Source organism: Chaetodon auriga, chromosome 6 (genome assembly GCF_051107435.1).
Source record: "Chaetodon auriga isolate fChaAug3 chromosome 6, fChaAug3.hap1, whole genome shotgun sequence".
NCBI classification, from domain to species: Eukaryota; Metazoa; Chordata; class Actinopteri; order Chaetodontiformes; family Chaetodontidae; genus Chaetodon; species Chaetodon auriga.
Genome location: NC_135079.1, coordinates 11,341,583 through 11,569,279, shown reverse-complemented (window position 1 = coordinate 11,569,279; position 227,697 = coordinate 11,341,583). Strand labels below are relative to the sequence as shown.

The window sequence follows — 227,697 nt, the reverse complement described above, 5'->3', positions numbered from 1 at the left end:
CTGTTTCCACTCACTAATATAAACCAACCATTGCCTGGTTCGACACTCTCTCATCAGTCTCCTCTCGACACGATCCAGGCTGGTACATTTCACTTTGTTAGGAGATGGAGGGTTTTCACGAAGATAAACATGTCAAACACTATGTGAACCATGTGTTTCATCACTTTTGACCTTTGGAGCTTCAGAGTCACGGCACAAAGCTCTTTGTAAAAAAAACAACCACCTCTCCTCAGCATGTCTCTAAAGCATTTGATCGACATCATTCAAAGAACATTTTTTGAAGAACATATTTATGTTGGAGCATTGTTTAAAGCTTTTTTGTCGTTACGTACATTACAACTTGTGACTGAGATTTATTACTGGTTCTTGTATTTAAGGGCTGTTTTTGCAGTGATGTGCGAATATATACTAAAATAAGACACTGGTACCCAATAGTAAGTGAGGGTGGGGCATCCGTACTTCAGCTGACAGGTTTATGTTATGTGTCCTGCAGTAAGGCCAGTCTGTCAAAGTACCTTCTGGGAACAGAGATTCTGCTGCTTTATATCACATAATTAACCCCCCAGGACCCATGAGAGCTTCTACAGACTCGAATACGGAGAATGTTGTTGATGACTTTTTATTGCACAGCGACCAGTTTGCTGAAGCACACCTCTGTCGCTTTAAGCGCAGTGAGTATTGTTTGAAATTCCCCACATTGTGTCAACTATTGCTGATGAAACCTAATATTATAATTTAACACAAAACCACATTTTTTGACCCTCACTTTGCTATTAAGTAAAAATAAAATCAAGGCAATGAAACATTCACAAACATGTTTGAAATTTTAATTTGCAAACTGTTCATGATCCAGTCACGTTTACCTTTGTCACAAACTGTATTTATCCACTTCTGTTGTAAAACACACAACAGCAATTTAAGTGTGTCAGTGCTAACTGCTCACGAATAACCATCACCTGTTTATGCAGATAGAACATCTGACCCTCATTTGCTATTTTGGACTTACTTATAAAGTCATTTGATGAAGCACATTAATATGGTCCTACCTTGCACACTGTATCATGCATGAAGTCACCAAAGTCCTTGAACTAACAGAAGGGTAAAAGTGCATGTTGCCCTGCCCTAACAGGTGCAACAAAACTAACAGAGGAGTCAGGGAGATGCCATTCACTCATGGTGTGTACACATCCACACAATCCCAACAAGAGGACTAATTAGATAAAACAGATGGAAGCAATTGTGTTTATCTTGGGTGTGTAGGGCCCTGAGGGTTTGGACTCCAGCTACTTTTAAAGACAAGCCATCATGTTCATTTTCTATTTGTCTCTGGTGTCAGAGGTGTCAACAATACGATGTGATGTGCACTCATCTGGTTCCTGAAGATACTGTTTGACGACACTGACAATAGTCGATACCTCTGCCATGGCCCCTTTACCTGCGAAAAGTCAAGAATTGCAGAGTTACGCATACACGCGTTTGCACACTATCCAAACACATATTCATTCATTCATTCATATTTAAACACATTCTTTTATACACTTCCAGGGTTTGCATGTCAAAATCCACCGATTGGCTTCATGTTCAAAAAAATCCCCGAAACATGATGATAAAGTTCCCTCTCTAGCATGCCCTTCCAGTGGAGAAATATGATAAAGTGGTTCCCTTAAAATGGATAAATACTATTGGGTAGCTCAGTCTACAGCAATGCATCATATTCTATCATGTCTGTGGCGTCGCTGTCATGTGAGAACCACATATCTCTAACAGAGATCACAACTAGTAACTAAAGCTGACAAATGTCGTGGAGTAAAAAGAGCAATACTTACCTCTGATATTGTGGAGTAGCAGTATAAAGTTGGAAATACTTTGAATTTGCACTTAAGTACAGTGTTTCAGGTTTGTGATAGATTAACAGAGAAAAACTGAGAAAAAGTTGCATTTACAGCATCATTGTAAGAGTTCATTTACAGTAAACCACTGGCTTTTTGACAAAACAATCCTATGCTGCTTATGGATGCCGTCAGGAAAAAATTACCCAAACTACCCCTTGGGCCAACCTCATTTAAGCTTGTTAGAAACAAATTTAAGTAAATGACAGCAGCAGTTGACTCCTTACTGAAGTTGGATAACTGTAGAAACTAGTTCTTAGGGCTGATACTCCCTACTGATACTAGTGGATTGCATGTAAAAACACACGATCAAAAGTTAGTCTTGAGTTTTTAGCGTGTTCTAATCAAGCACAATTGAGAAACTAAAATGTGAAGTAGTTTTAGTCAATCATTAGATAAGAAGGTCGGGCAGATGCATCACTGCTATCAGAGCATCTACAGAAATAAGGCTGAAGTGTGTCAAGCTGAAAAAAATGACAAAGCTATTGCCAAATAGCAACACAGAACATACTGCAGCTCTTAAATTTACATTCACCAGGGTAGATGACTGGAATGAATGGAAGTTGTGAAGAAGCTGATGAGGCGTAATCTCCGGTTCTGTGTGCATGTCAGCTTGCAGGTCAGTTTGACCTTCGGTGTGCACAGACCATTAAACTCAAAAGCATCCTTTCCATGAGAAACCCTTATCTCTTTGCTCTCACACGTAAATTAGAGAGATAAGACCTGTTATGAGTGCTCGCTTTGGTCAGGCAGACAAAAGAAAGGACCTCTGTTATAACAGCTTTCACTTTGTTTTGTCACTGCTGGGAGGAGGATGAGACACGGATCTATCTATAAAAGTTGGAGTGGAACTTTATCTTTGTAATGAGGCCACAGTGTACAAATGCTCTGCCAGTGTGACGATCTTGGAGTCAGTGGCTGATCAGAAATATACTGAGCCATATGTCTATCACTTTCTCCTCATCCCGACACCAGAACCCATACTGGAGCCAGTCTCAGAAGTACCCAGCATCCTGAAAACCAGACAACTTCAGCTTCACCAAGAAGCCTGCATATAACCCCCCCACATTCCTTCAGGAGAGCTGGGGAGGAAAGACATTTCAACTACAAAGGGTTACCTATCAGTTAAACTGCTTTCATGGAGATGCTAATCCTTTCTTCCAGCTCCACACCAGATAAAGGCGTTAAAACCGTCAGGATTGACGATTAACAGGTCTCAAGAGGTCTCAAGAACCGGACAACACTGACAAGTTGTAAATCAGACATTCCTGTAGAAAACTGTTGTTTTGGTGCTTGTCTGTGTGCTTTCTTTTCTGCCACATCAGGATAAAACAAACGATATGTTTGATTCCACTGGATGTTCCCACAGCAGTAAACTCATAACTTGTATGGTATCAATGGTATGGTATCAAGAGCGCCGCTGGCACAGAAGTAGGCATCCTCCATGCTGCATTTGATAAGAATTGGTGTTGTAGGTTATAACAATCTCATTAATTCATTAAATCATTAATTGAGGAAATTAACACTTCATTCACGTCCTCATTCTCTTCAAAGCTTCTTCTCACTATCACCAAACTCATTCGTTTTACTATCCTGCTGTAGCTTCTTCATTCAGTTGTTTGTATTACATCATATAATCCATATCATTCATCACATCATTCATTACTCATATTATTCTCTATACATTATTATATATTCTCATTATTATGCCAAAAAAATAATACTTTTCACTTCAGTCGTTGTCAGACAGTATCCTTTAGAGTTGGAAATAGACGATCACTGTATCAAGAGCTTACGCTTCAGATGATGAGACTGATCTACTATTAATTGATTAATTATTATTAAATAAGCATTAAAAAGAAAAGAATAAATAAAATCCTTCCTATCTGATGAAGGCTGGTGCCTCTTTCTATTTTAACAAGTGCAACCATTACACACAATGACCTAATTTAATGACCTTATTCCCCTACACCACCAATTGTTTTCTGCAATCCAACCAAAGTTGTAACCCAAAGGCAAATCTATTAAAGTCAGGGGCACGTAATGACACCAACTATTTTGTTGTGTGACTGCTTCAGCAACACTATAACTTGTCTGACAGTGACTATCTAAACTGTCCACCCAATTAATCCCAGAAGAAAACATGAGTCATCCTTAGCCTTCCCAAAAACAGGATGTGGGAAGGTGCTCTGCTGATTCTATTCTTAAGTTTTCTCTCATGTTTCCCACAAACTGATTACCATTAGGTTTCAGCATGTTCTCACTGGGGTCAGCTGTTGTACGCTGTCTAGTCTCTAAAAGATACCACCCAGAATCCCATTTCCAGCTACTCATCCATGCCTCAGTGGTAGTAGGCCCAGATATCCTTCGGCCTAACCCAAATCAGATGGGATATATAATCCTGCCAATCTGTTCTGGGTCTGCCTCAAGTTCTCCTCATAGTTGAATGTGTCTGTTAGGCTGAAACCACCTCAACTGGCAACATTCAATGCAAAGGACCACTGGGTCTAATCCAAGCTCTATCCTACTTCTTCCTCCATGAATAGCCATCTGGCTAGGTCCCTGTGACCACTGTGTTGTCAAGGGCAATAGAGCCCGGAAGTGTCTCCCGAAGCAAATTGGTTCCATGCATGGGACCATAGTGAGAGCAAGTGAAGATGCTTTCTATTGTGCCATGATTAGGATTTTGTCAAGAACAGGAAAATCTGGGCTACATTCCGTAACCAGGCCTGTGAGGAGAGCTTGCAGGTGAACACCTAGCACCTGGAACTGCCCAAAGCTATCACAATGTGGACACCACTACTGTGTGGTCCCACCAGCCACAAGGAAGGATTTGGTATACTGCCAGCTGAGTAGCAGGTGAAGGCAGAGGCCTTGGTGTGCTGACCCTGGATAATGGAAACAGGATAGCATATATCTTGTAAAACACACATCTGTAGGTGGTACAACTTGAAAGGTGGATGGAAAAGTTTCCAAATAAGAAGGGCGGGCGTTCACAAGTTGTCTGTTTGCTTTTCTCTTTAGAAAACCAGACTGAAAAGCCATTTTTCACTAAACCTCTCTGGTTGAAAGTTTGAATTCTGTTGCACCTCTGACAACATCCAGCATCACTGCTGGTGAGGTCAGAAGTGTGCTCTGTTACATCTGTGACCACACCAAACAGAAACACTGCAGAAATTTGACAAATGAAACCCCTGAAGAGGAGGATTTTCAACTAGTGTCAAGTTGCTCTATAAACCAACAGCAACAACAAACTTACTCATATGGGTATTTTTGGGGAAGCCAAAGAAACTCGTCTCTGAAACCTGTTTTTTCATTCAGTAGTTGCTGCTACTCTAAAGTAATCAATTTTTGGGCAAAAGTATGAAAACATGAGGCATGTCTTCTTGTTATACAAGTTTGGCCTATGCCAATATGCTGAAAAGACTATAATGCAGCCAGAATCTGTAGAATGGAAGTTCTTCATGAATTGTTCAGGTCATTTTTTATTTTTCATGTTTCCAATGTAACTGTTTTGGTCAAAGCAACTTGGTCCCTCATTCTGAGATTTCATAAGGTGAATATAAATATTTGTAAATACTTGATATATTTCTGTTTGTTCTGGTATTAAAACCCACCTTCATCTCCACACACAAGCTTCTTAGCAATGCAGGGAATTTCCACGTATCCAAAGTCTGTCAGCCTGGATACCTGCTGAGCTGTAATGGGATGCTGCCACATAGCTGTATTCATTGCAGGGCAGAAGAGGAGTGGGCGACTGGTGTCCCATGCTCTTACCACACATGTCTGCCAACAACAAAGATGAATCAAGAGAAATAATTTCAGAGAAATTGTGTCATGAATTATTATTTGCGATAACATTTTGCAATTAGTCAGATAACAATTTCATGTTCTCACCAGCAGATTGTCACAAATGCCATTGGCAATCTTTCCAAGAGTGTTGGCATCAAGGGGGGCAACAACAAGGAGGTCTGCCCAGCGCCTTAGCTCAATATGTAGCACAGGGTCAGATCTCTGAGTCCACAGCTGGATCAGAGACATGCTGTTAGGCACATAACTAACAAACTGCTCACGCCCTCACTTCCTTTCTGGGTGATACTTTTACCAGGGTTTCTCAATCTTTTCTGGCCCATTACCATGTTTTTATGACTCAAAATTCTGACGACCTCAGCAACTGGAAAACTGCCAAGCAACAACTTACCAACTCATGCCACACATTAATTCACTCACGTGATTTTATTTGAATTTCAAGAGTATAAAGGCAGCTTCACATGTACTGTATGAACACTATGATACATTGCATACCTATGTCACTTATTACAAATACACAGATTGTTAAAAAAATGAATTATAAAAATCTTCCACAATGCAGTCATCTTAGTGGCACCAGGTTTGAGAAACTCTGCTATAGACGGTCAGTTAATAATGGCTAAATTAAGACATTTCATGAGTTCATTTTACCTCCCACTCATCCTTGTCACTGTAGATTTTTACTGAAACCTCTGCAGGATTGTAGAAATGTTTGGCATGCTCTGTGGTGACCACTCTTACATCAACCTAAAGCAGAAAACAAGACAGTGACAGCCACAGGGATTTTTAAAATCACTTTTTAGTATAGTTATAGTGGTGAAGAGGTGGAAAACTAAGAAGAGACACCTGCAAATGTCAAGCAATTCATCTATATCCTGGAGACCATTTTATCAGTCTTACAAGTAGTATAGGGCTACAACTAACACTTATGTTCATTATCGATTTATCTGACGATTATTCTCACGATTAACTGATTAAATGTTCAGTCTGAAAAAATGTAATAAAAAAAGTGAGAAAAAATTTAATCTCAATTTTCAAAAGCTCAAAATGTCACATCTTCAAATTGCCAACCAACAGTAAAACCCCCAATTATGACAAAGAAAAGCAGCAAATCCTCACATTTAAGAATGTGGAACCAGCAAATGTTTAACATTTTTGTTTGAACAACAAGTGAAATGATTAATCGATTATCAGAACAGCTGACATCTTTCGTTTCATGAACTAATCTACTAATCTTTGCAAGTCTGCTTTAGTTTAGCTTGGAAATTTTCACCGAACTGTGTCATCAGATGTACACAATAACAATGGACATGTAGGTTTGACTATTTGTCAGGACCTCTGCGTTTCTCTGGACCATATAATCTGTATGCAGAAGACACCTTGTAATTTTTCATTATACTCATCATCATAGTCAGACATATTTGTGTAATTACCACAGTTTGAGATTCTCTCTTTTTTGAATGTTCCCTCCAAACATGAATAAAAGGACCATGACAACAACATTATACCGTTGTGCAGCTATGCTTTATATACAGCTGCCAAACAGCTGCAAACAGCTACATCTCCACCTTGCGGTAAAGGTGAGTTCACGCGCGCTCTGTCAGGTAGAGGAGCAGTGTGTGCAGCTGCATGGCCATAAACTTGGTGTTTAACCAACAGAGACTGGCAGAAGGCAATTACAAGCAGGCTGAGATAATATAAAAGTAATAAACAAGAAGCAGCTCACCCCAGGGAGCTGAAGAAGCTGGGACACCAAAAGAGGCAGTTTCAAGGCTGCAACGCTTCCCGTCACGCCAACAAGAACACAAAATGTCCCGTCAGCTTTCAACAAATCATTCTGCAGACAAGAAACGTGATTACCTGTCTGCATTTCACCAAGAAGAGGTCGACAAGGAGCAGCGCCGCTCCTGTAACCGCACCGCTTCCACTTTCCGAACTACTTCCGTAAATATTCACCGCGAGCCAATCAAAAGAGAGCACACCCAACGTCTCTGTCTCCTGCACGAGCACGCTGATACGGTGACAGATGGCGAGCGCGCGCTTCCGCAGAATATTCTGGGTATTTTTCAGTAGCTGTCCAGGACAGTTAGCATGAAGCGAGGAGGCTTCATTCATTCTCCGCCAAGCCTGATATTTATTTGAAACAAAACTCTAGAAGAAACGGAACAATGGCGCTGACGCCGTTGGTTTACTGGGCTCAACGCCATGAAGAAATTTACCTACGAGTGGAGCTGACAGACGCTCAGGTGAGCACACGAGACAGTTCTGGCCAGGACGCTCCGGCGTTAAGCAAAACACCCGCACTCACTTTTCAGCAGGAAGTCGCTTCAGTGTAGCACTTGACCCTCTGGTGCACTGTTTATGCCTGTATGGGAAACCTTTAATAATGCAAATGAAGGGTGCGGGTTCCTGTAAATGCCGCATGGATGGTTGACGCTAGCTGTACACTTTGCATATTGGATGGTGAACAGAGAGATTATTGTAGATGATAGGTGGTATTTACAGCGTCCCCCCGCCCCCCATCCCACCATACCTTTGAAATGATACGATCCTGGTTTTAAGACCACGTGCTTGGTACAGTCAGTTCATGGGTTTATAACCTTTAGATACCCCCCTCCACTACCTGTTGGCGCAGAGCGTAGCGTCATCACGTCGCCCCACAGGTGAGATTAGAAGGGGCGAGGGACAGATGTTTCGTCACTAAAAGATGTCACTTTGGCCAAGACTTCAGGCTGCTGGAAGGACTATTTATCATAGAGAAACACGTACAAGAGCTGATTCATGATGGAGATCGTGTGAAAAGGCTAAGTTCCTTGTTCGAGGCTGTCAAATGTTTCATCATTGTTTCTGTTGTGCACAAGTAGTAATGTCATGCATGAATTATGACTATGTAGGACTTATCATGTGCCTCTCTCTTTCTTTTTGCAGAATATTGATGTCCATGTCCATGAAAAAGTGCTTCAGTTTCGAGGTAGCATACATTTCACATCCATTTGACCATGAACATGTTTTAATGTTAATGATTTGTGGCATAATTTATGGTATTGTGTGTGTAGCCCGGGGCCATGGAGCAAAAGGACAAAATGAATACGGGTTCAGCTTGGAGTTTCTTTTGCCAGTAAAGGCAGAGGTTTGTGTTCATGTTAAAATCAGCTGCTCTTTCTTGCCTACTTATACCTACTGTTTTTGCTGACTGTGCTCATTCAGTTTACCTGTGCATCCAGGTGAGCAACAAGTCCACGCAGCGGCAGGTGAATATTACCCTGCGGAAGGAGCAGCGAGGCTGGTGGGAAAGACTGGTAGTACAGGAGCGCAAACCAGTCTTCCTGGCACCTGACTTTGACCGCTGGCTGGACGAGTCAGACGCTGAGATGGAGATCAGGGAAAAGGTGAGAGTTCAGTTTCAGTGAAGCGTTTCCATCTGCAACCCTGCAGGTTTGACAGCAAGCTCATTCTCAGTACTGATGATGTCATCATCCAAATATCAGAACTAAGATTGTATTGTTGTAACCAGAGGCAAAGATTTAACAAATATGTATTATGTGTCTGTTTTTTCACTTTGAAAAGGAGGAGAAAAAGAACAGGCTGAAGGCTTCAAGGCATAAAGAGCAAGGTGGGTCCAGATCTGTCTGGATGCATGCCTGTTTTAAGGTTTCTTTAAAGTCCAAAGGGTTTTTTTGGCTGTAGTTTTTTCTCATGTCTTTGTTAAAGCAGGTTGTCTGTATCAGTTGCCCCAGTGATTTCTTTTTCTTTCAAATGTTTCAGGGTTTGTCAGCCTGAAAACTGGCTTTCTCTTTGTGTATAACCTGGTACAGTTTCTTGGTTTTTCATGGATCTTTTTCAACATGACTGTTCGGCTCTTCATCTTTGGCAAAGGTGAGAAAATGTAAGACTGCTCTGCCTTAAAGTTCCTCGTTTTTCCTTCATTTCCTTCAGTTTCTTCACAAAAACCTGGTAAAACCTGACTCTCCCTTCAGATTCTCTCTACGACACGTTTCACACCATATCGGACGTGATGTTCTTCTGCCAGATCTTGGCAGCAGTGGAGGTCCTCAACGCTGCTTTTGGTGTCGTCCGGACAGGTGTTATCCCAGCTCTTATACAGGTGTGGGATGCTCATTTGCCAGAGTTTGAATTTAATGATGTAGATGGCACGCCTATACATTTCAAATGTTAGGTACTTATTTAGCATTAATTGCTTTTGTGGGTTTTGTTCTTCTGCTAGGTGGTTGGAAGGAATTTTATCCTCTTCATCATTTTTGGTAGTTTGGAGGAAATGCACAACCAGCCCATTGTGTTCTTTGTTTTCTATCTGTGGAGCGCCATTGAGATTTTTAGGTAAGTATGCATTGGCCTTGTTGTTCATGGTGAACAGTCATTCTTACGAGGATGGACTGTTATCGATGCGACCGTGTGTCAGTTGGTTAATGGCAACACGCTTTGTTTCCTCCCTAAAACTCGATGCTCCAATTTCAGGTATCCATTTTACATGCTGGACAGTTTCAACACAGAGTGGAAGACACTCACGTGGCTGCAACACACAGTTTGGATACCGCTGTACCCATTAGGTGTTATAGCTGAAGGTGAGCTTGTTTACGTCCCTCACAATCAATAATTATTCTTCACACAGACGTATTGAAATCAGTCTCATCTCCCAACCTCACGCAGCGGTTGCTGTGATACAATCCATACCCATCTTTGACGAGACCAAACTCTTCAGCATTCCTCTGCCAAAAGCCGTCGGTACCTCTATCAGCTTCTCTTACGTCCTGCACGTCTATCTAGTTCTTATGTTTCTTGGTAAGTATCCAGATTAAACATTAGTCACATACAGTTCATCTTTGAGCAAATCTTGTGTCCTAATGTAAGCATTAACCTTTTGCTCACCCCCCCCCCAGGACTTTTTATCAACTTCCGTCATCTTTACAAGCAGAGGAAGAGGCGTTTCCGTACCAAGAAGAGGAAAGCAAACTGAGATCCAACACTGACAGCACTCCTCCAACACCTTTACTGCCTGCTTATTTCTTCTTTTGAAATGATCCTCATAATCCACCCTCCAGTCAAATGAGCTCTAGTTACTGTTATGAAGGTTTTCTCCCCCCCCACAGCCTGTTTGTTGATCAGTAATGAGCTATACTAAGCCCAATAACTTGATATCCCGTGTGATACTGTTTCTTTTTCCTTTAAATCTTGGTTGATAATTTGTGTATGAATGAAGAAAGCAATAACATTCCAACAAGTACTGTATTAGTTACCCCTAGATATCTGAACTGCCCCACAATCCTCAGGGAAAATTATGCTGGCGACTGATAAAGCAGAGAGAATTTTGTGTCCCTTATGCTCAATAACACAGTAACCAGCTATGAAGACTTTTTATTTATATCCCTCGCTACGCTACTTCATGATTTTGACAGTCACCTGAATTTTCAATGCCGACAGCAACGGTAATTTCCCAGGTCTCCAGTGACGGTGGGTTATTAACAATGAAAAAAACAAAATGTTGCTACTCTGTGAAAAAGATCCTACGACGGAGCATGTAAAAAAAATATGTACACATGAACACCTTACAAACACCTCACGTACGTTTTGCCATGTTTCAGCAGTGTCAGAGAAGGAGCGTAAGTTAGCGGTTTCATTTGGGTTCCACATTAAGGTTCTTGAAGCGGCCCTTTTCACGAGTTCCTTAAACAACATTAGGCACACACAGGTCCTGTCTCCACCTTGGTCCACACAGGCTGAGGCTGCGAAATTTCAGTCCACTTTTACCAATTCAGACATGGCTCAGCTTGAGAAGTCCGTGTGCATGGGAACGATGTTTTGCTCAAAAGCAGCATACTGGGAGTCGCCAGTGCTGGCCAGTTTGAGTTGCTTCGCGGCGTGGGAGAGCTGGAAAGCAGCATCCGGATGGGCCGAGTCCGGGAGCAGGGTGCACTCTCTCTCTAGCAGATCAGCCACTCCCTTCAGGAGCTCCCAGAAACCAAAAGCCAAGGCGGCCTTCCTCAGACGGTTCAGCTCCTGACAGGTTCAACAACAAAATAGCAACTTGTATAGCAATTTTGAAAAAGATTTATCGCTCAGAGCCATTTTCAGAGAAATGTACCTTATAGAAGGTTTGAGTTTTATCTGGCAGTTTCCTTGCATTCCTCAGGATCTTCTGCACATCCGTCTGTGGAACATCATAAACAACTGGAGTCATTGATGACCAGAAACAAGTCTCAGATGTTTTGTAAAACTATGTATTCAAAACATAACACCATATCCGTTAAGAACAGGCCAGTTAGATGTTGATGTGAACACTATTTACAAGTCAGTAGGGGTTTACATTTGCTCATCTACGGTGTTCAGCCATATTAGTGTTATTTCAAAAAAATCAAGTTTATATCAAATTTCATATCTGTCAGGACAATATTTTGTGAAATTATAATAAAGAATTTGTTCAACAAAAACATGTTTTTGTTCTCATAAGTGTCATTGAAACTGATAATAATAGCCCTTTTGTGCTCAAAGGAGGAAGTAGCTTAAAGGCCACAAGGAGCAATGCACAGGTTTCAGGCTTCAGAACGGGGAGCAAAGTCACTTCAGACACTTAAATTCTGTTTTACCAAGAAGAGAGACCAATCTCACACTTCATCTTCACAAAGCCTGCAGCAAAGATCCACCATCTGTCCCCCCTTTGTTGGATTTGAATGAAATGTGGTGGGAAAGTTCAGAAGTAAGTGCAGGATGTCTCCACTGACTTTAATTAATAATTAATTTAACACTTCAGGTTTTGGTTAATACTCGCCCCCAGAGCAGGCACTCCAAAATTGTGAAATTCTGCGAACTGAGGTACACAGTTTTGCTATCTGTGATGCCCCCCGATCAACTGGGCTCAGATTGCTTCGGTAGGCCTGTTCCCAAAAGCCTGAAGATACGAACCCAGATTTACGATCACTGGAGAAACCATTAATGAGTTACGGCCGTTTTCCCGCTGAACTCCATCCTGAACCTTTTCAGTTGATGGTAGCCATGAGGTCAAGTTCTATTCACATTACTGTTCTTCAAAATATTTAAAAAGGCAGAAAATCCATCATGGCAGACCGTTATGGTCCAAGATGCTTTTTGTAAAGCCCACTGAGCTGAACTTGTGTTTCCAATTTCAAGCCAATCAGTCCTGCAGTGTGGGGTGCCCGGCCTTTCCAAAACTGTATTTCTGGGCCATAGTTACAGCGCCGCCACCTGGCCAACTGGGCTCATATTACTTAATAATAATAATAAAGTCTGAAGCACCTTGTAAAAATGACTTCAACCAACTGAAACGGTCATTTCTCCACAGGCTTCAACAAACAACAGTGCTTTCAAACAGGGGGTTTTACTGTACCTGTAGTCCACTGGCCTTAATCCACACAGTGACATTTTGGGCATAGCTTCGTTTGGCCTGGGGCTGCACAGGGAAAGGACTTTTACTGTCATCCTCTCCATAGGGATTTTCAGCAGCCTCTGAAATACCAGAAAGGTATGAAACAGCAAAGTGAAGTCGATACAGTTTCACTCTGTAATAAAAACAGTTAATTATTAACTGCTTGATTATGTACAATACACATACGGAGAGGCCTTTGCTCTTCAGGAATGTGTTTACCCGTACATGGGTTAGTGTGTCAGAGGTTATAGTGCAGAGTTTTGAAATGATGCCCCCAGGGATAAGGAACTGGTAAAGACTTGAATGAACAGTATGCTAAAGAGATCCAATAGATGTTGGAAAAATGTAGAAACTTGCTGTTTGCTTGTTTGACACACTGAAGGGGTAAGCTGTTACCTGATATTGGTCCCAAATGTGAGATCTTGCCCAGCCAAGGCAGAGGCTCTGGACCAGGCTCAAACAGAGACATCATTAAGTTTGATTTCTTCTTGCTGTCTGCTTGGGAGTACAGCATGCCAAACCACTCCGGTCTGTGAGAAAGCAAGCTCAATTTAGATCATTTCTTCATAAAATCACTCAGCAGGTGCCTCAGTATCTAAAGGCACAAAAAACTTTGTGCATAACAAAAATCAAAGATGTTAAATATAAACAGCTCTGCTGCATCTCACCCCAGCTGGACCAGTGCCACCATGCCCTCAACTTTAAGACTGCCATGTAAAAGCACACAAAAATTTGGGCTTTTGCCTGCCATTTGACTGGCAGAGGGTTCCTCCTCAAGCTCCTCTGGGGCTCCTGTGCCAACTTCATCCACCTCTGAAATCAAGTACAAATAAAACAGATTGTTAATAACATAATCTAACAGATGCCACACTGAGGGCTCATTGATTTAGGTTTTTTGTATTTCAAAGGGAGAATGAGTAGGAATTTCTTAAAAAAATAATGCTGCTAAAATAAGCATCCAGTCAGCTTGAAATCCAGCATTTGTATTGCTGAAAACACAATCTGAGCTATCCATGTTGCAAAATGATGTGGCTGAAACTGCAGTGAACTTTCTAAGTTTGGGGACAAGCAGGACAGTGCAGGTGAAAATCAGTTTAAAACGATCCACTGTTTTTCAGAAAATCTAACAAAAGCAATGAGCCCTCAGCATGCTGTACAGCTGATTTGTCTATGAATGTTTAGTTTTTCTTTAAAACAACACAACAAATTTTGAACACTTACCTTTATTTACAGCAATGGGCAGTACCAAGTGTCTGGATAAAACAGGAGGGCTGGAAATGTCAGCAATTTCAATGAATCCTACGATTTCCAAATCTGAAATATGTATAACAGAATCATGATGTGATGAAGGGGAAAAAAGCTTCAAACTTTACTTTAAATCATGAAATCTGAAGCCAGCTGGTTACCTGTACTGACTGCTCGGGGCATGGGCTCCACCTCTTCATCCATCACGACAGGTTCAGGTCGAGGGAACACCTGGACATCTGAGGACAGGTTTCCACAGTGCAGGACAGCATGGAAGGGAGAGTACGCGTGATCAATCAGCTTCCTGAAGGCAAACAAAAACCATGATTCCTTAGTAAACACATAACACACGGAAAAGTACTTTACTTTCTGGATTATTTCTCAAGCAAGAGTCATACCCAAACATGGCCTGCACGCTCTTCATGCAAAGTGGTCCCTCCGTAGTGAAGATCTGTCCATCACCTCCACTGAGACGAAGCAGCTCCTCCAAGTTGTCCATGGCATCGGTCATCTGCAACTGAAATTACACAAGACAGGGGGGGTGCATTTGTTGCAGCTACCAAATCTATTGCAAGCACCAACTTCATAAGCTTAAGTTTTACACAGATGTAAAAGAAGACTTCCTGGGCACACGAGAGAAAACTGTTGATATAAGAGACGAAAAAATAATGAGCACATTGTCTCCCCAGGTTAAATTAAACAGTAAAACAGATGGTCCATGAACACTAAAGTGTCTCGGAGTTGTAACATCACAGTCACATAGTTATGAATATTCATTACTATGTATCTCTAGGCTCAGAAATACACGTTGCAATAACTGTCAAATAGCAATTCTCTCATTCTAAGATCTCTTTAACGTATATTTAAGATACAAAGGCCCTGCAGAGGTCAGCACCTCAGATCTTGTTTATGCTCAGCTGTGTCTGGTTGCATGGTACCTGATCATGTTTTCTCCATGATTTTCTAGTAAATAAATACAAATTAAATAGAAATTAGTTGTTGAACAGTCAGCCCAAAAAAAGTGACTCAGTACCTCCTCTGCATTGGCTACACACATGATGAACATTTTGGTGGGGAAAGGGAAAGGGAGTGGGAACTTCTTGTCATCCCCGCGCTGCTTCAGTGTTTGCAAGGAGTGACGAAGGGAACCCTTTCCAATACCCAGAGATCCATCAGTGACCAGCACCACCTATAGGACAAAGGAAGGAGGTACATAAACATAAACCTACGTTACCATACATGGGCACAGATAGCTAAAAATCACAATGGAAAAATCATTTGACAGCACACCAGCTTTATCTAATAAATACAAAATTCAGAGGTGTGATGATATTGTATGAAGGACTCAACACACCTGACAGGGACAGGCACTGCCCCACTCCTGCTGTACCACGTTACTAACTCCTTGAAGAGCTGATTCAACACACGTCTTGTCATAGTCTTCCAGGTTGCTCAGAGCCTCCTGCATGGAGAAAGACTTTACTAAGACAATCCCCAACACTTCTCCAAAGGCATACTCGTTTTCTCTGAGGTCAAACTAAAGCAGTGAAGAAATTTTGCTCTGACTGTTTAGACTGACTACTCATATCAGGCACACTTTACCTGCAATGCGTTGTAATCCCTGGTGAAGGGCACCAAAAGCTCCCAGAGAGATGAAAATGCCATCAGTGTTGTGAACTCCAGGCGGTAGTTTGAGGCCATGTGTTCAAACAACATATTTAGTCCGTGGACGGCCAGATTCTTCCTCTGAAACTCCTCGCTGCCATCCTGAGACACTGGCCGTGTCATGGACAGCGACACGTCCATTAAGACCACGGTAGGCATGGCTGATTGCTAATATAGCTTCCCAAGGAATACAGTCAATTACAGTACCCTGAAACGTGCTCCCCCTGAAGAAAAGCAAGAAAAAGATTATATGTGTGAGGACAACACCGCAAAACTACGAAGTTAGCTAACTTTGCGTTAAATAGCGTCTCTTCCTGTCTCTGCAAGGCATACAAACAAGATCATTCGTTAAATATGTAGCTTTTTTGCTATAAGTGTTCATGTCAGCGACACTGCTTTTTAGAGGAACATAGTGAGGTTAGTGTAGATCAAACAGAGACTATTAACGCCGTTAAAAGCTAAAAAAAAAAAAAAAGAAAGAGCATGTCACAGCAGAGGAGTGTTAGCTAATGTTGGCTAGTTGTTCGGCTAACTAACGCTAGCATTCTGTAAAGTAACGCTAAACGACCCAACAGAAGAAACATTCTGGTTACTATTTAACAAATGTGAGGATATAACAGCCGATACGATGAAATATAAAGTGAATAATTGATAAAATACACACTAAATGTATACGTGCCATTCAACGTTTCGCTCGCCATCCAGTGTTTGTATTGTAATGTGCACGACTACTTCCGTCCGGGTGACAACAGCGTACTTGAGAATAAATAGTTCCCATGTGATTTTGCCGGGGGGTTTACACAGAAATCAACAGGAAATTTACTCATTAAAACATGAATATGTTTGGCTTATGTTTATGATACATTTCAGGCTAGAGTTTTGATGTCGGAACTATTACTGCTGAATTTAGTTATTCCAGTGCAAATTTTGTGCTGTTAAATCCGCGCAGATGTGGGAGGAGAAGAAAGTTCAGCATGTGAAAGTCATTCGTGAAAAATGCTCGATGTCTCAAAACAAGAATCATCGGTCAGTACCCACAGTGCACAATTAGTTTGTGGCATGCAGCGATCCGGTCAGAGGCCTGGCTTTGAATAATAATAATTCCCTGGATAATTTTGCAGAGAAACTGGTGAGGAGGAGTCGTCTGTTTTTAAGGTAAGACAGCTCGCTCTGTTGCTCTGTGTTTACAGCTGTAAAAGGAGCATTACTGAAAGCTGACAGGCTCCATGTTTTGGTGATCAGTTTGATCGTGAAAATGAGACACTGCACATAGCACATAATCCTCTTATAACTTCAGATTTTAAAGCATCCACCCCCACTGAATCTCCACAATCACCAACTACAAACCGGACTGTTGTGCACTGCATCTATGGCCCCTGAGCCTCCACAAGAGACACCCACACCAGCTCCAGCTCCTCCAGTAACCACCATCACCCCAGCTTCTCCTGGTGAAGCTCCACATATGAAGGGCAAATACCCTGAAGATGTTTTTTCTGTTGAAGACCGCAGGCGAGGCTGGGTGATCCTCCACATCATAGGGATGATGTACATGTTAATTTCACTTGCAGTTGTGTGTGATGAATTCTTTGTTCCTGCGCTGGGGGTGATCACAGACAAGTTAGCCATCTCTGATGATGTGGCTGGAGCCACATTCATGGCTGCTGGAGGCTCTGCTCCTAAACTTTTTGCCTACTTGATTGGAGTCTTCATCGCCCACAGCAATGTGGGTTTTGGCACAATTGCTGGTTCAGCGGTTTTTAACATTTTGTTTGTGATTGGAATGTGTGCTTTGTTTTCGTGGGAGGTTCTTCATCTAACCTGGTGGCCACTTTTCAGAGATGTGTCCTTCTACATATTTGACCTCATCTTACTCATCATCTTCTTCTTGGATAATGTCATAATGTGGTGGGAGAGCCTTTTGCTGGTGACCAGTTACTCTCTGTATGTGACTTTCATGAAGTTCAATGTGCAAATAGAGCAGGCCTTCAAGACCCAACTCCACAAACACAAGAACATTGTCAGAATTATTGCTGTGGAGGAACCCGAGAAGGTAAGCCCTCCTGTGACAGAACATCAATCTAAAATCAGTTAGTTTAGTTTTGCTGTTCAATCTTGGTAACACTGTCACATAATATGACACTGCAGGCGTTTGAACAACTTTGTCTTACTGCATCTTAGCATATAGTATTTGCATACATCTATGTTACAAAAACTGAGCAACTCATCTATTATTACCACCGTGAAGCTGTTCCATGAAGCAAAACATATGCAGGTGTTCACTCATAAATCATTTTGTCTCATTCTGTCATGCTCATCACAGAAAGCCTGTGAAGAATGCAACAGAAACCCACATTACTCATCCCTCATGACATCTCTGCTCTCATCCTACCGTGCGTTTATGTGCTAATCGTGTCAAAACAGTGAAATGTTACTGCCAAAGGCGTTCGGGAGTGAAAGCCAAGAGCAAACTAATCCTTTATGTGAGGGAATTTTCTATCACAGGCCTTCTGTACAGTTAGGCGCCCAAAGGTCTCAAGGTTGGATATCAGACAGAGACACATTAACATAATATTTAGAGGCCATTCTAGCAGACATCAGACAGGAATTCTCTTCTCCTGATCTTACTACAGAGGTAGCCGAGGTCTCATAGATAAACTGTACAGACAGATACCGGACCAATTCAAGGAAGAATGCTCGAGGTCTCATTTTAAAGGAATTAGGTCAAAAGTGTCCTCGGTTAGAGGGTTGGTTGTCAGGGCATATGTAGGTATGGGTATTTATACACCCCATTAGAAAGGACATCTTCAGAATTTGGTGTGGCACTACCTTGGTTCACATGTGGACATTGTGTTGCTCATCAACTTCTCCTTGATGCATCAAGCCTGCAATAAATACTTCTGCCTAAGACATCTGAAGTCTCCTGGTGAACTCCCTCCTTCAGCTCACAAGAATTTCCACCACAATTTAAGGAGCTACAGCGCTGTACAAACTGTGGCATCAAAGGATGAAAGGGAGCAGCTAGAGGAGAAGAAAGTACTCTCTCACCAAAATCTCAAAAGTCAATCATTGAAAACTGTAAGGATTCAAAGAGTCAGTGCACAGAGTTACAAACAGGGTTCTAAATTAACACCCGCCAACCCGCCAAATGCGGGTTAAAATTCATATTGGCGGGTGTAAATAAAAACTTACTAGCCAATTTGGCCGGTAATGCATTAGGCAATCATGTCAGTCAGAGCCGCTCTACAGTTCTTGGTCATTTGTCCCCCGGACAGTCCGTCCTACATTTCCCATGAACACTGTCGTAATGCTACGTGATGACGTAAATGGCTGACAGGTCGTGAATGGCTTGTGTTTGATCACGAAAATGCCGTCATGTTTTGTAAGGATTGCCGCATGTACACGAAATAAAAAAACAAGACGAATAATTTTGTGGTGGGGACTAATAATTTTAAAGTCGAGGCAGTAAAGGACCATGAGAGTGCCCGAAGTCATCAGGAGAGCTAAGGAGTCTGCAATACTGACTGCTGCACTATTTGTGTTTTCTAGTTGTACATACATAATTCAATTTATTACCAATGCAATTTTTTGCAAGTGTTTAAGTCATGGCTGTTACTTATATATATTTCTTATTAAAGAAGGAAAGCAGAAACACTTTAAGTTGAAAGGAAAAATACATTTTATTAGGAATGTAATGATACTAAATACTTACTGGAAAAATGTCTTTTAGAAAATAATAAATCTGACAGCATTTTTTGTTTGTATAAATTAAATGTTTGCACTTTCTGTGTATATTTTGTTTCATGTGTTGTACTTTCTGTGCATTTTTCATGCCAACAATGTAAGTAAAATGATCAAATGTATTCAGTGGCACTCATAATCTCTCTTATTTTCACCGGGAAAAAATTTGGCTAGTGGAAATTCTGATTGGCTGGTAACTTTAGAAGATCACCAGCCACATTGGCTGGTGATCAAAAAAGTTAATTTAGAACCCTGGTTACAAATGGCCTCTGTAAGCTTCTTTGGTATTTACGTTTGTCTTTCATGTGCTTTAACCATATCTCAGCATGATCAATACACCAACATGCCTGTTCCCCAGAGGACATGCATGCAGGTGAGGATGGGTCAGGATGCTCTGAAGAGGCTGAAAGTGATGACAATGATAAAGACAGCGATGGCTCCTGTAAAAATGAACATAACGTGATTGAACAGGAAGAAACAGAAAAAGAAGATGACCCTCTGACGTTAGAGTGGCCAGACACACCCCGTAAACAGGCCACCTACCTCTTCCTGCTGCCCATAACCTTCCCTCTTTGGCTCACAGTTCCAGACGTTCGCAGCCAGGTAAAGATCCACACACATTTCTGAGGTCAGCTCCGGTATCTTAAATACCTCAACTACGTGTTTTTGCTTTTGTTTCACAGAAATCCAGAAAATTCTTTGCGGTCACCTTCCTGGGCTCTATTCTATGGATTGCTGTCTTCTCCTACTTCACTGTGTGGTGGGCCCATCAGGTCAGTCACTGTTTGGATTTGAAATGTGTTGCCTTGTTTTCTCAGTGTGCACACACAATTCTTCTCAAAACAATGATTGTGTATTGGAAGTTAGTTTGAGAAAAACATGAGAGTTTTTTGGTTTTTTTTTTTTTTTTTGCTTCTGTTCAGTCTGAGCACTGTTTAAACTTGTAGGTGGGTGAGACCATCGGCATCTCGGATCACATTATGACCATTCTGGCTGCAGAGACGTCCATCCCTGACCTCATTACCAGTGTGATTGTGGCTCGTAAAGGCCTCGGGGACATGGCTGTGTCCAGCTCCGTGGGCAGTAACATCTTTGTCATCACTGTGGGGTGAGCTGCGATAGCCTGATGCGTCACGATTGAAAAAGAAATGCTGATTAACGTACAGTTGATGGGTTTGTTTGTCTCTCTGTCTTTTTCTATATACAAGTCTTCCAGTCCCGTGGCTCCTGTACTCAACCATCCACGGTTCGGCTCCTGTGGCCGTCAGCACCAATGGGCTCTTCTGTGCAATCATGCTGCTCTTCATCATGCTCCTCTTTGTCATCATCTCCATTGCATCCTGTAAGTGGATGCTCAAAAAAGTGCTTGGTTTGACCATGTTACTGCTCTACTGTATCTTCCTGGTGCTTAGTGTGATGCTGCACTATCACATCATTATCTGCCCTGTTATTGTGAATGAAAGGCCTTAAAATTATTGTACATGTTATTGCTAATGAAATTTGTAATGTTTTTTTTATACGTGTATATATGCTTTCTCATTTTTAGCAATTACTCCTTGATTTGTGTTCTGTTAACTGATCTGCAGGGCACATTCACAGACCAAAGTAAAACAGTTTGAACTCCTACATTTACCGTAATGATGTGACTCAGTGTCGCAAGGCTGCAAAAATCTTTGTCGCACCAGTGAAAAGAAGATAACTTCCTGGGTCTGAACACAGAGCTGTTATCCCTCTTGCAGCACTACCTGGTCCCAAGAACTGTGATGTGAGCTTGGTTGAAATGTAGTAATTATCTGTAAGGAGTTTAAATGAGTCATATTTGATCATTTTCACCCAACTGCTTTTTATGATGTTGATGTCTCTGTAAGGGAAAAGGCTTTTTCTTTTTATTTGAAATGGCCTGTTTCTCCGAAAGTAAAGGACTCACTCTGGAAGATTTTATGTAACATTCATCTGGTGAACATTAAGAGGACTAACAAACACTAAGATTTTTTTAAGTCTGAAATTTGTGCTTTAAATGCTGAAGATGTATGAAATAAACTGTACACTGACATGTCAAAAGATGTATTTTATAATATCGATTTTCTCATATAGAAATATTTTTTCCGTTTTCATTAATATATGCTCATATCCCGTGTCTAAGTTGTCAGTCTTAATTGTTATTCCCTGAAATGTTTTTGTACTTGTTCTATTATTAAATGAGAACAGAGATAACTGTTTGACTAATGGTCTGTGTATAAAATTCTCTAAAAAAAAAATCATTCTATAAACACTTGACATACTTGAAATTGGGGTAAATTTAATTTAATTTTTTCTTTGTCTTGAAATGAAAACTGCAACAATAGAGGTGGGGGTGTATGGGTTAGGCACCTCCTGAAGCTCCTCTCACTGTAAGAACTCTGTTGTGACTAATCAGTTACCAGCACCACCTAGAGGACAAAAAGGAGAGCTACATAAATTTGACCCCATACAACAGCACGCACGAGTACCTAAAATCACAATGTAAAGTATTTGCTTTATGTTTCTTTTTACTCTCCATTTTAATTATTTATCTAACAGTATTATTGTTGATATATTTAGTTATATTTTTTACTTATTGGACAAGATATGTAGAAAAGTTTTTGGAGTACATTTTTCTCAATCTTAATAAACCATAACAAAGGCCAAGCTTTCTATTGATTCTATTGATTGATTGAAACCATCTTGAGCTGCAAGGTGTAATAGTTTATTCTCCTCTTTAGTTAATCCATGCATGACTTTGTGCTGATATGTGCACTGCTACTTCTGTCCGGGTGAGAGCAGTGTGCCTTGGAATCAATAGTTCCTATTTGATACACACTTTAAATTTCATATTCCTGTGCTGAAAAAGTAAGCCCAGAAACTCAGCATGGAGCGCCATAATGTCAGTAATAATGCTGCTGGACATGATGTATTTTGGACTGGAGTTTAAAGTCGGCTGTTCCAGTTTAAATAGTTTTGTCATTATAGAAAGTATTTTCAAATGTGTCAGTCTGATGTTTCATTAGGATTTTATGCTGTAGTTATGCAACATAATAGAATTCAACTAAAGCACCACTTTTATTTAGCATTAAATTAAATATTACTATGACAAGCTCATGATAAAGTGAGAGTGAGACAATGCACATAATCCTCTTAGAAGACTTCAGGTATTATGCTGATCCATTGTGAAGACTTGTCCTGTCCTACATAACCCTTTGGCCATTGGCAACAGTTTGGACTTTAGCTGGTGCCACAATACCCACCTGTGGAAATCTTTAGAGATTTTTGCACCCCTGACTTTGCAAGATATTCGTTCTGTGGTGAGTCTCCCACCTGTTTTCTTTCTATGTGTATTGATGTTTTGCTTGTGTTTGTCTGTTGTGTTAGTCTGTGGCTCATTTTGTTCAGTCTGTTTCTCGGACACCACCAGCATGCAGGGAAAGTAGTCATAACAGCTTCTTAACAATAATGTTATGACAGATGATTATTTATGAGGTGCATTCTCTGGACAGTTCAAATGCATTCAAACGTACTCTATTGTTGTGCGTCCTGTCTTTTACAATAGGCTTGGTTTTCCAAGGATACGGGGATATGACATGAATCACGCAGCAGAAGTTTTGGATTCTGTCACCCCAGGGTCTGCTGGGGAGAGAGCCGGACTTGACCTCTACCAAAGCCCATTCATGCATCTTAATTCTCCATAGCCACTAGCATCACTGCTTTGGAGGAAAATGTATTGTACAAGAAAGAAGCGACTCCAGCTGAGCAGAGTCCTGTTTCTCCTCTCTGGAGTTTTCCTGTGCACCCTTTACCAGCTGACCATCAGTGCCAGACTGTACGAGCCTTTGCCGATGCCTCAGATTGGAGAGGACTTTGGAGAAGGTTCAACAGAGGGGGTGGAGGAGGCTACAGTAGAGACTCAGGGACTGGAGGAACCTCTCACTGCAACACATGAATTAGAGCCCACAGATCAAACAACACCAGAGATGCATGTGGTACACCATCCAGATACAACTTCAGATTTTAAAGCATCCACCCCCACTGAATCTCCACAATCGCCAACCACAAACCGGACTGTTGTGCACTGCATCTATGTGGCCCCGGAGCCTCCACAGGAGACACCCACACCAGCTCCAGCTCCTCCAGTAACCACCATCACCCCAGCTTCTCCTGGTGAAGCTCCACATATGAAGGGTGAATACCCTGTAGATTATTTTTCTGTTGAAGACCGCAGGCGAGGCTGGGTGATCCTCCACATCATAGGGATGATGTACATGTTCATTTCACTTGCCATTGTGTGCGATGAGTTCTTTGTTCCTGCACTGGGAGTGATCACAGACAAGTTAGCCATCTCTGATGATGTGGCTGGAGCCACATTCATGGCTGCTGGAGGCTCTGCTCCTGAGCTTTTCACCTCATTGATTGGAGTCTTCATCGCCCACAGCAATGTGGGTATTGGCACAATCGTTGGTTCAGCAGTTTTTAACATTTTGTTTGTGATTGGAATGTGTGCTTTGTTTTCACGGGAGGTTCTTCATCTAACCTGGTGGCCACTTTTCAGAGATGTGTCCTTCTACATATTTGACCTCATCTTACTCATCATCTTCTTCTTGGATAATGTCATAATGTGGTGGGAGAGCCTGATGCTGGTGACCAGTTACTCTCTGTATGTGACTTTCATGAAGTTCAATGTGCAAATAGAGCAGGCCTTCAAGACCCAACTCCACAAACACAAGAACATTGTCAGAGTTATTGCTGTGGAGGAACCTGAGAAGGTAAGCCCTCCTGTGACAGAACATCAATCTAAAATCTGGTTTTTCATGTCCTCAAGTGACACAACAATGAGTCTGTTATTATGTATTTATATCATAAAGAGTTTTCTCAAGCATGGAAGAAATCCTGAGGAGTTACAACAACAGTTTGCAGGCATTTGCTCAAAGTTTTCTAAATACTTCTAAGTATATTAGCATAGTTATTGCCTCTTATTCTGTTATACTCACAAGCTGTGTGGTTTACTACTGAAACAGAAAGTCACATAACTCATCACTAATGGCAGCTATATTCAAATCATGTCAAAAGACTGAAATGAAAGGCCTTGGGGGCAAACTAATACTTTGAGGAGCTACAGCTCTGTGCAAACTCTAGCATCAACGTATACTGTGTTTAACCCTGGTAAGTGTGATTGAGGCTTACTTTACACAAAGTAAAGCTACACTCAGGGTATTTGTTGAGCTGGATGTACTGCTGGAGCTGGCCTCCTAATGGCAAATGTAATTATTTTATCTGTTGATGCTATTTCACATCATAAGTAATCACACTATAGTGTTGTCTCTTTTTTTTTTTTTTTTTTTTTTTGTTATCAACTGAGTGATTTCACAAAGCTCCATTGTTTATATTGACATGTAGCACTGACAAGACCCCAAGAGTGTGCAATGTGTGAAATAACAATGTTTAAGCTTAACCAAAATGGACTAACTTTGGTCTATCTCTACCAATGAATGATTATCACTGAAAAAAACATTGTTGCACGCAGACAAATGGGGACGATGAAGATAATGCTCCTCCTGCTCCAGAGGACAAGAATCGGTTAAAGGTAAAATTCAATCAATCAACCAACCAGCCCATCAAATTCAAATAGAAACACAAAAAACCCAAACATGCTCACACTGTAAGCACTCACAGTGTTCATTTACCTGCATACTATTTTGCACCTTACTGACCTTTTTGTCCTCCCAATGAACAGGCCTCCCTTCAAGTGCTGGCACATGTAAATGCACTAAGATGTGGTTGTCTAACACTAATATGTCTGTTATTGTGAGCAGCTGTCGTGACCTCAGCCATCTCTTTCCCCAGTTGAAGCCATCCCTTCAGCGAGGGGGGAGTTCAGCTTCTTTACACAACAGCACCATGAGAAACACCATCTTCCAACTTATGATCCACACATTAGACCCTCTTGGAGAGGGTGAGTACCGTATCGCCACCGTGATTCCCCCAAATGATTGATAATCGTCTGCCTTTAAAACTCCTCTTATAATGAGTGTCTGGGGACTCTGTCCTTCTCATAGTAGAATGGATTAGCAAAGTGTCCCAAATGAAGGCAGCTCTAAGTCCAGATTGCTACTAAGTAGATAAATACTTACCTCAGTCTATGGAGGCATCCATTTGGAGGCCCACACTGAAATATGAAAAGATTCTTAGAACAAACAAACAAACATAGCTTTGGTTTTAGTTAAGAGAGACTGTTAATGAGAGGCAGACCAAAAAGTGGTATTATTCCTGTTAAATCAGCGAGATGACAAACTGTTGCTGTGCTGTAGTTTTACAGTGCATCATGCTGCGATGAATCATAGTCTGACAGCAATGTGCACATTTTCTTGTTCTATGGTTGACTGAGGCACGACTACACTTTGTCCCAATTTGTGTACCTGTGGCCCTGGCTCCTCGTTTGCTCGTCTCTCAGGCCTCCAGGCGACAAACACTCCATTGCTCCTGTGCAATAATCAGCTTTTGAATGAGCCTATGCAATCTGGATCAGAGCTAGCAGCCCCTGTATCAACCCACTCCCTGTGTCTATGTCCCTGGAGATGACTAGAGGCATTGACATGCATCAAAGCAACGTCATAAACACCCGTGGCTTACTCAACGTCTCTAAATAATGACGTGCTGCCTCACTAAAAGGCACAAAGATGATTTTATTAATCAAATGCTTTGAATTAACCATCAGAATGGATGTGCGTCCCACTGTGTACTGCATGGTGTCTATATCGACCTCTGCTACTATTGATCATGCTTGCTTGAGTTTGGTGTGTTTAATGTGAGACATTGGCTCAAAAGGAAACAGGAAATCCTTGCATTCTTTTTAAAAATCGTCTGTCCGTCCATTGGAAACAAATTGCTGTTTCTAAGAGACAAAGAGGCAGTTGAATTCATATGCAGGATCATTTCAGCAGAGAGCAAAAGTATGATCCTGTCTTGTCTTGCGCAGTGCCTCCAGTGCAGTTCCTTTGATAAGCTCATTCCTCCTTTCATCATATTGCTCCGTGCTGCTGCAAGGATTATAATGCTGTTGTTTTTCATGTTAGACTGCCAGTATTTTGCTCTATGCCTAACTCATGAATGGTGTGGCCACCTCTTTATCCTCAATACAACTGTTAAACTGTGAAATCATTGTCATAATTATCATCACATGACTGAGTAATTCATCACAGAATTTTTTGCTTGTTTGATTGTTCTTAGGGAAATTTAAGGATAAGGCTGAGACTCTGAATAATGTGGCTAGACGGACAGCAGAGAGCAAAACCCAAGACAAAAGTGAAGGTAAACTGGAAGGGTGCGATGGTCATCCATTGATCAGGCACCTTTCATTAAGCTTTCAAACTCTGCTCGTGAGCGCAGTCTGAAAGGTGCTTTTCAGACTGGGATGCAAAGCTCTGTTTCACATTTAAACCACACAGCCAAAATATGTCAGCAAAAGAAAGATGATGTCTATGATACATGCCCTCCATTACTTTACTGCAGCCAATTGGAAAATGTTGTCAGGAGCATCATTTTATGCTGCTTGACGGTAAAATATGGAGTGTATACAGAGTAGTGTAAATAAAACATAAGGAGAACATCAAGTTACATACAGGTGCAATATACTGTAAAATATAGCATGCAAACAGTACTAAAGACTAGGCAAAGTGCCTACAGGAGCATTTAATCAAATCCAAATACTGACATCGATGACAACAGTGAGTTCATTCTGTCCAGTCGCCACAAGGATAACCTCATATATCATTAAAGTCCAAACGATAGATTCACTGCACTTCTCCGGTTGACCTGGCCTGAAGTCTCATAAAATGAAATGGAGGGTTCTTGCAGATAGCTGAATGAGCTTGAGGCATGAGGCAAGTGCACAAGATTTGGGGGATTCCTTTTCGCAGGTGGTGGGGAAAAAACTGAGCAGATCAAAGAGCCAGAGGCTGCGCCAGCGACAGGAGCAGAGAAGAAGGAGCAGCCAGAGGACAAGAAGGTACTCTCCAACCATGTCCTGGTGGTTATCAAAAAGCCCAGAAGTGACTCTTTGATACCTGTCTATGTAAGAGTCAATGCACAGAGCTACAAGCACAGGCAAATGGCCTCTTTAGGCTTCTTTGGCATTTGCTTTCATTTCTCCTTTGCTTCTCCTGCCCTCCATCGTGATCCGTCTTTCCCATGCACTGCAGGAGGATGTGCCTGCAGGGGAGGATGGGTCAGGAGGGTCAGAAGACTCCGGCAGCGATGACGACGACAGCGATGAAGACAGCGATGAGTCCAGTGAAGATGATGAGGAAGATGAAGATGAGGAGGAGGAAGAAGAAGCAGAGAAAGATGAACCTCTGACTTTAGAGTGGCCAGACACACCCCGTAAACAGGCCACCTACCTCTTCCTGCTGCCCATAATCTTCCCTCTGTGGCTCACAGTTCCAGATGTTCGCAACCAGGTAAAGATCCACACACATTTCTGAGGTCAGCTCCGGTATCTTGAATTGCGTTATGCTGTGTTTTGTTTTTACATTGCTGACTTTGTCCGACAGAAATCCCAAAAATTCTTTGTGGTCACCTTCCTGGGCTCTATTCTGTGGATTGCTGTCTTCTCCTACCTCATGGTTTGGTGGGCCCATCAGGTCAGTCACTGCGGTAACATTTAGAGATGCAATTTGAAACACATTGTTTCCTGATCGTGCACACAGGCATTAAGCATCTTTCATAAAGATTGGTGTAATCTGGAGGGTGAGTACACATGAATCCAGGTATCAAGTGATTTATTAACTCCCCTTAAATCTCCCCAAAACCAGTGAATAAGTTCTGAAAGTGAAATTAAAATTATGTCCTGAATTTGTCGTGCTAAGAAAAACATGTATTTCTGTAGCTTCTATCCACTCTGGACTTTGGTTTGCCCTTGTAGGTGGGTGAGACCATCGGCATCTCAGAGGAGATTATGGGTCTGACTATCCTAGCTGCAGGGACGTCCATCCCCGACCTCATTACCAGTGTGATTGTGGCTCGTAAAGGCCTCGGGGACATGGCTGTGTCCAGCTCTGTGGGCAGTAACATCTTTGACATCACTGTGGGGTGAGCTGCAATAACCTGATGTGTCATGAGTGAAAAATAAATCCAGATGAACACTCAGTTAATGCATTTCATACTCTCCTATTTTTCTGCATATCTCGCTCTGTCACTTTGTTACACAAGTCTTCCAGTCCCGTGGCTCCTGTACTCAACCATCCACGGTTTGGCTCCTGTGGCCGTCAGCAGCAATGGGCTCTTCTGTGCCATCGTGCTGCTCTTCATCATGCTCCTCTTTGTCATCATCTCCATTGCATCCTGTAAGTGGAAGATGAATAAGGTGCTGGGCTCCACCATGTTCCTGCTCTACTTTATCTTCCTGGTGCTTAGTGTGATGCTGGAGGATCGCATCATTATCTGTCCTGTTTCCATCTGAATGTGTGAACAGAAGCTTCTCTACAGCAGGACTTCTCTTCACCCGAAGCAGCAAACTCTTAACCCATACATGTGGGTCTGGATATGTGTAGAACCTGTGCAGAAAGCTACTGTAGTTGCTCTGCATTGCTGCCAGTGACAAGTCTGATATATCTGCAGCAATACACATACTACGACATTTTCTAGAACTTGTTACATAATCACTTTTAGCAACGGTGGCAGCTTTTACATTCATGTTGTGATCACACCAGGAGATGCAGAAATACTGTCTGAGGTAGTGTAGGTTGTGTGTTCATTGTTTACAATTTGACATCTAGGACATGTGCACATTTTGGAAAATTTCTGAGGTTTCTAACTATGAAATTTGTATCATATGTACTTATCCACTTGCGCCAACTATTGTTTTATAACATTCATTTTACAGAACCTGAGCTTGCTTGAACTCACAGTTCTTTCATGTACATCGATTTTTAAAAAAAGGTCAGGCGTAGCAATAACAAAACTCAGACCTGACGTAGAATAAATGTGTTTATTCATAAATGAAAGCAAACTATAGATCCAACCAGGGAAGAAATTCCATTTCTTTTTGATATAAAAATCATACAAATTAGTATCTGTGTTACAAATGATAAATAATACTTCATAAACATTGTTTAAATTGACAAATTGTGTAAACAACATGTAGACATCAAATGATGTTTTGGTCATCTCTTTTTTTTTTTTTTTTAAAAGTCACAACTTACAATGTGATTAAAACAGAACTGTACATGCTGTGAGACTGGTGCTTATTCCAAACACGCAGCCTTGTCTAATCCAGCATCATATTGTCACATATATTGTGGTGAAGTCCAGTAAGAAGTTGTGGAGCTGCATCACATTTAGGCAGGTTTCTTTTGTCAGTTATTAGTGAAAAACAATGTTGAGACAGTGAACCACCACACCCGTTTTTGGAAGTGATTCCGAGCTGCTGTTGCTCACGGCAAACTTGCACTGTCATCTGTTCAGAGAGATTTAAAATGTCCTTTTATGCTCCGTATGTCACATTAAACAGTGCAATGTCTAAAACTGACATCTATATTATACAGTGAAGACCAGAGACCAAAAGGACATATACAAAATGCTTGAATCAAATAATCTGTACATTTTCATAGATCGACTACAATGTCAATAAATTAATTCTATTGTCATTTTCAGTTTTCATTCATCCACTATTAGTTTGATTGTACTATTTTTAAGGAAATCTATCCTTGGTGGTCCCGTATAACACATTGGTTATTCAAACCTCACTTTAAAAAAGGTATTGCTTAAAAAACTGTCAATAAATCAGAGAATTCCCTTTTGGGTTCTTTTGGTACATTGTACAAAAAAAAAAAACAAATAAACAGTGTGCATCGAGAAATAATATTATGTTTTATCATTTTTGTTACCATCTAGTTTTAGTGTATTCAAGCATATGAGCATCGCCCTGCTAGGTGTACAGGGTGCAGATGAGGAAAGATTTCTTAGCGGTCGTGAACTGCATGTAATGGAAATATTAGACGGTACAGTGAGTCCTACAGCTGTCAAATAAAAAGTCACTTAAGCGTAAGCTGCTGGGTCACGGCGTTACGTAAATGAGGATGAATGGCAGGAGCTGATCTTGCCAAAGTGCTTTGTAAAAACATGAATGTCCAAAAGCAAGTACTTATTATACACACACGCTCAACAACAGTCTTCACAAGGTCACCAGGACCACCTAAGAATTTCAACGTGATCATACACTTAAACATACTTACTCACAGCTTCAACAGAAACAAAGTCATAAAATATACTGTATAATAACTGTACAAACATTTTACTATAGTAATACTGAAAATACAATGGACTTTCTAAATATTTACAAAGTCAAGGCCTGTCATTCCACGCCTCCAGCTCTAACAGTATACAAGAAACTCATGGCAGTTGCTTTACATTAAGTGTCATTTTCCCGTTGTGCTTAAGAGCTCTGTGCTCCAGTCAGGTGAGCTGGTCCTGTGTCTGAGGAGCAGGAGCAGTCCAAAAAAAATCTAAATAAAACAGCAGCAGTGACTGTGGTTGAAGGAAAAACATAATGAGACAGAAGAAGAGAAGTGGTTCACAGACTGGGCTCTCCAAAGGTTTTCCTGCACTCCATGACCCCGGCTCCAGGGGGCCGGTCGCAGTTGTGTGTCAGCTTAACCTGGTTGGGGGTGAGGCGATCATATGCCAACTTGTACTCCCGGTCAAAAGCATCTGCAATGAGATAATGGTTAGAAAACAATGTGGATGCAATGTGTCACTGTCAGCACATTTGCTTTAAACGCTCACATCAGCATATTAAAAGGCACACAAGGACCATACAGACATTTAGCAGGTATAATGTTTGTCATGTTAACCGTCTCACAAAGGATGAGAAGTCGCTATATGACAAAAGCGATCGTGATTCATCCTGAGTGACATAAGTAAAACTCTGACCTGCAGGTGGTGCTAGAGGAAAATCTGTAGCTTTATTTAATGACAATCTATGTAACAGTTGTCAAGATATTTCAGTCTGGACAAAACTGGTTGACTGACCAGCTGGCATCAGCAAAAGCAGGACATCAAGTTTCTGAACTTACTGATATTAATGTTGTTCTTCCCCAAAGCCACAAGAGCGAGGAACAGTAGATCTCGGTACAGGCTCCTTTTTGAGAAAATGAAAAAGAAGAAAACACTTAGACTTTTCATTCATATCATCTTCCACACATGGCTTTACACTAACATCTTTAGCTCCTCACCTCTGTCTTTTAAAACCCAGCTCTGGCCCCAGCAGCTGGATGATCTGGCTCATGGGCTGATAGACATCACTCTTTTTAATGCTCCTCACAAAACCCTGCAGCAGCTCCACGGTGAAGAGCTGGCCTTCCTCACACAGCCCAGAGCGAACCAGTGAGTTTGCACCTGCCGAGGATAAGGGATAAAAGTCACCCTGATCAAAGGCTCATTCATCTCCATCACTCAATATCAACTCTGAAAGTATTGCACTGATAAGGGTGGCATGACTAATAGGAGTCCTGAACTGAATTATGCATGCTTTTCTAGTTACTTCGTATGCATTATTTAATTTACATGTAAATACCTGACCTTGATCAAACTTTCAAGCGTTAGGGGCAGAATCATTTTCTCAAAGTGCTTTCACCTTCTGAGACACATCATAGGTCAGTCTGTTAAACACTTTAATAACTTACAATGCGTGTTCCACAGGACATAGCAGGGTTGAACTTTGTCTTGATGCAACTTCAGGTTGTCCCACATAATCCTCACAAGCACCTGCTTGCTGTCCTCAGATGAAATGTTCTGAGGAGTCTGCAAGGGGTAAACCATGTGGAAGATTAATCCCTTATTCTGTACGTTACAACCATTACAGGTACAATTTCAATGTTGTTATATCTATAAACTAGTTTTCTCCTGTTAAAAAACAACATATTCCCAGTGAAAATTGGTGTTATACATGCTGCTTTTATGCATTGCTCTTTTTTGACAGTGTCTTCTGTAATACTACCACTAGGGGTCACCAAAGGCAGAAGGTTTTTAACCCCACACATACAGTAGGTTTGAAGGAATAGCTTGAGCGGTGAGTGGTATCAATATTCTCTTCTAACTCATTGCAAGAAGATGAAAATGCGTATGCTTCGGCTTTGTGGTTAACGGGTCAGTCTGTGCTCTGCTGTAAGTGGGTGAGCTTGACACACATGTGCATGTTTACCTGGTCACCATGGCTACAGTGCTGGGAGGCCAGGATGAGAGCCGGCAGGTTGCTCGGCAGATCCAGCCTTCTGAAGTACCACACCAGGTTCCAGAAGACGATGGGGTGTTGGTCGACAACACTCGGGGAGGAGATGGCTTGGTCGCCCTCATTCACCAGCAGGCTCTCCAGCTCCTTCCACAGAACCAGAGGGCTCAGGTAGGGCACCGTCACCGGGGCAGAAGCCGGCGCAGACGGCCCGGCGCTCCCACCGTTCTCCTGCTTCTGCGGGGGAGCTGCAGATGACTGAGCTGCACAGTCTGCTGCAGACATTTTGGCCTCGGGATTGAGTGATGCCGACGTGTCCTCCTCTGTAATAGGATTACTTTCCTTAGCAGACCTGAAGGGGAGACACAGAGTGGATCTGTTTAAAGAGGCCACAGGGATAATGTGTCTGCGAGTGTGTGTGTGTGTTGAGAAGGTGCCAAACAGCTAGCGAGACACTATACAAATGGACAACAAACATGAGACAGACTTTAAACCTCTAATTACGATTGAAGTCAGTGTGAAGTGATACAAATACCTGTTTGTGTACTTTACGTGAATATATACTGCACACAAACTGTGTTGGTCTGTGTGAAGGAAGCATTTACCTGCACTGTGGTCTCAGGTCTTTGATTTCCACATTGAGGAAAGGCAGGAAGGCTGTGCCACAGAACGGACAAGTGCTGTTGAGGTTGGAGTCATTTGCTGTCCAGCCGGCCATGATCTCCTCGTCATACACCAGACAGTCACACGTCTTACAGAGCGAACAGCTGGACATCAGCACCTACATCAAACAAGCAGCAGGGCGAGGAGGAAATGAGGACACAAAGCTCAACAGTGATAGTCTGAGTCAGATGAATGTCTGATGAGGATTTTCATATGTGAGTCTCTTACCTCTATGGTGTAATTGGGAGTGGGTTGAAAGCGGCTGGTGTCGGGGGAGGAATCTGGAGTGTGAGGAGTTTTAGAGGGAAATGCCAAACCACCTGGATACGATGGAAGATTATACACTTAGACACACAAGACGAAGCCAAGATTTAAGAAAGCTATTCATATCTGGATTATTTAAAGCAAACGGGCAAAAATGAAACAAGGCAGCATGCAGGTTTAGCAACTCTGTGTTTCACATTGGTGTGTCTGGGAGTGTGCACGTGAGTGTGCATGCACGTGTTTATGTTAAGCATAGGGCCTGTGGCTGAGCACACAGAAGCCTACACACTGAGTCAGACCTCATGCCTGCTGGCCTAGTTTCACACAGAACAACACCCAACTCTCTCCATTACTGAGCCCTGCTCTTACTCTAAATTTAGATCGTCAAGAAGAGTTTTGCTGGGAACCAATACAAAGCCGCAGTTAAAACAGCAATTTAACGAGCGTGGCTGTAAGTCATGACTTTTTCACATCAGAGATGCTTTCATGAAAATTACTTCAAATAATGCGGGTCGCTCTGTTTGTCGATTCCACAAGATTCAAGATTCCAAACATCAACGAATGTAAAAACCAAGACTCGCAGTTTTATTCCAAAAATATCGGTTATGAATATAGTTTAAAGGACGTGCAACAAACCAGAGAAGGAGTTGTGTCTGAACACTCTGTTGGGTGTGCTGGGGCTGCCCAAGTTGGTATGACCCACAACTGGGCTCCTCCTGAGTCTGGACATGCTGCCGTGCTGAGGGGAGGTAAAACCATCTGGGTCCAGACAGGAGTCATTATCGAGCAGCGAAGAGCAGTCTGCCTCGCCAGAGGTCAGCGAGGATACACTAATGCGGTCACAGTTTGCATCCTGCAGGAGAGAAGATAGAAAAAAATCATTGTGGAGGCAGTTTGATTGTGAATATATGCGAGGGAAAACTGTTGCACTACCAACCTGCGTTAACGAAGTCTGGGAGGACAGACGAGAGTAGAGGCGGCTGGCCTTCTCAGCCACGCCCTTCCCTGCTGATATGACGCTGCTCCTGAAGATGTCCAGAGTTGGAGTGAAAAGCGAGTCCATGGAGAACGAGGAGGTGGAGGGAGTAGGTGATGAGGGTGACACCAAGGAGGCAGGCCTCTCCCTGTCTTTGTTACAGACACCCAGAGGAAGAGATGGCGACGGCCTCAGCCTCTCCTTGGATTTGACAGGCAGCGGCAGGTGCGTGTTGGAGCGGAGCAGGGTGGAGGGTCGGGGGGAGGTGTGAGGGGACGAGGTGGAGGGGAACAAAGGGCTTGAGGGGTTCTGCAGGTCCACACTGCATGTGCGGCTGCGCAGTGGGCTGTTTCCATTATTCATGTACATTTCAATCTCTTCAGCGAGGTCGCGGCGGGCCGTGGATGCGCTGCTGTTCTCCTGATCACACTCTTGTACCGTATCTGTTGTCATCAGTGACAGCGGATCAAATCCCGTCTCAATACCTGTTCTCCTCACAGTCACAGCACTGCAGCTGGCACTTCTCTCCACCCGAGGCTTCTGTCTTTCAGTCTCTGTCTCTTCTTCTTCTACCCCATGCAGTCTGTCAGCAGCCAGGTGATGCTGCTTTGTCGAGCCGAGGTGAGGGACCGCGAGCCGCAGGCTTCCCTGTGCACCCGACAAGTCCAGAGATTTTGGCCTCTCTGTCTTTGGAAGAACTCCACACAGAACAGTGTCACTAGATGGACTGGAAACAAGCCTGTTTCCATTTCCTGTGACAAAAATATAAGGCAAGACATTCAGCTCCTATACAGTAAGGCTGAGATCTGTGGCTTCTTGATAAGCTTTACAAATATAACTTACCTGCACTGACATCTGTTGATTTGCAGCTTCTAGCAGAGGGAGAGATTCTGCTAATTGGAACCTCGATCTCAGGTGCTGGAAATTGAAATGATTCCATATTGTCAAAAAGATTTTTGTGCATTTGGCCAGTGGCTGGTTATGCCACAATAAAACTACTGCTGTAGAGAAAGGTCAAACTGGCTGCCATGTGGTCCCTTAATGGTATACTATGCAAGAACTGGTTACTGTTTGTAAACCAACAGTTTTCACTGCTGTGTGCCATCATTCGAGCTGATTATGGTCTGGCACCTGGTCGCTGCCTTTTAATTAGGTCCCGACATCACCTGCACACTCTTATTGGCTGGGGGCATGCACACCAACTGGCCAAAGGTTGCAGCCCAGAAATGTTTCAAACACAGCAAATGAATAGGAAAATAAGACAACAGAGGCAGAGTGCAGAGTTTCTGCAGATAAATATACTGATACACACTTCTAATGGGTCATAACGATGATAGAGAGGGGATGAGTTTATGCATCTTTTTTTTAGTAAAATCCTGCAGAGTGTACCATAAAGGAACAGCTATTAGTCTTAAAATATGGCTTGTGTTCTAACTCCCTTCCCAAAAAAAAGTAAGCATTTAAGCCGCTGATGAAACACCGCACCAATTAGCGAAGACTATTGATCTCAAACGCTGGAACAGAGATTGCATCAGACACAGCATATCGTTATTTGCAACAAAATTCTCGATAGATCTCGTCACGCTAACAATCACCTGGTTACATAACGTCCATCAACAGGATCTCTTTTCTCAAAAGCATCTAAATATAACTGCAAATGGACGAACACATCACACCCACACTGCGATGTGATACCCCAGCTTTTAAAGGGCGAACGCTCAGTTTGCTGCCTGTATGCGGTGTGCATCACCTGCAGACATGCTAACCAAGTGTCAAAGATTAGAGCCCGAGGCTAATCTATAACTCACTCGACTGCCTCGGTCCTTTGTCTTCCAGCAGTGTTGTGTTGTCGCTCTCTCTGCCGCACATCCTCTCCTCCTCTTTGGACAGTGAATCGTAGCCTTGATCTGACTGTCCACCTGAAAAAGATAAGAAGCTTTACTCCTTTGAGAAACAGTGAGATATTTTGTTGTTTTTTTTTTTCCACCCTGCTCAGTTTCCTCTTTCAGAAAGAGCTGAGTGAATCAAAAAGCAGCTATTTACTCTCCGTGGAGGCTTTATAAGAGACAAGTGATGTGAGAGTTTTTCTTCAGCAGAGTGTGGTGACATTCCCTAAAGCTTACAGCACGCAATACTCCCAGAATAGAAAAGCAGGAGCAGCAGGAGAGGAAGAGTCTTTGGAAACTTGCATCATATTCGCAAGGTCAAACTGCAGGAAAAAGTACAAACCTCCTCCTCTGCTGTGATTTATTTTATTTTCACTGAATTTCTGCTTTATTCCTCTGTTTGCCCCTGAGAGATGAGACGTGTTTTGAGACAGATTCCAATCCATGATATTGTTAGTGTAAGAGCTTTAGCCTGCTGATTAGACCACTGTAAGCCCTGCTGTCTTTGGTGTCCTTTATCTACAGTGCATTGGTCATAATAGAGAGCAAAGAGGAAGCTAACAAGGTGTCACCAGGGCAGCTATTCCATTTGTTGCCAAAGTTTATTGCACATTTTACAATGACCAATCTCTTTTAAATGCCACTGGAATGCAAACATTTTAAAATACCACCTTGATGGTGTCATTTATGGATGAATTTATAGCATTCAGATGAGCAGCAACACTCAATAGTTAAGGGGCAACACGGTTTTCTGAAGCATTTCTCGTACAGGAGACTTTCACTTTCTGTGGGCGTCAGGTGATTGACAGAAAGCGGAATGTGCAGAGTGCAAAGATGTCAAAACAATTTTAGTGACATTTAAAGCAGAGAAATGCAGGTTTGTGAATCATGTGCTTTGGTCACTTTTAAGCTGGTACATTTAATCAAATTAAAATTAGATTTTTCTGGAGGGAAGCTGAGAAACGAGGAGGAGCGGCGACACAGTTAGAAGATGAAACAGTTTGAAGAAGAAAGAAGCAGAGCTGTGGTTTGCTACCTGTACTAAATCCATCGTCGCTGGAGTCCATTTTAGTGAAGTCAGTGTCGATGGAGGTGCGCTCAGCAGAGTCATTAGCGCTGTCCAAACTGCCGTGACTGAGAGTGTCAAGATCACTGCCGTCTGAAGGGAGATAACAGGAAAGGGAGAGGTTAAAACAAATGACAGAGCACCAACAGGATCATAAGACCAGAGCCCAGCTGGTCGGAGAGCACTGTGTAAACACTCCGGGATCAAAGCTGTAATCATCGTCATCCACTGTAAAGATGCAGGAATGCTTTGAATGCTGCATATCTGTCATCATGACTGAACATCGCTCAACATAAAAGAATGCCAAGAGAGAATCAGAGTTTCACTTTTCTGTCTTATTTTTAGCTCAAAGGAGAACAAAAAATTCACATTAAATTGCACATTTTTGTTTCACAAATAAACAACTAAAGGATCGTGCCACTCAACACGATCACATTTCCACTTTTGGATTTTGTATAAATCCTCTTTGTGAAGTGCATGAAATCAAAATGAGCACACAACAACATTACAATACGTGGTGTGAAGCATGGTGTTTTCATAGAAGCCCTCACACAGCATGTCATTATGGAGTCTCAGTGGGCCACTGTGGGAATTAAGGACCAGCATCAAGAGCAACCTGTGTGCTGTGACTGCTGGGGAGGAAAACCTCTTCACTCTGTTTAATTAGTGTCATTAAGGAAATGCGGATTGGGAACAATATGTGCTGGAGGAGGCAGGAGTTGGTACAAACCTTGTGATGAGACCAAGGAAGAAGCCTTGAAGAGGCACTGCTCCCACAGGATCTCGCTCATTTACATTTCTACTCATTAAAACAGGAAGTAAGAAAAATCCTCTACTTTGAGTCCATCATTTGCAGAATTAGATTACCATTGAACTTACTGAAATCTCAGACGATTTAAGACCTGATTTAAATAATGTCTACTTGTGTGTGTTTTAGTATTTGTATGCATTCGGTGTGGGAGTGCATGATAAACTTATCAGTTATCACACTGGCATTGGGCAATAATTGCCTCAAAATATGTTGTGGCTGAGAGATCGCAGTGATTTCATATGTGGATGATTAATTTATCAGCTTATGAGAGTGTGTTTCCATTTCTTAAGGATAAAATATTTGTGATAAATTACTAGCCAATGTCAAACACACACAAAAAAGAACTAATCTCACTTTCTGTGAATTTCTAAAAACTTGGAGGACCAGTGTGGAGGATTCAGTGGCATCTAGCAGAGAGGCTGCAAATCGTAAGCAACTGAACAGAGCGTTATTTTCAGGTGATTAGACACTTACACATTGGACCTTTAATTGAGGATGGTCGCATATTTTTAATATTTAGAGAAACTTGAGGTAACACCTGAGGCAACATTGTGACAAATCAGCATCTGTGCAGGGAAACCTTTTTTTGTTTGGCCAGATGTTTGTGGAAGTATTGCTAACAAAATGAAAAATATCAGCAAGCTTAACACTGAACTCGGAATATCAGGGAAAACTGAATCAGGACATTAGTATTCTAACCTGAAAGCTGAGGATCTCTGTGCAGAGTCTGTTGTTTTCTACCCGCTTGTTTGAACTGGAGCACACCGAGGACCACGTTCCTCAGCTTTCCCCACAAAAAGTAGCCTCCTCTGGTGGTGGAGGGCCAGGTGCTCTCCAACACCGCCTACAGCAGCAGACATGAACAGTATGTGTAATCATACATTTTTAGACTCAAACTAAACAGTCACATTAGCTTGTTTACTTGCATGTATGTACAATACATACAAATACCACACACCTTATTGTAGTACCCGTAGGTGATGGCATTGGGTTGAACCCCAGCTTTCTTCATCTCAAACAACACCCTTACGGCCAGGACTGGCTGGCTGTACTGTCCACACAGCTGCAGCAGCACACGGTAACACACCTTGGACAGAAAACACCCGCTTTTTCAAATTAAGCATTTGAACTTCAACTCATTTTAGTGAAATCAACACTACTCAATGTGTTTGCATTTCTGTGGTTGTCTTGTGCTTTTCCCACCTCATCTGGAGCCTGCAGTTTCTTGTCCTGCATCTTCCTCAGCACATCGTAAGCTGTACGCAGAGCCCGCACCTTGGAGTGGCATGTGCCGACAAACCCTGGCAGGCAGATGAACCACAAGCCGTAGCAGTGGCGCAGCAGACACTTGGACCACATCTGAGGCATAGATGAATAGGTTTTGGCCATCCTTTGAGCTGATTTGATCTCCTGAGATAAAAAGATCACATGCAGACATGATTCATTGTTCTTTAGCAACCAGATTTGCATTTTGCATTCACATTTATACCCATCATTATGTAGAATTAGTGCAGCAGTAAAATAAGCTTAAATTCTTAACAAACGTAACAAGAAACAAACAGGCTCAAATCAGGATCAAATCTCACAGTAAATTTAACACATATTCATGTTTATACATAATTATATGGTTGCACAATTGAAAAAGCCATGAAAATCAGGGAGGAAGTTAAGGTTTTCTTAGTATGTGCTATTTTTATAGCAACAAATCATCATTTATTTAATAGTTTATTTAAAAAAAAAAAAAAATCTCACGACTCATTTGGCTGACCTGCTTAGAGCGTCTAAAGATAGCTGTCGGGCTGGCTGGGCTGCTGTGGCGTGAGGCCATGCCTGCTGATGGAGGATTTGGTCCCTCCAGTGGCTCCAGAAGCTCAGCATTCAGCACAGGGAACCCAGAGTAGCTGCAGGAAGACATATATTCACTAAGATATCCTGACAGGAACTGAAAGGGACACTTGCAAGTCAAGTGACATGCACAATAGTTTGGCTCTGACACCCTGGAGGCTTGGGCACTGACATAAGAATTCAAGGGCATTGTGTTCTAGCTCAAGATATCCACAAAAACCTAAAGCAGTGACAAATTGTTTAACAATAGAAGCAATTTGAGCTAAGTCACTCCTGCTGGAGCTGCATTGTGTTAGTGAGGAGTGCTCGTGAAGTGTGTGTCTGTGTAAGACAGACTAAAAGAAAGAAACAGCCTGCCTTGGATCTATCGTTTAGGGACTGATCTGCACTGCGGTACCTATAGCACAGAGGATGCTCTTCTCCCTGTGGTAGTGGAGGCAGCTCTGGAGGGTTGACGTAGACCGTGTGCTCACTGCGGTGGGATTCATCCAGTTCGATCAGTCTGGTTTCCTCCGGCCGTTCGCTGTCCATCTGGTTTTCAAGAGAATCACACAACCATCAGTGTTCGTCCCTCGGTTCTTCATCTTTCCTCTTGGCTCTCCTATAAACAAATCTATAGGCGCCTATGCTGCCTGGAGGCTCACGGACATCTGATACTGTGCGAGCCCTCAGATCAGATCAAATATGAGGGTCAGTGAGGACAAACAGATGCCAGTAAAGAGTCTGTCTACATCAGAAACATGGCCCGTGTTCCCACTACATTTATCTAAAAGGCACTGCCAAGGCAGATGCTTGATCCTGAATCCTTGAAGACTAAATTAATCCAGGCTGCAGTGACCTGGACAAAACTTGGTGCCATGTTAGTCTGGGGACATGAAACTACTAAACTGTTGGCGGTAATGCTTGAGACTAAACTGCCACATTTCCCTCAGCTCAGAATGGACTGACTGATCTGCTGCATGGAGGAAAGTGTGCAGCACAAAGCTCCACTGCCTTCCTGCCTGTCGGAGAACAACAGCAGCCCTCCTTTGTGTTGCGTGGCGAGCCCACATGTTCTTTTCTGAGGGGAAAATCACTACTGAATAGCTGTCTGGAGATCGTTAAAAGCCCGCTATACTGATGCGCACTCACTTGGCTTATCTGAATCGATTACCAGCTTATCTCAGACATGAGCTTCTCGAAAACATTAATATGATGGCAGCGGCTGAATAGCTCCCCAGTGCAACTGCGTTACAGGGTTTGTTCCAGTCAGTCGAGTGGATGATTCAGTCAACTGACTCTGACTGACCTATTTGCCCTCGCTTCGATTTTGCTCAGCGTTTCTCCGTTAGCTGCCCTTCCTCTTACACCCGAAGAGGCCTTTCTCAATCACGCACTTGTTGTCAACTTCAGCAGCAGAATGAATCAATGCTTCCACTTCTCGATAATAACCGCAATGACCGCTCATACAGGAGATCTAACTGTTCGTGCAGGATGTAAATGTGACTTCCTGATTGCACAAGTTTGCAAGCATAGAGTTTTTTGGGAGGGGAGGAGGACGTTTTGTCTTTTTTTTTTCTTTGCGCGTGTTACAAAACATGTGTAGGCAGGTTGTGTTAATAAAAGCTGTAAAATCCCCAAACGATTAACAGCGTAAGTGACAATGAGCAGGACTGGCCCACATCCGATGGGGTTTCAACATCTTAACTCGTAACTACTTGACAAATAAGGATTATCGCCGTCTTTGTCTTCCTCTGACATTCTTCTGTACTAGATTTCAGAGACACTTTTGGAGTCAGGATAGTGCACAGTCGTCTCACTGGCGAGCACAAATAATTAACCTCACTGTCTCAGCGTCACCTCAGAGTCTCAAACACTTCTGCATAACCTCCCTGTGCGGTTCAGTCGAGTGGCACCTGGTTCAATAATGCAGATCGCTGACACACACACAGACAGCTAATGCACATCCTCACATTTGAGATCTTTAGTGCACTTAAGCCTCACTCTCTTTGTCCCTCACTTCGATTTATTCAGCACACACACACACACACACACGCAAACTAAACACTCTGAGCTGAGTCACGCTCTACGAACAATGCGCAACGCTTTGATTTGGATCATACGTGATGCTCCAACCGCTAAACACAGAAAATAAGTGACCTACAGCACAAGCTCTGGAAGCTTACCTTGCCTCCAGTGGTGAATAGCTACCAGGCAGGGGCCATGATGACAAACAGCGCAGCAGAAAAGACAAAAGGCAGAAAATCAGAGAGGAAGAAGAAGAAAGCAGTTGATAGAGCAAAAAAGGAGAGCCTGGAAGAAGAGGGGACATTAGAGCTGAGACAAGCTTATGCTGGTGTTAATAAGACGCTCAAGGGAGATGTCGGAGTGTTAATTACTCTTTGTTTATTTTTATTAGTTCCTGTTATTTGCTTATTAGCTCATTCAAATTAAACCGAGACCTTAATAAGACATCTTAATTGAAAGGACAGCATGTGATTAATCTTTCCACTAAATGCCTCAGCCTGTCTCTTCTGCAAGCGGGCGGATGCCAGACTAAATATTATTATCAGAGCGTTTGTTCCTCCTCAGCAGAATAATGCAGTTCTTCTGATGAATTGTCTCACACAGAAAATCCATAATAAAGATTAGCTGCAAACCTCACCTTATCCACACACTCATCAAAGAAAGCCAGGCTGGCGTCTTTATCACTGACAAACGAGCACTCCTCTATGAACCGGCTGAACATTTGGGTCTTGGTCATGAGGGAGTAAAACCTCTGATGGGAGCGGTCTCTGCTCTTCAGGAAGCCTACGAAACAAAACATGTTATGTAATGACAAACATGACATGTGGGCACTAAAATCAGATTATATAGCAGCAGTTTCAAACTGTTTCAGGACGTTAAGGGGTCAACACGCAGACATTTACAGGAAATGAATAATGTGGTATGATAAGTTGTTCTCTGCTTGCATAAGAGCACACAGATGTGCTGGGACATTGTGATATTAATCATGGCGGTTTCTGTAACTTGTCATCCAAGCCTAATTTTCACTGAGGCTTTAGCTAAATCGCCAGAGTCATTACAGCAGTGATTTAGGCCAAACTTTGATGCAGCAGCACTCAGGCCTTAACCTCTTGACCTACTACAGCACTGAATCTCATACAGGCACAGCAACAATAGCTTGGCAGCATATTTTTACATGTAGTTTAACACTAACTGAAGTGCACCTTGAATGTCGAAGAGGGAGCTGGCGTCGGTGGTCTTCTCAGAAGGGGCTTGGGTGATGGGCAGCAGGTAGGAGCGGTAGCCTCGTAGGATGGCCGCCATGAAGCGCAGAAAGGCCTCCTGGATCTCCAGCTCCAGAGTCTGGAGGCTCTTGCCACCATTGAGCTCACTGTCAGTTACTGTATGCTCCATCTGCACATCTTCACGGTTCAGCTGACCACCTGGGAGCACACAACAGTAGGTCATGTAGTATGCGTAAGCGTGCTTATTTTCTGGGAGGATTTTGTATGTTTCAGTAACACTGGCCAAAAATAGATCATCTGAGATGTGACTGCAGAAAACATTAAAGATAAATGTTATTCTATCACCATCAACTGAGGGTTCTTTGTAAGGCTGGGATTCATTTTGCATTGATGTCATGAAGAAAGAAATCTACATCAGAAGAGGCAGATATCTGTTTTACTGCAGACAGACTGTAATAGACCCTACATTCAGCCACATGATATGTTGAAATTTGAGTCACCGGGGCAAAAGCAATCAAGGGAAATACTAATTTAAGTAAATATAGATGAGACAGCCTGAGCTTGTGTGGGTATACCATAAAGACTGAATTACACTTCATCCACAGCATCTCCTTAGATGCACTGAACATTGTCTATCGGTTTTATATAACAGTGCAAGCATCTAATGAGCTTTCCTGTAAAATTGACTGTACAGGCTGACTCAACAGACCCAAGTAGACAAACTAAATTATTCATGAAACCACGTATAAAATAATCCAGCATCGGAGTGGACTCACCCTCAGTGAGCTGCTGATAGAGCTTATTCAGGGTGTTCAGAAGATGTTTGCAGGCTCTCCTGGGCAAGATTTTCCACGTTAAAGCCTTCTTGTCGTCTTTTCTGAAAGCACACCATGTGGCTTTCATTACACGGGAAGACAGTCAAGACACGTTGCAAAGTGATATAAGGAGGAAGACAGATTCACTGACATTAGCACTGACAATTTAATCCCTCCACAAAATAGCTTTTGAATTGATGTGGAAGACCAGCTGTACCAAAATGTGCTTTTGTGTACAGTAAGGATATTTCACATTCCGGCTCCTATCATTACATAAGAGGCTCTCACTGACACATAGCGATAACCTTAGGAAGAACTTTCATCATCAGACCTATAAAAAACCTAAACCACGAGAAGATGGGTTTTGGCTGGGTGTCTTAAAGCTGAAGGCGGCCATCTATCACAGTGCGGTTGCGGTTAGAGGTCACTTACTGGGAGATTGTGTTAGTGTCCAGATCCACACAGCTGATGTCGGCTGGGGGCACGTAAAGGTCAAAGTATCGGGAGTCCACGCCCACGATGAAAGGGCATGGTGCACTGAGCACATCGGCCAGCGCCAGCGGGCACAGGGGGATGTACGGGCATGGCCAGTGGAAGGGGAAGATCATCTGAAAGGGAGAAGACGACAGAAGACATTTAAACAGGGGACGACTCAGCAACATCTCTCATTTCCTCCTCTTTTTTGAGACCTTCATATGCACATTTCTTTGAAGAATGTTTTTCAGAGGTAATTGCTGTACATCCATTATACCAGAGGGTCTTCTTTGATGTGATTATGTGCAGCTCTGCCTCTTACCTCATCCACCATTGTACCTATAATCACATTAAAGACCGTCCTCTTTAGTGTTATTATCAGGAAGAGTGGAAAGGAAGGAAAGGGACAAAAGACTCACAGACACAAGGGCCTCTGTAACACTGGTGAGCACAGCCGGACGCAGGGAGTGAACCAGGATCTTGTGCTCTGTGACAGCCAGCACCAGCAGAGTGGCTGCGTTCTTTGGGCCCAGATTCAGGAGTAATGTGGAGAGGCTTCCACCACTACAGCAAAAAAAAACAAAAAACAAAAACAAAACACACAAATAAAACAAATGGTTCCGGATTAAGACAGCAGCAAATACTGTACGTCTACATGTTCTAATTTTGCATTTTAGTGATGAGTCTCTACCTAAGAGGCAGTGGAGAGGACACGGGTTGGCTCAGCATCAGACTGTCATGTGGAGACAGCTGTGGAAGGCACACAGGAGAGCGTGAGAGCATTAGAGCACCAGTGGGTGGAGGATTTAGCTTAGCGTGTTTAAAGACACATCAAACCAAATAAAGCGAGCATAAAAAAACTGAAGTCATCACTTCACTCTTCAATGTCCATGTTTTCAGCTCACCTGCACTAGGATGCGTGGTCTCTGAGTGGAGGGGAATGGCACAGTTTGCATGAAGTGAGAGATGTGCCTGTGAGGAAAAAAAAATAATCACTTTAAAAAGAAAGAAGAAGATTGTCAAAACCTGTCTGCAAGACTAAGAATAGATTTGAATATTTGAACCAGAGTGACTGATAGAATTTCAACAAAGGGAATGAAAAACAACGCTAACTTTTCAATAGGCAGGGCATGCGGTCCAGAGATGGAGTATCTGTAGAGGAAAGTGAGAAAGCTCCTGAAGGACTGGAAGAAGGGCCAGTGGGAGAGCAGACAGATGCTCTTGTTGCTGTAAACACTCCTGGTCCCATCAGGTCCGAGATCAGAGCTTGGCAGGCCGAGCTGTGAGCGCTGACGCTCAGACAGGTTCTCCTCTGAGTAAGGCTCATAGAACTGGATGGCTGCTCCGTACACCTGCAAGCAAAAACAGCAAGGGTGATGATCGGCATTAAGAATATACACAAGTATAAGTATGCAGATACACACGCAGAGACAGATGCAAACCTTACAAAGACGCAAACCCACACAGGCAGAGTAGTGAGAGGTCCTTTGAAAGAACGTATTCAGGTAATATGTTGTGGCAGCTCCACGAGAGAATTTTCATCACAATAAATCAGCTAAATCATGCTCAGTCCTTTGAAGTCGTTCCTACCAAATAAATAAACAAATGATTCCAGGCATGAAGTGCCAGGAGACTAGTCTGCAAAGTCGAGGTTGCAGGGAAGAGTGAGTGAGCACCGAGGCATTCAGCATTTAAAACTTATGCACCAGCCCAAGTGGTGCATGAGATATCCATTATTCAAAAGACGAGCTGCAAAAAAATCTTTTATGCTGCATTGATTTCAAAGACTAACAACGTTTTAGTATTCCAGATGTAGTCTTCAGACCATTTCTGATTCCAGTCAGAGTTGAGAAGTTGATTAAGGTTGTCTGGTATTATTAGAAATACTGCTGCAGTTCATCAACAAACTAATCCATAAGGGATATTAATGCACAGAGAGAAACAGAGGTGACAGATAAAGATTGAGAGGCCGGCTGAATGGAGCAATCAAGGGAGAATTTGTGTCTTAAAGGCCAGAAAACTGACGCCAACTCTGGGGGAACTACACAATTAATGATGATGTAAATGAAACTTAGCAGGACTCTGAATGGAGTGGTGTGGTTTCCTTTCTGTTCACGTATTTGTAGGTTTCTATGACACAAAGGGGCTCAAAAAGACAAATGAAACACACAAAAAAATTCCAATCGAAAAAACATCCAAAGGGACATGATTATTGAGAATTGTTCGAGTAAATAAGTGGTTTCACCTTTTCTCCAGAGGCCCCCGTCAGTACAAAAGTGGAAAAAACAGGCAGGGAGTGTTTGGTGTGAGCTGGCCAGCACTCGATCGTAGCCCCCATGGGCAGGCAGAACATAGGCACTGACTCAGGCAGTGGGAAGGACTCATAGTCCTCTTCGGGGTACCTACACAGCAGACCTGACACAAATACACAAGTCAAACACAACCACCATAACTCAACTACAAGTTCATTTACAGGCACGAATAAAACTGGCACTTCCACAATCAGATTACTTGAGCATTTCGAAATAGCTTTAGCTCCTTACCTGCTTTGTATGCGATTGTGTTTGCTTTAGCCAGAGACTTCTTGTAACAAAGGTACACTGAAGATCCCCACTGGAATATGAGAAAAGACCATCACAGATTAATCAGAGCGTGCATTATTTGTATAGACCCACTGGAGATCTAACTGCGTTCTCAGAGCTCTAGCCCACCATGCTGCTGTTGAGGTTCTTGTCCACCTTGCAGAAGGTGTGAGGGGGCGTTTCCCCCTTGCCGGGGATGATGATGCAGACATCAGTGACAGCCAGCGAAGTGTGGGGCTGGCTCTTTGGGGCGCGGCGGTAGGTGATGTAGATGCGTTGGGATGACGAGTTGCTGATGTTGGCGGGGCGACCTGAGGGCGTGGTCTGGACGATGTGACATCCAGGCTTCAGCTTCTCTTTCCACTCGTACAGAATCCTGAAACACAAGGTAGTGGTTGACTTTTTATGTGATTTTGAAACTTTCTGAAACACCTTTTGACTTTCTTAAAAAATATTACTGGAGAGCTTTGATAATATATTCATTGCGGGGATGTCAGAGTAGGGGATGTGTTTAAGAGCAGATTATTGTGACCCAAGGCAGAAAAGTGATTAGTGGTGCTGGGTGAGCAAAGGGTCAGTGACTGAGGATTACTGCTTACCCAAGATCTGTCAGTGGAGGCTTATCTCTGCCTCGCTTGAAGCACAGGAAGATCTGTGGGCCCCTGAGGCTGGCTCCATTGAGCTCTGCAGAGAGGCCTGAGGGGGTGCTTTCTACACAGGTGAAACCTGGGGGTACTTCTTCACCCAGGGAGCGGATCACGACAGCTACGTCGGTGATGGGGGCTTTGGATTTCACAGACTTGGGGCCGGCATCATCAAAGTGGAGCTCCTCCTCCAGAGGCTTGGACAGGTCGGTGAGGCCGGCAACCACAAAGTAATCGGCTACACGAGGCCCTTTATCCTCCATCATTTCCCATGCCCACACTGTGGGCTGAAAAATAGAGAAGAGGGGAGAGAGGGGGAGAGGGGGAGAGCTTCCATTATGCATTTTAATCACACTGTTAAAATGTAGTTCAGCTTAAAAACAAGAGGAAAATAAGCCTTTTCCATCAGGAAACAATGTGGCTGAGACAACTTGGATGATTAAAACAATAACACCTTTAAAATCACTCTCTGAGCACCTCGCAGTAATTGTCTCCCTGCTCAAATTGTTGCATTAAATATGGAAACAGATACCATACAGCGTCTAAAATAGACATTACATACACTATAAATGCATAGCACACTGAAGTAATGGCAGAATATAATGAGAGCATCTGGAAGCATTTAGCATGCATTCCTGACTACAAAAACAACATATTTCACCAAAAAAATATGGGACGGCTTATGACCAATGACCTTGCTGTATGCCGTGACCAATTATGTAAAATAAAACACATGCCTTTGGAGAAAAAAAAGGAGAAGAAATGTGTGGAAAGGAAAAGTACCAGAACAAAAGTGAGCAATGGTATATGAAGACAGCGTGCACTGTAGTGCAGCAAAAAGCTTTCCGGAGCTTTTAGCGAGGTAATATTCATATATTCTGTGCTCAACAATGTTGAGAAAAAGAAAGGAATAGAGGCAGCGCCTGTGAGTCAGCTTGTTAAAGCTTTATCACAAAGCACGGTCCCCTGGACGCCCTCTCACTGCTGGGCCAGTTTATTGTGCTTCAGCTGAAGAGCCTGCTGTATCTCTCTCAGCAGTTCCTCCACACTCACTAGCAAACTGATAAACAGCTGCCTATTATTTCCCCCACTGGGACATGAAGGAGTAAGCATAAAGTTATCCCCCTCCTCTGCGCTGGATGTGTCGCTGCTAAGAAGCATAGCACACAAGAGGCTGTGACCATATCTTACCCACTTAGGACTTTGGCTTCCACTGGCTTTAAAGCTAAAGTGTCTGTGTGCCGTTCCCCCGTGTGGCCGAGTGATGGGACTGGAAGCTAAGCATTGCTTACGGGCTTAGTGTGTGAAACTGCTAGCACAGGAACATGGATAAAGGAAGATAATCTATAGTAACAAGCAAACAGCAGCGTTACCATCAGCCACCTGTAGCTCGTCAGTCAGAGAACACCTTGATTTCATTATCTGGCTGATTTCCGAACCAACTAGAAACAATAAAACCATCCAAAACAATTTGCTAACAAAATTCAGCCAACTAAATGTCGAGTTTCATAAACCTGTTTGCTCTCGACATCAGTGAGAGTGAGCTTTTATAATTATGACTCATCATGACAAGGTTGCTCATTGTCGCGCGGCGTGTCAGCCTACATCTGTTTACGACTGTTTATGTCCGCTCTTCCCTGATCAGCCCATGGCTGTTTTTAATGCCGGGTGTTTATGCTCTACAGTGTTGAGCCTTGTGGGTATAACCAATGACTCAGCATGCAGAAAATAAGTTTTCAGCTTTTTGTTGAACTCCTTCAACAGTGGATTTGATTAAATGTGAAATATGCACATATACATTATTGTAGCACTTATGACGTGCTGTGTTTGTTTTTCTTGTGCATCTTTGTTCGCTCAGGTTTTGAGCTATGCAATGGTCATCCAAAATGTGAGAGGACCAGAATTTGACACATTCTGACTTCAAGATATATTATTTTCACAAATGATGCATGTTTAAGGTTGCTGCTTCTTTTCTTCTTTTTTCCACATTGGAAGTGGCACCAAAACATTTTTATTGGGAAAACATTAAATTTTCTACATTGATTTGGATATAAAGAAGACATACAATGGTCTTTTTTCCTGTATTAGATGGGTTAGATTATCAGATTATCATACAGCCACATCTCAGACTGCTGTCCCACCATCTACATTAGGCAGCGTGTAGTTGTCAAGCATCATTTTGAGGCATTACACCATTCAGATAGAGGGATCACAATCAATTACGGTGATTATGATCAAGACTGAAAATCAAGAGGCATGTCTCTTTTATAATCTTTGTTTACAATCCATTTTATTTAGGGATTTAACAACCAAATAAAGTTAAAAAGCCAGCTGCGTTTCTTTAAACACGCAGCAGTCCACACAATACCTGCTCTCAGAAGGTTTCGCACGAATGCTGCTAAATATACAGCTGATGGCATGGCAGATGCGTCGTATAATACTGGGAAGGTTCAGGATTAAATATAGATGTAATCTCCAGCTCTGACTACCACTACATCCACTGCGCCTATTCCTCCCTCTCAACAGGATCCAGAGGCCTAAAATTATATCTAATCCTCGCCATAGCAACAACATTAAAACTGAAGACTGAAGTGAAGTCTGAACATTTCTCACTCTGATGCCTAAACGAGCCGGGAACATTGGTCTTGTTAAATACAAGTCGGCTAATGGGCTGTGTCATTACGGCAGATCTGTTCGATTCAGAAACTCCCAGTCTGTGAGACGGCCTAAGAATAACACCATTTAAACATAGATGTTAACAGATAGATCCTGAATATGACAGTGGATCCACAGTTTCCACTGTGTGGCTCGTCTTTTTCTGTGTTGTTGGCCTTTTTTGTTGCATTGACCTGGAGGCTCTTTCACACTCATCACACCTCTCAGTGAAAAAGCCTGCCCACAGTTTTTCCCTTTTTTTACTAAGTGTTTTTTATGGGTTTTACTTCATTTTCCATTAGTGTCTCAGGTTGATAATGCTGTGTAGGCTGCACTGGATTAGAAATGTTACTACTGCTTTCTGGTGTGTTTCTTGTGCTTTGTTTGTTTGTTTGTACACAGTATTGCATCCCTTTGGTTGTTCAGTCCGTCAGTCTCGAAAGGCTTTTCTTCTAAAATCCTAAAATTGAGACCTGCTTTAGTGGCCTTTAAATAAACCTGACTCACGTCATTCTCCACATGATTTTCAAGTATCCTCTTCCTACCTCACTTATTGCAGGCAACCCTATGTTGGCTCATGAGTGGAAGTGAGTGACTCATGGTCTCCCCAGAAACAGCTTTTCATTCACCACCGTTTTCTTCATAAAAGCAGCACAAATAAGGACAAAGCGGATTTCCTCTTCTTGCCAGCCAACAAACCAACTTCCCTATTTGCATCCACTATTGTGTTAATGAGTCACATCCAACCAACAGCTTTGCAGAGAAGACAAATTGGCAGTAACTTGTTTACCACTTGTGGCACAATGTTCCCAACACTTTAATTTTGGCTTCAATGAGCCACAACCTTTGATTTTTCCCACACTGTCAGACAACATCAGATATCAAATTCTGTGTCTGCTAATGCCAGCGTTTCATTTAAAACATGGTTGCACCATTGACTAAAAGTAGGAAATCTTAATGACCTTAAACCCATTTTGTTGTAGTTCAATTTGACACAGTCTTAACTAAACTAACTACAAATCACGAAAACATGTTTTTTTTTTTTTTTTTTGAAAGCTTGAACAGTGACAAAAACATTTCAAAATAATGGCTCGAGTGATTATATTAAATATGGAAATTACAGCAGCATCTGAAATTGGCCAGTTAATAATAAAATAACTGACCCTCTCTCCGCTCTGCATGTTATTTTGTCTTGTGAAATAAAGGCCTTTTGACTTTTGCTCTGAGCATCACAGTGCTGCTATAATTATGGCCCAAGAGACAGAGGCAGCGGCTGCTGGGCAGTCAGTCCCTGGCTGTGCAGGGATTAGAGGGTTGTATTAACAGCAGGAGGGGCAGGGAGGATGGGCAGACTGATCTAGGGAGGGAACCACCACAACATTTCACTCAGCATCTGTTCCCTCTTAGACACGAAGGCAACCCTCACCCTCATCAGCCATTTGCATTCCTTATGTTTGACAGGGGGGACCCTGCCTGTTTGATGAGGAAACCACACACGCCCAAGATAAATAGAGCAGAAAGATGAAGAAAGAAATACTCCAAGGAGGTGCTGGAAGCAGGGAAATACCAAAGAGCAATGCACGATACGCGTGCAACGCTTGCATTTCGCACATTGACAATATTTGGTTTATTTCAGAGCCTGATCCTCTGAAAAACACAACTGACCTCACCGACCATAACAATACAGAGGGGTTTTCTCGTATGGCCACATCACAAGAAGCCATCTTACGGAGCATCTACACTGGATGCAATGAAATAAGCCTCCATATGATTTCATTGTAACCAATCGGCGCACTGTAAATATAGTGAATCACACACAGGATGCTCACTGTAAGGCATTCAATTATTCTCGCAATGCACATAGCTGCACGACAATAAAACAACCAATTTACCGTGTCGGTTAATTATCCTAATTAACCTCTAACATTAAAATAACGATTCTACGGTTTGTAACGTTTAAAGTCTCCACATAATACAAAACAAACATGAGAGATAATTATCGACACTGGGTGTGCGAGCGTCGCTTGTTTTTATTCTCAATAAAAGAAGAATCTACTCACATCTCAGAATCGCGACGATTGGAAGATGATCTGTCGAATAACCAGCGTCGAAATAAAACGCAGACGTGTGTTCATAAGAAATAATATCTCTGAGTGTTTTTTTTGATTCGTCTGTTATTTTTTTTCTCTTTAATTTGTTATCATAAAAAATAACAATTCACAGTGGGTTGGACGAATCCGAATAGACCGTGTAGTCCCGAGCAGCGCTTTATCCAGACCTGCGCGGTTCACGTGACTGATTACAACCCTCACTGACGTCACTGATGACACTGCTGGCGGCTGTGACAGAAGAAGCGCGTCTGTAGCTGTGAGGAAACGTTTGGGTTTACATGCACATGTCCACACTGAACTGCGCAACTGCACACTGAAGGAGCACAGAGATCATTTTCGGTTATTATTGTTGTTATTGTTACTATAAATTCAGGGCTGTGGCCAAGCGTTAGGAGCCCCCCGGAACATTTTGACTAGACACCAGTTTAAAGATTCCTTAAAAAACATAGTTCCGATCTGCATTTTTATATTTAATTTATACAGCAACCTGTTGAAGTATATATTCTTTGATCACTGAGATGCCAATTGCTGCAATCAGGGGTCCTTATCAATTAATCTGCCAATTGTTTTCTTGACTAGTTGATTAATTGTTGAAAAATGTTTATTATAATTTCCCACAGCCCAAGCTGATGTTCTTGTCAGACCAACAGACTAAAATCCATCTGAAAAGATGTCCAGATTTTTCTGTCATGTTTGACAAAGAAAACTCTGAAAATTTGTTTGGCATTTTAGCATTAAAAAACAACAACAACAACAACAACAACAACAACAACTAATTGAATTAGTAGCGTTATCGACTCAGGCTTTCAGTTCTACTTCACATCCTTCTCATGCTGGAAATATAAATCTGAGTCATTTTTGGTGACATAAAGACAGTTGAAATCAAATACATTGATTCAAATACTGTAGTGATGCAATAAAATATCTGATCAAATAATTCATTCAATTCCTACAACAAATAGGAGACATGGCCACGGTGTTGTCAATGGTAGCTAAGACATACAGTATATAAAACTCACAATAAAAGAACTTTCTTTAATTTTCAATGAAAAAAAACCCTGCATAAATCTCAAAAATTTCCAAATTGTATATACTAAATGATTTAGTGTGATCCTTTCTAAACGTTTTTTAATTTAAACACTTTAGTTTGGGAGACACAGCAGTTATGATATAGTGTGTTGTTTTTCTTCTTTGCCAGTTGAATCTTTAGTTAAAGTGAAGCCAAGCGGACATTAGTGCAGAGCATAAAGGAGTACAATCTATTTGTTAATCTTTGCAGAGATTAAACATTTCTGTTGGTAGCTGCTGTCAAAGTAGATATGCAGAATGTCTCATGACTGGAGAGGCTGAATAGGAGCAGAAAACTGCTTGTGCTCGTGGCCAGAGCCAGCGCGGCCTTTTGTCTTGGCCTCTACTGCCCTTGTGTGGTGATTACCAAGATATACAGTCTTTTGCTGAAACCTCCAAATGACCATATTTGAATACCGGAAGATTGCAGACAGAGGAGACTCCGTCTTCAGACATTTTGCTGTGTCATCTTTGATGTCGTTATTATATCTCGATGATCCTGATGATGCCCCCATCGTATTGACTTGCAGTTTTGTGGTATAACGGGTCACAAAGTGTCTAAATCAAAAATGTTGTTATTAGCTGATTAGCTGAGGTGTAAAGGTTGGAAAGTGAGAGACTACATCTGACTTGAGGAGCTCTGATTGAAGAGAAAGAAAAGAAATCACCAGGAGAGCCTGAATGACAACTTGAATACTCCAAATTGATTCCATCGTCTGCGGCAACAGACGGTGAATCATAGACAGACTGAAAGCCCCTGATTCCAGTCCAGCATATCCGCGAGGAAAGAAAAATCCTCTTCCTTCGTTTGAGCCTTTCTCATCAGGCAGAGACGTTGCCTGGTATTTCAGATGTACAGGTGTGCACAGGAGGTGAGACGAGGTGTGAGGATTGGGGGATGAAGGGATGAAGGGGTTAGGGGATGAGGGATGAGGGGGAAAATCCAGGTCGTGGACGGATGGATGGAGGAGCACGATGATGGACTCGTGTCAGCTGGCAGAGGGAGGACAGGAGGGAGCTGAGGGAGTCGGGAGTCATTTCTTTAGATGCTTAGGATTTCTGGTTGGTGCCCCAGAGGGTCCTGTAGCCAGACTTGAGAGAAAATAGAGAGAAAAGAAAAAGAAGTTTTAAGGGGAAGAGGATGGATCAGGTGAGCTTAAACGCCTGTGTGTGGAAATGGGACGTGTTCAAAGCCTGGTCTTTTTCCCAAAAACTAGTTATGAAACGTCCTTTCGCAACCTGTAACATAGCAAAGCAGGTTGACTGTCTGTAACTGACTTTTAAAGGACAGGTTTCCAGCCTGTCTTAAAACAATATTCAGCTGTCCATATGTAAATTGAAACTAGTCTAACTGGCTGTAATTGTTCCTCTTGCTCATGCTCGTTCCTTCCTGAAGTACGTCTGATGTAAGCGATGGGGGACAAAACCCACAGCTCTCATTCTGTGCAGAAATACATTCAGAAGTTTAGCCGAGTCTTTGTCTTTCCCCAGACACTTTCTCTTTGCTGAGCCGCACTGCAGGGACAGTAAGAGGCACAAAGAGGGGATTTTGTACTGCAAAGACTTTGACTTAAAATACTTACTTTGTTTGTCTAACTCAAACTGCTGAAGCCTCATAAAGAGTCAGAAACCTTCAGATACACTTTTAAATATATTTTTGCACAACAGTGTGGTTTGTCCCCATCGTTGGCATTACAAGCAGGTTAATGAAGGATCTCTAATTGCCTAGTACGAACAGCAGGAGTGATCACACCAAAAGAAATGTCAACCTATCCTTTAAATCTTGCTGTGGAGGGGATCAAATGAAAGGCATATGAGCAGCAAATGAGAGTAACTTTTACTTTAATTTGCACAAAAATTCAGCTACAAAATGGGATCAAAGGTGATCATAATAATGATATGGTCAGTCAGCACATAACCCCAAACTTTGGCTACTGCCTGAAACACGAGACAATGAAGCAGATGCAGCAACATGAATCCGTGGCACTGACATCACATGACATGTTTTGATCTCGGTGTCTAGCTCAGCAAGAGATCGTGGGCTGCAGATCAAAAACAACACAGCCAGCCTCTGTAGGCGTTACACTCCATCAGCTAACAAGGAGGGAAGTAAAGATGAAGTCTGTGATGAAGGCTTGTCAATAACTACAATACTTCAGCTGTCAAAGGGGGCGAACAGAGCATCCATGGCAACAGCCAGTGCAGATGAAAAGGTAGAAGAGAAGAAGGACTAGATTTAAGCTAAACAAGGTCATTGGATGATTATCTTTATTCAGCACATAAGACAATCTGCCAACACAGCAAGGGAGCGATGAATTAGTTTGTCTCGTTACAGCGAACAGCATTTACAGACCAAGAGGAGAATTATTAGCCGAGCCTCCCTCACTAACATGTGACAGACAGAGAGACGGAGGAGTTTTTGCAGGAACAGCATCTTCTGTTTTCACTCAGGATATTCGCCGGGGAATACATTAAAAAAACCAAAAGGAACCAGCTGTGCTGAGGTTATTTTGAGGTCTGAAATCAGACCAACATTGTGACAGCTTTACTTTGGTGTGTCTGAAATACAGTCTTTAAGGTGTGAGTCAGCTTGTCCTCAGCTGTGATTAATAAGGGCACTATGAATTTTGTTATACAGCGAGATTTGGTAAATATCCCTTCTGAGGAATCCCGGTGAAATATTTCTTTCATCAGATTGTTGATAATAATACTGCATGGTCAAGAGGAATCAAGTTATCTCAGTTGAGTTGTTAAATGGGTTAAAAATCAACCAGCCTGATGCAGAAAATACTGCACATCAAAAGATACTAAAAGCTCAACACAATGCTGATAATATACCACAAGCTTGACAGGAGACCATCATCAACTGGCCTCATCAGTTGGACCAGCTTTATGATGGTCTAAATGTTTTCCAAAGGTGCATTGTTTTTTAAAGTGTGGTTCATGCATGACTGGTTCACCAAAAGGTCACCAGTTCATAAAAAAATCAGGTCTCATCCATAAAATATGCCTCCCTGCTGACCACAGGTTTAACTGTTGCCTTATGAGCTCTAGCATCCTATGAGCTCAGCATAACTTTCAGTGTCTTGCAGGGCTGCTTCTTCACTTTTCCTAAACAGTAGTACTGCCCATATAATTCAGAACTTATACTTTTCAATGAAACTTTGGTAATTGTGTGAATCCTGTAGATAAGATAAAATAAGACTTATTTATTGAGCAAGATAGTTGTGAATCAGGTTAACAGTAAGAATCGTATAAAAAATGGATGCAAACTCTCACAAAATATGACGATAATTTCTGATAATTAAGATTCAGTAAGTGTTTGAACCCTGTATGGGTTTGGTTATAAAATTAGCTGATAGGAGATATGATGACAATTCAGAAACATTAATTGATTAAAAAAGTTTCAAGACAGCCGCTCTCAATCAGAAAGAGTTGAATAAAAGGCAACCAGCTGCAGAAACTTGAAAAGTGAAGTGAAAAGCTCAGCTGCTGTTTATTTAACTTTCCTTGGAGAACCATGACCTGGATGGCGGATCATCGTCACAAGCTGCGGGTTTCAATGACGCTGATCAGCTTTACAGGAATCACTACTACTCTTTCTCCAACAACAGCTGTTCTCAGCATCAGAGAAAAAAAAAAACGGCAGGTCCCACCGAGATTTGAACTCGGATCGCTGGATTCAGAGTCCAGAGTGCTAACCATTACACCATGGAACCACGTGATGTCTTCTGAGTGCCAAAACACAGCTGGGCCAATCGCCAGTCTTCACGGTTTACTGTCAGTAATTGATAGTGATTTCAACAACGTGGAAGTATCATGAACAAAGAACCGATCTACACACTTGTCATTGGTTTCAATGCCCTCTGGTGGCCAACAGGAGGGACATCAGCGTTTAAATAAACATTTCCTTTGTCCTTCCTTGTTTTGTTTCAGTTCATGTGTGCACTCTGAGCTGCAATTAAGGGCTACAGCCTGAACAAGCAAGCTTGCCCTGATGATTATATAGTCTGCCAGCATGACTAAATCTGCACTAAATATTTTGAATAATTTCATTATGCGGCTTGGTGGGTGAACAAACCAAGCTCAAATGATGCAGCCTAATGAGGAGTAACCCTTCAGCTGGTGTATGTTGGACATATTAGAGAGTTTGAATCTGAAAATGTAACTTTTATTCCATATCTGAAGGGATCTTGTCTGTCTCAAAAAGAATAGTCATTTCTGGACACCTCAGCTGGAAACAAGTGTCCCTCACTCCTTTGATTACTTTGATTAGGCCAACTATTTTCTTCATATAACACATATTGCAGACTTACTTTGTTAAAGGGCTTATTTGTGAGGACTTATTAAGGTATATTTTTTATCTGAATTTGGGAGCAGTTATAGACACAGAAGAAGTGAAAATGATCAGCCTGACTGGGATGAATACTGATTATGCATTAGGAGTGGCTAAGTAAAGATCCCGCTCTGGACTGATGGATCCTCACAGTTCCTGTAGCAGGACGTGACCGCAATAAAGATCTGCAGCTGAGCTCTGCAATGGACTTACCCACAGCAGAGTGCAGTCAAATGGTTCATGTTTAAATAAAAGCACTATTACACAGAGCGCTGATTAAATTCCTGATGGCAGTGTTTCATACAAACTTGAACAGGGGTAGTCAAGTGCACGTCATTTTCAAAATGTTTTATGTTCACTTCATTTTTCCTCACCTCACCTCCCATCCCGGCTCTCCATGTCAGATTGAAGTGAAAGTGGCAGGTTATCCAGCAGCAGTGTGGTCAGCATCCAGGTGCAGCCTCTTGAGAATAAACCAAAGGTGCAACTCTGTCAGAGCGTTTAGAGGTATAGCCTCTTCCCATTGGCAGCCTCTGTGAAAAACAGCTTCGGCTAAAAGATATGGCTGACAGGCTGACTGCAGCAGAGAGGATTATGCCTGGGGCCTGCGTTAGTAAGAGAAAGTCCCCGCAGTTCTTCTTCTCTGCAATATTTTACAACATTTTAATAATCAGCCTGGAGACAGCCGTGCTTCGTATTAATACATCGTCCAGGTTGTTTTAGTCAGTGCGCTGCACCTGTTCTGCATGAACCCACTGACGGATATTTTTACAAGAAAGTTTGTTCAAGTCCAGGTTTATCGATATTTAACTGATTCAGATAGTATTTTCCTTGAATGTTTTCCTCTTAGTGATGGCTGCGTTTTATTTTGTTTTATTTCTTATTTTCTTCTGTACAGGTTAAATTGTTGCTTCATGCATTTTAGCCCCTGTTCACTACAAGTTTTCCATATGGGTTGAGTAGAGTCTTTTTTTAACTTACATTCTCCATTGAACTGCATACACAAGAAAACTTGCCAGTTGCATAGAATTTTAACTAGTGTAGGTTATGCAAATAGTGAATTAATTAAACTAAAATATGCAACAAACTCTGTATAACTTAAGTATTGAATTAATTTCCTTGAAATTGCAGTAGAACTCAGAGGAGAAAGAATGTGTTTCATTCCTACTATCAGTATTAATCTTATACTTAAAATGTAAGAAAGCAGGCAATTGATGCTATGGAATACAGGTACAGATGTGGATGCGTCAGTGGAAATGCTTGGAGCAGAGGAAGGAAATATAACTTCACAATTATGTATTTAATGGATACAATGCTTTGTTTCAAACTTAATCCACATTGGTCCAGAATGGCTGAAAAATGAACCAAAAAAGTCCCCAAAATGTTCCCTTTTCTGTCACTGTGACTGAGCTGAAAGGCAGCACCAGCTCCCAGCAGCAGTAATCATACCTGCTTCAGCACCTTTTTAGTAGGACGTCATGCTGGGAGGCATTTGATTTTCAAACAGGTTGAACTTTTCACCTTTCGGTATCTGCCCCGCTTTCAATCTGCCGCCTATAATAAGTTAAATAAAGCCTCTGTTTTGTTGCTGTCTTTAACTCTGCGACCTCTGAGCTGTGAGGAATCCCATCAATTATTTCTGTGTTGAGAGGATATTCAACAAGCTGCACAATGACAACCTCTCTGGGGTGCTCACCTTGCTGCCGTGTGACCTCGTCTTTTCCTGCTTCTCTCTCTTTCTATCCCCCTTGAAGTGCTCCCTTGTATTTGGTCCATTAACTTTTTGACTCACTGGCTGCGTTTCCTTTCAGTGGGCATCACTCAGGCCTTGTTGGCTGTCAGCAGGGCAGCATGTCCATCATCGGTGGGGCTCAGGAAACCTGCTTCTCACTACTGAGAATCAACTAGAACTCTTCTGCTGTAGTGAGCTGGTTCACTGGTGCAACACTGGTGCAACAATGTCGTCCCATTTCACCATAGACGACTTCCGTAATAGTTAGCCACTATTTCTCTTCATGCACCAGACAGAGTTCAGGCTTAACGTTACTCTGAAAGCACATTGTTGTTATTGCATAAGTTGCATGTTTTCATGATTGTCGTTGCTGACCTCCAGTGGTTTAATTCTCACCTTACCTCACCGTGTACTCCAGGACCCTGTGACATCACTGTTGGTGTGGTTACTCTCTTTCAACCTGAGAGGGCAGTGAAATCCTGCTTCTCAGTCTGGTGTTTAAGTTTTAATATCACATATCTTCATCTAAATAAATGTCAGTTAAATCACTATCTGTCGCCGAATGAGGTGACACAAAGGTGACTGACCATTTGGCCCATTAATGAAAATATTGCAGTATCAAAGACTGGATGTCTGTCTCGACATTGCCAGAAAAAATGCTGTATTACGTTACTGCAAATGCAAACTTTCCCACTGCTGCAGCTTCACATTAAAAGCACTGAGCTAGTGAAACATGAGTTGACTTTAATTATGAAGTAGTTACAAGAAATGCAATGTGTTTGTCAGTGTGATTAACACTGACCGCTGCTGTTAATCAAAAATGTGTCTACAAAACAAGACAAGGGTCATTTTTAGCATTTTTTTTTTTTTTTGACAGTGGATCAGTTTGAAATATTGCAGGCAGTAATGGACCAAGAAGGAGCAGCCACAGTGAGCTGTTAGATGAAGAGATGCAGGGGACGGGCTGCACACCTCCAACTTCTCAGCAAGGTAACTTTCACTGTCTGCAGACTTGTGTTGTGTGCAGAATAAAATCAGATCAGTCTTGGTCACCGAATGATGGAAAAAGGCCAATTACTGCCCGACTTCTTCATCATAAGCTTTCTTTTTTTCTCAAATTTACACACTGCTTAATAGTTGTATATAAAGCAACACTTACTGTCTTCTAATTAATATAAAGTCTGTGAGTAATAAATTCATCTTCTGTCTATCTGTCCAGGATATTGACCTGACTGAAACGGGTTTCTGGTGGCAGAATAGACTTTTAATTTGAAACTTAAGTACCAAAACAACAAGCAGCTTTGATATGACAGCAACCGGAAAAAAACCTTCCTCGGAGGAAAAAGAGTCACATAAAATATGATCCACTGTCACCACACTGGTCAAAGATGGCATAATGTCCAGCACTAATGAAATGCTGTCTGGGCATCGATTGTCAACATGTTATTGCTTCTACAGAGGGTGAAATGGAATTCACATAGTGAATGAATAAATTCAGTTCAATATATAAATAAGTTAATTAGCCTGATACAAACATAAAATATTTTAGAATTTGACTTTTTACATATGGTTCTCTTTGTAAATACTGCACAGGGTATTTGTGGGTCACCTTATTTTCAATTTACAATCTGACAGAGAGAGAGAGAGAGAGAGAGAGAGAGAGAGAGAGAGAGAGAGACATTTTAAATAACTTCAAAAACGCTTCACAAAATGACACTGATCATCTCACAAGAAGATAAATTGTGTGTTATCTACATTAGTGGGTATCCATTATCTGATCATGCTCATCTTTTTTTTTTTAATTCTAGTGTCACATTGATAAAAATTCACCATCACTAATATAAATGATTAAATTAAGCAATTAGCTTTAGAAATACAAAACAGAAAAGGTCAAAGCAATCCCTTCTTAACACCCAATATTTAAAAAATGTAAACCAAGACATTTTGCAAGAGAAAAAAAAAATGCTTTCACATAGAAAACAACACAAGATCTGATCACTTCATCAGTGTGGGGAAAAAATCCAAACTTGAGACCTACTGTATTTGTGCATCTCTTAGTAATGCAACAATGCATGAACACTGGTGATCTGAACATATGTCCTCATTTACACTGCAACTTAAAAGAAGCTCTTGAGCTACAGACAGGGATCACCTTAGTATTAACTGTGTAGTCGTTACTGATAACGGTGAATAAAAGACCATTAAACGATTTTACTATTTATCCATGCTTTATCAGACCTGGTTCGCTCTCAGCGGGGCTTCCACGTTGACCATCAAGAACAGTGAGTTCTCTACTTTTTGACTGTTCTTCACCTCAGAGTAGACGATCACAACCACTTCATGTCAGCTGCGCTGTGATCTGCAGCTGCCGCACACAGTGACAATTCATAAGCTCTGATGCCTGTATGTAGTAAATCCTTGCCTACTTTGAAATGGTCAAGGTTGTTACACCTTCCTTCCTGTGAAGAAAATCACTTCTGCTTAGGGGACATTATAAACACTTGGCTGCCCTTGAATAGTAAAGCGATATCATGGGCTAAAGATGAGCGTGAAGACAGCTCTCTCCCTGTAAATAATCTGTCCACCCAATCCCTGTATGCTGCCCTTTGGAACCATTATGTTCCACTTCAGGAGGTCCATAAAGAGGCCGGGCAGCAGTTTGAGTGAGCAGTTCTGTTAAGAAAATAAAATGGGTGAATGGTCGCTGGTGTGTGGGACACTCTTTCCCTCCCCTCCTTCCGTTCGGGCCACAGAAAGAGTGTCAGTGAGGGGGCCAAAGAGAGCAGGGTCCAGAGGAGCTGTGGCTGTCCCTCCATCTCAACATCTCAGTATCTAATTGAACACACACGGAGACAGAGGGAGGGCCGTTGGTTGAAAGTTGGCCGAACGTTGCCTGGATGCTGGCACGCCGTCAGAGCCAGGTGGAGGGTGAGCCCTTTAGAGCAGGGAGCTGGGGCTTTCTGGGGGTGGCGGGGGTGTGTGCGTAGGGCTGTGACGCATGGGGAGTATGTCATAGTGGCTGGGGATGTGGCTGCTGCGGGGAAGGTCATATGGGCTCTGGGAGAAGCCAGTGGCCATTCCGTTGGGTCCCTGCAGGACGCTCACCGTTGGCTCTGTGGTAGTTCGGGGAGAGAGGGAAGGAAAGAAGTAGGAGAGGTACGTGAGAAACACTGAGGCGGAGGAGTCACAGGCACAGACTGAGGAGAAAAGAGAAAGGAGAGACGCATGCAATAGAGAGGCAGCTCACATTTCCTCTCATCATGGCTTACAAAGTCTGTATGGGTTCACCCTGGGGGACACGAGCAGAAAGGCCATAAGCTGCAGGACCCTGCTGAGCTCCACACACCAGAGCAACAACGCACTCACCAACATCATAGACATTCCTGCTTGCACTGCCCAGGAGGGTGGCGGTGCCTCCAAAGGGCACTTCACGGTGGGAGGGGGACTTCATCTCCACATAGCTGCTCTCTGTGTGCTTGCAAGCCAACCCCGGAGGGTCTCTAATGGTGGCGTATGGATTCTCACTATTCAGGGAGCAGGAGCTGTTGCTGCACATGGAGCCTTTGATGTAATCTGCAGCAGCCACGAGACAAGGACATATTCAGCGTCAACAAAGATGATAAGCCTGTCACTGACTTATAGGAGTGGTATTAATGCTAGACTCTGATATAACCACTCAAATTCAAATATACATCAGAGTGTGGCCTGGAGAATGGCAATGGAAATCGTTGCTATTCTGAGGAAGTTGTACTTCTTTTTGTCTCCGACAGGTGACTGATGGTGGTATATAGTAATCAGAGTACAAAGGGGAGAGAGTGGAAGGCTCATCTCATCCATAACAGTCTCATCAGTCTGATAACAGGCCTCATTAGAGACCGCAGCAAAGCTCCTTCAGACCACTCTTCACACCCCTGGGTCCCTCACACACACCACCGACTGCACAAGTGTGGGAGACAAAATGACGTATCGGGCACTGAGCCACAGAGAGCAATTACCGTCGGAACAAAACCTCAGCCCACCATGATCTTGTCCAAAGTGTAGAGGGTTTTCACATAAATCACGGAGAATATAAGGATATGGGATTTTTCGGTCAAAGAGATGGAAGTCTCAGAGGGGAATGGAAACCAAATGGAGAAATTGATACACGGGCTGTTGAGTATAAAATAGTTTTGTAATATTGGTGCTGGTGAAGCTGAACAGGATTCCACATGCAGTTTGTCTGCACACACACACACACACATACACACACACACACACACACACACACACACACACACACACACACGCACACACAAACACACTGCTAATACAATGAATTATTTACCTTTTCTGGAACCCCTCTGTGTCTGTGTCTCCCCCTGTTGAACATCTGTAACAAATGTCAAAACATCAAAGTCAAGCATCACATGTGAGTTCCCCGGAGTGTGAAGGTTGACGGGAAATTTCTCATTAAGGTGTGATTCAGTATGTCTTTTTTAGGAGAATGTGAGGGATGCAAATGTGAGGAGTTACTGAATGTTTCACCCGCTTGCTGTCACAAATCCCCAGAGGCTCACAAGCTTACATAATCAACTGTGGTCATAATGGGATATTTGCCAAACAACAACGTATCACGAAGAGAAGACAAGCCTGTTTAAGGCTACATCAGTCTCTTTCTTCAGCGCATCAGGATGAGCATCCAAGACTTTTTTTTTTTTTTTTTTCAGAGGGACTTGTCAGTATGATTGATCTGCTGTGTGTTTTAACACAAAATGGAAATGGTGCAGATGTCTGACTTTTACGTCAAGCGTGACAAAGAACGAATCATGGATATTTTGATTGTTGTGCGCCGCGCTGAGCCTGTTGTCAGTCCACAAGCATAGCTGTCATACCAGCAATGGTATTTACACCATGTATATAATATATAATCTCAGTAACTAACCTCTCCAGACAATGTAAACATTTAATAAATGACTTACAACACTCTATAATGCAGCTGTACACAGATCTGGATATTTATGAGTGTTTATTAATGTTCAGTAACAATTATAACTTGTCCAATGAAGACACATTATTATTACATTAATTAACACCTATTTTGACTCACAAGTGTGTAATTAACCATTTATTAATTGTTTCTGTGCTGCTCATAAATGCCAATATGGGTATTTGAAGCAGAGATTTAAGATATTATTGAGTCATGCTTAATTTTCTATAATTCACAGGCCAAGAGTGCAGTATTTGACCCAGTATAGGCCATCATAGATAAATGTGCCACAGGGGGAAGTGAAAGAGGACTAACGAGCTCACAGTGACCCCTACTCACTTCGACACCACTGCTTTCTCTGTCCCACCTGCATATCTTATCAAAATCAGAGCAAAGGTTATGCCTAACAAGAAACCCCAGGTTCATCTTCATTCACTGCAGGGTAGCCGAGTCCAGGCTGGGTCCTCTATGAGGTCTGTGCAAACGACACGTGCGTCTTTGCCCTTGAAGCGAAGCGCCTACAAAGTCCAAAAATTCAGGATGTATATTGTGTGTTGTGGTAAGAGAGAGGAAAACTGACCTATGTCATTGAGGTTGCAGTAGGCTCTCCACTCTGAGCCATTTCTGCTTTTCAGGGTGCTTGACTGTGAAAGGAAGAGCATAGTTTGGTGTTGCTTTTATACTGTAGTGTGCTACTGAGAAATTGAATTTGATGTGAATACACATGGACAGCGGCCATACTTTGAGGGTCAGCGTGCCATCCAGGTTGCTGGAGATGGTTGAAACAACATTACACTGAGCCACAGTGTGGTAACTGGGGTTGGAGAAGCACTGCCCGCTGCTGCTGCTGCTCTGGCTCTGATTGACCTCAGCAGCACTGGTCCTCATCGCTACAGTACTGCCACACTCTGCGAGTTAAACAGCAGGTTGAGAGGTTGGAAGAATTATGGTATTAATATACTAATAAGTATTAATATACATGAAGAGTTCAACATGCACGTCTGTTTTTGCGCACAATAAATCAAGCTTAATCACAAATCGCTCAGTATGTAGCATTAGGGCTGTAACTTACTATTGCTTTCATAATCTATTGATTCTGGAACCAGGAATTGTTGGGTATTTTTGCTTGATAAACGACTGTCGGGATTAATTGATTGTCAGAATAGCTGCCAATTCATTTTTTTCGATCGACTACATTAGCATTTGTCCACAGTAAGGAAATATTTTGAGTGATCTCTAAAATAACTTACCAGACAGGGAATAGTCAGTGTTGGTGATGTGCATCGCCTGTGAGTAGGACACACTGGGCTGGATCTCATGCCCCTTGTCCCTCTGCCTTTGTCTGTACCACACAAACAGACTGAGCATGGCCATGATGATGAGGAGGAGAAAGATGATGCCCATGACAGCCCCCGCCGACTGGCGCTCCGAGCCTCGTGCCGGGCTAATCTTGGTATACGGGTTCAGCTCTTCCATCATCAGAGCTGCTACAGAGAAAGCACAGAGTGGGTTATTTGAACACTGTGTAAACATCTGTGTTTGAATGACGATAAAGTGGAGTGCCTCGATCATCCCGATCACCTCTCACCTTGATCACAACGGATGCCTTTATATCCAGGGCTGCAGTAGCACGTTCCAGTCACATAGTCACAGGTAGCATTGTTCAGGCACTCACACAGCTGCTGGCAACCGTATCCAAATGTACCAGCAGGACACTCTGAATGGGAGAGAGGTGCATTACAACATCCATCAAAATTAAAGCACTTAGAGAGTGGGAGCCAAAGTGTTTATAGAACACGCACACACATACACAGCCACACTCATCCACAGGGTAATTTTGCTCAGAGCTAAAACGTGTTGGGCCTACTCAACTCTGCTCACAGCTCATCCCAATGAAGCCCGTTCGGCAAGCACACTGGCCAGTGATGTGGTCACAGTCTGCGCCGTTTTGGCAGCGACAGACTTCAGAGCAGTCCCTGCCGTAGAACCCTGAAGGACAGCCTGGGACAGAGATGTATAAAACGTTGGGTTGGGATGGGTGGAGAAAACAAAGAGAGGGAGAGACAACGTAAAAAGTCAAGGTCATATTGTAGAGGAACAGGAAAATCGATAACGTTCAATGTCTCCGCAGCATACTTAATAAGGGACAATGTGAATGAATGGAAATGAAAATTTCCTGCTTCAGCAGAAAATCTGGTTATGGTGTCAATATAACACAGAGGTGGAAATAAAGGACGAGACAGCTGGAAATAGTAAGAACCTATGTGACAGGAAAGGGAAAAAAAACATTTAAATCAAATGTCATTTCTATGCAAAAGAGAAGGAGCATGACACCACAAAAACAACTGAATAAAACCCTTGGGGTGAGAGATAATGGAATTCAAGTTAATAGACTCATGTTGATGCGCTGTCCCTGGGTGAATGACTGGACTGTATAATTAGCAAATTAATGAAGTGACCGTCAGTGTTATGTCTCGAAACAAACTGTAAATGAAAAACTACCATCATCCAGGTGCCCTGTTGTCTCTAAGTAAATGTTTCTCATTCTTCATCTGCTGCAAGTCTCTTGCACTGCCAGTAGATGCCACTGTGTGTCTACTAACTGGATGGGAGAGACTCACGTTGTGTGCAGTAGAGTCCGGTCCAGCCGGGGCTGCACCTGCACTCCCCATCGTAGGCACTGCACTGGGCTCCGTTGTGACAGTTACACGAGTTGAGACAATCAGGGCCCCAGTGCCCAGAGGGACAGGCTGCAGACGCCAGAGACAGAGTCAAGCTCATGGTCACACACCCTCCCACACATACTCTATGTCCTTTGCACGCATGCACGAAGAGCATAATACACATGATTGAGGAAATGCCTAAATAGTCTCCACACATAGAAATATTGTTGACCCAGATCCATGCAGAAAATCCAGTGTGGTCTTTACCTTCCACAAGCCCATAATATGTGACATAAGAGCAGATATATGTGTCAGGTTGAATAACCCAAAGTAAAGCACTTGTAACGTTACATCTGTCGAATCATAAATTATTTTTACTTTAAGTAGTTAAAGCAATAAAAAAACACACACATCAATTTCCCATGGCAGGGTGGCTCAAATCTCTGCTAATGATCTTTGGCCTACAGAGCTGTAAATCAAAGAGCATAATGCATTACAACAATCATTTAAGCAAGCTATCTGTTCAACATAAGCTGGGGCTGAGGGTTCTTGAATGTGTAGGGTCATGAAAATGATTAATGTGTATGAAGGTAAATGCGAGAGTGGACACACGCAATGAGAGGAGGAAATCAGAGAAAATAAGCAAAATAAACACTGGATGACGGAGATAAGCCATACCCTGAGAGCAATCCTCTCCTATCCAACCAGGAAAGCACTGGCAGGAGCCATCAATGGGGTTGCAGGTGCCATTGTTGGTACAGAGGCAGATTTCGGCACAGGCCCTCCCATACCTGCCGCTTGGACAGACTGCAAAACGCAAAAAAAAACAAAACCTCATTTTACAAAACAGGCCTGATCTGCATATTACCACTGACATGCAAAGACTGGTGAAATCCATTAACATTATGACATCAAACTTGGACACATTACTGTGAGCACATTTACACAAACAAACTCATTGTGTGAAAGGTTGTGTAAACATATTCCTCTAATGGATGATATTGTTCTATCTGAGTGGACATGAAGTGATCTGTTTAAACAAAAGGAGGAGTCAATCACTGCCTCCAGTGGCACAACTGCCCCATTTCCACTCACAAGGGTGGAATGAGTGATGTGCCACAGAATTAAAATAGACCATGTACACAGACCACTGTATACATTTTTTATGAAATTAATATTTCAATGCTCTCCGGCACTCTTCAATAAAAGATGTCATCTCCAATGAAACCTCCATTGTGTTTTCTTGTTGGGCCGTGAGACAAATTGAACCAAGGTGTATCTAACAGGGATCAGGGAGCTGCAGCGCCAGCAGATACATCAAAGGTCTCATATAAAGAGAATAGCCCAGTGTTAGAAATATCAGATAAGGTGGCTGGCTGTGAAAGAGATGGGTCTGACTCATTTTCATGTGGGGTGTTTTTAATGATTACATTTCAACTGGCTTTCCCCTCTTCTTGAGAGCTCTTTCAAGCTCCTTCAAGCAGGTTGTCATTAGGCCATGAGGACTCCCCCATACTCCTGCTTCTGGGGATTCAAGCCTCAACATGCCGGGAGAGCTTCATTAGGGTGGACTGTGTGCTGGACAGAGGACAAGGGAGGACGCTGACGGGGTTCAACACAAGGAGAATGCGTATGTTGTTGGTCACCTTAGTCGCTCGCAGCCTCACGCCTGCTCGCCAGTAATTACAGTCCGACAAATTAGGGCGCGATCTGGTTTTTTTCTTTTTCTTCCTCCTTTGGTTAGCTTATTAAACATTTATTTGTAAGACACTGCTCTAAGCCATGAAAGAGAATTCAAAAAGCCTTTCCTTTCTGTAATTTATAAAAAGAAAAGGTAAATTATTAGGTATTAAGTAAAATCTACAGTACATCTGTATGTGGATGTCTTTGCTTAACACAGTGATGGAGAGCAGATTCCTACTGCACTTTATAGCCAGCGAGGACCCACTAACAAGATAAATACCCTTGGTCACATAAGCTGTCACACACATGAGCCAATACTGGACAAAGTGCTAGCATTTAGCTATTGAACAGTTGGAGAGTGAGACAAAAAGCTAATACCCTGAATTTCCAATTGCACAACCTCTTTATATGATTCCTTTGAAATGATCATCATAAAAAACATAGATTTCTTTTTATCCCACTTATGATACTGTCAACACATTACACAGTAATTACAAATATTCTTCTTCTGTGTCAACAACATTGTATGTTGGCTCACAAAGACACAGATGTGATAAAATTAGTCATGATTTCAAAAAGTGCAGCGCCCTAATCAAACACATCTACGGCTAAGGTAAAGGAACCGTATGGAAGTAAGACACGGGCTGCAAACTTTTTTCTGACAAGATCTTCCTGATGTGATTCAAACAACATCTTGTAGGAAACACACAAAGAAAAAGTTTGCCTGACTGCCTTGAAATTAAATTTAACAAGACAAACAGACGTGCACATGTGTTGTTTCCTTGTCTGTTTGGGAAAGGCAATTTACATGGAGCGAAATAAGGCAGCGGGACAGCAACATTTACTTGAAACATTCTTTGTCTAAGAACGTGGTTCTCAGCAATATTCAGGATGCTGTTGAAGGTTGACGTTTTTTTTCCTTTTTGGTCTGGGGTGCACTGATAATAGCCATTATTCAAAGTTTCAGGGCTAAGATGCCAGCGGGAGAGGCAGCAACTCATCCGTTGGTCTTAGGACCAGCAAGGACTGTAGGTAAACACACCGATGTCCTTACAAAATGCTGTGACAGAGCTTTATTTTTTGACATCTAAATGAACCCTAAAATATTATGAGATACTGTAGGCAGCAGCACATAATAACTTCATTTTTACTCCATTATAGATGGTTTTACTCTCTATAATCACTGTTATGTCCAAACCACTTTAATTTTGTATTTCCTGTCAAGACAAAATGCCAGGACATTTTCAGATATAAACTGTACTTACTATTTTCCAGTCGCAAAGACTAAAACTTCACAGTGAATGAATGTGATAGTAAGTGGAACAACAGGGAAAAGGTCAAAGGGACACAGAAGACTACTTGCCTTGGTTGCACAGAGAGCCAGAGAAGCCAGACAGGCACTCACAGTGGCCCGTGACATGATGGCACGGCCCGGTGCTGTGCACACACTGCGGACACGACTGGCTGCAGCGGTGCCCGTAGAACCCCGGAGAGCAGACTGCAGCCAGCGGAGCGTGGCGGGGGAGGAGAGGGAATCAGTCGACAATGTTGGATGGAACAAGAGGTACGTATATAATAATGAAACGGGGCATGACAAGAGTGATCAAGGGAGTACAGAAAAATCAAGGCCGCAAGAATTAAAGCAGAAAAGATGAGGAGAGACAGCAAAGGGAGGGAGAAAGCAGAAAAGTCAGTCTTTATTGTAATCACCCCCATTTCATCTGCTGCCAGAGACAGAATCGTAAAATAGTGAAGAGAATTGTGAAAGTCTGTTTTATGCAAAGTCTTGAGAGCGGCTTGATGATCTATAAATGTCAGGAAATACACAACTGTGTGTTAATAACACAGATTTTATTGAAAGAATGTGGACCATTAAGAGATATTCAAAAGGTGGTATAACGGTAATTATACTAACATTTTATACAAAGAGCATTAACCGTGCAGAGACCGCAGTTTATGTCGGGAACATATTTTCATTTCTGTGCAGCTAGAGCTTTAAAAATCCATGTGATGTCCTTTTTTTTTTCATCGCTGGTAATTTTGGAAGATTCCTACTCCAGTGTCACTATTCTCAGGAGACAATCAGGATTTCCAAAGTAAGAAACCTTTTAGGAACTGACAAAGCGTTGGTTGTTGTTTGGCAACCATGCAATGTTAAGTTTACCCCATGGGTTTGGATTTGATGTAAAGCACCAGGTGTGATACACCTTTATCAGCCTCTGGAGAAGCGTGTAATCCTCCAATTAAAGTTTCAACAGGAAAAAACAGCAGGACTGCAGTTATGAGGTTTCCACCTGATGAGAACATTATCTGTGTAAACACTGAATTTGAAGGAGTGATCATTTCCTCACGCACACACACGTGCACACCCACACGCACACACGCACACACCCACACACACCCCCACACAGCGCCTGTTTAATCTCTCAACTCTCTCGCTCAAATTGATGTTTACAGGTTTGTGACTGTGAATTTCGTTCCCAATCAGTGAGCGCATCACTTGAGAGCTGCCTCAGACAGACCCCATTCAGAAACCAGAGCTAGCACTCCCAGTGAGCACGCCCTCTGATGAGCCTTGGGCGAGGACTGTGAGTCTCCCACTGTGAGTTCGTTGTTGAGGACAGGGTAGGGGTGTGAAGAGTGTGTGTGCTCATATGTGTTTGTATGTGTCCATGTGTGCCGTAGGTTCACAGACACTGTGATTAAGTGATAGCGGTGATGAAGGGTTTACACTCAAGCAGTTATGACCGACAACTAGTGCTTGTCCCTAGCTGGCTCACCCCTCAACAACTCTTCAAAGATCAAACCAAGGTCAATACTGTGATGGAGTTTGTTACTGCGCTGTCTCTTCGTCTCGTGCAGTTATTTCTTAGAGGGTTAGAAAAAAGGAGAGTGCTTGGAGAAAAAGAGAAGGAGGCTCACTTCTCTTGCAGGACGTCCCTCTGTACCCAGGTGCGCACACACATGCTCCGTCCTCTGGAGAGCAGGATCCTCCGTTCTGACAGGAGCAGCTGACTGAACAGTTGGGTCCCCAGAAGCCTTGTGGGCACACATTATCACAGTGGATTCCTGCAGGCACATTACAATGACAAATATTCAGCGAATGCACACTAAGAAGGCAAAGACTGGTATGCTGAAATATTCTAAATAGCCTGCCATCTATAAAAACACATCATCAATGGACAACATTCACAATGCCTGATTATAGTGGATCTGTGGAGGGTTATTCACTCAGTGATTGATTTTAGACCTAAATGAAGAAGCTGCAGAGTTTTTTTTTTTTTCTTTAGTTCAGCCCATCCTTCCAGACTCTGTCTCTCCTTTCCAAATGTATTTTATTTTTGATCTGACTGGGGCTCCCTGCCAGTGCACTGTGTTGATTAACAGGGTTGGGTCTCCGGAGAGGCCGAGCTTGTCTGCCATTCTCTTTCAGTAGAGCCGGGGTAGTGTACAGAGCCGAAGGGAAGTACTCAGGCTACAAGTGCACAGTCTGGAAGTGTCACTGTGTGTTTGGCACAGCTCCAACCAACAAATGCAAAACACTGCATCCACACAAGACTCTCACTGTGCACATGAATGCATTAGCACATCCGTCGCAGCGGCACGTTTTCTCCCAGTGATACTCATGCCTTTAAAAGGGGGTGAAATCACATGTATTGTACAGACACGCAGGTTCATAAAATAAAATATATGGCTGCAAACACGCAGGCACATACACACAGTTAGAGTCACATATTCACATACACACATGCGCACAAACTCTGCAACCTTTCAAGTTGCCTTCCCTTAGTTCGAAGCCTCATTTGGAATTTCCTTTGAGTGAGAATATCTGAGAATGGTGTGGCCATTAAAGCAGCATTAGTGCAGTACCTTTGAATTAAACCTGGACTAAACTCTAGGGATTAATGTTATACAGTAACCAGGGTGCCTTCGGGCTGCAATGGAGGAGTAAAAGAGAGGAAATGTTAGTGCTGATGAGCAGGGGGCATGGTAGCAGTGATTTAGTCAGAAGCCCAGCCATGGACATCAAAAGGAGGGCAAGGCTTGTGCAAGTGTGTTTGAGGTTCTGCTAGGCCACGCAGAAAAAACTGTGACTGCCTTTACTGTCAGAAAATGAATGCGGGCAGAGCATCACACTTTTCAGTCTAATGGTGGCAAACAGAGGGGCTTTGGATGCCTAGTGAGGGAGAAGAAGAAAGAGTGAGAGAAGCCAGAACTGAAGTCTCTTCAAAGGAGGCTTTTCGCTGAGAAGTGCCAGAGGTCCCACTATCCAATTTGTACAGAGCGAGCAAGCAAAGCAAACCTCTCTCTCTCAGTGCGTGTAAACACACACTCACGTTACCTGCTCTATGACACGGAATCTCTTCAGAAATAAAAGGTGAAGTCCTATTTAACATGGACTAGCATGAAGCCTCTGCATCAATCGTCTAGTCGCAGCTCTCTTTTAAATCTCTGTTGGCTGATGTCAGGCTTACGACAGTTCAGCAACAACTGTGTTGGGTCAAAGACGACTTAGCCACTCACACGTACACACTCCTGGAGTCAAGCTTCTTGACAGTTTGCGCAAAACCCACAATAAAACAAACAGCAAGTTGACAGCAAAGTAGGATGCTATATCAACTCTGGAGCAAGCATGCTCGGCGTTGTGACAGTGTTTACAGCAAAAAATAGCTCCAGTGTTTCTGGAAATAGTCATTTTTTTCATCCCTGACTTTGTCCTGTGACGAATCCCTCATCTTCCTATCTCTAGGTGCCTCTTCCTTCTGAGAGACCATTGAAAAGACTCTCTGATTCAAGTATGTATGTATGTGTGTTTGTCTGGCCCACTGGGCTGCACGTTGCCCCCAGCCCCGCACCCCGGTGACTCAATTAAGGCTGACAGATGGTCCCGACCTGTGCAGGATTCAGAGCATGAGAGACCCGTTTTGCCGCCTCCGTTCTTGCAGATAATAAAACCCACATTGTTTCCTAGAATAAATGCCCTAAGCTCAGGAGGCTGAATGGAGTGGGCTGCTGAGAGCTCACAGGCTTGACCTTTCCTGCTGAATCTATTCCCTCCCTGACTGCACCTCTCCACCCAGGCTCAGAGACCAGGTCCTCAGCCAGCCCCCTGTATTTGACATTCAGATGCGACGCTTCATTTTTGAGCATAATGATCCTCACCCTTGCTGTGACATTCACACTTGCCTACCTCCACCTCCTTCCCTGTAAGCAAATGTTTGAAATGACAAGAAACAAAGAGCAGACACGTGTTCACGTAAAACTAAGAATCTGGGTCTAGAGGGGATCAGAGTTCAAACAGAGAGCCTGTGACGATTAAGACAGAGTCAGTCCTCTGATGAATAAATATGGCAGTCGGTTCAGTCAGATTTCACAACAACCTGGAACTTTAAATAATCATCAGAGCCAAAAATAAAAATATCATAGTCTGTGTTTAAAACTCCTGAGAGCATTCTGGGCCAATGATTTGATTCAGTCTCCAAATATTTATCTGGTGAGTCACTTCAGACTTTGCTGATAACTAATAATGGATGCAACATAACCATGAGTGCATACCAGCATCCAGCGTGTCAGCCAAGAGCATTCATTTCCACGTAAGGTTTCATTCACATACGCTGCCGGTTCAGTGGCAAAACAAATTGAACATTCAATTAACAAATCCTGCTCAGACTTTCTGTAAACATACTGTAAAACACAAATCATGAATGCCCAGGCATATTTTCCTGTTTTGGTTAATAAACGGGGCTGACTAGCATCTGATGCCTTTGATTTTCAGCAGATGAGGGTAAATAAATGCAGTTTAGATCTCAGAGGTTATTTCTTCTCCTAATGTCAGCCTGCTCTAATTATTGAAGTAATACTGACCTGTCCAGCCGGGGTAGCAGCGGCAGTAGCCACTCACTGGATCACAGCCATTAGCATGACCACAGTCGCAGCGCTCACGGCACTCCAACCCATAGGTGCCATCCTGATAACAACACACACATCGTTATACCTACACATGGGCACAATGAGACACTACTACAAGATGTATAGTGCTCCAAAAGGTTCCAGATCCAGCGAATTCTTTGCAGCGCCCTCTCAGTTAAAAGACAGACTTACAGGGCAGGACTCATCGCAGTGCTCTCCCCTCCACCCAGGAGAGCATGTACAGACACCATCTATTGGGTCACATGCAGCTCCATTGGCACATAAGCATGTCTGGTTACAGCCCAGACCCCACGTACCACTGGAACAGAGGATGGAGCAGTCCACACCCTGCCAGCCTGGGGTAGATCAGAGCAGACACACACCAAACTCTTCAATTATAGGTAGAATTTTCCACAAATAGACAACCAAAATAATGGTAGAGTACAGTGTTTCCGAACCTGCTGGGTAGCTAAATTTTTAATAAAGACTTGATATGTTTTGCATGAAAAAAATCTTAAACTATGAACAAAAGGAGTCAAAAGCACGATATGTCTCTCTGACTAGTGCAATAGAAGTATAAAGTAGTACCTAAACTCTGTGCTGAAGTACAGTACACAAGTAAATCTACTTACTTACATCCCACCACTGTACACTATGTACATGAAAACAGCCTAATTTATGTTTTTAGTCTTCCATTCTCCAGCACAGAGAGCAAGAGGATTCAGACCATAAGCACAGTCTGAATGTGTGCAAGTGTTGTCATGTCAGAATCTGACTTGTCTCTCTGAACTTTTACCATGAGTCAATTATACTGTACCTTCCCTGCAGATGCAGGAGCCGTCGACTGGAGAGCAGGATGCGTGATTATGGCAGGAGCAGGTGGACATGCAGCTTGGCCCGTATAGACCAGGAGGACACACTGTAGCGCAGTCCTCACCCTGAGGTAGAAATAATGCAAAGTCATGAGGCAAAGAATCAGCATGGCGCTAAATGCTGACTCTGGCAGACCTAAAATAGGAATAATACAGTCAACAGACAGAAAGACAGAGAGGGCTTCTTAGCTTACTGCACTAGTTGCAAACTTGAGGGGCCCGACCTGGACTAGGGGTTGCCAAAGCTTCATGGGGGGTCCCAAGGCTTTCTTGATTTTAACCTTTTTCAAAAATATACAATGGACTTGTGTCTCAGCATTTCATTCATTTTTGGTTGGTTCAAGTGTACATTATTGTTTAAGATGCAAACTAAAATAAACCTCATAGAGTAGGGGCACGGTGAAGACCTGAACACAAGCCGTATTCACGGAGCCTTCACTCTATGCTAATCAGCCAGTCTGCATTAGAAAAGTAAGCAGTTACAATGACCAAAGCACTAGTAGAATATCAATGCAAGGAGAAGAAAACATTAAATTTGCTTAAAGCAGTTGTTATCAGCTGCTGTTAGTGTTATGCATTGAATATAATATCAAATATCCATAAAACATGTCACTTAGTCAGGGACTGTCAGTTTAGATAGCCGACAGAAAATGAGTCCCTTAAGGAAAAAGGTCGAGAACCACTGGCTTACTCAAGCGTTTATTTGCACCACTCATACTGTAACTGATCACAGAAGGAGACAAAACTGAATGGAACTGAAGTCAAAGAGGAAGGACCACACTTGATCCGCCCAAGCTATCACCTCCCAGCTTCCAATTATGTACTCTATATTCTGACAGCGCCTACTCACTGCCACGCTTTGCTTTTTGCAACCATGCTCCATCCTGTCTCTCCATCTCATTCTCCCTTTAAGGTTAGTCTCATGGGGTCTCCACTTTCATCAGTGGAGAGAGTGGCAGGACTCCAAGCCAGAGAATCCAGACTCTTCCTCCATCTGTTTCCAACCAAGCTACTACTAAATCTGCCCTTCTGTCCAACTAGCTTTAGTTCATTACTACAATCATCTCTGTTCAAAATAAACGGACATTGTGGTTCGTGCTTGGTGAAATGCCTGTTGGAAGATGCATCTATAAATCTATAAAGTGCAAAGTGATGCAGGGATTCTGTAGAGACAAGTAAGCAGGACCACCAAGAGCGATTCAATTCCAGGGTGCAGTGAGGCAGTGCTCAAAAGTCTCGCTCACCACCTCAAAGATCACAGTGCAACTCTCCATTTTGTTGCTACATCCCAAAGGACACAACTGACAGTGTTTGAGGATCATGTCCTTGTCCCCTAATTTGCGACTCCTGCTGGTCGGCTGAGATGCCTCCAGAGAAGTGTCTTTGATTTGAGGAGAATATTGTAAACCTCCCGGTGAAGTTCTTTGCCGAAGCAGCTGGCGACACCGTGTGTATCAGAGGAAGCACATGGCTGTCTACTCTGTCCTCAGGCCAGCAGTGGGAGTCTGCAGTAAGAATGACAATACGATGACAAAACCAAACGAAGGAGAAAAGGGGGTTAACGCAAAACCCAAATAAACTCTATGGTGAACTGGGTGGACAGGGACATGTCAGGATCCCAGAGACATCCCTGACAGATTGCAGCAGACTCTCAATTAATTCTCTACTATCAATGAGCATGCCAATGGGAGATCGGCAGCCATGCTGGTACAGCCTTACCATTGCATTAGAGTGAACTATCTGATAAAGGACACAGAGTACTCCTTCGCTGTCCTCTGCAACCTGCTGTCATTAGAATTTCTCTGTTTTAAAGGCTGAGCACAGCCCACCTCCACCAGTCTCGTCCCTCCCTAAGCTGGAGATCACAGCCAGTCTATGGATTCCCACACCCTCCCTTCCAAACCCTGCCTTGAGTGACAGGTGACACAATGATTTAGAGTTCCAATTAGTGGCCCAGAGGAGTCCTGAGTGGCTCTTGCTTCGTTCACCAGAGCACCAGGGGACTGCTGGCTGCTCACTGCTCTCATTATCATTTTGAACTCAGTTTAAACAGGAGGCAGGAGGAGATGTGCCAGCGGACACCAGGGGCAGAACACACATCTTAAAACATCTCTCCTCCCCGTACACCACATAAAAGCGCCTGTCTGTGAATGAAATTTTTATCAATCGGTTGCAATAACCTTTGTTCTACTGGAAATGACAGCTTCCAAACTGCTAACAATAGCAGTTCAGTTACAGTTGTTAAGTGTGGAGAGAAGTTCGACCAGCCAGGGGGGCTGGAGGGGTGGGGTGTGGAGGTTCAGAGCCTGTCTTCTGAGCACAAGCAATTTACTGGTGACTGGACTCATGGATAAAACGTCATGCAGCCGCAAATGACCACATGGATTTTGTTGCATCCATGGCTGCGCCGGATTCCACTTGGGTTCACCCTCATGGCGCAGAGACCAGCGGTTGGTCCGCTCTCAAGAGGAGAAAGGCAGCTCTCTCATTAGTTGACTGATTCATATTCCTTCTGAGCTGTGAAGGATAGAAGTCTGTATGTGGAGAATCATTATTAATACACGGGCTGTCAGTCCATTGCACGAGAGCAGCAGGACCTTACATAACTACACAGCCAGAGGCTGTAACCAGACCTGAGCTGCTGAGAGGCAGCCAGGTCGTCCTTGGCCAAGGAAGTAAATTCATACCTATTAGTATCTTAATGTAATTGGAGGGCATTTTTTTCAGAAAGCCTCTCGCTGACACAACATTGATCAGCCTGGAACCCATTGAGACTAGATGCAAATGGCACCACTAATTACCAATCAGTCTCACTCCTTAACAGTTCATCTAACTGCTGGAGGAGTGACTGCAGTTTAAAATTCATTCAGCAAGACAGAAAATGAACCTCTGAACCTTTTTGATGAGGCTAGAAAGCCCTGAGAGATAGGAAAATGATTTGTTTTCACCATCTACAAAGGAGGACTGGAATCTGTTTCTAATGTATTCGTATTTCAGAATCCGTAGAATCTGTAGACACTGGGGAGAAATGTTACTGTCTGTACATTCTGCAGATTGCAAGGGACAATGCCTGAATAGGTAACATGTAATCACTTTGTCCCAGTCAAAAAGAGCATGTCCAATTACTAGAACTAAATCAAGCGTGCAGGAGCTCAGTCTGCTACAACACTTTGCTTGGTTTGCCCCCCGATGGGACTCCAGAACAAAGATGCAGCGGGGAGGCTTAGTCCTATCAGCTGTCCCCTGGGGAAGTGACTTCACGAGCAATCATAGCCTCAATGCCATCATCAACGGCCTTTTAAAAGCCCCACTGTGTTACGATGATAATGTGCCATGCATGTGACAAAAACTTACACACTTACAGGTAAGAGCCACAGTCAAAGCTCTACCTTTGTAATAAAACCATCTGCGTTGTTTGCACAGCAGCAGCTTTGTTAACAGCATCAAAAGGCTACCACAAGTACTCATTCTCCACCCTCCTCCTTCAACACACAAAAACACGCCAATCCTCCATATGAGGTGTGTCTGTTCCCATCTGACTGCCTCCTTTTCTATCCAGCTCCTGCCCTCTAGGTCTGTTTAATGGATCTGGCAGCCCTTCCCAGCAGCCGCCAAAGAGAACAGGTGGAGCAAATTAAGACACAGTCTGCGGCCCCGCTCGGTAGCTCAATTCACCACAGTGGCCCGCTGTAAGACACAGGCAATTTCCACTGAAATGTAATGTTGGCAGAAATGTACCCTCTTGGTCTCTGTTGCTCTGTAACTTCAGATTGCAAGACAAGAAATACAATGGGAAAACTGATTGAAGTTACCCAACTAATTTGACAGTTGTAGAAGGGGACAATGTGGCTGCACAAAAACTACTCAAACGGAAAGTATATAGGTCAAAGATTCAATTTTCTCCCAATTGGTCCAGGAATATAGATCTAAGGTGGCTCTCTACTTGTATCTCTAGTGCTACAAGTTAGGCATATCAGCCGTATTTGTAAAATACCCACGACTGATTATTAATGTCCTGGACTGTAGAATGAATCATTTAGCAAAGAATTTCTGGTGGAGCAGTAGAGCACATCCATAATAAGGCAATAATAAAATGCATCACCTTGCGTCTGCCTGCCTGTGTACAAAAAGCCTCTAAAGTAATATTGGGACCACTTCCAGAACATTACGACCACAGTGACGCAAACATTTTACTATGGCCACAAATAACATGAAACATAAATCAAAGCAACAACCTTCAAGTAAAGCTTATATACTAGAAGGATGAACTATTTCACAGCATGTGGTGTGAGTTATATTATAGACACAATACAGATGCCCTTCCATGATTCTCCTTTTATCATTATTATTTCATGAATCTACAGATTTTTAAGCAGTATGACAAAGATTACAAGGAGCAAGGTTACAATGACAATTAACCTATGGAGGTTTTATAAAAAATTCATGTAACCATGAGCGCAATTACGAGTTGACATCCCATAATTACAGCAGTGATTAAATTAAAATAGAAAGCAAAGTGGCAACATGTTCAATGATTTTTGACATAAAGGTAAGACATTTTAAGGGCTGATGTTGGAGGGTTTTAATGTGTCTTAAATGCATTTTATGGTTTTTCTTCCTTTTCTTTCTCCTTCATTGAATGCTGGTTCTGTGTTGGTGTGTGTAACATAATTGTGCTAACATTTAGGCATGTTGGCTCTCTCCAAAAGGAGAGCTCATGAGACCAAGTAAAGGTCAAGCAAAAGAAAATAAATGACAATAAAACATTACCATGATAGCAGCCGCTGACTTACATAGAATTAAATAGCAGTGGTGGCACTCACCATGAACCCAGGGGCACACACACAGGAACCTGTGACAGGATGGCAGTCAGCTCCATTGGTGCAGCTGCAAGGCAGCATGCAGCCCTCTCCATAGTATCCAGGCGGGCAGGTCTCATTACAGTAAAGCCCTGTCCATCCTGCAGAGCAGGTGCACTCACCAGAAAGCGGGTGGCAGCTACAACATAATGAGAAAGAAAGATGGCACAACAACAGGAAGAAAAAGAGCGAGGCAAAGTTTCAGCTCTGAGAGTATCAACACTTCATTCGTGAGCAGGGTCAAAGTGTGAAATCTGCTCTGCGCCAACAGCAATTCATCCATCTATGTGTCTACGTGCTTGTTTCAGATAGATGAGGTGTCCCTTTTCTCCTTCGTTCTGTAATGACTTCTATGGTCGGTGCCCAACTCCAGCCGGAATCAGAGCATTAACATTGCATTAACTATGAATGCTGCTGAGAAATTATGAATGAAGCAAAGGTCGCGATTAAAAGCTAACTGGATGACATGGCTAAGAGGTGTCCAGACTTCAGAATGAGTGCTGGCTTCGAGCTGAGATGAAGCGAAATTGGGCTGGAGAAGCCTTTATTCATACAGAGCTTGAGGGCTTTGCTTCAGGCTTTGGTCAAAGTGAAGCTGTCTGTGTCATTGCACTGATGTCTCACTTACCTCACGGTGTTGGTGGTATTACAGGGGCAGTACTTGTCACAGATGAGGCCATAGAGGCCTGGTGGACAGAACCTCTCTTGGCAATTAGGGCCTTTAAACCCGGTTTCACACAGACAGGCTCCATTGATGTGGTGACACTTGGCCCCATTCTGACACTCACACCTCTGGTTACACTGAGGACCAAAGCTGCCCACAGGACAGTCATCCTGACACCTGGAGGAGAGATTACACTGTCTTTTAAATTGATGCTCTAAAAAATGTCATGTACATGAAAAGAAATTAGAGTGACGAATGGTAACATGGAATTCAAATGTTAAAAAGGTCACAGCAACTCTGTACATGTGACGGACTAAAGGCATCAGAGCTGAAACAATCAGTCGATTAATCAGTCATTCGATGGACAGAAAATTAATCAACAGCAAAGCAAAGTGAAGATTTGCTCATTGACTCTGTTGGTCATCATAAAATAAGTTACAGATTATTCAGCAATGAGAATAATACTCACAGAGATAAAAGAAAGCATACAGTTTATATTATTCTGATGAAATATGAATGATAATTATATCTTATATTATTTATGGCATAATTGCCTCTTTCATTATACCACCACTGCTGTTACTGCTGCAAAATCTATAACTTACATATTTTTATAGCTGAAACTGATAATACTAAATATCCATTTGGGATATGTTGTGTTAGCTAAAATTCTCTGATTGTTTCTAAAAATGTAACTCTAAAAGGAAGAAGTACTGAATGAGTGCTGTACTGTAACTGTGAGCATGAAATACACTTGATGGCATTTGCACAATGCAAAGTTTGTATAAGTACCGTCGATATTTAAACTCTTCAGCGACTATTGCAATATAGTAAAAATCTTAAATTATTCATAGTCTTTTTATGTTTTATAATTTAGATAATGAATATTTAATTGAAAATATTGTCTTATATTCAAGGCTGACATGGCAAAACTTCAACAAGTACATGACAGGGAAGCTGTAAAAACAGGCCCCTGCTATCAGCAGTCAGAGCTTCAGTATCTCTGCAGGGGTTGGCCAGACTTAGTAATCGTCATCAACCACAGAAATTAGAATTGCCGAGGAGTTTCTCCACATGAAGCACTGAAGTAGATCAGAAAATTGATTTTTTTTCACTTAAATATACTGGCTTAAGTATACAATCCTGGTGGAGTATCAATCTCAAGTGCCTAACAAAGCGATTACAAATAGCTCAATTACATTACAAAATGGGCAAGTTATGGTTCATGTTTAAATTACTCGTGTTTTAGTTTTATCAGGGGACAATGGTATTATTATACTAGACAGCAGAGGGTGGGGGATAACACAATCTCAGATTATTCCTGGCAGGTTAATTCACCTGCCACTTGCAAAATGAATGAGGGCAATTTTGCAAAATAATAAAGTAAAGGGAAGGTCTTGTCGAGGAAGTGTTTCCATCCAAGAGACAATTGCTTTAGCTGAACTAATAAACCCAGGCTGCTCTGGGCTGCTCTGGCAGGCATGGGGAAGTGAAAAGATCTGTGGATTTCAATGAGACCTTAATATAAGCCCATTACTTATAATTAATGAGCAGAATCCAAACAGCATGTAGCCCATGGTGAGATCAATGGACAGGCTGAGAGTGGAGGGGGATGAAGGCTGAAGACATGAAACCTTGCAGGCCAGCATGAAGTACAAGATTAATTAAACATAAACACCCGTATTAAAAGCTTCCAATCCACCTTCAAATGGACTAATGGGCATTTATAAATGCCTATTTCTCTTGAGCGTGAGACTATTCCACTGTTTAGTTTCTTTTTTAAAAGAACAGCCAGGTTTGTGCCTTGTTGGATGTCAACAAAGAGAATAGGTCAATGATTGACTTTTTAATGTGTAACTGTCGGTGTGAAACCATCCCTTTGCATTAAATACTAATATCAATAAATCATGCCATTGTCTGACCTATTTTCAAAGTTAGGAGTACAAAAGTTTGCAGAGTACTTCATGGAAAGCTTTTGTGCATGATAATTAAGCAGTCCGTCTGCCAGGGCTGTCTGCCGCGTACCTGCGTCCACTGAAGCCAGCTGCGCACTGGCACTGCCCTGTGATGTGGTCGCACAGTCCGCCATTGCGACAGGAACAGTCCTTGCTGCAGTTGATGCCGTGCTTTCCAAGAGGGCATGGCTGGGCACAAACCGAACCCTTTGAAAAACAGCGCAGCAAAGAATCACATGAGTTGCGTGTTTTATTGATATTTAGATCATTTGGACACACTGTTTATGGGACGTTATTCCATTGAAGAAATAATCTAAAGTGACGACACGACTCAAAACAACACAATTCTTCTATTTCCACACATTCATCTTCAAAAAGATCAACTCAATGCAGAGTTTATTTCCACCTAACCAATTATTTTTGCTGTATTGGCAAGTAATTGATTGAAAGCGGATATGATAATGAGAAATATGTCTTGCCTCAGAGATTATATCATGCTGTTTATATTGTGATCCCTTTTAAACCTCTGGCTGTTTTAGGTACTTGTGGGCAGTGTTGAAAGCTTTACATGTTACAGTTTTGGGGTTTGCTTAGTCTGATTCCTGTTTTAGTTTTGAAAGTCAGTCTCTTCATGTTCTGCTTTACATCCTGTGAGTGTTTCTCTGCCAGTTTTCGTTATCACCTGTGTTTTATTAGTTAATTAGCCTCTTAGTCCCAGTTTGTTCTTCGTTCAGTTGTGGTATTTCTCTGGAGTTCTTGGATTTCAGCCTGCTTCCTGCTTGCTTTTGTGAATTAGAATTAGCTTAACCTTGTTAAAGCTCACTTTTGTTTTTTCAGCCTGCCTGCTTGGTGTCCTGCATTTGGGTCTAATGCCTTCTTTCCCTGCATCCCTGCATACACAACTGTGACATTACAGCTAATTTGAATCTTTAGAAAGTTTTGGAATAAATGTGATAAAGAGTCTTGATTTGTCAGGTTTTGAATTCACTCGATTAGCTGCAAACTGGCATTAATATCTGGTTATTTCAAATGCAATCAGTTTCACAATTGAATTTCCCAGAAAAATATATTAAATCATGATACATAAGCACCGTAATAAACATAACATCTAATCCATGACTTCCACCCCTGTGCCAAAAATCCAACCAGGCAGTGGTTTTAAAGCATACAAAATCGTTTTTAAAGATTTTGTTTTTGCTTTATTTCCCTTATTCTAACGTTTGACAGTAGATACAAACGTGCAGAGAGTGCAAGAAAGATGACATGCTGACGTGTGGTGCTGGGATCAAACTGGGAACGTTGCCTTGAAACACTAGGACACAGGGATGTAACAAACACTTTATATTGTTGACTGTGGGTGGCCATGTTCACTTGATTTTACTGTGTGAAGAGGGGTTTGAGAAAGCATGCACAACCTCCCCACTAGGAACTCCATTTTTTTTCCTGCAGGGAGTAGAGAATCCCACGTTCTCATTTATAATTGAACACAGCATATTGATCAAGGTTCTCAACATGTCAGTCTCTGCTGTAAAGAGTACATTAGAGATATAAACGTCTTTTTCCAGAACACCAATGATATTCAACCCTTCTCTTCCCTCAGGCCTTTTTTGCTCATCAGCATCCCACCTTAACTGTGACCTACCGTCCACCCGGCAGGGCAGGAACAATCTCCAGTGATGTGGTGGCACGTTCCTCCATTCTGACATGGGCAGCGCTGCTCACAATGAGGCCCGTGGCTACCGGAGGGGCAGCGCTCTCCACAGCTGTCACCACACACAAGTCAAGAGTCAAATGTCTCAGACACATAACTTGTGTTCACCTGCAGTTCTTTGCATCAACAAATAACGCTGAGACAAACAAGACACAATGTCTCTGAGACACCAAAGAGAAAGTTACAAAAGAATAAATATGATGCTGGTACTCACAAAGCCCCTGAGTACCCCGGTGCACAGATGCACTCTCCTGTCTCGTGGTTGCAGGTGGCACCATTGAGACACTGGCAGGGTAGCTGGCATGCCTTGCCATAGTAACCGTGCTCACAGAGCTCCTCACAACGCCATCCCTGGTACCCATCAGTGCAGACACAGGCACCTGTGATGGGGTTACACTTCGCCCCATTTTGGCACTGACACCGATTACTGCAATGAGGTCCCCAGTAGTCACTCTCACAGCCTGCAGGCACAGAGAGAAGTGGCATTAGCTAGAGCAAAACAAAACATACACCAGGAGCTATCCTTGAAAACTGAAATCATATGGAAAATAAATGCAATCAAGCAATAAAATGACTCATAAATGGATTCCTGTGGTACATGTAATAGTTCATCATGAATAGTGAACGTCCCTGGAAATGACTCCTGCAACTAATTAGTATGATACACTGTGAAAACTTTCCTACAGTGATTCATATGCTTTATAATCTTGACATTCATCCTTGGCTTGTGTCTGTATTATTCATTTTCTATCAATTGAATAAAATATCAGTTTGTAATGTAAATGTATTTTTTTTAGCTTAAACATAATTCTCATGATATTCTTATTCTTTCTACTGTCAACAAATCCCACAAAAAGATCAAAACCACTGTGCAGCCAGATATGTCTTATTCATCTGTGCCCCAGAGCTCCATTGTCATCCAAAAACAATTAAAAACACATCAATGAGCCACACTGTTGCACTTGGCAACATGTTTCTTCATTAACAAGAACATTTTGAGTCAGTCCCACATGCAGCACACCAACGCTTTGATGTACCTAAATACTCAAACAAATACACACAAATTATCCTGTTTGAGTATTTGCTGCAAGGTACAGCAGTTAAAATATCACCGGGGTCTGGGTCATAGGCCGCAGGAGTATATCCAAGCATGCCCTGAGCAAAAAGCAGAGGAACACCCCCTACAGCCTGCTATCCATCACAGAGGTAACTCTGACAGTCACACACATTCAGAGAAAGGGACACACAAAAACAGGGAGAACATGCAAATGCGAGCTAGAAATCAAAATGAGACTGTGTGTGTGGCCACTGAGTCCCTGTTTCACACCTATGAATACTGCAAAGCTTCTGTAAGACATCTATAAAGCCAGCAACACTGCAGAACAAAATTCATATCTCCTGTCAATACGAGCTTTTCACAACATTCATCAAACTGTGACCAAGTGACTAAAGAAAGCTTCTGGCTGAAAAATACACTGCAAAGAAAACTGATAAACGTTACAGCTGCTTTACAGACAGGCTGCTTTATCAAGTTAACTCTTGAAAAAAAAAAACTCTTTAGGTCAATAAATACATCTATTGGACAGGGCCATAATAAAACGAATAAGGGCTGTTGATTTTCTTTCCTTTTTGACTCATTTAGACTAAACACTGTGGTAGCCTATTAGTCCTATATATCCTCTCATTTATAGCAACAAAAACAACACAGACATCACAGTTAGCTATTTAATTGTGATACATATGGCAAATGTGTTTGGTATTCATCAAAAATAAGACAAAAGTTAAACTTATGATTCCCACATTTTCTAATGGGAAAGTTGTCCTTCCTGACAGATCAATAGATGGCACTTTGCCTTTGAACATTAGTTAAATGCTGTCCTTATCTTCCAGGACGACCGCTAATGCTAAGAGCGTATCTAGCTGAACTCTAGTGCTTGCAGCTGTAATGTTTTCATTACTATCAAAGCTGGCTTAATCAGTAGGGAAGACAAAACATAAAAACAAGCTAACAGACACAGTGCTCACCGCAGTGTTATTACAAAGTGGTGAAGCTAATGTGTTAGCAAGCAGTTGCCCACTGTCGTTGACACAAAGCAATGTTATCAACCATTCGAAGTTTTTCTGGTCGCCTAAAATTAAATTCTCACTCTCAGTTTAGTTCTGTTTTGGCCTCCACAAACTATCTGGGTCCTTAGTGAAGTCAGACAACAGCTAACTTCAATGCTTTCTTTTTAATTACCAGCTAACATTAGCTAATCATTAGCTAAGGTTAGCTTGTCTATTGGTGCTTGGTAATTAGCATACTTTAGAAGTTGATTAGATTAGGGCTGCAGCTAACTATTATTTTCATCATCAATTAAGCTGTAGATTATTTTCTTAATAACTGATTAATCCTTTTTCATAAATTGACAGAAAATAGGGAAACATGCACATTACAATTTTCTTCAGTGTGTTTTAACTCAAATTCCTTGTGGTTTCCTTGTAGTAGGATGACTAAAACTTTGCATTACAAGTGCCATGAAAACGATCAAACAGGTGCAAAATATAGTTCTGTCTCTGAGAAACTGGCAAAGAAGTGCACTGTACCAGGGTGAGTATATGTGATGTTGACATACCACAACCATGATAGAGAAAGGTCTTAATAACACCCTGAAATGAATCTGCAAAAAGGGAAGCAAGCTGTTCGCACCTCTCAGCGATGAGAGGCAAGAGCAAAAGAGGATGCAAAGATTAAGAACACAAGGAACGAGAGATTTTTCAAATATAACAGTTTGTTACTTGAATGTCTTTTAACACCTTTTTCAGGTGCAACTTCAGCAGTCAGCTGTCGACATGGCCAACAGGAAAAAAATCTTCAGGTACTGGAGGCTGTGAAACTATCAAACTGCTATAACTCTGATGACAAATGCTCACTTTGCAGACTTTCCTAAATGTACTTTTAACTGTCTTATATTATTGAATTTGGAGTAACAGTGCAGAAAGGCTCAATTTGAATGAGACAATGTTCATCCTCTGTGACAACTGTGCAAATACAGAGACCCCAGGGGTGTCATCTCTCAACGACGAACAGCAAAATTAGTTTTGCCAGCTGTATTGTAATATTGGCACTCACGAAAATTGGTTAAGTTATATAATCTAGCTGCTTTACATGGGTTAATGTAAACAGCTCAGTGATAGCACTAAGTGGTACCTAAGGGAATGATGTAAAACAAGCAATTCTCACTTTCCTCAGGGGATGGGCCTGCTTAGAAAAACTCAATACGTCCCATAAACTGCAAGCAAATAGCTAATCTTCAAGGTTAAATGAACAACCAGCTTTTATGCGAAGAACAATCGGCACTGAGCTGGGGTAGCAGGCAGTCTTCACTCTCACCAGGGACATTGTTCTTTCGAGGATCTAGTGGTGATTTAAGTGATTGGTACAGCCTTATGTCTCTCCAGCAGCAGCGGCGGCGGCTGTATTGCCTCACACAAAAGCCCAGCTTGAGATCCAGGCCAGCACAGCAGCCAGGACGGTGAATATCCCACTATTGATTCCCACATCATCGCGGACTCAGTTGTAAATGTAAAGACACTACGCCCCCTCCCTGTATGCTCGCTTTGCCAGAGCTGTGATCTGCCAGAGTGGGAGCTTAATGAACCCTGTTTCATGGTCGGCACTGAAGCCTGTTTTTCCAGGTACACAGCAGGAAGATGATCAGCCCTTCCCTGATACAGACAGGTCTGCCCTGAAGGGGGTCTTGAAACACCGGGCTAGTGCAGTATTAGTTCTGCGGGTCGGACAGACTAGAGGCCACATTACAGGGCTCGCATTGATTTGATCTAATCTGCTCTTGGCCTCCAGTCTGGCATGAATGAGTTCCCTGAAGGTTGAGCTGCTGCCACGCAAACGACCCTGGCACATTAAATCTGAGGTGTGTGCGGGCGGCCGGGGTAATGGATGAGCAGTTCAGCTGCAACCTGGTTTAGCACTCTATAAGCACTCATCAGAGCTCCCTCAGCTCAACAGTGCTCCCTCAGCACAGTACAAAAACAGGCACTGCCTATATAGCTGGTGGCATCATCACCTCTGGTTCCAGCTTCAAACCTTGACCACTTTAACACAGAGCGCATTTTATATTCCTACATGTATAACTCAAAACATGATGTCAGTAAAAAATACCTAGAGCGGCAGAGAAAAACTGAAATAAACCAAAATCTATCCAGCGCTTAATTTGCAGACTTTTCTGGTGCTTAGGAGCTCAACAAATGTTACCATTTGAAGTTTTAAACCTTCTTTAGCTTGCAGTTAGAGGCCTCAGCACATTGAGAGCAAAGCCCATTATCTCGCTGTCTCTCTCCTACACAGAGGTTCTCAAACTTTACCCAGTAGTCTCTCACTTCCTAGCTCTGACAGCATTTAACTGTGATTAAGGAGTCAGAGTTCATGATGAGCTGTGGGCAAAAACAGAGAGAAACGGCAGAAGAAAGTAGCATGTAGCATGAAGGCTTGTGGTTCTAGAGAGCACAGATAAATTGTCTGAGGTGATGAGGACCCCCTGTGGGTTGTGGTGTGTAGGCAGCGAATCCCACACAAGTCTGAAACTAGAGAAGCTGCAATCCAGCCCATTAACTGGTCTGGCCTGGGTCAGTGAGCCTAACCAGAGGACACACACTAGCCAGCCCGGACTCTCAGAGCTCATAATACATAACAGTTAGAATGTGGATAACCTCACACACTGCAGGGGAAGGTCCAATCCCAAGGAGCTGGGTATAATCCCCTTGGCTGGAACAAAACAGATCACGTTGAGGGGCACTGGCAGATAGTAAACTTCTGAAGGTGATGTCCAAAGAATGGGCTGAGAGAGCCATCGTGGTGGTGCTGAGCTTTGAAGTGTGCTCAGGAGTCTGCATGATCAGGGGCTGTCTTCAACCAGATTAAAACCGAACAGCTTTCCACAGCTGACTTCATTCAGAAGTTCTCCTGAACTTGGCCTCTTCAGCAAAATGTTTATTCTCTATGAGGGGGAGTCTAGGCGGCAGAAAGCTTCTCAAAGCTAAATTCAAAATGAAGGCCTGAGTCAAGCTCATTAAACAGCAGAATGTCTCTGCACATTCAAACGGCATCTGAGTTTTCATACTTCATTTACTCAGCAGGACACCGAGCAAAAGCAAACTTCAATTGGAATCATGGCTGGGCCGGTATGAACGCCGGCCACTTGAGGTGGTCGGTGCAGACAGTCGCTTGCTTCTTTGCCAACTCCAACTGGGAAAACCACATTATTGCTATTGGAATATTTGGCACACGGCCAAACTTCACTCCCCACTGCCAGAGCCACTCACTGTCACATAACTATTATTAACACACAGTGCTGACACGGGGAATAACTTAACTCATACAAGACATTAGAAGGTAAAATGTTCCGGCTCCTGAGAGTCTTTTCCTCCCTGGTTAGTCTTTAGCAGAGCTTGTGGCAAAGCAAAGTAGCGTGACTCATTGTCTTGACGAGTCTCCTGCATTGCCTCACGAGAAGAGTGCACCTCTGAGTTTCATATTGTGTGATTCACACTTTGTACCACTGGCTTTGTTCTTTCTTTCTTTTTTTCATGACAGATCGCAATTTTTAAATTACACTCCGGTCCATGACCACAATTAATATTAGTCACTATTTCAAAATGGCATGAAGAGAAGGGCTTTCTTCACAGACTTTAAATGTTAAATTGATTACATTTAAAGGAACAATGAAACAATTCTGCCTACAGTTTAGCTGACACAAGAATATGTTATATTCTGCTCTTCAGTCAATATGAGCTATTTGTAATAGGAGTTATTCAATAAAAGCCCGACTCAACATTCAGCTATTCATCACAGCTTCCAGACTCAATGGCACAGACTAACAGAGTGAAGAGCAGGACACCGACAGGACTGGGACCAGGGTCTAGAGGGAAAGTGATGATTGTTGTGTAAAGTGGAAAATTTGCATTGAGTGATAAATGTCTCTCATCTTTGTTAAACGTGTGGCTGTAAAAGCTGCCAATACCCTACAAGACAGACCCCACTGTTCCCTCCATGTTCTGCTGACGTATTACACTGTTATTTATTAGTTCTCAGAAAACCCAGACAAGACAAGCAAATGGTTTAGATGCATCCCTGTGAGCTTGACAAATGTATTTCTAAATATACAGAAGAAACTGCCAATAGTCATGGGGGCAGTTCTGCTGAATTGGAATAACAGCGTGCTGCAGCCTCTGCTGTTGGGCGTGTCGTTTGTCCTGCCCTAATTCATCTTAGCCGAGCCCTTGTGTGTTCTCGGTCCCCTGGGGAAGAGAGCAGCACAGAGCCAAGCCCACAACACAACATGGTGACTCTGAGCAGAGTTCGGTGCTCAGATACTTCACTATAATGCAGTATATGCTCCCTCCTGATACCACCTTGCAGCTGGATAAGAAGTAACACAATCTGACTGTTGCCTATTTGGAACCACAAAACTAATGAGTGAATAACTTAATTTCTTTTAGGGCTATGCATTACTGATTAAAACAACTAGACTGGTTGTTAATCCTGCGGAGGATCTGATCATTTGTCCAAGTTCTATTCAGGATGTGAACCAGGATCAATACGAGCCCTGCAGGTGCCAGCTGGTTCCTCTGCAGTGCTTCTCTAACAGGGTTAACAGGCCCAGTGGTTGACCAAGGCAGACAAGGCCAGGTTATCTCATGCTACACTCTGAACAAGCACCTAAGAGTGATGTGGCTTAAAAGAGTGGCCCTCTCTTTCTAATAGAACAGACTGTGTTGAGCAAGCAATGCAAGCAGGCTGTGAGGGGTGCTTTAGCCTCAGTGCGGTAAACCAGTCACTTGTTCAACAGAACCTGACACGGCTCATGAAAGCTTCTGGATCAGCAAATTGTTACACAGCCCACTGCTCCTTCCAATTAATAATTTACCCTTCACCCCGTCCTGCAGAAAACAAACCCTTTGCTCTCTTGCCACAGGACAACAACAAAAAAGCAATCAGAGCAGAAGTGGACGTTTATCTACAGTACACACCGATACACAGTGACCGGAGTATAAATAAAGCCATGACTGCACTGCATCACAGACAACACAAACATGAAAGTAGATCAGTCACGGGCGAAGACGTAGCCGCTCAGAAAACAATGTCAACCCGATACAACCGACTGTTACCACACTTAATTTGCACACATTGATTTCCAATTTTCAATTATTAATTTTAATTAGGATGAAGTAGAATGTGCCATAGGGGAACAACAGTCAATTTGGAGGGATGCGGTCACAGAGTGGAGACTGATGTGTACTCATATAATGCCAACAGGGGCATCCCCATCAGCATTTCACAACGGTTTGCTGTGGCAGTGATGCAACCGTGTGTGTGAAAAAAAAATAAAAAATCAGATTCTCAGTTTGCACAGGCCAACAGCAGTGAAGACGTAACTGGAGGAGTGCATTTATGCAAGTACTGTATTTACATATGATTTTGAGATAATTGTACTTCACTATTTTCATTTAATGCTACTTTATACCTCTACATGTCAGAAACAGAGACTGCACTTAAACATAACATAGACTGACTCCACATCTACATCAAAACATATCATCAGTTACTAAAATATGATGTATTGTTATAGAAAGAACACCAAATGGTATATAAAGCACTTAAATTAGCCCAGAAGTCACCCACTATGATATTAAAGCTCTTACTTTTATTTCTGATACTTTAAGATTTTTTTTTTTTTTCCCCAATACTTTTGCCTTTTACTTCCTCGACCACTGCAGCTAAACGGGGTAACCCTTTGCATTCACAGAAGGCACATCCTCTTAGAGGACAAAGCCAGAGCTGATGTCTTGTTTACGATCAATACAGTAATAAATAACTAAAAGAAGAAAAAAAGCTTAAAATGGGTGTTACATTTGATCATGAAATGTAAGAGGATGAAATAAATAGCATTACAGATTCTCACGACCACTTGAACATCAAATCAAGACGAGAGGAGCAAAACCAAAACAGAGAGAAAATTCAGCCCAGTTCATTAACAGATTATGATTTATTGTAATTACTGTATTTGAGTGCTTCATGTGACACTGAACAGACACGTCTGTTTTTCTCCAGACAGCGGAGGCAGAGGCAGTCATAGGTGAATCTAGGACTTGCTATCAGGAGGTGTGAGCTTGAAACAGATTTTTTAAACCAGTTTGTTTTAACATCAACATGACATCAATTATCCATGTACGTGCTGGGCTGCTGCACTGAAAATAGTAGGTTATAAAACAGGTTTTGTTTGGTGCATCACCAAATGAAAGCCCAAAAATCAGTGCCAGTGCATCATCACACACTACACAGACAATGTAACATCCTGGAGCGTGCAGCTGTGCAGGCTAAAGCCCTCAGAGTAGCACACGGTACATTCAATATCAAATAACAGAAATTTATCATTTATCTCAGCATATATCCGACACAAATGATCATTAGGCACAAACAGCCAAAACTAAACAGCCCTGCAGTTAAATCTAGATGTTTTGATATCACTTGTAAAAGACAACTGGATTATCTTTATGTATTATAGATTTTACATTTCAACGATTCCCTCTGACAAGCAGGTTAAATGTGTTCTTTGATAATCAAAATAGCTGCTAATGGATTTTTAGGTGGTTTACAGCGGTGATCTTACAGTTCAGCTCCTGCAAATGTATACAGTATGTCCATGCTAATCCACCATTCACAACAAAACTCTTCTACATGTGTCTGAGGTGAAGTTGTGCATGCCCACAGGAGGAGCTGCTGAAACAGATGACTGCAGTTACATTATGTGCCCTGACTTTCTGTACCTGAAAATTTGCCTCAGTATTAATTACCCAAAGTCTTTTTAATACCTGTTATTCAACCCTCCGTGGGGAAACGTGGCTGTTAAAATTTGTCACTTTGATCCTTTATAGAGAACAGCGGTCAGCTTGAATTCATGACAGTTATATTGTACTGTTTCAGATCGCTCCTGCAGCACAGTTCAATTCACAGCTGACTACCAGTATGTTCAGTATGTTGCACATATTTTTGCCATTTTAGGCTCATGTGGTGGGCCATTTTCATTGATTGCCATCATTTCCTCTCAGAAATACAAAAATAGATAGAACCAGTGGATTTAGCTATATTTTTTCTTTGGAACATATTTAAAATACAGTCAATAGTTGATTGTGCTGCAGACGAAGATCGAGAAGGTTTTCCTTTTTTTTTTCTATCAAGGTGAAAGAAAACTGAATTCTTTGTAACTAAAATGAATCCAACATGTGAGGGAGCAAACTGTAAAGACAGGGGCAGAGCAGAGATAGGAAAAAAGTGGATTCTTGGGAGGAGGGAAACTTTATTGCTGCTCTTAAGGATATTAGATTATTGTAAAATCTAAAATACATGCAGTCAGGTTAAAATGTGGGTTTCAAATCTTATTATCTTATTTGCCCTTAACCCTCAACACTCATGACTTCTGCAGCTATCCAGGATACAACATCTGGCCTGGCAACATAAAAAACAACCATCTAACTGTCATCAGGTTTTGAGAAGAGCACAGACATGAAACAAAACCCAGAATACCTTTCATGTGACATAAACAACCCGCCAGAATAAATGTTGGCGTTGTGCATTTCTGCAAACCACTGATATGGTGACATGTCTTCATGTTCTTTACATCCAAAATTTACGTTTCAATTTTCAAAATTTTATGTTATGACTGCACTGTGGCTAAGGTCTGGTTAGGATTAAGAACAAAAAACAATTATTTAGACTTAGAAAAATATCATGTTTTCATTTAAAAATGCCCACTTTAATGATGGCCAATTGATGGCTGAAAATATCCCAACATCTCATTAAAAACACCTGGTTTTGTCGCTACAAATAAGACTCGCACAGTCGTCTCGCCGAGCTGTCACATCACCGCCATCCCGTTCAACTCATATACATTTATGAATAATCAGAACTACATAACTTTGATACCTATTGTAGAAATGCTAATATTATACACCTGAAAAACACAAATTATCCATGATTTGCAGAGATGTACAATGCCAACATTGTAGTCTGGTGACTTGGCAGCAAATAACCAAACCTGTTCGAACTTTGGCAGAAAACTGAGCATTCATGTACGACCACATCGCTCATAAGATGGTAAAGTTTAACTGAATTCTGAGAAAATCAGCAAAAGAAAATGTGAATAAATGCTTGTTTCCATTCTATACCATTATGCAATTATTAGGAGTTGACTCATCGCGATAAACGGTGGGTGGAGTCTGAAAACCATTATATCATTGCAGAAGAAGAGGGCGCAAAACAATGTTGTAATTAAGAGTGAATGTAATGTAATGTGAATGTAAAAAAAAATGTAGACAATACGATGAAAATCTGTGCTGGTTTCAAAAAGATATATAATAACCACGATGCAAACATGGTTATAGTAAGAAAATGAGTGAGAAAAAGGGTTTTAATATCTTTGGTTAGACTTAGTCTGTGAAGTTTGCACAGTTTCACCAACGCTTTGGTTTAAACCAGTTTAAAACATGAAACTAGTCATCAAAATAGTCAATTCAATGTAGAACTTTGTGTCATAGTTTGGTTCTTTACAGTTAAGGATCAAAATGATTTGACTTTGTGAGGAAAAATAAAAATCATAATTTAGAAATTCAAATGCAACTAGAAATGAAACTAAATGAAGAATTTCCAGAGAATAAAAACTACAAATTTACAAAGAGGACAAACAAAATCTAAGAGCAAATAAAATAGAAATGAAACTCTTACTAATTACTTTCATCATTGCTTGGTTTCCATGCCTCCATGCAGTGGACGTCTACAAGCAGATCAGCCATTCAAAAACAACCATGTGAGGCTGTAATGCAAGTTACACCTATGCAGTGAATAATATATTATTCCCATGGGAATCAAAGCACACTAAAACCTGTCAACATACACAGAGAGGTGTATGAATGCAAATGTAGTAGAAGTTATTATTGGTCACGGCTTTATGCCTTTGACCATTTCTCTCTGTGGAATGTTTTGTAAGCAAACAGCGCTCGTCAGTTGTTGACTCAAACCAATGATTTTATGTGTCCAGCATGTCCCAGCGAATGGATCTGTCCCTCACTGTAAACACAAACACCATCTAGTTTAAAGACGGACAATCAGCGCGCCTATCCACCTACCAAATTAATCCCAACAATACAGAAACACATACGCTCACACAAACACAAGGATAATTGCTTTTTAATGATCTCACATTATGCAAATGCTCATCATGAAGCCATAAATCTTTGGAGGAGTTCATACTTGTCTCACCACCAGTAAAGCCAACAGACTGACATTTTATATTGTATGAGGAAAGTTAGAAGTTTTACTGACTTTTACTGATCTCCACCCATTTATATGCACAATCATATACCGTAATCGAGCGTTTTAAAGACCGACCTGTCAAAAAACAAACCAAAAATGACCAGAAATGTGTCATTTTAACTTTCAGAAAACTCTGCTAGGGCATTGATATTTATAAAAACAGGCAATGTGGTATAACAGTGTGTTTAATAACCTACTAAATTAGTGCTAGAACCTGTGAAATATTCAAATATCTGAAAACTGGAAGTTTGGAGACCATAGCAGTGCATAATGCTCAATTAGGTATGAAGAGCAGCAGCGGTGGATGGATAGATAGCTGGTACAATATGAAAGGACCGAAACAGGAAAACATCTCTAGCCTTTGATTAACACAGAAAAACTGTAGATTAAGGGTTTTTCCTTTATACCATCATCTCTCCAGGATAATGCGAACCCTTTAGAGACATCTCCCAAAAAGGAAAAAAAAAAAAAAAAAAAATGAAATCCTGGAGTTCATCTCAAATGAACCGCTGGCTCTGAAAGCAGTGTTGTTCTTTCAGTCTCTGAAACTCGCTAGGCCCATGAATTATTCTCCCCGATTCTCAAAGTCAAAGTGAAGTGAAAAGTATACAACAGCAACTTAGGGAGTATTGTGTGTGTGTGTGTGTGTGTGTGTGTGTGAGAGAGAGAGAGAGAGAGAGAGAGAGAGAGAGAGAGAGAGAGAAGTTAAAGAGGCAGCTAAGAAATTAATCGAGCCATCTGGGATGAGCAGGAGGTTCCAGCACCTGTCAGCATGGGGCATAAATCCTGAATCTCAGTCCTCGTGACATTTACAATGAGTGACGGAACAGCGTTTAAAATATTTAAAACAAGCACAACATTAGATTTAATCACTGGTCACTTTTGATTAAACTGAAGTTGTCTCATTTAAGGACAAACGGAAGACACAAAAGGAAAAATTTCCATCCAAAATCTCATTTCAAAGTCAAAGCAAGGACCATGGAGATTGATCCGTGGACCTTAACCCTCTTTTTGTTCTGTGGCGGAGGGCGATTTTGTCATTCATACTACAGTATGCCCACGCCTGGAATTGAAGTGAGTCCCAGGAACATGTTCCAGAATCATAATACAACTGAATGTTTAAAGTGCGAGGCTGAGAGAATCACATGGTGTCAAGTTTCTTTGCAAATGGAATTTCTCAGGGGGGATTCATCACTTTGACGATGCGTGTGCCTGAACCAGTAAGTCAGCATTTTCTGTCTTTTATCCATCTAAACTCAATTGAAAGGTCTTAATGAAGTGCGTGCCACAGGACATGATGAACTCCTATAGGTCTGTTTTTCTGCTCAGACTTCACATCGTATCGGCTGACGACACGTGCTCGGCTGGTCCCTGCAGAAAAGCGGCACTGACCTTGTTTTTGACGTGTTTTTTTCAGCTTTACAACTAATTTTGGATCAGTTTCTCCACAACACAGATTGGATCCTCATGAATGCATCCTTGTGTCGGGTAATGATTACATTTCCTCTAAAATTTCCTTTGATCCTTATCATCCAGATGCCCTTTTGTCGATGTTTAGATCCCATGCTACATTTCTTTGTTCCACTTAGTGCGCTCTAGCTCTGCGATAGCGTCTCTTCATGTTCTGTCCTTTTCCTTTTTCCTCTCTGGCAAAAGCCACCAATTTAATTGAATTTCTGGGCTTTTAATGTCTGCATTACTCTAATCAGAGACGAGGAGAGTGGAGTTGTTTATCTCGACCTTGGTGGAATTAGCAGAAGGGTATTTGTAGAGATGTTAATGCTCTGAAAAAACCCACAAACTATTCTGCAAGATCGTACCTGTGCTTGTGTAGATCAGCAAGTCAAAGATGCTCATACACATCCAGACTGACGTGTACTCCAGCGTCAGGGAAAAAGCACATCCTGGTGACAAAATGCTGTAAACTCACACCAAAGACAAACAATACTCTTCTGTGATTCAAAGCACTGTCTTTTATATAAAACAACAGCAGTGAACACAAATACATTTTATATGAGTTGACCCAGCTTCCAAGTCTTTTCCTGCTCTCTGACTGTACAACATTAACATGCTAGCTCCTGATGATTCATCAGTCACAGACAGGGGAAAGATAGAGCTGCCATTAAAGTAAGGTGCAGCCATTCAACTATCTCACACAAACAACATGCGATATAACCTTCTGAGAGGGTGGCACGACTGCAGGCGAGGCAGAACACAGTGGAATGCAAAATACAACCCCAAATACCCTAGGGCCCGGAGGCAAATTTGATTAAAAGTTTGTTTTTCTTCACTCTCAACAAACGGAGGAGCTCGTCGATGCGGCACTGACAGTTAATTGGACTTGGCAGGGCCACGGGTTCATTCGTCAGCATTGTGTGGGGCTTGCCTAGGAGGAGCAGGACAATCGATGTCCCTCAGGACGACCTGTAATCACTGCAACACTCCAATGAAGTCCAGGGTTAAACATCAGGAGATTGCAGGTGCACCAGAGGATCTGAGAAAGACTGCTAATATGCTCCCCACTCCCACAGCAACCCAAGGACACTGCAACACAGCACCCAAAGGACTGTGGTGATCCCAAGGAACAGAATTACACCTCAAGCTATTATTCTAACCAAAATTAACATGAAGTCCTGAGAGGTGATGCGGGTGTCAATAACACATATTTTGCATATAAAATACGACATAAGACTTTGCATGTGTGCAGTCGAGATCTGCGGTTCCCAAGCTGGGGTCGGGACGCCCACAAGGGGTTGCAAGTTGCAAAGGGTCCCGAATGATTAAGAGGATTTTTGTTTATTTTTTCAGGCTTGTCTCCAATCTGTGCTTTTTCATTTTCTAGCCTTTTAAAAAATAGTCAAAGAAAACAAGGAAGGAAATTGCTCTTTGGTTGAACTCATCACAACTGGTAGACATGGGCCACTGATTATGTGGGTTCACAGACAGATGTTTGTCTTAAGGGGTCACAGGCTGAAAAGGTTGGGGACTGATTGTCGAGATCAGTGGCAGACAGACGAAAACAACTCTTAAATATCTGGTACTGCTGGAGAGAGTGTTTTTGCATTACCGCATTTTGGTGTGCGGAATTACAGTATGTCTACCAGAGACTGGATTGTAAAAAGGTCATGAAAAGCAATGATCAATAAAAAATCAATTCAATCTTTGGAAACAAACTTCATAAACACAGCAATGGGCCAAAAAATCAAGTGTGACTTATAGACTGTGAAATGAGCCTAAAACAGCTTTGTTCTACATTAGTATTCAGGAGATATCTTATCTCTCTTTACTGTTATCATAGCATTTCAGCTATTTTAGACACACTGACCTTCTCTTAAGGACAGGAGATAAGGCTTTTTAATGTCCTTATTAAATCAAACCATCCATACAGACTCTCAGAGCTGGGTAGTGTGTTCCAGGAGGCCTTAACTCTCTCTCTCGCTCTTACTGACTAATACGCATCATGGTGATAATGACCAGTGGGACTGTATGTTGTACCTGCACTATTCAGAATGATTGTGTCATCCTCACCATCATCACAATATGCCCTGATTTCCACCTGCCCTTTGTGCTGAGGTTTAGATGTATGGGAAGAAAACACACTCAAATACACACACGCGCACGCACACAAGCACACGCAGTTATGTTTCCATAGCTTATGAGGATGTTACACAGACTTACAGTCATTTCCTAGAGACTTAGCTTAATCATGACCATAACCACTACTTGGCCAACCCTTACCCTCACCTTAACCTAAACCTAGACTTAAACCTAAACCTTACCTTACCCTAAACTTAGTCCGAGTCTTGACCCTATAATTTAATGATTTATGTTATGGGGACTTGCATTTTGTACTCAAAAGTAAGGCAAGTCCCCGCAATGTGTGACTGTGTAAACATATTTATGCCTCCAAAACATAAGTAATACACATGCACAAACATACACACACACGCAGACAAACAGACACACACACACACACACACACACGACCAGACATTTTAGGCAATGTCCCAAAGGTAATGGAGCAGTGAGCTCTCGGGGAACAATAAATCCTGGTTAATGGAATACTGGACCAATGATGCTTATATGTACAGAAAATATCAGACATGTATGCGTGTGTGTGTGTGTGTGTGTGTGTGTGTGTGTGTGTGTGTGTGTGAGTGAGTACGTCAAGTAAGTTAATGCATAATACTAATGCAAAACCTCTTCAAAAGATTGTGATGGTTGCTTTCAGTGAAAATATTTGAATAATATTTAATTCATGATCACCACACATCTGTGTACGTGTGTGTGCATATGTGTGTGTGCGTGTGTCATCAGCAGTAATGAAGCCTACAGTCAGCTACGGCGCCTGTGCCACAATTCATTTGATGGACTCACCATCAGTCAGTTGATGTCTTGGCACGGTGATTTACAGCACGCATAAGTCATGTGAGTCACTACGAGACATGTAAGGAAAGATCTGAGAGGCATGCTGCTACATTTTGAGAAATCTCTGCCAGAGCCTCGGCAGTGACATCCACACAGTTCAATCTGTTCTGTTTAACAGCCAATAACAGTGCTCAACTCAAACCGGCAAAGTTCAGTCCTTCCTAAGTTTTTTCGTGACTATTAGTACCAGTCAAAGTGGTGTTTTACTAAATCATTAAAACTTAAGAGGTACCTTAAAGTGAAGACTTTAGGAATTGGTAAATCAGTTACTGTAAAACATCTGTAGCGCAGTCCAATCAAAAGTAATCACCAGTGTAAACAGGAAGGCACTGCGGCAGCATGAGCTGCAACTGAACAGTTTTAGGGAGTCAAACAGTATATTAAACTTAAAGGAGGTTTTTTTTTTTTTTTTTTTTCAAACTGTCTTGATGCTGTCTTCATAACTGCCTTTGTTGGCACATTGCAACTTTTCAATCAGAAACCAGCAGCTTGATGTGCTCAAATGTACGACAGAAACAGGACAAACAGCGATTCACCCACAAAAACATGGCACTCGACAGGGTACTTTCAACTTGTTATTGTTATGTAGGCATGATTTTGTGGTATTTATATATGAAAACATAGAGAAATATGTGTGTTTCAGATTTTTATGTAGTGAGTGATGAGTATTTATGCAGTTTATAATGAGTGGAAAATATCTGTTCACACAAATCTACCGACTGTTATTTAGCCAATTAGTCTATTAGCATAACATTTTGAGATGTATTGTGTTTTTTGGGAGATACAATTTAAAATCTTCCAAATTTACATGAATATTTTGATCTTAACTCTTCAATATAGTCTAGTCTTCAATTAATCTACAATATTAGCAAGCTACTGTTAACTTTGTCAGCTATGTAATCTCTATGAATTTGTTTTTGTGGTGCAACCCATTTTTATTTAGTCATGCGTACGATCGTGTTCAGGCCAACATCCTCATTTATTTCATTGAGACCACTCATGGTGTAGCAGGGATACAGAGTTGTGAAATCCTGTCTCAGACTATTATAGACCATTGTGCAGAGTTTTGGTATAATCTGATAAGCCTTTAAACTCATGGATTTGATAGTCTGTTCCTCACACTCAACCTCCTGGATCATATTTGGCTGTCTCACCAGTGTCTTAAATAACACCTGTGCAGCCCCTTAGGTCAATGTAGGGCTGTATTTGCTCTGAATGCTCACAAAATCTACAATTATAAACATGAGACAACTAGGTTAAGATTGGATTTTACTAAAAACTGGTGCAACCAGCTCTGGTTCATCAGTACAATATGGAGAAAGAGGTGATATCTCAATGAGCGTGAACTCTGCTGTGGAGAAAATAAATAACACTGTCACATACGTATATAAACTGGCTTCAAAGCTCCCTGGGAGCCCAGTGTGCTATACAAAAACAAAGCTCTGTCAACACTGGTGGGCTTCATGCATACATGCCAACACGCAAACACACACATATGGAGAAGTAACTGTGTAGTACGAGGAACTATAGATCGGTCCATCTCCTGTCCCCTCGAGAAATAGCATTGCCGGGTGCTTTGATCTACCAGAATGAATGAGGCAGTCGGCATCGACTGTTACAAGCAGCAAGGAACCCCTTTCAGAATGATACAGTTGGAATATTTATAGGTCTCCCAAAATGTCTCTCTTTGCATGGTTTTATAATGAGGAATTCAATCGAATCAGACTTCTCTTTAAAAAGGTGGTGCAGAGATCAAAACTCACTTTTCCTGTTTTTTTGTTGATATGGGGCCATAATCTTCAAGAAAAGCTGTTTTTATACTGCTTTAGACATTCAAAAGACACACACACAGAAACAGAATTCTTCTATCTGTAAGATTAATGGAGAGAGAGGTTTTGAGAGGAAAGTATGGAGACATGTAGAGTGATGCGTCGAGCCACAGTAAATCTGTGCGTGCATCTCTGTCCTGTTCAGTGTAATTCACAGTCTCTTGGTCTTTGACAGCGATGCATGTCAATGTCCTGCTGCTGTGGGATTGGAAAGGAACCATCTGGCACAGATGCACTTTGGAGAATAATGTGTAAATACTGTCGACGGGTGCCAGTGCCAGAGGGAGTCCTCACAAGGGTGTTTTTCAAGCCAAAATGAAGTTGAACTGCACAGTTTTGGTCTGGTTACTCCTTCACATTGTGTCCGCACTGGTTGGGGCAATGTCATCTGCAATGAAATCAGCTAATGAGGCTAAAGGAAATACAGTATATCTTCTTGACCCGGCCCAAATTCTCATTTCAATGCAATTTCGAGATCTAATAAAAACCAATCACTGGTTTAAAACTTTAATAATAAATAATTTTACTGTTTTAGTTGACAATTAACATAAAATAAGTAACATGTACCACCCCTGCCGACCCTCCTCTCCATCTGGTGTAATATCCCATAAACAAGTGTTCATAGGCCACATTCATCAATTAACCATGTGTATAGCACCCGCAGCAGTGGCTGCCTTCCCATTTGAATACATTAGGGAGGAATATGTTACCTCATGGACCACGGCTGACCAGCCACATTAGATTTGGCTATTAAGTGTGATAGATTTCTTCTTGGAAGGCAAAGGATGCTTTGTGGTTAACAAAGCTAAACTACCCCTTGGACTTTTCAGATACTTATCTTGGTAGCATTGATTTTTTGAACCCCTCTGGAAGTGGGTGAACATTTCCACCACAATGCAGTAAAGCAAACTTCAAGATCTCAGAGAGAAGAGACACTAAAGCTCCGTATTTATGCACATTTCTTCTCCTTGAGCACCGGGAACGTATCATTATAAGACTGAAGCACATGAAATCAATGACAGTGCTCCATTGCACCTAATATTTTACAAGTGATGGCAGTCTTAGCTAAATATACCTTGTACACGCAATGTCTGTCTTTATCATTCTCTTTATTTGAAAGCTGTTATTACTGTAGCATATAGTGACCCTGTGTGACAGGCTCATCAAAAGGGGGAGCGCTGGATAGTACACAGTCATGGAAGCGAAGAGACCGGGTCATTTCTCTGCCAGTTTAAAAAAAGAAAGTCCACTTTTTAATCCAAGAAACTCATAAGATTCTGGAAAAGCTTGGTATGGTTTTCATTCGATAAAGTCATAATATTCTACAAAGATTTGATTTCCCATTTCATCTCATACCATGCTGTTCTTTTTACAGCAGCATATACTATATTTGTTGCACACAACCAATAATATCACTGCTGTGGCAAAATGTAGAGCTATACTTCAGCAGACTAAAATGACTAAAGACATACTGTTCAGTCCCATAAGCAGAGCTGCATCTATCTGAATTGCCTTTGCAAAATTTGCTGCACCTGTTTTATTGAATCTAATATTTGTTCATCCCTTTTTTATATTTACATTTCGAAAATCCCGCAGAGAACAATGTTGTTTTTCAAGGCAAACCCTACTGACAAAACAAAGTATACGCAGCGGCACAAAGAAGACGAACACAATAATATTCAATTCAAACAGAAAACACAAGCACGACAGAGAAAAACTGACAAAAACAAACATTAGCAGGTACGTGTCATCACACTGTCGTAATGCCCCGAGCTGCTAAATGAAAAAGCAAAAACTCATTTCGTGACATGTGATCAGAGAAACATGTTCAAGACCACGCTCCACAAACACAAACATATAGGCGTTAGAGCAGTCACACCAACTAACAACAACAATTAATCATTCATCACACTTTTGGGAAAACACAGCCATAACTCAGAGCGCTCCAAAACCATGTGATAGATGTAGAACATTTGCAAACAACAGTCAAAAGCAAACATGGTGTTTTGCTGTTTTATCTGTGGTCCACATCTACTAGTGTGCCCTTGAGATGAATCTAAGACACCCCAGGACTCCAGGCAGGTCACAGAGCAGGTCTGGTCTCAGTGGGACTGCTGCCTCAGGCCGAGGAAGAGGATGAAATGTTTTCTGGCTACAGCAGGTGGACACCAGCGGGTGAAAAACAGCCTTCACCGCTGCTCCCAACACAACTTACTGAATCTCTCCCACCTTATCGCCTTCTCTTTCCTGGCCACAAACAGTCCGACTCTTTATTTTCACCACCTGACCCATATACAAAACTGCTTCCTGGTGGGTGCTGCTCCAGAAACGAGGTCCAAGCCTTTGATCCAGCTCCAGATCACTGGCTGAAAGGCTGTCACTTCAGCTTTAGGCCGCTCAGCATCCCACGGCAGTTCTTCATCTCCAAGCCTGGGCGACACACTTTTTATCACATTCACACATCCTTCATCATGTGACCGGCTCATTCTGCCCTCTCACCAGCTATAGCGTCAGGGAATTCGCTTTCATGTGAGCACAAATACCTCAACTCAAACCAAATACCGGTAAAATAAACAGCAACTAAACCAATGGCGTTGATTGTGTGGGAACTGAATAGATTTTATGCGTGCTTTTCAGCCCATTTGAGACGCAATATGATGGCTGCATCCACTTATGCAAAGGCTGCTAAAGCTCACATCACCTATCTGAGCTGGGCGAAAGTAAAATTTACAGTGAAAGACAAAAAAAAAAAAAAAAAAAACATGCTGAACCATTTACACGAAGGAAAAAGAGGGCAGATTTAATTTAAAAATTGGCACGCATTCCTCATTTCTACAGATGAAAGCTCATAAATGAAAAAGCCTGGAATCATGCCTGGTATGGAAATCTAAAGTTATGAATAATGCCTCTGTCTCAATCATCAAGTCTGTTTTAATAAGGTGGATTAGCCCAGCACCTGCAGGCTGGAAGGCACGCACGGCTGCACTCCTAACCAACCAAGAGTGGGACAAGAGTCCCTGGGGGCTCTGAACCTCACATCCTCCCAGTTGGACCCTCACCAGTCTGTAGGAGTGAGCAGCAGCAAACAGCTCAGGCTTGTCATTTATGCCCATGAATCCACCACCAACGGGCTGGCGCTGCAGCGAGAGCAGCTGATTTACACACAGTTGCTAATCAGGGAATGGCTCTCTTGCTAATGAAAACTCATAGATCTATACAGTAACACTACTGATATGATTTTAGCTCCCATTACTCATTCCTAAATATGCAGTAGGGAGTAACAGTTAAATGCTACAGGGAGCAGACAGCTGAAGTGAAGAATCTGGGGTCAGAAGTGTTGACTAGGTCATTGCTACCAGGGAATAAGAGCCTCCTGAATGCACATTCACTATTTCTCTGCAGACATAAATATCACAAAGGAGTAAATAGATTCTTTACTCCCGTTCGGCCGAAGTGACGCTCCAGCATTTAGCCGATTGCAGGATGGATATGCCTAACCCCACCCTCTCATTCCTCCTGAAGTCCAGCCCTGGGATCTGTGAGGAAACCCCAGGAAACAGAAAGGCCAGCACAATGGTTTGTTTCAGCTTGGCATTGATTCATCACTCCACTGAACAAGTCATAGGCACCAGTCTAATCATGATTAAGACCATAACAGAGAGCTCGGTAGACACAGGGGGGATGCAACCATCCATCCATCCGCTATATTCATCAAGCAAATCACTTCCACTTCCAGCAAATGAAAATGAATTCATTGTGACTTACCTGTTCCATTGGCTGTGTTTGCTAAGAAGAGAGGATACAAAGCTGAGCAGCTTTGAGATAGACGCACATTGTGGCAAAACAGTTGTAGGATTCACAGTAAATTCTTATGGACTAACTGGCTGTGAAAGCCATTTAGGAATAAATGAGTCAAAGTGATTAAATGCTGGTTTAAGAGTAAAGTGCACTCACCACTAGAGCAGTCCAGTCCGCCCCATCCGGGCTCACACTGGCATGTATCAGGAGACACACAGCGACCGTGGACACACTCCTCTGTACACAGAGCTGAGACACACAGAGACGTTCCCTCATCAGTGCAGTGTTTAATTGAGTTAACGCACATACGCACACACGCAAGCAGATTGTAAAACATCATTAAACCACCAATAAACAGCATAATGAAAAGCACCAAGATAACAGCTGAAAGAAAATGGCCCATAAAATTGAACACTCAATATCTCCCTAATACCATCAAGGGACTAAATCTTAGCCATGGCACTCACATTCAACATCCATCTCCACAACTTGACACTGGTCTAAATGATTTTTTAGGAGATTGACTCTCAACATCTCTATTTATCACATAGCTAAACTTTCCACAGTGGGATGTTATCAGCAGCCTGGGCCATGAAAGAACAAGCTGTAAATCCCTTCTAATTTGATCAGCCAGCGCTTTGTCACATAGCGATGCTTTAATGTAGCAGGCCCAGGCACCACAGTGTTTACTAAGTGCACAGTTTTCTTGATCATTCATATTGAGCAACACAGCACCCAATTGATTGGGTCAGCATCAGTATGCCTGGGAGCACGTGCACAAGAGCTGGAGGTTTGGTTCAGCTAGATAATAAAGTGACCTACATGGAGGGTTTTTTTTTTTTTTTTGCCACATTGCCATTTTTTGTGTGTGGGATGTGAAGCCAAGAAAGAAAAGTATCGCAAAAACAAGCATTTAGCATGAAACAAATCTGTGGCAGCCAAGGTCATCTGGCCAGCAGGGTTAAGACAGACAGGCTCTTATCTGAGGAATAAGACAGTCAGGCAAATACGAAGAGAGAGAAACCCCGCCTGATGGGAATCAGCAGTCCACTAACATGGCCTGTGGAGGGATGATACACAATCCAAGGACAGCAGAACAGACAGACCATCGCCTTAACTGATCAGACCTCATCCAGCACTTCATCCAAGTTTTGCTTTTCTTCTTATTTTTCCTTGTTTTATGATCAAATGTGTTAAAGGGCACCAGGACAGCATCTGTGGGTTTTTTAAAAAAAAACAAAAAAAAAAACAACATAAGCCCTGGAGCAATTTCGCAGCTCTGTGTGCAACACTATGCCGCTCATCCTGCAGGCAGAGAGGTCAGCAGAGAGCTGGATGCAGGCCTGAACAGTGCCGCTATAGATTATCACTCAATCAGGCTTCGATTAGGATCCACTGCCTGCGGGAGAGGTGCAGCGGGAGAGGAAAAAGAGGAGTGAATCCCAAACACCCACGAGCCGGTGCTAATCGCAGAAATGCTCCCAAGGCAAAAATGGTAAACCAGAGATTGAAAGATAATTTAGGGCAGATTTCTGAGCATCGGTACTCTGGCAGAAAACTGCCTAATTACAGTAAGCCAGCAAAAAGAAAGGGGCTTCAACATTTGTGCTGACGAAGGTGTGAGATTGACTACATCATGTAATCAATGAGCCCACCGTATGCAGAGTATTCAAACAGAGGAGGAGACGAATTCAATGTCACCATGATGAGTTGATTTCGTTTACTTTCAATCAGCAAATTCTGATCAGCGAGAACAGGGAAATGCAAATGTGTCACATCCTTTGGAAAAAAAAAAGAAATATGGAAATGAAGTTTTGAATATGGGAGAAAGGATAAAGCGCTCCCTTCTCCTGAGATCTGAACCGGTGTACTGAAGGGATGGCATAATAAATTAGGAGGTAGGTCTTTCATTTTAATTGAAATTCATGAATCACTCTGCTTAACTCATGTCTAAGGAATCTGTTGGAAAATTGAGTCTTTCATCTAGATAAAAGGCTAATCTAACTCATTATGCAGAGGTGTTATCAGACCAGGGAACAATGGAGCTAATTGGTGATTGTCATGCAGTGTTAATAAATTTAATATTCTTGCCCAGTCAAACTACAATCTTTTAAAACGACTGATAAAATACATCTGTGTCGTCTCTCCTCTAACTGCGTTATTCTCCCTGTGCTTGGAGAGCTCTGCTGCAGGCAGGAAAAAAAGACCTCCCAGTACAATTCTGTTTGTTTATGATTTTTGTAAGAGTCGTAGTTTTGTAGAACACTGGTAGCAAAAGCGAAGTAAAAAAAAAAAAAAAAAAGTGGAACATTGTGATGTAGCTGATGGATAAATCGCTCTAAGAGATTTGCCTACAGAACATATCAAACAGCTCCCTCCAAAGCTCCTTCCACATGCCTCTGTCTAGTACAGCGATGATTTATTTTAAAACTGTGTCTTTGAAGCATTAAAAAATGCAACAAAGCCAAAATGAAATCAAAGGCACCAAATTCCTTTCTGGAGAAAAATCTCATCATCTCCCCAATCATCAAAACCCAAATGTGAAATGTGCTAGCGTATTTCTGCCTGAAACTTTATCAAGACCCAACTAATTCCACCGCCAAAGTAATTTTTAGAATTGTGCTGCACCACTGGACAGGCACGAGTCATGCAGGAGTCATCTGCCCTAAATGCTCTGCAGAAAGAGGGACTCATAGCCCTGCAGAGCCTGTCAGCCTCTGAAGATATTAGGAGCTGTTGTCATTAGTGAGTTCCCCTCACTTCCTCATGCACAACTGTAATAATCATGCTTATTAGGAGGGAAATGAGTTCCTCACATCCTCTACATGGGCTAGTTACAGATTAAGGTAATGACTTGTGATAGATCAAAGGTCACAGAATTAATAACGACCTCTAGTCGGGAACTTCAAGCACTAATTAAAGAGAAGCAGATAAAGTTCAACTTGTTGTGGAGAGCTTTGAAAAAATGAAACAATCACATCCAAAAGACACGATGAAAAACAAGAACAAACAACAAAAATACACCCTTAAAGATAATGCTGCTCATTCAGTGTCAGAAGTATTGTCCTTCTGTGTGTTTGTGAGATAATTTTGCTTAATTCAAGGTCTTCACATCCCCAGATTCATTTGGCTGCCTCTCATTGAAACTAATGTAATGTTGATGTGGTGCCATAACAAAAAAAAAGAAAGAAAAAAAGGCACAGGCAGGATTAAAAGGCAAACACTCTTGCAGCATTTTTGACTTAATGAAATAGACTTCACAGAGAAATCCACACTAAACTAACAATACAACAAAGTGTCCTGAAATAGACAACTCGAGTTAATTTTGGGTCGATTTACTCTATAATGCCCCCTTTTGTCACTGCATGCAAAACAGCTCGGGGAGTACAAATCTCTTAATCCTGGGAGTGAGAGTGCGAGGATTAAAAGGGGTGGAACAGTTTGCAAAGGCAGCAGAAAGCAAAACTGCCCTCTCGGCCCCTATCAACTCAGCCTCCCCACGTCACCTGAAAGAGGGTTAAAGGGGAGGGCGGCTGTTTCCGCTCACAGCCTGACATCATATCAAAACAAAACCTATTGTTCGCACAAAGCGAAGGCCAGATTTGAGATGCACCTCCGCCGTCTGCACAACCGCCTCGTTAACACCCCGAAAAGACTGTTAATGAACAAATGGCACTGACAGTCAAATGGTTAATGAATATATTATTGATCAATCTGCGCCTCCTTCCTCAAGACCCCCAGATAATCACACCGGCTCTTATTCTTTGCTGGCTGGCTTCCCGGTGCTCTGTTGCCCTGAGGCTAGTAGAGCCTAGACAAGGACAAGCTCAACTCTGGTCAAAGAGCATACCCACATGGCTGCAGTCAATGTATCAGAAACTCCCTCATGTTGCAAAAGATCTAGGAAAATATTAAAGTGCAATTCTAATCTTATTTAAAGGGAATAAAACATTAGGTAAGGCGAGGATTTCAAAAAAGCATAACTCTCAGAAGCTATATGTTCTGTCTTTATTTGGCCAACATGCAAAAATATTCAGTTTGATGTGCGTGAATAAAAATAGAAATCAATGACCATTAATGAAGCTACAAAAATGACAGTGAAGGATTGTTATCAGCATATTGCTTATTTTAACAGCTTCTGGTCTTTTTATGTTATTGAATTCCAGTGTGGTTTTATGGCGGGTGTTATACCTACTCCGTCTGTAGCCAGGACCCTCTTGGCTCGTTAATTTTTCTCATTGTTATACAACTTCGATTAAATTACTCTTGCTGGAAGAGTAAAGCAGAGAGCGGTGTACGCTGTAAAATACTGTGCCTTCATGTTAAATCATGCTCAATCATCCTAAACTGAGTAAATTCTCACGGATGGTGGCGTGTTAACAGTGGCGGCAGAGGTGGTGTGTTATTGGGTGTTTGTGATAAACTGGAGTGGGGGCAAGCCACCTACAGCAGCGATCAATCCTAATATTTCCTCTTTTTCTCTAAATGTCTAGCAGACATGACCTGAAATGTCAGAGAGGAGTTAAATAAAGCATACTCACGAACACACAAGTCTCCGCTCTCAAAGTAACCTGGGCAACACTGCGAGCGGCGCCTATACATGGTCCTCACTCCCCGCCGGTAAGCTGTCTTATAGCTGATCCTGGGAAAACAGACACACCGAGACGGCTACGTGATGTAAAGAGTTACCCTTTCTGAAGGGCAGGGTAACATATAGACGGTAAAAGTAAGCTGTACCATGATTTTCTGTTGTTACTGGCAAGTTTTTAAAGTTCAACGAGGAAAGAGAATCAAAATCCAGAGGAATTTTACGTAAAACACAACATTAAAGTAAATATATGGGAGGCGACGTTGTGTACTTCTTTTCTTGGATGCCAACTATAAACCTTAATGGAGTAATTAAAACATTTACTGTAAGATGATTACAGTCAGAGGCCTCCTGGCTCTGACCACTTCACTGTCAGCCACATTAACAAGGACATTTACTGTGGCCCTCGTAGACTTGGCTCTGCTTTTGGGGGACAGTAAAGGGCATGTCACTGATGAAAGAAATATGGGGACGATTAAGGAGACTTCTCCAAACTCACCTGTGCCTTGTGCATTTAAACCAGTTGAGGATGTCCGTGCACCTGGTGTAGTATATCTGGTCGAATGGGTGAGCGTAGGACTCCTGGACAGTCACAGCGTAGCTGAAAGACAGAAATGTAAAGACGCCAGTGGTGGATAGAAGTACTGCACTTAAGTACAATTTTTAGGTCATTTTAATCAATTTGACAATGTCCATTTTATGCAGCGTTATACTTCAACTAATCGTATATTACTGCACCTTTTACTCCTTTGACAATATGACATTTATCTGACAGTTATAATCACTGGTTATTTTTGAAATTAAGATAAAAAAAAAAAACATGATGAGCGTATCAAGCACAGCAAACATTAAATCAGAGGTTCCCAAACATTTTGGCCTGTGACCTCTTACAAAAAAGCAATGTTAAGTTTTGGCCACTTGTCATGTTTCAGATGTCTATAAGTTGTTAGCAGTTCAACCAAGGAGACCTTTCCCCTCTAGACTTCTGGTTTCACCTCAGTAACCCAAAGAAGTAAATAGACAGGAAAGACGTCCAGCACTTCACAAAAAGCAAAATCCCAAAGCATAAATATACACTTTTATCACAGAATTTGTTTTTTTCTTCTTTCCTTCCCCATTAATCTCCTCAAGACCTCTCAGATTTATCTTGTGACCCACTGGAGGTGACCCAGTCCCTATGTTGGGAACCACTGGACTAAACTATAAAACTGTTAAGTTGAAATTTGCTTGACCTCCAACAATAAAACGCCGCTGACACATCAGTGCAATAATATAATACATAATCATACGTCAGTCACAGGAGCCAATTTTCTGTTCAATTAATACTTTTACTCTGGTACTTTCAGTACATTTTGCTGATAATATGTTTGCCTTTTGTAATATTTTGAATGCAGGTTTTTTTTTTTTTACCTGTGATGGGGTATTTCACCCTGTTATACTGGTATTTTTACTGAAGTAATCTTCCTACAATGAAAGACGCTGCCGCGGACATAGACTTTCTTGCTCCTTAGAGATGTTTGAAGAAACAAAAAACAATAACAGCACATAGTTCCTGTCAGTGGATACAGTCCTAATGAAAGTGATACAATAACTTTGATATGCAAAGAAAGGACTTGAAAGGAGCTTTTAGGTGATTCATGTTGGTGAAATATGCAGCCAGGGACAGTTTGAGGATATTGGAGGACCTCAAAGCCACGAACACACCTCACTTAAGGAATTCATTTTGATGCCAACAAGGTGGAACTACGATCCCTAAGTACCGTCACCTTGGTCAGGCAATAAACCAGATAATATATCTTCACAGCTTTCTTTCCTCCCCTTTGCATTGAGGACAGAAATTATTCCTGCTTATTTCTCATAAGTGACACTGCCCAGCACAACTAATAATTATTCAGGCTCTATGGCTGTCGTGATTGATTGGGATGAGAGTACACTGATCAATTTCCCTGCGTATTTCATTTGAAGCTGCAACTCCTCCCATCTCTCCGAGCTTGGCGACTTGAGCTGTGTGCGATCGATACTGCTGTATGGACTTTGAGAATAGATCTGGAACTTTAGGAGCGCGTGTAGCAGGTACATTGAAAAAGTTCCAGGATCGACAATGTCGGTCCTTGGAGCTGATGCAGCTATACTACACCAGATCCTCCTTCAAATATGAAAGTCAGTGTACTGTGATAAACACAAGAGGATAATGCTCACCTCTCCCAGTGGCTGCAGACATTGGGGTCATCCGGGTTCAGACTCCATACACTGGTGGTCAAGCCCAGAACAAGCAGCAGGGCCAGCAGGGCAACACATGACCCCATTCTGCAGTCTGACAGGGTGACAGGGAAGAAAGATAGGTGGTGATGCTTTGACTTTAAATGGGATGAGCTCTCATATTAGCTTATTTAGCACTCAGTGGTACATCTGCAGTAATTTAGCCACCTTTAAAGCAAGTCACGAGTTCCTGATGAAGTTGTACCTGAACATGCAAACACTCTCTGCATACGTTGCTAGCTTGTTTATGGCTAATGCCAGTACAGTCATTACATTGGATGTTAGGGACAAATAAGATTACTCAAATGACCCAGCGGTCAAATTCGCACAAATGATGTAAATAGAACACTTGCTTTGCTTTGTGTCTGAACATTAGCGGTGGGCCCTTGTGCATTAAGAGGATTTTGTGACATCTGGACAGAGCCAGGCCTGCTGTTTCCTCCAAGTCTTCATGATAAGCGAAACTGTCTCCGGGCTGTGGTTTCACCTTCAATCTTCTCGTCTAAGTCTTGCCAAGAAAGCAAATAAGTGCATCTCCCAAAATGTCAAACTATTCGTTTTCAAGCTCAAATTGTTTAAATAATGCCCTCGCTCCTTTAACGTTTCCCCCTGTGATTTTCTCCTTCGGTAAGACCTTCAAAAAGCTCATGTGCTCTGCCCAGTGAGCGGCTGCGGAGATGAAACCTCCCTGCGACAGTGACAGAGATGCTGATTTGTTTAGACCAGCAGGTTATTTCATTAGATGTAAAGGCAGAGGAAGAGCGCATATGATCAACGGACATGACAGTGATGGATTTACCACATGTGTAGGTCTTACCTTAGAAAATCCCCACCGAAGATTATGTATGAATGACACACGTATGACTGACATGCAGCATATTTCATACTTCATGTAATGCCTGGATGCCATTAGCAGTAACATAACTATATCTTATGCATGGTAACGATGTGTCTTGGGACCCTGAACATGATATGCCCCCTTGAGAATAGAAAACATTCACATCATTTCATTATAAACAACAAACGCATGAAAATAAATAAGGAAATTGACTTGTCTATCTTCCCACCCAAAGTGTAGAGATAATGTGTATATGTGACAGTGTTTCCATGCATACACGAGGTTGTGTGTGCCCCGCATGTGCTTTAGTGTGTCGCAGGCCATGTGTTCAATATTTCTGAGTGACTGTGTCCAATAACACAGGCATTCACATGTTCAGCTAATCCTCTGCATTGATAGCCACATGTAGTTCACTCACATGTGAAAGAAAATCAATCAGACATCCACTTCCTCTAAGTAGCAGTTCGTCTGAACAGGTAGAGGTTAAAGTCATGTTCATTTCCTTAACAGGATGATTAATCAAGATGCACACATGTTATAGGGCTACAGCTGCTTTCACATTCAGGCCCTCCTCTGAAACCATCCCGTTAAATACGACAGGGACCCTGCTGATTGACCAGAAAGCCTTTTATTGTTCCTGCAATTAGACCACCACCCTCTGTCATTTCTCCGAACGGCTCTGGAGAAGTGGAATACCTCATAACTTGTCATCTTGACTCAAACCCCGCAAGTCCTCAGTCACAAGCTTGCGCCAGGAGGCCAAGAGGTGATAAAATTAGACTTATGCTGAATGAATTCTGGCATGATAGCCAGAGCGAGCAGCCAGAGGCACGTGACCTTAAGCTCACCTAATCTTGCAGCCTGTGGTCTCCGGGTGTGTTTTGCGTTTGCTGAAGGGACTGCGGAAGCACAAAGTGACAGAAGTGCTGCTGTGCCCAGACACACACACTCACTGGGAGAGGTGATGACAAGTCGCAGATCTGTGGGAGAGAAGAAAAATAATGAGCTTATGATGACACACAGAAGACACATGCTTCCTCTCACACACATGCGCACACGCTAACTCATAAATTTCTTATGGGATCAAGAATCTCAACAGGGGTATGGTTCGCAAAACCGGCTCTTGAAAGGCCAATTTTCTCTGTGCAGCCTCCACATCTGACCACACAGTTCTCATTCCATTTTCCGGTGTGCCTCCTACCTGCTATCCACAGACACACAAAGTTACCCACAGGAATAAAAGCCTGCATTAACTCAAGAGGGCCTGATACAATGAACTCTGTCCACACTTGAAACATTACAAGTATGATGTCCACAATGTGGCAAGATCACGTTATCTGTACTCATTAACAAAGCCTGCACAAGGGTTATTGCAATGATAATGCAGGCATGAATAGAACATTGGCGTGTGTGTCATCTCTCTTAACTGCACTGCTCGTAATGATTCCTCCGGAAGGTCAGAGGGCGGGTTTGAGATTGTTCTGCCCTTCATTTGCTGTGAATTCTGAATTAAGATGTAAACACAAGCACAGCAACTGTTTTTGTTCTTGGCAAAATAAATAATTCAACATTTTTCTTTTGCATTTAAACAGCTGCTACGGCCCCACTGGGTGGAAATTGAGACCTACAACTGAAGTAATATTTCAGGTAGACTCATTATGTCAATTGTACTCACAAATAAGATCATTAAGAGATCTCTGTTTGGTAATAGGACTGAATTTAAATCAGCCTTTCTGCAGAGGCACCATCGTACAGCTGGCTAACAAATATTGTACACTACACTTTTACTATAACATAAACATATTTATCAATACAATAATATCGTTTGGATTACTGGATCAAATTTTGCAGAAAATAACAAACTAATTTTTTTTTTTTTTTTTTTAGTCAATAGAAACCATAGTTACATAAACTGCAATGTACTTTTTTTCTTTTTCATTTCTTTTTTTTTTTTTTTTACCAGTTTTCTAATTTACGTCTACTTATGAGATGCAGCAAAGCACTTTGTGTAATTTAGGACCTTTCAAATTTGCCTAAGGCGTGAAGCATTTTGTTATTTTTTGTTTGTTTGTTTGTTTGTAGGATTAATTTTGCATGCTGCATTTATTTTTCCAATGTGCAAGCACCATGCAAGAAGCACACGTTCTCATTGTCCAGCATCATCAAAAACGCAAAGGACAGCGGATGCAAATTCTGATCTGACATCTAATTTTCTGTCCACGTTGTCTCCATTGTGCCATAATATCACGCAGAGATTTCATGGCCAATCTTACCTTGTTATAGCTCTTCACAATCTACCTCCACTGAGATGTTTGTGTGCAGCACAGCGTGCATCACTAAAACCGGCCGGTGACTTTAAAAATCTGAATGTCAAGGACAAGAAATTCTGATATTTTCTCATGCCTGAACAAATCCCATCCTGGTGTGGATTTTAACATTTGAATGTTTAAGAAAAGACCAGATGTAATAGCACTTTTAATAATGGTACACTGGGTCTAAGAGAACTCCTGTTCATTGTTGAGTCTGCATGCAGCAAGCGTGAACAAAGAGCACTGCATACAGCAGACACGTCGAATCAATATGACGCTTAGCATTTGGGGCTCTCCCGTATGCCTCCTCCCTGTGTCTGCCAACATCCACAAAAACAGCTTGTTTCTGTTTTGACATCAAACGTGTTCACTTTACACCAAACAAAATTTTCTCCAGAGACCCTATTCCCCCTAAATGAATTTCTCTCCTGCTCTTCACCACTTTGATTACTGAGACTATGAAACCCTCTCAATCGCTGCGCTGCTGCATCTGATCCTGCTGACAAACTGCTGAAATAGCAACATCTTTTAGGCTATTGATGGGAACACGAGCAAAGTACAAAAGGCAGGGTATAGCGTCAAGGTGTATGTCAGGATAAGGATTTCTGAATGTTGAATGAACAGATCTGAACCTCAGGTGTTGGATGAAAACATTGACATTGATAAGCCAGAGACACCTATGTCCCCAGAACTGCCTATCAGCAGGGACATCCATATGATTAAAGACATGTGTCTTCAGAGTGTGACTTATTAAAGTGCAATGCAATTAACCACCCTGTCCCCTGGCTGACCAGCACCTGCACTCCTTCCATGAATGATGCTCAGCAGGCATGACTGAATGGCACAAGTCAGAACCTCACCTCCCACCTATAGATCCCAGCTGCTTCTCAGACTCCTCGTGGTGCTCTATGAGCTCATTTATCATGATGCTCAGTTTTGTCCTGCTTGTGTTAATTTACATCTACATAATGGAAACCAGTGAACGGAAACATCGCTTGGCATTGCAATCTTGTCGGCAGCGGCAGAGAGAATGCCTGATCAGTTGTGGGCTTCTGTGTGTAACATGTCTTTGCACAATCAGCCTATTATCCCTCCTCTAAATTCAAGTGGAGGGCTCATATGCAATTTTTATGAGAATTCTTCTGGCCACTCAATCTGTTTTGTAATCATTACTGAAGGATTCCCAGGGCAGCCTAATTTGGAGTGATCTAAAGGTTACAGGTGTAACCAGCAGCACAGAGTGCCAATGAGATAAGCCCCACCGCTGGCCATCCCTGTCTGCTGCTGGGGGCTGTGAGTCATTAAGAGTCAGGCCTCATTAGAGAGGCCATGGTGTGGTGCATCATAGACACTGCTTCCCCTGGCTTCAGCCTCATACCTGAGTGTTAGAGGCCAGGAGGAGAGGACAATGACATGTCGAGGGATGTTCGAGTTTCTGACAACGGAGCAACAAAACAGCACAAAACTAAACCCTGCTGCTGCCGACAACTAAAACTGTGTTTTACAAAGCTCCTTGTACAATATTTCAGTCATATATTTCAACTGTGCTGAGCAGTGGAAAGTACTATACTTTGGAGTATTTAAATTTTCTACAAGTTTATAATTACAGTCACATAAGAGGAACATTATTAAGTATTTCACACTGCAGTACATTTCACTATCTAACAGTTTAATGTTAAAAGTTTGACTTTAAGTAGCTACAATGATGTATTGCTTTATGCATCAATGCTAATAATCAGATAATATGATATGAAATATTATAAATGATAATAGTATAACAATAGATAGTTAGAATAGATCACTCAGAATAGGACCATTCTGCATAAGCAGTACTTTTAAAGCCCTTTAACTACATTTTGCTGGTGAACTTCTGTACACTTTTGGATGGAGGACTTTTCCCTCTAACAGGATTTTTATGTGGTGGTGTTTTTACTTTTACATAGGTAGAGCATCTAAACACTTCTTCCACCACAGACTGTGCTTAAAAAATCCATTAAACATTAAGTTGGTCTGTTCTGAACTTTATGGCCACAAGGAATATTGTCAGTGATTTTTCTTAGTTTCTCTTGATTTGTTTTATTCCTCTCTATATAGACGTCACTTTACAGAGACCAAACACGTGAATTGGGATCAAGTGTATTGAAGTCATAAAGCCCAAGAGGGTGTTTGTTGCTGCATTTATGGGAATTTCAGTAATGCTGACAGCATGAAGTGCAGCCAAGGCAGCAATGTCTTATACCTGATCTCAGTAAAAATGCACTCCTGGGTACTTTACTTTTTATTACACTTGAATGATTAGAAAGCCAGCCTGACATGATCCAGCTAAGGATTAACTTGACAATCTCTCAATCTCAGACTGGACACTCTGTGGCTATAATACTGCTTAGTTATGGTTATGGACTTCAGTGGTTCAACTCGTTCGTGAAGGCAGAGGACAGGGAGTTCACATTATTTCCATCCTGCTTTTGCTCCGGGCTTTAACATATGATTTTCCAAGCAGAGATTGAAGGTGGACAAGAAGGACAGACGACAGAAGTGAAATATTCAAATTATTAGCATGCATGACATTCATACCATAGTTTCAGTTTCCCGGGAGAACTGGTGTCCTCAGCCACCTGCCACTCACCATATACTGCATTAAAGAACAGAAACTATACAAAAATAGTTGTTTTATTTGCAGACTTAATCTTGAGTATTGCAGGTGTGCACCACAAATTATAATTTTGACTGCTTGTAAATTCACAAAATCAGTCTTATCACTGAACATGATATATTCGAATCAACCTGATTTATGTCTAACATGAGTCCCGGTTGTTTTTTCTCACTTTAAGTACACTTATTTATGTCTACAAATCCAGTCGAGATGCTGATCATAGCTATCTGTCATAACAACAGAATACTGTATGTTTTAGAGGTGAAACAATGACTCTCTTGGCAAATAATTATATGGCAACCATTTTGATAATCAATGAATCATTAGTCATCGGTCTGTCCATATTAATGTTAACTGAATATCTTGGGAATTTTAGACAAAACGGGCATTGTGAGGATCTCACCTTGGGTTTTGGGAGATTGTGATGGGCAATTTCAGACATTTCATAAAGCAAACAGTGAACTGATTGAGAAAACAATTAGCAGATTAATCCACAATGAAAGAACTATTAGTTGCAGCCTGAGTATGTTTTCAAAAGGCCATTTTATGAAAACTAAAATTTTAATTTAACAAGCTATTGCTGTATTAAATACAACCCTAATTCCAAAAAAGCTGGGACGCTGTCTCAAACATAAATAAAACAAAATGTGATCATTTGCAGCTCTTTTTTGACAAATACTGTATTGAAAGCAGTCCATAAAGAATATCTTTCATGTTTTACCTCATCAGCTTCGTCCATTTTTGCAAATGTCTCCTTATTCTTAATTTGATACCAGCAGCACGTGAGAAACAAGTTGGGACAGCAACTAAAGACCTGGAAACATTCCACAGGTAATCAGGTTCATTGGTAACAGGTGATCGTATCATGATTGGGTATGAAGGAAGGATGGAGCGAGGTTCACCACTTAGTGAACACACGATTGTATAAAGGAGATTACTGCATGGGCTCAGGAACACTTTGTGAAACCATCGTCTGTGTTTTTATTTATGTTTTTCACAGTGTTCCAACTTCTATGGAATCAAGGTTGAAAAATATGAGATAGAAATTATTCAGTGGTGTTACGTTCTGCTGTGTTAAGCCTTCTCAACTTGGATGCAACCATCCAACCATTAATGAACTTATAACCATGCAACCTTCAGCTGACAGCACTGGTTAAGTTGTGTGAATCGATTAGAAAAATCCTCAGAGGGGACTTAAAGTTCTTCACCTGCTGCACTGGGTCATCTCCACGCAGTCTCATGAAACTGCTGTAACACAACAGCATCAACACAACTTTCATGACTGTGATTTCCGCTTGGAGGTTGAGGCACCTGGGAAAACGCTGTGCGTCGTTTAACGGGAGCTTAATTCTGGCCACATGGTTTATTCATGTGGCGACCGGTGATATCACGACTCTCATAAATCACGCAGTGCGGCATGCTGGACGTCCACGCGCTCAGGCAGGGCTCACTAATCTCAACACCATCTTTCATCTGAATAACCTTGCCTTACCGCAGGGCAGGCCAACACCAGACACAGCCCAATGGAGGGAAGCTCTCCTCATACTTTTATTCCTTTCAGTCTGGGCACAAAGACTTTCTGCAGCCTGTCAGAGCAGGCAAACGCTGTCCTGCGTGCTCCCAGGCAGGAGTCTGCCCACTCTCAACCACAGGCAATAATGAGAAATTGCTTCATGGACATCAGAGGAACTAATCTAGTCTAACGTTAGCTTTATGAATGTAGAATCAGACACACAAGGGAGAGGAGCAGGCGAGCCGGTCGAGCCATCTGTTCAGACGCGGTTCAAAGAAAGAGCAGAAAATCTGAAACTAATGTGAGTAAACATGATCATCAAATATAGATAATAGAATACAGCATATAGCAACTTTGCCCTCATTTTTATTATGGTTTTTCTCCTGTCAGACATTATCAGATTTTTGGTAATTAATTGGGTTTGGGTTCTCATCCACACAATAGGAACAGAATCTACAGTCATAAACATGTCACCAATTACCAGCTTTAGGCCTACATTTTCCGTAAGAAAACTAATTAGTGAAACAACACCACTTAATGAACCAAAATAACAATGTGCCTCATGTCAGATAGCTCTGCCTGCTGCTTAGAATAGTCACGATGCTTCACCCCATGCTTCTAATAACAAACCCCAGGCATCACAATGACGGCCAAATGTGTTGCTATGCCCTCTGCGCTACGTCTGTCCTCTCTCCACGGCCTGGCTCAGGCCTCCTGCTGCCTCCAGGAGGAAGCACCAGTCAGGCTACTCCAAACACCAGCAAGGCTCTCCTTTCCCACACAGACAATTAGCCACCCTGTGACTGATTGCAAGTAATGAGAGCTGCTGGAGAACAGTTGGACATCTTAGGACAAATTAATGTGTGAATATTAGCCCCTTGAACCTTCTGCTCTCTCCCACCAAGAGAAGAAAACTGAACTACTCATTACTCTGCAGCTCTGGTCAAGTAAGCACAACCATGCATACTAAGCAGCTGAGATTGGTCATTGCTGTATTTTATAAAGTTAAAGCCTCTACAGGGCCAAACTCGAGCAGAGGTACGGCGTGGACAGAAAAACAAATGAATAAAAGGTGGAGGGAAGGAGGCACTGAGCAGGCAAGTAGGGATGCTAGCTGAGCAGCTCGCCATGAAATGCTGAAACAACAGCACGACTGCCAGGGCAATTTTACACCCCAATAGTTTCACACCTCAGCCACCAACCCCTTCCAACTCTGAACCTTGTGTCTTCTTTGTGTCTTCATTTATTTTGTGTCAGTGTCCAAGATGTGAGAAGCCAAGCAGTGAGAAACTCGTCCCAAATGTCGCAGGGTAAGCGGTGTGTGAAGCAGACGGGGGAGCGAGGAAGAGAAAAGCCAGTGCGCCCGGGTGCACCTTGCTTTCTGTGCAGACAGTCCTCTGAGATCTGAGGGTTGATTTTTTTTTTTTTTGGTTTTTTCTGTGCTGAAGTTCACATTAGTTTCACACTTAAGAAAACAAATACAACTGTATACAGATCACAGCATGTACTACAGTGGTGGAGGGTGCACTCAGATCCTTTACTTACATAAATGCATCAATACATTAATGTAAAAAGACGCAGTAGAATTGGCTGTGTGACCCATATATTGCTGTATATGACATTATTTTACTGTTAATACTGAGGCATGACTGACTACTTTTAAAAGTACACTAATATTCCACTGTTACTGAATACTGAATATGACAGTATTGCAGATTTGATACTGGTCACACTGTCAGCATATTCTGTTTGATTCTCCCAATTCGGCCTTGTTCCAAATGAAGCATTTTCTGATTAAGACGTGGGATATGCCGATATTATTCCGATTTTAGGAGCCTTCTTTGGACATGCAGACGGCACATTCAGAATATTTGTCTCCTTTGGGATTTTTACACACAGCCTCGGGTCAGCGCCGTGCATTGCCTAGCCGACAGTCTGCAAGGGTAGAGATGCACGCACAAAAGAAAAGCCCACATTTCTGGTTGGAAGGAGAAAACCACCAACTTTTAAATACTATGAAAGACTTGATATCAACAGGTTTTTGGGCTTGAGCAAATAATGCAGTGTTGACCTTGTGGAGAAGGTGGTTGAACAAATGAAAGAGGGAGGTTTTGTTTGTCGATTGAAGTATTCAGTACTGCATGTAAACAGGAGCATTAGTGGAATATTCATTTTTACTTTCCACCACTGATCTCCTGAAATTTAGCATGTTAACAATCAAATGCAGGCCAGACTCCACTGCTAATTCAAGACACAGTGGGATGTCTCAGAAGAAAAATCTGTGTATACTTAAGTGGGATTTCTTTTCTAAAATTAATTAGCATGAAATATTAACAATTTTCAACTGAAAGCTACATCTCCCACGTCCCTCTCTAGATCAATGGTTTACTCCCACTGCTAGTGTAGTACATTAACCTCGTGGATCACTAGTCAATGACTGAAAGAGGAATGACTTACCATCATGATTATTAAATCTGAAAATATGCTTCTGCAGCATGTTAAGCCTGCCCATCATGCAACCAGGTGATCTCAGTTTGGTGAAATGAAAGCTCCATCAGCCGGATTTGCATTAAAGATGTATGCCCAATTTTTGCCACCGTGACCTTTTAAATGTCCTTGAATCCACTTGAGCAAAATACTCCTACTTAGACTGAATGAATTAAAAAAAAAGAACTGAACAAAAAAGGGGGAAGCGCTTGAGTGTCTGCTCAGCCTGCATGATGAATACACGAAGAAGATGTCTATTTTCATCACCGACATGACAGACTCAAATGAAGCCAAAATGTAACTGATAGCGAGTACCCAAAATACCCATAAATCCAGTCAAAGGCATTAGGAATTTGTTTGTACAATCATTAGGATACAATACATCGACTGGGCTGGAGAAACAATGCCCTGAAATATATTGTAAATGTATTCGATATAAATCATCTGCTTAATTAGAGGTTCATATGGTGAAAAGTCATCCTGCATCTCTGTTTCTCTCTAGTGTATAATACTAGCATATAATTGTGTCATACATCACGACAGAATAAATATCAAATATATATTATGAATATGCAAGCAGAATTGTTAGCGTGTGTGTGTGTGTGTGTGTGTGTGTTTGATCTCTCTCTGCCATCCTACCTACACAGCCTTGTGCTGTATTTAAAAATGTAGAGACCTTCACCAAAATGATCATTGCTGTCAATTTTGCTACATCTCCTCAACACCCTCACAACACTGCTTGTTTCCATCTCAGCGTCTGTTCCATTATTCTGTCAGGCGGGACTGCCTGATGCTGGTGCAGGGGCTGCCAGGTATTTGTGCCCTGACCTTCTGCTCTCTGGACAGGTCTGAGTGCGAAAGCATCACCTGTGAGGGGCAAAGGAGAAGGGACACTCGGACGGCTGTGTGTATTATTCATGAGTCGCCCTGTTGAGTGGGCAGTTATTCAGCATCCAAATCCCAGATGTGGTTCAATCTGTGCTCTATTCACTGTCCTGACTGCTGGCCATTGATCACAAGCGAGGTACGTGGGTGCTGAATAAGCACAGGGGCTTTATGTTATAGGGCTCAAAGCACCTCACTGATAGCATGAAGATCCATCAGCAGGACTTTGGAAATGGGCCAGAGTTTGTCAGAAAGGCTGACAGAAGACGCATCTACGACATTTATTAAACAGGACCAGCACTGCATGTGGGTGAGATGTGGCACTTGCATGTTAAATGTCAGGTAGCCACGCAACGCATCAGTGGATCGGAGCGTGTCGTCTCTGAATCAAATTTCACTTCCTCCAAAATCTGCACTGTGATGGTATTTACACACTCAGATGTAAGCACACACACACACACACACAGACATAGAGAGAAAATACTATGATGAGGTCCCTCTCTGAAAGGTGCCACAGGCAAGGTATCACACTCTAATAGGCATCACACCATTAATGGACAGCTGAGCACCGTGAATCATTTGTCCACTTTAATCATCAATCACATATAGGCAGCCAAATGTGGCGTGACCACAACTCTTCCCCTGTCTGCATTTGTCAGGACGATGATCATCCATCATCGATCATGTTGCAGAATTACTGTGTGAAATGTGAATAATAATTACCATGTCAGCTACCGTACTGAGGCACACTGGACTGACTGTGGCACTCTGAAACACCTACAAAACAATCCCGTGGCCTCAGGAGTTCATGTCGAGGTCAATGATTCATGTTAATTACATATTTTTTCTAGGATGGGTACTTAACTCGTTCAAGCTTTTCCAAATTCGGCTTCATTTCAAAGCTCACACACTGGATTTTTCTTTCATTTAGCACATGTCATTTCTGATTATACATTGTGTGATACGGAAACAATCTGCAAAGTTCTTAGGACCCACGCAAGAGTTCACACCGCAGGACGCTGCAATGATTGAGTGATGGCTTTTTGTGTGCTTCTGTATTCAAAATGGCCTCATCCTTTGATCAGAATCAGGAAATTATCCTCTACATAACATTTCATGGGACTTCTTATAAGATGAATCACATCCAGTTTAACTGATTTCCTCCACTTTTTAAAACACTCTTAGTGCCTCTCGTTACCTTTTTGATGCTGTCAAATTAACATAAATATTACATTTCGGCATTTTTCAGAGAGGACCAAATTTCAATTCTCTACTTCCACTCAGTTCTTAAAAGAAAAGATTAGCCAGAATTTAAGATTCTCATTAAATATCTTTGGTTTCTCTACAATCTAAATAAGTGATGAAACCTTTTTTAAACTCCACAGCAACTAGTGATAAAAGCCAGTACAACTCAAATGCAAATGTAAAACAGTGGGTAAACCATGCTTAACAAGCATATGCCTGAGATGGAAGCTGGATTTTTGCTGTCTAAGGCGTAATGATGAATAATAGCCTTATCAACAAAGCACAACACATCCCAACACGCTGGGATCTTATCACTGCTCATTTCCTCAGCTCATGTATTTCCTGTATCTCCGGTGGAAAATGTGTCGTGCGGCTCCCCGCACTGTAACTGACAGCCTAGTCATGTCAAAAGACTCAGGCTTTATGGCAGCAGCCCTTGCACAAGACAAGAAAGAAAAAAAAAGTGGCAGGTGTAAGCAGATGCATCAGCAGTATTTGCAAAAAGTCACAAGATTCCCACAAGGGACATGCTTGTCATTAAAACAAACAAGAAAAGAACTGATGAGTGCATTAATCAGAGCGCGGCCAAGCATCGACGGTGAGCTGTAGTCCGTGGAGTTCCTCCCCAGGAGCGCTTGCACCTGAGGGAGGGGGGATTATCGCAGCCCCACACTGGAGCCCCTGTATCTGAAATCTGCCTGAGCTCATCGTTTCTGCTCCTCGCTAAGAGGCTGTGGCTGGATATCAGGCTCAGGAAATCTATTCCCCTGCAGAGCATTGGCTGACCGACGTCAGTGCTGTGCATTGTCGAATTATTAATTAAATGCATGCAGGCATAATCAGATGCAGACATGGTGAGACCTCTGGGACAGCTAACATAGAATTGAAGCTGAATCTAAATTGCAGATTTCTCCTTATTTTTCAATGCCAGCTAGCTATGCTGTTTTAGGAGCAAAGTCTTGCGGCCTTAAGAATTTAGCATCACTTTGCACTTATTTAACATTGTTGTGATGCAAAACATGTACAACCAGGACTTTTCTTTATAATGCACACTCACAAGAGAAGGAAATGCATGACAAAATGGACTTAACCGAGCCCGTGTCTGTGTTTTACAGTCAAATAATACAGCACAGGCTGCAGCATAAATATGTTTACACGGACAAGTAAGAGATAAGATGTGGGTGTATGTTGTGTTTTCATTCCCTCTTCACAGACGTGCAAAATGTAAATGCCACAGCTTTCAAAAGTAAAACAAAGTCCAGTTCCTGCCTCCATACATTTCATTAACTTTTGTTAATGTAGTTGCTATGGCTCCAGGGTATTTGCTCAATGCTCAATGCACTTTTGCTGAAATAATAAGATCTATCAGTCAGCGCAAAGCAAAAACAGCTTAATTTGCAGAATAAAGGTCATTGGAGCTCTTACTTTTGAGAGGCCTTGACAGAGAACGGCGTTCAAAGCAACAAAGTCTCGAAGAAACTCTGCCTTGAAATATTGCAGTGTACTGAGGTGTTCACATGTAGTTCTGTTTGACAAGTTTGTACAGCTGAGCTGACTATTATGATTTGCCCTTGTGACCTGAACCCAACACATTCATTATGCTACAGCATGCAGCATGTACTGCACATCTGACATGATGCTGAAGACTTGACATATGTGCTGGTGAGCGTTCCAAAGCTTTGAATTCACATGTGATTAAGAGATTATTGAACCTGGGTCCAAACCAGCAGCTGATCAAGTGTTAATTGCATGTATTGAATAATCAAAGAATGAATTAGCCCCCTCCGAATCAAAACAGAAATGTAAATTGTACTTTCACACAAATCTAATGTATTCTTTTATTGTGTCTAATCTACATTGTGCATTGCTATTACTACTAAATTCAAAATCCTGGCATTACAAGCAATTTCTCCCTGTTTGCCAATAGAACGTGTCCTTGTGAGGAAAGAAAGCTGTCAGCCTTCTGCAGCCACACTCTTTCATTAATCAGCACTAATTAAACGTATTGAGTGAGCCAAACATCGGCATTTCCAGTTGAAAGGGTTTACTAGACTGTCAAGTGCACACAACAAAAAAAAAAAACTATACCAAATGCACAAGCCACTTATGTGCCCTTGAGGGATCCGCTGCTTTGGAAGAGCTCAGAAAATGAGACAAAGATGTGTCTGCTCACTTCTCATTAAATAACGTCTGAATTCACGGCGTCTCTATGGCAAATGTCGTCCTTGGCTCTTCAGAGAGCTGAAGCCACTGAAGCTGAACTGAGTATCAATTTGTTTTCTGGCAGCATGACCTCTCATCACAGGAAAAAGTTGTATGAAATAACAGCTTGAGCCAACCCCAACGCCGGAGGACCACAACCTACACATCACAAGTTTTAATGACCGGCCATCTGACGAGAGGGGGAAATAACTTTGAAGCTCACTGAACATGTTATAGCACTTCCAAGTCCAGGCCATCCTCACACGCTGAAACTGCTGTATGTGAGTACAATAAAAAACCAATTACTGTTGGACCACATAAGCGATCTGCACACACAAATTTATATTTCAGAAATGAAATTATAGTTATTTAGAATGTTTCACATTACTGCACACAGTAAATGAGCAGAATAAGGAGATGAAATGACTTCCTAACTCACTGACCAGAAAATGCTGTCCAAAGAAGACCATATAGCTCCGAAATTGGTGATTTTGAATTAATCAGATAAAATGCGAGAGTAAGAAAATTATTTGAATTCTTAAGATGAATAAAGAAGTTAAATCCAGTGGAAAAATGCATCATCACAAAGCAGAAAAACGGCGATTATTTATGCTCGGGGAAGGTTGACATTTTAGAGATATGCATAGATTTCACAGGACAAAGCATAAAAAATGAATATGTGGACTAAGTCGACGTGTTTGAGACTAAATTACAGCAACATGGAGGACAGAAACAAGAGACAATAAAAACGTGAGAGATGTGAGTCCACGTTTCGGACATGATGGTCCAAAATCACAGCTGGCTTTGTTTGTTCCTCCAGTGGATGAAAAACAACTAACTTCTTCACTAACTTCTTAATACAAAGGCGAAGAGTAATTGTAAAATAAAACTGAGTTTGCACCATGTGAATTATTAATTCGTGCGTGAGGATGTGCTGTGTTTGTGTGGTTATCAGGGGCAAAAGAAGGCAGGATGTTACGCTTGGGAAGTGTGTAGCTATTATACACCCCCCAAAAAAACAATTCGTGTCAGCAGAGCGAACAAAGAGGAAATTTTTTTGAAAACAGGATCTTAGTACACAAAAAGTGTCAGTCTCAGGGTCAGAACAAAACCTGCACTGCTGTAGTGCCACGTTAAATTTATGATAAATGACTTTATGAAAAATTGCTATAATGCGGGGCACCCATGCAGAGAGTGGGCTCTGCAGCTCCAACAGCGCAAAACAACAGTGTCTACAGTAGAGCTCCAGTTGTTTCAAATCACAGAGTATGAGCGAGCGTGTGTGTGTGTGTGTGTGTGTGTGTGTGTGTGTGTGTGTGTGTGTGTGCCCCTGCCACTGATTTGATAAAAACCATTGATTTAACAAAAGCCTTCTCGGTCTGTTTATTTCTCCACAAAGGAAATCAACAGCAGTAATGATTCCATTATTAAACCATGGTGCAGATCTGCTCATTGACTAATAGACTAATGCAAGTTTAATCAGCTGCTTTAGCTTGCGCTCTGTTGTCATCTAGTGGCTCGAAAATGACATAACATGCTGCATGTGACGTTCATTCCGGGCTGAATAAAAAGAGGCTCATCGCAGCTGCTGGGCTCAGTCTTCATCCTTGACTCAGAGGGACGCTAAACCACCTTAAAATCCTCATCCAGAAATGAATCTTAGACTGAGAGAGACATCGTGGCATTGCAGGTACATAAGCGTCAAATAAATCAATGTTAATGTGAAATGCAGCATTTAAAAGTACCAAGAAATGACAGATGATCAGCTACAACAACCGATGAAAACTTAGACTGAAGCAAGTCAAGCCAACTGCTTATGCATCCTCTGACACACTTCTGCATTATTACCACTGGCTTTTAAATCTCTGTATCTTCAAACTAATAGTTTTCAACACAGCACGCAGGCTCCGAGGCATGTAAAATTAAAACAAATCAATTCAAATTAAAAACAATACATGGCTGCAGTGGGTTATCAAACTCTCCGGGATGATACAGCCCTTTTCTTTGGCACAGCGCGCACATTTCCACGGGATAGACTCGCCAATAGCCTAATTAAATAGAAAGCACAATTTGTCACATCAAGCAGCCAAAAGCAGCGCTTTCCAGATGCCAGAAGACTGCGCCCCAAGTTCCCGTGGGCCGCCTCGACAACACTCACCAAAATACAGGAAAGAAAAGCTATTTTATCTCCTCTCACAAACATCTGCAAAGCTGTTTATCAGCACAGACACTGTCGATGCTTGTTGACTCGCCTGCTGCGGCATCATTAGCATCCTCTGCCGATTCAATCAAGCACCCCTTTTTCATTTTTTTTTCTTTTTTCTTTTCTTCTTTTTTTTTTTGTACGTTTGTCGGGAAAAAAGCATTTGAACTCACCCTTAGGGAGACTTGAGATTTAAAGTTATCGCCCACAACAGAACAGAAATCAGCGGGTCCGCGGTGCAACACGGTCTTCCATCTTTTAATCAGCGCGAGAAAGTGAAAAATTGCAGGTGGGTGAGGACAGGTAGTTTGTGGAGTTCAAGCCGGCATGTTTCGATACGCAGGTGTGGAGAGAGGCGCCGCCGCTGCTTCCTCCCTCTTCTCTCTCCTCTACTTCACTGGGTGAAGCGCGGCCCACTTTAAACTCTGGTGACGTCATGGCCACTGATGCTGATGCTGCACCCCCCTCCCCATCTCCATCAATACCTACACCTCTACACACACACACACACACACACACACACACACAAAGTCTTGTCCTTAGACATCATCCTATAATTCCTATGACAACCTGTGAAGTGCTTGAACAGGGCTGCAACCTGTTAAAAGTGTCAAATCCAAACACAGAGTCTCTTTTCTAAGTCCATAAGGGATTATCTGTCTGCTTGCCATGCATGGTTGCAACATTCAAAATTAGCCTATATGAAGTGAGAGTGGGTAAATTGCCCAGAACGGCGTAATTATTATAATTAAATCCTATATTTTTCTGCGAGGTTGAGCGCTTCATGCCTCCTCCGAACCAGGAAAAAGAAAAGATCAAGTCAGATCAAGTAGAACGAGGTTTTTCTTCAGTCTTCGTGACTGCTGAGGATTCACCTGCACCGACGTGTCCTCATCGGCCTGTCAAAGAATTATGTGTCCAGCGTCTTTGCATTTGAGTATCTGAGCAGTGTTTCAGGCATCAGTGACCTCACGCCTTGCTGTCCTGATGCTTCGCACGGCCGACAAGATTCCCCTTTTGATTTTCCACATGGGGGATTTAGAAACCTGCCGGTGAATCTGGTTTTCTTGCGGTGACATTTAACAGAGGTGTGTTTCTCAGTGGGAGGTCAGAGGCTGGTGGGTGTAGAGGACAGACCATTTAAGGGAAAATGTTCCCTTTTTTTCCCCTAAATGACTGTGTTACCTGAAAAACTGTGCTTTTACTGGATAGGTCTGATGATATTCTATATTTTTCTTGTCAATAAAAAACAGTCTTTGTATCAAAGCCTGCTGTAGCTTAGAGCTCCACTGTTGTCTAAAAACTGTTAAAAACACATCAGCGAGCCACACTTTTGCTGCTTCATTACAATGATCGCTGGCACTTTAGTTTGTTTTGAGTCAGTCCCACATACACTGTCCTCCTGTTGTAAATACTCACTAGAGCACCATGTTCGTATTCATCTGCAGCTGAAAATAGTCCCAAACAAATGCACCATTTACTCCAGAAATGAGTAAGATTTGCTGACTGCCTGACTTTTCATGGGATTTGTTGACAATAAGAAAAATATAGTATCGCACCAAACTTGTCCTGAAATTAAATTGTCGGCAAAATTCTATAAAGACAAATCACCAGAAAACGTATGACAAAACAACTGAGACGAAGAAGAACATGACACAACAAGGAATCTAACAACGGCTTAATTTATAATTGCTCAGGATCTGAGAACAGCACACGTCCAGCATCATCAGACAGGCTGTAGTCATGTACTGTACCGCACCAATCAACACCTCTTCAGCCCCTCAAATCTCCCTACTGGCCTCAACGAGACTCTGCTGAGCTGCTCAACTGTATCAAAACATGCTTTTTAAAAAGTTTTCACAGCCTTTTAGTTTCTGCGCTCTGATTCTCAGACGTTTCTCAGTGATTATGTTCAATGTGAAACACCCAAAGTCCCTGAAATAACGACTAAAAAATCTCTCACACGTTACGCTCTAAATAAACATTCAAAGGCTCGGCATCTGATTTTACAGTAATTACCTAAACCTCCCAAAGTGGACTGACTGTCTACATCTAATTGCAATTAGAACAGCAGGGGAACATGGTACATGAAGACAGTGGTGCAGGAAGGAGCAAAACCACACTGTACAAATATGTCAAGGATGTATTATGTATAAAGTATGTGTGTATTATTAGCAAAATGCACTTTTATTATCAAAAGTAGAAGTATTCAGTTTGCAGAAAAATGTCCCCCATGAGTGTGGCTGTGTTCAATTATGTATAATATCATTAGACTCATCCTTCTGATGCATTTGTGTATAAACAAGGCTTTACATTTGTAGTTGTCTGAGGCAGAGCTAACTGTTTCACACGGGGCTCTTAAGTGATGATTATTCTAATTATTGATTATTATGTTGATTTTTGTCTCCCAGTTCATTGTTTGGTCTGTAAAATGTCAGAAAATGATAAGGAATGCTCACCACACTCTTCCAGACAGCAAAAGATTTCTTGTCTTGTCCACAAATGGTTCAGTTAATTGTAATTTAAGGCAGGGAAAAGCGACAAATCCTGACATGTCAGACGCTGGAACCATGAAATGCTTAACATTTTTGCATGAAAAATGACTTAAATGATCATTTATCATAGCAGCTGATGATTAATTTCCTGGTGATGCACGAATCAATTAATCAACTAATTGTTTCAGCTCTGATTTTACGTATTGTTACAAGCTCTCCGTCTGTAAAGTAAGAAGTAACTGAAATATAAGCTCTGAAATGTAGGAGCAGGAGCATAAAGTGGCATGAAATGGAAGTACTCAAGTAAGTAAGTAAGTAAGCATGGGTATTTAGCTACGTTACACCACTTTATACGAGTAACTTGCAGGTGGATGTTTACTTTGAACTTGTGCAGTTCAACATCACCCAAACCAAACCTGCAGTATTCCCATCTGTGTCCCCCACTTGTGTGCGTGAGTGTTCATGTTTCAGCCATTTCTAAGCTCTGCCTCGGTTCAGCTGAGGTTTGTTTTTCATACTTTATCAGAAATGTGTTTGCAGTCACATTCAGCGCATGCAGTCCTCCGTGTGCCGTCTTTGGCCCGGCTCCAGATGAACTACATCTGCCCAAAAGTAAAAGAAGACACAGTTGCCTTTGCCTCTGTATTAGCTCGCTGAGTTATCTTACCCAAACAGAAGGGCACAGCTCCACCTTCCCTTTGCCACTGGCTAAGGGACATTATGTTCTGTATGAAACATGAAAATCCATTACACCACTCAAGGATCTGCAAACAATTTCTTCTTTTTTTTTAGGGGGGAGGGGGAAATCCTCTCCTAAAGCAATTTGTTTTTTCTCTCCTTGATTTCTCCTTTGTTTTCTTTTGATCCTTGTCATGCATGGTTCATTACTGTAATCTTTTTAAAGATTTGCCGCCATCTATGGTAGCCATTAGTCAGAAAAAGGCCTTCTACTTAAAGCGCATCTTAAACATTTCAATAGCACAGAAGTTTGGGAGAGATGTGCTTTAGTTTGCACCTGAGTAGACTTTATCCCATCCTGCCCAGGGGGAGGACGTTCAAGGTGAAAGAAACAATGATGTTTGTGTTGCGGTGATTCGGTTGAATGTAGAGCGAGGAGGGAACCTCAGACACTCCAAATGAGATTCGCCCATGAATAAAAAGCAAATAGCTTGCTTATTAACAGTTCTTTCAAGAACTGGAAACAATGCACGGGTGCCCACTTGTCCTGCCGTGGCCATCCCATCCTGTGGCTAAACGTCTGTCTTAGTCATTGGACAGATTTGCATGTTTGGGGCCCCAACTGTTGGCCTCTCTTCTCAGCCGGAGCAACTGTCTGCTGTTATCGGCTGCTTCAGAAGCTGCCTTTGTGGCCTGCTGTAATCCCTGACCACAAATCCCTAACTCCCCAAACAAAGTAGTGGTGGATGAGGCAACAAATCCACAGCATCAAACAAGACATAGCGTATTCTGGTTTTCCAGCACTGCAGCTCATCTTCGATCAGTGCATCTGAGCTTGCTCCTTTATGTCTCATCTGCTGTCTCCTCGTGGAGCAGCAACATCTGGAGCCGGGGCTTCGGCTGGTGGCCTGTGTGGCGCCTGATGTAATTCTCAGCTACCATCTTCCTTAATATGTGTTTTCATCTGCAGTGATTTCAGAGTTTTTTGCCTTTCCCCCTCAGACAGTTAGGGGTTAGTCCACTGAAAATCTACAAAATAAACATTATTTCAATCAGGAGATAAGTGAAAGAAGAGCTTAAATAGGCATTAAGAAAATGATTTATTTGGTATCATGTGCACAACAGGAAAAGTTGAAAACATGTGAGTGAGTCTTTGGCTACTAGCCCCCATTTGAGAGATACAGGTGTGTAGCATAAGCATCATTACAATGCAACCAGTGGATGCTGCAAAAGAGAAACCATAGAGAGAGAGAGAAAAGAAAAAAACAAAAATATAAAAAAACAAAAAGCAGCAAAGCGGGGGGGTCTAAACAATCAGAATAAAAATTATTCCGTTTTTATTTGCCCATTCATTTGAGATGCGTCCCTGTTGCATTAAAATGGAGATAAAATAACTGTGATTTCATTTGTGGCGTCCACAGCTTTGAAGAATGACATTGCAGGAGCAACATATTTGGAGCAGCATCAACAGACACTGTTATTCTGTGGCTGTGATAATCCACAGACCCCACAGTCAACAGATTTCATTGTAACTGCTTTCTGACAAAGAAATAGCCCTCATAAAAACTGTTGACAGCGAGGTCTGTGGATTATCCACAGTACCAGAGACACTGACTCTGGGAAGAAATGATGCTGCTGAATTTTTTAAAGATCCCCTCCAGAAATGTTGGGATATATTAAAAATACGCTGCTTTGAATAATAATTTGGATATGATAGACTTTTTCCACAAAAAAACAAAAAAATGTAAAATTGCATCTGCTCCTTCTCCCTCATTGAGGGTTAAACTGCCAGACACCTCACAGAAGAGTTCCCTCACTGCATGTGCACCAAAGGTTTCAAGTCTCCACATCACACCTGTGCAAACTGCATATTAGACTACGATTGGCTTCCCAACAATGACGCCACTCCATGTCACAAAATCCTGCTCGTACGTAAACGTCTTAAATTCAGATTAAAGGTGAGCACAAACACAGCTTTCCCCCTTCAGCAGACGAATGTGAAAACAGGCTTCTAGGTCATAACGCGCACACACATCTTCCTGCACAGAGGAGCTCAAACAAATCAAAAATGAACAGCTAATCCAAAGCATCCGCACAGGTGTTTTTAGCAATTTTGTCAGATTGGATAAGGTCAGGTTGAATATGGGTAATAATAAACTAAACCCCTTTTTAGATTGGAGTGTAATTCTCCAGCATTTACAGCATATGAAATTAGGTTCACCTCCTGTGTGCTGGAGTGGAGGAGAAATCTCAGATATCTGAGTAAATAAAACCCAAAACCATCTGCATGATGATCAGCACGGGTAAATTAGAAAATATGGAAAGTTATTAAATACATTCATTCCTTGATTCGATCGCCTGACAAGCAATGCTCTTAAAAGATGACTCCAACTCGAACATCAAAATCTCGAACCACTTTAAAAGTCTGGCGTTATGTTGTATATTTTAAGATTTGTTAACAATTTAGATTTACCCACCTCAGGTTTGGATGGAGGGACAGCTGGGTGAGTGGGGGGAGGGAAGGGGGGTGTTTGTTTTTGTTTCATTTACATTTATTTATTTATAAGGACAACGCACATTAATAAACATTTTCTGCAAATGTGCCAGTGTTAGCCAGCTGGCTGTTTACATAATATAATACAGATTGCAAGCTGCGCGAACTTCAGTTGTTATCTAGTCATCTCTGTATATTGTCATCATTTTTGATACTAGGATTTTTTTTTAAACCCCAAAGATGCAGCTCTTATAAGAATGCATTGGACATAAGACTATATTACTAATGTTCCCACAAACATGGCAGGGTCCGCCATGCTTTCAGAGGTCAAATGCAGTGAAAGCAGATTTTTTTGTCCTAAAAATGGATGTAAGTTGAGAATTCTGTTTTGTTCATTTCTGATCAGCATTTTGCAATAAGTTGTGGGGGTCCAGGAAAACCACTGGTGCAGATGTTCTACGGTCCGCATGGCATTGTAGTCAGGCCTAATATGCTCGAGTGGCCACAACCCAATTTGTCAAAAGCAACTTAGAATTCACACAGCTCCTGTCCATGAGCTCGAGATGGGACACAACCAATCTTTCCTCTCTGTCAGAACTGGTTTATGGAGAAAAATATGATTTTGGCAGCAAGATGCTTTTGGTAAACCGAGCACGGCCCAGTGGCCTTGTGTCTGTCAGGACAATGTGTAGAGACTTCGGAGCAGATTGTAAAAATGGCAGCCGGTTTCGGGTTCTGCTTGATATCTAATCTACATGGTACGGTCAGGCTGACAGCTGACACATCATTCACGAGGGAAGGTGATGCGCTCCTGCCTAACAGGTGAAACCACTCATCCCTAGTTTTGATTAATTGTTTCCACAGAGGTCAAACGGCCTGACTGGCAGAGTGTCTAGCCCAAATTAAAGGAAGAATAGATCAAAAAGTTTTTCCATGTTGTGATCTGTCTGAAAGAATAGATCAGAAAGTTTAGTAGATATTCAGAAAATGTTCAAATCATCAAATCAAGTTCAGATTTTAATGCGACAAGGTGTAAAAAATGTCAGAATGGCTTTGTTACATGAAAAAGCACTGGAGATTTGATAATATTATAAGTGTTTGAGTGGTAAGCAAGGCCCTGACGGAAAAAGAGAAGAAAGCTCGGCACTGTCGAGAGTCTGAGCTGCTGCTGAAGTCTGACCTCTTGCACAACATAATAATAATCATCAACAGCTTCTCAGCAGCAGCAGAGAGTGTCAACAATAATAAAAGATACCAAATGTTTTAAAGGGAAGTACAAAAGGGGGGGGGGGTATTGCTGTGGATGAACTCAGACACTGAATCCTCTGTGATTCTGGACTAAATTAGCAGAAGCAGAGCATGAAGAGAAGCAAAAAAGATGGTGAAATGAGTCTAGAGGGCTGTCTTCAAATGAGAGAGCAGGTTAGTGCCCGACAGTCAGTGAGAGCAGTTCGGAGACAAAACTGTGAATAGCTACATATATTAGGTGTTGGGCCGATCTTACATTTGGCAGATTTCATATTTTTATCACTTACTTGAAAGTGATGATTTTAATGGCATCTGTTTAAGGTCCACTGATCATATAGTCCATCCTAATTATAAATTAATGGCACCAAATGAATCACACAAAGTGGCTTTCAAATGTGTTCACATGAGTTTCATTAAAAGCATTTAGCCCATTTGCATAATCATGACACACAACTTGCATCAAAGTAAATTCACATTTGCATTCCATTTGCTCTTTCCATGCGATGCTTTCTGGCTCATTTTAAGATATGTTGTGCAAGTGACACTATCACTAATCACTACTGGAAGGTCCAAGTGCATACTTGTTATTCTGGATTTTGGATAATTAAACTTTTAACGGAATGTAATGGGATGAGAGATCCTGAATTTAAAAATATATATACATGGTAAATAGACAGTTCTCATCTTTATTTACATGGCTTGACTTTCTTGTTATGTAAAGGCAAACTTGCATCTTATTTGTTGTGTCACTGAATATACAGTTTTTGGTTTTTGTGGTACTATAATTGACTCTCGTAGCAGCTATTGGAATGATGCAGGATATGGAGTATTCGCAATTCATATTAATATATTAGGGATTTTTTTTTTGTAATTGCCTCCTAAGACTGGATGTTGGGAGTTGCCTCAAACTTTCTTGTTATTTGTAGAAACTGATTTGTAGTACTGTGATCATCCGTTAGGGAAATACTGAATCTTTTATTATACATTAATTCCATCATTTTGTGGCCTTAAAGCAGCCCAAAAATGCTGAAATTAAACTGTAGACTGTAACTCCCTTTAAGTGGCTAAAACCAGCACGTCCTCAGAGCAGAGGAAATGAACGCACTGATTCAGGTTACAGCCTGGTAATACCACCTATCACCAGCAGAGGGGGTCCCAAGCACTGCCATGCTGTCCGGAAGACGAATGTAAATATTTTTGTGACGTTTCATCTCCGGATCATTCACATCCATCCACCCATTAAGAAGAATATCAGCTCCTCCAGCTCATGACTGCTCCGCAGTGTCAGTCCATGTCGAGAAAGCTGACTGTGCGCGTGTGATAGCAGAGCTCCTTTCTGCGGCTTTCCATCCTCACGGCTCGTGTGTCTCCACATCAGCTGCTTTCTTGTGTGTAACATGCAGAAGAGAAGGAAGCCAGAGCCGATCCAACTCAACCCGATCCCCGATGGAAACACTATCAACGGCACCGGAGCCACAGAGTGAGTGTCAATATTCACCTACTACTGACGGTCAGGGATATTGATAACGCCTATTGATTGATCAGTTATGTCAGATTCACGTTCAGCGTGCAATAAAGGCTCGTGACAGCTGCAAAAATGTATACATAACTGCATATCCCCTTTGCAGGAGGCTATGCGTGTACTTCGTTCTTACATCTGTAACGTGAGACTCTGCACTAGGTTCGTGTGTGTGTGTGTGTGTGTGTGTGTGTGTGTGTGTGTGTGTGCGTGCGTGAGCTCAGAGGTTTGCACTTGGCCTGCAACTAATGATCGTCTTCATTTTTATCGATTAGTATGTTGACATGTTTTTTGGATTAATCGAATAAATGTTTATCCAAGTTCCCAGAACCCAGGGTGAAATCTTCAAATATGTCTCACGAGCAGTACATATGAAATTAATGATAAGTTTCATTATTTGACCAATTAATCAGTCGATAGTCGTTGTTTTTTGTTCAATTAACAATTTTGACTATAAAATGTAACAAAATTGAAAACACATGCCGAAGAGCCCAAGCTGACACCTTCAAACAGCATTTTCTGTCAGACTAATTGTCCAAAACACAAAAATATTCCATTTACAAGCTGGAAGCAGCAAATGTATAGTATTGATAAATTACTTAAATGATTAAGCAGTTATCATAATAGTTGGCAGTAAATATTCTGTTTATTCACTGATCGATTAATTGTTTCAGCCTAAACCAGCAGCCAAAAACACAACCAACAAACTCTTATCGTTTAGAAGCTGGTACCAGTAAATCTTTGGCACTTGATAAATGCCAACAGTTATTCAGTTATTAAAATTGTGGTTGATGAACACTTCATGCACTGAACATACGTGCAGCTCTCAGGTCCTCAGGTCATCTCTTCATGGTGTCATGGATGAGCAGGTCGCTCCGTCACTCTAGCAGCCCACTTTGTTTGGACGGTGATTAGTCAGAGGTTGACCTTTGCCGGGAGGCAGTGTGTAGAATAATATTTCTATGTGTTGAAGAACTTGTGTGTTCCCACCACTGTGTGACAAAACACAATAATGGAGATGTTAAACTGTTGTGACACCATGCTCTCATGGTCCTCAGTTCACGGAGAAAAGCCCAGTCGGTCCAGCAACAAGCTGGATCAGTCGAGAAGAGAATTACATAACATGTCATCCCTTGTGATGTCTGGTTTTCAAATGTGCTGTGGACGAGGAATATTTCATCGTTTTATCCTTAGATCACACATCTGAAGGCCATTTGGGTCTTTTCTAATGAAATGGTCTCAAATCAAATCTTGCATTAAGTCTAAATAGAATTCTGCATTAAACATCTCAGTGTATTTCTACATTTTCAGAACTCACTGCATTTGAGTACAAATTCATACGTCTGCAACCAACAAATGTTTTTAATTAAACTGCTAAGTATTTTCTCTGTGATTGTTTTTGACTGAATAAGAGTCTGAAACACGAATATATGCAGTTTATTATGATGAAAGTCAAAAAAAAATGGAGCAAATTGTCACATTTTGTGTGGGAAGCACCAAATGTTAAACATTTTCGCTTTAAAAAATCACTTTCAAACTATGTGGCCATAATTCTGTGATATTTAATTGCAAATACCTAGTCCCCCGATACACATTCAAACACTTTTGTATATTAGAATTGTAAAAAGATGTAAAAGGCACCTGATACTTTATGTTGTGGGATCAGCGTGTTAAAATGTGAAACAGGGGAGTCGTGCGTTGGCTTTGCTCAGTAGAACTTGTTGACGATGACATAATGTTTGGCTGGAGCTGAAGCACATTCCTGCTGCTGAGGCCGAGGAGCAGCATGTCACGACGCAGCAACAATCAGGAATTCAGGATAGCAGATTTGGAAGTCTCTGTTGTGGAGGGCTCGCTCTTCCCACCGCAGCAGGAGCTCACAGTAGATGTGTGTGTGTGTCCAGTAATACTGCTGTATCGTGCACTGTGACACTCAGACTGACACACTGCTGACAGATAGCCGTGCAGCCTGGTGCTCCTCAATCCTCGTTTCCATAAAAAGACAGTTTCATCTACACTTTCGGCTCTCTGAGGCTCGGGGGAAAAACAAATCCTGTCTCAGACCAGTGATGGTTGACGAGTGCTCTGCAGGGACACAGATGTCGCTCACGCTTTTTGTTCCTTAACACTGCATAAAAAGAAACTCCTGCATGCCCTCAAGGAAAAGGAATAAAATCTGTTAGAGTTACACAGCTACAGCGTTAAAAGTTAGATCTGATTTATCTCATAATGAACCTGTATGTTGTATCTCAGATGACAAGGGTACAAGAGAAGTTGCTGGAGCCAAACCCATTAAACCCTGATTCAGTATGTTATTAGATGAGAAGTTATTGCCTAGACTCTAGACTCAATTAGGCTTTGATAGATCATTTAAATTCCTGACTATTTGAGCAACTTCTTTAAAGCCCAGCCTTTAAAGCCCAAATTAAAAATAAATTCTATTTACATCTGATTTATAATTTGTTGTAAGAAGTGGACGATGTGCATCTGAGCCTGTAGTTATCATGGAGAGGCGGGCCGATGCATGGCCACTTCCAAAGATGCAGAGTGTAAATGTCTAATGGGGCAAATATGTCAACCAAACTTTTTAATATTTCCTGATTTTCTATTTATAGCTCTGCAAGGCACTTAAGGAACCAAAAGATGGATGGGTGATTTGCTCGAGAGCTGGAGTTTTGCCAGACATTTGCAGACAAGTGAAGGGGAGGACTGAAGTCAAAGAACAAGGCCACTTTGCTGCACATGTGCATAGCATTAGCATGGGTGTGTGTTTGGGGCGACTGGAGGAAGAGGCCTGTACAGGTTCTTATGAGGTCTAATGTGGGGTTATCTTTTTCTGACCACTGCTCCATGTGTCAGTTAGACTTTTAGTGGTAACAAAATCAACAAATTGGGCATCCTTTGTCATGTCAGTCCACAGCCTTGATATGCTGTAAGTATTAGCTAAATGTATATAGATAAAATAATGTCACAGAATTTGACCATGTATCCCTGAAGGCTCCTCTCAGCTCACACCTGTCACTCTGATCAGTACTTTAATGACCTCCTGTGATTCTCATTAGGAACAGGTGTTACTAATAACATTAACAATGGCTCCGTCCTGTTCAAATGTTCCAGTAAGCCTTGACAGTGGGATGGCATTTGCAGTACAAAGACCCTGAAACTGAGGCAGCTAAATGGAATTCAGCCATTGTTAAGTTTATTAATTAAACCAGAGCTTTTTCCACTGTGTCAAACAGTGTTCTGTGAAAGAGGTCTGCACTATGGATACAAGGACGATAATTCAAGGTAATGTCTTAGCTGAAACTAAAGATTTGTTCGTTTCAGAGCGGACACAGAGAAATGAGCCCATCTTTTTGGGTCATTTGGACCAGCACACAGGAGGATGCTCACACCAGCAGCACAGGTGTTGCATATTGGCTGTAGACAAGCTTAATGCAATCAGTGAGGCTCTTATGGAAACCAGACCATTCCACTCTGGTGAAAAGGAACTGCCATTACTGCGCGCCAAATGCTTTCTCAGCGTGAAATGGCTGGCAGCCATGGGAGAAGTGTACTGAGTGGCCCACATAATGCCAGCCATGCATGTGATATTATCAGAGGACATCTGAGAACAAATAAAAACAACCTGTTCTGGGTAAACCTGTTCATGCAAATTTGCGTTTTGCTAAAATCTTGGATACTGTCGCATACGTCCGAACGTGCAGAATATGACTGTATTGTCCAGAGATTGTTTATAGTTTTATTATCCAGAAAGGTGTTCAGGTGGACAGGAATGAAGCGTACGTGTGAATGTTTGAAAAGGAAGTCAACATTAACATGCAGTGACCGTAGTTTGTGGTACTGATTCTTCATTGTTTGATACCTCTTACCATATCCTGTTTACCACAACGGAATTGGTGCTGTACTTAGAGATAAACACACTTGATTGCTAAAGCATTACCTCCCTTTCGCTGTAAATATTGTTGTTTTTTTGCAGACTTAACTTTTTTTTCCCCCCACTGTGATCTATGTTACAGGTTTGGTGAGAAAACAGCTGATTTACAGCAGTCGTAAAGGGAAAACAGTATGTACTGCCTCCTAAGCGGATCTGGTTTCATTTATTTCAGTTTAATAACAAAGAATTTCATATGATTTCTGTCCTATTCTAGACAACCTTGATTTTTAAAAGTTTAAGGTCTGAGAAATGCAGTTAGAAGTTAAAGTAGGCAAGGCTTTTGCAACCCAGGACACAAGGCAAAACCTATTGCCTCTAATATTTATGCATGTGTGACTCTTGATCACAAACACAGCCGTCTTCTTTCCAGCACTTCATGTCAAGCTGCAGAGATGCTGAGTCTTTTGCATTCAGGTTCTACTGGATGTCCTTGGACGTTTTGTGGATGGAGCACAAAAGGCCAGTGTCGTGCTCACTTCTTCCTGCACCCAGAGAGGGGGCTGAAGTGTGCAGCTACTGTCGTCCCTCCCACATATGCATTGTGTGGAGTGTGTTTCAGGCTGCTCTTCTTCTCCGTATCTCCAGCCTCCTCCACCCCCAGCTCTTGTCGACAAAACGCCCACACTACCCACAGCCAACTCAAACTCAGCGCCTCGTCTCCATGGATATGCAGGCCTGCTGTCGAAAATAAAACCACTTAACCCTCTCTGTGCTGGGTGTTGGAGCAGCGGAGAGAGGAGCACAGTGCCCTGCTCCAGCTGCTCTCCACTAACGATTTTTTTAAAAAAGCATAATTACCACTGAGTGAGGAGAAAACCATCTTATTACCATTGTGCTCTTGTGCAAATATGAAAGACTGACAGTTGAATTAAAGATGAATTCTTAATCTGAAGCTGGAGATGAAACACCTTACAGGAGCTTGTGTGCATGCAGGTGGATGAAAACATCAGATCTTACAAGCTTTTGTTCTTTTGCAGCATAAAGCTTTTAGCTTTGCATTAGCAAACATTTACTCAGAAATATAATTTTCCCAACATTGTTAAATCATGCCTTGTTTAGTTTACATGGGCAGGCATCTGCAGTCTTGGGGGTACTTGCAGAACAAAGCTCAGCTTCGCAGACCGGCTCTGATCAGTGGAATTAACGCGGCTCAATAGTCTTTGCTTCTTATCATATTCATGATTAAAGCTGAGCGGGTGTGTTGCAGTGCGCACATTGTGTTGAGAGGTGAAGGAGAGGTCAGACAGCAGCATGTCAAAGCTCTTCACTCCACAATTGATTTCTCAAGGAAATGAATCGCCATGACAACAGCATCAGGGGAGCGGTAGCAGCGCTCAGAGGAACCGAGAGCTTCCTCACATCAGGGTCGGTGAAGGAGCACTGAAACACACCTGGCGACCCTTTCTGTCTCCCTGCTGGTTCTTTGATTGGTTACCATCATTCCAAGAGGCTTGTGCGGTTGCAAGCTCAGTCGTTCCTTCAGTCTTTTAATTTGGCCCATGTGGGGACAACCAGAACTTTGGGGAGAGAACATCTCAATCAAAAGTTCTGTGTGAATGGACTCAGGACCTTTTATTTAGGAAAGAACGCATTAATAATACACAAACGATTCATCTTTCTCTCCGTCTTTCTTCGTCTTCTTTCTAAGAACAAACTTGGAGGCACTGCAGAAGAAACTAGAGGAGCTCGAGTTGGATGAGCAGCAGCGGAAACGCCTGGAGGCCTTTCTGACACAGAAGCAGAAGGTGGGAGAGCTGAAGGACGATGACTTTGAGAAGATCTGCGAGCTGGGTGCAGGCAACGGAGGAGTCGTCTTCAAGGTCTCCCACCGACCCTCCGGTCTGATTATGGCGAGGAAGGTAAAGCTGCGGCCCTGATGGCTGCTTAGAGGAGGGCTTTAGTGAAAGCACTTTTCTCCAGTGTGTTTTCAGAGCGTGGAGTCAAAGTCTTTTCTCATTTTCATAAATCTGCTCACATAGTCACATTGTGGGGACTCAGCTTTCCCTATGAGGGCAAAACACAAGTCCCCATTAAATAAATCTTTACATTTTAGGGGCGGTAGACTTGGGTTAAGGTTAGGATAAGGTTTACAGTTCAGTCAGTGTAATGTGTTCTTAAGTGACGACAGTGTGTGCACATGTGCACAGAAAAGGAAGATTGAAGCCCGCGTATTCTTGTTCTGTGTGATGTGAGGACATTTTGAAAACCTGATGTCTTCTGTGTTCCAGCTGATCCACCTTGAGATCAAACCAGCCATCAGGAACCAGATCATTAGGGAACTGCAGGTGCTACATGAGTGTAACTCCCCCTACATTGTGGGTTTCTATGGCGCTTTCTACAGCGATGGAGAAATCAGCATCTGCATGGAGCATATGGTACTCATCTTTAATACGTTATGTCTGCCGAGTGTATTTGCACAGCATTCACTTCGAGTGCTGCTTTTTATAGTCTGTGCTGCGACTGTGTTTCCTCCATGGTGCAACCTCACTTTTATTAACACAAACCAAATTTGTTCTGATGTGTTGAATTTCACATGTTATATTTTTATGCTCTCCATATTTCCCTTCCCTGCTGGCTGTAGGACGGTGGCTCCCTGGACCAGTCGCTGAAGAAGGCAGGCAAGATCCCAGAGCAGATCCTTGGCAAAGTCAGCATCGCTGTGGGTAGCTCCAACACCTCTCCCACCAGTATTGCGCTCTGGTCGTCACACTCCAGCTATATTTGTTTCGTTTTTGGATATGAAATTGTTTTGTACTTTTTTGTCATTGATGCATATTCAGCCGTATATTATTGCTTTTGCGCGACCAGCTTATCTGAATTGTTACAACACTGATATTCAATATTTGTCTTTCCAGGTCATTAAAGGGCTGTCCTACCTGAGGGAGAAACACAAGATCATGCACAGAGGTCAGTCTCTATTTAGTTTACTAAAAGATGTTAGACATATATGAAGGTTTTTCAAGGCTACAATACTTTTAAATCATGAATACCCATCTTCAGACATGCTAATCTTAACAACGCTGTTTGCATTGAATAACATGAGGCTGGTTATTGATTTTCACCTCACAGTGATTCCCTATTTCAGATGCACAGACTAGATCTTTGTTGCAGTTAGTAACGTATGACTGATGAAAGGAAACGTTAAAACAGATAAGCAGCGCAGCGAGCGCTGGGCCTCTGCAGCAGTTTGCTCTGTGGTGCTTACTGCTCCCTGTTGAACACTTGCCCACCATGTTCTCCTAAATACTGCATGTCCCTCTTTCAGATGTCAAGCCCTCTAACATCCTAGTGAACTCCCGCGGTGAGATCAAGCTGTGTGACTTTGGAGTGAGCGGACAGCTCATAGACTCCATGGCCAACTCCTTTGTGGGCACTCGCTCTTACATGTCTGTGAGTTCAAATGGACATGCTCCTCCTTTCCTGCTGCTCTCATTCACACATCAGCCTGTACGATTCCTGTTACAACTAAAGACTCACATTTGTACGTCTCAGGCAGCTGGACTCCCCAGATCTCAGAGACTTGATTCACAAATTGGATGACTCACAGATCAGCTGACTGACTTTGTATATAGGCCTTACGGGGAGTCGGCCATTTATTTTTTCAGTCTTTAGACACAGGCTATGCAATTTACATTATATATACCACTGCTGAGACGACCTAATCCAGAGCTCTAAATTTATGTTGCTTGGTTTGCTTTAGCCTGTCATTTGTTATGCTTCTGTATTTTATCAGTCACTTTCTAATTATTGTATAAATCAGTCATGGTTGTGGTAATGATATAATTGGACGTGTGCTGTGCAGCCGGAGCGTTTGCAGGGCACCCATTACTCTGTTCAGTCGGACATCTGGAGTATGGGTCTGTCCCTGGTTGAAATGGCCATTGGACGCTTCCCCATCCCGCCGCCTGATGCTAAAGAACTGGAGCAGATTTTTGGCTTCCCTGTGGAAGGGGAGGCAGCCTCCAGTGAGTCCTCCCCGAAGCCACAGCCCCCTGGGCGACCAGGCAGCTGTAAGTGCCTTTTTTTTTTTCTTTTCAATTGCAGTGGCCTTGACTGAAATCATTTCAAAAGGCCTGTTGAAATTGTTTCCCCCAAGACATCAGTTACAACATTGTCATGCAGTGAGACCTGTTTGTGGCCTTGAGTGATAAGTGCACAGTAGATTATGACACAGGCTGATATCTTCCACCCACTCAGCATACGGGCCTGACAGCAGACCACCGATGGCTATATTTGAGCTGCTTGATTACATCGTCAATGAGGTGAGAGTCTCCGGTATATGATCATCCTGGCATCATGAACACACCTGTGTACGTGTGTATGGTGATGCCTTTACCAGCAATTTCATGCTAAACTTTGATCCATTCAGAACTAACTGGACCTTTTTCTATTTCAGCCTCCGCCAAAGCTGCCTGGGATATTTAGCGCTGAATTTCAAGACTTTGTGAATAAATGGTATGTAGGAGAAGGCATCAACACATATGGCACATCCATGTTTGCCAATCAGATGTAATGCCACCTGGTGGTGGAAAAAAGGCACTACACCCTAAGTCGGTTTGTGTTTTCCTTTGCAGTTTGATAAAGAACCCTGCGGAGCGAGCAGACCTGAAACAGCTGATGGTGAGTGAGCACGTAACTGTGTAATCCTGAATCTCTTCTCTACCATCTTACACACCTTTCCTTTTCTTCAGGTGCATCCCTTCATCAAACAGTCTGAAGCAGAGCAGGTTGACTTTGCCGGCTGGCTGTGCAGCACCATCGGGCTCAGTCAGCCTGTGACACCCACCCACAGGACAGCAATGTGAGACCCGCTCTGTCGACAACAGACCCCTCATCCCCAGGTCCTCCGATGACTCGATTTGTATTATGGGCAAAATGTATGTTTATACTGAGTTATACTAAGAGTTTAAAAAAAAGACGTGCAATCAATAGTTGTATATTTAGTGTACACACCAACATGCCAAGTGACATTAACTATGTATTCTTTGGGCTTCATCACAGGCCTGCCTGAAAAGCCATCTTTTTCTAATGATCAAAGTATTTAATGATAAATGCTGCTCAACCTGTGTGCTTGATATTCCTCTTTACCTTTCGTCCTTACAGCGCCAACAGATTACAATCTTTGTTAGTTTATGTGAAATAAATAGTCTTGTGAATCAATTTTGAATGACAGGTCTGACTCATGCATTTGAATCAACTGATTTATTTTTCACTGAACTCCAGTCTGTTAAACATGTATAGAGTTACACCTTAGGTTTGGCAGGTGCTCCCGGTGGATCCAGGCTTCTTCTTGGGTTTCACCATCTTAGGGAAAACAAACAAAATATTTAAGTCACAATCATCAATTACAGTCTCCAGTTTTTGCCTCCATCTTAAATAGTTTAGACTCTTACCGTTGGGTCATGCTTGAGGATGACCTGGCGTCTTGAGGGGATTCTTCAGCTCTCTGCAGTTGATCTTCTTGCTGTAATGACAATATAATCCAGTCTTAACAACGTGAACTTATGCTAAACTGAAAGTTTTTAAGAAACTTTGTGTCGCTCAGGACTTCCATAATAATCAGGGTTCAGAAACACGGACCTGAAGTGGAACATCATCATAGTTGACGAGCGAAAACAAACTGAAAGAAGTGAAGAGCGCTTACTTGGGTGTGCGAAGTGCTTTCTGGATCTCCTCACTCTTCAGGATCCTGCTCAGGTCTGTGTTGGTCATCTTGTGCATGGGCAGGCTGGAAGAAATACGGCATGACGCGTTAAATTCCTCATTTTGGAAAATATGGAAATGGCAAAAGTTTTGATGCTCAAACTCAGAACTTCTTTAAATATCACAGAATTTCAAAAACACGGACCATGAAGTGGAAGCTCATCACTGTAGTGTGATTGAGATAGTTTAGTGCTACAGTGGGATTACTCTTGAAATACTCACTTGTAGTCGACCTTCAGGGATGCAGGTTTACGCCCGGCCACGTGCAGCTCATCTCTATCTAGATGGGGAAGTGTCCGATTGACCACCAAGGACGAGCCTTTGTTTACATTCCACAGTGATACCTTCATAACACAATTCAACAGTCAACAGTATGACAGGTAACTTGTTGCTTCTTTTAAACTTTACGGATTTGAAACTTTGACGTTCACTGTGACTAGCTTCAGTAAGCTGCAATACTGAGCTATTCAAGGACTATATATTGTTACATACTAAATATTTACCTAACAGCCATAACTTCTACATTTGAACAACACACCTGGGATATTTGCGGAGGCTTCAGTGGCACCAGCGTCTTGGTGGTAGATGATGTAGGGTCCTCTGCGTTGGATCCATCTGAGATTCCTCATCGTACTCTTACCAGCGTATTTCCTGTCATGCTTGACTCCACCTGTGCTGCAGCCATCTTCGTTTTTGTTTTGCTTTCCGTCTTTACTTCAGGTGAGTACAACACACGCAAGGGATTCCCCCAAAATTGACGGGACTGTACGAAGCACCATGACTTCTACACTCTTTGTACATTATGGATCTAAACACCATCAACCACCTTCAAGCTGAAATGGGCACTTTGACTTCAAAACCCTTTAAATTTCAAATTACATGTACCACTACCATCGGACTCAATCAGCCTGTGACACCCACCCACAGGACAGCAGTGTGAGACCCGTTCTGTCTACAACAAACCCCATATCCCAAGGTCATCTAATGACTGGATTTATATTATGGGTAAAATGTATATTTATACCGAATTACACGAAATGGAGATTAATAGATGTGCAATCAATAGTTGTATATTTAGTGTACACGCCGACATGCCCAGTGACATTAACTATGTATTCTTTGGGCTTCATTACAGGCCTGCCTGAAAAGCCATCTTTTTCTAATGATCAAAGTATTTAATGATAAATGCTGCTCAACCAGCACCAACAGATTACAATCTTTGTTATTTTATGTGAAATAAATCATCTGGTGAATTACAAATTTGAATGACAGGTCTGACTCATGCATTTGAAACGACTGATTTATTTTTTACTGAACTCAAGTCTGTAAAAGATTTATAGATTTACGCCTTAGGTTTGGCAGGTGCTGCCTTCTTTCCAGGCTTCTTCTTGGGTTTCAGCATCTTGGCCTTGATCTATGGAGAAAACAAATAAGGTTTCAAAGTCAAAATCAACAAATTACAACCTCTAATTTTTGCACCCGTCATGAAAAGTTTAGGTTCTTACCTTAGGGTCATGCTTGAGGATGGCATGACGTCTTGCGGTCTTGGCGTAAGGGTTCAGTTTGAGCATTATCCTCAAGTTCTTCAGAGGATTCTTCTTCAGCACTCTGCGGTTGATCTTCTTGCTGTAATGACAATATAATCCAGTCTTAATAACATGAACTTGCACTAAACTGAAAGTTTTTAAGAAACTTTGTGTCGCTCAGGACTTCCATAATAATCAGGGTTCAGAAACACGGACCTGAAGTGGAACATCATCATAGTTGACGAGTGAAAAAAACAAACTGAAAGAAGTGAAGAGCGCTTACTTGGGTGTGCGAAGTGCTTTCTGGATCTCCTCACTCTTCAGGATCCTGCTCAGGTCTGTGTTGGTCATCTTGTGCATGGGCAGGCTGGAAGAAATACGGCATGACGCGTTAAATTCCTCATTTTGGAAAATATGGAAATGGTAAAAGTTTTGATGCTCAAACTCAGAACTTCTTTAAATATCACAGAATTTCAAAAACACGGACCATGAAGTGGAAGCTCATCACTGTAATGTCAACACAAGTTTGACTTGTGCTACAGTGTGGCTGCTCCTTCAATACTCACTTGTAGTCGATCTTCAGGGAAGCAGGTTTACGCCAGGTGCCATACAGCTCATCCAGCTTACGGAAAGCACTCTCTGTCCAGATGCAGAAGCGTCCAACGTGACCACCAGGGGCGAGCCTCAGGAGGTTCAGCTTGTTCACGTTCTGCAGAGTGATGCCTTCATAACACAACATAATGTATTTTAAGTCTGCTTATTCAAAACTTTGATAACCACTGATATCACAAGATTCAGGAAACTGCCATATGGAATCATTATATACCTGCAGCATTGAACTTTACATAATTGGATATTAAATATACTTAATAAGTCTTTAATGGTCTGATATCAATTTACCTGACACATTACTGAATTCCACATTTGACCAAATAACACACCTGGGATATTTCTGAAGGCCTTGGTGACACCAGCGTCTTGGTTGTAGATGATGCACGGTCCTCTGCGCTGGATCCGTCTGCGATTCCTCATCTTACCCTTACCAGCACGCATGCGCTGAGAGGCGTAGACCTGAGAAGAGAAAGCTTATATTATTTCAATATTCCATTAAAATAAAAGGAAACCTAGAAATGTCTAATAAATGTACAAAATGTATGCAGTTAAAAGGCACAGGAACTGTTCTCAATTGATCCTACTGCAAGTAACAAGGTTGGTCTGAGGTTTTAATGCTACACTCCTGCTGTGCTCTCCAACATCACTTTAGGTGAGTAAAACATGATTGAGAGATTCCCATAAAACTGAAGGGACACGTATAGAGCTATGATTCCTACATTATTCATACAATATGGACTTAAAGACCATCAAATATCCTTCAAGCATAAATAATCACTTAACTACATATTCATTGTGTTTCAGTTTCAAATCACGTGTTCCCTGACAGAGTGCTGAGTCAAGTCAAAAGAGAAAATGTGAAAAATTGTGATTACCTTCTTAATGTCGTTCCAGGCTTTGAGCTTTTTCAGCAGAAGCACTGCCTCCTTGGTCTTCTTGTAGCCCTCAACTTTGTCTTCCACGACCAGTGGGACCTCAGGGATTTCCTCAATGCGGTGTCCTAACAGACAAGAACATTATGTCAGCTGAAGACATCCCCACTTTTGACAAACTTCTGACTGTCAAACACTACAGTGTTGACCAGAGCTTGCTCAGAATTTAACACACATCAATTCTCTATGACAGCTTGAAGACAGCAGGCAACTGTCACTGTTCACAGGATCAGACGCAAATTACACCATCATGGCAAGTCAAATGTTAAGCCAAACTGTTGATTAGAAGAATACATCATGGTAGAAATAGATTTCTCTTTTCACTTTTTTTGTCATCTTCAAATACTGTTTTTGGAGCTTACCTTTGGACATCACAAGTGCAGGGATGGCAGAGGCAGCCACAGCAGAACAGATGGCATAGCGCTTCTGGGTTGTGTTAATCCTGCGGTGCCAGCGGCGCCAGGTCTTGGTGGGGGCGAACATGCGACCTCCACGACACATCTAAATCAAAGTCAAGGAGGTTTTGACAACTAACTGAAGTAACATAAGTGCTGAAGTACCTAATGACTGCTCAGACTCTGTTGTTCGTCAGCCATCTGTGCCAGCATATGACAGCAGGCATTCTGTCACTGGTCACAGAGTCAGACGCAAATTACACCATCACTGCCAGTCTGTTGTTTCAGTTTGCCCTGGCACATACAGTATTATAAGTAAAGAAAGAATTTACAGCTCCAATTCCGGTCAGAAGGATACATTTCCAAAAGCACCCTGGCCAGAGCGGTGAGTACCACCACCTCTCACACGAGGGATACGGGCCACAGCTCTTCCTGTACCCCAGGACTCTGCACTGGTCTGGTGACCTGAAATGAACAATTACACAATCTTATTACAGACAAGAAAATAACGCAGATTTGAGTATGCATGTGCTCAGTCGCCAACTTAAAAACTGTGATGACAAATCTTGATCAACATGCAAGTTGAGGATAGACATACACACTCACCTGCCAGTTCACTGACTGCATATGGCTGGCGGCTGTTCTTGCGCATGTTGGTGTGAACAAAATTCACAACATCAGGGCGAATTGGCGCCTTGAAAACAGCAGGCATGACAACATTCTTGCCTGCAGATTCTCCTTTCTCGGAATAAACCGAGATCAAGGGACGGGCACAGGCCTAGGGGGCAAAACGAACCACAGCACTGAGCTTCAGACATACATGTAATATTGACTTTCAGACAGTATTGCACAGTGGTACTCTTTAAAATGCAATGGCTCTTAGAGAGGAATTAATTCCTTAAAAACGTGTCTCCAGAACCCATTACATCTAGCATGGGCGAGCAGACAAGTCGCTAGGACCAATCTGATGTAACTCGGTGCAACTGATATGTCAAATCAAGCGCACCTCACTTCTAACGAACATTACAGTGGCAGAGCCTGTCCATTTAGATCGCGTATTTAGAATAATTAATCTGCAGCTGATAGCCTTAGCTTAGCATGATTTTGCTAACGTGACTTAGCAAGCCAGTTTAAAGCGTTACCTTGTCCTCGTTATAGATGTCGTTAACGCAGAGCACAAATACACGCGAAAACCTAGAGTAGTTTCTACGGCGAGCAAAATATAGATGCCATCTAAATAAGTGACACCGACAGCCGTCATGTTCGTGATCTATCACTGAACGGAGAACCACACGTGTAACTTGGACGAACTACTGAAGCTGTTCATCCAAAATGGCTCCTCGTGTTAGCTTCGCTAGCCGGGAGCATTTCAACTCAGTGCTGTATTAAATCTGACACATACCTTCCCAAAGACAGAAAATACAGATTTATTTTGCCAAGTGCAAAACAACGACACACGCCTCGCATTTAATATGCATGTTACTGACGATATGAGTGTAGTTTCTCACCATTTTCGATAGTTAATTTTCGGCTCGCCGGGGACCACGCTCCACTCGCTATGGCGGCCACAGTAAAAAGGAAGTTGGTACATCACCCTGAATAGTTTATGCCTCCGCTTTGACGATTATCACTTCCGGACACAGATTTTTTTCCCACCTTTGTTTTGTTTACAGCGAAGAAACACACATAATAAACTTCGCTTGCATGTAAGAAACAATTTCTTTAGCATCTCAATTAAATTCCAACTGTAAAACAAAAAACACCTTAAACTTTGTTGGTAAAGCGGGGACTATTTCTTTACGCCATGTTGGCGCAGGATAAATGTCAAGGAGGGACTTATTTCCTTACTACGTTTTCCGGGAAATTTTTACTTAATTTAATTTAATTTGTTTACACTTTGTAGTTTATTTGTGGTGGTGTTGCTTACACACGTTTCCAAATCAATTTATCAATTCCTTAAATGTAAACTCATAATGAGAAAGGGGTGACCTGTGACCTCATGACGTCATCACCCGACAGAGCGCGCGACTGTCAAACTATCAACAGTGGGAGATCATCTAGTGTGTTAACAAACTTTTGTATTTTGTCCACGTTATTCGCTCTCTAACAGGAGATTTGTTCGATAATTTTTCAATGGGCTCAAAGGTGATATCTAGTGCGAACGAGTTTTCTAATGTTCTTCGGTAAGTTTACTTTTGGATGCTTACCAATTATTTTTAGCTAACATCAAATTAACGCTCGACAGTGGATGCGTTTTCAGCCTTTAGCTTGTGTTCGCTATGGATTGCCTCACTAACCATTAATCACTTATCTTGCCGAGGTAAGGTTTATTTTGTTGTGTGATCTGTGTTGTCCGGTTTCATTTAAGGTCTCTTCAAGCCGAGGAAAGCAATGATCCATGTATATATGAGGTAATTACACTTAAAGTAAAATATGTCGCTGTTCTGTTATAGCAATGATGTTGATGCAGTATTTGTTGGTTTCAGGGGGACATCCAAATATTAAAGATGTATGCAGACAGAATCCCTGTGCTGAATATGTACTGTGGCAACCAGCCAGTCTTCATCTGTGAAAAAGCTGTGAGTAATGTTCATGATGTGACTCTTTAAATATATTCAGGGAATCTGCAAGCTCTAGACTAGTAAGACTGTGTGATATGTGAAATGACAAATTAACACATGAACATAATCTTGCATATTAGAGGTCTGTACTTTTTCTGATACATTACCAGTTGCTTATGGCTTTTTTGACGTGCAAATCTTGGTATAGGATGGTGCTCATTCATTAGTTTAATAGCTTAAATAGGTATCAGTGTATTCCACTAGGCTTGAATTTTAGTTTGTTGCCATTATTGTGCATTATAACCATGCACTATTGTAAAAGCCAGGCCACACTATAACTAAAGAGGCAGTTAAATTTCTTTCCTCATACAATCTTATAAAGACCTCTCACTGCTCGCCCACCTTTGGACTGCATCTTTATTTCTTGATTTCACAAGGTTCCAAAAATAGATCAACCTGGTGATCAACAAATGACTGAAACATCAAAGTGCACTGATGATAATGATGCTGAAGATGATGATTATGCCCATGCACTCCAGACAGAAATTGGGCCACAGCCACTCACAATCATGAAAGCAAGGTGACTGATGTAAAGTTTAACACTTAATCCAAATGAAGCAAGTGCTAGTTGGATTATAACCCATGTGTCTAATACACTGTAGATGACAATCTAAATGCTAATATTTTCTTTCTCCTCTTACAGGCAGTTGCTGTCTTGGTACATATTATCTCAAAATCCTAATGTGTCAGCTGTCGAGAACAACCCTGCCTTACACCCTCTATGGGTGCGATGTGACATGTCTGATCCAGCTAGAACAACCTGGTTTGGAGCTGAGACCATCTGCATGGCCAGTAAAGTCTCTGGTGTCAAATTATACTCCGTTACCTGCAAAGGTACAGCTCAGATGTTTCATGCCCCTTGAATAACCCAGCCTTCAAACATGATCAGTATAGTAACGAAGCTTTTTAATTAACTGCGGTGTGATTTTGATGCGTCTGGGCTGTTTTATTCCAACTCATATTTTGTTAGGCTCAACTGTAGACAAAAGATCTCTCGTAACGTTGGACGAGCTTAAACAGGAGCACAAGAATAGGCATCACCCATCCTCGGTAAGTGAGTGTACATCTCTTCTTGTATTTCAGTATAAATGAACAGTCGTTCGCTTACATATGTCAGTGCTTCCAGATGGCAATTAAAGGCAGTGCCAGGTTCAACTTGTTTGGCTCGACTGTTGTTGAAAACACCATGATTGAGTCACAGAGCAGTGTGACCGTGGATTTCAAATGGAACCATGTGGAGAGTATCCTTGAGACCCCACCCCTGTCCTCTACAGCAACACTGGTAAACATCAGTAATTCACAGTCAAAACATGCTTTTTTTTACCATAAATACTTCATTTTCATATGTGTAAAGTTGAATTAACACAAAATAAATTAGTACATTTTCTATACTTCTTTAAATTTGTTCACGTGCAGAATATCAAAGTTGCCAGTGGGGACATGAGGAGCCCAATGTTCGAGATGTACAGGGAGCTAGAGTTTCTTCAGGTCTGTGTCTCACAGTAATCTGAGTTAATGATTGTGAGTACACAAATAAACAACTTAATATATTGACTTGCTGTTATATCAGACTCTTGCTGATGGTTTGAGAACTGGTGAGACTGAATGGATGGAACCTTTGGAAAGCACGTCAGCAGTAAATCTGACCAAGGCCTTCCTGGAAGGTATCTGCCTTGTTAAGTCATTGCACCTTCACTATGATTTAATGCTAACAGGTGGTCAAGACGATTGCTTTCTTTTGTTATTCTCCTTCCAGAGCTTCAGAACCCTGCCAAGACATTACAGGACCAGGCTGCAAAAACAGCTGAGGTACGATTGTGTTAAAATCAAGGGATTTTTCACAGATTCATTCATTTCAGAATAAATGTTGCTATGTTGCTTCTCCATCTTTTCTTAAAGCCCACAAAGCTGAAGTCTGAGACGGACACCCCCATTTTCAACTCTCTTTTGGAACGAGGTGATTTGGATTTTGTGGAGCAGCTGTGGGTTCGGATGAGAAAGAGTGAGTCAGTTCCTCTGTTAAGAAAACTAGGATTCATTTGATTAAGTGTTATAAATAGAAAGCGACAATCATTTTCCACCGTTTTATTTTTCATTATAGGTGTGACTTCATATCAAGACATAGGAGACTGCCTGAAATTGGTCACTGAGGCTCTACGATATGGTGACATCAAACCATGGGTATGAAGTGATGCAGCTTCTGTTTATCACTGAGAAAAGACTGAGAATTGTCTGTAAAGTTTTTTTTTTATGCCTCCACATGGGTGATGGCCATGACTGGAGCCATTGTGGTGTTTTTTTGTTTTTTATGTTTCACTTTGTCCAGATTCACAGAGACAGTAGCAGCTCCCTCAGCAAGCTCATCCTGCAGTCGTACCACCAGCAGATCGATCAGGTGACACTCACAGGCGTCACCCCGGTCCACATCCTGCTCGAGATGGGTCTGGACAAGATGAGGAAGGATTACATAAACTACCTCATTGGTAATCTCTTACTCATCACTCTGAATATCTGTATAATTCTGTTGTCCTTTACATGTGATTCTAAGTTTTACAGTAATATTTAACCGCACCTCGTATGAACTATATATATTCAACTGTTCGCAACTGTTTTTTTTCTCCTCAGGTGAGGAATTGACAACTCTAAACCACTTGGTAAGTTTAAAACTATTTTACTGACAGCTACTTTCAAATGACTGTTAACGAAACATTCTGAGTTTGGAATATTTTTCTCCGTAGTGTTATTACCTGAGCACAGAGGTGGATCTGCAGGAGCAAGTGATCCGACTGAGAAAACTGCATCATGTGCTGGAAATAATTTTGACCTGCAGCACTTTCCTGGGCTTGCCCTACGACCGGCTCTTCCTTCTCACACAGTAAATATTTTTGGCTTTTTTCCAGTGATGTGCGAGTGTGCAAAATGTGCTTTCCTGAAGATGACATTGAAGTTTTACTATTTCATTCCTCGTAGATCATGTTTGCAGCACTACAAAACGTACCCATACGATGAGGAGCATGAATTCAAACTGCAAATCAAACCCGTGCTGATTGGTCATTTCTACCAGAAGTAAGGATCCTTTGCGCACCAACTGCTTCAGCGCATCCAAAGAAAACTGTAGTGAAATTGAGATGTTCCTGTTTTTATTCATATTTGAACACAAACTAGGGCTTTGCTTCACCTACAAAAGTGTTAAAAAAAAAACATTTGCTTTCATACTGCCCTCTTGTGATCAGACCACCAAACATGCACCTAAGTGCCAACTGCACAGTTTAATGAGGGCTATTGTCTCATCCCTCATGTTTGTGCGTGTTCCAGAGAGCAGCCAGTGATGTGGGGGGTCGAGGTGTCCAGTGGCCACAGTCCTCGTGAGGTCAGGACATCCTTACAGCTCAGTGACAGACCGCTGGTTGATCACGTCATCTTTGAAACAGGTGATCTTTATGCACCACTCCGAATATACAGTAGTACATGCCATATAGTTACAAGTGATTAGTATCACAGTATCCAGTACAGATAACACATCCCCTCTTTAACTGTTCTGTCTTAAGATTACCCAAATGAAACAGTGAACGGGGACAGTGAGGACCCCGCCTTCTTCTCCACCATGGTGTGCTGCAGTCTCGTCAACTTTGCATGAATTTACACAGAGTACATCTGAACAACAAAGGAGGTGTTTATTGTCATTTTTGATATTCTCATCAGCAATGAACATGTTGTAAACTGAAGAAGAACTAGCCAGATGACTTTATTTTGCATCACAAAGTGTACATGTACCACTGTAGGTTTGTTTGTTAATATACTGTATTTTCGTCAAATGTTTTGAATGAGCTTCTTTCAGTTCTTTGTATATATTCTCTGTAACGCTGTCATAGGTTTTCTAATCGCATCTTTATTATCACATTTGCTGAATCTTCTCCTGGTCAGTACAGCAGTTGAAAGAGGTTTTGGAGGTTTTTTGCCAAAAAGCTGCGAGTTGTAACCAAATGAAAACACAAAGTACAATAATCACAAGGGCGGTTTGCAATGGTAATATTCCACAGCAATACTGTAAAATCCAACATGTTGCAGGGTTATCCACACTGTTTGAGTGTCTGCTACTAAATTCATTATTTTAGGCTAAACCAATGCTTTTACAGCAAACACTGTATGCACATCAAATTAACGAAGTCACCAATTCTCTTGAAATTCAGTTCAAATAATGTATTTATATTCAAACATGATCTATTAAAGAAAGGATGCACTTAGAATATGAGTGTGCGTGTGCGTGTGTGTTGTAAACATGCACACTGGAGAGCTCCTTTCTAGTTCCGCCTCCGCAGCAGGAACATGAGGAAGACGGCACTGAGCAAAATAGAGAGTGTGCACACAGTGGGAACAACGATCTCAGTTACCATCTCCATGTGGCTGGTCAAAGGGTCTGCAAATCGCACACACAAACACACACACACACACACACACACACACACACACACATTAACAAATCACCGGCATTATTATGAAGTTCAGACAACTGCTTATGAAGCGAGTAATGATGCTCAAGCACAGCACTCAAAGGGTTAATATTTTTCCCTTGTATCAAATCATCCTTTATCTGATTGATAGTGAACATGAGCGATTCCTTACCATGTATAAGTCTTAGAATATTGGCAGCAGTACTCCGCTGTTCCTCTAATAGAAAAAGAGAAAGTACTCAGAGTTGATTAACGGCACTTTAACCCTTTGAGAACTGCATGCAGCTACTGGGGAATATTTCAGAAAGCAGCATTCACACCATCGCCAGATAACTTTTAAAAATCCAATCTTGGGTTGTGTTACGATTACCAGTTGTCAATATCCATGGCTGAATCATGCTCCTAAGTTTTGCTGTCTAAATTCAACTCAGATCTATCTCAGACCGTTTCACTGGTTTTATGTTATCTGGGTAAATTTATAAGCCTGCTTTGTGAAACACCCCGTGGGCACAGATAAGGCCACAGATGAGCTGTATGCTTATGAGTTTTTTTTGTCAAAGCTGCTGTGAAATCAAAAGGGCTGTTCTTGGTAGCAAATTAGACTGAAGCATCCTAGTGAAACGTCAAATAAATGACGTAGTTGCACACATCTCAGTGTTAAACTGCAGAGGCTTAATTCTATTAGTCAGATTTAAAACTGCACAATCACAAAGCAGCAGCAAAAAACAACAACAACAAATGACATTAATGGAAGACATATACCCTCAAGTTCTAAACTTCATCATGCACTGGCCAAACCTTTGCCATTTCTGCATGTTCCTTGGATTTTCTTCTAGCTGGAGGGGCAAACAAAGAAGATATCTCAGATATTCTGTCAGAGATTTTTTTATTTCCATCATTATTTAACTAATAATTTGTTCATGTGTTTTCTGAGGTGCTTAAAGAACAGCAACACGAGTCAAATTATGATTCTTTATCTCATGTGCATGTGAAACTACAGGCATGTTTTTGATATTTAAGTCAGAATCTTTATTTGTTTACCCCAGCTAGTTGCTCACCTCTGATCATTGATAAATGGTCAGGGATGTTATAGATGAACTGACCTGCAGCTAGAAGCTGGTTGCTCGAAGAACAGCTCTCAATCGCCTTCCTCCTCCAGCTCTCAACCTGTGGGGGATTACAATCATATCACGTATCATCACTGACATTATTTTTGTGGCACAATAGAGCGTTAACCAATGAATCTTAATGTCTTCTTTTCAGAAGGCTCTGTAGTGGACCACCTTGTGTTGCTTACCTCTCTCTGACTGGGAAATCCATTGGAGCTGATGATGCGTTTGTAAAACTGAACAGAAGCTTTTGGATAGCGAGGTTTGTTTTTGTTCCTGAAGTCCACGTAGTACAAGCCAAACCTCTCGGAGTAGCCTTCGTCCCACTCAAACTTGTCCAGCAGGGACCAGGCGGTGTAGCCCTTCACGTTGACTCCATCTTTGATAGCTGAGTGACACCACAGAGAACAGAGAGAGAGCGGAATTAGACTGAAAACCAACCAAAAGAAATACGCGGCTCGTCGTACGTGTGTGAGCTCGTTCACCTTTCAGCATCTCATTGATGTAGTCTTTGTAATACTGTATCCTCCAGTCATCACACAGCTCTGTGCACAGCATCTTCTCAGAGACGCCATTCTCGGTCACATAAATCATTGGGTTCGCATACTGAGTCTAGATGGGGAACAAATCAACATGAAGCGCAATAAGTTGCCAATATAATTTAAATTGTGCTGCAGAGTGCTGAGATCACTTCAGATACAAATGTCAACGAGCTTCTTCGGCATCATTGACTGAAAGTCACCTTGACAAAATTGAGCAGACGTCTGAAGCCCCAAGGCACAGAGTAGAGCCACTCAGACCCGGGGTCGGGCCATCGTGGGTCCACCAGCTCAGCCAGGTCACGGTCAGTGAAGTAGCTGCCGCTGCTACGGCCTGATGGATAGGTCTTTTGGGTGATGTAGCGGGTGGTGAAATGGCCGATGCCAAGGAAGTCACAGGTCCCCTTGATGTAGCTCTTCTCTTGGGGGGAAAATGTGGGCAGGCGAGACGTCCCGAGGCCCTGTTGGACACTCTTCCTTCCTGCACACACAGTTAAATGTGATGATTGGTTTGTTCCCACTGGTATTTCTTCAGGATTAACTGTTTAAAATTTAACGTACCAATGAAGTCTTTCATCACTTGAGGGTAGTCTCCATGAAAGATGGGTGTGGCGAACCAGCCCAGGTAGAACTGGACATACCTCTCAGCCGCTTCAATGTCTTTCTGGTTGCTGATATCCACTGGTTCTCCCCAGTCTCCAGACAGAGAGATGCCAATCAAGCCTGCACATATGAACAGCAGCTCTCAATACTAAGACGGACAGTCGAGAGGCAGACATTGAATGAAATCAATATGTTACTTTCTAGAGTTTGACCTGGTTTACCTTTTTGTTTTGCCCTCCACTGTGTATCATAACTGTGCCAAACTTTAGCATGAGCCTATGAAAAAGATGTCATGAATACGATTTCAGATCAAAGTTGCACGTTTGTTTCTAAGTGTTTTTGATAACTCAATGCATTCTCCCACCTTGATTATGTGATGGGCAGCCCTGTACGCCCCTGTTCCTCTCAGCTTCAGTCCAGGAGCATGCTCACCTGTCTCATAGCCTTCAACTGCTACAGACTAAAGCAGATTTCCAGATTATGGAGTATCAGTGTGACAACAGTGCTTTCAGTAACAGTAACACACTCTGTGATAAAAAATGAAAAATAGATAAAACCTACCCAGGGATTGTTGAAAGTGATCCAGTACTTGACTCGGTTGCCAAATCTTTCAAAGCACAGGTTAGCAAATTCATTGAAATAATTGACCATGCTTATATTCTGCCATCCACCGTATTTCTCTTGTAAGACCTGGAAAAGCAAAGAATACATTAACCTGGTAAAGATGACGAGTGCTGTAATGCAAAACAAGGTGAAGTTAGGGATTGGATATATTCTGTATACCAACCTGTGGAAGATCCCAGTGGTACAGAGTAACAATAGGAGTGATCTTGTTCTCCAGCAGGTGGTTGATCAGATTGTCATAGTACTGTACTCCTTTTTCATTTATATGATCAGCTGCAAATGGTATCAAGGTGTACATAACTCGTTAGTTTTAGTGATCAGCAAATTCAATCATGCATGCCAGTTCAGTTCAGTTCAGTTCAGTTCCAAAAGGCTTGAATTAACAGCAGTTACTCACACTTTATGCCCGTGGGGATGAGTCTTGGCCAGGATATGGAGAAGCGATAGTGGTTAAGCTTCAGCTCCTGCATCAGAGAAACATCATCCTATACAACACACACACACACACACACACACACACACACACACACACATACACAGAGTAGAGTGTAATATCAAGCTTTCCTTTGCCCCCGTCAGTTCTCTCCAAATCTCTCAGACACACCGCACCTGCTCACCCCACCTTGACTTTGTGGTAGCCCTCACAAGAGGAGTCCCCAGTGTCATTTTGTTGTATTCTGCCTTTCTTATGACTGAACACATCCCAGATGCTCAGTCCTTTTCCATCCTTGTCCCAGGCTCCTTCTGTCTGATAGGCTGAACTGCCGGCACCCCACGAAAATCCTAATTAATGCAACATTAGCAACAACCATTCAGCTTGGGATAATTTCACCAGTTAGCAAACAGTTAACATGTCCTGAATCTGCCCCACTGAAGAAAACAACGTGTTTACCAGCTGGAAAAGTGCCATAATAGAAGGAGCTGTGGTCGTTCTTTGTCCAGTCGAAGTCCTCAGCCGAAGACAGACACAGCACCAACACAAACACATGGCACACACTGAATGCACAGCGGGGCAGCATGGTACTCCTGAGCCTGCAGCACAGTCACTGTCTGGTTCTGCTCCAGTCCCTCACTGACGTCTGCACACAGAGGAGAACCATTCAGCGTCACCACTTAATCACAACAACAAGCTCACACACACACACACATGCTTACAACTCTCTATTTTATAATGTCTAAATTAGTAGAAAATCTCAGCATAATCACAATAAACTGTCATCAAACAATCTGAAAGCATCCAATGTAATAGACTGCAGGGGGTCCCGCATCCCTAATGCAGAGCCAAACACCCCTTTTCAAACTCAATGGAGTGTGAGCTCATCTTGCTGAGGCAGACAAATCCCATACAAAGTATGGTTTCACCTCTGTAAGCAAAGTTAATGTCAGAGAGGGTGATATATTTACAGTGCACAATCACATGACACATATAGACTAAATGTGAATATAGGAACTTCCATCAATGCATCATTTGACATTTAGGGAGAAATCAGTGATGTTTGTTACATTGTCATGGTTAACGTCCAGATTTAAGCGCTCAGAACAGAAGAGAAAATAAACTGCTTCATCACAATTCAGTCTAATAAGCCTACAATCAGTGTGATATAGAGGATTAATCATAGTATGCAAAATTGAAGACATTGCACTATGAAAAATTTAAATCAGGAATAAAAGTTCTAATGTTGTAGTTTAATATGAATATAAATATCTCCCTTAAGCAATTTTGTTTCAGTATTCCTGCAAATAAGTTATTAAATCACTCGTGGTGATTGGTGAATAAAATGTCCAGTTACCTGTGTGCCTTTATGAAGAATTCATTTGCAGCAGGTGTGTGTGCTGAGCCCAAGTCCCTGGGTGAATGGGAGCTCTCCTGGAACAGCAGACCATGTAGAAAGCCGCATATATCTATCGGTGCAATCTCTATTGTATGTTGCCTGTTGTAGCACCACCCTTCTCCAGAGCTGTCCCTGCTGTCAGTGTGAAAGCTGCCCTTATTGTGAGGCTCACTGTATTGTTTTAGCTGTTTAGAAAATGCTGAATGGTTTGCAAGTGGAAAGTGTTTGCACTGCATAACCCATTTGCCTGGGTCAGGTTAGGACAATCTTACATAGGTATTACCCTTAATTAAAAAAGTTTTCATCTGCTTATTGCTTATAAATAAAAAAATGATTACATGTGAAAAACATTACTGTTTGTTGGGAAGCATGTTGGCATAAAACTAAAAGCGTACATTGTAAAAATCAGTCAGGTGAACCTTATGCAAAACATTTTATTTTGTGCTTACGATTATCATTTCTTACATAATGCATACACACGATCTTCTTATATGGCCCAGCCATATGTTTTAATGCTAATCCTCAAAATGCACACTATGTCTAGTAAGCTATAAGCACCTAGTAACACTGTCTTACTGCATTTCAGTGAGCAATTTCTCACAAAATTTGACACATGAATTCTAACATAATTTGAAATCCAGATGACGTGCCTTAAATCAGGCAGAGGAGCAGATACTGTTAGCACCAGACATCATTTTACACTGTAACTGTTACTCACTCCATCCAAATAAATTAAACTTCCTAAGTGATAGTACAAAACAGGTCAACACATAAACAGACGTCTGTTTACATGTGGTTCTTCTTCAGTGGTGCAAATATTGAAGCTCCATGAAACACTGAGAATCTCAGTAATCGTCATCCTCTTCCTCCTCCTCAGGCACAAACTCAAGCTCATTGTCATCTTCTTCGTCATCCTCTTCATCATCTTCCTTATCGTCGTCGTCGTCCTCTTCCTCCTCCTCCATGTCATAATCTACAGCGGCATTCAGTAGCAGTTTGGTTCGATTGATCTCGCTCTCATCATCAAGGTTAATATGGACCTGAAACAATGAAGTCAAATAGTGAACACAGACCCCTCGACCACTTTTAAATCAAATCTTAAAAAGTGCAAAGTAAGTGCGCGCTTTTCGTTAGCCATGTAAACAGCTTAGTAAGAATATTGTCTTTTTTTTTTTTAATAAGGGCGAAAGATTGATTATTTTGTGCATGTAAACAGTGGTTTCATCAGTTTGGTGAAATGCATTTTTTTAAAACTCAACTGCAATTTTTAAATAATAGCTATGTTGGAAAAACTGTCTTGAGCTTGAGCCATTATGTATTTGATTTTTACCATGCAGCAGTACGTCTCTGCCTTTGTTTTAATGCCTTTTTGAAAACAAAAACACCAGCATGAATCTTGTAGTTGTAACCTCTGACTGCGCTGTGTGTACATTTACACTTTTTATGGGCATACCTGGTTGTGGTAAGTAACTAATAGCAATTTGAGTCTAACACGTGCCTCCGTATGACCATTTCTCTTAGTTTGTTTAATGAAATGCGAATGTGTAGTGCGTTAATGGCAGAAAGGAGAGACACTGAACCACTGAATGACACAAACACACTTTCTGCAAAGGAAAGGTATGTTTCTGAGTAAAAGGAAGTAAAGAAAAAAAAAATAAAGTTTCAGTCAGAGCCTTTATGGGTGCTGTGATGATCTGGTTAGAAAAATAATCCAGTAAACTCAGCAACATTTCTGCTAGAAAAACATGATTACTTTGCCATGTGTACCTTAGTCGTATTGTATGTAACCTGAAGTTTTAAATTAATGACATTACTGCCACACACGTAAACATGTTAACTGATTTCCTGTCCTAACACCATTACACAGAGCAGCCTGGTTTGGGTCTGGATGTAAATGTAATCGGCGATGTTATGCAGGCCTGTGAACTGTAACATCTCCTGCAAGACAGTGCAGTAGTATAGTAAAAAATATCTGATTCTCAGTGTCAACAAACCAACTTAAGTGTGAATTAATCAACAAAAACACAAGCATAAATAAAATATGGCAGATTGAGACATCATCCGTCGCAGTGTTCCCTCATGTGATTTACCTCAGTGTCTGGGGGTGAGCGCTGTGAGGCTCCTTCTTCTGTTTGAGCATTGATGATAGATTTCAAGGCTCCTTCTTCAAACTGTAACAGAGTGAACACACAATATATAAACACAGGTACCACAAACATAGATAGAAAGTCCAACGCAGTGAACGCAGTGACTCACCTTCAACCTGTTCAGCTGGTCTTGTAGCATGACTTTGATTTTGAGGAGAGTCTCCTCTTCCTTCTTCAACTCCTGCAGACGGCTGTGCATCTTTACTGGTCGTGCTGCAGTCAGACCATTCCTCAACACTAAAAGGGAAGAAATCAGTCGTCAGGGATACAGTGTCATGTTATATTTTATGCTGATTACAAAGGACTAATATTCCATCATCTTCCTGTACCACGAATCAGGATTTCATTTACCAATGACAGTTCCTAAGATCTTATCAGCTAGCAGCCACTGTATTAAGATTCAAAATTAAGTATTTAATAGTACTATATAATAGTGCTTTTATGACATTTAGTTACGAACAAATCGGCATATGATCTTCACTGCTGTGCTGACTGTGTCAAATCAAAAAATAGGTAAATAGACAGCAGTGCTACGAAAAACAATTTGGCTAAGTAGCGGTGCCACATAATGACAGCTTATTTCCGCACATGGCACAGTGAAACAGTTCAAGACTATTACCTTTATTTATAAATTCTTCCTACAGCTCCATATCAACGTCGAAATGGGCGATACACAAAATAACGTGCTCCTGACAGCTTTAATTTGGAATACTGATTGCTTAGCTATTGTGCTACAGCTACGGCTACTAGCTAAAGTTTGGGTCCTGTGTGGTCATATCCGGGCTTATTGTATGTTTAAATGCTGTGGGAATCTTTGGTTTTGAGTCTCGCGAAAACGAACGATGTGTCACATATGACTGTCGGCCTATATACACACTGTATTTATCTATGATAAAAGCAGAGATTTAGTAGCTACAGTGACTCACTTGAAATATGTGGTTCTACAACAGTCATCAATGACGACGACTGACAGTGACAATCATTGGATGTTAACATAATCTGTTAGCAGAAAGATAATTCGAGGGAATTGCCTTTTTCATCGCAGAACTAAAAAAATTACTTGCTGTTCATTTTGGTAAACAATTGCAGTCGATTCATTAAAACAATCCACCACTCACATATGCTTTTGAAAAAATAAAGTTGACCTTATCTGAAGCACCTAAATGCAACATTACTAGTAGCTGAACATTGAGTCTAGCGACATCTTGTGGTCAAAGGGCTGTAATTGCTGCAATGGCCTTTAGGGTGAACATGAGATTGTTTGATAATTATTTGACCAAAACAAGGTAAGAAAACCTAGCAGTGTTTTTGTAATGTATGTCAGTTAAAAAGCGAAGTAAAGAAATTGTTATCAAACCACAGCAATTCTTTAATATGTTATTCTTAACTGTACCCTGTAGTCATTTTGACCCGGTGGACGTTAGTTAGCTAGCCTAGCTAATTAACGTAAATTAATGCAGCTATTTCTTTCTAGTCGGTTATCAATGGCTGTCCTCCTTTCCAAAGAAGGGTTTGAAGTGGCAGGTGTCAACTTTACGGCACTAGGAAGCCTAATTTGTAACAAATGTAGTTCATGGTGTTAGTCTCTCTCATAAAACATAAGGGTCACAGTACGCTGGGTGTAACTCAGCTAACATGCAAGGTGTAAATTTGCCTTTCATGCTGGTGTGACTCCGAAAAGTGCCTTCACTGTATATTCACAAGCCTAAAACTGAGTGACACTTGAACAACAAAGGTTTGCAAACATGCTGTGGAAAAGTGGGTTTATGACAGTAACAGAGGTAAATCAAGGAAATATATGCATTTTTTACTCTGACAAGATATATCTTCTTACTTGGCAGTTTTTAGGCTGTTTCAATACTTTTTGGTCCTTAAATTATCTTTACAAGCTATTTTAACTTCTTGCCTGGGTTTTATTATTAGTTCTGTGTTACTTAATGCTTGAAACTAGAATTTCCATAATTCTAAAGCTTTTTGATGAACACTGACAGGTACAAAACTGCTTTGTCACATTCAGGATGTCTTTGCATCCAGATAAATTAACCTGTTTTCAGTCTGGCTGCACTATTAAGATAACAAGATATTGCTTTTTGGGGAGCTGAGTTTTTGCAGTGAATGATAGTTTTAAGCATTTTCATGTATGTTAAGTAAACTGGGATCATATTGATGGTACTGAAACACCTACAATTTCCATGTATGCTCAGTTTGACAGTAATAGTGTATCTGACCAAGCCCCATAAGCAAATATTCAGCAGTCTTGCACATTACCTACAAAGCATGCAAGTCTCCCCTAAATCCCCCAAACCCCCATTACATTGAAAGGGAGCAAGTAACGCAGATAACGAATTCAGTGAAAACTTAAATAGATGACAGATGGAACTCATTGATGTGAACAAGATCTGAAAGGGCTCTTAATCAGTCTTCAAAAAATGTTAGAAGAGCCCATTAGGTTCTTTATAGGATTCCAAGGCTAAGTCCATCCAGATGTGTGCATTGATAATCACAGCACGCAGGCACGACTGGAGACTAACAATGGAGCCAAGCCAAACGGAGAGACGTACCTGTCTCTCTTCACACACATGAAAACGGAGCTGCCGTAGGATGTAGTTTCTTCAGATTTCCCAAACCAGATGCCTTCTATTGGTGTGATAGACAATCATTTCAACAGCACAGACCATTACTGAGTGGTGAAACGTATGTGTGTCATGATCCTTGTAAATGTGATGATGCATCTTACCCTATAAACAAGAGATTTGTCAAATTTTGTCAAGCTATTGTTTACCTATGTGTCACTGATTATAAAGTTACTTTATTCTAAATACCCTGTAAAGAAAATGCTATCATTATCTTCACAAACATTGGAAGATGTGAAGTATATCATGTGTGAATGTCCTGAATGACCACCCTGCCTATGAATCTCCATGCTTCTTTGTATGTACACAAATGTCTTCCTACATGATGTTATTTAGACAGAAGTCCTTTCTTCAGCTCACCAGTGAATTACAAGAATATCTTTGTGTCCGTAGTTTCACTTTGTGACAATAGTGTATGTTGTCTGTGCTTCAGGTGGGACACAGCAGCTGTCCAGTGCAGTGCAGTGTCATCACTGAAGACCCAGGAGCATCCAGCACCCACATACCACAGCAGTGCAGGTTACTGGAGATGACAAGAGGGTGTCGTCTGATCTCTGATTCAGGTGCTAATATTTTCAGCGCAATACCCAGCAGAGTTTTCCAAAATACAAAAAGAAATCATGATATCTACAATCGAATAAGTCAAGCAGTGATGTTTCTGATGTCTTTATTTCAGCTGTTTAGCTGCCAGTGAAGGTGACGTGTGAGGGGAATAGGCAAGTTAAGGATCTGTTAAATTTGTGTCGATCAACTAATGGATTAATTGGCTGGTCATTACAGCACTGTACATTTGCTGGGTTGTGGTATGTGACTATGTACAAGAACATTATTGTTTTGAGAGCCAAGCACCTTGGGAGCCTCGGGAGGGTGAAACTGGAGCAGTGTACTATAGACCTTAAGGATTTGGGGGTCAGACTAAAAGGTGCTCTGAGGCCTGCGCCCCACTATCGCAGCTGCCAGCCTTCCAGCACAGACATGAGAGGCCCCACTGTGGCATGAGGGTTTTACTTGGAGCTGTTTCAGCAGCTTGAAGGTGGCTAATACTGTACAGTTATCACTCTGCTCCTTGAGAACCACAGTTGCTTTTTCCTTGTCATCACGCAGAGTCTGTTGCTGCTGCATTGCAACTTCTCCCCAATGAAAGCTCTCCTCGGCAGGGCTTGAGCCTCGTGCTGAGGCCTGGTGGCAGCTGAGGCTGGGGTTCAGTCGCCCCGCGTGCTGCTGGGAGCTGTGGTCTGCTAAGCTTGTGCAACATTTGAAGGTGCTCCCCACGCTGTGGAATGCAGTGCTGGGTGTGTTGGATGAGGGGCCTCCCAAAAGGGAGAGGAGGAAAGGGGGGGAGGAAAGGGGGAGAGGAAGGGGGGGGGGTGACCTTTGAACAGTGCCGTCAGGAAGTTATGACTCAATTTTCAATCGTGGCAGTTAAACAGAGAGTAAGAGCATGGAAACAGGAGAGGGCTGAAAGATGGAGGAGAGTGGGAGGGAAGATGATGATACAGATTGTAAGGTGAGGCCCAGAGAGATAAGATTGTAAAACAGCAGTGAAGGGTTTGTGAAGTCGATGGGGTCTATGAGTCACTGTCATGCAGTCACAGCTGAGCAAAACCAGATCATTCCCAGCATCGGTCTCCAGATCAGGAACATGGAACCAGCCTAACAGGGCATTACTCTTAAGTTTCCAAAATGTTTTTAGAACATTGTTAGCTTGTGTTTTACATGAGTGTGATGCACTATAGGTTGAGCCATCTATAGAGGGAGATGGGAAAGGTGGGGGTGGCAGCTCCAGGATGTTCCCTCTTAAGTGTTACAGTGATGTGGACAGGAGCCCCGGGCGCCAATGAAAGGAAAGGACCCATGCGGAGATGTGGAGGAGCCTTTGTTTCCAAGGAACTACCTCAACCTTTACGTTTCCTGTCCTGAACTCCCACACACACATATTCATGCAAATTGGCACGCACACACAGTGGGACAAATGTATTAAAGTTCATTCATTGTAATCGGCGCAATCTTCTGCACGTACACAGAGCCAGAAAGGTATGGATGCATACTTTGGTGGTGAATAAGTGCATGTGTAAATGTACTGATACATTATGATATGTGGTTAAAAATATGCCCATAGACAGTCACACCCTTGCATTAGGTATACAGTGTCAGAAGACACATATATATATGTCGTATGTAGGGTTAGATGTAGAATAATGGTCCACTTTGCCTTATTTCTTTGCACATTGAAACTTTCTACACTAAATCAGTCAGCTGCTTAATCCCAGTGGGAAAGCTGTCACTGCATCACAGAAGATGATTGATAACAATGTTAATCACCAGATTAACCACAGCGCTGTGGTATGATCCACCGTGTGGTTTTTGTCTATCAACACTTGCCTGTGTATGTGTGCGTGCAAGTGTATAGCTAGGTGGTGCCCACAGCAGTTATGATGCTATCCTCATTCGTCAAGCGAGTGTAGTAAAAGCCAAGCATTACTCCTTCGCCCAACTGGAAAACCTGATCATTGTTGCCGTCAGCATTTCATTATCTGAAGCACTTACGTACCAGGAGACACTCTTGGTTCTGTGCCCTATCCATGACAAGCTCAGGAAAGCCTATTCATCCCGTGTACAGATTTGATTTCAGCCTGCTTATGTGGCTTTCGTTTGGCTTTTAACGTTAAACTGATCTGTCCAGAGAGGTATAAGCACATTCAGTCAAATTGGAAAGGATGTGCAGAATTTTGTGATCCCAGGGAAGTGAAAAAGCAGAGTGACGGAGTGGTGGAGGTCTGGTTCTCAGAAGTGCGTCGGACGCATGGAAAACTGAAAAGGGGCTGAAAGCACTGGCAGATCCTGGATGTAAGGCAATCCAGTGTAACCACAGTAAAAGGCTGTTGATTTAGGTCGGGCTAAATCGAGTGAGCTTCTTTATGTTGCAGCCCGGGGAATGCCTCAGATCACGGCATGAGGTTTGGGCCCTGATATGATGTGGTTTGGTCAGAGATGGCAGGAGGGAGTTTGGGGCCGGGGCTGAGGAGAATGCCGCTGTCACAGCTGAGATTTGTAAACTAATTGACCACCCATACGCAGCATTCCCGTTCCACTGGCTTTTCTCTCAAGACCGACAAACAAACCCAGAACTCAAGAACACCTCCAAAAGACCAGACCCACTGACTGTAGTGTGATTAATTACATTTTCCCTTTTCCTCTCTCTCTCTCTCTCTCTCTCTCTCTCTCTCTCTCTCTCTCTCTCTCTCTCTCTCTCTCCTGAGCCTGGCGTATTGGTCTGCATAGTTCACCTCCCTTGGTACTCAAAGTTAAACATCCCAGTAATGTCAGACCAGCCAGAAGGAAATCCACTTTGTTTTCCTTTTCTGCTGTCGTTTTTTCTTCTCATAATGATTCATTATTAGTGAGTCCACAGGCTCATTTTTCTCTTTTAGTGAGCCTTTTCAATCTCAAATATCCAACTGCCTGGCCACAAAATGTGGTGAAAGATGTTTTGTAGAAAGGTGAAAATAAACAAATCCCTTTGACCCTGTTCACCACAACCCAAGAGAGTAAAAATGACAGGGTTGTAAGATATGATCCAGTGCAGCACTGTGCAAAGGGAAGCCAGGGGTACTAATGCCAAGGACAAAGGTCAAATGACAACACAAGGTCAGATTTTTCCCATAGGATTGTCTGTGTGATCATGACATAACATTGGCTCGGTAACAATGTGATCGATAATCGTCTGTGTGGGACCGAGTGTAATGTTCTAAAGGCAGTGCAAGTCAAACATTTGGCTAGTTAAAAGTCTGGTTAGAATGTGTTCCTTTGGGCACAAATCTTTGGCTGGTGTCCCAGTTGTAGTTGGTGAGAGGCTGACCTGTTCTTATCACTTCGTCTAAAGCAAATATTGACCACAGAGGTTTGGGCATTCCTCACATTCCTCGTGGAAAGACCATAGCGCAGGTACTGCACTCCTGCCTTTCTTTCTGATTTCCTCACTCTCATTAACGAAGCTCTCTGCTCCTATTTTACCACCTCGGCCAAGGGCACAGAGCAGCCCTAACACGTTCTCCTTGGCTGCAGTGACGTTTGAAGAGACTGTTAGCTATTTTAGGAAATACACCTATTCTCTTTCATTCTGAGAGTTGATTAAATTGCTTTCTGTTTGTTTAATATGAAGCTAGAGCCAGAAGACAGTTAGCTTAGCTTAGCATAAAGACTGAAAATGGGGAAGGCTGACTCTGTCCAAAGGTGACAGAATCCATCTACCATGAGGCTGGTAGCGATGACTTCATAGCTGCTTTATGCTTAAGAGACATGAAGAAAGAGAGAATGGTATCAGTGTTCTCATGTTAGTCTCAGTAAGAAAATGAATTTTTCATTTAATTTCTCGAACTGTCAAAGTGGTCCCATAAAAGTGATAGATAACTGCAAAGACAACTAGGCCATGTTGTGTCACCTACTGTAAATGATGTGTTACTTCACGTGCATGATTTTATTCTTTCTGTGAAGTCCATGTGTATGTCATAAGGTGATGTCAGCAGTCAGCTGCGAGGGTGGCAGTCTATGCTAATGGAGGCGTAAAGCAGAGCGGGCCCATTGGTTGGAGGAATGTGTGAACACAGTGACAAAACCATTTATTTACAGGCACTTCCACAGTGAGGTCTAGCACCCGCAGCCCAAGTGCAACCCCGGGGACGACACAGCTGCGTGTGAACCTTGTAGCGCCAGTCCTGCTCACTTTGATCGCCCGACATGAGAGCTACCCTGATCTCCAGGAACACCACCCATCTTGTCTGATATTCTGAGTGCACAAACTGAGACATTCCAGACGTGCGAACTGCCCGTGACAAATGATCGCCCTTTGGGTTTTCAGCTTTCGCATGCTGTGGGCTTCTTGGCACGGTGAAGTGGGTCTAGGGCTGAGAGTTTTCCCCCCTCTCTATGGCTTCAGTAACTGGAGCGGCACCACAGAATATGGACAGGTCCTGGTGTGGATTATGTTAGAGAGAGCCTTCAGGGTGGGGCCATGATTTAATATTGACCTTTTTCAACACTGGTCAGCCTGCCCTCAGAACATTGACAGGACCGTGGGGACTGATGACTGGATTAAATCAGCTTGAATAATACAGATCCTAGGCACAGTACAAAAGAAGTTGGTTTCATTTTAGTTTCAAGCCATAACCCTCTGAGAAGAGAGATGTGAAAATAACATCTATTACTGCCAGATTAGTCACTGCATATTAGGGGGTGATGTTGGTTTTGATTGGATTCCAACTCTGCTCCAATTTCTTCTGCGGTTGCATGAAGTATGTCCTTTTTTAATTCACAACTGGAGTCTCGAGGTGTGCTCCATGTTTTGAAAGGCGTTATAGAAGCACATTGATTTCTCGATTTCATTAAACAAGCCTCGCACTGTGCCACAAGTGATGTCATTCTTCTGTTTCCTGTCATTTTCCAGCTCGGGCACTGTTCCACATGCCCTTCTCCAAAGTCCGTCCAGTCAAACCCTGACATGATTGATTCTTTTACACTTCATTTGTAGCAGTCATCAAAATTCCATTGAATCATGAAACTTTGGCTGACTACTGTCCAAAGTAATCTAACCACAGCAAAAGAAACACTGGGGCCTCCCGGGACACAGATTTCCCCAGTGAACTGATGACATTTGTTAATACAAAGAGAATGAAAATACTGCATAAAAAATGTTCTCCCTCCACGCGAAGAGCTTTCCCTGAAAAAAGTTTGCTTCAGGCAGTTGTATCGCTCAAAACTTTTTAAGATTCTCATTTTGTCAACAAGTGTCACATCGGCACCAGGACTGTTTGGAAGGTTAAAGGCCTGTGAACGCTAATTCCTTGACTGCCGCATTGTCTCTCCACAGTTGCTGGTCCAGTTGCTGGATTGCAGATGAAGTCACAAGCAGTGTTAGCATGAAGTTGCCCCTCCTCACTCCTAGTTTTGTTACACTCTGGTGCAAATGGAGATCACTGCCAGAAAAAGGCAGAATATTTTGCAAGAATGCTTCCAAGATCTTAACTACGCCTGTGCGTGTGTGAAAGCTTGCACATGTCTGCATTTATGTGTTTTTGAAGTGCTGTTTGTAGGCAGATCGTAATCGCAAATGTCACGTATGACCAGCTGTGGCGTGTCTGAGACATTGCCTGTGTAAAGTCCAGACACACGCATTGAATCGCAGAATGCAGATACTGAATCTCTGATTAGGTCCCCTGTGTTATTTTTAAGTTGCAGTATAAAGGTAAAGATGGTTGCTTTGCAGCTTTCATGGCAGTGACATAATGCTATGTGGTGGACATTGTTGGTTGCAATAGGAACATATGATGCATTACATTAAGCTTAATGTACTACATGTTGCATTTAAAGAGGACACTGAGAGGTCGCAGTGCATTCATCTTTTTTCCCATAGCTGGACTGTGTGGAGATACTCCTCCACGACCGCGGGTTACACTGTGGGACCAGGGAGGAAGTGTTGTGGAGGGGCTGTGAGGGCATTGCTAGGCAACAGGGTGGGCAACTTGGCGTAATGAGCGCGGGGCTCAGGAGCTGTCTGCTCAGTGTTCCAGGTCCTGACAAGAACAGACAGGCTGGCCTGGGACGGCCTGCATGGAGCTGCCACCACGGCCACCTGCTCACAGCAATCATCACCAGCGCTCCAGCCAGCCACCGATACAGCATACAGACCCAATTAAGAGCCCTGCATGTCCCCCTCCAGCCAGCCATCACTAACACTCCTGCAAGTCTGACAAGGCTGCCTTTTTTCCCCTTAGCAAATCTCTAATTAACAACATTGGTAGTGGTGAGGCCGGGCTGTACAGAGCTGCTGAAAAGGGCTGGGACTCTGCTTGGGTAATCAGCTTAAATACAGGTTTATTTCCTGCCCCCTGTGCCTTGCTACTTCCAGCAGAGATTGCATTCTTTTATCTGTTTATCTCCAATTTCCTCTGACTTGTAACGTGTCTCCTAGACACACTGTCACCTCCACTTAAGGCCAGACTGGCTGCTCCTGCAATCAGATGGTTTCAGAGCAGTGATCAGAGCTGGTTTTGTTGGCAGGGCATAGCTCTCAACAACATCTCTGTCTGTTCCATTACTGCCTTACCACCTCCTCTGCGTCCACTCCCACCTCACTGGAGGCCTCTGATCTTAGCTGCAGAAACACTACTGAACATCTAAAGGATCAAAGATTGTCAAACGGAAATATACCCTTTCATCAGATTATGTGTAATGATTTATAGTTTTGTAAAGAAAAGGATCTTATTAGAGACAGAAATCAATCACAAAGTTTAAATCCTGTAATTGGCCAACGCCAGATTTTAATTTGTTATAATAATAAAAAAAAAAGAAGGTAGAAAATTATATTGTGAAATGACCTCATTACCAGAGCCGGATTAAGAGAGCTGTGTGTTCCAGCCGAGAGCAGAGGAGGTGGAGGAATTTCCTTTCAGTGGGGAGGTGTTATTGTTGGAGCCCTGTGCAGAGCCGCTGGATGAAATACCCTCCTCCCCAGTTTGGGATTGACTCTTGATACAAAACCGCCACTCTTAATTGTAGGGAATTATGCCTAATCATCTCTCTTGAGCAGTTCAAGCACAATAATATAACAATAATATAGACTGATTTACACTATGTAAGTGAAGAGATTTTCTGTGCCATCATTGAATACATTTACCATTGCACTTTGTAATCCATACATCATATGATGTCTGTAATGTGTCTTTTCTGTCTTGTAAAGAGAGAAGAGTTGGTTAAGGATTTCCAATTATCAGTTTTCCAGAAATTTCTACTCTTGGATGTTGCAGTTAATTGGATTTGTTTATTACCATACAGTGTTGCACTCTATGTGAATCTCATGGTACTTCAGAAAACTTTGTATTGTATTTTATGGGTGTTTTTTCTCTACTTTCCCAGGAAAGGTGATTTATGGTGTTCACTGTGGACGACAAGATGTAAACAGTGTTTTTGTTCGTGGTTATACTTAAAGGCATTTCATGTATTCATTGAATCAGACCTTATAGCCAGTCTTGTCAGTGAGTATGTTATTATACAATAGGCTTATTTTGTCGCGCTGTTGCTTTGAAAAACATGTTTTTCCCAAAGCTTGTTCAGCTAGTGGGTCTAAATGTAAATGTGAATTTCTTTCTTCTTTTTATATGTGAACTGGTGACTTGTTTAGAGTTCTCACCCAGTGCATGCTGGGATAGGCTTTAACCACCTTGATCCAGAACAGTTGTATAGGAAGTGAATGGATGATAGTTCAGAGGCTAAGCAGCAGAGGGTGCTGTTCATCAGAAGGGGTGAACCCTTTATAGCGTGTTTGCAAAGGAAGACTGCAATAGATACAAATAGCAAGCAGTTTGTGATATTTTAATGATCAACAGATTTGATCTGTTTTGATTTTTTTGTTTGTTTGTTTGGTTTTTACGGGTACTGTTGTATGGTGTTTTATAACTACCCCATTCAGTATTTCTTCCTAAGTATTGCTTTTCACTGGGTACTTTAGGTCTTTATGTAATTCAGCAGTCAGCATACATCCATCTTCATGCTGGTGTGTCAGACATTTGGTTTCAGGTGTTTGCTGTGATGAGTGATGTATTATTTGGAACTGGGCAAACCCATGACAGCTTAGGTGTTAGCTGACAATCCTCAGGGGCCTAAATCAGATAAACCACTTGAGCGGCACCTGGAAACACCTCTCAGATGAGACACCAGGCAAACACACTATTTCCTGCCCTGTGTGTGCGCAAGAGTTCATCTTTCCATCATGTCTTCTTCTTCATTTTGTTCGCTGATGTTTCCATCTCTAAATGTGGATTTATGAATAAAACACAATTTTTGTTGCGTGTATTCTGGTCTGAGTTGAGAATCATATCTACTGACAAATAGCATGAAAGACTGCTTATTCTTGCTGTTGTTCAAGACACTTGTTACTTTCAGGAATACTGTAGTTGTGGAATTGGGTAGGCTTAAAGCTTATTGAGCTCTCCTTTCATTGCGTACCATGCATGGAAACTTGTGTGCTGCCAAACATCCAATCTGTTCTTGTACAGGCAGCGGTTTCAGTGCAGGAGGTTCAGCAAATAACTAAATGTGGAGATTTGGGTGTGGGGCTGAAGAGAGGGGCACAGTCTAACACCAACTCTCACCTTTTACCTGCATTAGGTCATAGGCTGAAAAAGGGGGAGGGCGTCAGGCACCACCTCCAACCCCCTGCGCTCTGGCAGCCTCTCCACAACTGATGGGTATGAGTTTTCTGTTGTGAACAGTGAATTTGTAGTACCAAGTCCTCAAGTCAGGCTGTGAAGAGAGGAGAGGAATGATGGGGGTGGGGGTGGGGGGGGGCTGTCATTTCTCCAGCTGACCCTGGACTGGCAGGGTCTACTCTGGCGAGCACAGTCTCCAGAGCCCTCGTCTCACTTAGCCCCACAATATCCCTCTTTCTCTCTGTGGGGCCAGGGCTGCTCTGGATGAAATTTCAGCAGGGGTATGAGGGAATGGTTCATGGAGTTTAGCACCTTCTCTAACATAGGCAAAATAAATGACTTCTCCTAATGCTCTAATTGGTGGCAGTTTGATGATCGGGTATCATTGGCCTTCAGGGCTGAAGCACCTCGTTGTTTTACTATAGCTCAGTGAAAGAGCCGGTCTGTACCTGTTGCTTCTGAGATTTTCTCAAGTAAGGAGGGAAAAATGCTTGGTAGCATGTGGTCTGTCGGGTCCTCTGAACTGTGTTTTTTCCATGAAGTCAAAGTAAAGCATTTGACATTTTAAGTTAAGCCCGGCTACTGATCTCTCCTCCTCAAAATCCCTGCCCCCTGGCTGGGATCTGCGTGTGAATTGTGAATCAAATGAGTGGCTTAAAAATGGTTCAGCCTCCCTCTCTCTCTCTCTGTCTCTCTCTCTCTGTCTCTCTCTCTCTCTCTCTCTCTCTCTCTCTCTCTCTCTCTCTCTCTCTCTGTTGCTCTCACCCTCTCTCATTCACTCTTTCTCTCTCCATGTGTTTTGGTAGGTGACTGTCTAGCCTAGTTGGTCCGAGTGTTAAAGAGCCAGAGGTGGATAGAATACAATCTACCTAAAATCTAGAAATGCCCCCTCAATTTTCTAAAACTCTGTTCCTCCTCCAGACATGAGTCAAAGTCAGAGGCAGACCCCTGCTGTTCTGCTGTGCCAACAGCAACGTTCATAGTGTCAGACTGGATGTGTGTCCTTACCCTTGCCGATCAAATTGTCTCACCGGTGAGACTACATCAGAGACATCCATCACTCTGCAAATAGCTGAACTGACTGAATGGCAGCCAGTTTTTGATGTCACTAAATGGCACAGTTTCGTTCACAAAACAATCCCTGGACTTATCCAACATATTTTTTCCCTCCTGAGGAAGACATCATTCCTATGCCAAACCTTTTAACCTGTGCCAGAATGGGCCTGTTGCACTGCCTTGTGTATAAACAGGGTAAGTAAACTGAATTAATGATCAGTGAATCACGCAGCTGAAAGAGAGGCTTTCTCTGTGGCTCAAAACAACTTTATCTGCGGAGAAGAACCAGTCATACCATGTACGTACAAGTATATAATGTAAAGGACAGTTGTGTGCTTCATGGCCAGTTAAGGATCACATGTCGCAGACTGTTCTTTACACAAAATGCAGAGTGAACAGTCAACTTTTGTCTTCCCACAAACATCCCATCTTTTGTATTGTTTCAGGGGCCACAGGAAAGTTTGAAAAGTTGAAATCTGTTAGAGACAGTGTTCTTCCTTCAGAAATAAACATGAACCACATTGTTTTGTTGCTCAACCCAAAGAATGTTCTTCGTATGCTGTTTGCAAGTAGATTTCTCGCACTTAACGGTGTGAGGTAAAACCTTTACATGTGAAGTGAAGGACAGTGGTACAGTGGTGTCAGTTTGTTATTGTACTGCATGCCTCATGGCTGCAGCATGTCACTTTCCATCACTTTCCCAGGTTAGCCCTGTGTAAGGCTTTAGGCTGGCCCACTGTTTACAATACCTCCCATTCAGCCTGCTGCTCCTCAATGAAATTTCTATTTATAGAGGCCACTGGCGTGCAGAAAGTCATCTGCTTGTTCTGAATGAGGTCTGGTGGTTTTGACAAGGTTAGCTGGATTAAAGCATGGGGGGAGGCAGCTGAAGGACAGGTCACAGGGGCTGGCTGGGGTGAGAAGGCCACCACCAGAAGACTGGTTGCCTTTATTGTATGTGATGGTCAGTGTCAGCACACTATTTAGTTAAATGCAGGACATGTGCTGAAGCTGAGGTAGCCAAACATTTACTCAAAACCCAAACTCCAGTTTTATCCCTTTAATGTGGCGTTTGTGTCTGCCTCTCACCTATACTGACGCCAGATATGCACAGATTTCTGTTCTTATGACGGGAAGTCAGCATAAAGTAAGAGCTATTACCACCAGTCAGCAGTGTCATGCACATTGATGTAATAATTTTGACAACACTGCCCTATAGATGGCCTTATGGCTGCACCCATTCACCCAGCCAATGGCTCGGTGAGAAAGAGGCATTCTCCAGTCAGAGGCCATCTTTTGTAAAACTTAGGCATTTCATTGCCTGAAAAATATTTTTTCACTGAGCACAAAATATTTTCGACTGCTGCACTAATGAACTTAATGTCTGTTGTCAGTTTCCTGAAAGGTCCATTATTGTGCCACAGGACCTTCTGGCTAATATCGCTGTTGTGTTGAGGAAATGTTTTCTGCAGAACTCATCGTGGTAAAATAGAATGGGGAAAAAATGGCAATTTCCTTAATACTTGCAGAGTTTTTTCCCCTTCTGTGTCTTTGTTTTGATTCCTTGGTGTGTGATGGTGTTTCCCACACAGTGGTGCTGCAGCCAACTCGCCCTGCTCCATTGTGCTGCTGGCCTCTCTTTGAACCTGTACAGCTATAAACATGGCTAAGTGCTCTCCATCAGAGGCAGGCTTGCAGGAGGACAATACTGCGACAGGAATTTTCTCTCCTCTGTCCCGAGCCACACACTTCAGTAACAGGGAGACGAGAGCCTGGATAAGGCACTTGAACACAGCTCAGTTACTACAACCTCTGACCCTTGAGACAAATCGAAGCAGAGATGTCTGTCAGATTCAAGGAAACACCCAGAAACTACACACACACACCATCATCGTCATCATCTGCCCCCCATGTCCCTCCAACCTCAGGCTATTATCTCCTTCTAGAGTTCAGCCAAACCTAAACAGACAACTGATCTTTCTCTCTCTTTTAATATCGAAATGGAGCTTCTTGCTGATCTCCAAAAGCTGCTGATTTGGTTTCAAAGATTTGGCCAGCTATCTCCGCAGTATCTCCCAGAAAAACATTGTCAATGTGTGGTCAGGATAAGCTGTGTTGGGCTGAAGTGCAAATGAATGCCAGTGTGGTCGTGTTTGGACAATTTAGCAAGGCTGCAGAGGAAAAACCCTCAAAGTCATCTAAACATAGAGACTCCTAAACCTCCCAGTCTCTCACGGTCTTGACTGAGTGGCTAGATGATGGACGGCCTCAGAGATTACTTAAGAGGGATACCATTCTCTACGAGAGTAGTGGACAGCTTTGAACAGTTTAGGCCATACAAATCGGTATTTTTTCCACTCTTTAATGGCCTTAAGTGTAACTTTGTCTTTTGATACACTGAGTGCTCTGCTTGTCTCCCAAATGTGTATTTCTTAGTGCCCGTGCTCTGAGCTTCACATCTAAAGCCCTGAGCCCCTGAGCAGAGACCCTGCCACCCACACAGCTCAGATACCATCTTGTGCATAAACACAACCAAAGGAGGTCACTTTAACACATGTATATATATATATATGCATATATATGTGCACATACAATGAGTGGAAGATGTTGTAAATACTTTGTTTATCATGTATTGGTTCCTACCTAAAACACCTTGTCCTACACCGTGTTGATTTTGTTGACATTAATGCACGTTCTATCTCCTACAGGAGCTATTCTGTTTCTAAGTGAGGGTTGAGACCTTCCCAGTCAGAGCAGAGTTTACTCAGATCAGAGACAGTTTCATTCAAGACTTCAATTAAGGCCTCCACAACCCTTGACTCATTTTCCACTCTCTAATTTTTCTAATGGCTGGGACAGGAGGCTGGGAGCAGCACAGCCAGCTCTGCACTGCTCATTAGCTCTAGCACCGCCGCCCGCGCTGAATTTAACTTAATAATGAGGCCAAATTAACAGCAGCCCTGGCCTTGCTCCAGGTGCATTGTGGGTGAGAGTGAGGGTTAGGAGGAGTGGAGGGGGAGTACCTGGCCAGCTGAGGGGGTTTAAACAAAGCAAGGCGGTAATGACTGGAAACACAACATCTTTGGACTGCCTCCTTGGTCTCTAAGTGGATGTCTGCTCCCACCAGTTCTCTCCACCCAGCATCAACTTTGGTCATTGTTTCTGCACTCTAAAATCTGCTGACTTTTCTCAAGCTTGATGCTCTGTATCAATTACGTCTTTTGAACCAAAGCATGAAAATGTTCAGCACATTTGGCCTCAGGACTGACCCAGATGATACTGGAGGGAAGGGTAAAGGGAATTGGTTGTGCTAGAGGAGGGAGCTGTGCAGGGTGGAGTAAGGTTGAGTGTGGATGGGTGGAGAAGACATGTCCTCATCTCCTGGTGTGCAAAGACTGCACAGCCATGGTCGTCCTCCAGCTCAACCCTGTGCCAAACTGGGTGCTGCCAAGGGCTATGTGTTAATGAATCCAGGCAGCCTGGGAAAGAGTACAAACAAGCAAGGCCCTGGATGACAGACACTGTCTTTAGTGTATGTACGCCCTCACTCATGATTTATTTCTTGTTCTGCATCATGTGTTGCTTTGGTTAGCTTTTGTCTGCTGCATTCAGAGGAAATGCCACCCAGGTCTGGCAAACACATGTTCCCAGTCATTTTGTACTATACATACATGTCCTCAGTCAAGCAACAGGCAGAGAGTGTGCTCATTCATTCTGCAGTGAACATATATATATAATTTATTTGAATAACAAATATCGTTGAATCCCAGATGTTGCAGTAGAGTTGCCTCAGTTTGTGCTTCTTATATATTTCCATTACAAGTAACAGCAAAGCATCCCGTTTTCCAAGATGTAAATATCAGATGATCTTTGAAGAACCCATTAAGTTCTGGGAATGTCTTAAAACCAACACTTTGTATGATACAAGAACAATTGAAATGTATTATTTTGTATGAAAAGCAAAACATAATGGAAAGCAAACTCAATCTAGACAGATATAACATATCATAAAATCATTTAATATGTCTTGTAATTTGGATCATTGGGTTGTAAAAATTTAGCAAGGATGTGGTGTATTTGATTCCTGGCTACCGTCTTTGTTTAGATCAGGACACAGAGTCGTTGCGAAACAAGTTCAAACTCCTTTTTTTCCGTGCAGCAGGCAGAAAGTTCTTTATCCATCTGGTTAGAAGTCTGTCTGGATTCTGGTAATAAGTTAAGTGTATTAAACAACCCTCCAGGTCTTTGAAAGGTCGTCAAAGAAACAGGTGCTCAGCTCAAACTTAAATATGATGATAATAGCCTACATTAGAGGCACAAACTGGAGCTAATCGTAGTAGCACTTTAATGTGATATTGCTAACATATTGCAGAGTTTGCTTTTTAGGATGCTGCAGGGGGTCAGGGATATAAATGCTTATTAGACACAGACCCACTAAGGCTAGAACTAAAACATTTCTCTGAAAGCACATTACCTCCAGCTCTGTGCCAGGTGATGACAGCATCAGCTCCCCAGAAGCTGCTGCATGTTGTTCAGAGTATAGAGTGAAGTGTTTGTTCACCTGCTGACGGCCTGGCAGCCAAGAACCCCAAACATCAGTTGCCAGTGAGGCGGTCATGTGACTTTTCTTCTGCCACCATACCCCTGATGTGAACCCTGACCTTGTGACAAGGCTAATGCTAATTCCCTCTGTGAAGCATTCAGGAAACACGTTCCCATTTTCTCACTCACGCTCGCTCAGTGTCGTGACAGGATGCTCTCTATTTAGAAAACCATGTAATGGCATAGTTTTAGACTGCTGCTGTTCTAGTAATGCCTTGGCACACTTTAGGCTGTTAATGCCGTGTTGAGGCCAGAGGTGATGGGGCTGATGCATACATGAGGATTTGATTTAGTGTATGTGTTTGTGTTTCTCTAATTTATTCTGACTCACTTTAGTCAACAGTGAGCAAATGACCGTGCATGAATTGAAGCTCACTTGTGTGTGCCTGTACACACAAATGCAAAGACACACTTTGCCTGAAGAATTTCTCAGTATTGTAAACAAAGAAAACATTTTTTTTAAAAAATGACGAATGACAATGCTATTGGACTCTTTAAATAACTATGTGGTTTTGCCTTTTCTCTGTGCTGTACATTTTCCATGAGCTGTTTTTCAACTGGCTAGGAGCCTGGCACATTGTAGGTAATTGTACAATTTTCCCCTCTGGCTAAATGTTGTTTTTTTAAACCAAACCCTTTGATATTTAAACTTATTTTTATTCAAGCTTTTAATGTCTCCCAACAGAAATCACTCAGGAATACATTGCCACTGACTCAAATACATTTGCATCCCTGGATCATATAATGTACGGGTGTTTCTCATTACTGAGAATACTAAGCGCATGTATAAGGGCATTTGAGGACTTGTAGGGAAATCATAACCCTTCTAATATCCAGTGCTAATAAGGATACAATCAGTGTGTTATTCTGCTTTAGCCTCAGTGTCTGATGACTTCAAGTATCATCTCCATCAGTGACTCATCTTGTGAATCATCATGATTTTCCTAATAGTTTGTTTCAATATAAATTGAATCTGATTTTGGTGTAGTCCTCAGATGTTTATGTACATTATATATTTCAATGACTAGAAGGAGTCTCATGGCCCTTGGTCTATAATTTCTTCACATCCATCATCGCCGCAGCGCTCTCTGTGTGTGTGTGTGTGTGTGTGTGTGTGTGTGTGTGTGTGTGTGTGTGTGTGTGTGTGTGTGTGTGTGTGTGTGTGTGTGTGTGTGTGTATGCCTGTGTGTATGAGTGTGTGTTTTTACGTGTTTAGAACAGAGCCCCCGGTGTTTGGACAAAGCAAACACACTATCATTACTGGCATGATTATGGGGCATCGAAAGTTTAAGCAAATATTCAAGAGGCTTTGTCTGTTTTTAGGATTTTTGATACACAGATGACCACTGAAATAGCTAAAATGCTGACAAGGCCAAGCCAAGCCCCGCTTTGTTCCCTGTCCTGACAGCGTGAAGCTGGTAACTCTTTGCCACGGGTACAAATAGCAAGTCAAGAGGAATTTACTTAGCATTAAAGGACTCCCCTGTCTCACTCCAAGTTAAAATAATGTTGTTCTGGATATAATCATCCAATTAGGATGATGGAGGCAGGATTTGGCCGGGACAAGGATCACATTTCAAAGACTTGTGTCTGCCAGCCTGCACACTGATGGTAAGATAGCCAATAGTTAGTGCTCAAGATTGTATGCAAGTTAGGAGGAGAAAAGCATTCCTGTGTGCCTGTGTATGATCACATGCAACTCCGCCAACAGTAAGGACGATATTGAACACATTGCGCTGTTATCGAAGTTAATATTCCTGCTTTTTATTTTGATATGTTAGAAGGCAAATAGTTTCTATTGATTTGCATTATTGTTGGAGATGACTAGCAGAGGAGGCTCTCAGTTAATATTATGTCCTCATTCATTGAAAAACATTTCTTAAACGACCCAGGGGTTGTTGTCACCTTGCCTGGTAGCTACAAACCCAAAATTATTACATTACATGGAGAGAAGTGACATTTTGTTTTCATAAAAGAGTCATACTAACAATTTAAGGGCCAAGAGCATCTTCAGGTCATTTACCATCATCCAATGCAAACAGGTACTGAACTGACACTGAAGGTTGCCTCTATAATTTGTATTCTTTGAGAGAGAGTGTATTTGACCTTCCTCTCGTGTGTAAAAAAAAAAAAAGTGTATGAAAGAGAGGAGAGACATCCTGCCACTGACACGTTTACAGGCCGCCAAGCCTGCAGAGTGCTGGGGGTGTGGCCTGATGGCAGCAGTGCTGTCTGAGTAATTACAGGCTCCCTGGTGGATATTACTAAGGTCCCTGCGATCCAGACTCCACGCAAGGCCACTCTCCCACTGTAGTTAAGGCAGCGGGGAAAAAAAAAAATCTTAACCAAAGAAAAGTCAGGGAATGAAAAAAACAAACCTTTTCCTTCTTTTTGGTCTAATCCAACAAGCACAGCTCTGTTTTCTGTGTATAGTGCTGTTTGGCTTCTGCCAGAAATATGTACCCCAGTATAGGCACATTTTTATTATCCAGCAGGGCTCCTGGTATTTTGAAAATGAGGTAAGCTCAATTACCAACAAAGGGCTCCTCTCAGGGGTCTGTCATCACACGGGAGTGGATGGGAGGGAGAGAGAGGAAAGAGAGACCCCTCTGCTTGTACTTTGATACTGCAGGATTATGGGCACAGTGGCATGAATTGTAGTCATATTTTAGCTTGCAGTGTGTGGAGACCAGATGTTCAGATGACATGCAGGACAGGACGGTGGTGAAATGGTGCTCTGCTCACAGCTTTTTCAGTTGTAATCTTTATCTCGGCGGTGAGCCCAAACTATGCCATAAACTTCTACAGGGAAACGCTGCATTTCACCACACATTTCTGCCTCTGAGCGGGTTGAGGTCTTGAGCGAAAATGGTCATTTTATCAAGGACGTAGTCTGGTTGTGGTTACTGGAAACCAGTTGAATTAAAAGTTCAAACTTAAAAATACTTGTAACCTCTGCAAAAGCGAGCAATTGTCTATGTATGCACTTGTGTTGATAGTGACCGTGCCATGCTTTGTTATCTTCTCTGAAGCTGTGCTCGAGAAACGTGTAGTGTGCTTGTATTTCAAAAAATAATTCAGTAACTTATTATAAAACATGAATTCAACTTTCTTATTTTCATGATATAAGCCTAATAACTCACTGTTATAGAAAGTGACATTATGAAATAAAAGTGTCACTGGCAATAATAAAATAAACATGAACTTCTGTAAAACTATACTGAAAAACGTTAAGAATGCTACAAAAATCGAAAAGACAAAATTATATTTCATGATACAGAATTTATTGGTATTGGGTTGGAAATAAGAGTGAGAGGTTAGAAATAATGACCATGTAAACGCTGGCTCACATAATTTCATTTAAAATGCTTTTATCTCAGAAGAAGAGGAGCTGGCCCGGCTGGTCGTAACAGTTCGACAGTTGTGGTCCAACAAGAGAGACACTGATGGAAAATGCAGTTGTATGAAGTAGTTTCTGATTTGCAGCCTTGCTCTCTGGTGTCATGTATCACTGTACGTACTGTTGAAATTGTTTATATTTTCCATTTAATGGAGGAAAGAACTGCTGCTTTCAGCTTGAAATGTGTTCATCTTCTGTATGATTACCATGTTATGTGAGTCTTAGTGGGAGGGCACCATATACTGTAGACCTGTGTTTCTCTGCCAGCCAAAGAGGAATATTTAAGTCAAGTACTCGTTTTCTTTAAAGTATGTCAGTCATAAATTTTGCCTTTCTTAAAGACTAGAATGAAAACTTCAAATAATGCAAGTACCTTTCAGAGACTTTTAGCTTAGAGTTTTAGCTAAAACAGACTGAGAGATATTGATGGAATATACAGTGCCGTGAGGCTCTTAATTCATAAAAAGGTCCACTTAGTTAAGGATTGTAAAATCTGGGGTGAGAGCCCGAACAGCTTGTCATTTTTTATCGTATTTATTAAATGTGTTTGTTTTATGTGTCTACCATGTGTGAGTGGCGCTTCCCGGGGGCAGTGGGCCTCCTGCTGTGATGACGCAGTAGGCACCAGAGCTGTTTGGGTTCCAGCCTGTCCTAGGAGCCGCCTGACGTCTCCTTGCTTCCTTATCTTAATGACCATTAACCGTTTCTGCTCTGTGTCAGCTCCGCAGCTTCAAGGAAGGGACAGGAAGAGAGAGAAAATAAAGCAAGGGAGTCAGAACAAGAGAGCAAAAGAGATAGTGAGGGAGAGAGAGAGAAAGAGGCCCTCTGATAGAAAATTCCTGACAGCTGATAAGAGGGAGAAGGAGATCCAGTTTACTGCACAGATAGGGTAGGAATGTGTGGCCAGAGGATGATGACTGGGCCCATGACTACACTGCCCCTATCTGTTCCTGCCAAGACACATCACCACTGACTGCCTGCATGCTAGCAAACCTCGTTTCCAAGAAAAATACTGGATTCAGTGTGCTCCTTCATGACTGTGCCTTTACCAGTCTTTCTGACTTTTGCACTGTAATATCATGGACCCATAATTATGTTACTGCCATAGTGCTGTGCAGTCCGCCCAAAATCACTATTTTCACTATGTCGCACTTGACAGCAGTGTCTATATGTACAGCTACATAATATTTTGGTACATAAAATATTCATACATGCCAGCTGTCTAATTTTAGCATGATCACTATGCACCACAAACTGCAGAGCTAAATGAACCTTTCCTTGGAAACACACAATTTCATGTGAATTATTGGTCTGCTACAATAGCAACGAAATGGACATGAGAGGAAATGGAAGCCAGCTCAGACAGTGTGGAGCGTGGCCAAGCAGTCAGAGAGGGCATTTTAGCTGCGCGACCGAGCTCCCAGCTTTTTAATTTACGATGAATCACAGCGAATAGATGTACCCTAAAAAAGCCCGCGTACATGCCGTCTCTCGGTCAGAGACAGAGAGAAAGAGCGGGGTGAAGCAGATTGGGTTAGTGGGAGCCAGGGCTGTATGTGGATCAGACTCCCGCTCAGCTGTCTCCAGAGGAAATCAAACAGGCCTGTGCGGTTCATTATTTCGCCAGTCGACTCAGCAGCAGAGAGCACTGGCGACAGGGCCATTTACTGGGAGTCTCCACTGACCCAGCTTAGCATGGCTACAATCAGAGCAGCAGTCAGCTGGAAAAGCGAAGGATTCACTGCCTCGTGGATTTCTTTCAAAACAAACTCGTGTTGTGTTTTCATGAACTGGTGAAAAATCTAAATGAGGGGTAATTCTCTCAAACTTTTCATCTTCAAGCTTACTTGCGAATGGAGTGAGAGCTTCTCCCAGTTAAAGCCCACACACATCGCTGGACATGAGCTCTGTCACTGTCCTTAGATGCTGATATTTGGAATGAGACTGCGGAGTGGGGGAGGGTCGAGCTCTCTTGTTTGTTCTCCTTTTTGAATACAAAGTCCTGTGCGGTGACCCCATCGCCAGACTACCAGTAGACTTACAGTCGACAGGAAGTAGCAGCACACATGCACGGCAGACCAGTACTCAACCTCTGAACTGCAATCACCTCACCTTTCAACTGAAGAGAAAACTCAGGAAGAGAGAGACATGTAGTGAGGCACGTTCCCCTGTGCGCACTGTGTTTTTATAGAACTCAACATTAGAGAGAGATGAAGTCCAGCAGGCTGCAGATGTAATTTGTTATATATTACTTAACAGAAAACAAAAAGATTAACCGGGATTAAAATGTATTTGCTAACACAAGCGTGGGTGATGCAACAATAGCATTGAAGGACAGGAAATAATGGCTGGGTTTGTGATATTTTTCCATTCTTGCACATCTCTATTTCTGAACAGAGCGCCCGACGGCTATCGGCCAGCTCAGACGCCAGTCTCCACACTATCATCAGGGTCTGATGAAGCAGATAGCTCTGGGAGCGCTCACTGCTTCGCAGTGTGCAGTCAAGCGTGGTGATATGGGTGGAGTTGAGGGTGCGGGGGGGGTATTCAAGGATGGCTAGACAGTTTGCAATCTGCTGTGAGAAACAGACAAGAAACATTCAATCAGCTGGTGTGCAGAAGACAGAATGGCACCAGCAGAGCGCCAGCCAGGCACAAAGCTGGCCAGAGGCATAGGTCACAAATGTTATCACCCAGCCTCCGGTGAAATGTTAACTCTATCTCCATCATCAAGGTCAGGTCATTGTTTGCTTTGTCTTGACTGAATCATGGCCAGCGCCCCTACTTGTTGGTGGTGGACAAGCAGGTTTGGGTGGAGTATGAATCTTATGGCTTCTATCAACTTTAGACTGTAAGCAAAGCTATTTTTTTTTATGAGGAAGGTAATTATAGGGTGCACTAATGTCATTTTTCTCAGAACCAGTCCATATACCATGTAGTTCATTAAGCGTCTGCCAATGCTGAGAACCAGTTTGAGTGCTTATTAGATTAGTCATTCATGTATAATTATCAGTAATGACTTATAAAAAAAACCTTAACTATAAAAAAGGATGGATATCATCTGTGTACCTTTAGCATATAATTATACATGAGTTGGGTGTCGTATAATTGGCATGCTCTTGGACAGCTGGCTTTTTTCAGCAGTACCCCAATGACAAAAAGTGTCTAGCACATTTGACTCGGCCTTTCCATCTTTTAAGCTAAATATTGTCCCCTTCTTTTCCTCCATTCTTCTTTAGCCAAAGGCAACTACTCAGAGTGACCTCCTGCATGTGCCTGTCACAACATACACACTCAAGAAATTTGGAAAGGTGTGAGGCATTCCGTCAGTGTAATTTATGAATTTGAGTCACTAGATTGTGACATGGCTTTAGTGGCACCCGCCTCGCGCAGGAGAGAGCCTTCCCAAACATGCTGAATAGTTTCCCAATGAGACAGAGGGCTTTTAACTGTGACTGATGAGATGTCTGAGTATGTTCAGGCACAGTGTTAAAATGCTGTGAATCAGCTAATTGCGCTGATAATTATAATGGAGGTCTTGCTGTACAGAATTAGTGAATGCCATAAACGAGCAGAGCCATGTTGCTGCTTGGCAGGGCTCAGCCAGTCTGAACTGGCACAGTAGTAAAAAGAGCGAAAGGAATGCCAACATGGGATCACAATGGAAGAGAGGAAAACTCACAAAAATGTGGTCACCACAGCGCTTTGTCATGGGACGTGACAAAGACAGCAAAAAATGTCTGAATTTTATTTTGTTTTGCCGCAGCACCTGAAGGGGTTGTCTGTATAGACATGACACATGAGCCTTTCGGCCCTGACAAACATATACAGATGTTTTTTAATTGATATTTTCCCCCTCTGTTAGAAAACAAATCTGTCCATGCGACCTTCATTTTACAAAATATCTTGTTATGTTTAATCCCAGAGAAGAACATTTTGAGCATGCATAGTGATCTTATTTTCCTCTGGTGATAGTAGCTTAATAACACACGTAATAGCTAATTATTTATTTAGTTGTAGTTCCTTAACACCTTTCTGGTACAGCACTGCTATCCAAACGTAATCTAACCAGTAGTTCACCATTCAGACGCATGCTCAGTGCACGACTGTAGGTGATTACATCGTTGTTTCCCAAATGTACGCACAGATACACAAGGAGCAGAGTTTTGAAAAATCTGCACTTTAGTGACCGAGAATGTTGGATGAGAGGCCCGAACACAGGAAAAAGTTCATTTTACCAAATATCCGTGTAGGTGTGCTCAAGGCTTTAGTGTGTCTACATTCAGCGTATGGATGTTTGTATGCTTGTTGTGCCCTTACACAAAGCCATCAGGAAACTCAGTCATGCTGCTTTATACTCGAGGTATTGCACTGTGAAATAAGCAACTGGCTTCATCCATTCACAATTTTATAGTTGTGGTAATCAAAAGCACACCACCACTCCCCCGCAGTGAGGGACACAAGTTCTTGATAAATTCCACTGTCACTCCACAGAGCTCATAACTTGACATCTAAGTGTAACTGCAGGAATCCCGGAGCCACTTGGGAAGTGCAGTGTAAGGTGATCTGCACTCATAACGGCTGTCATACTCTGCATGAGGAGCTTAAAGCTGGGAGCAACCAGCCAATGGCATCCTTCCAGTGTAGTAACATATCGGGGAATTCTCTGTAAGACTTTCATTTCAATGTAGCTTTCAGAATATAGTTGCTGTGCCAGATAATAAGATAAGGTGCCGACAATGATGCGTGGAGCCATCCCTCCCTACTTTTTGGTGAAAACCGTATCACTGAGTCGTCTTAGTTGTACTAGTACTAGATAGTAATAGAGCAGTTAATCGATTGGCTGATTAATCACACCAATATCTGGCATTTTGAGATAATCTGCATCAAACTTGTGCTCATAAGGCTCATTAAACAAAAAATGTCTGCAGACACATAAGAGATAATTCACTTAACCCTAACCCTTCCACTGGAGTTCTATACAGTATGATGCAGTTTATAATGCGAACATAGCCTCCGTGTGGCAGCGAATTGTTGCCCTTTACATCCAATTTTGCCACAGAGACAGGTACAGAAAAAGAAAACGCCAAAGTGTCTGTGCAATAAAACATTTTCTCTCAACTCTGTTGTTGATTTCACAATATCCTCCAGGCATGTGCATGTATCCCAGCTACATGTTATTAAACATGTCCACCGAGCCCAGTAATCACAGTGACATCTTGTTCTTCATTCCTTTGGTGTGCCATAAAAGGGTGTATGTTTGTGTTGCTATTGGCATGAGTCCTTGTCTGTATTTGTGAGTGTTTCTGCCTTTCAGAAAGCACACTTGATCATGATTGTGTAACTCTGCAGCACGGAGGCAAGGATATTAAAAACAGATGTGGCCTCTTAAGTCAAGAAAATGGGGGGGGGGGGGGGGGTCTTGAAGGAAGGGGGACGTGGGTTCTGGGCAAAACATTCCCCCGTTATTGATTGCTGATCCTCTGGTATGTTTGGGCTATCAGCAGGGTTCTAAGGGCTAAGATGATAAATTGAAATGGTAGGGGAGTGGGTGGACAAAGGAGAGCCATTGAGTTCAATTCATAAGAAGAAGTGGGAAGTTAAGAGTTCATCCTGCTCATTTTTACCTTCCTACTTTTTTTTTTTTTTTATTGAGCTTTATATTAAACTAGCTCCATTTAAATTGCATGCCAAGCCTGTTATCAGGCTCTCCAAACACTGACAGATTTTAGACATACCAGCCACATTACTTAAAGTTTTGTTTCTATTAATTTGTAGTGACTTCTGATAATCCCACCACCACCTTTGCCACCCAGAGCTGCACACACGCTCATCACCTCCTCCATCCTTCACAACTCTACAGAGTGTAATTAGTTATTGTAGGAAGATACTCTGTTACTCTTAATACTCTTCTGCCCCTTGACTCACATGCAGGCACACGTACGTGCATTGTCTCAGAGTGACAGTGGAAACGGCAGTGTTTGAGACATGTTTTATCTGTGGCAGGTTGCAGTGCAAGACAGGGAAAGAAGAAAAACTTCCTTGTGAAAGTAGGAATGCTAAGCATTCCCCACAATGCCACACTGCTGCAATTACTCCAGCGCCTGGTGCCGGGCCAAGACAATGAGATGACAGCTTGTGGTGTTGAGGGGGAGAACAGTTCAACTCCCATCTCTCCTCTGTGAGCTGTCAGCCCGCAGTAGACCTATCTACTCACTAACTTTGTTTCTCAATGCTCTATACTGCTGAGTCCAAAATGAACCTTATTCCATCTGGTGCTCAGATACGTTGGATTCAAAACATCATAACCTAATAAAACCTTGCCTTACATCGCAGTGTTTTTTGCATAATGACCAAAGGTTGAATGTATCGGTATGTGTTAAGCGCTCAAGCTCCGATTGTCTCCAAGATCCAGCTCTCTCTGTGCTTTCTGCTCACCATGCTGACTGATAGTTTTCACTCTCACTTGGCAATTAACTGGCACAGTCCTCCTCTGTGAAAAGAGACAGAAAAGAAAAGAGGCGAGATTATCCAGGCTGGGGGGGGAGTGAGGGATGTGGGAAGGGAGCTTGCTGCTGCCAGAGTGTCTGCCTCCCCAGGCCTTGTCCACTGCCGCCAAGGGCCGCCTGCCCTCCCGCCGCTGTTATCAGCTGGCTCAGCAGCGGCAAAGAAACGGCTAAACAAGGCACTGTTATCTGTGCAGACTGTATTCACTGCACATCCCAGCTGCTGGGCTGCGGCACCACTCAAATCTGCCCGGCTCTGCAAAGAAAGGGCCGGCAGACCTGCTCTCAACAACAGTCTGCATAGAGGTGCCAGGGGGGCAGATCAATAGGCGACAGTGTCCCAGCTCTGTCCGACACCGCAGACCCGACAACCCCCTGTCTCCACTCCAGCCACCGCCAAACTATTTTATCCATGTTAAGCATGGAATTAGACATTTTGAGGTGTATTTATCTGCTCATGCATTGCTTAAGAATGAGCTGGGTTTCTTTTTAATCAAAATGAATGTGGCAGATTCATTACGACTGACTCATTCAGCAAATTGTTGAATGGTCATCAGAGCATTGATCCAGAGCTGAGCAGATTATGTTACAACCTTTAATCAAAACTAATTGAAGTCGACCTTAAAACTGGGGTTGGTAACATTCGAGAAACCAGCAAGAGTGAGCTAGATTTTGAAAATATCCAACCAAAAAATCCCATTCCCTTCCTTCAGGCCTCCATCCAAAAGCATTTCTCCAAAATACATGATACATCCACTGTAGCATAGACATTTTTATGGAAATGCCTCTACCAGCCGTCCTGTAGTAAAGTTTACTGCAGCAGGTCAGATGTACTCTGTAGACATGCTGAAGTTCTGGGCCTTATTTTCAGCAAACATTAGTCTCACAACAGCCCAGAGGGCAGCTCAGATATGCTGGATCTGTAAGCACTCTCTCACTCTTCTCACACACAAAAACACACATGCACACACAAAACCATCCCTCTCTTATCTGTGGGCCGAGGAACCCTGACTCCAGCCTGTGCAGACAGTGCTATCTAACTGGGCCGTGTCTCTATATACACAAGGAAATCACCCACTCCTCATGAAGAAATGAAATCTGCTTCAGACATCCTGGCCCTGAGCTGGAAAAAAAAAGAGAAAAAACATATTTTGAAGGGCTAATGCAGCTTGAGACGCGTCTCACACAGGCCTGTGTTGGAAAAAGGAGCACTCTTGGCTTGAAGTATTTGAACAAATCCCTCTTATTCCTCTGAGCATGTTAAGGACAATGTCTTTGTTGTGGCTTATACCGCCTTGGCCCCTGTCCCAGGCCATTTTTCTATGAAGCATGACACAAGCCCTTGCATTTCATTCAGACTTTTCATTAGATGAGCTGGGTTAGCCCGTCTCTGTTCGTGTTCCTAGCAAGAACCTGCATTTCAGTCACAGACAGCGTTGAGGTTGTGGTGCTGTTTGAGAGACGGGCAGAGTGACAGATAGCTGTGGCAGAGCAGACAGCGCAGTGCTGGAGGCAACAAGTCAGGGGTCAGAGGTCATAGGGAAGTGAGGATGGCTGACCTCTCAACAGGACAAACTGCTTGGTGGTGTTGACTTAACATTGCCCAGACCCTGGTGTGGTTCTCACCCTCGGTTTCAGCTGACCCGTCCGAACGCTCGCCACACGAGAGGTCAGCAAGATTCCTCTGAATAGCCCAATGCGAGACCAGACACAGTGGGAGTTCTTCGACACTGATACTCCCAGGATCCTCAGTGGCCGAATATGCTGACTTATCAACACCACTTGATGAAACACGTGTTTTGGATTCCTGGAGAGTGTTCGGTGTTTCCATGTCAGTCAGTCTCATCACTGCAGGAGGTGTCACAGCTCTCACAGCTCCAGCATAGCTACAAATTAAACACTGCTGTATTTCATCCTTGTGGCCATGATGGAGGAAGGAGACACTGTGTCCAGTAGTTTTGCTGTTGTGTATTTACAAGTGAATATTATAAAAATGATCAAAAGACTTAGTGCTAGTGAAGTTGTGGCCTGCTTGCGGTCTGTAAAGTAAATATGTATAAAAAGCACAGCATATATTTTCGTTAAGCACTTAGTCAAACTCCGTCCGTAAACACGGGGCAGGATGAGAAGCAACCACTTGTCTCACTTTTGGGAATGACGAGGGGGAAGTTAGTTAGTTTGTGTTTACAAAGCAGACAAAACAGTCTGAGAGCCTTGCTCCGTGAATAATTGATGATTATTCAAAAGATGACTCACATTAGTGGTTTCTATGGTAATGAATCAATTTGTCGTTTTGGAGCTATGTGGAGCATTAGGCATGGGCCTGTTCCCTGCCTCTGGCTACATGTTACAGAGGCCCTTCACAGAGATGCACACACAGGCTTCAGTCAGACTCCAGTGTGGGTAACAGGACATCTCGGGCCATTGTTACATACTGGTGACAGGATGGCTGAGATGTCTGACAATTGAACAAGATGCCCTCTATTACGTAGCCTGAAAGATATTATTGAGAAACTGGCCCTTTGGTTAAAGTACTGCAACTGTCTTGTCCTTGGTATATCATACACTGCACCATGCTAACAGTGTTTGAGTGTTTGCAGTTAGCTAGCAACTGTGAGCTATGCTGGACTTCTTCACTTGCGCCCAAACCATGTTTTAAAGTGTTACAGTGAAGCATTAGCTGTATAAAGTAAGTGCTAATTAATATTTAAGAATTTACATTGAGGGTTTATGCATGTTGGCTGTTTGAGTTAACAGCAACTACAGAACAACATGGATCAGATGTCACCACTCGTGTGCAAAGTCACTGGGTAGAAAAACAGTAGACCTTAATACTGATTGCCTAGTTACCTGCAGCTGCAGCACCATGCAAACCACAGCTGCCCCCAACTCAGACACAGAAACCACATCCCAGTGTATCCAGACTGCTGAAACCTAAAACCTCAAATAACTTGTCTCTGAGAGCAGCAGTTGAAGCTGTTCAGCTTAATTAAACAAGCTGATGTACTTGTATGCTTCTTGTAATTTTTGAATGCACTTATTCTAAGTTGTAAGCATCTAAATCAATGTAATGTGATGTAATTTCATCAATAAATGGGGGCCCTCATACTTCGGATCAGGCTGGTATCACTGCATAGTCTACGCTCAAGTATTAGCATTGCACCAGAGCAAATGATCTTTCCGAGCCAAATTAATCATTTTTTGTGTTTTTATGTTCTCATCACTCAGCAGGTCTCCAAACCCTCTCCAACATACTGCCTATAGAGCATACCAAAGCCTGTTAAAAGCATGCAGGGTATCCAATTATTGGGCGAACCGCTATGATTTCCTAAATTGAAGGACAAGTGTCTGTTTTCAATGGATCGAGCCCAAGACAGCGTCAAACATTTTGTGAGATATCTATGAGCCAGTCATGTGATTGATATATAGTGACATGATTTACAGACATAAATAGATGTTCCTATAGAAGTATAAATGTTTTCCAAGTGAATTCCACACACTGTCAATCTTGTGAGATTTCTTCAGCACCTTGCTGTGCCGTGTTCTTCAAATCTTGCCCATTCGTATATCTGGCCTTTTTAACTTCCCAGAAGTTTAATATTGCCAGTGCTCTTAATCATTTCTGTCTGGATGTGGCCTGAGTGACACAGCGGGTGTCTCTGGATCAGGCCAGAGAGAGGAGGAGGGCTTATTTTTACCACTGCTTTGGGAAACACTGGGCTGCAATCACTGGGAGAAAAGATGGTTCTAATTACAGATCTCTCTCTTCTCTTTCTCCCTGTGTGTCTCTTTCTTTCTCTTCCTCTCATTCTATCTATTTAGCTTTCTTCCCATCTCCTTCTAAAAAACTAAAAGCATTCCCTTTTCAGTTGTTGTGTGGCTTCCTTTGAGTTTAGATGCAAAACATAGCAGTTTTAAGAGGTTTCTGTGCTGCTGTACACGTTATCTTGAAGAAATGGACTCACACAATGGAGTAAAGGGGATGGCGGGTTCTAAGCAGCACTCGGCTCCAAGCTACTCATGCAACAACATCTGCAGCAGCACACCGGGCCAATGATAATGTTGTGTTTAAGCAATAATGGCTGTTTTCACTTTGTCAACTTGAGATTATGATGTACTGCTCTGAACTATGATCGATGAGTGTATGTTATGAAAAATCAGTCGCTGTTATTTCATGCATGTTTAGCATTGTGTGGCCCACCAAACGTGATGAAGTAAAGGCATATACCCATTTACAGTATGTCTGGCAGCTGTCATTGTATGGTGAAAAAAAAAAAAAAAAAGTTATATTCATACAAAACTAAACCCACAGACAAAGATGGTGGATTAGAGGCTTCCAGGTCCTACAAGGGTCTTCATGGAGGATGATTGGAAAAATGCATGGAAAGGCAGTGGTGGAGGAGGAATAAGAGTAGGGCAGAGAGGTAAAGGGAATGAGGTAGAAGGATTGCGCTGGAGAGGAAAGAGAGGGGGAATGCAGGATTAGACGCTAAGAGCAGTGTGGAGAAAGGGATCAGAGGCGGGGGGAGTGAAAAGAGAGAAAGAGACATAGCAGAGGGGAAGGCGTCTGCACCCGCCAGCAGGCCATGGCTGTCAGTGGCAGGGCCTCTCTCCCAGCACCAGGGGCTCCAGGGCTGTGGCCACATAATGAAGGCTTGTTTGAGTTCACATTCAAACATCACAGAGAGCGCCTGGAAAAACAGTGCCCCACGGGCTACTTTTATTAACCCGGCTAGGATTCCCAGCCTTCAACCCTGTGCCAAAAGGCTTCCTCGTGTCTCATCCACACACACACACACGCACACACACACACACACGCACACTGTCTGGTAAAAAATGTTGTCATGTTGAGCCTGCAACCTATAGCAGTTTTGGTCGTGCCTCTGATGGTGCTGGAGACTCTCCTCTGTCTCCCGGCTGTGAGAAAATTAGCAAAGCTCTTTTCACAAGTGAGGTTAAATGAGAATGAGCCTGTTGCACAAGATAGAGTTTGGTGAGTTTCACTTTTGGCTGTTTCTGTCTAATGCAGAAGCTCATCTGACTGCTCTGCTGTTTGTCTTTTCTCTCTCTACCTCTCTGTCATAACATACACAGGGCCTGCTGAATGATGGCCCTGTGAGATTCACCGGGGAGGATATTTGACTCAGGATTTTCCGATAATAGGATTTGAAGCATGCTTGCAACAGATAGTGGTTTTGTGGTGAAGGAAAGGAGTATGTGATCCTGCTTCTGTATGTAAATACAGCAGCCGTTTGTGACAGCAGTTATAATCTGTTTTCCTGTTGCTGTACGCTGTATTCTGGTTTATTTTATGGCTGCAGCAATAGACCCTGTGAGAACCAACTTGTTTAAGTTAGGATACTGGGGAGGAGCAGTAGTCGGTTTCACTCTGCAACAAGCTATCGGGTTGTATTAGAGAAACAGGGCTTTGTTTCTTTGTAATACTAATTTTGAAAAATACCTATCTCAGCATGACACAGTAGGAAACATAATAAAAGAAATAGGAAGGCTTTGTTGTTAATTAGTTACCTTGGAGTTGAACTGTAATGACATTTAGCCAAGCTGGCTGGTTTAAATGCAGCATGGGATACAAGTCCCTTCATTTTTTCCCAGGGTTGACTGTTTGAGGGGGCCCATCAGTCCTCCGGACTCGCACAAATCCCCTTAAAACCCCTGGAGTCACTGAGGGTGTATCAGGCCCCTGGATCTGCTGTGTGAAGGGCTGGGTGACGGGCTGTGGTCCAGAGCCAGCCAGGGGGAGAGGACAGCTACTGTGAGGGCGCCCGGAGAGCTGGGAGTCACTCAGCCACAGAAACCCTGTGTTTGTGTATGGAGCGCAGTGCTCTTATCTCCCGCCTGTACTGACGCCACACTCTTCCTGTTTCAAATCTTTACTGCTGATTTTCTCTTCACTCTTGCCTCAGCCCCAGCCAGTCCTGTTGTTTTTGGTGTTCTTGTTCTTTTCAATGGAGATTAGATAGAGTTGCTATGGCGACACAGGAGACAGAAGCATTGCTGGTCTGCATGTTCGTAAATGTGTTGAGCATCAAAATATTATCCTGTTGGAGGGCTTTGAAACAATGTCCTAATTATGATTAATCCCCCCAAATTCTTAGATCTGATGACATGTTGAAATTTCGTGAGAAATGGGTTCTCTGTTTTAGAGGATGTCCATTATGCTTATCTGTTGTAATATTGAGTCTCAACATTGGAAAAACAGCAGTTTGCTGCATTTTATTCCTCTGCGACAGCTGTGGCCAGAGGTGTTTTCAGGTTGTCCTTCCGTATGTTCCTTTCATGTGAACGCTATATCTCAGTTTCTTCAAATTTTTGCACAAATGTCCACTGGGACTCAAGGATGAGCTGCTTTGAATGTGGTGGTCAAAGGTCAAGGTGCCTGTGACCTCAGACTACCCATTTTTGGCCGTGATTCAAGGATTCATACACTAGTTATGACAAGATTTCACACAAATGTCTCATAGGATTAAATGGTGAAGTGATGATATTTTCATATTAAATCCAGGTCAAAGGTCAACTTCACTGTGACATCATTATTTTTCAGCAAATACACTTTGGCCATTATTCAACGCCATAACTCAAGAACAGAGGGGGAGATTGTGACCATATTTCACATTTGCTCAGATGCTGAATTGATCTTAGGTGCCCACCTTGAAATTGTTGTGATTGTATAGATCAGGGCTTTTCAAAGTCCAGACCTAGGTTCACATACAGACCAAAGGGTCGAGACCCAGCCCATAACTCAGTGACCATTAACTGGCAGACCACAGGCCACATCTGTCCTGCATTTATTAATGAATTCAGAAAATGCCCACATGTAACGTTTCCCCACCAGTGGAAGAGATCCAGTCTGTCCTCACTGTGGTGATTAGTATGCCAGTTCTACAGAATCAGATTATTGTCCATCCTCTCTACTCATGGACCCACCATCAAACCACACGGCTCCCGGACCAAAATACCTAATTCATTTGATATTAAAGGAGCTTTTTTGATGGCCTGTTCTTTTAAATACTAGATTAATTGAATAAAAGATTAAATAAAAGCTATGGGATGATGGAGTTTCCATTGCACACACCTTTACGAGAGTCCGTGGTGCATCACACACCTGAGAGATATGACTTTTTTTTTTTTTTTTTAATGAAAGTTTTGCACAGTATTGTTTGGAGTGAAAATGAAGATGAAAGAAGCTGAACCGTCCATTACAATTTTCCGTTACGTCGTAAAACTGTGTGCGCACACATGAACTGTATATACAGCAGATCAAAGTTCAACAAGGAAGTAGCTCTGGGTCATTCAAATTGATAGTTTGCTTCATAATTTTAACATTCACCTTTAAACAAGTCTGTTCGGATTCAAAAGCAGACTTCAAACTCTACTCTGTAGACAATTGTGGGCAACCAAAATTATGGTTAAGTTGTCTGTGCCAGCTGCAATTAGAATGTATAGAAAACCCTCGACCTCCACACGCTGCTGTCCTCATTTAGGTTTTCTCTCCGGTCCCTGTATGGTAGCAGTGAAAATCAGGAACGGGTTGCCATTGTGATGAACAGTAAGACATGATTGATGCTGTATTGATTACTATATTTTAAGTGCTATAATTAGTTATACTCAATAAATAACCATATTGATAATATTGAAAAATTGCACAGTTGACTGCTTAAGTGCCCCCAGAGCTGAAAGTGTCCCTGACTGCTCTCTCTGTCTCTGTCCCACACACACACACACACACACACACACACACAGAGATTACTGTATTTCAGACCATTTTTGCCCACTGCTTCATTTTTACAGAGCATAAATTCACGTTGCACAGGGAACATCTCAGCTGTGGTTGGGCCCTGGGTGTTGTGCTTACCCTGTAGTGATGTGCAAGATACATGACCATCAGTAACCCGTAATTGACTTTAGGCCTGGAAGCATGGTCATTGCTCTCAACCAAAAGATGCGTGTAAAAAGTAAATAAATAAACTCACCAGTCAGTGTCTGCTGCTTTCAAGGTAAAATGCTCTCCGTCATTTGTGTTGTGTCGAAGTAAAACTGGAAAATACACAGTATGTGACCGACCCGTGATCAATTGTGGTTGCATATTTCTTTGAGTTACTGAATGCCCATCAGTGACAGTGCATCTTGCTTAGTAAGCAGGAAAGCATGTGCTATGGGCCAAATAACTGTAATGAAATGCCAGGTTAAAGTAATACATCTGTTTTTGGTCTAAGATCTCATGACTGGTGCCCCCAAAAACTGTCGAGCAGGTCAATGCTTCAAGTACTCAAATGTTAATACAGTCTGCACTGCATCATCAGATGGATTCCTCTGTTCGCTTCTAATGTTTTGATGTATTAGACCGATGTGATTTTCAAAAAAACAATTATGCATTGTATAAATTAAGAAAAAGTGGCGACAGAAAGACGTTGAGCATGTAGTACATCAAAACAGATTATGTTGTATGATTTGCGTACAAAACAAGTTTGGTAACTGTGGGAGGTGTCTATCTTTCTTCTCCTGCTTTACAGAATCAAAAACAGCCATCTAAAATACATAAACACAGAAAGAGCTCCCTAACAGTCCCCTACTTGGTATTTGCAAGCGTCACTACCAGTCTTCCTCTCCCCTGTCTGGCCTGCCCAGCTGCCTGGATGGCCGATTTTGATGGCGCCAAGCACTCTGCAACTCTGCCGTAATCAGGAACAGCGAGGGGCAGTCTCTATCACAGAGAGTTTCTTTCCCTTTCCTTTGTTTTCCACAGATTTCCTTCCTCGTTTTCTTAGATATTCTCTCCCCACTGATGTAAGTCCAAACAGAGGCCTATTTAGAAAGTAAACAGATGAATGAGGGGAGGTTCTGGGCCTGGCGTCCATGGAGTCAGGCGCAGAGCGGAGACGTCTCGCTCCACCCGCCCTGTGCTGACACAGCCTGTAAATATACAGCATGACAAATGGCATGGCTCTGCAGCAGTCCCCCAACCAATTTCTGGCAAGCAGGCCTGATGCCGGAGAGGCTAGCCGACAGGCCGTGTCTGATTCACTGTCACAAGAGACACATTGTTTATAGGACAGAGAGACACTGTAACACAAACACTAATACCCCTCGAGTGGGTGACACACTGGGAAAACCCTTGGTGTGTGGCTCCAGTGTTGGCCTCAAGGCGAACATTGCAATGAGAAGTTTGTTACAGCTCCTCATCGAAAAGTGTGTACTATGCTCTGTGTCCCTTTTGTATATCCCACTGATCAATCACTTTCCTGTACCCATTTTTTTTTCCTGGCTCTCCTGAGGTCTCTCCAGAGAGAGGCTCTGGTTACACCTGGCACAGCTTGGCTGTTCATGTTTGGCTCTCACCAACATGTGTGTCTGACTATGATTGGGATCATATATTTTCACCATAGCAAGTTTATTTTCAAGGGACATCCTCTTGGGGAAGATCCATCTTAGGAGAGCTCATAATAACATTTTTTCTTACTTTATGTTTGTCTCACTTTTGGCAATAACCTTGGCTATCATGCCTTCCCTAGTTATGTGATAACTCAGAATATCTAAGTGAAAGGCCTTACATGGGGAAAGTATTGAAATGTTGATGGATCTGAGCTGTTTTGGAGGCAAGATTTAGAGAAAGGAATGTCTTTGAGGAGGAGGGAGAGGGAAAAGAAATAGTGTGGAGGCCCCTGGGGGGAAAAGCTCTGTTTGACCTCTAAGGATAGACCTGTGAACTGAAATGGCGACATTCTTTCCGGCTATGCTCTCTACCAGGATTTCCTTCCCTTCTCCAGGCCCACATCTACTGAAGCACCAGGGACATGGGCCACAGTGGGCCACCTATTGTGAGCGCTGAGCAGGCTTGTGAGCTGAGGTCACACAAGGAGTCTATGAGCGCCAGACTGGCAGGCGATCCACAGTTTCCTCCAAGATTGGAGATCAAGTAAATCAGAGTTGGGAGTCGTTACCCTTTAAGGGTCCTAATGACCATTGCTCCTTTCCCCCCAGCACACAGCTATGTCTATGGAGCATTATGAAGATGGCATTTTGCGCTATCATCCGTTTTTCATCGACTGGCTCTCCTTTCAGCAAACATGATATCATCCTGGTATCATGGCTAACTTAATGCAGCCAGTATTAGTGTTGTGTTTTGTAGCATTAGCATATAGACTGGAGCTCCATTAGTCATGCACTGGACTTGTGCCCCACATGGATACTGTGTTACCTCTTAAGAGGATCCATTTTTCACAGGCTGTCGAGGGCTATAAAGACAAGAGACAAACCAATTGATTTTAATTCGTTGGCAGTGTCAGGGGATTCAGTTAGAAAAGACACATGGAGATTCATCTCCCAAAGCATCAGCCAGGACAAGACTGCAATGACAAGAAGCTGATTGTGGCAGAGCAGCTGCTGCTGTGACACCAGCAAACTACCTGATTTTCTCCACATTGTATAGCATTTGCTTCAGAACCCTTCTTGACAGTGAAAAGGTCACTCACATCCTATCTGCCGTTAGCACTCTGCTGTCATTTTTGTACCTATTTGCATCTGACCATCTGAAATCACAGGATCATTTTAGACATAAGAAAAGCAGACATATTTGATATAATCCTGACAGCGCTGATAGATCTGATGCTCTGTCGAGGGACAAGACATTTGAATCCTACCCACTCTGTTCAGTGCATACTCTCCACAGTCCTCAAAATTAGTTGCAGTGGTCAAATCAGTGTTATGATCTGTCTTTATTTGTGCGGTACTTTCTCAGTTTACAGGCTAGCATATAAAAGGGAATGTGAGCGTTGTAGCAACAGTGTCTGTGTCACATTTCGCAACCTATTTTCCATCATGGCAGTGTACAGACTTGCAAGGGTAAATAATCATCTGGAATCAAACATCCAGTTCTCAGTGACTGAACCTATTAAATCCAGATTCCAGTGGTGTGTCATTATCGTGCAGCCTATAGTCATTACATAATATCTACTACTTTGAAAGATGTGATGAAAGAGTTTTAGTCTTGTTTTACTCTGGATATGTGGGCATATGGCATTAAGTGACTATCACTGATGGGTGCGCGTTCTTAACAGGCTGTAAAGATGAGGCCTTTCCTTACAATCTTTAAAAAAATCTAAAATCTAGGCTAATAATCCTTTGTTGTGTGCATTGCACCAAATGAGATGGGGTATGGTATAAATCTTTTCTTTGTCATCAGAGGAATTCATTTATAGGAATGAATTCCATATGTTTTGTTACAGCTTTTGCTATGTTTTTTGGAATCAGGCCATAATCTGTTTGGATCTGCTGAGTTAGTAATTTGCCATGGAACATTGAATTTCACTTAGCTGTAATGTGTAACTGTGCTGCAGGTACGTCAGGAATTTTCAAACCTACTGTTGGCGTTCTTAACAATGCGCTCCTTCTCAAGCTTAAAGGACTCACAGGGATCATTGGCTCACTTCCTCTCACTCTGCCTCACTCTGAGGCTTGCATGGGTCTAGCTAGGGTACACTGGGGCTGCCTTGTTTTCAGTCCATGATTCAATGCCTCCTGCTCTCTTCTCTTATTGATTTATTTCATAGGGCCCGGCAGTGAAAGTGTAGCATCAAGGATGGTAATTAGCCTTCCTGTGAAGGAACAAAAAAGTGACTTATAAGTGACTCTTCAGGGAGGACCTAAGCTAGGGTAGTGCCTGGGCAAAGTGGAAAGTGTGCCCTCTGAGCACAAGTAAATCATCACTAGGGAAACACAGGGCCACCGAGGTGACCCCGCTGCACCAGCAGAGCTTAAATCACACCATCGCTGGGTGAAGAGAGACAGTACAGCCTACATAATGAAAACAGCATGTTCCATGGCTGCTGCCTCAACTTTGCATAATCTGCTTAAACAAGCTCACCAAAATATTTGGACTACATATGGATAATTGAGCGTAATTCTGGAGCTGTCTGAAGATGTTAGTCACATAAGGCTGCAGAGGTTCTCTGTATCTTGGGTCGCCAGTCAGGTCTGGGAGCTACGTAGTGTTCTTGTCCGCTGACCACAGCCAGAGAGACAGAGCAGGCCTTGCACTGTTAGTGATAGTGAATTGGCCATAATCATTATCAGCTCTGTGGTAGCGAGTGGCTCCCACTCTGTACAGGCGGCTCCATGTCTGACCTGTCTGTGGTGTGGCAAGACTCTGCTCAGTGGGAGAACTAAATGCTGAGGGTTGGGGGTCACTCAGTGTCTGCCGCCTCCCTTGAATATCTGCATGCCATTAACAGCAATGACTCTGATGACATGTTCTTCCTGGCCTTGTCTGAGCTCCTTTGCTTCGGCTGGAGGTGCCTGTGGCCCCTGGTCTTGAGGCACTTGTCTATTTTGGGAGGTCATTTGGAGCCGGACTCTCTGTCTCCCCAACGCAGCCTGTCTCCTGATACTGCTATCAACTGCCGGCTTTTAACAGGGAGCCACGGCAATTTACTAGAGTGACGCCAAGCAAGGCAGTTATCAGGACCCCAACACCAGATTAGCTGGTTGGTCCTCTAATGAGCATCCTTGAACAGGGAAGTGGAGGGGGGACTCACAGAGCACAATAATAATGCTATTATCCGTGGTCCTGACTGAACAGGAAATACCCTGCAAAATGCACCATCTCCGAGCAATCTCAGAGAAGATGTATAGTGACCTTCAGGAAGTCAAAAAAGACAATTTGAGAACACTCAATTTATTTTGGTCTCTTTGTAGAAGAATTTTGTTTATGGAGAAGATTTTGCCTTTTGCACAGTAGAGAATAGAGAGCATTGTCCATTGAACTATTATATTTGATTAAATATTGTATCATAAGCGTCTTTTTGATAAAACTCAATATAAGCCTCTTTTCTTCCTCTGGCTTTACACAATCCAGTAGCCGCATTGTAATAGTTCAGCCATTAGAGGGATAATATGTTTTTTCCTACTTATCTGGAGCTAAACAAAGCCATGGATGTACTTTTTATGGCTCTTCATGTAGTCACAAGGCATGTTGCACAGTGTGCAGTATAGCTGTCTGCAGCATCAAGTGGCAGGTACTCTCAAATGTGTCCTTGTCTGAAGATGGATAGCTGCTCCTGCAACATTTGAAATCTATTCATTTCTTATTTACTTGTGACGTCACTGTTAGTTCACTCGCTAAATGAACAATTTTATCAAGCATAAATGCAAAGTATACTTCCACCTCCCCAATTTGGGGGATGTGCTGTTTTTCTCTGTTTTATATCATTGGATATCTTTGGATATTTAGATTGTTGGTTGAACAAAACAATCAATTTGAGGACAAGAGAACTTGTTATTTGCATGTGTCACTGTGTCAATAATGCAAATAGTCATTGATTGCAGCCCTATTAAGATGTGTCAACAAATGTATTCCCAAACGGTTAAAAGTGACAGTATTAAACCCTCACCATTGGGGAAGATGTATTTTTGACAGAAGCTAGTAGTACTGCATCTGTCAGTGGAGCAAAACAAGGCCAACAACGTTCAGAATAACCTCCAAACAGCATACAGTAAGAAAAAGGCGCCCATGATTTTGTTGACGCTGGGTAAGTCAGGAAACATACCACAACTGAACTTAACTTAAACTCCAGCAGATGTTGTACACATGCACAACAAACTGCAATGAGAAAGCAGCAACTGATTTCTCCCACCTCCTCTTTGAGGTTTTCTGAGTTTGCCAGTCAGATCTGGAGTGAATGACTCAACTCGCAAAACTAGTCTCTGCCATTCAGAGTGGCGACTGAGTTTTAAACTGGACTCTGTGGCCTGCCCTGCCCTGCGCTCTGTAAATGAAGTTAAAAATCATAAAACGTGTCTGTGCAGCAGTGATGTCATACTTGGCATAATGTTTCACTGTGGATTTTAGGAGGGTTAGATTTACTAGCATTCGGGAAACGTTAAAAAGTGCAGTGGTTCACACTAAGTGCCTGTGCTCTCTGTAGTGTTTCCCCAGCCCCCTCCTGACTTCATGCAATATACTGCCACTGTTGATGCAGAGCAGTAAAAACAGATATACAAGAGAACCTCACAGAATATAAACTGAAATGATTGAAGAACGTATTTGAGATTGAAGTTTGTTGTTCTCAAAGCACCGTGCCTCCGCTTGTCAAGCTTCAACATGGAAATAATGAGTTATGACTAACTTGGATGGAGAGAATATAAATTTTCCTGAGCATTTGCATTTGAATGTTATGCGAATGTGGGAGTATGATATCTTCCTTAGGTGTGAAAATCCACTTACTGCCAGTTAGTTTTGGCTCCAATACTCCTCATCTAGAACAGTACTTTCATTTTTACTGTGCTTGTATAGAGGGCTGCGGGCAATCCAACACAAAGTTTATGAATGCATTAAGCACATTTAGACAGTTCCAATGAACTATGCAGCCAATTATAATTCTGTGGTAGTTATAATTTTATAATTGCAGTCAGCTCCTCTTTACTGTAGGCGAGTTACAGCAGCAGATTAAAAAATACACAACATCAGCGATGGTTTAATACATTTCAACGAGTGTGCTGTTAAGTGTGGGCTTGATGGAGGCAGCTTGCAACAGGAAAGTCCCCTGTGGATAGTTTGGACCCCTGGGGCAAGATGGCACCCACACAGGAGAACCTGTGGCACCACTTGGATATGAAAGCCAATGATTATGTTGCACATTGACATAAAAGCATCCAACGAAATGGAGATGTTCCAAAACAATAATAAGAAGAGTGGGGCTTGTATTGGGTCGAGACAGGGTGTGGTTCCCACCACAGAGCTTGTTACCTTTGCTCTTGGACACGCCTCTCATTTGCAGCCAAGAGGAATGTAACAGTGATTAAGGCGAAATCACACTGCAGAGACAATGCAATTAAATGTGTAAAATGCAGTCTGTCTCCATCATTGCATGAATGCAAATGCTGATAGAAAGTTGAGGGTCAAAATTATTCAGCAGGTTTGTCTTCATCATGACACATTGACTACATAGTCACTGCACCTACTGGCTCTTTAATGTAAGCAGCAGAGGTTATTATTTTTATTGTTTCTTAATCTGCACGTGTGTGTGTAGGCTGCAGACTGTGGACAAGATTGTGTGCTGATCATGTTATGCTCATGTGGCTGGCTGTGACTCCATCCCCAGACTTTAATCAAAGTTTGTGTTTGTAGTCTTTGAGGTGTGGATTAGTGGGAGTGTTGAGTCAGGCCCAGGCGAGGGCCCAGGAGGTCAGCCCGGAGAGAGGCCCATGTAAGCAGGCTCCAGTGCTGCTGAATGGGCCGATAATGGCCTGGATCAGAAGGAATGTGTTCATGGAGCCTTGCTACTGACAGCCGGCCCCTGGGGACATGAATTACTTTGACTGATACAAAAAGAAGATGACAAAAACACTGCCTCAAGCACTGTCTCCCCGGACTCCTTGTCTCCAGCCCAGCTAAATGAATCAAATTGCCTCCAATTAAAGATTTAACCATACTTCTTTCCCCTCGGCTGTTCCATTTTCTGTCCCTCCACTTTCATGATACAAAAACATATCGCTGAATGATTGTAGTAAAAAAAAAAACAGGCAGTAGGTACACTTTGTAATGTTTACACAAGTATTATTGAACTGCATATGTGGTATGCAAGTGTTTGTACCTGATTTTTGTGCAAAGAAATGGTTACATAACTAGGATAATTATGTAAGCAATAGAAATAAATTATTTCGTGTGTTGGAGAAACGTAGCATTGTTCTGCAATAAACAGGCAATACAATGATCCCAGTATAAGCTTATGATCTTAAAGTAGTTTAGGTTTGGGCTTAAAGGTGTTAGATTTCTACATATATAATGTATCTAGAAAGCTAACTTTCCCCAAACCACACCTCTCTTAAGTGCCCTTAACTCCTAAAACTGCCACTCATCCATGGTTTGAGCACTTTGGAGATTTCAACCACGTTGCAGTCTTTGCAATGCCTTGATCCTCAAGAGCCGTGTCAGTCAGGGTTCACTCTTGCCTCACGGTGGAACCATTTTATGTAGTCTACTTTCTTGTCTCTGTAAAACACTTGTTCGTGAAGCCAGATCAGTTTGCAAATCAAGTCTGTTATGAGTTAATATTACCAGGCAGAATTTATATCACGACCAAGTGCAACCCTGAAATCTTTAGTTAAATTAGGCTGATTATAGCCACATATTTCAATACTTTTCTGGAAAGGAAAGGGGAAGAGACCAGATCATCCATGCCTTGTGTGGAAATTCATATTTACAGATTTACATTTGAAATAATAATGAAAACAAACCTTTTTAAGTAACATAGTTAACAGCAGCAAGCCAACGAAAACTAGGCATTGGTGATCATGATTACAAAATATGACTATAACCACTATATTTACATCAGTCACATGTCACATTAAGCTGTATCATTTGGCAAAGATTCAACTGTTAAAATGGATAAGTAAGTCAGGCAGTCCAACATTACTGTATTCTCCAAAGAGTGCATTAACACAGTTGATCAATTAGGGAGCCAGAGAGCTGAGATCACCTTCGAATAAACTACAAATTAATTATGCCCATATTTCATCACCACAAATTTGCTCTGGGACTGAGAATGTTCTCTCCAAACCGGTTCCCCTAACTGAATTAAACAGATAATTTGTGTGGCTTGATATACAGCTTCCATGGCAGGTTAATGCTTTTGATGGCCTGTTGACTGTGTGACACTAGCCTGGTTTGAAGGCCGTTTGTCTCAAATGGGGTTTAAGCATCAATAATCAACTGCTAGTTGGTCAAACATCTTGATGTTGTCTCTTTGTGGTTTCTGGAGTCTGACATGAGGAGGTTTACACAGAAAGAGGACAAAATAGGGGAAGAAAACGCCTACTAATTATATATATTGTTTTTTGGCTGGATTTGTCAGTGCAGCAGTTTGTACATTCTGTCTCTCTGCCATGTTTAATGTGAGTTGCTCGCCCACATTGTCAGAAACGTCAGTTGAGAACTGGGCTGGCGTGACCACTGCATTATTACCCAGGGGTCTCCAGGGGTGCATGGGCCTGGACCTTCACAGGGAGAGGGTCGGGCCAGGGGACAGGCCTGTGTGAACAGCTGTGCCCTGTTTTAGATCTGCGTACTCAGTTACCTCTTACTCTTTGAAGAAGTCTTTCCTTACACACTTTCACACATGCAGCGCACATTAGTAGAGTAGGGCTCGGATATTACTATGGGACGAGAAGTTCAAATGACTAAACTTTGATTTCTCAATTTAAGAAAGAGCCAGATGGTTTTGGTGGCTTTTCAAATTGCACTTTTAAAATGATGAATCTTCAAAGGTTCTTCAAATGGCGCTTTATAGATTCATTACAGTCTGAAGACCTCCTGAAAATTTGGCTCTTTGCTGCAACAGGAACCAATTGTGAATCCATATAGCTAGTAAAGTTCTTTGTAGAACCACAAATTGTTCTATGTATAAGCCATAGTGGTTTTCATTGCACTGTAACACTGGAGCACATGGTCATCATGTGGTACAAAAGATTGTACATTCATACTGAGCTGCCACAGCAACGTTTCAGAGAGATAGCCTCAATCATATTTTAAGCAATGGTTGGCTTGACAGTCCTGTGTTAAGTGTGTGACAGTGGAATTCAAAAGCATGACAGTAATCACTTAAAAAACATCAGCTCTGTCTGAGAACCACAAAATGTTTCCATTCAGGAGTTTCCAGCAGCCTTTCTCCATCACCTAAAAGTTCAAACACATATCAGTGGAGCTACGTACAGAATTTCAAGCTGCATCATCCTTAGAGGGAGGGGGAACCTGTATTAAGAGAGCTGCTTGTCCGGAGGACAGTGCAAAACAACACAACAACCATGATCACAATAGCTGTGTTCAAATATATTGAGAGGATGTACCGCTAAATAATCATAAAACTGAGTCTGAGAGGCACTGAACCAACCATTTCAGATCTTGCAAAGTGCTCCTGTTACGGATTTGTGTTATTACTCCACTTATGCCTCGTTCATATTCAGATACAAACATTACGCAGAATGTCTTCTTCAGGTCCTGCCATTGAGCTTCATTTGATTAGAACAGACTTTTTTGGGGCGCCCCTATAGCTCAGTTAGTAGGATGTGTGCCCCATGTATTGAGGCTGTCAGTGCTCTGCAGTGGCCGCAGGTTTGACTCCCACCTGTGGCTCATTTGCTGCATGTCGTCCCCTCTCTCTGCCCCCTTTCCTATCGTACCTTCAGCTGTCTCTATCATAAAGGCTAAAAAGCCCCCCCCCCCCCCCCCCAAAAAAAAAGTTAAAAAAAAAGAAAGAAAGAAAAGAACAGACTTTATTTGCGTTGTCAATCAGGACACCAGACTGTGACATGCAATCGCTACGACAAAGCTACTAGATTTTAATACATATGATGAAAAATGAAAAATTATTTTTCTAATGTGCCATCATATAGTCTTATGCAACAGTAAATGCCTTCAAATTTACAAAATTTATGCTTAAAAGTGATAAAATGTGTCTTGATTACATCATCATATGCCCCTACACTGAGCAGTTGGTCCACAGTCTCTTGCATGAAGACATAAAACTGCCTTCCTCTTCCTGCCGGATATCCTGTCGAATTACACCTATGGATGATCTCTCCTCATGCTGCACCTCGCCCAAATATTTGTTTAATCAGGGTGCATCAAACTAAGATGTCAAGATAGTTTGTGATTTTAATCTGGTGTAACTGGTTTCTGCTGTAGTGCTCCTATTCACAGAGATAGGCACTGGAAAAGGTTAGATTTGTGTCAGGATACATAATCATTTGAGAAAGTTTGGGAGGTGTATGAGCAAAGTTTTCCAGGGGGTCATACATTTGTTCTGTTTTAACAACTATGGTTCTATAGTTAACTCACTGTAACAGTGACCGAGTCAGGACCCCCTTACAGGGTCACTGGATCATCCGTATGTAACTTATGCTGCACCAGATTCAAAGCATCTAATATGTCTGCATGCTCCTGATGCTTTCAGACATTTGTCTCACGTGAATCAGTTCCAGCAGCAGGGATAGCAGAGCAGACAGCCTCAGTGACTTATGAGCCAGCTGGCTTTTCCTTTGACTTAATTGAAAATTGCATGACACTGATTTAAATGAAGCGGTACTCTGTAATAACAGTTTTCTTTTCCTTGTCTGACATGTGATTGAGTTACACTGGGGAATGCATTTGCAACAGGTGCCTCTAACACAGTGCAGGCATGAGGGCCTCCATGTCCACCCTCAGTAACCTCCCTCTGCCCCAAAGCCCTAAGGCTGCCAGGGAAACCTGATTCCAGTTGAGACTCTGGCACACTGCGGCTGCAACCCTCAGCGTCTGTATTAGTGTGTTTTAGAACATCATTTAAGATTCACGTGTCATAGTATGAAGCTTATTGGTAAGATTTCAAATCCTGAAACAAACAATACACTATTTTTATTTCAATATATGCATCATTTAAGTGTAGGTAATGCATGCGAGGACAGTGCTTATAACTGCAGTTAAAGTTATATATTTAAAGTTTCAGATGTGTAATTTTGAAATATCTTCAAAGAATTTTAAGGTTCACCCATGTGAAGAAGATTTGTCATATGAGTAATATCAGTGAGGACTTTTGTGTAGGTGGGACAATGTTTATGTCACATCACCCACAGTTACATAGTTTTTCATTTCATTCATTATTTCTCACAAATTCAGTATTCAACAGTAGGACTTTTTTCACTGGGTGTTTTACCTCTTACAAGACCAAATTAAACCCCAGTCCCTCAGAAAAATCATACACCAGTATTTTCTCCTTTCTCCTACAATGGATGCCCATAATGTTTGTGTCTCTCTCCTCTCCTTTAAACCCGTTGTTGTAACTTCCTTGGACAGAAAGGGTGAAGCGAGTCCTGTGGAGGTGATTGGTTAATTATTGTCACATGACCTGCAGTGTGTTTGCTGCATTCGATAAAGTTGAGCTGTGGAAAAAATTACACACATTGCAACAAATGTGTGTTGCGGTGGCATCGCTGTCATGTGTCTCTATTGAAAATAATGAATTTGTGTGTGCAAAAGATGCAACATCCCCTTAATTAAGGGACTGAACCCTTAATGAAGCAATTACAGTAGCTTCACCAGGAGGGTGCAATACATGGGAAGTCCACAGTTCTACGTCAGAGTTTGACCCCTACTGGGGGGGGGGATCATCCACAACAGTCACTGTAATGTAAATGTAGGTTTTATGTTTTGTTTTTAAAGGAGGGGGTGGACTATTGACTGGCAGTGTGTCATTATTCTTTATGTCTCTTTTTCATCTTGCTTTATTTTTAATTTTCATAATCCTCATAAAAATACTAAATCAAATTTGGTGAATGTTCATACTATGCAGTTTCCAAATAATGCCTAGTACACCCCCTCCCCACTAAAAAATAAAAATGAACTCTACTTTTTAGTGGAGAAATAAAAATAATAACAATTCTTTGCATTACAGTTCCTCGGTTGCTGATTACTTCTGCACGTAACAATCACATCCTACCGGCAGCGCAGATGTAAATAAGTTCTAGTAACTTTAAGTTAAAAATTAGAGGTGGGTGTTTCGCCTTTAAGAGTTAAGAAACTTGAAACCTTGTTTGCGCAACAATCAGTGCAGCTCACAGCCGCCAAAGTGTCTAGACTAGCACATGATGGTAGTCAGCCAATGGCTCCACCGCTCTCCTCGGGGGCCCCGTGTGTGCGTGTGTGTGTGTTTGTGTGAGTGTGTGCGTGCGCGCGTGTGTGAGTGTATGTGTGTGTGTGTGTGTGTGAGGAAGGGGGAGGAGGCGGGGGGGCAGAGAGACACGGAGAAAGAAAGGGATCGGGGCTGCAGTTTGGTTTAGATCTGAGTAGAGAAGCAGGAGCGCGACTGAGCCTCGGATTGATCCTCCTCGTGTAATTTCAGCTCGCATGGATGTTTTGTTGGGATTGTAAAGAAAAAAAAAAGAAAAGCAAAAGAAGTGCACTGACATCTCAAGAAGACGACAAGGATCCTGACTTTTAGTGCATTTGCTTGGGATTAAATCGCCTCGAAGTACCTCATGCTCTGCGTGCCGGTGTAGAAAGTAGATTCGAGGTTGTTAAAAGTCCGAAACTGTTTGAGGCTGCGAGTTGCCGTCTCGGGTTGAAGGCTGCTGGCGTTTGAATAATGTTACGAAGTATGTTATGTTATGTTATTATGTACTCTACTTGTTTTATCCGCTCGTAACAAACATATAAACAGCCAATTCCGCAGCGATCCTGGATAGTAAGTCACGTCAGTATTTACTGTATAATCGGCTAAATGAATGCATTTTGATAGGAATGCTGCAGTGCATTTATTGCGCGATTTTGTTGTAGATGCAACAAAATCGCCTTCACTCGAATGTTGCGGCTTTGCCACCAATGCTCGTCAGTTGGCTGTGCATGCATTGCACGGCATTTCACACACATTAATGTTTTGCAACGACCGTAGAAGTGTGTGTAAGATTCGGATATCCGTACAAGAATAATAATAATAAAAAAAAAACCCTTATAGATTTTCAAGTTGTCGTATGTTCAGGACGAAACGCTCAGGTCTTGTGCGGCGACTCTGGAGAAGCCGTTTGATCCCAGATACAGAAGGGGAAGATGGAAATGGCAAAACTAGTGAGGGCTGTAGGGACGATCTGTTCGGAAACAACCCAGAGAAAATTCCCAAAACGGAGTTCAGACCGATGACCCCTAGCGGGTCTCTTGTAGGGGACACAGGGCGTGGGTGCACCCGGAGCCCCGTGGAGAGCAGCGCCTTGGGGGTCACGTCGGACCAAGATGGGGGTGCGGTGTGCGTCCAGGAGCAGGGGAGCCCTCGCTCCATACAGGACAGAGAATGCAGGACTGTGACGTGCTGCTTATTTAAAGACCGGGACCACTCCGAGCTAAGGGGTCCAGAGACGGCTCAGGGTACCAGGGATCCAGGGTCGTGTCACTTCGTGCTGAGGAACCTCGGGCCGCGGGACAGCGGCTCTCCTGAGGCGCAGGAGGCGATGCCGCGCACGGTGTTGGAGCAAGAACTGAAATCAGCCACATACTCTCTTTTGAAAAGGCTAAAGGAAAAGGCGCTGGATACCTTACTAGAGGCAGTGGAGTCCAGAGGAGGGATGCCGAGCGACTGTGTTATGATTTCACGGACAGAGCTGAGGTTGGGCGGCCATGTGGCATCCCCACAGCTGCTTGTGTGTAAACTGTACCGCTGGTCCGACCTCCAGCACCCTGCACAGCTCAAACCGCTCTGTGAGTGTAAGAGCTTTGGGGCACCGGACAGTCCGACAGTATGCTGCAACCCCTATCACTACAGCCGGCTCTGTGGGCCAGGTAAGAGCTTCTGCCACGACACAGAAACTGTCTGTCTGTCTGTAGCACCTTACGGGCCTACACACATGCTGCTTTTGGGTTAAAGTCACCAGGTGGTCCATTAACAGATAAGACATCTGGCTCTGTACTGTTTGTTTTTCCAGAACAGGGTTTCTCAGCTTTCTTGTGTTGAAGCAGTTTCTTACCTTCTGCCCATGCTCTTCAGGTGAATCCTGCAGATACATCTGAACAATGAGGTCACTTTGTCCATTTGCATGTGAAATTTTGCTACATGATTAAATAGAGCACTGAAAAGATCTCAAGATTGCCCTTTACAGGTGACTTAAGGGCCCTCTTCCAGTTTGTGATGGGCCTTGAAATAATCCAGAGAATCTGTCCCTGCCACCTTGTTTTATTTGTCTGGTGTTTGGCTTACTTTATCACAGAGAGATCGAGAAAGGCTGACTGTTTGATGCAATAGTTAATGATTACTGAAGTCATGCTTATTGCAAGGTGAACAATAATAAAATCACTGTGAGCCAGGGATATGAGCAGAGGTAGATCTGACCAACAATAAATGTGAGACAGTTGGCTTTTTGCCAGTTTGGAAATATTCTAGAGGAATCTTTATTAAATGACATATATTTTGAGGAAAGTGCCCAAATCCATGCAAGATATTGAATCATTTAAGTATGTTTGCTAATTTCTGAAGATTTTAGTTGCCTAGAAAGTTGCATTTGAGCAGGTTGATGCTGCACCCCAGCATCATTGTGAAATCTGGGCTTTTCAGTGAAGGGCAGTGTTTGGACTGCTGCTGTCCTTCCAGGTTTCTTACATTAGTTCCCAAATAACACAACATACATGACATATTTAATGTGTCTGAATGTGTCCATGCCTTCGGTGTGATTGTCAATAAAGCCATTTTTGGGTCTTACCACTGTTTCTTGCAGGGTTGTTGCCAGGAAGGCCGATCCATTAACACTGTATGACAGGTATAGACTCACTTATAGGTCTGGACCTGCTACCATAGGTCAGTATAGTTGGTATTGCGGTCGAGGATCGAGCTTTATTTTCACAATCAATGAGCTATCTATGGCAGAACCTCCCTGACCTATATTAAACAGATTCAGTTCTGGCAGGGGGCAGGCCTGCGATTTGGCAAACCTTAGACGCTGGGCCACTCGACCCCGCTGACCCGATGACAAGGCGTGGTATCATGTGTAAAGATGCGAGCGTCAGTATTTCTGTCTTCTCACTGGCACAGGAGGTGGATTTTCCATAACATCCATGTTTACTAGAGCCAGCTGGCTGTGACAAGCACTTCAAAGTCACAAGTCCAACAATACCAGAATTCATAGCGTGCAAATGAGGGAAACTGATGTTGATTTGACCCTCATGTCCCACCATACTATTCAGCGTAATAACAAGTGATTATGCACTAGAAGTTTACTGGCAAACCACGGTGTTTGTTGGTTTGAATAGTTACAAATAAAGAGTAGGAAATGAGTTTCCCCCTGCTGAAGTGGATGTCAGGGTATGTGCATTGTGATTTTCTTCCCACTAAAACTAGCAAGATAAATTGTAAGAAGAGAGAGTGGGGCACATACCCCATATTGGGACTAAGGCTCGTAGTAGACATAGCTCACATGCGCTCATGCGTGGCCCGATAGAGCTGGTATTTCTTTCATGCTATTCAAGAAGGGGGGCTTTGAATCAAGACCTTAATCACAGGTTTCTACAGTGTTTGCAAATGGGGAAGTGAGAAATAATACGAGAACGTCATTCTGTACATGAAATGAATTTTATCTGAAAAGCATTTAGATGCTGAAAACATGCCTAAAAACACGCTGCGTTGAAGCGTGTTTCCACCGCTGTTCAGTCTAGGTGTGTTTGATTTTAGAATGACGTGAAAACAAATGAGCGCTGCAGGTTTAATGTGAGAGTTTTTAAGGATTAAACCAGTTTGTAATATGTAGCAGAGAGCTTGGATTGAAGCGGACAAAAACTTTCTCCTTTCATTTTGCCCGACATTATACTTTTCAAATGAGATCAGTTTCAAGTTGCGCTTTAAAAGCCCTTTTGTCCTAAGGAGGTCCCCTCATGCTATTTAGGTGAAGGAGTGGTGATAATATACAGTTTGCATACTACTGGCGCCAGACTGACTAGCTGTGTATCTGAGTGACTGAGTTCAGATCCCAGCAATTACTGCCGCCACTCTTAAAGGACCCGCTGCTATTATGCTTTTCTCCTTCCCCTTTTCCCTGTAGGCGAGGTCACAGTGTGCTCACAAAGTTTTCTTTCCTCTGTGCTTTTCCTTCTTGTGCAAGTTATTCTCTTCATTCCTTCTCTCTTTATTGGATAAAATCAAGGTCTGCGAACACAATGAAGTTAAAAAGCAGAGATTTACTCTGAATCATTAAAGTACTCACCGAAAGTTATGGTTAGTCTCTGTGGTTGTTGTAAAGGCGGCTTTGGTTAAATAATATGAGATTTAATAACAGGAACAAATGTGTAGTTTTCTGTTGGCTTTATTAGCTTTTTAATAAGGTTTTGAACGAAATGAATTCATTCTGTAGTGTAGACACGAAGCTGTAAGAGTGGTAGTCTGGTGTTTACTTTGAAAGGGATCTGAAAACGTTTCGGTCATAGAGCATTTTGTCGAAGGCTTTCTGATGGCTTGTGTTAGCATGTTTACTTGCTTAATAGATGACTGTACCTTAGCACAAAATATGATGTCATAAACACTGTTTAGTTGCCTTTGAATTGCTGTAATCTGAAATATTGCCATCTTTAGATGAGTGTAGACTACAAGACCACAAGATATGTGTTACAAGAGGTTTTTGCTGAGCAGCTTTGTCAGTCACTTTCCACCGGAGGCTTTTATCTTATTCACGCAATCGTTGTCTGACAGTGTTTCAGTCCATGTATGCTTCGTAAATGTCAGATAGATCTTCTTAGACCCCAAAACTGAGTTTGACTTGCACAGATAGGATTTCCTTGTTTCCTTGTTTGGTGACCTCACAGCAGGGTGTTAGTTTTACCTTTCTTACTCTAAAGAGCATTTCTTTCCTTTAGTAGGTTACTGACATGACTGTTTTGTGTTACAGAGTCACCCCCACCTCCTTATTCGAGGCTTTCCCCAAATGAAGAACACAAGCCACTGGGTAAGTGACAGACACACAGACGACCTCTGTGGCACCTGAAGCATGCTTTCTATTTCATCCTTACTTGTTGGTGTTCGTCTGAATTCCGCTATTAATATTCGATCCTCTGTGTTTCGACTTGTAACCAGGTAGTTGTAGAGCATTAATTACTCAACGTAATATCTGTTCTTACATTCATAATTACAGATATTTAAAGCCTGCAAATTGTGAAGGGAATGAGGAGTCTTTTGTTTAGGCTTTGGTTTAACAGGAAGAAACAGGAATAAAGCAATGTGGAGAATTTTAATGGCTGTAATTGGGCACAGTTACTGGCAAACTGCATGGTGGCTTTGAGATGAGACCTAGACCAGCATGTGGCATGATATCAGCATGCCAACCAGAGCCAGTGTGGGTAGTATGGTGTGGGTAGTATGTACTGTGGGCTGCTGGGACTCTGGAGCCTGGCTGCTAGCTGGGGCTGCAAGCCTGAGTACAGATGAGGTTTCTGGCGGCATTTGGGGGGATGTCATCAGGTAAAGCCTGTTAGTGGAGTTGCCAGATTGTCCACGATGAGATGAAAGGCAAACACGGGGTTAATTGTTTTGAATTTGACACGAAATAGGAATCATGTTCTTGGACCGGTGATTAGGGAAAGTAGCCGTTGTCAGCAGCTGGAGATTGAAAAGCTCATTTCTCTTTTATTCCCCGCAGATCTGTCAGACTCCACATTGTCTTACACTGAAACTGAGGCAGCCAGCTCACCAAACATCACACCAGGGGAATTCTCAGGTGGGTGTGTTTCTCCAACTGTCTGTCAGTCTCCAAATAAGGTGTTTATATCCGAAATGTCTTACACTGATTTTCAGAAATTAATGATTACCAGAAGTTTATCATCCCAGAGAAGCCGGTCTGTAAATACTGAAGTAATTTGTCAAACAAGGACTTCAGTTTCTCAGAGAACTTTAATGTTCACTTGTTTTTCTGTTATGCTGTACATTATGTGTTTGTTAGCGCAGCAGACATACTGCTGAGTTTTGGATGATTAAATGCTGTCTGCAGCAGAAGTGTGGTTCGACATAGAGGACATAGAAGTGAGTGTGGGTTCGAATAATTTCATAACATGAATCAGACACTAGATATCAACTTAGACTCTTTTTTGACTGTTTGAAGTAGTAAGGCTGGTACAGTGACACATTAACTGGCTTGAATTAAGAATGACTCTGTTACTCTAGAAGCATAACATAAAGAGAGCTTCCTCCTTCTGCATCATGTGAAGTGGGTTTTCTTGATGGTTAAAACAAAATGATGATGATCAAAGTTTCCATACAGCAAAGATCGTTTATACACAAATAAGGGGTTTGCTTTTTCCCTGAACTATGATTAAAATCGATAGTTTGAGGCATTTGTTCATTTGTAAATAAAAGATGTGTACTGTCTTCCATGCTGATGGGTTTGCATGTTGTTGTCCATGTTGAAATAGCTGCATGTCTGTGCATATAGCTTTAAATCTGAATAATAAAGTCTATGAATGGCAGTATTATCATGATATTAATCGCAGTGCTTTCATGATGACGCTGTTCAGTGTTCTGCATTGTTTTGCTGCCCCGGCTTTGAAATGGTTAACTTAAGTCTGGAGGAAAAAAGAAAAGGAAGGTATAATTCTCTCAGAGTGTACTTTAACGACGGTTCAGTGCTCCGCTCTGCATAGCAGCCTGGATGAATACGCAAACTTATGAAGGTAATTTCATTTGGATGTTGCACTTTATTCTGTCTCATTAAGGGCCATTATGAACAGTCCGAGCTTTAAAGATAAAGGTTTCATTGTGAGCGGTGCAGAGGTTCAGTGGGGCGTGTGCGTTGGCCACAGAGCCGGCCTCCCCTCCTCTGTTTTTCTTTGAGAAATATTTGAGTGGGATCAAACTGTAATAAGATCCAAGCTCGCTCAGAAACACACACAAACACACATAGTTGTGCACATGCATGTGCACAGACACTCACACGTACAACTCTATCTAGCCTGGCTGTAAGTGGGCTGCAGGGAGGGGTGGGTTCAGGGAAATGGAGTTGCTCCTGTGAATGGGGCCACACCAAAGGAAGCGAGCAGAAACAGTCCTGTCCTCTGATTTGAAATGAAACACTCCTTTTTCATGGCATAGAGTGAGCATGCCTCCCCCCTCATGCTAGGGCCACAGCCAGCATGCGCAGTATCATGCGGACGGGGAGTCGGACCCGTCATTTTGGGGCTTGCAGGGAGCAGCGTTTCCTGTTGAAGGCTCTGCCATGGCTCAGAGGCCTGGACACTGAGCAGTTGACATGGCTACCTGGCAGTGAAGTATTCAGTCAGCAAGGGCCCCCTCCTCCCCAGTACACATGCTGTCACCACCTCAGCATGGCCCGGCGACACTCCCTGAGTCAACAAATGAGGGGCTTGTCAGAGCGCGCACCACAATTCCTCAGAGACTGTGGTGAGGAGGGAGGATCTAGACATGCTAGGCTTTGGTTTCTTCCAACTGTGTTGCTGCTTGTACAGGCCGGGCCAGTTCGCTCTGCATTGGCTGTGTCACACTCAGCTACTTGGACTTGGGAAAGGGAATGACCGGTGCTCTACAGGGTGATAATTTTCCTTGCTGTGAGCTAATTTGTGTCGCCAGTTTGTCTCTGATCGCGTTGCATTTGGGTTGTGTGCTGGCTCTTGTCCGTGTAGAGCGAAAGAAACCGTTAGCATCTTGTCAACAGATACAGATTCTCCACCGAGTGTTTGACCTAGATAGTCAGAGCATATTCCATCATAAGACCAAGAGCCTGAAGGCTTCCTACTTAGTTCTGCTTTAACATACAGGCCCTTAATCCATATTGTCAAGTTTTCCTGTGTTGAACATGTTGCTGACCTGGAGATGACTTTCCCTGTGAATCCCCCTGCAGCTCAGGTAGAGAGAGTGTGTAACCGGAGTATGTATGGGATCCAGACTCCACCTCTCATGCAGGAACAAGTAAACCTCTTAAAAGCAAGTCTGGGGGGCACCGAGTGGATGGGTGGGGTGTAGTTGAATAATCAACTACAGTTTGCAGCCCAGGGCTACAGAAATACCCACTGAGCATTCTTCTGCATCACACAATGGCAGAGAAACAGATCGGAACTGGTCGGTTTGGTAGATAAGCTTGTTCTACCACATCAACCAATATTCACAATGCATTCAGTGGAAGCTGAAAAGTAGCTCTCCTTCTGCTTTAGACTATTTAGTGCCATGTTAATGAGGGATGTGTCTTTTAATCAATACACTCCATGTTGTTAAGTTAATGTTAGAGTTATATTCAAGTGCAGATACATTTCTCTCGTCCCTCTGGCTGATTCTTGCTGTTGTTTAACATACTGAAATATTCCTACTCATGCATTCTTAAAGGCCTGTGCACATTCTTGTATTAATGTCTCAGTGTAATACTCGTATCTTCAGTTATTGTGAAGCCATTTGAACCGGTCACAGTGTTTTATTTAAACGTGGCTGTGTCACAATGCGGGAGAGAGACAGCCCCACCAGGCACTCTCTGATGTCTGTTTACGTCATGAGCGGCCCCAGCTTTCGAGTCTGTGCATACATAGTATACCTTAGCACTGTGTGTGTGTGAGAGAATGTGCCTTTGCTGCTGCGAACCTCCCCGTCTGCCCGCACACCTGTTTCCTCACTCCGTGGGCCTCGACGTGTGGACATCAGAGTGAAGCCCTTTGAAGCAGGTCTCATTGCTTCCTGTATGACTGTCTGAGGGGTGTTTTCCCCCTACGCATTGACTTTATTATGTCAGTCATATTGTCTCTGACATTGGGGGCTCTTAATGTTTGTCGCTTCTTCATTATAATACTACGCTGGCCAGCTTTTGCTCTCAATGTGGGGAGGCATGCCAAGATGTTATTGCATCACTGCTCAAGAATTTCAGTCACTGAAGATATGGTCCTTTTCAGAGAGATAAGTGTCAGTGGAGTGATATTAACAATATTTATGTGCAGTGAATGATGCAGGCCTTTCCTCTGTGCCTGATCGAAGCCATTGTAAGACCGTGGCTCCAGTTTGCCTACGGTGTTCAGTCAGCAGAGGTTGTGTCCTCAATCAGCCCAGTGGAATTTGTCAGCATAACACTGTGTGTACACGCTCATGTTGGTGTGAGTTGAGATCACCCATGTGAATGGAGGGCCTCCCTCAGATTTGCTGGGTCAGGTGACCAGAGGACATGCAGAGTGACCTGAGTCACTGTCCTTTTTTTTTTTTTCATTATTATTTTCCTCTTTTCTTCCCCTTCCTGAGAGTGTAGGAAAGTTGGACTGGAGGAGCGGAAAGATTGAAAGTTGTTAGACGTGGATTACACAGAGTGCTGTTGCGCTTACTGGAGGGAAGAGCGGATCAGCAGGTAGTCAGGGTTCCCTCACAGTAATCACACAGTGCTCTCCTCCGTCTGCCTGCCTGCCTCTGGAGGAAAGGCCAGCGCTGTCTCTCTGGATGTCTCGTCTGCAGACAGGCGCTGTGTCAGGTCCGCTCCGGTATTGACTGATTCTTCCAGGCAGAACAAAAGCAGTTAGTAGATAAATGAGAAGGACGTCATGTGAGTCACACAACAGAAATTATAGTGTCCAACACACAGGTGCTGGGACTGTGGAGGAAAAAAAGGAGATCTGTAAAGCTTTTGTTAGAAAAGTCTATAATTCTTCCCAAGGTCCTCATAAGTCCAGTTGCATGCTGACATACATTCACATGCAAGAGCAAAGCAAATTACATTGTGCAGTCAATACTAATCACAGCCGGCCTGTCTGTGTCAGGAAGAGGCCAGCACTAAGCATCAAACCATCCCCTCCGTCGGAGACAGTGGAAATGCATGGAATAATTAGACAGTGGAATCAAGGCATGTGATGCCTCTCTTGATTAACGTAGATTAGATTGGACCCGTATTTGTTGATTTGACTTTGAAGGCATGTGATTCCACTTCTGCGAGGAAGTAATTAAATAGCATATCTACTGTACACATCTGAAAAGATCTGAGATAGATTGCACCTCTAATTTGCTCTGAACTGTCTCGTTCTGTTTGTCCATATTAGATCATCTGTTCAGTTCATCGCTGTGGCCTTGGTATTTTATGGATGGCTCTTTTATGTTGTGCTCTATTTTTTCTCTCCTGAGCTTAGAGATGCTGAGTGACATAATGTAGGTGACATCATTTACTGCACACCCAAACCCTCAGCCAAATAATTAATTTATAGCTCCGGATCCATCATATTCAATGGAATACTAATAATAAATGTCATCCTTACTTTATAATATAGTGTGTTGAATATGTTCCTCTGCCGCTGTGCAGACATCGGGCTGTCTTGATGTAGCAGCAATACACTGACTCTGCAATGCGCAGACAGAAGTATGATCAGATGGAGTGACAACTGCCTCAGCATGTTAGCGAAGTCCCCCTCCCCACCTCGAGGCACGATCCCCCTGTTCTGTCCCACAGACCCCAGAGTGATGCAGCTTGGGCTCATCTGCCCCTGCAGCCTGGCACATGGCCTCAGGTTTCCACCGCAGCCCTGAGCCTTCCCAGCGCCTGGCCGCCCACACTCCCTCAGGAGCCCCAATGCTCCAGGATACGGGATGTGGAAATAATGTGACTCGAGTGCTTCCACCCTGCCTCCCGAAATCAGGTTTTGCGGATTGTTTATTTGAGGGGAAGGAGGCCTCAGACAAACATCCTGTTTTAAAAAGCTGCCTGGGTTTTGTAGCAGCGCAGGGCGGTGAATTGCCCCTTTGACAGTGGGGAGAGACTGAGGAATGTTGAAGAGAAGGCCAGCATCTTGGGAGACATGAGGGGGCTCTCCTCATCCGTTTGTCATGTCCAGTTTGCAGAGTCCATTTTAAGCTGGGGGCGGAGGGTTGTTGCTATACATCCTGGAGGGTCTTGTGCTCTATTCTCTCTGTAGTGGCGTAGGGCCTGTACCCACAGTCCTCGTCTCAAGTATCCGTTCCTGTCCTGGGAGGCTGGCTTCCGTTTCCCCTTACGTAACACACATACACATAGAGAAAGAGCCATTGATAACAGCGATAAGGCCATTTTTCATTTTCCCTTTCTCAGCATTGTTAGGCTGTGGTGTGCCAGAAATGCACTTTCAACTTTTTATCCCAGGGCTTATGACATTGAAGATCCTCAGCAGAGTCCTCCGCAGTCCACATGACCCACTGGCTCATTAATACAGTGTGTTTGTTGTCGTGTATGAGGGGTGTTGTGTGTTTGCATGTGTGTGACTGTTTGTGATTTTATTGCAGTGGAGTTTGTTTCCCATCTTCCAATTTGAGACAAGGTCTTCTGGCCATTAGATTATGATGTTTTGTGGGGTTTTTTGGAGTTTTAGAAGATGTGAGCCAAGTCAAGATAAACAGCATTCACAGAAAGCCTTACTGTAGGTTTATGGTAGCCGGAGAGGAGGTGGTGTAGTTGTCATTGCCTTAAGATTTTGACTGAATGTGCTCTAAAGAGTTGATTTTCAGTTCGAACTGGCAGCACAGGTCCTAGACCTGGTGAGGTAATGTGACCTCTACGTGCAGAGTGAAAGCCATGCTAATCTAAAGCAGTCCTTAGAGAGGCCTGAAACCCCTTACATGTCAACAGAAACTAGCCTGCTGAGGTTAGTATTTATCTGTCTCCGCTTGGCAAGCCAGCGTGGTGCCAGTGCTGTTGGGTGTTTGACTAACTTCTGAAGGGCTCACAGATTAAGATAAATCTATAGCCTCATACATGACCATGTGTCTGGGCTCACAGTGCTGTGCTTGTTATTTGAATTTGCAGAGTGTACTGTGCTCAGCCAGGATAGGGTAGACCCGTTTCATTTTTGGGCTCACCACACAGATTAGTGGTGTAATGGTACACAAAATTCATGGTTCGGCATGTACTTGGGTTTTAAGGTCACGGTTCTGTACATTTTTGGTACAGCGGGGAGACAAAAAAATGGCTCTTTGTCCATAATTTTCAAAGTGTAACAATTAAGACCCTCAACTACTGTTGATGTTGTCAATGATAAAAAAGTAAACAACAAAAATAAACACCACAAAAGTGAGTAATTCTGTGACTATGGTCACATATCCACAGACACAAACACTCTTACAGCATTAGTTGTTGCTTTAGTCTGAACGTGCAGTGGGAGACTGCCTGAACGCTGTGGGGAGAAGCACTCAACTCTTTCTGCTAATCGACACATTCAGGTGACGGCATCATAAATGACAAGTTTGAAGGGTTTCCACAGACAAATCTGACTTCAGCTGAACAGTGTCGAGACACAGTTTGACACTATTTGTCCATTTTTTGCTGTAACTAACCTGGAAACTGCGCTGCTCCATCACAGTGGAGCAGCGAAACCACATGAGCTCGACTAACCAGGCTAAGCTGACTAGCATGCTGCAGCTGAAGACCTTCTGGGTAAAACTTTCACTCTAGAATTTATTTTCCCCACATGGGAGTACGTGAACATAAATAGACAATTTTGACAGTAATAGTGTGGATCACAGAGTGTACCAAACCGAGGAAGTCGTATTCCTCTACTGAACGGCTGGGGATGAATTTATAGACCTTTTACACCCCCCACACAGATAGAAAGGACAGTGTGTAGAAATAACAGTGCCCAGGCTATAATTTTTGCCCCATATTCTACCTTAGCAAACAAAGTAATTGAGCTAATCTTGTCGTGTGCTCAAGGAGGGCTGCTCTTACCATCTTCTCTTCCTTCACACCGCAGCGCAGCACCAGCCTCCACCAATAGCTCCATTCATTCGGCCCAGGGCACAGGGTTACAGCAACAAATAAAGAGTGTGCAATGCCATTAAAAATGTAAGGAATGTCCAACTGTTAGTTTAGTGTTTTAGTGTGCCTCCTCTCAAGGTTGAGAGGGAGAACAATACTCCATTTGAGCTGGCCACTGTAAATGTGCTAGCCTTGCAACGCCTGGCAAGCAGCAGTGAAGGAGGTGCCAGTTGCGGATGCTGTTTTTATTTTCTGACCATTTTACCCACAATTATAAATCCAGACACTGGCCTTGGCCTCCTGTGATTTAGGCCTGTGGTCTGATTGCTGGCGAAAATAGATTTAAGATTTTTTCCCCCTTCCTCCCCAGAGGAGCATTGACAGTTGCGCCTGAACCTATGGCTGTAAGTATTTTTAAAACTCAGAATAGCCGACGCATTCTTCGAGCCTCCAGAATGCTGTGTGTGGATTAACTGTTGGGGCCTGTGTCATTCGACATCTCTACACAAGCCTTTTACAGCCAGAGGGAAAGGATAGGAGCTCATTGTTTATGGGTGAACAGTAAACTCCCGGTGTATCAAGGCCTTGTTAATTTTCTCTCTACTTTTCATGTGTAAACTGAGAGACAGGGACTCGACTTTTTTTCCCTCTTTCCTTATCTCGAACTTGATCTACTGGAGCTATATCTTCATTCCACTCCCTTGTCCTAACATGGGGCCAAGCATGATAGACATAATTTGGAGCCTTTGATCTTGTTCCCTGAAAGATGACGCCTTTTAAATCTAAGCAAAAAAAGAAATCTTTATTTTGAGTGATGGTCCAGCAAAACACCAACGATAATATGTTGTTTACATTGCGAGGTATTTTAGCTCCTGTGCATGTACAAGTATGTATGTCCTCAGGTTCTACTAACAACTTGTACTTTGGGATCAAGCTTTTGCAAGTAGTAGTTATTACAGGTCATAAATATGCTTATGTGAAAATTCTCATTGATTATATTCCACATGGAAAATGATATTTACTTTTGTAATGCATGTTTCACTTATCTTTTATTTGTGTGCGTTTCTGAAGGCTTGGCTGTGTGTCTCGGTACGTGCAGTCAGCCTGTCGCATTTCAGGGTACGGTTTAGATTAGAGGTCTGGCTGTAGCTTCCCCCTCTTCCCCTCTCTGTGACTGCCAGCACATAATTTACTTAATGAAATCCTGCCATTCCCTTTAGCTTGGAGATTTTTTGCAGATGTTGACAGGGAAGGACTTTGTGAATTATTGGAAATGTTCACTCCTGCATTTTTAATGAATGTCTTGCTTGTTGTGAACGGCCTGACTTGTCGGAGATGGGGGAAACAGTTGTCATTGTTTGGGGAGCTGGTGTCTGGATGCCCGCGGTGGAGCAGTGTGGGTTACAGCCCAGCAAGTGTTGTGATTGAAACAGAAACTCCGGTGCCACATTATCCTGACAGAACACATTCTCCTCACAGACTCTGATCCACTGGGCCGATCAATAGGAAACCATTGTTTGAACGGCAACTCTGTCCATCATAGCTGGTCCACCTCCCGGCCCGGTGGAAACCAAATACCTGCCTTTCGCCTTAAATTAGTCAGACTAATAT

General features: G+C 42.4%; 13 protein-coding genes, 7 non-coding genes and 1 pseudogene across 36 annotated transcripts in view; 6 read left to right on the top strand and 15 right to left on the bottom strand.

Moving 5' to 3' along the window:
* Positions 1-813: 813 nt before the first annotated feature.
* ppcdc (phosphopantothenoylcysteine decarboxylase) lies at positions 814-7,645 on the bottom strand. Its single transcript, XM_076732651.1, has 5 exons — positions 7,426-7,645; positions 6,351-6,446; positions 5,787-5,915; positions 5,507-5,675; positions 814-1,435 (listed from the first exon to the last, which is right to left on the bottom strand). The coding sequence occupies exons 1-5, from the start codon at positions 7,567-7,569 to the stop codon at positions 1,317-1,319; spliced, it is 657 nt and encodes a 218-aa protein (XP_076588766.1). The 5' UTR covers positions 7,570-7,645; the 3' UTR covers positions 814-1,316.
* Positions 7,646-7,724: 79 nt separating this feature from the next.
* On the top strand, positions 7,725-12,145 carry hacd3 (3-hydroxyacyl-CoA dehydratase 3). Of its 2 annotated transcripts, none has more exons than XM_076732650.1 (11): positions 7,725-7,945; positions 8,628-8,670; positions 8,756-8,829; positions 8,924-9,088; positions 9,267-9,312; positions 9,465-9,575; positions 9,677-9,804; positions 9,925-10,037; positions 10,176-10,282; positions 10,368-10,499; positions 10,598-12,145. In XM_076732650.1, the coding sequence occupies exons 1-11, from the start codon at positions 7,868-7,870 to the stop codon at positions 10,672-10,674; spliced, it is 1,074 nt and encodes a 357-aa protein (XP_076588765.1). In that variant the 5' UTR covers positions 7,725-7,867; the 3' UTR covers positions 10,675-12,145. The 2 variants fall into 2 exon arrangements, with proteins under 2 accessions (XP_076588765.1, XP_076588764.1); XM_076732649.1 differs by having other exon boundaries at positions 7,744-7,945; positions 9,456-9,575.
* On the bottom strand, positions 11,057-16,738 carry ints14 (integrator complex subunit 14). Of its 2 annotated transcripts, none has more exons than XM_076732647.1 (12): positions 16,688-16,738; positions 15,946-16,232; positions 15,698-15,805; positions 15,377-15,532; positions 14,742-14,860; positions 14,505-14,647; positions 14,320-14,412; positions 13,767-13,911; positions 13,495-13,628; positions 13,060-13,178; positions 11,800-11,865; positions 11,057-11,714 (listed from the first exon to the last, which is right to left on the bottom strand). In XM_076732647.1, exons 2-12 carry the CDS (start codon positions 16,165-16,167, stop codon positions 11,481-11,483), a joined length of 1,539 nt encoding a protein of 512 aa, XP_076588762.1. In that variant the 5' UTR covers positions 16,168-16,232; positions 16,688-16,738; the 3' UTR covers positions 11,057-11,480. The 2 variants fall into 2 exon arrangements, with proteins under 2 accessions (XP_076588762.1, XP_076588763.1); XM_076732648.1 differs by having other exon boundaries at positions 16,673-16,713.
* Positions 16,739-16,957: 219 nt separating this feature from the next.
* LOC143321809 (sodium/potassium/calcium exchanger 1-like) lies at positions 16,958-21,216 on the top strand (annotated as a pseudogene). Its single transcript, XR_013077249.1, has 7 exons — positions 16,958-17,034; positions 17,130-17,163; positions 17,251-18,058; positions 20,218-20,349; positions 20,430-20,519; positions 20,694-20,854; positions 20,955-21,216. The product of XR_013077249.1 is annotated as a sodium/potassium/calcium exchanger 1-like (transcript).
* A 1,722-nt stretch (positions 21,217-22,938) lies between these two features.
* On the top strand, positions 22,939-30,567 carry LOC143321729 (sodium/potassium/calcium exchanger 1-like). 4 transcript variants are annotated; one of them, XM_076732301.1, is made up of 10 exons: positions 22,939-23,066; positions 23,312-24,521; positions 25,280-25,339; positions 25,600-25,708; positions 26,983-27,063; positions 27,672-27,760; positions 27,954-28,211; positions 28,305-28,394; positions 28,676-28,842; positions 28,963-30,567. In XM_076732301.1, the coding sequence occupies exons 2-10, from the start codon at positions 23,478-23,480 to the stop codon at positions 29,210-29,212; spliced, it is 2,148 nt and encodes a 715-aa protein (XP_076588416.1). In that variant the 5' UTR covers positions 22,939-23,066; positions 23,312-23,477; the 3' UTR covers positions 29,213-30,567. The 4 variants fall into 4 exon arrangements, with proteins under 4 accessions (XP_076588416.1, XP_076588415.1, XP_076588418.1 ...); XM_076732300.1 differs by having other exon boundaries at positions 27,672-27,826; XM_076732303.1 differs by lacking the exon at positions 26,983-27,063.
* dennd4a (DENN/MADD domain containing 4A) lies at positions 29,921-53,161 on the bottom strand. 2 transcript variants are annotated; one of them, XM_076732296.1, is made up of 31 exons: positions 52,952-53,161; positions 48,192-48,523; positions 47,722-47,968; positions 47,554-47,623; positions 47,256-47,425; positions 46,124-46,362; positions 45,916-45,982; positions 45,702-45,760; positions 45,430-45,574; positions 44,969-45,144; positions 44,498-44,598; positions 43,701-43,919; positions 43,136-43,281; positions 42,657-42,677; positions 40,889-41,022; positions 40,415-40,547; positions 39,850-40,056; positions 39,605-39,733; positions 39,346-39,490; positions 37,806-37,928; positions 36,692-36,802; positions 35,727-35,801; positions 34,845-35,635; positions 34,544-34,760; positions 33,872-33,963; positions 33,586-33,761; positions 32,954-33,332; positions 32,436-32,553; positions 31,986-32,148; positions 31,827-31,891; positions 29,921-31,461 (listed from the first exon to the last, which is right to left on the bottom strand). In XM_076732296.1, exons 2-31 carry the CDS (start codon positions 48,500-48,502, stop codon positions 31,325-31,327), a joined length of 5,166 nt encoding a protein of 1,721 aa, XP_076588411.1. In that variant the 5' UTR covers positions 48,503-48,523; positions 52,952-53,161; the 3' UTR covers positions 29,921-31,324. The 2 variants fall into 2 exon arrangements, with proteins under 2 accessions (XP_076588411.1, XP_076588412.1); XM_076732297.1 differs by lacking the exon at positions 42,657-42,677 and having other exon boundaries at positions 52,952-53,128.
* A 4,556-nt stretch (positions 53,162-57,717) lies between these two features.
* On the bottom strand, positions 57,718-57,789 carry trnaq-cug (transfer RNA glutamine (anticodon CUG)). Its single transcript has one exon. It is a non-coding gene; the product is annotated as a tRNA-Gln (tRNA).
* Positions 57,790-61,383: 3,594 nt separating this feature from the next.
* On the bottom strand, positions 61,384-130,417 carry megf11 (multiple EGF-like-domains 11). 9 transcript variants are annotated; one of them, XM_076733773.1, is made up of 27 exons: positions 130,200-130,417; positions 115,378-115,509; positions 113,632-113,746; positions 111,932-112,033; positions 111,386-111,486; positions 107,001-107,093; positions 106,812-106,832; positions 85,636-85,882; positions 85,353-85,473; positions 83,781-83,917; positions 81,720-81,932; positions 81,056-81,230; positions 76,178-76,298; positions 75,553-75,716; positions 75,316-75,418; positions 72,373-72,519; positions 70,814-70,948; positions 68,446-68,574; positions 67,726-67,854; positions 66,977-67,105; positions 66,693-66,821; positions 66,355-66,591; positions 65,846-66,012; positions 65,685-65,748; positions 64,463-64,507; positions 63,505-63,711; positions 61,384-63,251 (listed from the first exon to the last, which is right to left on the bottom strand). In XM_076733773.1, the coding sequence occupies exons 3-27, from the start codon at positions 113,736-113,738 to the stop codon at positions 63,076-63,078; spliced, it is 3,399 nt and encodes a 1,132-aa protein (XP_076589888.1). In that variant the 5' UTR covers positions 113,739-113,746; positions 115,378-115,509; positions 130,200-130,417; the 3' UTR covers positions 61,384-63,075. The 9 variants fall into 9 exon arrangements, with proteins under 9 accessions (XP_076589888.1, XP_076589889.1, XP_076589894.1 ...); XM_076733774.1 differs by having other exon boundaries at positions 66,355-66,588; XM_076733779.1 differs by lacking the exon at positions 63,505-63,711.
* A 7,685-nt stretch (positions 130,418-138,102) lies between these two features.
* Positions 138,103-147,569, top strand: map2k1 (mitogen-activated protein kinase kinase 1). The gene is made up of 11 exons (XM_076732520.1): positions 138,103-138,421; positions 144,046-144,256; positions 144,626-144,772; positions 144,979-145,056; positions 145,253-145,304; positions 145,663-145,787; positions 146,200-146,407; positions 146,595-146,659; positions 146,794-146,852; positions 146,972-147,017; positions 147,089-147,569. The coding sequence occupies exons 1-11, from the start codon at positions 138,339-138,341 to the stop codon at positions 147,200-147,202; spliced, it is 1,188 nt and encodes a 395-aa protein (XP_076588635.1). The 5' UTR covers positions 138,103-138,338; the 3' UTR covers positions 147,203-147,569.
* LOC143321849 (large ribosomal subunit protein uL4-like) lies at positions 147,570-148,535 on the bottom strand. Its single transcript, XM_076732522.1, has 4 exons — positions 148,323-148,535; positions 148,042-148,125; positions 147,791-147,861; positions 147,570-147,701 (listed from the first exon to the last, which is right to left on the bottom strand). Exons 1-3 carry the CDS (start codon positions 148,448-148,450, stop codon positions 147,798-147,800), a joined length of 276 nt encoding a protein of 91 aa, XP_076588637.1. The 5' UTR covers positions 148,451-148,535; the 3' UTR covers positions 147,570-147,701; positions 147,791-147,797.
* LOC143322798 (small nucleolar RNA SNORD18) lies at positions 147,935-148,002 on the bottom strand. Its single transcript, XR_013077345.1, has one exon. It is a non-coding gene; the product is annotated as a small nucleolar RNA SNORD18 (small nucleolar RNA).
* On the bottom strand, positions 148,200-148,271 carry LOC143322795 (small nucleolar RNA SNORD18). Its single transcript, XR_013077343.1, has one exon. It is a non-coding gene; the product is annotated as a small nucleolar RNA SNORD18 (small nucleolar RNA).
* An 851-nt stretch (positions 148,536-149,386) lies between the features above and the next one.
* Positions 149,387-153,144, bottom strand: rpl4 (ribosomal protein L4). Its single transcript, XM_076732521.1, has 10 exons — positions 153,074-153,144; positions 152,172-152,343; positions 151,924-152,030; positions 151,533-151,671; positions 151,114-151,238; positions 150,568-150,697; positions 150,193-150,349; positions 149,910-149,993; positions 149,606-149,726; positions 149,387-149,514 (listed from the first exon to the last, which is right to left on the bottom strand). Exons 1-10 carry the CDS (start codon positions 153,074-153,076, stop codon positions 149,443-149,445), a joined length of 1,110 nt encoding a protein of 369 aa, XP_076588636.1. The 5' UTR covers positions 153,077-153,144; the 3' UTR covers positions 149,387-149,442.
* LOC143322797 (small nucleolar RNA SNORD18) lies at positions 149,800-149,867 on the bottom strand. The gene has a single exon (XR_013077344.1). It is a non-coding gene; the product is annotated as a small nucleolar RNA SNORD18 (small nucleolar RNA).
* LOC143322794 (small nucleolar RNA SNORD18) lies at positions 150,068-150,139 on the bottom strand. The gene has a single exon (XR_013077342.1). It is a non-coding gene; the product is annotated as a small nucleolar RNA SNORD18 (small nucleolar RNA).
* LOC143322799 (small nucleolar RNA SNORD16) lies at positions 151,327-151,426 on the bottom strand. The gene has a single exon (XR_013077346.1). It is a non-coding gene; the product is annotated as a small nucleolar RNA SNORD16 (small nucleolar RNA).
* LOC143322800 (small nucleolar RNA SNORD16) lies at positions 151,739-151,838 on the bottom strand. The gene has a single exon (XR_013077347.1). It is a non-coding gene; the product is annotated as a small nucleolar RNA SNORD16 (small nucleolar RNA).
* Positions 153,145-153,582: 438 nt separating the features above from the next.
* zwilch (zwilch kinetochore protein) lies at positions 153,583-157,982 on the top strand. The gene is made up of 18 exons (XM_076733011.1): positions 153,583-153,748; positions 153,934-153,976; positions 154,052-154,144; positions 154,564-154,706; positions 154,830-155,020; positions 155,157-155,236; positions 155,313-155,468; positions 155,603-155,674; positions 155,757-155,850; positions 155,943-155,995; positions 156,086-156,188; positions 156,288-156,367; positions 156,513-156,669; positions 156,812-156,840; positions 156,925-157,061; positions 157,157-157,252; positions 157,502-157,617; positions 157,735-157,982. Exons 1-18 carry the CDS (start codon positions 153,699-153,701, stop codon positions 157,821-157,823), a joined length of 1,782 nt encoding a protein of 593 aa, XP_076589126.1. The 5' UTR covers positions 153,583-153,698; the 3' UTR covers positions 157,824-157,982.
* On the bottom strand, positions 157,914-162,531 carry lctlb (lactase-like b). 2 transcript variants are annotated; one of them, XM_076733012.1, is made up of 14 exons: positions 162,405-162,531; positions 162,135-162,295; positions 161,910-161,997; positions 161,676-161,785; positions 161,450-161,578; positions 161,253-161,348; positions 161,110-161,164; positions 160,847-161,008; positions 160,489-160,766; positions 160,232-160,358; positions 159,935-160,134; positions 159,741-159,804; positions 158,810-158,854; positions 158,488-158,603 (listed from the first exon to the last, which is right to left on the bottom strand). In XM_076733012.1, the coding sequence occupies exons 1-14, from the start codon at positions 162,529-162,531 to the stop codon at positions 158,488-158,490; spliced, it is 1,758 nt and encodes a 585-aa protein (XP_076589127.1). The 2 variants fall into 2 exon arrangements, with proteins under 2 accessions (XP_076589129.1, XP_076589127.1); XM_076733014.1 differs by lacking the exon at positions 158,810-158,854 and having other exon boundaries at positions 157,914-158,603; positions 162,405-162,469.
* Positions 162,532-163,760: 1,229 nt separating this feature from the next.
* Positions 163,761-166,261, bottom strand: snapc5 (small nuclear RNA activating complex, polypeptide 5). Its single transcript, XM_076733016.1, has 4 exons — positions 166,111-166,261; positions 165,601-165,728; positions 165,435-165,515; positions 163,761-164,384 (listed from the first exon to the last, which is right to left on the bottom strand). The coding sequence occupies exons 2-4, from the start codon at positions 165,688-165,690 to the stop codon at positions 164,190-164,192; spliced, it is 366 nt and encodes a 121-aa protein (XP_076589131.1). The 5' UTR covers positions 165,691-165,728; positions 166,111-166,261; the 3' UTR covers positions 163,761-164,189.
* A 48,014-nt stretch (positions 166,262-214,275) lies between these two features.
* smad6b (SMAD family member 6b) overlaps positions 214,276-227,697 on the top strand; it is a 19,789-nt gene continuing 6,367 nt past the window's right edge. Inside the window, exons 1-3 of the mRNA XM_076733015.1 lie at positions 214,276-215,206; positions 218,293-218,349; positions 219,040-219,117. Coding sequence (XP_076589130.1) covers positions 214,408-215,206; positions 218,293-218,349; positions 219,040-219,117 — 934 coding nt within the window. The 5' untranslated portion in view covers positions 214,276-214,407. The remainder of the gene's footprint in view (positions 215,207-218,292; positions 218,350-219,039; positions 219,118-227,697) is intronic.

Excerpts from the sequence above, each read along its gene's own strand:
- dennd4a (XM_076732296.1), bottom strand. The coding sequence starts at position 48,502 with ATGATGGAGGATAAAGGGCCTCGTGTAGCCGATTACTTTGTGGTTGCC. Across the intron at positions 47,426-47,553 it reads CACAATCGCATACAAAGCAG|GTCTGCTGTGTAGGTACCCC; the intron begins GTAAGGAGCTAA and ends TATTTGTGTCAG. Across the intron at positions 40,548-40,888 it reads GAGCATCCTCTGTGCTATAG|CTACTCTGGGTTCCCTGTGC; the intron begins GTACCGCAGTGC and ends GTCTTCCTGCAG.
- map2k1 (XM_076732520.1), top strand. The coding sequence starts at position 138,339 with ATGCAGAAGAGAAGGAAGCCAGAGCCGATCCAACTCAACCCGATCCCC. Across the intron at positions 144,257-144,625 it reads GTCTGATTATGGCGAGGAAG|CTGATCCACCTTGAGATCAA; the intron begins GTAAAGCTGCGG and ends TCTGTGTTCCAG. Across the intron at positions 147,018-147,088 it reads CAGACCTGAAACAGCTGATG|GTGCATCCCTTCATCAAACA; the intron begins GTGAGTGAGCAC and ends CCTTTTCTTCAG.
- snapc5 (XM_076733016.1), bottom strand. The coding sequence starts at position 165,690 with ATGCACAGCCGTCTGCAGGAGTTGAAGAAGGAAGAGGAGACTCTCCTC. Across the intron at positions 165,516-165,600 it reads ACCAGCTGAACAGGTTGAAG|TTTGAAGAAGGAGCCTTGAA; the intron begins GTGAGTCACTGC and ends ACTCTGTTACAG. Across the intron at positions 164,385-165,434 it reads GCTCACCCCCAGACACTGAG|GTCCATATTAACCTTGATGA; the intron begins GTAAATCACATG and ends TCATTGTTTCAG.
- rpl4 (XM_076732521.1), bottom strand. Across the intron at positions 152,031-152,171 it reads TGCAGTCAGTGAACTGGCAG|GTCACCAGACCAGTGCAGAG; the intron begins GTGAGTGTGTAT and ends TGTTCATTTCAG. Across the intron at positions 149,515-149,605 it reads TCCTCAAGCATGACCCTAAG|ATCAAGGCCAAGATGCTGAA; the intron begins GTAAGAACCTAA and ends TTTTCTCCATAG.
- LOC143321849 (XM_076732522.1), bottom strand. The coding sequence starts at position 148,450 with ATGAAGGTATCACTGTGGAATGTAAACAAAGGCTCGTCCTTGGTGGTC. Across the intron at positions 148,126-148,322 it reads TCCCTGAAGGTCGACTACAA|CCTGCCCATGCACAAGATGA; the intron begins GTGAGTATTTCA and ends TATTTCTTCCAG. Across the intron at positions 147,862-148,041 it reads AAAGCACTTCGCACACCCAA|CAAGAAGATCAACTGCAGAG; the intron begins GTAAGCGCTCTT and ends TTGTCATTACAG.
- megf11 (XM_076733773.1), bottom strand. The coding sequence starts at position 113,738 with ATGGGGTCATGTGTTGCCCTGCTGGCCCTGCTGCTTGTTCTGGGCTTG. Across the intron at positions 65,749-65,845 it reads ATGGCACGCTGACCCTCAAA|TCAAGCACCCTGAAAAGCAG; the intron begins GTATGGCCGCTG and ends TTCCTTTCACAG. Across the intron at positions 63,252-63,504 it reads CAGGAATGTCTATGATGTTG|AGCCAACGGTGAGCGTCCTG; the intron begins GTGAGTGCGTTG and ends GAACTACCACAG.
- ppcdc (XM_076732651.1), bottom strand. The coding sequence starts at position 7,569 with ATGCAGACAGGTAATCACGTTTCTTGTCTGCAGAATGATTTGTTGAAA. Across the intron at positions 6,447-7,425 it reads AGCTTCTTCAGCTCCCTGGG|GTTGATGTAAGAGTGGTCAC; the intron begins GTGAGCTGCTTC and ends TTTCTGCTTTAG. Across the intron at positions 5,676-5,786 it reads GCATTTGTGACAATCTGCTG|ACATGTGTGGTAAGAGCATG; the intron begins GTGAGAACATGA and ends TGTTGTTGGCAG.
- ints14 (XM_076732647.1), bottom strand. The coding sequence starts at position 16,167 with ATGCCTACCGTGGTCTTAATGGACGTGTCGCTGTCCATGACACGGCCA. Across the intron at positions 15,533-15,697 it reads GCAGTGCCTGTCCCTGTCAG|GTGGTGCTGGTCACTGATGG; the intron begins GTGTGTTGAGTC and ends TTTGTCCTATAG. Across the intron at positions 13,179-13,494 it reads ACATTTGGGACCAATATCAG|AGGCTGCTGAAAATCCCTAT; the intron begins GTAACAGCTTAC and ends CTGGTATTTCAG.
- LOC143321729 (XM_076732300.1), top strand. The coding sequence starts at position 23,478 with ATGTATTGTACAAGAAAGAAGCGACTCCAGCTGAGCAGAGTCCTGTTT. Across the intron at positions 27,827-27,953 it reads ACTCTTTGATACCTGTCTAT|GAGGATGTGCCTGCAGGGGA; the intron begins GTAAGAGTCAAT and ends CATGCACTGCAG. Across the intron at positions 28,395-28,675 it reads TGGTTTGGTGGGCCCATCAG|GTGGGTGAGACCATCGGCAT; the intron begins GTCAGTCACTGC and ends TTGCCCTTGTAG.
- lctlb (XM_076733012.1), bottom strand. The coding sequence starts at position 162,531 with ATGCTGCCCCGCTGTGCATTCAGTGTGTGCCATGTGTTTGTGTTGGTG. Across the intron at positions 161,579-161,675 it reads ACCACTGGGATCTTCCACAG|GTCTTACAAGAGAAATACGG; the intron begins GTTGGTATACAG and ends TTGCTTTTCCAG. Across the intron at positions 161,165-161,252 it reads CTGCCCATCACATAATCAAG|GCTCATGCTAAAGTTTGGCA; the intron begins GTGGGAGAATGC and ends TCTTTTTCATAG.
- hacd3 (XM_076732649.1), top strand. The coding sequence starts at position 7,868 with ATGGCGCTGACGCCGTTGGTTTACTGGGCTCAACGCCATGAAGAAATT. Across the intron at positions 8,830-8,923 it reads TTTTGCCAGTAAAGGCAGAG|GTGAGCAACAAGTCCACGCA; the intron begins GTTTGTGTTCAT and ends CTGTGCATCCAG. Across the intron at positions 9,313-9,455 it reads TTCAAGGCATAAAGAGCAAG|ATGTTTCAGGGTTTGTCAGC; the intron begins GTGGGTCCAGAT and ends TTTTTCTTTCAA.
- zwilch (XM_076733011.1), top strand. The coding sequence starts at position 153,699 with ATGGGCTCAAAGGTGATATCTAGTGCGAACGAGTTTTCTAATGTTCTT. Across the intron at positions 155,996-156,085 it reads AGGCTGCAAAAACAGCTGAG|CCCACAAAGCTGAAGTCTGA; the intron begins GTACGATTGTGT and ends CTTTTCTTAAAG. Across the intron at positions 156,670-156,811 it reads TTACATAAACTACCTCATTG|GTGAGGAATTGACAACTCTA; the intron begins GTAATCTCTTAC and ends TTTTCTCCTCAG.